Source organism: Pelecanus crispus, chromosome 9, assembly GCF_030463565.1.
Source record: "Pelecanus crispus isolate bPelCri1 chromosome 9, bPelCri1.pri, whole genome shotgun sequence".
NCBI lineage: Eukaryota > Metazoa > Chordata > Aves > Pelecaniformes > Pelecanidae > Pelecanus > Pelecanus crispus.
The window spans coordinates 19,645,468-19,933,825 of NC_134651.1; the positions used below are offsets into that span (position 1 = coordinate 19,645,468).

At 39.1% G+C, this 288,358-nt stretch overlaps 5 protein-coding genes across 15 annotated transcripts; 1 reads left to right on the forward strand and 4 right to left on the reverse strand.

Moving 5' to 3' along the window:
* Positions 1-11,619: 11,619 nt before the first annotated feature.
* MRPL44 (mitochondrial ribosomal protein L44) lies at positions 11,620-15,406 on the reverse strand. The gene is made up of 4 exons (XM_075716840.1): positions 15,240-15,406; positions 14,399-14,867; positions 13,117-13,295; positions 11,620-11,868 (listed from the first exon to the last, which is right to left on the reverse strand). The coding sequence occupies exons 1-4, from the start codon at positions 15,404-15,406 to the stop codon at positions 11,697-11,699; spliced, it is 987 nt and encodes a 328-aa protein (XP_075572955.1). The 3' UTR covers positions 11,620-11,696.
* Positions 15,407-17,276: 1,870 nt separating this feature from the next.
* Positions 17,277-42,075, reverse strand: MFF (mitochondrial fission factor). Of its 9 annotated transcripts, none has more exons than XM_075715965.1 (9): positions 42,043-42,075; positions 36,965-37,182; positions 35,881-36,053; positions 34,921-35,009; positions 30,918-30,992; positions 27,203-27,361; positions 21,316-21,378; positions 18,470-18,554; positions 17,277-18,105 (listed from the first exon to the last, which is right to left on the reverse strand). In XM_075715965.1, exons 2-9 carry the CDS (start codon positions 37,179-37,181, stop codon positions 17,974-17,976), a joined length of 993 nt encoding a protein of 330 aa, XP_075572080.1. In that variant the 5' UTR covers position 37,182; positions 42,043-42,075; the 3' UTR covers positions 17,277-17,973. The 9 variants fall into 9 exon arrangements, with proteins under 9 accessions (XP_075572080.1, XP_075572082.1, XP_075572086.1 ...); XM_075715968.1 differs by having other exon boundaries at positions 18,086-18,122; XM_075715967.1 differs by lacking the exon at positions 30,918-30,992.
* Positions 42,076-48,356: 6,281 nt separating this feature from the next.
* COL4A3 (collagen type IV alpha 3 chain) lies at positions 48,357-112,545 on the reverse strand. The gene is made up of 52 exons (XM_075716415.1): positions 112,459-112,545; positions 98,584-98,640; positions 95,612-95,701; positions 93,839-93,883; positions 93,266-93,310; positions 92,908-92,970; positions 92,129-92,182; positions 91,261-91,287; positions 90,564-90,641; positions 89,098-89,160; positions 88,000-88,035; positions 87,843-87,884; positions 86,315-86,392; positions 84,778-84,840; positions 84,471-84,527; positions 82,021-82,065; positions 80,540-80,593; positions 80,105-80,146; positions 78,701-78,788; positions 77,556-77,591; positions 77,045-77,209; positions 75,827-75,919; positions 75,110-75,205; positions 74,685-74,755; positions 73,269-73,457; positions 72,159-72,327; positions 71,184-71,276; positions 70,005-70,109; positions 68,991-69,088; positions 67,438-67,588; positions 67,193-67,306; positions 66,249-66,416; positions 65,091-65,180; positions 64,363-64,497; positions 64,016-64,114; positions 62,389-62,478; positions 61,861-62,000; positions 60,694-60,820; positions 60,340-60,420; positions 59,257-59,355; positions 58,218-58,268; positions 57,020-57,205; positions 56,322-56,452; positions 55,812-55,884; positions 54,390-54,461; positions 54,154-54,273; positions 53,020-53,118; positions 52,222-52,434; positions 51,372-51,549; positions 50,222-50,336; positions 48,719-48,891; positions 48,357-48,441 (listed from the first exon to the last, which is right to left on the reverse strand). Exons 1-52 carry the CDS (start codon positions 112,543-112,545, stop codon positions 48,357-48,359), a joined length of 5,019 nt encoding a protein of 1,672 aa, XP_075572530.1.
* Positions 112,546-118,212: 5,667 nt separating this feature from the next.
* On the forward strand, positions 118,213-193,277 carry COL4A4 (collagen type IV alpha 4 chain). The gene is made up of 47 exons (XM_075716141.1): positions 118,213-118,268; positions 121,544-121,583; positions 123,652-123,729; positions 137,991-138,125; positions 139,026-139,070; positions 140,777-140,893; positions 143,826-143,894; positions 144,119-144,154; positions 144,893-144,955; positions 145,437-145,472; positions 145,648-145,689; positions 146,677-146,757; positions 147,662-147,715; positions 148,983-149,042; positions 149,675-149,719; positions 150,811-150,864; positions 155,577-155,646; positions 157,110-157,214; positions 157,888-158,052; positions 158,614-158,706; positions 159,044-159,207; positions 162,058-162,130; positions 163,325-163,431; positions 163,886-164,069; positions 164,847-164,915; positions 165,986-166,090; positions 166,608-166,826; positions 167,646-167,807; positions 168,463-168,633; positions 171,858-172,001; positions 172,681-172,788; positions 173,048-173,226; positions 174,399-174,462; positions 176,038-176,112; positions 176,578-176,685; positions 177,013-177,120; positions 181,116-181,187; positions 181,987-182,115; positions 183,950-184,057; positions 184,931-185,086; positions 185,748-185,846; positions 186,145-186,153; positions 187,048-187,179; positions 189,255-189,371; positions 190,110-190,298; positions 192,116-192,402; positions 193,014-193,277. The coding sequence occupies exons 1-47, from the start codon at positions 118,213-118,215 to the stop codon at positions 193,275-193,277; spliced, it is 5,046 nt and encodes a 1,681-aa protein (XP_075572256.1).
* A 13,412-nt stretch (positions 193,278-206,689) lies between these two features.
* RHBDD1 (rhomboid domain containing 1) lies at positions 206,690-262,275 on the reverse strand. Of its 3 annotated transcripts, none has more exons than XM_075716142.1 (7): positions 262,242-262,275; positions 253,125-253,643; positions 249,645-249,777; positions 239,332-239,420; positions 237,575-237,625; positions 232,604-232,723; positions 206,690-207,076 (listed from the first exon to the last, which is right to left on the reverse strand). In XM_075716142.1, exons 2-7 carry the CDS (start codon positions 253,555-253,557, stop codon positions 206,958-206,960), a joined length of 945 nt encoding a protein of 314 aa, XP_075572257.1. In that variant the 5' UTR covers positions 253,558-253,643; positions 262,242-262,275; the 3' UTR covers positions 206,690-206,957. The 3 variants fall into 3 exon arrangements, 2 of the variants coding, with proteins under 2 accessions (XP_075572257.1, XP_075572258.1); XR_012831285.1 differs by lacking the exon at positions 232,604-232,723 and adding an exon at positions 237,228-237,380 and having other exon boundaries at positions 207,042-207,076; XM_075716143.1 differs by lacking the exon at positions 232,604-232,723.
* Between the last annotated feature and the right edge of the window lie 26,083 nt (positions 262,276-288,358).

Sequence of the window (288,358 nt, forward strand, 5' to 3'; positions counted from 1 at the left end):
CAAGGCAGCCCAGACCCTATAGGTAGAAGAGAGGGGTTGTGGAACCAATATGAATAAAGCGAGAAGGAAGCAAACAAATGACCTTAGGAGACTAAGAGCTGAAAGACAGACCTCAATGGCAGAAAGACAGTTTAAGTCTGTCTAACTTTTCATTCCAAATTAGAAGAGAGAGAGACAGAATGTAAATAGATATCTAAACCACCACCAATTTCTGTAGTATTTGGCTACATAAAGTACTAAACCAGGAAATGCTCTCCCAGCAATCTGAACGGGAACAACTTAATTTTCACATTAAAGTTTATACAACATAACTTATTTCTTGACATATGAATGAGATTTGTATTTGTATACACTGCATACACTGAAAAACAGTGTATTTGCAAGTTCAATTCTTCCTTTTCCACTTGATGATGAGTACTTCCTGCCTGTTTTCTGTAAACCTCCCATGGGAATGGAGAGAGGCCTTTGTTCCTCTCCACTAATGAATCTAAATTATTGATTAGTCTAATTTGTGGAAACTACTATCAGTTAGTGCTGTCTTAGAACTGCCTTAGATTTGGCAAAAAGAATACAGGTAATTTGACAAGCATCTTCAGTGAGGGAAACACAATATTAAAATAGACAGAAGTAATATTCTCAACCAGCATTCTTTTATTTGCCCACGCTTTACAAAACTCACATATTCTCCTTCAGACTTCCCTAAAATTTTAAGTCTTTTACTAAACATCACTCGAAGGCTGATTTGGGGAACACTAGAGTAGAACTTACCATTCTGAGCAGGCAGCCTTTAGTGCTCATGGTACTCCTGAAGCAGTGTTTACATCTGGAATCTACACACAGAAAACAGGTCCAAAACTTTCTAATTCTCTAAGTCAACCTGAATATATAAAGAATGAAAAAGGTCAAAAAGGAAGGAAAAAGTGGGCTGAGTCGAAGATGCCAAGACAAGCTATGAAATACCTATCATGCACTCCATTATCTGAAACACTGAGATGGTAAATCAGTGACTCCAATGTAGTAGTGTTTGAATCTCGCCTAATAAACAAAGAGTTTTGTACACTGCACTGAACAAATCAATGAATATAACAAGTATCAGAAAAACTAAAAATCATGGAAACATCCATTTGGATTTGAAGTGGGATGAAAAAGAACAGTATTTTAGAGTAAAGCAATAGAGATGGACATAACAAAATAGGGAAATTTGGGAAGTAGAGCTTTCAGATGTAAGACATTCAAATAGAAGAATAAAGAAAATAAGCTATGTAATATGAATATGGGAAAATTAAGTTCTTCAGTCACCTCATTTCTGAAAGAAAATATTTCAGAAGTGGTCTACAAAAGGAAACCTGATCCTTCAAATTTAGTGTAATGTTACTCATTACTGTAATTTTAAAATCTGAGATATTGCCACCAAGATTTTTTCCATGAATCCCTGAGAATTTCTCTTGTCCAAACAGCAGAGAGAAGGGCTTTATGACTGGTAGTATTAACAGGTTAAAAGTAAGAGCACTAACAGGATGCACAACAAACAAACAAAAAAATCCCCCAGAGAATGTAGCACAGGCTAGTGCAGTTGCAGTGAATAGATATGGATAATCCCTTTAGATAGATGCAAATATCCTCTTAAGGGAGGTTTTCTGCAGGAGAGGCCTAATCTCAATCCATACATGGAAAAAATACTTCTAAAGCTAGTAACATTTTAGCACTTTCTCTCCATGTCATTTAGTTTGGAAGTAAAAGGAAAAACCCTCAAATTGTTGTTTAGAATAATTAATTTAACAAGTGAATCCCCTGACATTAAGGCCTCTTGTACGTTCTGCTGTACTGCAAGAGCACCTGCAGTTTCTTGCCTTGAACTGTTTCCAACATTGCAGGCCATAGCTGTAGATACAAACAGCTTAAAAAAATTAAGATTTGTTTCAAGAATGCATTCTCTGTTTAACTGGCAATGACAGATATCTCTTTGAAACAATGTGTGTGAATTTCAGTTGAGAATGCAGATTTTGAAGTATTTGCCAATTAGAAAAACTCTTTCTTAACCAAGAGGAAAAGGAGAAATGCTCATCAGCATGTGACTTAACCAAAATGACTTGACATGAAAAAACTTTTTTCATGACATGACAAGAATATTTAATATTTACTGGTTACATGCTTAAATAAGTTAAATTAAAAAAAAACCAAAACAAAACAAAACACAACCCCCCCAAACGCAGAAACAAATTAGCAATTAAGGCATGGTGGGCATAGTAATATTCCACATGCTGTGTTTTGGCAACTGGAAAAGAGTAAGCGTTCAAAACATTATTGCAGCCTGACTAGAACAAAACCTTGTTCTAGTTTGTTTTTTCAGTTTCGTTTGTGGACAAGGGAGTTAATGGACAAGAACGAATATATACTCTGAAACAGCACAGTGAACGAAAAATTTGGGATAGTGTCCACTCAGAGCAATAGCCTAGTTATTAAAGAGCACTGTCCTACTGACATAAACACAGGAATTTGAGAAATACAGCCCCCGATGAGCAAGAGATTTTTAAACAAATGAAAAAAACTAAAACAAGTTCCTCCAGATTACCATGGATAAGGAAAATTGGCAGGGAAAAGGAACCTGACGGTTAATAAATCATCACAAATATGGAAACAAAAGTATCACAGAAGCTATGAGGTAAGCATAGTGTTTCTTACAACTTAGGATTTTTAATCAAGTCTCTTGTAATTGTTAGAATTTGTGACACTTAGTATAATTTCCTTAGAGCTCTCTAAGTTTACCCTGACTTTTCTAAATTATCAAGATCTGATTTATGAATACGTAAGGGTTTTTGCATCCTGTTCCTCTTTGTGTGGGGTTGTTTCAGACCTCAGTACTTTACTACTTAAGGTCCAGCTTTCCAATTTTTCAGGTTCAATGTATTCATAGCCAGCTTATAAATATTGCTCTGACGCCAGAACTACCCTTCAGCTTCTTTTTCCCTCCCTGCACATACCTTTGTGCACACAGATAACTGCCCAACCGAAACGTCGACACATGCAGGCAAGAGATACAGGAGGTGCGTGCCCGGCCGCGCTGATTAGCTAACAGCTGCCGTTCAGTGCTGTGCAGCTGGCTCCAGGTGCAGAATGCAACTCCGGCAATCCAGAGTTAGGGTTATGAGTGTAATAATTAAAAAACGAAACAATTTAAGTAAAGTCATGATTAACAGAGAAAGGTTTCATAGTAATTAATGAAAAGTTTCCATTGCTACTGACCTGGACATTTGCCAGGGTAAACTCTTGCTTTACACTCCTACTCTTTCTGTCATTGGTAGAGATCACTGTACAAATGCACCTGTCAAAGGGTTTACTTCTTTCTATTTCATCCTCTTTATAAACTGAGCACCTAGCAGTCAATGAATTTTCAGAGTATTGTTCACAATCTCAGCTTTGCTCCGAAGTACCATGTGTTTTCTTTCTTTGCTAGAGCCTCTTAGCACTGCCAGGCAATGGCCACAATTGCCCTTGGTCCTCTCCACAGCCAGTTTCATCCCCTTGTATAATGAAATCCAAATAACCATTTGTCAATGTGAACTCTTTGGAGTGACATCTTCATGTTAAAAGGATGTATTATTATGCTTCAAAAGTGGAAATTATGTTGAAGTATGAAAAGCATTCATTGTATGTTTCAAAAAGAATCTGGTAAGAGTCAGATAATTCAGCAGTGGATTCTGTCACTAGCAGCAAATCCATTCTGCAGTAGGGGGAATTTTTTTTGAGAGGAAAATTTTGAAGCTTCTTCCAAATTTTAGCTTTTATTATTATTGCCATCTAGTCCCTGACGATTTTGATTACTAGGAAATGATGAGCATAGTACTCCAGCCAAGAAAAACTGTTCAACTTTGTTATTTTTAAATTGCCTGGTTTTATTTCTTACAAGGTAGTGAGATTAACCAAATTCAATCTGATCCATGATCATCTCCTAAACACATGATCTTACAGCCAAGCTCCCAGTAGGCAGTTGAAATAACCAATTAAGAACTGACAAGTTGAACAAGAATCTTTCAAAGAAATAAACGATGAAATAAATTACTGTCCTGGTTTCAGCTGGGATAGAGTTAATTTTCTTCCTAGTAGCTGGCATAGTGCTGGGTTTTGGATTTAGTAGGAGAAGAATGCTGATAACACGCTGATGTTTTTAGTTGTTGCTGAGTACTGCTTATGCTAGTCAAGGACTTTTCAGCTTCCCATGCTCTGCCAGGTGCACAAGAAACTGGGAGGGGGCACAGCCAGAATAGTTGATCCAAACTGACCAAAGGGCTATTCCATACCATATGACGTCATGCTCAGTATAGAAACTGGGGGGGATTGGCCGGGGAGCAGCGATCGCTGCTCGGGAACTGTCTGGGTATCAGTCGGCGGGTGGTGAGCAATTGCATTGTGCATCCCTTGCTTTGTATATTATTATTATTATCATTATTATCTTGTTATTATTATAATTACTATTTTACTTTATTTCAATTATTAAACTGTTCTTATCTCAACCCAGGAGTTTTTCTCACTCTTACTCCTCCGATTCTGTCCCCCATCCCATCGGGGCAGGGGGAGTGAGCGAGCGGCTGCGTGGTGCTGAGTTGCTGGCTGGGGCTAAACCACGACAATTACCTACCTCTGAAACCTGGGAACAATCAACAGTTTTGCTACTGGTCTAGATTTCCATGAACTTCAGCAGCCTGCCTGCTGTTCATGTGGCACACAGAGTGAATCAAAGAGATTATCACAAACCTCACTTTGACATCACACCTGAAGTCACAGGACACCGACTGCCAGTGCAGATTCCCAGCAGCTGGCAGAAAAATATGCAATGCCATGGGTCTTGAAGTGAAACTATATAGGTATGTGCACCTAGGGTAGGTTCACCCTAAAGTGATAATAGCAGCAATAGAAGCAATAATGAATTGCCATGTGGGGATCTGCTAAATGCCAATATGAATATCATCTGTTTTTTTTTTTCCCTCCAAAGTGCTGTCTCATTGCCTGGTGGATACAGGTTGTTGAACATATCTGCTGCATTGAAATCGTGCTCAACTAGCATCACAAGATATTTGAGGTAGAAATGAAATATTTAACATATATTTCTACTGCAAAAGAAACATAAAAGCAAACCTGAACTGTACTCTGTTATTATAAACAGAAAATGATAGGTAAATCACTCCAGGCAAAACCATTAGCTCCCTAGTGATGAAAGCCCCATCAAATTATAAAAGTAATTCTCCTAAGCTCATTGCCACAGCCATTACTTGATGCAGGATGTCTGTGCAATGGAATAAGCAACCTTCAGATACACACTTTCAGATTAGGCACCCATTTTTTGTTCTAAGGGACTATAAAAAAGGTTATTTGGTAAACATTTTCAGTTCCTTTCACTTGAAATTAAAAAGAATAATTTCCATTAGCATTCAACTAGCACTCAACAAATGAAGCCATTTTCTCTCTGGACTCTTTTACTCCTTAAACATTCTCAACATTGGAATTATTATAAACATTGGAATGATTTTTACAAATCATTTTGTTACGTTATCATCCTATGGACAGATAATTTTGCCACTAACATAGAGGATAAAGGTGTGCCTCCTAGTTCTTTCTACTAAAATTAGCATTAAAGTAACCGAATTTCTTTATTGGACCAAGCCAGAACTTTCAGACAAGTTATTGCCCTCTGGTGGTGGGAATGCTTCCCCCTGGTTAATCCTCTGCTCTTACAAGACTAGTTCTGGAACCCTTCCTCGGTTTCATTCGTATTTTCTCAGTTAGGTAGGGCTGCCTCCATGAAGGAGAGAGATGAAGAACAGATTGCAGAACGGTATCTCTGAACTCCAGTTACTCTGAATTTTCTCTCATAGGTTTAGGTCTAATGTAGGACAGTGGTACTCTGCTAGCATGCTTCCTTCAGCCTTGAGGAACAAGTAATGATTTTTCATTCAACTAGGCTTAATTATTTGTTTGACCTGGCAATATCCCCTGCATTACCTCAGGGATATTAATCACAAATCTGGATATGTCCCCACAAAACTGTCAGCTCAATGTGGCAGTGGGTCTGTTATCACTTACTATGTACTATGTAAATGGTGGCACCATTCTGTAGAAATGATCAAGTAAGCAAGAGCAGAACATTTTAAAACTTGCAAACCTAGAAACTTCACAAACTCATCTCCCACACCAGTAAAAAGTATTTCTTTTCTCTATTCTATAAGGTGGAAAAAGTGCCAGTGGCACTCCCCCCTTCTCCCCCCCACTTAAGTGCTAGCCACAGCCTACAGAAAGAGACAAATATGCTGGCATTGAAACACCAAGTATTTGATTCAATACTTATCTAAATATGTGTGAATCATGAAACTATAGAATCTGTTGCCAGAAGCAAAGGACTGTAGGTAACTATTGTCTCTCTCTACTGAAACAACTTGCATTAAATAGTGTTAAACATTTTCTTTGAAGTTGGGTATCAAAATATTCTTTCAGAACTTTTTTCCAAGTATGCATGTTTTTAAGAGCTAGAAATGCTACATAAAAATTGGCCAAGTCATTTGAATGACTGTTGAGAATGCCATTTTTTAATAAACACGCCTACCACTTGACGTGATTAATTTTGGTTGCCTACATAAAGTACCAAAATTAAGTACTTTAAAGCAAAATCATGCCTTCAGGACAAAGACTATTAAACTACAAATGTCAGGTAATGATTAATCTAAAATATGTTACTCAAGTTATAAAAACAAATGTTGCTCTGATTTATATAAGCACCCCAGCCTAATTAGGGGAAAACATAGGACTGCAGAGCTATTGAGATTCCCCTCCCTTGAGATAAAGGGGAACTCAAGCGTGTTTGAAACTCAATGAAATTTTCATCTCATTGGAACTAAATGCAAAATTCTCCCAATGTCAATAAAATCAAGATTTCTTCTGATAAAGAACACTGGTATAAGGACAAGTGAGCACAACTGGCAATGAATACTTACAGAGGTAAGGCATAATTTTTAATTTCCATATCAGAACAGTGAGGTTCTGTAATTGTCCCCAGCTGGAGCAACAGGAGCAAAAGATCTAACGCTTCTAGAATGGAGCTCAAGCTGTTTAGGACAAGGATCATGACACAACTATGATGGTGATGGATTGTCTTGATGATCCAGGAGGTCCCCGATAGTTATACAATACCTGCACTGAGCTAATTCTGGTAACATATTTGAACATAAAACTGGAAGTTCAAGAGCATAGTCACAAGCATAGCTGCCACAGACTGGCAGAAACAGACACTTATTACGCAAAAATAGAAAGGGATGATAACGTTTACCTTCTCCCTAGAGCCACCCTTTAAGCCCAGCCCCAGTTTTTAGGTGCACCATGAAGAGCTGCATTGCAGTATGCCCCGTGATTTAAAGAATCGCTGACAGCCTGAAGGCTGGCATTGAAATGCTCTGATTCTGTCACGCGCATCAACTGTGTTTCCACTATGCAACTTTACACAAACACAGTGGCTATTTACTGACCAACTGGTGACCATTTTATCTTCCTAATTTATCAACAATTTCTTAGACAAGCTGAAATGGTAAACACACAAAACTAGTGCCATTAGATCAGTGGAATCAATCTGAAAAGATAAAAACAATCTGTCCTTAGATGTTTGCTTCTCTACACTAAGTGCATGTCTTTAATATTAAACTTCAAAGCTTAGATATAAGAGAGACCAAATAGTTCAGAGCCTCTTTAAAGTTTACCACAGCACTCAGTAAAGTTAAGGACAAGAAAAAGTAGGGCTCTTCTAACATTTCCGTACTGCATCATCCCTTTCTCCCTGCCCTGCAAAAAAGAATGACAACACCTCTTTTGATGTTTTGAATTCTTCATGGCTTTTTATAGCAACATGACACCAGAGCAGCATATTTAAATTTTTGATTTATCATAAAATCCCAAAAGTTTCATATAAGAAATTTCAATAAAAGGTTTAACTTTTCACCAGCAATTTCAAACTCTGAATTAACATGGAGATAACTTTAAAGTGATTGTATTTCAATCTCCTGCCTTTAAGTCACGGCAACATTTAACACAAGAATTATTCCTGCACTTTTGTTTTAAAGATAAAATTACAGAAAAATATCTGGTTATTGTAACTAGAAGAAGCTGCAGTTGACAAGGAGCTAGCACAGAGTGCTCAGTCACTTCACTGAACAGCTCGAGACGCAGGAGCAAAAGCACATGCTGAGAACAGAAGTAACTTAATAAAAGTGCATGAAAGCATATTAAGAAGTTTTTCTCCAATTACGTAGCTGGGACCAATACAGCAGAACTTCTCTGACCTTTCTTAAAAGACAGTCACTTTTAAAACACTTTGAAGAAACAGGCAAAGGATCTAGATGACAGAAACAGAGTAATCCAAGACTATTCACACACTGAGTTTCTGTAACATTTGGAGTAAAACCAAGTCTAGACCAAAATCAATAGCAAAACTGCATTGCTTTTAATGGGCTAACAACTAGTAGTCCATTTATTTCATAATTTGACTTATATCTATGTCTAAGCATATTAGCATACTTCTGCGAATTTATATAAAGAACAAGAAGGAAAAGAAAGCTAAAAGAAAAGAGTTAGCGTATGGCACTGTACTTTTGTCAAAATGTACCTGTTAGTACAGACATGACATCATATTTTAAGTTAGTGCAGAAATATCGTCATTTGTGTTCTGGTTTACCAATCATAATTTTCACGTAAAAAAATCTTGATTATGAGATAAGGTACGAATGAGTTGAAGGATAAATACAAATACAGTAACAGAAATATCTGCATCAGGTAAGGTTAACAGGTAGCATACAGAAAAGCACAATGAAAGTTGACTCTTGAGATGATGTTAACCTATTCTGAAATTGCATGAATGCTAAAGAACATATCCTTTTCTACTGTTAAGTAAGTTTACAAATATAATATTCATAACAATAATCAATGAGTTGTTCAATGGGTTGCAAGAATAAACTGCCCTGATTCCTTTCTGTCAGTCAATTATTGACACACACTTGATCTACTGTCTTCTCTGAAAGATAAATAAAATGTGATTTAAGAAAGGAACAACCACTGGGAGACATAAATGCACTTGTACGCAGCACCTGGGTCAGAACCAATGCAAGTAGCTTACAAAGTACTTTTCAGACAACGAAACTGTCATGGAATTTCATGAACAATGTTTCTACTAGAGAAAAAGCTGCTGTTTTCACCAGGCTTTGTAGATACTGATTTCTGTAAATCTAACCAAACTTTTAATGCCACTCAGATATTGTTTATGGCTACTGATTCAGGGGAAAAAAAAAAGTTATTAATCGGAAGCATGTAAATTATCCCATTACTACAATGGCATATCCTTAAATATATGCTTGAGTGCCAGAAATTAAAGCACAGATACCATATAAAATGCTTTTTATATGCTTTTCTGACCTTTGGAAGCTTGAAAATAGGACACGTTTTCTTATAAAAGCTCCTTTTTCACTCACACCTCTATAAAAACCCAGTCCTTTCTTTCCACGTCCCCAAAGTGTCGTTCCGTTTGAGCTCACGACATTCCATATATGTACTACACAATTGATTTATCTTGCACTACTCATTTTTTTCCAGCACACTATTCAGTAATCCACTTGTCCTAGGACTTATGCCCATATTGCAAACCATAAAGCCACAGTAAGCAGATCTGAAATATTTTAAGGTAAACTTCCAGAAAATTGCTTTTTTCTCTCTCTCAAAACACATGTGTATATAAAAAATAGCAGGTAGATAAAACTTGGGATGTAAAAAACCCCACCTTTACTATTGTCCTTTTAAAATAGGTAAAGGTAAGAGAAACACCTCATCTGGAAACTAAAAATAGCATGAATAATTTCTATCCTCTTTTCAGATTTTGCTGTTATTCCCCTGGAATATAGTGACCTTATTGGCTTTGCTTATATAAGCAATAATAGATTACCTACCTGGAATTTTTCAATTAACACAAACAATTTTATGCACCTTATGCTAGACAGATCTTTCTGCTCTCCTTTTTATACTCAAGCTTTCACATGTAATCCCCCAGGCCAGAGCAGAACAAAGGTTTCACTGCTACCTAGCCACATAAGCATTTTATACACACTTAAGATGCAGGTCACACCAAACACTGAAGACATACACAGATCGCAGACAACCAGGTTCATTTGCTTGAATACACTGATAAATCTGTTTCCATCGAGCGGACCAGAGTCGGAACTCACCCTCATGCCAGGGGCAGCAGGGAATGCTCCACCCACGCTGTACCACGGATCTGCTTCGCAGCCACGACTGCAGCCTGGGACCTTTCTCTGTGAAGCATCCTTCACAGAAATCCATGCTGTTACAGACAGTAAAATCAAACCTGTCTGAACGGCCACCTGAATATTTTTTTCTTCCCTATTAGTGAAGGCACATTTACCTGTTTGGGGGTGTTTCTTTGGTTTTTTTGGGGTTTTGGGGTTTTTTTTGTTTGTTTGTTTTTTTTTTTTTTTTTTTTTTACAACCAGTGCTCACAATGGGATAAGGCAGGAAACACTTCTTCAACCACTGTCCTACATTCAGCTTCTTCCTTTTTTCCTTTGAGGGCTCAGTCCCAGTTTGTAATAGACTCTCACTCAATTTCAAAGGAAATTATTCCAAAAGTCACAGTCCTCATGCATCTGCTGTCTTCTGGTACACATACTGAGCTTCTATGACATGTCATAGGAATATCATGCAGGTACCTGAGTTACTCCTAAATAACCTTCCACTTACTTGGAGTTACATTAGAACAGCTACAGATGGTACAAACAAAACAAATACTGGTTTCACTGAACCCAATACTTCAGTTGTGTGACCGCTTAAATTAAGCGGCCAAAAGACAGGAGAAAAATGAAGTACCTGGACTAAACAGGAAAAGTACCAAAAAGAGGAAAAAAAAGAGGAAAAAAAAGAACAGAAGGCTGTATCTTATCTAATAGCCTATAATTAAATCATATTCTCCAATTCCTTTGGGTTCAGGCCTTCATTATCCTTATTTTCACTTATTTCTAGTTTTGCAATAGAGAAATTTTTACAAATTTTAAAATTAAAAATACACCCTCTTTCAGAGCATGCTCCAACAATAGAAACCACCGTGTAATGCAAATAATATTTGTATGCAAGCAGTAAGACCTCAAAAGTGCCATTTGCACTTTTTTTTTTTTTTAAATTGGACCACGAACAGTGTCAGTATCATCAACATCACATTTGATGTTTTCACAAGGTCAAGGACAAATGAATCCAGATGCAACCCAAAGACTGATGTTGCATACGTAATTCAACTCATCTTGTTAACAATACCCTCTAAACAATCGCCAAGGAAGCATTCATGAAACCTTTTTCTATACAGCGGAATTTTTGTCACACATCATTAAACATCATTAAAAACAGTCTCCTGTGACGTATGGAAAAACTTCTCAGCCAAAAGGCAAAAATTCAGAATAAGGGTACTTTTGTTATGTTTAGGAAAATGAGCAAATATTAAATGTTGTGCAAAAGGAAAACTTTATTTATTTTAATACCATATTTGATTTGAAAGTTTCAAGCACTGAAGATCAGAAAAACAAACTGAATTTTGCTTTCCTAAATACATCTCTATTCAGCATGGAATTCATTAATTCTTGAGAGAAACCAGAAGTGTCTTTTATCATCTAGTTACTGCCGATAGCCTTTTCAGCTGCCAATCCTTGTTTGGGTTTTGAGTAATCCCAAGGTCTCCGGTTCTCTGTATACCCATATAGCTTCCGCAGTGCCACGCGGGCAGCTTCTTCCTCTGCAGCAAGCAGCGTTTCACCAGGACCTTCAGCTATAATCTTCTTATCGCTTGGGGGGTGAAAAAAAAAAAAAGATTAAAAATATTTTCATCATGAAATCCTGAGCGCTACTGTGTATCATGAATAAGGGCTGCTAGGTTGGGGTTTTTTTCTGCAACGTCTGTGAAAACTGAAGGTAATTTCTATATACACAAATGTAAACATTTCCATTGGTCTTTCCTGCAAAGTGAGTGTATATTCAACAATGGAAACTCAAATCAGAAATGTGTCCGTTTCCTGGAAGAACACTATTCTGTTCATTTAGATTCCGAACATATCACTGATTCTTTCCAGTGTTCACTTTGTTAGTCCTGTTAAAAATCTGCAAATTCGTTACTCTGGTTAGCTTAAACACAGAAGTGAAATGCTTCTATCTTTTCTCCTCCCTTGGTAAGAAAGCGTTTTAAAACTTCTTCAGAAGGATTCACAGAGAAGTTCTCTATGTTATGAAGTATGTTCTCAGCTCTGGTTAATCAACATCTATGGGCACTGAATAGGAACAGTTCGTGAAGGCACACCAGGGATTCCAGAAGAAAAATAATCAAAGTTCCTTTCTTTTATATAAGATAGTAAGTCTTAGAAGGCATATAAACCAAAGCACAATAAATCAGAACAAGGCAATCTTCCCATGTGTTTATCTGCAGCTCATTTAGCAAAGCAACAATGATGTGGGTTTTGGTTGAAGAAGGTCCTGTCCTGCTCCCGAGGAGCAATGTTACCCCTGGGCAAGAGACCAGGACAAGCACTGACCACACCCGAGACAAGCGCACCAGGAATGACTGGCACTTCTTAAGTTTTGTCTGGATACATACGCTCCTCTTGCCTAGTTCACAGTGCCCATGATTTAAAAACTAAAAAGCTTCTCTGGAATATAAGTCCCTCTTCAATCCCATCACCCTTGATGTCTCTGTTTCTTTACCCTTCCCTAAGCCCTGGAAACAGCTATGGTGCCTCCAAAGCCATTCAGTTATGCTATTTGCAAAGTTCCTATGTCAGGTCACCCACAACATACACCCAGACTCTTTCGTGCACCCGATTTAGACTTTGAAGCCCTTAGGCAGAGACCATCTTTTTATGCATCATTACAGCAAGCTACGGCCAACACTTAAATGGCTGATTTTATATGGAAGTCACTGTAAGGTTTCTTTTCTGTAGGAACTTTACCAAAGAGCACGAGTAGAAAAGTAAAAGACCATCTTCCCTCCTCCCCTCTCCCCCAGCTTAAATCCATGTCACTTTAAATTAATATTGTACTAACCAGTACAACCCGACAAAGTACAGTGGCAGAACCGTGCTGACTCCCAACTGCCTGGTAATTCTTGGTTCTGGAGCAGAGATATTCCTCTTGGTCAGTTCTTCCACTAGTAAGCCCATAGGATTTACAACTTCCCAGATCTCAAACAGGTCTTTTCCAATCAGTTGGGGAATCAAAAAATCCTAAACAAGAATATTTAGAAGTTACAATTAATGGGAAAGGTAATGAAGGCTCTAATTTCTGGTGTCTCCTAATAAAAATACAATATGAAGAGGCATTAATACAGTTGACAATAAATCGCTGATGAAACTGCCTCAGTGCTCCATCACAGCTAAGCACAGCTAACCAGCATGCTACACTCAGCAGCTCTGGTTCTGATACAGCCACTGACAGGACGTGCGCCTTTAGCAGAGTCAACTGCCCAGACCTAAAGAAGGAACAGCACCAGCCTGAGAGAGGAGTTATCACAACGCTTATGCACAGCTCCGAGCACCAGGTCAGCGACTCAGTGCTGCTTCCAAGCAAGAAGCTGTACATCGGAAGAGTTCTGCAAACAGGGTGAAGGGAACGTGCAAACCCACAGGACTTTCACCTCTTTGGATCACTCTCTTGCCTGTTAACTGCTACGTGCTCTTACAGAGACCTCTCAACGATCCTGTATCAGAAACAAGATTTTATCAAACATTTCTCCACTGCAAAACTAGAAGTAAGTGAAAAGGACAACTGAAAGGACAGTAGCTGCTAAAACTACTTTGTTACACTGCATTTTAATGGACCGTTTTTGTAAGAAATATCTTTAGGTGCTTGCACTCCTACATGCAAAGCCTATGAACTCAGCCCCTGCTTTATATAAAATGTTTTTTTTGAAAACTGAAGATATATGTGACCTTACATGGAATAATTTCATTATTTGATAGTATAGGGCACGGAGTATAACGCTTTCCCTTAGCAAGTGTCAGCAAATACTAAAATATCATCATTATAAAACAGTAGTATATGATTTTATGTTACTTGATCAGCCTGTGCTTCTTAAAGAAAACAAGACAAAAACCCCACAACCTTCAAACCCCCAAAAGCCCCACCCGACCCGCACCACCAACCAACAGATCTCATTGCTAAACTGTCTTGTCACAGGGATTGTCAAACTCTGCCAGTCTCCCCGGATCTCTGGCCATCAAGGTACGAGACAATATTTAATTTTTTTGTCTTTTTTGTTCCTGTAACTTTGGAGACCCTTAGATGTTATTGCTGTCAGTACAAGAATATATGACAAGCAATGACTTACCCTGACAAAGAGCCCCGTTTTCTCAGGCCCGCTGCTATCGAGCAAGGCTCCTATTACAGCAAAGAATGTCCTCTGTAGCACATTTGGTGGGACGGGAAAGTCTTTGCAAAGCGTCAGGTCCCGTATAGACAGGTTTTGAGCCACATAAGAAACAAGTTCCTGACTGGTAAGAAAATCAACAAGTGCTCCTATTCCCTTTGCAGGTAAATCTGGGTAGGCACCTTCAAAGCACTGTGTCAGGTAAGAACGTGAAAAAGACATCCCTTGTTCAGCAAGTTTACTGTTATCTTGTAGATGAAGAGCAACCGTTTCTTTGTCTAGCCCAAGTTCTCGGCGTCTTGCCTCTTCACTTTCAATATAACAAGAATTAACAAAGGCAGTCTTGAGCAGATCCAAAGAAAAATTTTCATGTAGCCGGTGGCTAAAAGCTTGTATCTCTGCATGGTAATCCCAGTTGGGCTTCTCTGATCTACAGACACGGAAAAGAAAACAAAATCAGAAACAGAACAACAAGTTACCCGTACTGCAGGTATCACGACTTTCAGATGATAGAAAGGAAGTGAAAAAATGACTTGTTTTTGAAGATCAAACCCAGGGTTTAAAAACCCTAGTGTCAAACACTGTCGGTTGGCACATCGCCGGCCACGGGACGGGCCCCCTGCCGTGTCCAAAACCGGGACTAGGCTGACCTGCGGAGATGAAAGCATTCTGCTCCAAAGCGTGACGAGAAGGTGCTTAAAGGTTTTGATGTCACCTATTTCTCAGCCTGTTGCACTCCCTCCCCCCGAGCCCCGCCGACACCGTCCTCCCGCCCCCTCCTAACGGCCGGGCCGGCTCTCACCGCCGCTGCGGAGGCGCCTCCAGCCGCTGCTGCTCCAGGTAGGCGCGGAGCCACCGCTTCTTGTTGCGGGGCGGCGCGGTGCTAACCGCGACCCGCCCGGCCCCGGCCCCGGCCCCGGCCCCGGCCAGCAGCCGCCGCGATGCCCGCAAGAGCAGCCGGGCGGCCATGGCGGCGGGCGCAGGTGGAGAAAGGCTCCGCTCCCCGTCCCCTCCGGAAACACGGGCGCTCGCCGCTAGTTCCGGGCGGAAGCGCTCCTGGCCGGGGCCAGTACCGCGCGGACCGGCGGCGGCGAAAACGGCCCTCGCGACTACAGCTGCCGGCGGGCCGTGCCCGCGCTGCATGCCGGGAGCGGCCGCGGCGCAGGCGCGAGGCCGGCCCCGCCAGAGCCCCGCCCCCCGGCGCGAGCGGCCGCCACCGCTCTGGGCTCGCGGGTGGGGCCCTCTGCGGGCTGCGGGCCAGGCCGCGGCCGCCAGCTCCCGGGTGGGGGGCCCCGGGAAGCCGGGAGCAAAGCCGCCACTGGGGCTGTGAGCCCGCAGCTCCTGCAGCTGCGGAACTGCCGCGGGGCGAGGCCCGGCCTGCGCCAGCCGCGCCTCGGCCCCAGCCGCTTCTGCCAGCCGCCCGCGCTGCCGCCGAGGGCGCTTGGGCTAGCGGCAAGGCCCCGCAGCGCGCACTTCGAGGTGCTTTTAGTCTGCGCCTCATCTGTTACTTGGGTTTCACGTCCACTTGCAAGACAAAGTGTGTTTCCTTTAAAAGAAGCTTTATTTTTTCCTATTGCCCATACAACTCTCAAATCTCTGGTAGCTCTAACGCTCGTTTGCATCACCAGAGTTCATACAGTACACTGTTACGTTAAAGGTCATGGTATAAAATTAATGACAATACAGAAAATGTGCAAAGCAGGCCCTTCCCTTTGTATCGTCTTTCACTAAAGGACAAAAGTACACATTTCCGACATTCACGATAGGAAACATGCACAGCGAGTGCCTTAAATAGCCGATGGAGTCACAGAACAAATGGTGAACAGAGCTTAAAAACAACATATGTGCCAGCCAAATCTGGAAAAGCGCGAGGAAGCAGGCACAGCAGCCTATGCAACAGTGCAAAAGCCACACGACAGCCGGTGCAACGCCCTATTTCACTTGATAGCACATGAAATGCATGAGGGCAGCGATCCTTAGGCGCTCACAGCATACACAGGAAAATCCTCAGGGCTTCTCCCGCTGATGCTCCCTGCAGAGCCTGTCCTTGGCAGGGCACCGCTCTGCCGGCACCAAACCAGGGCGCGCTGCGCCAGCGCCCTTCCCAGCTGGGGGCGGGGGGGGGTGTCTCTGCGCAAAGGTGGCCCTGGCACCATCCTGCGGCCTCGGCTGCTGCTGGGCGAGCCGAGGACAGTGCTGAAAGAAGGCCCACGTCCTTCTCCTCTGCAGCTGTCGGCCACCGTCATCCCTTCACCTGCCCGTGTACTTCTAGAGCCCAGAAACTTCTAGAGCACAGCGGCCCAGGTCTGGCTGCTCCAGGAAAGGTCCCCTTTGAAGCCCTGTTCAGATACCGTTGCACAGTCTCTCACCCGCTGACACTAGTAGCTGTTCCACGCACCCCCAGGGAAGGGGTTGTGGCTGCTACAGCACCGCACCGAGTGGAAGGGGCAGCTGCAGCCATGGAGGGGCAGGAGGCCGCTAATGCGCAGGGAGGCTGGGGTCTCCCCAGCAGCTCCGTGTGCAGCTCAGCGCTCCCTCAGACAGCAGCCACCAGAGCTGTAGCAGATCATGGGACTGCGCGGGGGATGTTTAAACTGACCACGGTACGCGGGGACACCAGGCCGGCTTCCCGTACCTGCGTACTCACCACGCGCACGCAGACCAGTCCCGCAACGTGCAGGGCAGGGTAGCCTGCAGCAGGCTGCCGGGTGCCCACCTGCTACTCTTGAGTTGTTCCATCCATCACTACTACTTACTTCAAAGACTGATAGTTGAGATGAACCTTAAATAAATTTTCTTAAAATAAAATTAAACAATGGTTTGGGATTTTTTTTTTTTTAAAGAGACTTTTATTAAATATACTACATCGGTATCTTGTACTCCATAATCTTTTGATCACTCACAGACTGACTTGCTTAAAAGTGTATTTTATAGAAAAACATCTGTGAAATTAAAGCTAAAAAAAATACATATTCACACCTCTGGACAACCTGCATGTTAGCAAAGAATACCATTTATTATTTGACCTGAACATGTGCTTAAACAAGAAACATACTCATGAAACAGGACACACTCCTTGAATACGGCACACCTCAAACTACTCAGACTAAAGGAAAACTAGTGCAATCATGTTTAATCGCATCTAACAATAGAACAATAAAAACTGCTTTTTATTAATTTTTATATTTTTTCCAAACCCATTCCATTTGTTCCCTTCCCACCACAACAAAACATCCAGTGGTTATTCCTGTAGATCACTGTCCTTACATTCCATGAAGCAAACTTCATATCGGCTGATCCGTATTTACATTGAAGCATGCAAAGGAGGATACTGCAAGTATTTGCAATGCAAATCTATTAAATACATTATAACTGAACAACAAGGTGTCCTTTTAACACTGCAATTCTATAGCCTTTATCTGTGGCGGAAGTTTCCAGTGTATGAATTATAAAACAGCATATAATTCCGAAACAGAAACAAAGAATTTTGCAAATTGTTTGTATTTTCAACTATTAGATCCTTCCCAGAGCTGTGTCTAGCGCCGAAACCAAAGCCAGCTATTGAGTAGCCAGAAAGCTACAGTAATTGAATACATGATCATTTCCCTTTTAGCGCGCTCTTTGTTTTCTTCTTCCAGAAGTTGTAGACGGCGATTAAGTTTGATTATCTAAAAATAAAGAAAGGCTTTTAATACTTCATTAGAATTTGCCAGACTTTTTAGAAGCTTCTGAATAGCCATGTAAAATCAGTAGCTCAGACAGATGGATTTTAAACACTCGATAATTTGACCTTCTATCTTCAATCGCTAGTGATCAGATCTTGCTGTCCCTAATAGGCAGGAACAGAAACGGAGTTGGACTCTGCAGATTCCCAGAACACCACAGGATTCGTGAGGGCAGTCCAGCAGGGGTACAGTGAAGATGTCTCATTGTATCTGTTACGGACACCTTTGCAGCCACACAGAAAAGCTGTTCCCCCATTTTACCACTACAGCTTTTTCTTAGTATTACCAACTACGATGCTTTACATACCTGTCTTCTTAAGGAAGCAGCATCTACAACTGTCATGTCATCTGGTGTTCCCTCAAGCGTAGTATCCAAGTTGGAAAGACCATACCTATCGAATAAGGGAGATAGCTTAGCTGTCTCACCCATGCAAAGATTAGCAAGTACCATATTTTATCAACATTCTAGTCGATGTATTTTTTTGGTGGTGACAGAGAAAATTATAAAACTTTTTTCCCAGCTTTTAGAGAGTTGTCTATTTCAATAGGATCCTGACTGAATAAAGCACAAACACATATGAAGTGGCTAAGTGCTTGATGGAATCTGGGTTTATTGCTCTCCACACTAAAATATTTTTGAAGATTCTGTGATTCTCCACACAGACAGACTTCTTGCTGTCACTTGGTCTCAAAAGACTATTTCCAGTTATTTAACACATTAATGAAACTTGAAAATTGCCTGAGCTAAAATGCCAGAGTTGCAAGAGACCTGGCAACAGATTGGAAATAACCAAATGAAGACTTGGAAAGAATTGGGTGTCTTATGCTTGGTACCTATGTAAATACCCCAAGTGGACACCTACTGAGATTTATGATCTCAGTCACATTAATCTCAGTATTTTAGGCAAAGAACCTTGCAAATAAGGAGTCTAGTGCAGAGTCACTGCTTGCTAAACTTTGCATGCGTTAGCAAGTTTGTTCCCAGAGCACCTCTCAGTTTTCTTAATGTAGTGATTCAAAGAAAGCATTATTCTAACTCCAGGGCAACTTAAATATGGCACATTAATTATCAGGTGGGAAGTGGCAGAAAGTCTACATAAAGTGTGTGTTTTGATCATCCAAATGCTACCTCTTAACCAGGTTCTTTTCCAACAACTAACAGATAAAAGTAGTTCCTCATACTGCACCTACCACTGAGTTTCTCACTTCCTCTTAAAACCTCAGTTTCCAATATTAGTTCCCCTTGACTTCCTTTCTCATTAGGACACATGAGCAACTGCTGCAAACAGCTTAGGAAATTGAACAAAATAATGTCAAGGCTATCAAATTCACAACACCTAAAAGAATGTTTAGCATTTAATGACAGTTAATGGTTGACTAATGTGAATACAAGTAGAATTCCTGAAGCTTGCAGAATGCACTTAAGTGCAGACACTACTGTTGCACTGCAGTAGCGCTGCACGTTCTTTCATCACTTTCAGCAAATGCCTATAGAATGCCCTCAGCTCAGGCAAGATTCCCCCCACACACCAACAGACAGATTGTCAAAACTTCCCCTGTATTCACTGTTCATTAATATATTGTTTCCAAATAAGAATTGCTATTTCCAGATGAGAGTTGCATTAGTCTGGACTTCGATATCCAACAATGAGGCCCTTGAGCAACACTGTGTAAAAGATAGGAAGTTAATTACATTTTGATCAGTGTTTTTTGGGGTTGAAAGGTATACAGGGAGAGGGAAACCTTCTCCAGGTGAGATCAGGATAAAAAACAGCTTTTAGTAAAGCAATAGTCAAATAACCAATTGTCTGTCAACAGAGTCATAGCTGGTTTAAAAACACAGTGTGGAACAAAAAAAAAAAAACAAAACCCCAAACTTTTGGTTTTGGCAACTCCTTTTGTTAGAAAAATATTTTCTCTTTAAGGCTATTATTATTTCTTTATTCTAAGGAGACTTCAAACATTCACTTAACTATAATTTATGCTATTTACTACTTGTAGTTCTTTCAGTTTGGGCAATATTAAGATGACCGAAACTGGTTGTTTTTTTTTTTTTTTTAATTTCGCTAGTGCTGTGAAGCTCACTTTGCTAACTCAGCAGAGTTATTTTAAAATAAACCTAAGTTAATTATAAAACAATTTGAACATTTCTACTGTTAAACAAAAGTCTGAAGCTCTGCATGCATAAAAAAATAAATCAAGTTTTCCTTACTACTACAGGTCCTCTGAAAGCCAAAGAGATTTCTGAGCAAGGTCTTTTTGTAGCCATTTTTTAATTTGCAGTCAATGGTAAAACAATTAGACAATCCCACCAGATCCACATCATAGTTGTCCCTCACCATCTCTTGGGAAAAGCAGAGAGGCTCATCATTTCAGTGAGATGGGCACACCTCCCTCCTAGGTCACATAAATTTAACATAAAGTCACAGTATATCACTGCTGCTCTACCAACTTCCAAACCATTCCAGGTATCGAATCAAGAGGGTTACCAGCAAGAAAACCCTTGAGATAATCTCTTGGACTGTTACTAAACTGAATTCCTGAGTTAGAAAGGAATCACCTGCTTGAATCCAGTGTCTACTTAAGCACAAATGTAATCTCCATTTCAATGAAAACACAGAAGTGTAGTGCCAAATGGGAACAACAAATGTGGAAGGGACTATTGCTTTTTTCTTCATCTTGACCATGAGATTACGTGTCAATCTTATATCCAGTTCCACTGAAACAATGTCAGTCCGCCAAGATAATGGCGGTGAAAAGGCATCCAGCTACAACTAACAATCACAGGCATGTTACTGAGAACACCTGGAAAAAATAAGGTGATGCAAGGCCAAATTTTCCAACAATAAAAACATGAAACTCACTACTAAATAGAAAATACTTGAAGTATACTGCTAATATAATTTAAGAGCCTCCCCTCACACATTATTCTGAGTCAGAATTCTGCAGCACATTGTATCTTATTAGACAAGTGAGGTCTCTGCAGGTGACTTGGATGGGTAAGGAATAAAGGCCTGAAATACCTCAAGAGTTGAGAGGGAGGATAGAAATGAGCATTGTGTTTTAAAATAAGGACACCAGAAATAGGGAAACAGAAGTCTGAATTTTAGAATCTAAATTAGTGGATCATGACTAACAAAAAATACTCATTACCTGGTGTTGTCATGATGAGGGTTAGAGGAAGTGGTAGCAGCTGACCCACCACGTAACACTGGCCTACAGCAGGTTTTTGTAGATAGAAAGGACAAGACAGAAACAGGAAACGACAAACAGAGATAAGAGGTAAAACACACAGAACCAAGGAACATCAAAATACTTCCACTTATATTGTATAATGTTTCAATACAATGTAGTATCTATTCAATTTGTTGTAAATTGCACTTTCATATTTCTCTTATTCAGATTTAATCAACACTGAATGCTTGTGCAGCTAAAACATGCAGGCAAATTTTTGATGATATAGCTTCACTTACGGAAGACAAACTGTTGGAATAGAGATTTGGGCAGAGGTTATCAGCCTTATAAAATAACCATGGGAAGCTTCAGGTTTAAGAAAAAAAATTCCCCCAAAAAACCAAAAGCCCACCCAACAACAGTGAAAAAAAAAAAAAAGTATCTACACATACTTATAAAAGCCTTTTTAATCACTTTTTAATCATCCTCTCCCTCTAGGGAAAGGGGAGATTTGTCTTTTCTTTATTCATCTATGCTAGATGTAATTCAGAAAACCTGGGCTAGTCGCCTAAGAACCATATATAGTCCGAAGAGAGACAGATCTCTCCAGGAAGAAGTGACTAAAAGCTTCAAGTGGATGGTATGAACATCATTGTAAGCGTTGCTCTTTCTTTTCCTTTTCTTTCTAGGCAGAGAGGAAGAAAATGTAGAGTTTAAGTTGCTGCAACTATATAACATACATTAACTTTGCAGTAAGAAGTTACTGAGTCACAGTTTACAGAAGACGTGGATACCAGCAGTACCTTCTGACAAAGCTGGTACTATGTGTTTTCAGTCCCCCTGGTAACGAGGCATTAGTGTTCCACATCTATGATGTGCAACAAACTGTTCAAGGGCCTGAAATCTTTTTTCAGTTCCTTCCATTTTCCCAATGCCAACAGGAGGTACTTGTACCATGCATTTAACCCGTGCATACCCCAGGCTATAAAATGAAAGACAATCCAGGTATGAAGATCTTTTTGGCAGGTACATGTAGGAGGCAGAGGCTTGGTGCTGAGGTGGCTGGGAAAACACTATGGCCTGGCCTGAAAATGAGCAAGAACCATGCAAAAATATCACAACCACTAGTTTCATTTAAAAGGATCAGGATCTAGGAGCCTTACCAAACTCTGCTACCCAGATACAATACTTACTGGGACTAGGTCCTACTCTAATCAGCACCGTAAGTGCATACCACAATGTTTTTCTGTCTAGCACATAAGATTAATCCAGCGTGATGTGTTTTACAAAAAATTACAAAAATTCCCAACGCATACAATAAAAGAATATTCTTATCTAAATGCATGAGGTCTTGCAGAAAGTTATCAAAAAATGTATTCCTATTTTTTTAATCAGAGACATAATTCAGCTAGTCTAGAGTCTTGTCTGACATACTAGAACTAAATACTTTGAGAAAGCTTAAGAAATTCAGCAAACAGCAGCTATGGAACAGGTCATAGAATTTCTCTGCGAGCATAAGTCACCTATAATTAACTGGCCGATGTGAACGCCAGCTTGTCAGTATCCAGCAGGCATTTCCCACACCATCTGACACAAGACAACAACATTTGCATTTTGTGTACTGAGAACAATAGCTTTCACGCTCTCTAAACTCTTGGCCTCTGTGGTATTTTGTGGCAAACAAAGTTTTACAGCTGTTGTAGAACTCATCAATACTAACTCACTCATGCTACCCTTCCCAAGGAAAGCCACAGGCTTTTTAGAGGTAGCTGAGGGCTACAGCAAGGAACAAAACTAGAGCACTCTGGGATCTGTGCAAATCAGGAACTTATCTAAACTGAAGAGAAGTCTTCAATCCCATTTCCCAACACAGCCAGGCTGTTAAGAAGCTGCACATGATTTCTTCCTTTTCTTTGCAGTTCACATTTTATTTCTTTACAGGTGGACCCAAAAGGATCATTCCCCTGCCTCTCCTTTTTACTTGCTTGGTTTTATATATCAACAAAAAAAAATTCATTACATAGATCACAGTGGCCTCATAACTGAGATCACCTGACCCCAAAATCAGCAGCAAGTTTTTTGGTAAATACAGAATGCACAAGCATAGTACAGTCAAGCTATTAAATGCATGGCCTGCTTTAAAAAACTGAGTAAGAGTATATTAAAACTTTGAATTTTCTGGCTACTTCTGTCAATTCCATCCTAAACATTAACACATGATCAGAAGAAGCCATAACTCTGAGGCCATGTATACTCAACACTTAATTTCACTGCAAATACAGTGGCAGCCTGAAACATGAAGGGAATGCAGAGTAATACAAATTTAATGACAGTGGGAAGAACAGGCAATAAGGCAACGACCAAATGAATCTGGTCCGTCTTCCTCTGCTTAGAGCAGAGCATGCAGTGGAAATGATGCAATCATAATCATGGTCTGGGAGGAAAAACAACAAGGTGCGGGCAATCTAGGTACCTGGGTCCAACTTCCATCATTCCTGTGCATGTGCACAGGGGACTGAGGCCAGCCCATTCTCTTTGTTCAGCAGTTAGCAGCTATTTTCACATCCCACTGTACTTTAAAACACCTCTACAAATCTCAGAAAGGCCATAAGACTAGGACTTTATGAATGTGCTCTGGACGTGAACTGGGTAAGAAGCTCAGCTTCTAAAGTACAGAAAGGATTGGTGCATTGAAGAATCAGTGACTGGATGAAACTGCTCTCCTCGCTTGTCTCGCTGCTATAAGCGGTTACTTCAATAAAGCAATACGCTACTGTTCTTCCCAGGCTCCTTCACATCTGCCGACCTATTTCATTTTCTTCTGAACTGTACTACTCCAAAGTCATGTGTAGCCCTCTTCAATGGTCTTAACTCACATCCCATTTTATTTCTACCATGAAAAATATCATTAACTTGCTGACTATAAAAAGTGATCTCGTAACACCTCAGGATATGATTATGTGGGTGAAGTTTGGCATTTAAGAAGGATAGTGGCTTTTTAGAAAGGGCTATACTGAATAAGGAAATAGTAGTAAATTTCCGTACTTTTTTCTCCTAAATAAGAAGGTACTGACCCAAGAGATGAAGCACAATTCAGATAAAAGTACAGATTTCAACACAACTCTATTCAGATATGAAATTGCCTTTTTTCCTGCATTTAAGACATCACTAAAGTCTCCTTGAATGTAGGGGAGGTTTTTTTGTTTTCTTGTTGCCTAGAGCATAAAAGATCAGTCTTTAAAAGACACTAGGTATAGGCCCTACAGTCATTCGACAGAAATTGGAACAGAAAAATGGTTAGAACTGGAAAACAAAACTGACCTATTGTCCTTGTCCAAGCTGAAGGAAATGCAAGAGTAAACAGACAGTGTAAACAGTGATCATTAAATTGTTGTCCATTTAAATAACCTATTATGCGAGCAGTGCTGGCTAAACTAGGCATAATTCGTTATCTGCAGCAGTACAATCAGCACCTACCGTTAGCAGTTTTAGTAGACTGGAAAATATTTGGGGAAAAAAAGCAAGCCATGAAACAAGTTAAAAGTATGTCCAGTGAGTAACACATAGTCAGATCTTGTTCATTTTAAAAGGTCTCTTCTAGTATTAAGCATAAAATGTTACAATAGATATGGTTTTGAGATAGAAAGCACGTTACACAGAGCAAAAAAACAGAGTGCGGGTTTGGAGCAATTTAAAATGAACAATATTTTGCAACCATGCAAGTGGATCATCCAAATTTCACATTCCTACGCCAGCTGTAGAGTAATGGTGGGTATCTAAACACCCAACCACAAAGAATACACTTTCACCTTATTGAAAATTTGTTTGGCACCTGTTTGTTTATAGGTGACTAGAAACAGGTTTCCCATTTCTTCTATGAAGGTTAGTAAGAACACCTCAAAAATTAACCCAAACCAGGAAGAGTAATGCAGCTCTTGAAGTATTCAGAACTCTAGAAATTTTCTGATAATTGAAGTAAGTTGAAAGTGTATGTATGCATATGTGTATGTCTTCCAGAATCCAAGAAAACATGGGCAAGAACATGCCTAATGGAAGCCAGGAATAAAACCTGTTAGCTTCACTACAGACTGTGGAAAGTGCTGGAACTTCACTCTGTATTTTAACAAGGACCCTTGGCACAGTATCCATAAGTGCTATTATTCACAGACAGAATTCCCCCTTATCTGGGAGCTTTAATTTTGTAAAACAAAAAAACCCCTGTAATTCCATCTAATTTTTAATATTGACAAGGAAAAAAAGGTATTGCTGTCCAACTGTTGACAGGCATCAAAATGTTAATAGCTACAGCCTGAAATTTCAGAGTCAGGGTTAAGCATCCAACTCGCAGAATTTCAAGGGGAGCTATGCAGCTAATTTCTGTTTTGTTTTGTTTGTTTGTTTGTTTTTAAGTCCCAGGTTAAGAACATAAAGGCCAGCAAGACTGGAGTTCTGTACAATTCAGGAATGTTAATATGGGCATTTATATACTGTCAGGTCAGCAAACACAGTGAGCTACAGGAGGTGCCAGTTTGAAAAGTGACTGCAAACACACAGACATTCACAATAAGATTGGCTTGACAGTCACATTTTATTACCAAAATAACTAGAAAGCAAATAATTTAATTTCACACTACAAAATATTAAGACTGCTGCTGGGATATTAGCAACCAGAGGCAGAGGGAAAATTTCAAAAAACTTCCTAGCACAGGCCGCACTGAAGGGCTGCAGGAGGAATGAGCAGTTCCTCCCAATATTCTTGCCAATTACCTCTTCTAATTTGACCTCTTGGCAAGCCCTAGAGGTCTTGGCTAGCCCTACACTAGAGACTAACTGTGTGCAATTTTTACCTGAACCTCTGTGCTAGCATACTATTGAAATGAAAATTACTTTCGGTAAATTAACCTTGCCATTACTAGTCTTTATAGATGTTTCTGTAGCGTTAAACGTGCCATTCTTGTAACGCTTAGCAATTAGAAGTACCAAATCAAAAGAGGCTAAGGGCACATCAAGTGGGCAAAACTCCACTGAAGAAAATGGAAATCATAGAATCATTGAGGTCGGAAAAGACCCTTAAGATCATCAAGTCCAACTATAAACCTAACACTGCCAGGTGCACCACTAAACCATGTCCCTAAGCACCACGTCTGCACATCTTTTAAATACCTCCAGGGATAGTGTCTGATTGCCATGAGGCTTGTATTGGCTCATTACCTCTCAAAGTATCAGCTTATCCATAAAAACAGAGACAGCATTCATCAGCAGAGCAACCAGCTTCTCAGTATACACTGCCGTTCTTGCTCTCAGCATCCAGCAAAGTGCTCACCATCAGTCATGTATCAAACAGAGATAACTATGCCCAATATAAACTGAAACAGACTGAAGTTTTGACATGTTATCAAAAGAAGTGTCTGCAATGCCTTGCGTAATATTCTACCCTGTTTCTGCACATTTGTTTTAATGCTTTATGACAACATCAAGCCAATCTTATTGATGTGCACCACTGCTCACCAACAGAAAAGCAGAAGACAAGGCTAATAAATTTGCAGGCTCAGGGTCAAGTAGTAATTGCAGAAAACACTGACCATCTGGGAACAACAAAATCCCTTGACACCACAGACTAACACTTCCTATTTTGATTTTTATTTGGAAGGAAGCCAAAACAATGCTATATTTGACTGAAACAGAAGCATTTTGAAATGTGAATTTTGGACAATTGAATTGCTTATGAACAGTGAAAGCAAAGGAAAGCAGAAGCAAATAATTTCATTTCATTATTTTGTAAACAGAAACCAAACTCCACTAAAAAGGAGAAAAGAAAAAAACAAAAAAGCAGCAAAAGCTGGCAGAATCAGTGACAACCAATCACCTGCGGTTTTCATCCAGCACATCCAAGACCTGCTGGTAAGCCCTACGAGTGGAAGACTGGATAAACGACAAAATGCCACGAGCAGAGTAAAGATTAGTTCCATCTTCAGGTAACATATTGGGAGGACAGACACGAGCCTGTTGCAGTGATGGTGTCACACTGTTCGTACAAGCATAATAAATGAAGAGAGAAATACTATAGTCAGATTTTAAATTTTAAAAAGCTTTTCAGATAGACCCCATTCCAAAATGCTTATTGTTTGCTTTTGGTTTACCCTTCTCCCACCACTATAAGGTAACACTCCCCAATTCTAGTAGCATAAGGATCATGAGCTACATTTCAGTTCTTCAGAAACAAACACAAGTAATAATCCAAGGACACAATTTTGATCTGTCATTCAAGTTAGTTTTAGAAAGTCCTTGTCCAGCTAAATCTGTACCTGTTGAAGTCAGTATTCGAGTCCTCACTGACATCAATGAGAGAAGTGTTTTTACAAGCATTGGCATTTAAAAAAAAAAATCCTACCCATAATCTCTTTCCAAACACAAGCCTTTTTCAATAAGGAGAATCTCACACAGAACCTCTTCAACAAGAATTTTTCTTCAAGCTGTGACTACAGACCAAGATCGTACTTTGATCTGCATGTGAACAAAGTTTAAAGGCAACTGGAAGAAATGCAAAAAAAGCACAGAATTCATATCCCAGTGACAAATTACATGATCTGAGTCTTTGACTATGATGCAAAAATATTTAAAATACACAGGATTGAAATTCAAACATAGTTTATACAAACTTCATCTCTATCAGACAGAAATTAGTTTTGATAATCTGCCTTTGATTTGCTCGTGTTTCTTTACATTCAACCTGACTTTATCCACATCATCCTTCACACATCAAGATATTTTTAATTTTTTTAACTCTTTCTTTTATACCAGGAAAGTTTAGTTAAAGGTGAGATGCTTTTTTAATAGGAATTAATTCTTGTTAATTGTAAATATTAACACAAATGCAAAGCAAAGTACGAGTCACTGTACCCTTTAAATCTTGGGATAGTTTTTATCCTAAGATTAGCATCCAAAATTCAATGCATTTCCTCTGACCTTGCCACTTGTGCTTTGCTCCAACGGTTTCTGGAGTTAGAATGCCAATCTTCCCGCTTTTGGCATTTGTAAAAAATTAAGCAAGGCATTAGTGGCTGAGTGCTTGGAAGCTGGTTTGATATTTGGATAATCTCTAGATGGGTCATAATTCTGTGGATACTCTTATTTTGGGTAGAGTTACTCTGTGACTGGCTGGCATCAAGATCACAAAACTGAGTAAGAAAGACAGTTCAATTGAAAAGACAGATTCAAAGCATGTTACGTGGATGACACTTCACCCACAGAAAAGTTCAGCCATCCTGTGCTTCAAGAGACATGCAAAGACAGCAGTGGCTAGTGCTTGACCGATACTAGTCATTATTTATTACCTGAACTGCAAATATCTTTTCACATTGCTGTAAAGTTCATTTGGACAAGAGAAAGTAAAAAGGAGAAGGAGATATCAATAAACATCTGCTTTGCTTCTCTACAGCTTTTATCATTCTCCAAGACTTGTTGGATTCATCTTTCTTTTATATTTATGACGACTTCTACTTTGCAATCAATGGTAGTGGTCACATCCACACATTTTACTCTTGAATTGCATTGGAAATGCCAATATTCAGTAGAAGAATATCAAGAAGCAGGGGCAAGTATGGAAATACTGCCACTAAAGTGAATTTATGAGAATTTCTATTCCTTTGTGGATTTGCTTGCTTGAGAGAAATGAGGGAAGAACCGAAGGCTTGAACTCATGGTATGTTTTATATTAAAAGTAATTTTTCCTGTTCATCACTCCAGAGATTTACAGAATAGGCTAAAAGACAGCTTAAAAAAAAAGGTAACAAACAGTATTTAGACATATTGCAAACTAGAAGATATTGTGGAATTCCTGTTGTCCAGAATGGTATTATTGTAAATACCACAGTAATGTTACTTGCATACAAAGTCTTCTGTAGATACTGAAAAAAATCCAAAGAAAGTATTTAACTGAAACTGCACAAAATTCTCTAGAAGAAAGTTACACGTGCTGATTAAATGGAAAGTGTATATAATAAATCAAGGTGGACTTCAGAACTAGGTAATGCTTAACCCCATGGTCTAGTCCCTGGACAACTTTATGCTTGTTGTTTTATAGGTAACTTGTAAGAAAAGGCAGTTTCAAGAGATTACTCCATTCATTTTAAAATATTATTTGTCTTACTTAAGAATATTTAGGTTTTTAAATTATTTAATTATTTAAGAGACTATTTAAATTTATTTGCTCCTGGATATGAGCTAAACTGTACAGCTACATGAAATTACTCAAATTTTCTCCATAAAGGCTATTGCTAATTTTAATATCCTTCTAAAGGGCATAGTTTGAGAGAGACCTCTCTCTTCCTTTCAGTCTGAAAGTCAGAATAATTCTGTGAAGGGCTCAAATGTCAGGATTAACGAATATGACGGGGAAAAAAGAGAAACAAATAAGAAGCCAGATTTTTCTTCTATCCTCCTTTTTCAGGTTTCAAAATTACTGTCCTGTAAACATGTGGTAGTCCTTTGGACTATGTCAGAGACCATGGAGAAGAAACATTACAAAGCAAATACCTGATATACAAATCAGCCAAGATGACATAAGAAAAAAACCCCTCTAATATAAGGAACATTCTCTAACATTTAGTATGACTACTTATCATTAGACATTGTGGCTATCCCACTTCTCCATTTGTAGTTAAATGGTCTTAGTCCTAGGTATAATTTTGTTTGATTTCTGAAAAGAATTCTTACATACAGCTCCAGCCACTTATTTTAGCACTCCCTGGTTACAAACACCAGTCAATTCCAGAGTTTGGAACCAAAACAAACAACATTGAATCACAGAAATTACTATGGAAGAACACAGTAACATTCTACTATATGCAGAGTTTTTATCTTAGCAGTAATATCCCCTAAACCTTCTGAAAACATTTGGGATGTACACAGGGGTTATTTCAGATATGTTCCTGACTTACAGTTCTGGAAGTATGAAATGAGAGGTAAACAGGTTTAACTAATCAAGGTTACTTTACATTCAACCACATAGACTGTATTCTCATTAAAGATGTGCACACCATTACCTTTCCCCACAACTTGCATGAAGAACAGAATTTCTCAAACTGTGAAACTGAACTCTCTAGAGAGATGTGTTTGTCTAAGGGAAAGGCTGGAGCAGGAAAAAAAGTTAAATGCTGTCCCTTTTTCCATGCAGTCTTGGTGGTTTGTTGACTTCTGATGCAGACGTGGAATCCTTGCATTCAAGGACTGAATGCAATTCTGTTGGCAATGGCCAACAGAAAGCTTTGTTTCTCCAGCTAGTCAAAAACAGCCAAAGCTATTTTGAAATTTAAATTTTCTTTACAAATCAGTTAGTTGAAGCTGTCCCTTTCCTTTTGCCGTCAGGTAGATTTTCCCTATGTTCTTTACACAGGGAAACGAGTTGGCAAAGTTTGAGAAACCCTGAAGCAAAATTAGAAACCACACATTCAGTGTAACAAAGGCTGTTTCAAATTTTATATTCTAAACTACAGATACTTAGTCAGAAAATTAGTATTGCAGAGAGCTACATAATTAAACACACTCTTGATTTTCATATACCAGGTAACATTTAGGCTTACGTGCAGTCCTTAGTCGAAAGAGGTGACTGGAACCGTGGCATTTTATTTCTTGGGACAGTATCTGATCTGTGCCACCTTGAATAACAATTGTAATCTCTTAAGTAAGCATCCTTTTAAATAGAGGGATTGCAATTTAGATTACTGCTATGCAGATAGATACTGTACAAGCCCGTGCCTACTTGGTAGTCTCAGATTTTTTTAAAACATTTGAGAATTACTGTCTTTAGTGAAGTCCAACTCCCAAAAAATTCTCGGAACTGTCTCTGCATGCAACTGGATGACAAGAGGAGAAAACAGAAAAGAAACAACTATTTGTACCATGTAGAGAACACTGTGATAGGGAGCCCAGCCAGTTCTTTTGCTTCAATCTGACAATCTATTCTAGAATGTTTAATTTTGTCACTTTGTAGGTCAAGCACTGGAATTTTGCACAGTACATCTGAACATTTTGTCCAAGGAGGACAACAGTGTCCCAGATTAAAACTTGAGTATTATAGTCCTATTTAGAAAATAAAGGTTTGAAAAGGCAGTGCTCCATGTGCCTTTTCAATGGGGTCCTCATCATGGCATCCAAGTAGACTATCATGTCTATCAGGAAGTTGAATCAAGGAAACAAGAGAAACAAGCATTTGGGGAGGAGGGGGGGCAGTAGTTTTTGGCTACGAATTAAATATTTCAAGTAAAACATGGACTCTCTTTCCTATTTGAAGGTGTGAACCAGGCTCACACAATCACAGGAATAAAGAGCTGATCTTTGTCAAGTTAGAGTATGATGGTATTTGTTGCTGCAGAAGCAAACTACTTAGACATGATATGAACTTAAAAGTGAAGACAGTTTTGATGAAGCAGCAATATTATCATTACAGTAATTAGAACAAAGATTATTTCTTCCAGCCAACAACACTGGCAATAAGAATTTCAGCAGCAGCTGGTTTCTTGTGGTTTTGTACCACTGGAAAGAATAGTATTTCTAGATGGTAAAGAAATTTCAACGTGATATAAATGAGGTAACAGGTGTGCAGTTACATTTTCTGTAGTGCAAAGAATACATTTGTAGTAGAATTTGTCTACTTAAATGGTCTAATTTATCAACAAGGAAGATAAACTTAGAAGTCATGCATCACATTTACCACAAACCTCTAATAGAAATAGTAGTCTATGAGCTAGGTGATACCCAGTACCATCTGAGGTAGCATAATTTACATCAAGCGGGTTTCTTTGCTTTTATTGCCTATTTTGAGCTATACAGTAATGCTTCCACATGGGTAGCTTCTCTAAGTAGCTACCACAGTGAAAACAGAATGCCACATTATCAATTTCGTTTGTACAATTGCTACTTCTAGTTTTATTTACATGCAACTTGCAATTTTTTTTTTTTTCAGTTTACAGTTACAATATATGGGTCTCAATTGTGAGGAAACAAGAGCCAAGAGATACCTTTTTCACCAAGTACAAAAGACTTGGCTTGCTTGAGACATAGAAGTTCTACCTTAAACATAGTGGTTTTGTAATCTGAATTCACATAACATTCTCCTCAGAGTTAGCCAGGCACACAGTCACATTCTCCACTTGGAGATTGACAAAACCTGTATGAGGGAGAAATGCCAGACTCAGCATCACTGAAAATGCCACAGCATGTTCAAAGTGATTTCTTTTTTTGGACCACACTGAGTCAGAAGCAGCAACGATGACAGAAAAAGAAGAAATTTCTAGGAACCTCAATGATTTCAAAGCAGATGATCTATCTACACATTAGGCACAGCATAACTTCTGTCATAAGAAAACAAGTACTTGAGAGCACAAGAGACAAATGAAGTTCTACTAAAATATGCTATCTGCATGTCAGCAAGTGTGGAATGCTGCAGTAAAGAAAGATAGCTTCTTCCACACAGGCAGCAGAGAGCGTACATATAACAGGCTCAGTATTAGCTAGCTGTTATTTTTCATACAAACAAAAGAGAAGAGATCCTGGATCCATCTAAAGTTTATATAGTTTTCCTAAAAGACAGTCATACTGGAAACTGCTTGGCATTGGAAGTTTGATTTATTTGACAGACATTATGCAGGCACTAGCATGGGCATCAAGAGCGGAAAACTGTCTCCAGACATGTCACAATTTCCTGGCTTTTGTAAGTGATAAACTGAGTCACACAAGCTACCAGTTATATGTTTGTTGATCATATCCTTTTTCAATTTACAGGTTTCTGAGTTCATATTGTATTGCTAAGCCTCTGAAGGACTGCTAGTACATCAATAAACCATGACAGCAAATAATATTCAGACTATTTTAAACCAGTAATTCTATATATAGCTACTGAGTGACAAAGCACACAGGTGAGTTCTACAGATTTATGATTTTTGGATTCAAGAAGTCCAAACATATGTGAGAAATCTGACAGCTACTGGATACATCCAGTCAGAGCTGATCTTGCCAGTTTCTCGGATGGCTGGCAGGGCAGACACAGCCCATGACTTTCGGAAGACTACACTAACCTGGGGAGCAAGGATAAAGTGATTTCAAGGAATTGCAAGAATTCATATGCCATCTGTTTTTCCTTCAAGTCCAATACATCGAAGACTGGCAAAGCAGAGCTGGTAACATCAAAGGGGTCAACTTTTTCACAAGCAGCTTCCATGACATGAAGACCATCTATTCCAGCATGCATCGTGTGCTAACTATCAGCTAGGCAACTGAAGGCCATTCCTGCAGTGAAGTTCTAGTATGGCCAGTCCAAGAGGACATAACTGGATGACCAATATCACAAGGAACTTGGGCACTTAGTAGGCTGCTAGAACATTTGGAGACTGAGCTGATCAGGAGCTTATGGATGTGAATCTGGTTTTGCCAGTTCAGTGATGTATATGAACCAAAAGCCTGATAAAGTAAGAAGAGGAAGATATGCAACAATATTTCCGTGAAGATCTGGAGGAAGAGAATTGTAACATGTCTGGAACATGCATCAGAGTACATTTCACCAGTTTTAGACAAAACTAACAGGTAGACAGATATGTAGTACATATAGTACCTCCTAGTACCCCTGATGTAAATAGAAAAAACCAGACATTTCTAGGACATAATTCACTCGATCTATTTTAGACTAAAAATAGGTAGACCCTAAGTAGGTCATGCACTTATTTCCCTCTAGTTACTGAAAATTAAGTTCACGGTGATTTAGCAATAGTGTTACACAGTCTACATTGGGACAGATGAATCCCATCTTTTAGGTCTTAAATCTAAGATCCTTTCAACAGGGAGAGTATTCCTTATGGTAGCTGTATTAGGAGTCTTTTATATGTGAGTTTTAAGTGTTACATTGCAAAACCAGTTATTGCCAGGTGGAAAGATGCTGTCACTCAGAATAAACCGTGACTAATCAAAGACTGTCATATCTAATAAAAATATACAGATGTGTTCATCTTCAGAAAGCACCATAAGAATTGCTACCTCAGATGGTATCCATAGATGAAGTTTCCCATTCTAAACACTACTTGCCATTTTGGTCTCAAAAGATTAAGATATATACTCACAGATTCCAATACATTAAATACATTGACACCAAAGAAAAATTACTTATTCTAATACTTATGAGAAATACACATATTCCTGTTTCTATGAATGAAAACCATTACATGATATCAACAATGAAAGAACCAGGAACATTTTCATGCACAAAGAACTCAATTTCCTGAAAATTCAGGGGAAAAAAAAAAAGTTATACCAGCTCAGAACCTGAAAAATCTCCTGAAGTAACAATTCATGATAACTGGTGAAACCAAATGTGAGCCCACATCCACTGCAAGAAAATACTTTGCAGATGTGTCACCTCACTAAACAAAAAGCATAGAAATTAAGAAAAATGCTGGCCTTATAATGTTTAGAATTATGTACTTGCCACAACATACAAAATACTAGCTGGAAAAAACAAATAACGAGGAGATAAGGAACAAAGGAAATATGTAACAAAGCTGTAGCTGTGTTCCTGCACCCTGTTGCTCTACTCACATGGAATCATTTCGGGCCAGCTGGCCATTCTGTCGAGTGGCATTTTCGCTCATGGAACGTTCTCTCTTCAGTCTTCCCACTGAGCGGACCTGCATAAGAAGGGAGAAAGAGGGAGATAAAAGACAGGTAATTCCAGGAGACACTTCATAACTTGCATTGGAGATTTGGAAGTTACATCTGCCCTCAGATACAAAGGCATGTTTTCATGGGTTTCACAGTGATTAGGATGGAAACAACTGATGACAGGATCTGATGCTGATACATGTAAAACCAAGGTGCAAACTTATTGCAGTCCTGTTGTTATCCATCCATATGATCTGATGCCAAAGGTATGAACAAACAGAATTCTGAATATGTAAGAAAGCAATATTATGTTTAATATTACTTCTTATCACCAGAGATAAATACACTTTCATGTATTTTATAAGTCTATAGAATATGCAGCTTCATAAATATTTTTCAGCTTTTAAGATGTCAATTACACATCATTCACCTGGATGCCAATGTTATACCATTCTTTGAATTTGGTTTTCAGAGTTTTGTTAAAACTCACTAGTTCTATGTGGTGTTATATCATCTGGCCATGAATTCCAAAGGTTAAGTACACATGTTAAAATAATCTTAGTTTGTTTTCTGGTAACCTGCAAATTAAGGAATCTTGCAGCTTTCTCTTCTATCAAAAGGATTTGTTCAAAGTATTTTGAGTAGTTCTAAGTATGACTTGACTTTTCTAAGCACTGTGTAAGCTTACTGAGCACGGCAACCCCTAGCCATCTGCCAGTTAAATATGGAACTTCAAAGTCATGATTAGAACTACTACAGTGCTAATAAAAATATTTTTATATTTTCCCAACTTATGTTAGCACCAAGTAGATCTGCACCACAGTAGAAATTATTGGTCATTTCACTTTCTTTAGTAGAATGCTTCTTGACTAAGGAAAAAGCAAAATAAGTACTAGCCTCTTCATTTTGAGGTGTCTGCTGTGGAGGTTTTTCTAGGTCCAAAAAATCTAGTGGTTGATCACTAAGAGAAATAACACGGGGAGGAGTTTTCAATGCCAGTGGTTTGAATGGAGTAGACTGAAGAAGGTCAAGGTCTGGTGGTCTGGAAAATGGAATGTCTTCACTATTACCTGCAAGAACATCAGTCGTCAATAGAAAGCAAGCTGTTCTGAGGCCTATTGCTAAAGTTCAAAAAGACATCACATCAGTTACTTCCCCTGACTATGCTGAATAATTAAGTATACCTTTCTTTAACAGGGCCTGTATGTTAAAACCTATGGTTAAAGCTCTCATAAAGACCACATTAACTGACACTTATTTGAGCAGTTTCTCTGAGAACAATGATCCTGAGTAATCCTGAGCAACATCAGCTGTTATTGCAAGTGAGGGCACTTCTAATCTCAAGGCAGTCCTATTAAAGGTGTATTTGTTTAGAAAGTCAGTGACTGGGGATGCAAAGACGTCACTCTTTCAAAGCATAAGATATATGCATGTCACACATTTTGCAAATTGTAATGCCTTCAGCAGTTCCAGGTCTGTCACTGTAAAGCCCATAACCATAAATACTAAAGTAGTATTAATAGAGTCCACCCAATAATAGAGAGATCCTTAACATAATTAGCATTCTGATTATAATCAAACACATTTTGCATGGCTAATATATAGTACATCCCCAAAACTTGTTATGGTTACTTTAGCTTATAGTTAATTAAGAAAAACCAGGTGTAAAATCTATAAACATTAATTTTTTCTCTCCAGAAATGGTTTAGTAAGATGAAAAGTCAGCAATTAAACTTTCTGTTCATAACTCATTCGTTAACTGTCTCAACTACAAGGTATACCAAAATTATTCGTGAAACATTTTCAGAGTTTAAGAAACTTCCCAAGTCAAAGTTGGTGAACAGTAACTGTTTGAAAACCAGAAAGCATTTTATAGGTGTTTCTTTTAAAAATATATCAATATATATTTTTGTCTATCCAGAAATTTGGGGAACTAATTTAATTTTTTGCCTACTTTTCCTTTATTGAGATGCAGACATACCTGCCACTACAATCCGCTCTGGAACCTGCATAGTTACACTGGCATTTGGAAAGCCTTCTTGGATGCCCTTCTCAAGGTCAGCATTCTGAGGAGCTACTTTGAGTTTTTCTGGGACCCTCATGCGCTGACTGATTCCTTCGGTGTATTCCATTTCATACTGAAGGCGATTAATTTCTGCCATCTCGGCAGCTGGAGATGGGAATGCAGCCCCACTCATTCTGTCAAAAGAAAACCAAAAGCTATAACAGCAATATAGGAAACCAGCAGAAAGTACATAAAGGAAACTCTTTGTTCTGATTACTATGCAAGTGGTAGGTTATCCTAACTGAACAGACTTACTTAGAGAAACAAATTATACAGTAAAATTTGTAGGAAGTGTAGTCATAAGGAGCTGAGGGCAATGACAGAAGAACAAAGTGATGCTGTAGGCAATGCCCAAAGCTGCACTGAGGGTCCTCAAATTGAGCTGTGACAAAAAAAATAGAAATTCTGCACATAATGTACTATTCCTGCACTCGCTGGCAGAAAAACCAACCAACCATCACACCAAAAAGAATTGGCAGGATTGGTAGGAAATCTATCCAGCATTGGTAAGAAGTCTGAAATATTGATCTGTATTTACACAGATCCAGTGTACCGCTATTTCAGAAAATGGATGAAGTCTTACAAAACTGCATGTTGACTTAGGGGAACAAGAGGAAGCGCTTGGCTTGGGCAGCAGCCTTCTGCTCGCTGTCAGTCACCCAGATCTCACTCCTTCTTACAAGGACAAAGTTCCTTATCAACAGCATGTCAAATCAGCTTGAAAACCTAGCGTATTCATAACCCATTCCCAATCACAAGCAATTCTGTAAACTTCTCACTCCTGAATTTTTCTGTAAATTAAAATCTTACTTTTGCAGAACACGTACAAGATGGGCAGAGAGATAACAAGGCTTTATTTACACTTAAAAGGGTTTGCCAATACTTTGTATATACATTTTCCTAGAAAAAGAGGGGAATTTCATATAAAGCAGTGGGGGAATTTCCTAGAAACTGGGCTGCAAGAAACTTACTAATACAGCAATTGCTGGGAGCCGTATTGAAGAGAAGGACCAAGATAACTGGGTTTTTTGAGGTTAGGTTTAAAGTTGAGAGAAAAAGAAATCCTAGCGCTACACTTGGAGGTGGGCTGGAAAGGGGCTGCTGATGGAAACTGTGGGCTGGAAAGAGAACTTGGATGGCTGAGAGAAGTTGTTCACCTGGGCAGTAGCCAGTGGACCTTGTTGATGGCTCAGACCAAGATTATGGTTACGGGCTCAGTTACGAGAGAGATGTCCTGGAGCAGCAGTTAGAGCGGGGCTGGAAAGGGGCTCCCAGAGGAAACTCTGAGCTGCAAGGAATACTCAGTTGTGAAGAAACTCTTCATCCAGGCAATGGCCGGCGGGCCTTGTCAACAGCTCAGACTGACATAATGGTTATTTTTAGGGTTAGGATTGAGAAATATTTATTTCTACACATATATGTACACACAGAGTATGTAAATATAGTTATCCTAGCAAGTTCACCTATAGGAAGCATAGCTTACTCTAGCAAGAAATCTTTTAGTGGTATTGCTTTAAGTAGTTCCCTAAATGAAGTAATCTATCCTGGCAAAAAGGCACATTTTGCCACTATAATTGCAACTACATTCTTTTACTGGTTTTGGCAGCAAGGCTACGTCTGTTGCTGCATGTGTGCTTTCATAAGCTGAACATGCAGAACTTTGCGAACAAAACACCTCAGCGCAGACCATCTACGTGGCAGGTGAGACAGACCACAAGCCACTCCTCCCACCATCACACAGAAGCAATACTTTCCATATTTATCAATAAAACCTCAAACTAATAGTAACCTTCAGACAACAGAAAGAAGCACACAGAAGGATCTGGACTGTGTAACACTATATTAAATGCATTTAGTATATTCAAGATGTGATCCGCTTGGCAATCCATCCTGGGATCCTCAGTGTTATTTTCAGGACTTCCTATCACCACAGAGCAAATGAAAGAATCTCATTTGTCTCAAAGTCTCACTGCAGCACAGCAGGAGAACTGGGGGTGAGGGGGAAGGCAAGAAGGTCATTGTTCTATGTAAACTTAAAAAAAAAAAAAGTAGTTATAAAGGAAATAGCTGAGGTGATGCAGATTTAATCCATCTATGTTAATACTTACTGTTTGTATATATCAAGTGAAAGAAACTGGAACAACCCGTTTAATTAGAAATAAACACTTTATAGGAAGTCAAGAGGTGCTTAAGCTGCTCTGTCACTTCAAAATTCTTAAGACTTCACTTTGGGGCTTTTTTGTCCCTGCCCTTCGGTCTTGCAAGCTAGATTTGTCCCTCTTGCAAGACATTGGCTAGATCAGCCAGTGACATGAACAAAGTACACAGCCTTCTGACATTTCCACATTCCAAAAGGTGCTTTTCATTTCAAAACATGGTCTGTGACCAGTAAAGCATTTCCAGATCAACAGGAGTAAAAATCTAAATGTCAATAAAGAGACGGAATTTTAAGAACAATTTAAAGTACCCAGAGTATCTACTAGCAGCAGCTTAAAGAATAGTCATTGCTCACAAAACTTGACAAAAGGTGTTTCACTGCTCATTCACTTTCTCATTTTGAAATACCTGTATCGCTCCAAGTTTCACAATCAAGTATCACTACGCTGCCGCAGTGTTTACACCACAGCTTCCCTAAGGTTGGCACTGCTTTTGTAGATAAGTCTGCATGACAACTGCTTTCCAGCTGTAAGGTAAAACACACACACAAAAGGACAGCACTAGAACAGTTGCTTTAGAAACATTTTATAAACTAAGTATCACTGTGTGGGTTTAGCAGTACTTGCCAAGGACCTACAGATACAGTACCTCAATGTCTTCCTACTCTTGCCTAATTCTCATCTACTTTGTGTCACTGAGAATTGCATTTTCTGTCAAAGTGATTTCAAGGGAACAGCAAAATAAGAAATGGTGAGATTTCAGCAATAGAAAACTTAAAATAGTTAAACAGGGCTTGTTAACACCCCCCCCCCCCAACTATTTAAAGAGAACAGAAATTAAAGTTATGTTTTCTGTAATGTTCTTGTTACACAAAGCATTTTACAGAAGACAATAAATCAGGGAGGAGGAGGATTTTAAAATTGATATTTACAGAACTAAGTAGCTCTAAAGAGGCATGATAATAGAAAAGAAGTCTGATAAGATGATAAAAATATAATCAGAAATACAGAATAAAGGACAGAGAGCAGCTGAAGCACAAATGAGCATCAGTGGCATTTAACAAAAGAGAGAAAGGAAGGAGAAAATCCAGAGGAGAAGGGAAGAGAGAGCAAGAGAAGTTATATAAGGTGAATTATATACATTCAGAAAGACACAGGGGTACCTCCTTCCCACTCTCCTAAACAGGAATGGCAACAGAAGAGATGGGGATGAAGCAGCACACAGGAATCTGAAGGATGACTTTTTGTCAGCATTCTGGCAAAAATCAGACATTGGCTGTATCTGTGCTGCAACCGGGAATGTTATGCACAGTGTGAATGTCTGAGTTAATCTGAGATATATGAAGATGAGTACTGGTAACAGTATAGCTGTGCCAGCACTGAGATCAGAGCAGGTTTTACAGTCTGCACTGAACTGTAACTTCTACATTACAGTTTGTTCCTGATGTGGCTACTTTACAGCTAGTCTGTTCAAGTGCACATAAGCTACAAAGTTCTCCTTTGGCAAGTGTCTAGACATCCTTTGACAAGTAAAAGGGGAAGAGGAGGACTTAAAGCAAAGTTAAGGACATGTATTATAGGACCTAAATGACCCTGTTACGGGACCCTAAAACTGTCAGAACATATATCACAGATGCATTCAGGATCAGAGGCTGTGAAATAACAAAGCACTAACAACAATTCGAGGGAAAGGAGAGCCCGGTATAGGCTAAATGCTGGAAGCTGTTCTGCATAGTACAGTTACACGGGTTGAGCTTTTAAAATGCACTACCTCCTCTCCTTAGCACAAGAATGACATGAACAAAAAGTATCTATTATAGATAAACAAGGCTATGGGATCACAAAACACTTAATGCTGTATTCTTTGAAGTTTGTTTTACTCCAGCTGGAGGTTTTAATGCAAAACACCTTTAAAAAAAGAAGGGGGAGGGGGGGGGGAAATACTGGAAACGGTAGGAGGAAAAAAGTTGTCACAGTCTGATAACCATTTCTCTGAAACACCCAAACATTCATCACCTCCTCCCTGTCCGCATGGAGGGCGAGCCGCTGGCACCGCCCCGGAGCTGGGGGTCTTGCACCTCCACGGCTCCTCATTTAAGCATTCAGAGCACCACGGGCGCCTGGCCGCAGAGCCGGGCAGCTCAGCCAGAAGGTGGCAGACGGGGAGCCGGGGCTCGGGGGAGCGCAGGGGCCCCGGGGGAGCGCAGGAGCCCCGGGGGAGCGCAGGAGCCCCGGGGGAGCGCAGGAGCCCCGGGGGAGCGCAGGAGCCCCGGGGGAGCGCAGGAGCCGCCGTGGCGCTTGGCCCGCCCCGAGTGAGCCGTCAGTCCCCCGAAGGGTCGAGCCTCCGAAACACGCGCCCAGGGCCGCCGGCAACCTCCAGCTGCGGAAAGCGGCTGCAAGGGGCGCCGGTCCCGCTACCAAAACGTTTCCAGTAACAGGTTGGGAACGCCGGGAGCACCGGGCGCGCGAGAGCGGGCGGCGGCAGGTGTCAGGCAGCGACACCCGGCACCGGAGGGAAGGGGCGGCCACCGGCGGGGCGGCGGGGAGAAGCGCCCGGGGAGCCGAAGGGGGGCCCCGAGGTCGGGGGCGGAGGGGGTTTGGCAGCGAAGGCAGCGGCGAGCCGGGGCAAGCGGGGAGGCATGGGGCGGAGAGCGGGGCTGGGGCAGGAGGGGGCCCTGCGCCACGGGGGCCGCGGCGGGGGGGAACAGGGCTGAGAGGAGACACGGTCGGGGGCGGGGGGGACGGCTCAGGCGGGCAGGCGCACCCCCCGCGGCCGGGCCAAGCCCCCTCCAGACAACCTGGAGACGCTGCCGCCAGGCCCCGGCAGCCCGTACTCACCCAGAGCGGCGCGAAGGCGGCCGGCGAGCCCCCGCCCTGCCCTGCCTGCCCGCCCCGGCCCCTGGCGCTGCCTCCCGCGGGCGGGGTGGTTAAGCGGCGCGGCGCGCCCTCCCCGGGTAAGGCGCAAAGCAGGGCCTGCTTGCCCCCATCGGGCTCCCGTAAGGGCTGCCGGGCCGGGGACCGCGGGTCATGTGACCGAAAGAGGGCGGAAGCGGCTCTCGCTGGTGCCTCACGTGCGAAGGAGCCGGAGGGCGTCCATTTTTAGTGAGGGAAGGCGGGCGCCGCGCAGGCGCGCTGGGAGGCGTCCTCGGGCCGCGGCGCAAGGTCACCCGCGGGCGCGGGGCTGCCCTGGGGGCCAGGGGGCGGCGGGGCCACGGGGGGCGGGGGGTCGGCGGCCCCGCTTGCAGCCACAGCGTGAGGAGCCGCAGTCAGCGGCACAGGGCTCTGCACGGAGAGACTGTTCAACTTATCCCTGGAGCTTCTCGGCGCCTCCTCCCTGTCCGCATGGAGGGCGAGCCGCTTGCACCGCCCTGGAGCTGGGGGTCTCGTACCTCCAGGGCTCCTCAGTGGAGCCTCACAGTAAGCGGTGGAGCCCCAGGGGAAGAACCTTGGGCAGCGCTCACCGCAGGTGCTGGTAGAGCCGGGACCCTCCGCCCCAGCGCACGTACTGCTCCCGCTGCCCCTTGGGCCTGCTCCCGCTGCCCCTTGGGCCTGCTCCCGCTGCCCCTTGAGCGTGCTCCCGCTGCCCCTTGAGCGTGCTCCCGCTGCCCCTTGGGCCTGCTCCCGCTGCCCCTTGGGCGTGCTCCCGCTGCCCCTTGAGCGTTCTCCCGCTGCCCCTTGGGCCTGCTCCCGCTGCCCCTGAGCCTGCTCCCGCTGCCCCTGAGCCTGCTCCTGCTGCTTCTTGAGCCTGCTCCTGCTGCCCCTGAGCCTGCTCCTGCTGCCCCTTGAGCCTGCTCCGGCTGCAGCCACTCTGTGCCGCCCGTCCACCTTGTCAGCGCTGTCGAGCAGCAGAGCTTCATGTGGAGCGCTCGCACTCTCGGCTTACGTCTTTGTGCTGCAGTGGATTAACATACTGTTGTAATACGGAACCACGAAGATCTAATTACGTGTTAAGTGGGCGGAAAATCTGGCTTGGGGTGTGATGAACCTGGCATACTATCCTCATGTGCAAGGGCAAAAGGCCAGTCACTTCAGGGCACGTTTTCTGAGAGAGGTAGTTGCCTAGCTACCACTCAAGCAACTGCACACTTCAAAAAAACCCAGCTGCTAGTTAGGCTTTATGTCTTACCAGCCGGTCAACTTCACAAAGGCTGACCTGTTAAATGGTGTCGTCTTCTGCGTCAATCACCACCGCATTAGCATTACATAAAATTTGTCAGCAAACGCGGCTGACAGAGCCATCCATTTCCTGTCCCACTGAAACCCAGCTCACACGTCAGTTCAGACCGGTGGAGCACCATCTCCTTATGTCGGTGAAACACTTCCAAGGGCCCTAGTAGGTGACCCTTCCTGGAACCAGCTCTCTCGCACAGCACAGGCTGCCTAAGAGCAGCCGTTTCCTTGTGGTGTGGGTTAACTATCACTTTTCCAATTCCATACAGAAAAATAAAATGAAAAATGCTATTGAATACAACAGACATGTTTTTTTAAAGAGAGGAAAGTATCCTCTGAGCTTTCCCTATATTTTGATTTATGGTCACAATAATGTTTTGGAGGTCAAAATGAATAGCAGTACCAGTAGTATTGAAGCATGTATTGATCCAACGCCCACAACTTGCTGATTCAGTTCTTTACAAATACCAACAGCACTGTTTTAGAGGTAAGTGGTCTGAAATATGATCTCTTACTAGATGAAAATAAAAGTTGTGTAACATTGAGAAATATACATTATTTGCCTTTAGATATAGGATCTTACATTTGGCCTCCTTGAAACACAAATTGTTGGCCTGAGCACATCTTACCAGGCAATCCCCATCATTCTGTAGCAGAGTCCTCCTGAGTTTTTTGACTTCTCCAGGCTCCAAGATTTACAAACTATCAGTAGGGATTTAGTCCTTTTTAAAAAAAAAAAAAAGTATAAAAAGTCTAAAACTGGGTCTTGAAGCACACTAGAAACATGGTCCTTCTCTGGTGATGCCCCATATATAATTTTATGTTGAGATCAATTACGTAACTATGTTTATTCTATTGAATATATACTTGTTCATAAATTGAGTGGTCACACAATAAAAGCGGCCACAGACTAGTCACCTGGGTTCTTCTAATCCACAGGAAATTCTCCAGAAGGGCCCTGGTAGTGGTTTCTAGTGTAGTGTCATGTCATGAATTACCACTAGTAGATCATGACCACGTCACCCTGTCCAGGCCCCATGTATTTTGTCAGATCTCAAAAAGAATTGCATCAGGCTGTACCCTAACTGTATCCTCATCCCTTTCAGGATGCTCCTTCCATTTTTTCATTGTGTAGAAGTCCTGGAACAAATAATTTTCTTTGACAGTTTTCAGATCTCTCTGCAGGTATCTTTGATATTCTTGTTCAGTGATTTAAAAGCCCATCCTTAAGAATGTTGCATACAACACTGTTCTATCAGTTTGATTTTCAGATATGTCTTCCTCATTTTCACACTGAAATCTTGATAATAATTTTAGGTGTGTCCTTTTCTTTCTGCTGCACACAATCTGCTTGTTTGTCTGTCTGTGTGCACTTAGAGAATACCTCTGGGTACTGTCTTCTGTCTGAGGAGACACTACAAGTCCTACTCTTTTCTAGTTTTTACAGGTTTTGGCTTCCTTCGTGGCCACTGCTTTCCCTTCTTGAACCTGGAGTTACAGTGGTTCCCTAGGCAAGTTGTGAGTGTTTGACAGCAAGCAAAGCAAGAGCGGCTTCCTTCCACGGAGGAAGGCAACCCCAGCTTAAGCAGGGCAGTGATCTCTCCAACAATGGCACGGTCCCACCATACTGGGCACAGCAACACATTGGTGCCAGTACAAGGTTCTGTTGACCATCCAGCAACCATCAGGCAAATGCAAGGTGACAAGTCAGATCCCAGGTCAAAGACAAGTGAAGAAGTTGGGAGAGGCAGGGAGAGGGCTGGGCACAAGCCTACCCACAGCAGAGCTCAGGCAAGGCCTGGGATGGAGCTTGGGTACAGCGCCTGGACCTGTGTGCTGAGGGTGCAGGCTGGGCAGGGCCCTCTGGGGCAGCTGGTGTGCTTGGGGCCCCATCAGCCAGCCTTCTTCATCATCCTAGGTTTTCCTCAATGTGATCACAACCCTTTCCTCTCATACTATTTCTGTCAACAGCAGCTTGCCACCCACCTGTGCATCATGCATATGAATCCAGCAGAAAATACGAATGAGAGCAGTAGAAGAGAAGAACATGGCTGAGTTGTTCCAGATTGAAACCACTGTCTGGCACCAGCCCATCACAGTATCCTGTGTAGAAATATGCCTGGGAAGAAAGATAGCATGCAGACATCCAGCTTGGGCATCTAGACTGAAGTGCTAGACTTCTAGTGTAGTTCAAGTAGGAGAGAGTGAGTGTCTTTCTGAGGGCAAAATCCACTTACTGTCTTTTAATCAGATGACACTTTTTTTTTTTTTGTAAAAAATATTATGCATTGGTAGTGGAAAAGATCATTAGCACTGGGAAGAACAACAAAAACAAGTGAAATGGGTCTTTTATTTAGTCAAAATATTTTTATTTGGCTGTATTTAGCAGAAGGTTTGTTCCCCCCCCCCCCCCTTATTTGTTCATTATTTCTGATTTCTCATGCTTCCATTCTTTCAGTACAATATATTAATACCTTCCACCTCTTCAGCACTTTCCAGTTAAGGCTCTCAAAGCATTTACAGACATGAGTCAACTAATCCTCACAACAATCGTTAGCAGTAGGGATATAAAATGATCTGCATCTGCAGAGATAAGTTAAGATCAACTTTTTTTTCAAGTTTTTCTTTGCTTTTCAATGTCCAGCTTGTATTACACTGGGCTTGATGAACATATGTATCCCTGCAGTTGTGTTTCATGCTTCTGAAAGCAAGACTGAGTTTGAGCACTCAAAATCTAAAGCTATTTAGGAAAATCTTTAGTAACTTGTTGAAGGCCACACAGTAAGTGAGCAGCAGAATCCAAAACTGGGAACAAGGCATAACTTCCAGTTGTGTGCTATACTACGAGACATAACTCTTTGTAACTTACCTTTGGACTTTAAAACCACAACCCATTTCCTTCTCCTTACACGTTATCCTCTGCTGACCATTTCCAGCAGACTTCAACCTCTGCACTTTACTAGCAATTTCTACATGAGGGTCTCCACAGTCATCAATGGTATACAGTATACAATGCCTTTGGGTGACTGTAATGAGCCTTGATGGAAAACAAAACCAAACCCAAACCCCAGCAACCTAACAAGCAACAGGTGTGGATTTTATCTTTGAGTACTTAAAGCAAACTTCAGAGTTTATGGAAAAATCTAGTATGTGATTGTTTTAAGGAAAACACCCCCCATCCCCAAACCTTGTTCAAATGGAAGACTATTAACTTGACATTAATACCTTCTTCTCAGTAGTGCATCTGCATAGAGATTCTTCATAAAAACCTTCAACTTCACAATTATACCTTAGAAACAGAAGTACTATGACTGTTCAAGCAAACACTAATTTTAAAATATCCATTCAGTTCATGTAAATGGTATCTTCACGCTAGCTCCATCAGAAGATACTGGCATGGAACACAGATGAAACTTTTTCTTAGTTAGGTTAACACTGAAAATTCAAACAGTCAGACAAACACAATGCAAGTAGTTTAACAGAAACAATATAAAATTTCACTGGCTTAAAAAAGATCTAAATGAGAAATCTTGGTTATTTCAATGAGTTGCTAGACCCTACATTTAAAATTATGCATTTACAGAACTATTCTGATGAATTAGGCTTCTTCTATAACACTAAATACTGGAATTCTGATAGATTGTGCAAGTATTAAAAAAATATTAACATTTTAAATGTTAACATTACAATTTTAAATAGCCTTGCAAGTGCAATGTTATAAATAAAAAATCCCCCCTCAGAGCTACAATTTTTTATAAGTTATACGAGTAAATGAAAGTGCTTTTCAAGTATTTATTTTCATTTACAGTTGGATTCTCTTGTGTAAGTCAGTGCTCAAATGGTACAATTTAAATATCAGTCTTTTTTTTAAATTTTGGATGCATGCATTTAACTGGATGGAATGAAGGTTTTCATTTGCAGAAATGTGTGATAAATATTTAAATACAGAATATAATTTGTGATAAATATTTAAATATGGAATATTATAAAATGTGAATATTATATTTTTGTTATCTATTAAAAATAAAATAGAAAGAGATCACATCCTGATGGTGTGTGATAACCTGATAATGCCATGGGAGCCCTTGAATCATACAGTAATTGTTAATTCCATCAAAATCCCAAATTATGGTATGTTAAATAGTTGTTCTTCAGTAGAGACAAAAGCACGTGATCATAATAGAGGCCCAATACTGTCAACGTTTGAAGAATTTAAAAGATCTCATGATCTGTGTCAAAAGCCATGGAATCTAATGAAAACTTTCCAAGACTTTCAGTTAGTCAGCCCTTAGCCATAGTCACTCTGGAGAACACAGCTCGTGCATGTCACCACTGAACTGTCTGCCCAGTGCACGGTGTAGCTCCCTCTCTGGCTAGTGAAGAACCATTATTATTGCAGTGATGCAAAAAAGATTGTATTCCTGTTTGCCAGCCAGAGGAAGGGTGAGGTAAATGGGGAGACAGTTGTTTATTAGACAAGAAAACCAAACCAAACCAACCCGAAATGGATCATTGTATGTTTAAAAGTGCACTGAAAATGTTTCCTATTGAACCCTACCTCTCGTAAGTGCCAGATTTTCATCTTAAATTATATCCACTTTGAACACTGAACATATGTAAGCTGATATTAGAGCATTTACTTTGTCTTGCGGTTTGAAAAGCACATGACACAAGGCAGCATTAACATCTTCCATTAAAGATTTGGCGATGCCATAGTTTTATCGTGAAGATGCAGCTTAGAAATGACATAGTTCAGCAGAAGCCCCTTCAGACTGCCATTACAAGCTTTCTCCAACAAAGTGCTTTGTCATTTGCCAAAGACAAAAGTCAAACTGTTGCCCTACCTCACCACGGTGCTGCACTGGCAATTTATAATTTTCTTTCCAGATGCAGCTGGACTTGAATAAATTATAGCTCTTCAGAGTTAGGCAATTCTTTGTAATAAAAGCAGAGTTTCATGTTCCATCAAGAGTGGCCACTGTTTAGACTGGTCTCTTCATGCAGACCTGACAACGGCTGATGATATTTTCTAGTTCTCCTGCTTTCAAAGTCTGTGGCAGAGGTTTCCTAAAAGAAAGAAAACAAACATTTACTTTTTTCTTTAAAAAACAGGGAGAGAAGATGAAACCTTGGATATGGAATTATTGACAACAACATTGAAATCCTTGGCTCACTTAAGGCATCTTTGTGCTACAGAATGACCCTACACTTAACAAAGGGGGATGGATGTCTAAACTGAGGGGAATTACTAGGGGAGCCCCACACGGTATGCAGGCAGTTATTGTCTCCTCGGGCACGTGCAGCATGGATGCGATGTGTATGGATGCAGGGAAGTACAGTTTACCTGAACATTCTTCTTGGATTTAATGATGCCAACCAGAAGCTGTAGGAATTTGTGTAGTAGTTGCACGTCCCCCTGCCATGGCACTCTATGAATGGGATGGCTCGAAATTCTTCCAAACAAGATCCAGGAGATGCCAATGCTTGGCCAGAAGCTTCTGAGCCGGCACTTGTGTACTGTAACCACCAATACATTTTTTATGAGAACTTGTCCATCAGCTTTTAGTAAACTGCAGGCAAAAAAAAAAAAAAATCTCCTTCTAAAACATACCATATGTTCTGTGGTATATCTTGGACAAACCAAAATGAACATAGATTAGTTTTATCAAACTTCTAATGAAGCACAGAAGCCTTATGAAAATTCAGGCACAGTTATGGCATTTCTTAAGTCCCTGCAAAGGCCTTTTTCTGCTCCATGAAAAGGCATGAAACTGTAACCGGTACAAAGACTACAGAGTAGCTGGATTCTGTCCAATTGAGGACTACAGCAACTGAATTATGAATAAGCCAAATCCCTTATTTTGTGTGTGTTCATATTTTTTGTTACATTGATTGCTTCTCCAAACACAAAAAGCGAAGATGGCATTTTCCTTCTCTGATATTGGTAAATGATTGTAGAAATAGCTCTAAAATAATTTATGACAGTAGAAAATTGGCTAGAAGATACCATTTAAATTTGCTGATGATGGGAACAAGCAAATGATTTTAAACATGCTGCAAAAATGCTCTCATTCTTTTCCAAGATGATTATTATTAGTAGTAGTACTACTTAGGGCTAAATCCCAGGAAAGACAACAAATTTCACACTAGACCTAAAAGGACTCTACGTCATACCAAAAAAGAGGGGGTTTTTAATTCTGTCTTTTACCCTCATTTGCTGGCATCTTATGCCATCCCACAGGTATGGATAACAAAGATGAAGAGCTACAGCCCCTAGTATAGATACACCCTTATTCCCATAATCAGTTCTCACTTTGCAGGCATATTATGAATTTTCTTCACTTATATCTTGTTAGGGGCATCAAAATTGCTGAGGCTGTCTTTTGTAGAGAGTGTACTGCATTTGTTTTGATTTTAGCTTTCAGCGGAGTTTAGCCCCAAGATCCGATTTATAAAAGAACTGCCTGGCATGCAAGCGGGTCAGTTATTTCTGTGTATTTGTGTTCAGGACCGGTTTAACCACTCCACTCCCCAAACCTGTTTCCTAGATCTTAGCATGACACATGAAAATGAGACCATGCAGTTATTTTTGTCAAACTAAATTCCTATGGTTCTCTTTTCATCTTTTCCCCTTTTCCTCCTGCCACCTATTTTTGAGGGTAGATCAGAATAGTTGTTCCTATGCTTTTGGCATTGAATAAGAATTAACAGAATTATTGTCTACTTCTTGGCAAACAAAAAAAAAGAATTTAACAATTATTAATTAACAAATGAGCTATGAGCAGATGAAAATGCCAATGAAATTGAGAGGACACAGAATTAATAATTCAAGTCTTTATATCCTTACCATAACAAAAGAAAAACCCTTCCAGAGAGATGTCCAGCCTTCTGGACACGCAGGAACTACAGTTGTTTGGCTGTGAACTGCTATTATCATAGCAGCTCCTTCACAGACAACACACCTGTAAGAAGAGATGCACATGCAATCAGTGCGGATGTGAGGGAAGACATGAAGGCAGACAAATGTTGTCTCTTCTAGGATAGAAGCTACCTAATGGCAGGGCTTACTATAAATGTTACAACTTACACAGGTTTTCTCTGTTTAATGAGATAAGTAAATTGAAGGTAACCCAAATGCCTTGCTTTGCAATTTGTTTGCAATCTCTACTAGTAACACCAGACAAAAGTTGGTATAAGATGGGAATTAGTCCCAGAACATCTGAGCTTCCTACTTCTGCCTTTACGGAAGTAACAAGCTAAATTTTACCTTCTTCATGTGCTCGCTACTTTATGTTGTTATGGTTTAGATTAAAGTTCTGTACCTTTATTTGCTAAGATTAGAAAAAGTAATCTTTATTTCCTTAATGAAGAAACTATGAAGCTGAGCTACTAGATTGCAACAACTGGGTAGGGCGGGCTGGAAGACAGAGTGCAAAGTTTGCCTTCCCATCTTTGATTTTGCTACTCATGGTCTTTCATGCTTTTATAACTTTTCCTCTTCATCTGTCTCAGCTGTTCTAAACCAACTAGAAAGGGCCACACTTGCACAAGGGTGTTTCATAGCAGAGAACCTTCAGCCCCAACTTACAATGTTCTTCACCAACTACAGTAAATGTATCACACAACTGAAAGCAGAACTTGATTTGTACTGGAGTCCAAATAATGAAGCTGTCTTTATTTCATTTTAGTCTGCCTCCGATATACACAACAATAGGTTTTTTAAAAAAAAATCACTGCAATCAGTAGGATTGTGTGCTGCCATCTCGTGTCAGCTATGCAGGTTAAACCCTGTGGTGGGACCCTAGCTTTAATCTAACTTTTCTCAGAGTATCACTGAATATCTGACATACTCAGGTGAGTAATCAAAAATCAGGTGGTTAAAAACACTGCTTGTGCTGGCTGAGGTGGGCAGGTCTTTGCCTAAGATTTGCCGGTCAAAACATTTATGATGTCTTTGTGGTTCCAGGCCAGAAGAGCTAAAATTCTTATACTCTTACCTGCTTATATGGGGCTCTAATGCCCTGCCAGAAATCGGTGCCATGTCTACTGGCATTACTGCTGCGGTTGACAGCCAGTATGAATAGTCATTGCGAGAAGCAAAACTACAAATATCATTGGTGTTACAGAATAAGAATGGCATGGTAGTAAATCTCTGCAAGCAGCTACCAGCTGTTCCTAAAAGGCAAAAGAGCAGAGGTTTGTGACAGATAGGAGCTTGTATTTAGCACAGTGAACAGAAGAGACACACGATGGCATCCAATCTATTGTAGTGAGAATTAAAACAGTCGGTAACTACAAAGGGGTAAGTGTCTGTACAGTGGAATTATCTGCAAGCAAAATGCTTATGGTATATATAAAAATACGTATATAAAAACTAAGGGCTAAGAACAAAATCTGTTAACATGACAGTATCTTCTTGAATGGTATTGGTCCTTGACACAGTGGCAGCGATTCAGCTGCTTAAACAAAAGCTTCTGGTGCCATTTTTAACACCCTAAAACATCACATTTGGTCTCCAAAACAGCAAGATTCTCTCTCGGATCCTGTGTTGTTATTGTCAGCCCTGTACAGATATTGTGAACATTTATACTAGACATCTATACCTAAGTAACTGAATTCCTCCTCAAAGCTGTCTAGGGATAACAAAAAGGGAATATAGGAGTGCAGGAAGGAAAGGTGTCTTTCAAGCCACGATTCCTGAATCAACTCAGGGCAACAGACCACTCTGGAGACTGATGGTTGAAACCAATGTTCATCTCAGACACTTACTGTGACTTTGTTTTCATGACAACTTAGCGTTACGGGACTCTAAAGAAAACGATTTGAAAATTTTTACCAATACAGTACCAAGATCTTGTCCATGTGCTCGTTCATTTCCTTGTACAAAAAGCAGTGAATAGCCAACATAGATCTGCGATGTCCCATGTGGGCATGAAGGAATCTTCGTTGATTGACTATGCCGGGTAAAGATAAAACCTCTTTTTGTTGGATCAGCAATAATAGTACCTGGTGATCCAGGTAACCCCCGTAGACCTGGAAAGCCAATCAGTCCAGGTTGTCCTGTGGAGGGGAAAGAATTATGACTGCAAATATTATTTTGTTTGAATTTTTACTTCATTTAAGTAAGTGGAACCACTTGAAAACTAACAAAAAGTTTATCAATAAGATACAACTTGAAAATTGGTAATATTTGTTGCTAGATGTATTAACTCCTTCAGACCTAGCTCAGGTAGCTTTATATTGCATAGGTTCATGGAATAGTGAGGTATTTTAAAGAGCCATGGCCATTTTTACCAAAAAAGTTGTAAAGTAAAAACATTTTATGGTGACTAAATAAAAATATTTAGTTCTACTTTGATGTCATAAAAAGGCACACTAATACCTAGGGATTTCAAGTGGATAAATAAATGTGATTAATAACAGAGGAGCACAGTCAAGGCATATATTTGTTAATTATTATTTCAGTTGTGGACATGCATCTGTTAAAAGCTAAGAATGTGCTTACATGGGCTTGTGGCCCTAAAGCTACTGTAAATGTGACAAAATCTCAATACATGGAAGAGGACGAATTTACAGAAATCAAGAATACAGTTTATCTGTAAATTCAGTAGTAGCAGTCAAACAGAGATGTCTGCTTTCCTGTACCTCTTTGTCCTGGAAATCCCCTGTCTCCTTTTGGACCAGGCAGTCCTGGTTGACCTGGATGACCAAAACTTCCTGGTAGACCTTTTACTCCTTTAGGTCCTAAATTGTAATCAGGAAAAAACCAGAATCATATAGCAGTAGTTATTCTAGATTTTAATAACTGTTAATCAATAAAGTTAAAATCCCCATGTAAATGTAGCTGTTTTAGAAGGAAAACTTCAGCATGAATTTACTAAGTTTTGAGACTGACTGTGGTGTTACTGTTCCTATTTCCTATCAGGAAGACTGCAAGGAAATATTGAATGCATTGCAGAAAAATATTATTCTCATAAGAAATGTTTACAGAAACCAAAGCAAATAGCTTTTTCTTTTAGCATGTGTCATACAATAGAAATACTTCAAAAATACAGTAACAGGCCATAATCATCTTGGTCATGGTTTGTAATCCTATAAATAATGCAGTTCCTCTGTAAAACAACTTCAAGGAAAGTGTAAAAGAACAATTCTTTAGTGCCTCCTTTGTTATACTGGAGGCAACTGTCATTGCTGAGTGGGGCATGCCTTCTGGCAAGCCTGCCCCCCCTGAGTAGCTCCCTTCCTGGCGTGGAAAGCTGTGGTATTGAAAAGTGGCCAAGTACCCACTGCACATCCACCTCATCCTACCTGCTCTTTGCTTTCTCATTCCTCACAGCCATGGCAGGCTTCACTTCTAGTGCCAATGGAGAAGTAGCCAGCCTCTCCTCTCCTTTCCAAAATAATTTTGTAGCACACCTAGAGTACTTCTATTATGTGTGGCCATTTCCCCCCCCAAAAATGACAAACATCCTGAGCATGGTTCTGTTTGTATGAAAATGGTGAACGCTTTGATCCAAGTTTACTTGTTATTCCATTATTTTGCTTAGGCTTATGCTGAGGGAGTAACTTGCTTATTTGCTGACTGTGAGGGTGGAGGGCAGATAGAATAGGACAGGTTATAAATACAAGGTTGTTAACAAGGTACAAAGAACTATTTTTAAATACAGAGAGGTATTTTTTAAGACACATCAATTTTCTATGCAGAAGCATGTTTTCAGACCAAACCAAAATGTTCCACTAAGCAGCACACACATGTACAAAGATAAAAATATAAACCACCTTGTAGTCCAGGAATCCCTTGAATTCCTTGATCACCTGGTGTTCCTGGGATTCCTGGCAGTCCAGGAGGACCCTTGCTTCCCGGGATGGAGAATATTCTCCCAGGGACTCCAGGTGGACCTAGGAGCAAAAATGTAATGAAGAAGAATCCTTTATATTAAAAGAAAGCAAACAAACACCAAAACAAAACAGATCAACCTAAGTCAGCTGGTATTAGAATGAGAAGGGTAAGTTACCACGCTGGCCCTTTGGTCCCCTTGGTCCTTCTGCACCCTGTGGTCCAGGGGGTCCTTGATTACCCTTTTCTCCTAAAAAAAGAAGACTGGAGATACATCTGTCTGGTTTAAAATGTCAAAACAACTGTCAAAGTTTCAGAGGCTTATTTAAGAGCCCTGCGTGATCCATGCAACCTTCCCAAAGAGTAACACGGCCTGTAGACTCATTTGAAATGCGAAAGTGGACTTCTACATATCTGCTGTTACTGTATAATTTATAGGCCAAGTGCAGCCAGTTTATAAGATGGTGTTTCCATGCCTATCTTCATATAATGGCTGGTCCCATAAACCTAGCTTAAAATCTCAACTTTAGACTATGTTCTTCTTATCTTACGCGTTTTTGTCACTGAGTTTGCAGGTCAAGTGCTGCCTTAAGTGATGCTGTGCAGTTCAACTCCCTTTGAACACTACTGTCAGTTATGCTGATGGCCATTAGGAGGGCTGTATAGTTTTTCAAGTGTTTGAAACGTAATAAGCAATTCTTTTCACTGTGCAAAATATGAAGTTACATACATACTACTCTCCACAGCTCCACTGGGGGGAAGAAAAAAAAAAAAAAAAAGGTATTTTTATCATCAAGTCAGGAGATTTCACTGACTATGCCATGAAATGAGAGCTTTTTGCTTAAGAAAGTATACTGTCGGTACAGTGACTTTTCAAATTAGAACAAATTTAAAATAATTAGCATGGAACACAAACCAGTAGGTTAAACAGGTAATCACAATTTTGCTTCACTGTAAATCATGTAATTGAAAAATGAGAATATTGGAATAATGCAGACCTATAGCAGATTTAAATCACTACAAAAATGACTAAATTAAAAGGATTTTTAGCCAGCTACTGATCCAGCTAACCCTCAGGAATATGAAGTTAATGAAGCCAATACATTTAACACTTTGTCTGCTAATAAACTGGTAAATTAGATTATAATTGGGACGATTCTTACAGCAAACAAGGACTCAGTGCTCTGTGTTCGAATTACGATTAAATGCTCTTGAGTTCTACAGCTAAGGGGTTGCCAATAAATTCACATCATCTACCAGTGGTGTGGCATTTCTAATTAGCAGACTCAGTCCCAAAGTCCTTACACATTATTAGTCACCAAGGACAAACTTGTTTTGAATTTGCCTGGAATGGAGGCAATTGAAGTTTCAGCCCTTCCTCACTTCAACAACAGTTTGGACATACCCATAGCATCTAACTCAAAGAAAATGCTCTCTTAGTGAATGCTTTCATTTTTAGCTGACCTACACCCTGCTCTTGCTGGAAAAAACCCATGTCTCTAGGACCACACCTGGTACTATTACACACATACTATTATAACACAACATGTAAATGATTTTATTTGGCACACAGATGTGTATGTAATAAATACATGAATACCTTTTACGCCTGGGAATCCAAGAAATCCAGGGTCCCCTCTGGCACCAGGATAACCTGATCGACCTTCTATTCCCTGCAAATCAGATAACACCAATAATAAACATGAAGCAGCATCTGCACGCTATGAAGTACGTTTTCTTTTTGTTTAGAATATTCAAAGTATTATGTTCACAGAATATGCTACAACTAGAATTATTATAAATTATAAATGGAGCAGACGCTCCATTTGTGAACGTGTTAGAAATAGTTATGTCATTGTTAATATTATTCTGTAATACAGAATGGCCAAGGCAATTACATGCCAGAAATTCACAATAATTTCTTTTTGGTCTGCCTAAGTCCATAAAAACTGCTTTTCATATCCATTTTAATACCTTTCCTCTATCACAAGGTTTTTTTGGAAGGTTGTGGCAGGTCTTTTTGTTTTTTTTTTTAATTGTTCTGGGTGTTATTTTCATAAGAGCAAAATTAACAATGGATTAAGAAACAAGCAATATTCCTTTCACTGACTTTTGGACCGGGAGGACCAGTGTCGCCGGCTGGGCCTGTTGGCCCTGGTATGCCATCTGCCCCTCTAACACCTTTGCTTCCTTTCATGCTGGAAGTGGGAAGACCAGGAGGACCTGGAAAACCAGGAGCACCTGTGCAGAAACATCAGAGTAAGTAAAGACTTGCCAACAGTATTTCACATACATTACATACAATGCAGTACAACATTCAGCAACTCTATAATGGTACTCATGTTTACCACCTCAGTGATGCCCAAGGAAATATACCCATTTTTAAAACATCAACTCATTTTTCCTAGCCTGCTAATTTAATCTGAGATCAGAGCTGAGTTCTTGCAGGACTCTATAGCACTACAGTTTTTTGAATATCCTCCAGTTGTTATGTCTGTAATCACACTCATGCTATCTCACTTCTTTAAAGTTGGATTTCAGCTGCTGTACAGACCACATGGGAAGAAAGCAAAATAATGCAATCGAGTGGACTGCAAAGCTTAGTTTTATTTTAATTTACATCATACTGCATAGACTATCACGGTGGTTGCAAAGGTAACATTGCATTAACTGGTAAAGGAACTAGCTGTTTAATTATGAAGCTCTCTTGGGGGAAGACCCCTTTCTACCTTGAGTTCTGGGCAGGCTGAATTCTGCTCTCAATTATCTGTATATCATTCAGATAAATAAGGAGTTATAACAACACACCTGGTCTTCCATCTGCACCAGCAATACCTCTATTCCCTTTTTGGCCAGTAATTGCCATGCCTGTTGCGCCTTGAAATCCAGGTAATCCCACTAAGCCAGGAGGTCCAATGGGTCCTTGATCACCCTGATGACCTTTCATACCTGGTGGGCCAGGAAAACCAGGCAGTCCCATGTCCCCTGTGATTCCTGCAAAGTATAAGTATTACGTAATGGGAGATCTGTCAAGATGGTAAGAAGATGTGACTACACAGAATATGTGCATTTATGATATTGCAAAGGTGGAATTCAGCCTTTTTTTTTTTTTTAGTATGGAGAAGTCCCCAAAGCCACCTTGCTACTGTAAAGCAAAATAGGTGTGAGAAGACAGGACTCCTGCAAGGTAGTGTAAACACTCTTTTTTTTTTTTTTTTTTTTTCTTTTTTTCTTTTTTTCTTTTTTTCTCCAAACCTGCACTTCAAAATTGTTCATATGAAGGAATAAACTTGAGGAGGGCAGAAAGACCAGAGCAGGGAATATTTCTTGATGCACAAGTAGAAGAAATGCTTCTCTGAGCATGAGAACTGGCAAATCCTTTTAAGCTAAATTTCAACTAAAAGCATCAATACGAATACAATAAAATAAAAGACTACTCCAAAAGGGTATTGTTCTAAGGTTGATCTTAGAGTGCATATGCATATGAAAAGAGAATTTTTTTTTTTTAAAAGTGAAGCAAATCAATAGATTTCTAACAGTACTAGAAATACAATGCAAAACCTAAGAAATGGGAAGAGTCCCCTTAGTCAACTGTTCATCGATAAAAGGGGGGGATGAACAAAATTAAAAGGCAATCACTGTAGCTTTCTTACAGTATGCTTAGTATTCAGCAGCATCATCTGCTTTCATTAGAACATACTCTGTTAATCAAATTATGTACCAAAATACAATTTTGAAAGCTCTAGGATGTGCATATCACCTTCACAAAACCACAGAAGTTAGCTTCTTCATTTCCCTTTTACAATAGTCTTAACTTGACAAGCAAGAACTCTTGACATTTCATATACAGCACCAAATCATTGATCAAAGCACAGAATCACTCTTGATTTCCTCTGACACTCTTAGTGCCGTTTCAAGCATCCAAAAGCAGGAGGCAACTTAAAGATGAAGATGATGATTCTGGTATTTAAAAATTAAGCTTTTGCTTTCTGAAAAGACAACTCACCTCTACGACCAGGAATACCTCGAAGGCCAGGGATTCCTCTCCCTGGTGCTCCTATAAAATATTAGGTCACGTTATACTCAAAGTCCTGAATAATTCTTGGAAAACATCGTAGCTGTCTAACATTTCATACCTTTGTTCACAATTCACTGAATCAAAACATAGATTTTAGTTATATGTAAAACATAATTTATTGGTTATTTCCATTTCTTCCATGCAGAAATATAATTTTAAGTTTTTCTTTATAGTAGGAACTCTTATTGGTCAATCATATTTGAGGTACATTCTACAATAATAAGCCTTGGGTTTTTTTCAGAAGAAGAAAAACAGAAGAAAAATCTGCATTTAACTTAGTTACTAAGAAAAATAAAGGAAGAAATGTAAATACCTAAAAAAGAAAATACATTAACAGTGATTACTTCAAACTTAGTATGAAAAAACCTAGAAAATACTATGAATGCCTTCTCAGTATCCTCTTTATACTAACATCCAAAGAAACACTTTCACTGTAAAACATGAAAACACTTTCTGTCAGAATTCAATGGAGGACTAAATCTATCTGTGGACCTTGATGACATCAGGAGTGACATTTAAATGAAAGATTTACAACCCAAGGGCCAGCCAGGTCATGGAAACCTTCACTATTCATGTAAGTAAACACTGCGATTCCTTTTATCTTATTTCCATGTAAGAGAGGAGACTCCTTTAAAAGGATTTTGGTTCTTTTCATCTCTTTGAGATTAAACACATAAGAACTGTTAACAGCAATACTTTGGCTCTTGCAGACATTAACATTTTAGGGGGAAAGTTATGACAAATCACATGTATAATAGAGCAGTGACATAGGCATTTGGGTTGTTAACAGCTTGTACAACAATTACATAGAAAAACCCGCGAATTATGTAAAAGTGAAAAACCTTCTACTTATAAACTTCTTTGGCTCCACAGAAGCTCCTTATTATTCCTTCCCAAATAATCCTTGTCAGTTTAACTAGGGAAAAAAACAATTGTAAAACAGAATGAAAATATTTCACTGTGTTACCTGGTTCTCCTTTTGCTCCTGGGGGACCAGGCATACCATCCTGACCTTGATTACCTCTTTCACCAACAAGTCCATTTTTTCCAGGGTCTCCAACAGCACCTGTGAATTAGAATGGACCACAATATAATTTTCACGTCTATTATTTTGCATTTCATATGGAGAAGATATGAGTCCCCTTTATTAAAATTTAGTAGTTCAGCTACTTCAAAGATAGATCTAACTGTGTTGGTATATAAACATTTGTAAAGAGCAGCACATAATTTTTATTGAGCTCACTGGACTTCAATGGATTTAACGCCCCCATTATTTTCACAGGCAATAACTTCCTGTCTTTCAAAGACATTTTAGGACCCTGCCTTTGATTTAACCCACACTGGTGGGAATCCATACAGGCAGCGTGGTTTCTCTCCCTACCTTTATTACAAATTCAAGATTTCTCTAAATGGGGAGCAGATTCTGATCTTTGCTAACTCTGCTAGTAAGTCAGTGCAAGTTCACTAAAGCCTACAAAACCACAACATCGTAATTTTGATGAGGATCTCTGAATATAAGAGCATTCAATGCTCTTTTTGAAGACAATGACTGGCACTCACTTTTATAAAGTCTGCATTGCATACCTCTCTGTCGCTGCACATTTACACACTCCCCCTTATGTATATTTTGAATGGTTAGATCTTTTCTGTTGCTTTAACAAACAACTGCAACTCTGTCCCCTCTTTCCACTCTACTTCATTTTCTTCTCCTCCTCATCTATTATTCTCTTTTAGGAGGCAGAACAAGCCTTTCTTACAATTGTGCGAATATCACATCTTGAGACCTCTGGATGAAAAAAAAAAAAAAAAAAAAAAAGGCAAAAAGCTTTACAATAGTGAAACAAAATTAAAACCTCTTGCCTCAGCTGAACTGGTAACTTTGAAAACAGGCTGTTAAAGACCTTAGCTGGAACCAGAGAAGGTACACAAAGCCAAGAACTAACATAACCAGAGACTGCAACTGCAACAGTTAAATTCTAAAAAGCTCAGAAGAACATCAACTGCCTCATTACAAAGAAAGTAATAATGGGAGAGATGCTATATACCATACCAGGAGGGCCTGTAATGCCCTGTTGTCCTGGGCGGCCCTGCCGTCCTTTAGCACCAATATCTCCAGGAGGTCCAAGCTTCCCTGTAAGAAGAAGGAGCGTGGGAGAGGAGAAAAGGCATTATCACTAGATACAGAGTTAGTCTGAGAACTTCGCTATCATTTCTGCTTCTGACAGCTGCGAAAGATCTCTAGCTGAGGTAAGCTAGCCTGGCTGCACTGACTACAAAGGACCTGTTCAGGTTTACAGCAGTTGAATATAAATGTGCCACCCCACAGGCAGCCTGTGTATTTTATTGAGAAACTATCCTCTAGAAGCATGTCAACATCTCGCCACCCCTTCAAAACAAAACATACCTGGTATTCCTGCACTTCCAGTTTCCCCTCTGATCCCTTGCGGTCCTGGTACTCCTTTAAGTCCTGGATGACCTCGGGATCCTTTTTCTCCTTTGCTGCCCAAAACTCCTGGGGGGCCTGGATCTCCCTGGGAAATATCAGTTGCACACAAACACGTAAAAGAATCACATTACATTAAATACATTACATTCCATGTTTGAATAATAGAAAAATCATATGTAATTTTAAAGGTTAAGTAAGTGTAATCATGGTTCCTTATGATTTTCAGACAAAAATCGAAGTAGACTAATATGAAGTCTTCTCATAATACCACTGATCCTTTAGACATAGCTAAGAAAAAACGATCTTTCTTTAATCTGTACAAATCAACTTCAGTCTTTAGATGTTTTCAGTGGCACACGGACTTCCCTTCAATTTTATTCTAACAGCTCCTCTTGATCCAAACATACATTCCTTACATAATATGCAGCTATATAAAATACTGAAAAGCATATTTTTCCTTGAATTCCTACTGACTTTCATGACAGTAATCTCATTGTGGCTAATACAGAAAATAAACAGATAATTTAGACAGATTACAGGAGTTATAGCACAGTTTACAGCCTCAACCACGTATTTCAGATAACCTCATATGCAAAAAGACTCCCAGTTGTTCAACAACCAGAATATGTGGAGTAAAACTGTATACAATTGACATTAACTCAGATACTGTTTTTTTTCTTAGCAATATACATTACTGAACATGATATATCTTGTGTAATGATAGTACTAGACTGTCAAAAACCAACAGTACACTTTTAGATTACAAAACTTTTGCATTTACTAACGTTATGTTTTTCTGTACTTTTTAATGTACAAGATTATTACTGCTGTCTTTTTAAGTGCAAGTCCTTGTTCTTAATGGAATAGCAACTTTTACAGAAACAAAGTTATTTTCAAGATGTTCGATCTTTACAAATAAGAAATTCTTGCACCAAGAGAAAAATGAAATATAATGAACTAAAAAAATTTCTCCTGAGTAATGACATAATAGAACTTTCATATTTCTTATCACTAACAAATCATCTACTTCTGCAAAGTGCAGTTCTGGCTTACATGTTGTTCTGTTTCTATAGTCAAAGGCTCTGCTTATTGCCTAATATGACAATGTTTCCATTGCCTTTGTACCTTTGGACCAGGTTCTCCTGGAGGCCCAGCAGATGGGTACCCAGGGTCTCCTTTGTTGCCTGGAAAGCCACCATAGCCTGGTGGACCAGGGTCACCTGGTGGTCCTGGAAAGCCTGGAGATCCTTTCTGTCCTTTTGGACCTGGAAAAGTACAGGTACTGATACCATTCTTAAAAGCATCATAATCACATACCGCACCTCATGTTTTGTGAACTACTGCTTGTATATTCAGATATTCATTCTTCATTAAAGTAATTTACACAGCCACTGATTTTATTTCTAAACACGTTAAAAAGAGGTACTTACATGTAACAATATATAAATTAAAGAAGTTATATTTCATTTAGAGAGAGGGAGAACCGCATTCTGCAAGTCAAGCAAATGCTGGGGTGGTGAGAAGTCTATAGGTACTGCAAAGAATAAATCCCAGTCTAAGTATTGTGTAGTGCGCTTACAGTAACTGCTCAGATCTGTGCAAATGCTTCTATACACCTCTATGAATTTGTAATATGGCTTGATAGAAAATGACCTGGAATTCCCAAGTCCCCTTTGTTTCCTGGTGCACCTGGGAATCCTTGTCCTCCAGGAATCCCTGGAAGACCCATAAATCCTTTGACACCTGCAAGATGAAGAAATAAGTGTCATCTTCACGTGTTTGCTTTAGACACTGGCTGGCTGGCAGAGCTGTCATGAATACAGAATCCTCTACCACCCACCCTGTTGTGGTATCTTATTATTTTAAAAATCAAAATGCAGCCAAAGTATAATTCTTCCTCGTGCCACAGACACAGATAAAATTATCACTATTGTTGTCAGAAAGTCAAGGAAATAACAAGCATCTTATGTATCAACATTGAAATTAAGGTTTGTTACCACAGCACTTAGGGGCAGCAACTGAAATATATTTTTGCAAATTTTGATCATGATCATGAATTTGTATTTATGCACTGGACTCTCTCCTTTCATTGTCCCCCTGAGTTCAGTCTGGTTTCTGGGAATGTGACAATCACATTATTACTTACTCATTATGCACTTCTCATAACTAAGTAAAAACTAAGTATACACTCAAGAGCTTTTTCTTCTATGGCTTAGGCACTTCCCCCCCCCGCCCCCCATCTTCAGCTTAATTTAGCCAAATTAGCATTCAGTTTACTGAATACAAGATCTAGTTGCATCTAGAATGTCCAGATCTCTAAATTCCAAGGTACTAGCAACACCTGAACATTTAGACAGGTGAGGTCTTATCTTCTGCCATAAAAGGTTAGGGAGTAGTGGAGTGTTCACAGTTTTTCCTGTGATGGCTACACTGCAATGACTATAAAGGATGTTAATGACAGAATATAGCAGTGATGCTTTAATGACATATAGCACAGATAATTGCCATCATGAGAAGAGCCGTTTTGATTACAAGTTTAAAATTATTTCTAATTGTCACCATTTTTATGTATCTAATTATAGTGTCATACGCTTTTCTAGAAAGAAGTTCTCTCAAAGAATCAAAAATACAGAATACAGAGAAGTAAAGATGTTTTATTAGCATTGATTTGAAAAAACAGATGCATTGTCTCACTCAAGAGTCAACACGTATCATTATGTATGAGGTTACAGTAATGGCAGAGCAAAACTTTGTGAAATGGCTTAGGTAGGTTTAAAATTTATGCAGGTTCTTTTTAAGTCTGCTTTTCACTGAAGACTGGTAACTTTCGAAATATAAGCCAAACATGTAGGCTTTAAAAAGGGAAATAGAATCAATCTGAAATAAAAAAACCTTTTGAAGTGTTCACATTTTTTAATTCTTACTTTTTTTTTATAATATTGGGAATTCAAACTTCACTTTTATAAATACCAATTTTTATTCATTGGCCTCATCAGCTTTTAGATTTTAAAGTTATTAATATTCAGGATTTAATATTATTTTCTATTTATCACCCCCAAAAATGGTCTATATTTGGAAGGAAACAAAAAATTATTTGGCGGTAGCTGCTACGATTTGCAAATAGCAGATTTTGAAATTGCTCAGTTTCAGAATTCTCAGAAAAGCTTCAGAGTTAATACAGAGAAAGTAGTGCTAGAGCCGAGTTTAGGTACTAGGATTAAGGTAATAGTATCTCTGCCTTCCACGTGATACAGTAATTTTCAATATACATATTCCATACCTGGTAGTCCAGGTATTCCTTCAGACCCGTCAAGACCTGGGGGACCTTCCACACCGGCATCTCCTTTTTCTCCTCTTAGACCCATTCTTCCTTGAACTCCTAAAACAAAGTTTCATTAAAAAATATTACAAAACAACATCTTGTTAAAATGGAAATAAATATTCCGTGTAATATCCAACTATCCCATAAATAAAAAGGCAGTTACAGTCTTCAGCAATAATTATTTCAAAGCCATGTGAATAATCTCAGTAGTAGAGTCGGTTTCTTCCATGTTTTAGAGTCCACTGGAACTGCAACATAGATGACAACCCTAACTAGTTTTGAATGACAGAACAATTAATGTGTACCTTTTAAGCCTTGTTCTCCTTTAGTCCCAATACGAACCAAGGTCTCGGATGGTCCAGGAAAACCTTTATCACCTGGTTCACCTTTTGCTCCAAGAAACCCTTTTCTTCCCTTTAGTCCTGGGAAGCCAAAAGAACCTGCAAGAAAATATAATGAAATTTTCTGAAGAAACCTGACTAGACAATAGCATAAAGGAAGCAATGACACTCTTGTCTTCAAGGGCAGCTACATATGTAAATATACATTCCAAATCAACAACCTAAACTAGCTTCTTAATTACTCCAGTCATCAATAAAACATCTATGAGCAAAGATTATGTCAAGAGATGCTAATTATAAGATTATACCTATAGTCAGTATAAGAAATATCTGTGGAATAGATATAATAATGGTATTTGGAACATGAATGGGATAGCAAAAAACACAGAGCAAATAAGGTCTCTGCTCTTTATTTAGCAAATCACCAGCCACTTTTACAAATACCAATGAAATAGAAAAGGTAGCAATTCAAAACTGCTAAAAAAAAAAAAAAAACAAACCAACCAACATTGTCATTCGGTCTGTAGACTGCACATATACAGAAGTCAAAGATTTACCAAGACTCAAAGAAATTCAGTATGACACACATACTCAGGAGTGATAATGTACATCAAGATGGATCGCAAGACTACTTCAGCATGGAAGTTCCTATATTCTAGGTAATAATAAAGGCAGATACTATGGCCACTTGCCTCTGACACCCGGGTTGCCTGGTCTTCCAATCATGCCAGGGGGCCCAGGAATTCCTAACAGGCCCATTATACCTGGCTCTCCCCTTGAGCCTGTGGAATGGAAGCAACAGGAACATATTTGTTAGTATTTGATCAGTGAAACAGAACATTACTTCAGAAAGCTACACAAGTGCCTGTCATTTAAGTGTTTAATTGCCTGTTTTATTTTTTTCTCCGCTTCTATAACACACTGTTGAAGCCAGTTTTCTAGTCTTCAACCACATGAACAGCACTTACACACACAGTAACTCCCAAACTACCTAGATCAGTAGCTGCAACAGCTTCTATCAATGAACAAAATAACTGACAGTGAGGATAATGCGTCTGAGGTATCCACACAAGGATGGGAGACCTGTCATGGGATGTTCTGGCTCAGGAGCTGAAGACCAGCTGGGACATGACAACTCCCCTCAAATGACATCAGAAACCTAGGTTCGCGCAATCAAGTGCTACATGTTTATCATTAGTTTTATACATTGTATATATAAAAAGGTATGTACCATCTCCTTCCCACAGAATAATGCAGGATTTGATAGTAATGAAAAATCTTTGTTAGAATAAGAAGCATTACATACCTGACTTCTTTTATTGTACAAATCAAATTTAAACATATTTCTGAAAAGAAACCTACAGGGATTACCTACCTTAAAGTTAGCTCTGGTTAACGTGACAGAGTTTGATCTGACTCAACTCTGTCAGACTCAAGATATGAACTTGCTTTTTAAGAAAAAGAAGCTAGCATTAACAAGCTATCTGTTTGAAAAGGGATGCTGACTAAGAACTACTAACCACTTTACACTGCCATTATGCTGGGGAGTTGCTTTGAATGTTAACTAGTTCACGTCCTACTGCAAGGACATTACTGTACAAAAACCAATGGAAGGCAGCCTTCTGTTCTCAGAAGACTTACAGAAAATTCAGTACTATGTCATGACAGCTTCAAGATAGGCTCATCACTCAGGGAATGGTAATTTATTTGTTTTCCATATAGATCTCAATGATCTATGAAAGCTGTTGATGGAAAAATATTTCAGCATCTTCAATTTGGAAAAGCAAGACTGACACCTTTTGGCAGAGACTGACAATTTCTGTCAAAACAAGTATTTGGGGAATCCTTACCTGGCACACCAGAGATTCCTGGCCTTCCAGACTGTCCCTTGGGACCAGGTAATCCTGTATTTCCCTGAAGACCTATTAGTCCAGGTTCCCCAGGCTTTCCATAGATTCCTGGGATACTCAAGCCAGGAGGACCGAGTTTTCCTTTTGAACCTTGCGAACCTCTTCCTCCTAAGAAAAATGCATGACAGTGTATTATGGTACATCTGTCTGGAAAATAAACCTTCATCTCTATCTTGCCACCATGAGCATGAAACTCTTCTTGAACTCTGCCTGTTTGGGGACTAAACATTAGATCTGTAAAACAACATACATGTTCAGATAATCTTAAAAGAGTTGTGCTGGTGGTTTTTTTTTTTTTTTTTTTAAGGGGGGGAAAAAAAAAGGCAAGAGTAGGCAATTCTGTTTTCTCAGAAAAAGAAGAAAAAAACAAACATGAAAACCCCACCAATTCTGCATTCATTCTCAAAAAAAATCCTTTTGCAATCATATATAGCAGAAGGACTGTGCTGGGTACCTGAGTGTCTTCCTCTTGGAATGGAAGTCATATGCAGTATATGCAGGTACTTTTGAGTCCCTAAACTGGTTTTCTGCCTACCTGAGCTCTTCCGGTTTTGTTTCTTTATCAATCGCATTGCACCAAGGAATCCAAGTTCAGCCTCATATAGGGGACATGACTAAAATACCCTTTTTCCTGCAGAAGTTGGGCCAGTTTGTGATTACTCTTTGTACTATACAATGGAATCTGAATCTTAATCCATCTTAATCAATGCATGTGTTTCCTCCCATCTGCAGAAAGTGTATCTTGTAAATGGGCTCACATTTTCTCAGGTACTATCCTATAACCAATATCCAAAACCAACTTCAGCTCCCTCAGGCCATTGGAAGGCAGAAACAAAACCCAGACCCACCCAGCCAAATAGCACATTGAATTCAGAAAGTCCTACCTGGTGGGCCTGCAGCTCCCTGGCCACCTGGCAAACCTGGCAGGCCAATAAGACATTCTGCAGGTTTCCCTGGAAAACCTGGATCTCCAGGAACTCCTGGTGACCCACGATCTCCTAAAAGAAAGGAGACTGGATTAACAATGATTTAAGTAGAAGTTTCAGGCTTTGAGTGAGCATTGTTTGACTTGGCTTCCCTTTCCTTAAAATGACTTGCTGTACTCCTAGAGCTTGTTTGACAACAGTACCTCTTAGGCCATCATCACCATCATGTCCAGCACGCCCTGGTAGGCCTGGAAGTCCTGGAAATCCAGTATCACCTTTTGAGCCAGGAATGCCAGGACCTCCTGGTGAACCCAGTCTACCTGGCTCTCCAGGAATAACCATGCCTGGGTCACCCTGCAACACAGAGAGAAATTTAAACAATCCACATGTACTATGTTTTGCAAATCTGCCAAAATATTTTCTCCACTGTGTGATCAATTAACTTCTTTTATTAGGGTAATTTTCTCCATTCTCTGGGCATCTTTCACATTATAATTTTTAATGGCTCCAATTCAGCAGACCACTGGATCTTACTTATTGACCAGCTGCACGTTCCATACCAGAGGAATAATTAATCTAGACAGCTTTTGAACTCTGTTTCCTAACTCTAAGAAATTGCTACTGAGCAATGCAAGACACTTCCTTCTATTTGGGCTTTACTACATTGTGGTGCTTGCTGTAGCTGTGAAAAGCTTTGGACCCGTATCTGAAAATTTGGTTGAAGTTTGTGCAAATACAACTTTTCCTTTATCTTATATGATAGTCACATTTTTATCAAATTATTTATTTAAATAATGAAGGTCAGCACCCAGATGTGTCTCGCAATACTCAAAGTCAGTTCTGGGGTTTTTGCAATCATTCTTCTGAACATTGTTTTCCATGAAGACTGTTTTATCACAAATGTCCCAAGTCTATTCCCTGAAAGGAAAGTTTGAATTGTTTTTTGTTTTTTGGCTGACTGAACTGCTGGTTGTTTTGAGTACGAGTGAATCAATATATTTGTAAAACAGGTCAGTAGAGCTGAGCTCATAGCAGTCACTGATGATATACTTGGACCACAAAGGCCACTCAACATCCAGCTGTTCTGCGGTATCAAACACAGACTAAATAATAATTAAAAAAAAAAAATCCACAATGCCAAACACCACTCATGTCAAAAAACCCACACAAAAGAATGATATATGAGCACACAAAAAAAGAAATGCTACCTTTTCAAAACATTTAGGTGTCGTTATTTGTTCAAATTTGAATCCTGATTACAGAGTAGTCAAGAATCCTACATTTACATATGCCATCAATAGATTAGCTTCTGTTAATCAGCAAGAGTGGCTGCAGTATTACCTCCAACCTACTTCCTTTACACTTCAATTCAACAGACCACTTGCTTAAATTAAAAGCCTACTTACTTGTCACTGACCTCCATCAAATACGTGCTTAATTGCAGTTTCTGAATAGTCATCTTTTCAGAAGCTGTGGCCTTAATTTTTTGCTCTAAACAACGCAATATCCTTCGTGTGCTCTGAAAATTGAAGTACCAAAACATCCCAGACACTTGGAGTTCTGAAATTCTGTGTCTGAATTTAAAATTTTGGCTTGAGCCCCTTTATATATAAACAATTTAATTTCATAGTTTGTGCATCACTGGTCAGGAAATACAGGAACTCCTATATTCTTTACACTTCTTAATTTATTTGGTCAGCATCACATTTAATGAATGGGACCTTTGGAAAAGTCTGTGCTGTATTTCTAACCAAACCTTTTCTCCCGGTTGTCCTAGGTTTCCAGCTCGGCCTGGATCTCCAATCTTTCCTTCACAACCTGGTGACCCTCTGCCTCCAGCAAGTCCTTTATCTCCTGCAAAAGGAATTAAATGGCAGTACAGATACTATGGTTATCACCTTATTTTACAAATGGTTATCTGTATGCATGCAGTTATGAGCCTCTGACACTGAAGTAGCTTACATGAGCTGAAGAGAGCATCTTTATTTCGGAGTTGATGTGACACACTGCATCTTGTTCCTTACATATTCACACAATGTTGACTGTAACACTGCTTGGCTACTTCCTTCAAATCAGTTATTTATCATGACTTTTTTTTTTTTTTTTAAAAGTGAAGCTATTCCGATGTCAGTTCCCTACTGTTTTCTTTAACAAGGAGCTTGGTAGTAGTTTTAGTATCAGAGCTTTCTTCCCCCGCTGCCCCCACCCTCCCTCCCCGTCCTGACAGGATTATGAGAATAGTTCTTAGTATTTCTAGTGTCCAAAGACGGGTATGGCTTTGCATCACGAATGGCCAAATTTGCAGTATTCAAAATGCTTTCTATTCCCAGCACATTAGAGTAGGTATTGCATCGTACATAACCAAAATTGATTAAAAATAAAGTGTTGACACTTATACAGCTCTGTCTCTGTAACACATATCCAGGTAAAGAGAATCCATCTGAAGTAAGTGTGGCACTCAGAGGAGCTGCACCTGTTTGGGCAGTATTCCAGGAAGCACCAATGTCTTTTAAAATATTTTCCTACTGCCAGCTTTGATACTTGATTCTCTGAAATACTTCAAAAAGATTCAAACTTGCAATTTGTAAGGCTGAAGCAGTAAATTCCAAGAGTGCTAAAACCACTTGCCTGCCTGACTAATGTTCATTGATTTTTTTTTAACTCATTGATTGTTTTTATTGTAGACTAAAAAATAGTAATTTTGGGGGGGGTTGGGTTTTTTGGGTTTTTGTTTTGTTTTTTAAGATGATGATCAAAAAGACTATTTTACCTTTTGGACCCGGGTTTCCCGGAAATCCAAGCCCTGGAAAGCCTGTGTCACCTGTTGGCCCTGGATGTCCTGAATCACCTGGCTGACCTCTTGCTCCAACCCTACCTGTACAAAAAAAATAAACAAACTGTGATATATCTTACCACATCAACATCAATACCACCATAGATTATATTAGAACTTGGACACTATTTCTCCGCCACAGCAGATTTTCACAGTTAAAGTGCTAACTGTGTTCACAGTATCAAATCAGGCATGAGCCTGTGACTTAAGTTTTTATGCAATCTGCCCAAATTCCAGACTTCTAGAAACAGCTACATGCAGCTACAAACCTTCTACTTCTTGAGAATATACAAACACTCTTTATAGGGGTGAGGCTTGGAATGGAAGCAACTGTAAGAACAGAAGCTACCACAAACCTGCCAAGAAATTTTCCTGTGCTATTCAGGGCAGCTTTAAGGACCATTGTTCTACAAAACCAAAGCAAAGATGCCTTATGGTTAGCCTGAATGTCACTTACTGTCCACTGTCCTTCAGTGCATTCAAAAATTCTGCAAAATTTAAAACACCAGCAACCAAAAAAATCCCACCTAGAACCCAAGCCCAAAACCCACCCAAAGAAGGAAACTCAGGTTATTAATATCTTAGAACAACGGTTAGTAACAGTCACATCAAAAAGGAACTAGGAAACTTGGTAATAGTTAATTTTTTGACTGTTCCCCTGCAAAGCACAAGAAGGGCCAAGGGCTTCAGCAAGATTAAGAATGCCTTAACCTAATTTTGTTCCTTCTGTTTTGAAGGTTGCAGCAGTCCCAGAATAACGCAGGACAGGCTTTTGTCAGAATTATACCAGAGGCACCCTTCCGGATATACAAGCTGTGGCATATGCACCAAATGTTTCTGGTTCTTGGAGGAACCAAGTCATAGCATAGGACTGCTTGGAATCTCTGCCACACTGCACACCATGGACATGGCCCTGTGTGCCCTTCCTATTCACATCCACTTCCCCTAGTTTTCTTGAAAGGGAATGTTACAGCTAATTCCATAGTTTCTGTACCACAGAAATCCTTTTTATAGTTATTTCAAAGTAACACAACAGTTTTATCTGGCCAGAGTGGGGAGAGAAATCCCAATCAGATTATCTCTGATTTTTACTGTATTTAGTGTAGATGTACTCACCAGGCACACCTGGGGGTCCAGGTGAACCATCTGGTCCTTGAGGTCCTGGTAATGCAGGTAGTGGAGTTCTCCTACCAGTCTCTCCTTTCAGACCTTCAGCAAGTACATAAGGAAAGATTACAAAAGCTTGTAGTTTGGCAATATATAATCTTAAGCATTTAAAAACATTAGTGATCAATCTACTCAGTTAAAAAAGCAGTCTTCTACAGTTTCTGTATTTCTGAAACTCCAACAGACTTTGAAAAGCCTTCAGATCCTGGCTTCATCAAGCACAAGAATTGTACTGACACCAAGCCCACTTGCAGCTTTCGTCTCAGCCCTCCTGGTCTACTGGAGACCCAGAAAAGGAAGCACAAAGCAGGAAAATTATGCAACTGAGAAATGCTTAATCTGCAACTCCGTTTCATAAAGATTTAATGGGTATTCTCTTTAGGAACCTTGACTGTATCTGCTGTCCAACTTTTGAGTTCTTCCAGATTATGCTTGCCTATAAATACATACACTGGTGTGTTTTCAGCACTCAGAAATGATTAAGTCCTTCATATTTGTCCCTGATGACTTAGCTCACACTAGTGATGATGACTGGATACATACTTAAAGACTTTGTTTCTTCATGACGAGGAGAGTCAAGCACTGGAGCGGGATGCCCAGAGATGATGTGCTGACTTGGTCCTTGGAGGTTTTCAAGGCCCAACCGGATAAAGCCTTGAGTAACTTCATCTGATCTCACAGCTGACCCTGCTCTGAGCAGGAGTTTGGACTAAAGACCTCATAGGGTCCCTTCCAGCCTCAATTATCTTACGATCCTAAGACTTTTGCTATTATCTCCAGTGGGACCAAAGTTGGAACAATGCTGTGGAAATCTCATCCCAAGAAAAACTTCCTATGTTCCACAAATTATGTCTTTGACTCCAATCTATCTCTGCAATTTCAATCAAGTGCTCTTTAACATAGGTAAAACAGGAAGTTACAAACCAGCTTCTCCAGGTAATCCAGGTGGACCAGGTATTCCTTTAGAGCCTTTGAAACCTCTTATTCCTTGTGGTCCATACCCTGGCAGTCCAGGAAGCCCCAACTCTCCAGGAAGACCAAGACTGCCGGGCAATCCAGGTAGTCCTCTATCTCCTTTGGAACCAGCCAATCCCTATTAACAATTACACATGTGTGTATACCAAGCATTACTTGCTTTCCACACCAGCTTTCATAACAAAATGCCTGATTCTCTGACTATAAAGTTGCATTACTTTAGCAACAGAGTAGCTCTGCTAATTTAAGAGGAATTTTTCCTCTGATTTACTTGTGATCAAAGGAATATAAATTTTAATATCAACGGTTACAAGGAGAGGGCTATTAAGAGTGAAATTGTACAAATAAATACAACAGCTTGATTTTTCAATTGCTATGGCATGACACTGCACACTTTTTTTTCTTTGTAAAACAGGTTTGATTAAAAAAAACAAACCAAAACCTCAGCTCTGATTCTCCTTGAATACTGTCAAGTCTGGTTTAGAGAGTTACATCTGAATCACTTCTACAGTTTCTCAGCCAACATGACAATAATTGTTACTTTTTGTTTCTGCTGAGCAAAGAGCTCTGCCCTAGCAATTCTAGTTTTATGATCAGTCCTCCCAGCTTTTGTGGTTGCTCTCAGCCCTGACTGAAGATTAACTCCTAAAGACTGAACAGAAATTATTTAATTATTATTTCCTTTAAAGCATTATAAGTAGTCAGGAAAACTGTCTTCTTTTTTTTTTAAAAAAAAAAATCTTATTCGTCATAGGAATCCAAGACAATGCTCCAATATAAACATGGAAACTAACACCACAATAGACTGCCAAGGTTTTTCAGCAATGTGTATCTACACTAGCCTCATCTCTCTGGTATTACATAAGAATATTTACTCTCATTCTTTCATACATATTGGTTATGCATATTGATTGCTATAGTTGAGCATAATACCCCTAAGTCAGGCAGAGGATACTCACTAAAAGTATTTGAATAGCTAAAACAGACTGTTGTACAACATATAAATACTGACTTAGGTTTTCATGAATTCTATATTAATTGCAAACAGTGCATACCCACCTCTTCACCTTTAGAACCCTTGGATCCTTTAGAGCCAGGTCTTCCTGGAAATCCACTTGAACCTTTTCTTCCTTTGTCTCCCCTGGCTCCTGGATCACCTCGCTCACCTTTTGGCCCTTCTGGATACACATATCCTGGCTCTCCTTTCGATCCTTTATGTCCTTGATCTCCTCTAAAACCTGGAGGTCCCTGGAACAAAGCAATCAAAAGAATTTCTGTGCTAGACATATGTCAACTGTTTTCAAGCTTTCTTTTTTTAAATTAAACACCTGGGAGTGGTTCTCTTTACTCACTTAATGGCACACTTCAATGAACGGGGTTTTTTTTTGTTTTTTTCTTTTTCTCCTGCCTTTACTCCTTTTGGCTTTGATCATAATTTCATTTATACTACTATAGGCAGGAATAATGCAGGATCATCTAATGCATCACATTGTTAGCTACCTGGTTGTGCTTTGGTGGCACAAGAAGGAAGACAAGAAAGTACCTTAAAATCTAATTAGAGATTTCTCCTCCACATGGAAGTATCTCCCCAGGGACACTAACAGCCACAGTTGGCTCTGTTCATAGTTAACTTCTCTCCCTTCTTTCCCCCTCATGGTACAAAGTGGGTACTCTATCCCAGCCAAAACCAGCACAAGCTGAAAGTATACTGGGCTCTAGTGATCTTGGGCTCATGAACTCTTGGAAGTCTTCTGGAAAAACCTGTTAGCAGACTTGTTCATTCTGCATCTGTATGGCAACCACCACAATGAATACTTGTGCATGACCTTTTTTTATTGGACAGCGCCGACTGTAATTTCCCACAAATAATTACTACTACAGGCACAAGATAGAACAATCAAGTGGTCTGTTTGTGGCAGCAGGTGTCAGCCTTCCCCCTCTATAATGTTTCCCAAGAGGGAATGTCCTTTGCACCCCTGAAGAGGGTATTATGAGAAGCAAGTTTCTCTGCAGAGCTGGGGCTTTAGCAAGTCCTGAGTATACTAGAAACAAGAGATGCAAGAAGTCTGATGACGATCACAGCACATAAAACTCTATATATGCTTTACAGCCACTGCCATGATGATAGAATTAGGTAGATGAACAGAAGTTAACTGTGAACTACCCATACCAGGCAGAAGAAGCAGTCTAGCCATCATGAAATACAGCACAGGTTAATCACACACACAATTTACCTGCCTCACTGCCTGGGCTGAACTTCTTGCTGCACTGAGCAAAACAGGCTCATGCAAAGCTAGGTCAGCTATGTCCACATTACAGTCTCTACCTAGGCCTCCCATGCAGACACATTCATTATTACAGAAAGAAAAATGTTGAGATCACCCAGTATGACACTGCATGTAACACCAGCCATGAGGTTTCTCTGAAATAATTCTTATGGGATATGAAAAATAATCTGAAAAACCCAAGTCTTACTTGAGATCCTGGAAACCCTGGTGCTCCTGGAGAACCTGGAGAACCTTTTGGACCTGTTGTTCCTTCTCTACCTGTAAAAGAAACATACATATTTTGTAAAGAAAAATGAAAACAAGGACATAGATTTTGACAAGCTCCGATAATCACACCCAGCATTGAATGTTTCTGCTTGGTACGTTGACTGCGTCATCATAGACTGACCTGCCTTCAGGCTGCACCTAAGCCTATTAGCATTCTGACTTCACCTCTTTTAGGGCTTGTGCTCATATGAGTGCATGGAGTTGCACCAGGCTCTCACACCCATCACAACCTCAGGGCTAGTTCAAGGACTGCATGCTGCAGACAGGCCCATAACTGATTCTCATGCTAAAAGCAAAATCATTGGCATTTCCTACTATCCTGTTAGAAACAACAAGATAATTTACCAGGCATGCCATCTTGGCCACGTGGCCCAGGAGAACCAGGAAGACCAGGTATTCCTGGAATATAGCTGCAATCAGTACACATGTGGGCTTCATCACCTAGAATGAAAATAATTCATTAGTTGTTCCACAGCAAGTCATTCCCAAGCTTAACTAATGTGTTACATAGTTTGTTATAGAGGATGGCTTAGACCTTTTGGCCAGAAAGTGGTAGGAACATGGCCTTAATTTTGTCGGAAGATCACTTCCAACACAGTACAAATTCTATCAAAAGAAGAAAGGGACATAGGCCTCAAACTAAAATGGCTCCTTAACAGCCTGTGTAACTTTAATGACTCCAAGTGGCAAAGCAATTCAGCATCTCCTGTGGTGATGTTTGCAGAAGGAACCTTCTCTCAGAGAACAACCGTTAGTGTTGGATACAACAACAGGAGAATATGAAAACCCTACCAATCTGTAATAATTGTTTGTTCCAGTGAAGATCTACACCCTGGTTGCAGTGCTGTACAACTGGTGTGCAGCACTGGCACATGCACTGCTCTTTCAGCTGCTGTTTACTGTAAGGGAAGGAAGACATCTTGCTACCTGTAATGAATTTTCTTAAATCTCTGAATTCATCAAATGGCTTAAGAGATAAATTAAATTCAAAATTCCATGAGGATCCATGAAGATTACTGGATTCTACCATCTACTTCTGAGTCATAGTTTTCTGAAACTGACCTTTCATGCCAGTATCTCCTGGAGGTCCCGGAGGTCCTGTACACCCTGGCTCTCCAGGAAGTCCAGGCAGGCCTGTTCTAAATGTTACTCTACCTGTTAATGAAATGAGCGTGGCACCATTACATCAGTAGACTATTCAGACAATTCGCTACTTGCTAAGAGAGAAAAAAGTTGCAGGGATGAGCTGGAAACAGTATTCTGACCCTTATGGGTCCCTTCCAACTTGAGATATTCTATGATTCTGTGATTCATTTAAAAGAGAGCGCTACCTGGACAAATCCAAAACACCTGTAACTGGAAGTACTTGAGGATAAATATGGTAATAACAAAGTAAATCTCAGCAGACTGCTGGATCCATCTGTCTAGCCTTTAAAAAGCATAGTCCCTTCTGGGGAAAGTATTTCCATTTTATTTGAATCAACAGCAACACTCTTTCTTTTACCAGGAATGGAAAGGAAACTTTTCTTTTAATCCTAAATTATTAATGCTGCTTATGTATCCTTGACAGAAATATTCTGGTGTATTTACCATTACTTTAGAAAAACAGAACATGCATTGAGCTCTTCCTAAGGTAATATATTTGGGGGATAGATATATTTTTCAAAGAGAGAGAAAAGAGAAGCACTACATTGGTATTGGTTCAGAAAAACTTGGTTTGGCCATACCACATATAAAAGAAACATGATGCTGTTGGTACTCCTAGTTAAAAAGATATTCCTAGTTAATACATTTTCTAGAAGTTTTACAAACTGCTACTGCTTTATTTTCATGCTGCCAGAACTTCAAACCTGCTCTAAGGCTCACTAAGACCTCTGGAGGCATACACATGATTTCTCTAGCTTTCAGATTAGCCCCTTCTGAATTTAGTTTTACAGATTTACTACAACTTTTGGAAGAACTGATTTTAAGAACAGATTTTCTCTCATTGGTCTTTCCTGGTTTTATGTAGCAGATTTGTATAGTCACAGTTATACAAAAGGGTGGGAAATCTATATACTGGGAAGTCATTCTATCTTCTCCACAGAAACTCATTAGCAATGGAGCACAGACCTTCACTTCATGAATATCCTAAACCAAAGTTTCCAAAGAGAAATTCTATTCAACCATATTACTCAAAATATACTCTATAAGTAATGTATTTACATAATCTCATACATTAGATATTGGGATGACTGTGGATTTTTCTTGTTCATTATCTATACAGTACTGAAACATCACCTGGCTCTCCTGGAGGACCTGGTAATCCAACAGAACCAGGTCTGCCAGTAATACCAGGTAGTCCTGGAGGGCCTACAATACACAAGCCCGTTTGTCCTTTCTCTCCTTTTGTCCCTTTTGGCCCAGGAAATCCTGGGGGACCTCTCAGACCAGGTCTTGACACACCTACCCGAAGAGGAAAAAATACAAAAAAGAAGTTAATGAAATCAATTTCAAAGCAAAGTAAGTACTCAACAGGATAAGTGAGAGACAAACATACCAAGTTCATCCCACAAATCTTTTTTTTATCTTGTAATATACTAAATAACCACAATGACAATGTAAAGACATTTAAAAATTATCTTTAACCTCTCTTTAAATACTTGGCCCACCAAAGCTTTTGGGTGACAATTTTTTACCATTTAGAGATATGTTTAAAGTCACCTGAAGTTAAGATTCCACAAAGCTGATTCAGTATAATGGGCAGGAAGAACAATGTATTTTATTGTTGGTACTGGACCATTACACGTACCTGGTCTACCAGCATCTCCCGGAGGACCCTGTGGCCCTGCAAAAGCAATGTATTTAGAACTTGAGTTAAACCACTGTATACTCTACAAAGTCACTACTCACTAATACTGTCGGCAAACTTTGGGCTTCTGCATTTTAAGCTTATTTTATCATTTAAGAATTTGGTTTTGTCTGAGTAGGCATCTACTACTTATGCAACTGTTGCATACAGACAATTCTCACTGAGATCTGGCAAGATATGGATGTTTACAACAGATAGGAATAGGATCCACTGCATTTGTCTTAGGTGGGGATGCACTCAATTACTTGAGAACTACTTACAGGCCTACAAACTGGCTTCTTTTTGCCACTATTATTTGCTCTAGTAAATATACCACTTCTTAAAAATGTATTAATACTTTTGCAAGGCTCAACTTTCCTGTTGCCATCCCTTGGAAATATGTAAGTAGATTTATAACAACAAAGACTATTCACTGAATGCAACACAATCACTTGGATACATAAATATTCGTAAAACTAGAACATCAAAACACAGAAGGCAAGAACTTGCTGGATGAGTATGAGATATAGCCTGCAAGATGCTGCCTCAGAGTTCAGCCCACAAGTCCTTGTTATATTGCGAGACAGCCGAAATAATAAATCAGTACATTTTATCTGGCCAAAATAAAATAAAAACTTGCAGATCTTTATTATTTTGGAATGATGGGCAATAAAAATGGCATAAGACAAACTATGAAAGCTACCAAAAAAAAAAAAAAAAAAAAAGAAAAAGAGAGAGTGAGAGAGAAAGATGCATGACCTTTAACAGGAGACTTACAGCCCTGCTGGTTTGTCTGTGGCATATACAAATAATGTGCTGATGCAGTAGTCCACTAAGGTCATGAGACAGGACATCAGTGAGCTTAGGTACTCAACTCAATTATCTGCACAAAGAAGTGTGCCAGCTTCATTATTTTTAAGAGGAGATACAGCCACAAATCAAAGTCTCAGGATACATTTCAGTTCTGCAATTTGATGGGAGTAATTTGGAAATACTCTTGTAAAGGCAGAAGCAGGTTGCTGGGTGCTCAAGAACCTAGCCTGCCATCAAGCCTTTTGAGTGGACAGCTCTTGCTAAAAGATTCTAGTTTTGATGTCCCAACTCACCAGGCATGCCACGTTGACCTTTTGGTCCTGGAGGTCCGGGGGGTCCTTCATCTCCTTTTTCACCAACCCTGTTATCGTAATACTCTGTCTTAAGAGAAAAGAAAGAATAGTAAGAATGAAGAGAGAAGCACAGTGCCTCATATTGAACATTTGGTTAGAACAATGTTATGATCTCATTCATAATTTTGATGTTGTGACACCATGAGACCTTTCTAATCACACGGTAATTACAAGCAGCCAGAAATGAAATCATAATTGTTATATGCAGATAATGCCAAGAGACCTGTACAAATAGATGGGGCTGGGATTTCAGCCCAATTCCTCAACTCCCAGAAAACTCCTCTGCCTGCAGATGCAATTATACAGGAAAGGTATAAGTTGGACACCCAATCACGAATATTACAGTAGCATGAAATAGAAAATACTCTTGAAAGAAACCTCTAGCAATCACTTAGTCTATTCCATCGGCTTATCTCTAGACAACTCTTTTAAATAATTATGCATGAAAACAGACAAAAATCAACTACTTAAATCACACGTGCACTAAAAAGTCATGCCTATAAAAATTAATACTTAATTTATTAAAGTTTAATATTATGATGCTTCAAAGTTTCTATAAATGACAAGCAAAATCAAAATGCAATTTGCTGTAACTCTTTTTTTTTATTTATAATCACAAATTTTTGCTCCTTTCTGGGTTATTTTGCATGGGCACCATTACTAGCAAATCAGTAGTATAATAAGTATTGTGCCTTGATATATAAATATCACACTGAAATTTAAATGGACTACTAATGCACCTATTTTAAAAGGAATAAAAGACTCCTTAAAATGAAAATTCAAAATTTTTACTTTTCTCCTACTGATTTTTTGAAAAGCAGTGGTTATTTAGTACTCTGTTAATATCACAAATGATTTAGCTTTTTACAAAGTTATTTCTTTCAAACAATTTGGCCAGAAGGTGTCCATCAGGTGCGCATGGAGCCTTTAAGAAAGCCACTAGCGAGACAGCATGTCTAGACAGAGAAATTGTACTCATAGCATCTTTTGCTTTCTTTAAAAAGTCTTCTTAGGGTTTTAAAATTAACACCACCTGTTCTGGAACTGATTAGAGATTGGTTTAAAAATTAACTCCTGTGAATTTTTGTAACTGTTCTGTACAGTCCAATCTCCTGCCAAAATTGCTGGAACTGAATGAGGTCTAACCTGGCCCTGATCAAGCATCCAGCACTACATGAAGGAAGATGGATCTCTGTGAGACTCCCAGCAACATCAGTACTTTGAGAAAGCCATGCCTCGATTAGAGCATCATGGGACATTCATTATAGCCTCATACAGTCAGATTGGCTTATTCCTATTCTAATGGTTTAGAAAAATGATATGATGAAGATAATTTATACTTACTCGACCACAAGCTCCAGCTGGACCAATGCTTCCTTTCATCCCCTTCATCACAGGACAGAAATGAGTTTGTTTATTAAAACCAATATATGACATGACATTTGGTACCTGCTGTTACTTCAGTACATTGCTCATAACATTAAAGAATAACTTCTGCTCCTGACCAGTCTCTCACCACTCATCTCTGTTCCTTACACAACTATTCAGCCACATACACCAAACATTACAGGAACACATCAGCAGGCATAGATGGACACCGGTTCAAACACATGATCTATTTCAGCTGACCCATCCCCTATTCCATGATATCATTACTTGTCATCTTTTCGGTAAAGTAAAACATACTGTATACACAGTGATAAATAAAATTATATAACCACCCCAAAACATACCTTTATCCTCATCCTCAAAAGTAACAACAAAACCATTAGACAATACCTTAGCTCCTTGCCTGCCAGTGAGTCCTGGTTTGCCCTGTTCACCCTTTTGTCCCTGCAGGTGACAGTACACAATTTTATGAGGATTAATCTTTTAGCACAGTCACCAGTAAGATCTAAAATGGACAGCTTTATTCTTTCATGGCGATGGCAAGGTGAATGCGACTTGCTCAGGGGAAGAAATCTCAGGGAAAAACTCAGTTTGGCGTACAGTTCCATATCTGTGGGAAATACTGCAGGTCTCTCATCCAAACCTGCCTTTATAATGGCACACCACCAATCCCAAGGTGGAGCTGCTCTGGATAGCACAAGTGCAGGAGACTGTGCCTGTTCTCCCTCTGTTAACTACTACGTCTGAAAGGGGAGAAACTGAACACAATGTGAGACTCTCACATTCAGCAACTCCCTCTCCCAGAACTTGGTCAGTCTGCATGATGGTGCTGATCTCAAGAGTTGTCAGCAAGACTAGGAGGGAAAATAGTGCAGACTGCTGCTAAGGCTTTCTGCAAGGGTATACAGGCAAGGAAAAGGAACTTCTCAGAGGCTTATGCAGTTGAATGCACTGCTAGTTAGTAAAGTTGAAATGGGAACAGAGCAATGACATGTTTTTGTCATGACAGAAAGTTTTCTTTCTGTTAGCAGAGGAAGTAGAGCTTTGCGGTCCATCATTCCACGTTGTCAGACTGCAATGTGTTTAGACTGTCTGCGAAGATTGTTTTGGCATGATGATGATGATGTTTTAGTAAGATATATATGAAATGGGCTATTCTGACAATAAGAATTTTGATAAGGTATTTGTAAGGTCACTGTGACCCTAATGATGTCATTAAAGTGGAAGTGAATTAAATATAAAAGAATTGATATTTAACCAAGTGAACACAGTATTCCAAATACCTTTGAATAACTTTAGCTTTTAAATTAGTACACGAACAAGATCATTTTGGTTATAAAATGGCATGTTTTAAGAATTTTATGATGACAAGATGACAGTTTTAATATCTATCAGTCATCTTGTTTCAGGCGAAGGCAGCTGTGACCTTGACAATAATTTTTCTTTGTAAAAGAATGGTTTTGATTCTAGTGATTAAAAATTATTAATTTTACTGCTTTATTTATGCTGAAGTGAAGGTATAACTCTTTTGCAAATATTTCAATGTGACTAACCAGAATTAGACTCAGTAGAATTAATTTTGCATAACCTGGACTGTGTCTCAAACTCATTAGATAGTCAGCAGCAAGCAACAGGTCTGTTTATTTTACACATCAGAGACAACATCTATGAACTGAGCCTCTCTTTCTTGCATAAATCTGAGGACATGGTATGTCCCAAGGCCAGCTGTGTGAAACGAAATGTTTCACAGTGTATGCAAATCAGCATTTTCAAACACATTCTGCAATGGGAAAAAGCTGAGACAGGAAGATATGACCATGATAAACAGATGACTATTACTTAGAAAACATTTAGAACGCTTCCTTCATTACCGGTAAGCCAGGTGGACCTGGGGCACCTTCTTTTCCGGGTTTACCCTACAAAGGGGAAACATAAAATAAAAGAATTAAGAAGATCAAAAGACAGGTCATTGCATTCAAAGAGCATAACAACTAAATGCTGTGCAAATAACTGTATTTTAGGTCTTTATACATTTTGAAAAGCAATTAAGGTTATTTTTAAAGTGTTCACTATTTCTAATCATAATTAATGTTCATAAAACTCTACAAAACAGGGAGTAAGATACTCCCTGGGCATTCCTCCTCCTGTGGTGGATTAGCTGAGGCAGACATTCCACCTGCACAAAGTGCCAGGGAAGTGCAGAAAGCCTGGTGCAAAATCTGGTCTTTGCAGAAGCAAGATGAATGATAAAACAATACAGCAGCTAGCAGCCCTTCTAGTGGTGAACATGGGAAGATACTGAAGGGAAACTTTTCTCTTACAGGAAATGGGGTTAAGAGATGACATGAAGAGAAATTATTTAATGAAAAACAATAGGGAGTGCACTTCAAAGGTACTGGAAGTAGGGCAGTAGACGGAAAAGTGAAAACAGGAGGCAGCATGCCAGAGGTATATGCTGTTTTCTGTGGTGCACAGCATAGTAGGCAGCTTTCTGCTGGGGTCCTGGCATCTAGTGTGGCAACAATACATGTTAAGCAATTCATAACAACGATAAAAAAGCAGAAGACAAGGCGGGGAGGAGAATGCGGAGAGAAACAGAGGGAAATGAAAGCATAATTCTGAATATGGATACCTTAATTGCCACCTTGAAGGCAGAAATGAGGAAAACCTGGTTCATTAAAATCCACAGCAGGAAGGTAGTGATAAGAGTGGGGTGGAAGATTATGAGCTCAGAACAACAGGGGAGAAAGTACATTTTAGAAATTTGTTTTTCACAGAATAAAATCAATGAAACCTCAAATAATTTTGAAAAAGATGACCAGACCATGAATTATGACGTAAGCGTCAAAAAACCCAGCAATACTCAAAAGATGGCAGAACTTAACCAAAGGCAATACTCTGGAAGAGAAGGGGAGCTGGAATGATGTCACCACAGGCCCAAAACTCACTTGCACAAAATACTCTTTTTTTCTAGAGTGTAAAATCCAGAGCCATTTGATATTTTGTGCTTACTGATGCAGTTTCAATAGCAAAAGGAAACATTTTGTTTTCATTTTAGAATAGCCAGTCAGTCAATGTCTTAACACTATTTGTATTTCCTTAGCATTCTTCAAGGTCAACAGGCAGAAAAGCAAGGGTGCTCTACTACCTCCTCCTCAAAGCAGGAAGGGAGAGGTGAATTAACAAGAGTTCTAAAAAATATTGCATGACAGGACAGAGCTTTTGCAAACAGAAGACATAATATGGAAGAAACACAGAACATGGAGGAAGAATAACACACACTGGATAACAAGAACTTTTAGTAATTTATACCAGTAACTCAGATATTAAAATTTTCATCATGTATAGGAATAATAAAAATAACAATCAAGTTGCTCTATAGCAGCATCATCATTATAGCACCATACAACTGAAGAAAGAGCAATCTACAGGTAGTACTGGTCTTGTCTTGCTACCTTTCCTTGTGGAAGAAAATTTATTGCAACCACAAGAAGTATGGGAAAAGTTTCAAAGTATATATGTTTTTTGACTGAATATTTAATTTGAAAATTATTTTTCTTAATATTGCTTCCAAAATCTATTTGGAATCAAAATGTTTTGATTTATTTGGATATTTTAGGGTTTTCCCCTATTTACATATTGGTAAACTGTTATGAATTCATACAGTTTTAGTTACTAAGAACCTGCATCTTTCATTGATTAGTTTTTATCTGAAAGTTTGAAAGCCATTTGAATGCAGAGTTGTACCTTTCTATTTAATTCTCTTCAAAATGTAGATATACTGAAGTAAATTATATTTTAATGTGTTTGCTTTTTAAAATAAACATATGATTTTTTTTCTCATGCAGCCATAAAATTATGTAACATACTATCCTGTTAACAGAGTAACTCTCTTATGACAACTTTCTTCACGTCTCCACATACCTGCTGGTTGAGCATACCAATTTAGAGTCTGCTGCCTTATGTAAACCCAATGTTTTTAATTCTCTTCTACATATACACTGGCACTATAAAGTCAGTATGTGTTCAGAAGAGCACTTCCCTGCCTCCACCCCCCTCCCCAAGTTTCAACAGCAGAACCTTTACAGCAAAACAAACAGAAGCGCATCCACCATCAACTGACCTTTACTTCATGTGCTCATGGTATGTGAGCCTACAAGAACAGTCATCTGACTCTCTAGTCTGCTTTACTGGATGAAAGAGCTTTTGAATCTAAGAAAATTTGCTCCGTGTGGCATTGAAACAAACACTGGAGAGCAACACTAGTGCAAAACTGCTTTTCAGGAAAGACTAACATATGTATTCCATTATTTGCACATACCTGTGCTCCTGGTTCTCCTCGGTCACCCTTTTCACTCTGAGAATCACCAACTGGCCCCTGTAACAAAACCACCCTCGAGATACACATATTTTAAGACTCACATTTTCTAAATTAAATATATCTTTTATAATTTTGCAATCTTTAAAAAAAAGTATAAAAGTAAAGCACAGTTAGAATGCTATTAATAGGTATGGTATTCTATTCATTAAGGTTGGAATAAGTAGTGTAAATACTGGACTCCGAAGAGTACCATTTAATAGGTGATGCTGCCTGAACATCTGGATTTAAGGGATTTCCGGTCACTTACTGTAAACCCCATTGGCCCTGGAAGTCCTCTTGATCCTTTCTCTCCTTTCTCTCCTTTCAAGTCCTATGACACAGAAAATCAAAAATTATTACGGTCTCTTGGATTTTTCTGTGTTTTCCATAACACTCAAGTTTCACAAATAGGAAATACTTATGTACCAGCAAGCTTCTTCAAGCAGAGATGGTTCTACTTAAATGGTTAAAAGAATCAGAAACTTCATATCGGCGCTACTGCCTAAGTCTATGATGTTTGAAAAAGAAACTGGCTCTGCACGTATTTCTGAACATAGCAAGTTCAAAAGGACCTATCTGTGATTGCATGCAAGGGGACTGGAGTAAATATCCCCAGAAACGGCAACAAATTGCAAGTGAAAAGCAAATAAACCTTAGTTGCTTCACTGGAGCTACAATTACCTCCAATATGTAAATGCAGTGGCTACCCACACAATCCTTGCCTCTGTGGGCTCAAGATTTGATTACCCTACTATGTAGTACTATTAGGTATTAGGCCACATCCTAACGTCATTGTAAAGCCAAAGTTTATGGACTGCCTAATTATTACCTGGTTAGACTCATGCCCCAAACTATTTATGTAAGGAGTTTTGAGGGGGTTTTAAACATTAATGCCCAATGTCTCTGAAAAATTGCTATTCCCCCATGATAAACTGCCACAGCTGTGACTGGGAAGTGCTCCAAGTGGTCCATATTTGATTTAAACAGGGAAGAGCAGCTGTGCCTGAAAGTGGAATCTTGCTTCTGCAATCTTTCTCTTCCCTCCTCAATACAGTCTTGATGCAAAACTCACTTTTTACTTTAGCACATAATGGAGAGGGAGTTTTAATAACTCCATGGATTAGATGCAAATTAAATAAGGAGAACAGAGTGAAGACCAGGTTGAAAACTTGTTCTGTTAATACGTGAAGACTTAGAACTGTGTATCAACTACTGCTGTTTAAGTTCTAAGGACAAAATGCAAGAATTTTAATTCACAAAGCCATATTTAAAATGAAAGCTGAATCAGAGTATCTCCTTTCTCCACTACTCATTGTTTTCCCAACACTTTCCATGATTACTCATGTTCCAGTAAAAACAATGAGAAAATTAACTATGAAATGTACACGAACATGTTGTAACCTTTTGCGAAACTCTGGTAGCTGAGAGTCCTGATATTTTCAGTGCAAGGCCCAGAGGTCAACACAGCTGTGGCTTTGATAGCCATTCAGAAAATCCATGTTGATTTGGTGAAGTTCAAAGTGATTTACTTTTCATGTACTCAGAGATCCACAGCAGGTGGGTTACTAATAAGCATTTAGCATTCCACTGGCATTGTGCAGATGTACATGTGAATACACAGGCCTCAGCTGAGCTGGCTGTACAGACACACTCTAAGAACAGCTTAGTACCTAACTAAACAAGTCTGAAAAATGTTAGGATGGGTAAAAGGAAATATTATCACAACAACGAAGATGAAAATGTCCCCTCAAAGTAAAACCTAGTAAGATGGCTTATCTGAATGTGATGTTTAACAATTTTACTACCGTCATGTTGTCTGGTCCACTTAACGTCACAATAACGGTTCCTGGTGGTCCAGGGGGTCCAGTTAATCCAGTGTCACCCTTGAAAGAAAAAAGAAAAATAGAGCAATTACAAGCAGTGTGTTTTTATTGTTTCAAACTACCATTGCTATACTTTCGACATCATGAAAATTTTTCTGTCATTACACTTAGCCGTTAATACAGTTAACATTTCTCTTTGCTTGCTATTTATCTTCCAATAAAAAAGGCATATGGAAGACTTAAGACTACCATGACAACCTTCTCCTAGCTGAGAAATACAAAAACGCATATGCCAATTTCTGTTAAAGTATCTAGAATTAGCTTAAATTTTTAATACTATTTGTTTAAAAGTTATACGACCATTTTAACTCTAAATCAAATAAAAAAGTCTCCTTGATTGTAATTTTTCTCCCAATTTAAGTCAATCAATAAAATACATGAACTGCCTTTGGTGACATCTTCAAAACTGCCATCTGTATCACAGGGAGATGACTGTAACATAGTGCTGACAGATAAAATTAGCTTTCAAGTGTTCTTTACCGAAAACATTAATATCACAGTACATTTTTTCATTAAGGATCTTTCAGAACAGGGAGAGTCCTAAATGTGATGTTTCCTGTGGAGCTCAATAAAACAACATCCACAATTTTCAGTGATTTTAAGCCAGTGGAATGCCTTTGTGTGCACTTGCAGCATAACAGGAAAGAATGCATCACTCTTTCATAAGAGAGCAAGATGCTCCATGGTCAACTGAGCTAATGCTAATGAATAATCAATTCTATTTACAGAAATTTTCCCAGGGACCTTCTAATACATTCCTGGTAGTAATTACAAAGTTAAAACCAATCCCACTGTCAGTGCTGTTTCAATTCACAGCTGAATCTGTGCAGGTCAGTTAACATAACTGTGAGATGCCCCAAGTTCTTGAAATGAAACTGTAAGGACATTCAGACTGACTACACTGGTGCGCCAACTGCAGGCTGAGGTCCTGAGAGACAATGTTGTGTATGCACAGTCATTTCTAGCTTAATGTCAATTATATGGGATACAAAGTAAGAACATGGACAAGTCATCCAATTTTTATTCAAAATCCGAGAGGTTTTCTAGCATCGTAAAGGCTGACACTGAAAAGATGTTGGCCATCAGAAGTTGTGAGTCTACAGATGCTGTATATTTACCAATGTTTACATGCCTAGATAAGCATTTAGGAACACTGCAAATCATATATAAATTAATTTCATGCTATGTGATAGTAAATACTAACTACTGGCTCCTCTTAGGTTTCTACCCTTCTATCAGGAAGTTTATATCATTGGCTTTTATGTGAAAACAGTTTGTTCTTAGATATTAATTGCCATGTTTCCATCTTCCAATAAAAGACTTCCACATACATACCAAAAATTTTTATTTCAGTGTACTTACTTCCCCAAACATTTCACCATAGTGTATCAGAAAAAGCAGAAAACAGAAACAAAACTCAAAAAATATTTTAAGTATTTTATACAATTACCTTTCTTCCTTTGGTTCCTATTACTTTCAGTCCCATAAGACCCTGTAAAAAAATCCCCAAATGTTATTTTTTTTTATTTTAAAAACACCTACAAAATGAGTTAATTGGTGTTACACATAATAAGAAGTTTTCATTTTTATTACCAATCTGAGACTACCTTAGGTCCAGGAGGTCCTGCTTTCCCTGGCACGCCCTACAAAAAAGGAAAAAAAAATTCTTAATTTTAAAAATTACTATCTTCAGCACCAATATAGGTGTTTTGAAGCACCCAATTTTCACATGAGTTATATCACTATTTTTATTCTTTCTTCCACCTTTACAACCGCAATTTGTTGTGAGCGGGTGACAGAATGTCTATACAGTCTAGTTGCAAACATATACATCTCTCTCTCTTACAGTTACACACATTAGTATTTAAAGTGAATTTATGGGTAATTATTTCAAAATTAAAATTTCTGCCTACATGGACAAGGATGCTTCTGAAAACATGGAAATTATTAAGTGTAAAAATAATCAAAAGATACTGAAAAAATAATCAGATGTGTTGTCGTGGTTTAGCCCCAGCCAGCAACTAAGCACCACGCAGCTGCTTGCTCACTCCCCCTGCCCCGATGGGATGAGGGAGAGAATTGGAGGAGTGACAGTGAGAAAAACTCCTGGGTTGAGATAAGAACAGTTTAATAATTGAAATACAGTAAAATAGTAATGATAATAACAACAATATAATAATAATAGTAATAATAATATACAAAGCAAGTGATGGACAATGCAATTGCTCACCACCACTGACTGATACCCAGACAGCTCCTGAGCAGCGATCGCTGCTCCCTGGCCAATCCCCCCAGTTTCTATACTGAGCATGACGTCACATGGTATGGAATAGCCCTTTGGGCAGTTTGGATCAACTATTCTGGCTGTGCCTCCTCCCAGTTTCTTGTGCACCTGGCAGAGCATGGGAAGCTGAAAAGTCCTTGACTAGCATAAGCAGTACTCAGCAACAACTAAAGCATCAGTGTGTTATCAGCATTATTCTCATACTAAATCCAAAACACAGCATTTGCCAGGTACTAGGAAGAAAATTAACTCTATCCCAGCTGAAACCAGGACATGTGTGCAGAATGATACATATTTCCCACACATGTCTCTAGACCTCAAACAAGTCTGGGAGAGTCAGGTACTTGTATTTGTGTAATTCTATAGGTTTCTAGGAAAATCAAAGGTTAAAGTAACAAGTGAGACATAAGTTCATACTCACTGAAGCTCCTGGAGGGCCCTGTGGTCCAAGTTCCCCAGGATATCCTTGAGCACCCTCGGCACCCTACATATTAAAAAAGAAACAGCGATAAATCTCACAAGATTATGAGCAAACCACAATGCTAAGTTCAATGAACTGAATAACAAACAGAGGAGTAGCACAGTCTCTGGATTTCCTTTTCATGCCTCAGGATAACACAGAAGTATAATTCCTCCTCACTGCTTCATTGGTTGTCATATGTTTTGAAACATGAGAAAACATATCTGTTCTAAAACTAAACTACTCAAGTGAAGATATATGTCCTGCTTATCTGTGGACGTTCTCATAATCCATATAGTCCTACTGCTAGCCCTAACAAGTCTTTAATCTTTCAAATATTCTATGCAATAAATTCTATACTTTAAAGCTTCATTTTTGAGGAAATGGAATATTAAAAATTTTACTGTAACGGTCAAAATTAGTGTCTGCTCTGCCTTCTCCTTTTAATCTCCATTTTTTAAATATGGATCATACTGTCCTTTGTTAATACTCCTCTAGAAGTTCAGCTGGTCTAATCTGTTCAATCTTACTTCATGGGGGATTTTTGCAGTTGGACTAGATTGTCATTGTAGGTCCCTTCCAACTGAACTATTCTATTCTATTCTATATGTAGGGGTAACCCCCTAAATCTATGACCAGTTTTTCTCCATTTCTAAAGTATTGTTGTTTGTCTGCAACCTGAATTCCCTATCTCACTTTATTACACATAATGGATGCTATTGGTTCTGACAGCAAAATTAATGACTATTGTCTTGGGGTACTCTGTTTTGTAAAGTCAGAAGAAAGAGTTTGAATATATTGTATTAATCAGATTACATAAAGTTAATTTTTTAAAGACACAGAATTATTTTCTGGTTTAGAAATTAGTGAGATAATTGTAAAATATACTGTATCTATATAAAATATATAACACATTAAAATTATATATAATATAAAAATAATTTTAACATATGCACACACACGATGTGTATATATATAGAATCACAGAATCATAGAATCGTTTAGGTTGGAAAAGACCTTTAAGATCATCCAGTCCAGCCATTAACCTAACACTACCAAGTCCACTACTAAACCAATTAAGGGTAGAGTAATAATTTCACGTTTCCTGGCTTGGTGACTGGATTATTTTTGTAATGAACGTAAAATCTAGGAATCATTAAGGTTGGAAAGGACCTCTATGATCGTCAGTCCAATCGCCAACGCAAGACCACCACGCCCAGAGTGCCACATCTACACGTTTTTTTGAACACCTCCAGGGATGGTGACTCCACCACCTCTCTGGGCGGCCTGTTCCAATGCTTGACTACTCTTTCTATGAAGAAATTTTTCCTAATATCCAATCTAAACCTCCCCTGACGCAACTTGAGGCCATTTCCTCTTGTCCTATCATAGGACATATATCACAGTCTGAATTAATTCTGAATTACCGGAAGTCCAGGCATTCCTGGCAATCCAGGATCACCTTTTGCACCATACCCTTGGCTATATCCATCTGCAGGGCACCCCTGGACAATTAGATAAAAAGGAAGATAAAAAGTTATGCTGTAGAACTCTGTAGTGGAACAAATCTTCTAATACAGTTTGTAGGGAAATAAGCAACACCAGAATCGCAACTGTTCACTATGGATAGTTCTACCTTTAAAAAAGATTTTAATAAACAGAATATACTTTTTTCAGGCATTCCAGTTCTTGGTTAGGAGCAGTCTTCATTTCAGACATACCTCCATTACTCACCCACAGTCCTGACCTTCAGTTTTTTTTTTTTTTTTTAAATTTTTTATCCCTTTAAAATACTCTCTAGTGCATCTGCAGATTTCCGTATGAATTCATAAGCTGTTTGGGGGAGGGGCTTAATTCTTTGTGTGCTTGAAAGGGTTAAAACCATTACCTGCAATAACAGTAGTTAAAGGGGTGAAAAAAAAAAAAATTATATACTGTTTTGTAACCTGGGGTGAATGCAACAAGTACAGATGAAGCAACAAAATTTGTGGTTGCTTCTTCTGGAAAGTAGACCTTCTGTTTCCCATAAATGGACATGTTAAGAACCCTTTTCCAGCAGCAAACATACACACACACTGTTGATCACCAATAAATATTTCATGTAATATGGTGTTAATAACTGACCTTCTCTCCTTTGATGCCAGCAATACCCTAGGGAGAAGAACAATCATATTATTAAAACAGAAAAGTAAGAGAGACAATGGTGAAAAGGACACATTCTAAATATTCTCTAAGCTCAGTGCTCCTGAAGTGATTTATTTTCATGGACATGGTGTATAACCAGGTACATGTTTACTGTGCCAGACTTCAATTTAAGAAAGGGCATATTGTTAAAAAATAGTCCAGTCTCACAATTACAACTCTACAAGTGAAGGCAGAACTGTTTTTAAGCCTGACCTTAATAAATAAATAAATAAAATCAGGAGAGCTGGTAGAGTAAAATCATGTCTAGAAGTTATTAGATTTGAAGCCACTGGAACTTGACAGACAGCATTCCTTTTCCATTTGTTGTTTAGAAGTTTCTTTTAAAAACACATTTCTAAAGAGAAAAAACAAATCCTAGGGTTAAAGAAATGCAGCCATAATGAGAAGTTCTGGGTTTAATTCCTGGTTCTTATTGACTTAATTAGGCCATGCCCTCAAAGATATTTAGGCATGAACCGAAACTGCAACCTATTAAAATATGTATTAGACACCTTTAGAGATGCGAGTGGTAAATTTTCATGAGTATCCCCTGAGACACTAAAGAGCTAACACCAGTCAATGAATTTGCATGCACTCATTAACTAAGAAGTTGAGACCCAACATGCAGCAGATAAAGCATTACTTTTAACTTTGGGTTCTTTACCATGCAGTTTTCATATTAATAAAATGGGGATACCTATATATTTCAACTGTTGTCAATACCAGCTAATGTGAGGCTTTACACTCCTCCAGTGAATGGCTTTATGTCATAGAAATGCACGCAATCATGAATTTCACAGACACCTACTGGAACACCTGGAGCACCTCTTCTACCTGGAGGACCTGGAAAACCTTGATCGCCCTGAAAGTAGTAGAAGTGACTGTTAATGCATATTATTGGTTATTATTTGATCTGATTTTAGCAAATGTGATTACCAAAGAAGTATTTTTTATGTTATCATACCAAACTTGTGAGTTGCATTACCGCCATATTTGCTAGAAGGCGCACAGCCTGACTGTATGGGTCTTGACTTCTATCCCAGACACCAGGATTTACTGGCTATGTCAGATCAGTTCACTGTTTCACTAGAAATGTATGATTTTCTGTAGTAGGCATTCTTCTGACTCCCTCTTTCAGAATGCTGGACGCATTTGCTCATAGAGCAAGCCTTTTCTTTTAATTGCTTTCAGGAGTTATGAATTGTCAACTGCAAGCTAGATACTAGTGAAATAAAATTAATTAACTATATATCTCTTCTATAACCCATTTCAACAGAAGGACAGGTTGGACAAAACTGATTAGGTCTTCTGGATTTAATGAAAAAAGTTTTATCTGTCAAAGTATCAAACCTTATTCTTAACTTTTTAGCAAAGGCCATTAACATGTATTATTTAATTATCTATCTTACACAAAAAGGCAGCATTTTTCCTTCCTCTGGCCTCATGATTCAAATTTTCCTAGTTGATAAAGTCACAAACCAAAACAAATCAAAGTTGTTGTACATCGGGGGAAAAATTCGGAATGCCTTTTGCCATTCCTAAGCATAGCCAAACACAGTCTCCATAACATTCATCTTGGTTTGTTACCTTTGTGCCGTTGCATCCTGGAACACCCGAGTGCCCAGGAGGACCAACAGTTCCCGGTTCACCCTAAAAAGAAGTGCAAAATTGACACAAGCTTTGTTTTCCCATATTCATATTACCCTACAGCAACACTGAAAGAGTTTATGTTGGAGCAGTGTTTCACAAGACTTGACAGATTACCATGTGTTCTTAAATCACTACAATGAGTAAGAATTGCTGATGCTAAGATTTTTATCTCCACGCTAATTGACAGAGACAATGCTGATGTTGAGACCAGAGTGAGCACACTGGGCTGAGGATAATTGTGTATTGAAGACTGTACTAAGGGAGAAATGGTTAAATCAGTTTCGTTTTTACTTACTGGAAGGCCTGGGGGACCTGAAAATCCAGGTATTCCTGGGACTCCCTAATGATATAAAACCAGAGGAATAATATTAGAAATATTAACCAAAAGCTCATGATGCAGTTTTTCTTTTGATCGCATTCAGAAGAATGAATACAAGTATGATTCTATCAAAAGATTATTATTTCCTTAACCCTTCTGACTGTGAACCACGTATAATGGTAGCTTAAGCACTGTTAACATAGACTGGTTTTGTCCACAGAAAAAAACCAAAAACAACTCTTCATGGAATTCCTAGTCTGACTTTTTCATAGCACACCCCAAAACTAAATACATACAGCATGAACTTTGTACATAAGGTGTAACAAAAAAGGCAAAAGTTCTAAAAAAGATAAGGCATGTGCATGCTCCATGCCATAAATTTTAAAAATACTTTACAATCATATATAATGTCTTGGGTTTATTTTTCACAAATTATTGAACCAAGCTGGCATTTAACATGACATTTAATATAAATACTAAATATTAATAAATATATTTTATTTTTATATTTATTATAAATACTAAGTATTAATAAATATAAATACTTACTCGTATACCTTTGGGTCCAACTAAGCCCGTAAGCCCTGGAGAACCCTAGATCACAAATGGAAAACAACATATTTCAATATAATTGAGAAAAAGCACACATATGTCAACAAGACACGCAATATTTTTATTATTTTACCAATACCAACACGTGCACACAAAACTATATAAATAAATAAATAATTTCCCTAATACAGACACTAAAGCAAACAAGCATTTAATACAACTTGCATAAACTGTGCTGTCTTGCCCTCCCTTTCAGTGTTTACAGGGGATATATCGTATCATAGGTCAAAAAACCAACAGTCAGGGTATGTTGAGAAAGCAGTTGCTACGGATCTGTTCAAACTGTGAGACCTGGAAGTGCTTCCCTATGAGGAAACAGCTGGAAGGCTCCCAGGTATGGGTGATGTCCATGTAATGATCAGGTATATGCATGTACCAGCCACTCTCACCCGCGCTGTGCACGGGAAGGAAAGCCAGGAGCAGGCGAAAGGGCGCTAAGCAGGATGGGAGAGCAAGGCTGAAAGAAGACAGCAAAGCATGCCACAGCACAGTCTAGACAGAACCTGCTAGAATTGTTTCAAGACACTTAGAGCTTTACTGATAATAAGAAACTTTTAGCGTTCCCAGAAATGGAATGGGGAATGTACAGGACTGCATAGCTCCTAAAATCCTGAGCGACATTTTGTTTAAGATAATATACAGGTGTTGAATAGGAAAAGCTAAGTGAATACACTACAATAGATGGCATTCAGGCTAACAGAGATGTTCTTGCTAGATAAAGTATCCTTACTTTTTGCCATTCTTGCAGAAGTTATTATCACTTATTAAAAGGGAAATGCTCTACTGAACACTTTTCAATAAATGGCTCACCAACATGTATGAGATCCACCATGAGTATCAGTTCCACAAAGTATTGTAAAAACAAGATAGGACAGAATAATGCAACAATACCCAAACAAATTAAAACTATAAAAAACATTTGTTTAAAGGTAGGGATAAGCGCTGGAGCCACATTTAGTGCAGGTCCTAGACATAATGTGATTGTGGCAGTACCTTCCTGATTTATACTGTGTCTGAGTTCACACCATATTTAGACACAATTTATTCACCAGAATCAATTTATCGATAACAGCAGGAATGCTGTTCCTCAAGACAAATATAAATAAAATGGTTTTTAAGGAGCAATTTGGTTTTTCTGCTCTTGCAGGAGTCATTCAAAATTCATATTCGGCCTCAGTTTAGGCATACAGTAAAGAAAGCAAGCCCAAGTCATCAAAGTCACTCTCTCTGTACTGTAGGCAACTAAGCATTTCCTAAACAGACCAAGGTTTATCTTAAAAACCATTTTTCCCTTCAAATTTTCTTAAATGTGAAATTTTTTATATTCATCTCGGTAGTAGCTTGTTTCCTCTCTTTCCAGCAATAGATGTCAGAGTATACTATTAAGACAACGTTGAGGTTATGCTGCTAAAACCTATTTAGACCCGTGTTCATTGCCTCTGGCAGTTCAGTCCAGGTGCTTTAGCACTGGCCAATGGACAACTGACAACAAAAGCTCATGTTCATATCAGCTACTTCAACTCAGTCAAAAACGACCACTGCAGCTGGTGACCACTCAACTTCCCTCACCAAACAGGAGACTCTGGAACAAGTTTTATTTTGTTTTGGGTTTGTTTTTTGAAACAGAATTCTCTACCCAGTCATAGCTCACTTTCACAGTCAAGCACAGTAGTTTCTCTGTCTCTCTCTGTGTCTCACATACACACCTACCTTTGGTCCCTGTGGCCCTGGAGGCCCTTCTGGACCAGGAAAGCCTCTATGACCAGGTGGACCTGGAACACCACGAAAGCCTTTTTCACCCTGTAAACATTAAGAGAATGAAGTTCTTAAAATATCCATGAACTCTCCTTTTGATAATGTATTTCTAAGGCATTCATTACTTTCAGTACCTCTTAACTTCTACCTATCTGTCTGCTACTGTGGCAGATACATTACCCTTGCCCATATTGACCTGTTTTTGTGGTCCCGCCTATGTGCTGTCTAGGCCACACGGTACCACTGAAGTAACATGCTCGTAAGTATGGCTGAAGACATCAGAAGACAACAGTACTCAACGTTTTGCAGAGTACAGAAGTTAATTGGCAGCATGAAAAGTTTAAGAAAGCAGCTGATACATATTCCTTATTAATACTTCTATGTTTAGTCCCTACAAGCAACACAAATCCAAATCCATCATAGCAGCCCTAATTTGTAGTTTGCAAACTTAATGGCTGCTGCTGTACAGCAAGGTCAGTTCCAAATCATCAATACCTCTCTTCATGCAAGCCGTGGAAAGAACCAGTGGGGGTCAAATGCAACAAAACCATTCACATAGAATGAAAGAAGTTTGCTTCAAGCGACAACTTTTTAAAATTGTTCTGAGTCTCAGAGATTAAGACACCCAACTACTTTTTAATGTGTTTTTTAAGGTCAAGTTCAAATAACCAAACCATGTAAAGGAAGCACAGAAGATTAAAGCTACACAAACAGAATACAGGAGGCTAAGTTACAGAGGAAGGGGTATTTTCAGTTTTTTAAAAAATATAATGAATATGCAAGTCTTATTTTGTAAAGTGCTTCAAGCCTAGAAACTCACAGAAAAGGTGTTTCAGCTCTTTAGATAGCAGCAATTTAGCATGCTAATTTTACATCAGTGAAGAGCAGCCTAGTCAAGACCTTTTACATCACAGCATAACATGGGAAAGAGAGGATGGTGTTATGTACTCGATTTTCCTATCGCTTTATCAGGGGAGAGTTATACAAAAAAGCATCTGAATTCTGCTGTGCAGAAGTTCCAGTATCTTATCACTTGATGTACAAGATAGAATGCAAAAGAAGTCTTGGGGAAGCCAAAATACCTTGGCTTGTCCCTCCACCAATTTTCGCCCCTCAAAATCCCACAAACTCACCAGATTTTCAATAGGTTCTGAATTAAAAGAGTAATATTAAAAACCAGAATATAATCCCAGAACATTGTAACACAAATCAAAATAAGAATTGCATTATGAAATGTCTGTGAGATCTGTATCATAAACTGGCATTGTTTTTTATAACAAATAATTTAATTCATGCACCACTGTCCCAAGAAAGGAAAAAAAGGATAATGCTATACCAAGATATGCCACTGGAGGGGGTGTGGCACTAACCCACAGAAAACTGAAAGATGTCCTTGATCCTCTACCGAGCTTGCTATCCCCCTCACTGCAGCAAGCGATGGGGTGCTCTCCAGATACGGAGCAGCACTGCGCTCTCCTGACAGCTTTGCTCCCCTCCATACAGTACAGGCAATTTTATCCACACGTTGTTCTTGATAGATCAACAAGATCAGAGGATTCTCAGGTTGGAGAGTTTCTTAACATTGAACAGTTATCAAAACATATTAATGTAACTGTCCTGACTTTCCAAAGCTGCCTGAAAAACTTCATCAGTGTAAACAATGATTAACTCTTACCTACTAATTTCTCAGTTGCTTTAACATGGAACTGATTAAGACAAGTTGTGGGTGTTCATTCTTATTAATATTTCTCTTTTAGTGGGCAGCTTATTTTTTTCTAATTTTTCAATTGGTCTCAATGTTACTGGTTAGGGCAAAATCAGGTTAGACCAACTAAGAACATGAAACATAAGCACTGAGATTTTACTAAAGACATGAGTATTCTCCTTTCCCACTTATGAAAATATGTTTTAATAATGAACATATTTACTTTGAGAGAACTTTTCTCCACCACTGAAATGAAGCTTCCTAAAGGCAAGACTAGCAGTGTTTACTGTGGTGCAATGGGACATTTTTTCTTGGTAGTGAAAGTACAGGAGGAAAGTTGTGAGTAATTCTTTACCAGCCAGATGTGTCGATCAGTGGGACTAATCACAACCCTAAGCCTATATAGACATCTGGAATCTACTGATGAGGTTTAGTATGGCAATTACTGTGTCCACAGTTAACGTGGATTACAGCCATGACTTCTCTAATAATGCCCCTTTCATTTGTGAATCAGTTGTTTTTCCATCTACAAGCAGGAGTTAGAAAGAATTTTTGGCATTTGTGTAATTCAGGTTTGTCTAAAAGCCACTCTGAGCCTCTGCCAAGCTACTATTAGCAACAGGCAGAGCTGCGGCTCTGTTACTTTTCATGGATTTGATGCTATTCCCTCACTGCTGGCAAGGTGTTTGTGATTAGGACCCAGAAACTCATCCCCTGTGTTGGTCTGCAGGAGATTTATCTGTTTGATGCCAGTGCATGTAGCTTTCCTTTGGGAACTAGAAATAGGCGGGGAGATGGGCAAGGTCCAGAGATGGAAAGAGGGAAGCACTAAACATGACACTCTTGATGGCATTATGAAATTTGTAACAGGAGAGCTGCTGCCAGGGTAATGGTATCTGTGGGCACTTGTTACGAGCTTGTGAAGAGGACCCAGTGCTTCGGACAGTTGTTCTTCTGTTGGTGTTCAAACATCATCCAATGCTGTAAACAAACTAATGCACTTAAAAAAAAAAAAATGAAAGTATTCTTAGTTAAATAGTGTCCCCAAAGTTATTTCAACAGATTTTTGTAAAGTAATGTATTCCTTTTACAATTCCCTGTAAAATCTGTCAACGGAATACCATCACACAATAAATTCACTCACTGTATCAACTCAACTAATGTATTAACAATTTCCAGGTATAAGCTAATCTTAAAAAAGGAAAAATGTATTTGTTCTTACCTTACTACCTTTCATGCTATCACAAAAGCAGGGACTTTTACCTTTGCATAAACAGCTCTGAAAAACAAAAAGACAAACTTTATAATAAATCTTTTTTTCTCATTGTGTTGTTTGGTGAGGGGCAAATGAGATCTCAGTGGTTTTAGTAAAGTAATTATTTCACAGATAATACAAGTTAAAAAAAATGTTCATGAAGAGTGGCGATTCTCAACAGCGGAAAAGAGCTCATTATTCCTCTGTACTGTCTTTTGAGAAAGGTAAGGGCACTAGTTTAATTTTATAATTGGGGTAAAGGCCAGAAAGCCGTGCTTAACACCACCAGGGTTATAATATCAGTATGAAGTGAAAAATTCAAGAGTTTGGGCTCACAGCACTAAACATTGATGATTCTTTAAAAAAGCTTACTATAGAAACAAACACATATACTGATATTGTTTTAGATTACAATGATATTCTTTTTATTTTAATCTATTAACCAACAATTTTCTGATTTTTTTGTAGCTGTGTTCACCTCCTGACCCTGGCTCATGGTACCTAATGCAATTACAAAGGACCCTCAACTTTGTCATTTCTTAATTCTGGAGGTTTCCTGAGCCAAGCTGTTTGACAACGAGTGCCCTCATCCAGGGATGCCCCTACTCCTGCAGCAAGTCCTGGACTGTAGCTGCTACCATCATGTCCGTGTCTTCAGGTGAGCCTGGAGTTCAAAGCCCTCCTTGGAGGTCTGAGTGTCGAGTCTGTGACCTTGAACTCTTGATGCCATGACCACTGTACTGCCAGAGTATGGCCTGGCTACCTGGGAGCAACTACAATTTGGGAAAATTCAATGATTAATCAAGTATGAAGAGATACTAAGTTTTTTATTAAGTGAAACAAACAAACAAACAAACAACCCAAGCAAGGATATTGAGTAAGTAACTGGATAGACAGCATGACTAAATTAGCTAGCTCACGTACTAGGTAGTCCTGGTAGCAGGGAGCTTAGCAGAGCTGTAAAGCACATCTGAGATCCTGGGTGAATATGAGAACACTTAACCCTTCTGTGCCCTGTTCCTGGTACAGCTATCATGCACTCAGTACCTGAGCTAGCCCAGTCTCACTGGGATAACTCTGCAAAGGACTTCTCTACACTCATGTAGACATACCCTATTTCAGTGGAGCGGAGGAGGAAAAAAAAAAAAATCCTTTGTTAACACAAATATACATACTAAAATATCATTGAGGTTATTGAAGCCATGTATTTCATACAGATGTGGAGTAAACTGCATTTATTGTCCTTACTTGTACACTTAAATTCTTTCCCTATGTTTTTGAAGCTCTTGCTGAATGACTTTTTCGATTGTACCACTGTAGAAAGAGGGTTATTTTTCAGTTTATCCTCCCACTTTAGTATATATGTTTATCACAATGACCACATACTATCCTATAGTTACAGACAGTAAGAAAGGGACAAATACCACATATTGGTTATTGGTATTTTTCTAAGTTGCATAAAATTCAGAAAAGAAGGAAAAACTATTTTTTCTTACAAGATTAAAGCCTTTACAATGGTATGATATGAAATTTCTATTTAGATCTTGAAGACAGAATTAATTAACCCCTACAGCTGGTCATAATACAACAGAAGCACTGTTCCAAATTTGTAACTTTTCCAGTAGTGTTCTCAAAAAACAGAAAACAAAAGACAGAGGAAAAAAATGTTCTCCATTACATTTTAAAATTATAACGTCAGATTGTCATTAAATTTAAATTTTCCTGTACCAATCTGTTCAGGTAAAACATTTTATGGAATTGAAAAGTATCTTTTCTTCCCACAAGCTAAGATCAATTTCTTCTGTCTTTATCATCTAAAACTGAGGTATGTGGTATCAGCCAGCTGCCTTCGTTTCTTACACAGTTCATGGTGTTTGTCTCTTCCCACTGACTACACAAGAAAACCTGACATCTAGTTTGGAACAACTCATCCAGTCTCTCTAGGTGCCTGTTTTAGGATGGAGGAAAGATACTGCAAGTACTTGCTGTTCCCTATGGACTAGACAATTACTGACAGTAGCTGCCTGTCTTTTAGGTGGCTGAAGTTAGGTGAGATGATGCCATCTATTAATTTAAAAATAGATGCAGCGGGTATTCCTCAAGTGAAGAGCTATTTAAACATTCATTTATGAAATAAAACAGAAATTAGAATCAGTTGGCCATGAAAAGCAAATCCTCCAAGAAATGATTGTGTCTGCCTGTGTTCTGTAGACAGATGAACAGGTGATTACTTGATGTTTCAAGCTAGATTGTTGAACAGTTGCAAACATTAAATACTTAATTCTTTGGCATATTGAAAGAAGACTCTTTCTTCCCCTGATCCGATGGCTAGAATGCAAGTGGTACTGCATCAAAAATTTGGAAAACAAAGGTGTCCTATAAAACAGAAACCATGTGACTGTGCTACCTTTATTATTATTTTAATCGATATGATTTTATCACCAGAGACACAAGAATAAACACTAGTGCAGAATTAACAATGAACAGTATCCTGATTTTTTCTTGGTGAGGTCTATCAGTTTGGCACTGGATAATCTAAATCCGCCAAGTTATACAACAGGTATCTTAAGCCTTTAAGCATAAATACCAGAGGATAAAGTGACACATATCTCAAAATAAATTTGGAATAGTCTATAAGACAACTGATTTTCTTGTTCCCTATTCAATAACACTACCTTCCATCCTAAAGTATTCTCTTCAAAATAGGTGACACATTATTGGTACATGTCTGCTAAGCAGTATAAAACTGATAACTGTTCAATGTTCAGCATCCCAAGGAAAGATTTAAATACAGCACACAGTAAAAGTAGTCTTAAATTGCAGGCACTGCATTTTACTGCTGTACGGGGCTGGTGAGTGACTCAAGTTACCACATTCTTAAGGCTTGCATATGAAAATTGTAAATTAACTACAAAAACTATGAGACCCATTTACTTGGCATTCTCAACTGCTGAAGCAAAGATATAGCTTACAGATCTAGTAGACACATGTCTGCGTCCCGGAAAGGTGCTGTTTACTGAGGAAAAAATGCTTACAGTATTCCAAATTCTCTGAATTTCTTCAATGGACCTGGGAGCATATCCTGGCTGATCATGGAGAGCTGAGAAATAGCCACAGCTGGCTTCTAATCTTCCTAGTACCAGTTATTTACCACTATAATTCTATAGACCTTCATGGAGTTGCACCTTATTTCTACCTGTGAAAAGAAGCTAGAGGCAGATTCTTTGCAGTATTTGTATGCAAAGCACAGTTGTCAGAACATGCAGATAAATCACCAAATGAAATGACTCTTCTATAATAGTTATAATCTGCAGAAGACTTGATATGTATGAACACAGAAGAAACTTTTTCTTTTAACTTATGATCACAGGTAATTCAATGTGAAGTTAAACTCATGAACATGTAGAAACTTATGATGCTACATAACTAAACAAGGTTATTAAACTACTTAAAGAAAACCAGCCTTTGCTCTTCAAGAAGTCAGAACGCTTAGAATGTGTTTAATTTGCCATTAGTAGGCTTTCAGATCAATTTAGGTCTTTTTGTGTACGCATATCACCTTAAACTAAACTGAAAAGACCAAAGATGATTTTACATTACACAGTCAGTTAGCTGGATAATACTAAATGTTTTGGCATATGATTTTTACATAAGATTAGTTCTGCCTTCCGCAAAGGAGCTTTGAACCAAAAAAATCATTGCTCACTTATACTACTGGATGTTTCCACATCCTTGAAAGATGCCTGCAGCTCCTTTATCAAAGGACCATAACGAACAATAGTATATTGCCAGGTTATAAGATAAGGAAATTGAATATTAGTTATTGATGGTTTATTCAGAATCCTTACAATAACATATACATAAGTAAATGCATTACCAAAACCACAGGTTTACTGCATGTTTTTCAGTTTTGTGATTTTTGTAGTAATCACCTATATTTATTTCAACTATTTAGATACGGTAGATGGCACTAGATTTTTGATCTAAAAATCTAGGCCAAAGGATAAAGTCAGATCATCAAATGAATAACAAATCAAATTAATTCACCAATGAACCAAAATTTTAAAAAAACCCAACACTTTCTTGGAGTAATTTATTAGGGAGCTCCTTTCAAAAGTGTTTTGAGTGATAGTAGAAGTATTCTATGTTCTTTAAATAATTACAGTTGTACACGCTGAAGCACATTTTCTGGAGCAGTTAACGTTTTGTTCAGTGGGTGCAACCTTACCTATCACACTGAATTGCCCTTCTTAGACTATGGGATTGGATTCTTTGGGGCTCTGACTGCTTCCTGCCCCCAATTCAGAGACTAAGTTCAGCATCTGTTTAAGAAGTGTTCCAGTCCTCTCCTTCACTGAATCCCTTAAAGAAATTACAAAGAAAGAAAGAAGAAATAATATACTACAGACTACACTGTCACCTACACAAAGCTTAATGGAGATTCAGCATGGCACTGCTACTCCTACCACTGCAGTCGCGGCAACTTAATTTGCAGTATCAGAGAGAATCTTACATAGCTCACAGCCCTTTGCCAATAGAGCTAGTTATATGAAGAGTGTCAGAGAATGTATTTAGGGATGTTATCAAACCTGAATATGTCAAAGGATGTCGCAAAGCATCAGTGTAAGGGAAAAAGCAAACAATGATAGGCGTTTCTATCAATAGCACAGGCTTTGAGTCCTGGCACTCACATTTGTGGGGCAATACAGTCATACCAGGAATGATCTAAAGGCAGGATGATGGGTAATAGACAAAATGACCCAGTGAGGGTGATGAGCCAATATTTCTCCATTGATCTCTTTTTGGAATGACATATATGATGACAGAACAGTCAGAGTATTTGTTTGCTTTTCCAGATCCAGAGAAGATTAGAGTAGGTCAGCTATGATTTCAAAAATACGTATTTGTATTAAAAATACTGCACTCGGGACAGAGAGGCAGCAAAGTGTGTTGCTGCAGGCAAAAGCCACTGTATTCTTTAAGTACATTTCAGATGAAGACTACATCAAGACCACACAGGATGGGTAATAAGGACATTCAGATGAAAGCTGAGATGAAATTAAATGTATTCTGTAGGAATATAATAATCTGGCTGCAGTGGGGCTTACGTTTACACTTTTGGCCTGATTGGTCTTTAATTTCATGGGTGAACTCCACTGATTCCAGAGGTAAATCCTGGTTAACATAAATGAAAGATGACTCTGCAACATGAGGAATTTTAAGATGAATCAAAAGCAGTGCAAATGATACCCATTAATTACTCTGGACAGTAAAAATAGCCCAGGTGTCTTCTCTTAAGTGGGTAATGAAGCTGTCACATTCCTTCATTGGTGGTTCTAACAGCTGATCGGGCTCATTTTTAAAAATGCAAGCCTGATTCTTCATTTAAACTTGACTTTTATCAGCATCTCACCTATCCTGCCACTAGGTCTTTATCTTCTAACTTCAAGGATCACTAAATTAGAACTCCATCAAAACACGGAACAAGACTTACTGGACAAGATCTATTTTTCTGTGATGCCGCTTTTTTTTTTTTTCTTTTCCATCTTTCTGCTCATTAATGGTATCCTGAGCAACTTACAAGTATGCAGGTCATCACAGTGGCCCTTTCTAAGTGGAAGCAAATTAGCTAATTTCCAGTTTTCTGTAATTTCTCTTAAATGCCAACACTTATTAAAAATTACGTATCAGTGAGCCAGCTCCTTCAAGAGTCTTGATTATGAATTTTCAAGGGCTGCTGACACACTGAGATTTCTAAATTCTTCCTGAGCTCAGTGCAGAGCAATCACTTTACACATTCCAGCTGTGTCTATACCACAACTGAGCACACACAGTAATATTGCTCGAATAGTTGATGTTAATATAGTGCTTAAAACTACAAAGGGCCCATTTCTTTAATGTTCTCTACTACATGTTTTCTATTACATCTAATAAAAGTGGGTGTAAGCATTATGATTACAGTAAGTGGAAAGTTTTGCTTTAACACTTATCTGCACTACAGACTTGTGTTGGGGTAGGTATGCTGCACAGAGATGTGAAATGCTGCACTTTCTGAAGGACACCATGGTGCTAGCTAAAGCTTCTAGCTTGGACACAGTTATGTTTTTGAAAATTTATCCTAACCTGCTCAAGCAGAAGATCTGAGAGCAGAGCTGCATAGAAAAAAAGTTCCCACTGTGGAAAAGGCTATATAAGGAAAATCTTTTTTCTAACTCTGATGCACCTGTGTTAGGATACTTAGCTAGACTAGCACAGTCAGTAATTCTATCTAGACATGGTTAGTAGATACGTGACCCTGGCAGCATATTCCTCACGTTGCACAACTGTAAATCACCATGTAGCGTACTAAGTACTGGAGAATGAAGTCCCCTCACTCCAAAACATTGCTATCAAAACAAAATACCAGTCTCACAATTACAATCTGTGTACTAAAAGTTTTTCATGCATTCTAAGCATCAAACATGAATTCATTAAAATTCTCAAAGACCACGAAGAACTTTGTGGTTTTTTAGTGATTGCTGGACCAGTACAACAAAACCAAATTATTAAGCCTTCAATAAGTATAGACAACATAGAGCAGAAATAGGAGATGATGAGATGAAGGAAAATATGTCAGTTCCCAAACCCTGAAACATTGTGTAGTCACTTGTGAACTGGAAGGCAGCCAGACATTCCTACCTTAAAAGACTCCTGGTAACAGCCATGTATGCTATCAGAATTCACTGCATTTTGCTACCAGTTGAATACCTAGCACCTGACAAAAATTATTTCATTTTGACTTTCCATTATAAGGAAATACACCTGTAACTTTAACTAATAAACAACTTGGTTAATAATGTCTAATGTAGGGAGACCGGATCTCAAAGGACACAGTGGAAGACAACTGTTATGCTACAGACAGTGCAGTTGTTGAATAAGCTCCATTAAACACTTGTAATGGGAACCTTGCTCAGGGAATAACTACTGAATCAATATCCCTCCTTGGTGACATAGGCCTTGTATTACTGATTATGTGCTGCTTTCAGTGTGAGGTGCAGAAGAGAAGTCCTAAGCATTTACGATCATAGGAAAAAACCTTCATAACACTTCACAGAAGCAGGATTTTTTGTCTAACTTAAGAGATACACAATTTGCGATCACACAATGTGAACACACAACGTGTCTATCTGAACTTGGTAAGAATTTCCTTACTTTCTATCCTTAATTTTAAATTGTCAGGAGTCCTTTTGGAAGGGATTTGTTCTTTTATGTAATATAAAGATATATTTATAACGGTATTTGCAAACCTATTATGGTAAATGACTGGTATGGAGAAATGGAAGAAGCTGCTGTAGATGAACATTTAAACAACTTTCTATTATGTCAAGGGAACATCTGTATGAAAACTTTTTCACTTCAGAGATTGAAACCATTTTGAAAACTTTCTCTTTGTTTTTAAAGCAAAAACCTGTTCAGCAAGAACTTTATATAATAATTTTCTAGTGTTAGCCAAATCTCTTCATTGTAACTGCTCATATTTATCACAATAAAAAACCCAGTAACATAAATCTGAAGTAAAACAGTATAAAACAGATGGAAACAAAATTTTCATAGAACTTTTGGTATCTCTTGCTTATCTTTAAATGGAATAAATTATGTCATTGGGGGGAAACCCATCAAATACCCTGCAATTTTTTTTTTTTTTTTTTGTGATATACTTACTCTATAGCATGTCTTTTGTGCTGTAAACAAGCCTGTCTGTATGGAAGTTCCAAGAAACTACTGTAACATAGCTGTTCATACTATTCTTATGAAAGCACACCATTCTGCCATCTTGCTTATAGCTCCACATGCAACTTCCTTGGTGCCAACCATATTCTGGTCCAAGCAGATACAGTACAATTAATTATATTGAGCTTCCCCCTTCTCTCCAACTCACTGACAGTAAAGAATTAGGGAGTGCGAGAACAGTAGGGCTTAGCAATCTTCACTGTGCCTGCACGTTATCATCATTGCATTAGGATAAAACAGGTAAAATGTTGTAATCTAGGGGGAGAAAAAAAAAAAAAACCACCACCTTGAGTTTTCACAAACTCAAATTGTTTGTGAGCTCTGCAGTGATAACCACTAAGGCCTGCATTGTAGAAGCTGTCTAAAATTATTCACTATCAATGTACATAGAGCTGGCATACTGTGTGCAGTTTTGGAAAACTAAGTTGAGGCTCTCAACTGAATCTTTTTTTTGTGTTTTTTTAATTGTTTTTGGTCTATAAAGAGAAGATACAGAATTACTCCTCCTTTAAACAGAGAGAATGATGGTTTGCTTTCTTCTGCTAAAACACAGAAAATTTTGATACTTATATTTATAATGACCAGTATCTCACTCTACAAATAATCTCACTGGGGTGGAAGTCACTGTGATGAGGACTTCAGAAACTGGACCAAACTGTTCAGGATATATTCAGAGAGGTAAAATCTCCAAAGGCAGACCCATAAACCCCATCCTTGTGGGTTTCTTCTCCTGACCTTGAAAAGGACACAGGGACAAAAGAAATGAATATTCTTCCTTTCCACAAGGAAAAAAAAAAGATGAGGCAATTCAGGCCACAGAATTTTGTTTTGTGTAGGAAACTCTTAAGGGTGTTTAATCAGCTTATTCATCTGTGCTCTTCCTTCCTAACAGAGGTTCATCTTAAAAGAGCAATCTAATAACAAAGAATACACACCATTAAACTAGTGAATTTTTGCTTACCTACCATAATACGGTTAGCATTGCATTACACAATTCATATTTCTTCCCAACTGTTGAGTGTGGGAATGGTATTCACTATAATTGTTGTCTCCTCAGGCCTGTATATTTGTATATTCATAAAATTCCTGGTGTGCATCTTCTGTTAAGTGGTGCAAATAGCAATGAAAGCAACAGTAGCTTGTTCAGAGAAAGCTTATTACACATGCTTTGGTTTCTCCCTTTTTGAAAGGCTCTGTGATTTCACAGATTTTTAAAAAAAAAAAAAAAAAAAAAAAAGACAGCGAGAAAGGAGAAAGGTTACTTTTTCTTGCAGCTTCGTCCAAAATGATCTGTGGAAAAATGCAACATAAAGCCCTAGTTAAAAAGCCTTCACTGAACCAGGCTAAATGGAAAACGTGTAAACCTGTGAGACTTGTACCCTACCACAAAACTGCTAAGTTAAATAAAAGACAAACAATGAAAATTGAACTAAAAATATACTAGGTGTGGCAAAATGGAACCTTTTCAGTGCGTGCACAAGAGACTGGGGGTGTAAACAGTTAAGAAGAAAAAAGCCTTTTTGTATTTCACCTTCCTCCTAGGCTCCTGTAATCCATGCCAACATACTGAGCCTTCTAGTATTACTTTGTTAGGCGGTAGGGTGAGAATGTGACAGTAAAACAGATGACCGGACATCCCATACTAGTTGCATTTAATAGCAAAGTATTTTGTTTCAAAGACATGTTATGATAAATCAGCTCTAGGTATTGCAGAAGAGACTGCTAGCACAGCTCTCAAAATAAAAAGCTGTTATATGTCTATGAAATGCAAAGCAATGAAGAAAGAAACAGTGTCTGCCTGCCTACTTTGATCACGTTAATGATATTATTTAGTCAGCAAAATAACTTGAACTACAGAGTTTTGCTAAAATGTGTATTTACCTTGTAGATTTATTAGAGAAAGGCTACACATCAAGTGTTAACAGTTCAGTTTTCACAGGTGTTTACTAAGATCACCTAAGGAGGTTCATCTTCTTTCAGTTGTATGATGCAGCAAACACATAAGCACACTTAACATTTCATGGCCATCAGAGCAATCCTCCATGTGGTATAAGACAGCAGAACTCCATAAATTTTGATGTGCAAACGTTAGGGCAACTCTGCTAATTTATGCCAACTCTCTTGGCCCAGTAGGAAAAGCATTGCTCTGCAGGGCTCTGACATTGGCCTGTTTCTCTATGGAGATGATGGCTGAATTACAACTAATTATAGAGGCAATCAGGATCAGAACAGTCTAGTATAAATCGGGCCTAATTATCAAAGTAACACCCCCATTGACTTCAGAGCTGGGATCATATTAACCAAATCAAAGAGAGCACTTCACAAAGGACTTGTTTTCCTAACACGCTCAGTGAACTCTCTTTTGTATATTCAGGTGCACATCTTCCCTTCTTAGCTGCCTTGTGCGACAAAGAACCTGGGTGCTTCCAAAGGCCAGCAGAGAAGGAAAATGCTCACTGTGACACTTTGTCCCTCCAACATTTTGATTCCAAAGCAATTCAGCCTGCATCCCACTCTTACCAGCCTTGGAGATGCTCATGGCTGGGCTAGAACACTGCATTTTTAACTTCCAGAGCCATGTATTAAGATCTATTTGAGACAGCAATATAGTTTGCATATAATGAGGAAAAAAAATTGCATGAAGAAGAAAAGACTAGTTTAGAAGTATTTGCATGCATATTCTAACATTTGTAAAAAATGAAAATTAATTGGGAAATATGAACACTTGCATCTAGTCACAGACAATAAGCATAAGTGGGAAAGGGGATACAAAAAAGATCTTCTCAAGCCTTACAGTCACTTAGTTTATCTCCCCTCCTTCACCAGCAGCACATGATGAAAACACACGAAATGACTGAAGCAAATACAGAATACAGAGCACTTAACTTTATCCTATGAGCTAATACAATATTGCAATTGTATTACAATGCAAATCAAAAAACGGTAGTAGCATGAGGTGCAGCTAACTTGCAATCAAGTAATCTTGCTCAAGTAGAAACCCTCTTTTATCCTGTTCTGAACACATGCTAACGTGATGCCATCATAAAAATGATCAATGCCACTAAGAAGCAGTATCAATTCAGTACTAATAAAGTTGACAAAGGTATTTTTTCTTATTAGTGTAATTTGAAACAGCAAATTTCAGGGAACATTTTTAGATTAGTGTTTAATTTCGAGACATACAAGAAGTACATGGATGGTATCAAAAGACAGGACACAGGGGAATTAATTGGATTGTACATGTGCATCAAGACAGTATCAACTCCAGGTGCTGTTAAACAAAATGAAACAATGAGAAAGCAAATCAATTTTTTTTCTGAGAGGAAAAAAATAGAAATGAGGAATGAGAACGATCTTGTTCCCTGAGGAAACTTATTAATAATTTTATTATTCTTCTAAAGTATTTAAATGAACAGTGAGAAAATCCAACAAATTATAACATTGGTATTTGGAGTGAAGGAATACATCAAGCAAGCTGAAAAGCCTCTGACATGGGAAGATGCTACTTCTGCTGAGTTTTCAGAAGATGTGATTAGAGCATGCCAGTGGCCAAGAATGCAGATAATACTACTCCCTAGCAGGTGCCAGAAAGTTCAGCCTCCTAAGGGCAGGGAAGTGTGGACTCTGTGAAGGGCTGTGAGGACCAAAATTTGCTGTATAAAGAGCAGCACACACAAATTAATAATTTTCTTTCTTGTCTTTGGGAATAAACTACTTATTGTGTTAGTAAGAGACATACACTTAAAACTTTTCTATGTTGAAACATTTTTTAATTTATGCATACAGCAAAAATACTGCTTGCTGGTCAAATATAATTTTTTTTTTTTCATATGAAAGTGTAGCACAATTTAAAAACACAAACAATACCTATTTCTTTGCAATGGACAGTCCAGCCAAGGTGCAATGATTTAGTCATCAATCATTTCATGTCAATTAACATTAGCCACTAATATTTAATTAGGAGTTTAGATAAAATTGTTTTTTTAAAAGTTTTTATTTCCTCCATCATCTAGAAAATTTTGTTACTTTCTCTTTTGAAAATATCAGCATTTTCATACAAGAATAGAAATTATGACATTTGAATCTTAAACTGATCTCAGTTTTTTCTTGCAAATCTAGCTTAAACTAACCTTAGACGTTTGAGATCCACTGAATTTTCAGAGCACCACCGAATCAACACATTGTGTTCAAACTTTGCTTAAACAGCAAGATTTCTGTAGAAGATGCTTCTTACCATCCCAAATTCTGTCTTTAAGACCTAAGTGTAAACGAGGACATAGTAATGACAACACTCTAGAAAACTGGTATCTCAGAGCTTCATGATCTACCTTAAACAGAAAAGCTGCTAATGAGCTAAGGTGCATGAGCCTGCAAATCTGGCAAATACTCTACGATCCTACTGAGGCTGCTAAAAAGTGGTGAAATGTTTTACTGGGCCATATGTGGGGTTTTACTTGTCGATACACCTCCTTTTCCCTTCCTTTGTAGATAAAATCATGAAACAGGATGACTAGATCAACACAGCCAGAACAGAGGCTTAGAAAAAGTGTGAGCGTGCATGTGGTGGGAGGCGGGAGGAGTTCCTGGTACACAGCCTGCGCTTGCTAACAGCCATCCAGAAGCATATATGACAACGTCCACATCTTAGCAGCAACAAGGGCAATGGATGGGGGGTATGAGCAGATGGAGAAGAATGGAATACGGAACAGCAAGCTGGGTAGAAGAGGCAGGTCTTGAGTTTATTCATCTTCCAGATCTGGCTTTAGAGTAAGGATCAGGTCTAGGCAGAGCCTGAAACAATTCTGAAGAAAACGTGTACTTTGCAAATAGATCTGGTACCTCTGTTCTACATAAGAACTAAGAGGTATTTTAATTCCGTTACAAATAAAACAATTAGATCTTTGTTAAATGACTAAACTTGACTGCAAGTTACTTAGAGTGCCATGAAAGAAAACATGTTTGGGGAGGTGCTTATGCTGTTTCCAGACACCCTCCCCAGAATGGGTGAGTGAAGGAGCTGCAACATTTTAGAAGAAACATTATTACTAATTAGTCTGCCTCAGCAGAATGTGGCTCTATTTTAGCAAGAGCAAAGTAGAAGATGAGATTTTTCCTTATAAAGGTGAACTGCAAAATGTTTTGATAGGCAATAAAGGATTTTCATGTACTGTGTTAGAGCTTTACTCACAAACGCAAGGAGAAATTAACACTTGACTATTACGGGAGAAACAGAACTTGAAGTTTACTGGAACTGGCAGTTTCCTGTGTTTGATGTCTATCAAGAATTTACTGAAACTGGCAGTTTTCTGTTTGGTAACTGCCAGAAATGTCGAGAGCTACACTGACCCAGTTACCCTCACAGCTGACTGCTCTTCTCCCAGTTGGGAACGTACGACCCGAATGTTATAGCCAGACAGGGGAGAAAGGAACGGCGAGGGCTACAACACGATCTAGGAGAATTTACCGACCAAACGGTGATGCGCACTCAGCGTTAAACCTGAAAGCCAGACTGTACAGCGAGTTTGTAACGGAGGCAGCACAGGCGGCCCAGAAGCGCAGCTCTCGGTGTTCACCCCGAGAGCAGCCAGCCCCACCACCGCCCCGCAGCCCCACCACCGCCCCGTCCCTGCGGCCGCAGCCACCGCCCCCTGCGGCGGGACAGGCCTCCGCGCCCGGCGGCACCGCGGCCCCCCAGCCCCCGAGGGGAGCCCCGCAGCTGCCGGCGGGGGAAGCCGCCCTGCCAGCCGCCGGCTGGGCCGCCGACACGCCGCGCCTCTGCTTCGCGCCCGGGACGAGCGGGGACGAGGTGCGCTGCGCGGGGGCCTCCCCGCCTTCACCTGTCCCCGCCTGGCAGCAGCGCAGGGGTAACGGGACCTCACCTCGCCGTGCCCGGCCGCGATACACCCGACGCGGGCGAGGCGTATCGCTTTAAACACAAGAAATTCACCTCTTCTTCCTCACAACTTGCCAAGGCGGACACGCCGTGCGCTGGCAGAGGGGGCCGAGCCCCGCTCTGCCTCATGTGGCCCCGCGCCGCCGTCCCGCCCCGGCCCCGCCGCCCCGCTCACTCACCTCGGCCGCCGCGGAGCGGCCCGGCCAGAGCAGGGCGAGCAGCAGCAGCAGCGGCGCCAGGCGGCCGGGGCAGCCCCCGCCGGCCATCCCCGCGCTCGGCGCTGCCTGCGCGGCGTCCCGCGGAGCTCGGCCCGGGGCGCTCGGACTCTGGCCCCCGCCCGCCGGCGGCTTTTGGCCTGGGGGCTGCCGCTTCGCACCCGCCTCGGCGCTCCCGGCGCCCTGGGGTGGGAACAGGGGCCGGCGCCGGCCGGGGCGGGGCCGGCCGGGCCCCCCCTTCTCCTCCCCTCTCCTCTCCCCGCCGCGTCGCCTGCCTCGGGCGCCGCTGGCAGCCGCCGTCCGTCCGTCCGCCCTCAGCGGGCATGGAGTGAGCGAGGAGCCGGGGGCTTTCCCGCCCGGGAGCTGAGGTGAGCGCCGCGGAGGGGCAGCCCCGGGCGGCGGTACCCGGCGCTCGTCGCGGGCCGTCCCGCCTGGCCTCGGCGCCTGCCGCGGCGGGGCAGCTCGCTGAGGGGCCGGCCCCGTCCCGGCACAGCTGGAGGTGCCCCGGGTTAGCGGGCTGTCCCCGTCCCGCCCGCCTCTCCCGCGCCGCCGTAAGGGCGCAGGTGGTGAGCGCCGCCCGAGCGGCCTCGGGGCTGCGCGGCGGGAGCGGGGCCGGGCACCCGGCCGGGCCAGCCGCGGACATCGCCCGAGCAAGGACGCGGCCTGGGGTCGCCTGTCGAGCCCCGGCGGGGAGAAGGGGTCGGTTAAACCGGGGCGGGAGCGAGGTGGGAGGCGGCAGCGCTGGCTGCGTGAGTGCGGCGGTGCCGCGGGAGGCCGGCGGCAGCCCGGGCCCTCAGCGCCATCCCGCCGCTGCCCCGGGCGCTGAGGGGAGTGTTTTCCTTTCAGCAGTCCTTTCCTCTCCCTCGCATGTTTTCTTAATGAAGAGCAAGCGGCTGATTACAGAAGGGGCAAAGTGCTGCCCACTGCATAAATGTAAACCGGTAAGAAATGTTTCTCCCCAGGCTTTCCACATAGCGTAGCATGATGTGAAGGTTTTCTGAATGGAAGTGTGATTTGTCAAGTGTTGGCAGTATGTAAAGTTTATCGCATTTATGCTATCGCCAAAAGTACTGCATGTCCAACATAACATCTCGCCAAATAAAGTGCTGTTCTGAGATGGTGCAAGCTTAGAAAGTATGTTGGCCAGGCCAGCCACAATGATCTTACCTTATCTGTAGGGTTCGTGAATGCTGTATAGGAAATTCTGCGTTAACAGGTTTTATTAAACATTAGAAGTAACACAAAACCAACTTAACTGTACAACAATACAATATATGTATATAAATCTATTTAGGATTACTTACAAGATACAAATCTAAAGCCTGTCATGAGCATAAAGCTAACCACAGACTTGTGTGAAATAGCTGCTTTTTACAGTCATGAGAGTAGAGGCTACTGTCAACCCCCTATGAAATCTACTGTGAAAGCTAGTTAGCAGAGGCTGCTGTTCCCAAAAGTTAGGTACTAGCAGCAAGAACACATCTCTGGAAGAGCAGAGCAATACGTTCAGTGTCAAAGATCTTGTACATCATCACAGACGTTATCCCCTTGGCTCTAAAATCTCAAGCACTGGTGAGAGCAAGTTGGCAGGTATAGAGAGAAAGGGAAAAATCCCCTGTTTTCAAGTCAGATTGACGGTGACCGTGTAGAGGAAATAGTATCTTAGGGATAAAACCACTAAACTGATGCATTTTATTTGTCAGATTCCTGAACCCGTTGGCTGTAACAGTACTACATTTTTTACGCAGGAATGCTGTAATAAGGGCAAAAACGGTGTCTACAGTTCTTTAACATTAGAAGAACTGGTGTTAGAAGGTAGCAGAGACTCATTTACACAAAAGTGAAAACAAAAGGTGCAAAGTTCTCTGAGACAACAAGGTCAGAGCAAGTGAGACTACCGTGGAAGAGAGTGGTCAGTCCTCAGAAATTATGCACGTTCAGATGCAAGATGAATAGTATAACTGTCACTGGGTAAAGAAAATAGTACTTAAAAGGAGAGCTCTCGAATACTAGGCCAAAGAAATATTGGTAGAAACAGAAGAAAGCAGGCAAACCACTGTCAGGAGAAATAAATTAATATATGCAGAATACCTACTGAATGAAATACTGCTATAATAAAAAGATACTGAGTCAGTTTTCAAATGGTGTAAAACCTGTGTGGAAATTGCAAAAAAAGAAGTCAGCAAGCTCAAAGCAGAGATGGGAAAGTGGTAACAAGGAAGATGCAACAGAAAGATAGCATTTAAAAACCAGTGCTCTTTTAGCCCAGTCTTATCCCAGTAGGACCTCTTTCACTGACCTTGACTAAGTAGTATGGCCAAACTGGATGCTAGTTGTGTGTGTTAAGTTAAGAAACAGCAAGTAATGTTGCATTATGAGATTGTCACATAAAAGCCTTTATGTGAGATTCTAGGCTGGATAAGTGACTTCAAAGTAGCATTGAGCTGGAGCAAAGGTAAGATCAGCCACTGATATTCTCTCTGCTGCTCGTTGCTACCATAATTGATGGCATCCATCTAAAGAAAGTCTATGTAACCTTGATGCAGACTGTGTTGCTGATACTGTTGTAGTCCATAATATCTTAAGAGGGCTACAAACTCAGAGAGATGGTCTTGTCTGGCAAAACAGCTGGCCAGGCAGGCTTAACATCAGTTGTCTCAAAATGTATACCTGCAGCTGCCTGTAGAGATACTCTATCAAAAAACCCACCAGTGCATGAACAACAGAGAGGTCAACCCAAATACTAGAAAGCAATTGAAACCTGCAAAAAATTAAAGTTTGGCTTTTTTCACGGTAATTGATATTTAATGATTTTTAGCTTTGGTTTTGTTTCCTCAGTTCTCTATGGTAAGGCAAGGATAACAGTATTTTCTCTTTTTACGGATAAGGAATATTTTTGTGGGAAACATTACAGTTGTGTGGATTTAGTATAAAGTGCAAAGATTCATAGGACACTGTAAAAGAAAAAGTAGGGTTAAGGAAAAAGATGAAAAGAGTATGGAATATATCCATCATGAATGAGGCGGAGGTCCTATGGGAAACAGCATATATGTTCTTGTACTTAAAATTACTATCCTAATCATATGCATAAAAGAACCACATTAACATTGAGCACAAAACCCTAATTTTTATTTCCTAACTTCTGAATCCTTGACTTTGCAGCTTTGATGGTCTTGTTACACATGATGGTCGTTAATTTGGATGTAATGAGAATATAGTTAGGGCTGCTGTAATTTTTTATATCTCAGTAACTGTCACTGTGTGTCTGCCTCAAACTATGGCTCATGTCCTGTGGTCTTTTTTTATCAGAGTCCCTAAGAATGAAATTGTCTTCTTTCTTGGTCCTTGTCTAGAAACTAAACGTCTAGGTTATGTTATAGTACCAGCTTTCCCCCTCTCGCTTTTGAGAATTTTATGAGCTGAGGTTTGGTGTTGCTTGTATAAAACCTATTCCTTTGGTGATATTGAGTGTGTTATCCTAGAGATATTTTATCTTCTTTTGAATTAGGTAAGTATTCTATTGAGGTAACTGTTGTGATTAATACAATGTGTAAAACATGAGATCAATTTGATATATCAATCTAAATAATACTTTGTAGTCCTTATATTATTGCACTGGCTGCTGAACACTTCAAACTATAGAAAACTTCTTCAGAAAACGAAATGATGGGTTTTCGATAGCCATGACGAAATAGCAAGCAGCGTGGTTTAATTCTTCCACTCATGCATTAAGTATGATTTCAGACTGTGTCAATTGTTGGATCAAAATGGATTTTAATTTGAAAATAAAAGGTTCTCTGCTAATATAAAGCAAACGTACCAAATTTCAACTTCTATTTCATTTTCAGAAGCTGTTTGGATAATTAAATAATGAGATGGATAGTGGGCAATAGGAACAAATTTCTGCAAAGTCTAACACTTCATGACTGGCTTGGATTTTCCATTTGAGGCAATCAGTCCCTGCAGTATTTTGCTGCCTTACAATCTTGCTTATGTTATTTATATTATTAATGTAAAAAATGAGCGAGGTAGGAATGTTATTGGAATATTATGTTATTAGCAGTGTTGTTATTTTTTCCTTTTTTTCTTGTTTTTTTCTTTTTCCTTTTTTTTCCCCAGATGGGGAACTGGGGCACAGAAAGAGACTAAGAATTTGACAGATGAATGAAGTACTGTACAGTACATGTAGGGTGTGATCTTGCAGCATGGATTGGCTGCCCTTAGGCTATTTATTCACTAGTCAGTGCATGGTAGCTTGCAAAGTCTCTTCTTCCTACTATGGGTTATGGATATACTGTGTGTACCCGTAGGAGTCAATATTATTTATAGATTACTTCTGGTTAGAAAGATGTTACACTGTCTTAAGTAATAGAAAGCAACACAGTGATGTTTCAGGAACTGTACACTCATTTGTTTTACAAAGAAAAGATAGCTGCTTGTTGAACAGCTATCAGAGAGCAGCCAGTCTGCTGCAGGTTCATGTTCTTGCTCCCTTCTCAGTAAGTGAATGTCTTTGCTTACTCAGGAGACCTCTCCAAAGGAAGCGAACCCCTGTCAGTTCGCTCTAGTCAGTGTTCAATCTCCTCAAAATTAACCTCCCCACATTTGGAAGATGACAGCACTGAAAAATAAAAGCCTGCAATAATTTCTGCTATCCTAGGAAAAGCCCAGTCTCTTAAGCCCTCAGTTTGAAATAACCACTGGGAATAATTTGCCAGATGTGCCTTACTCTGAAGGACTACAGCTTTTTTCTTATTTGGGGGATGTAAAAGTTTACACAGGAGCTGGCCGTTTCTCTGGATTTGTGACACTTGAGCTTACAAAAAGGTTGGTGCAGCACGTTTGCACATAAAACTGCATATGCTGTTGGACCTAAGTTAGAGGTCACAGATGCACTGTGCAGTTAATTTATGCATGCAAAATCTGACTGACTGGGACTGTACAGGCCTCTGGTCAGTCCTGCACTTAGGGCTTCCAGCTTCCTAAATGCTGGCAAAAGCTGTGGAAAAAATGGTCTAAAAATAAAGCTAAAAAAAATCTAGGTAGCGTTTCCAATGATTGTCATCTATCCACGCATATGGGTAGAACTTCTGAGCTGAAAATGCGTATGGCTTATTCTGCATTCAGAGTAGTCCTCCTTTGCTCGGATGTACGCACAAACACCGGTCCAGCCCAGTTTGCAGAAGACACTGTCTTGAAAGTAGAGCCAATATTTTCTTGATTTTTTTTTTTTTAAGTTCATTAGGTCTTTACTATAGACAGGTGTCATTTTTTTTTTAATGCCTTTAGCTAAAATGGTGGGTATGATAGCTTTTTAAGAAATAATGATGCAAGATGCTCAAGATAGTGAAGACTGTCTCTTTTCTAAGCTGAAATCTTGTACCCTTTTTATGTTGATCTGTAATTTCATATATAGTCCCCTTGAAATAATTGGATTGCTGACAAAATGAAACGTGGCCTGAATAAGAATAGCATTATATAGGGCCAACATAAAGCTGTGCAGTATGACATATGTAAATGGTTAGGACATATTTTGGTTATCTGGTAATTACTCATGTTTGTACATCGGATGTATATGTAAACAGGTTCAGAAAGGAAAACAACAACAGTATGGAGCAGTGTTTATAGAACATCCACAAACAGAAGGAAAGAGAAGACCTGCTGTTTAAAAAAAAAAAGAAAAAAAGTGCTGCATATACAGATCCTCAATCAGCGTGAATGGCATTGACAAAGGATTCGTTTGAACGGATTAAGTGGCTTATCACAGCTGCCTGGTGAGTTTTACAGATCACTAAATTTTTTACCTGCAGTCACTGAGATATATTCTTAGCTATCAATTTAACAGCAATAAGAAGTCACCAGTTAAATCATTTGTAGCCTGTCATAAATTTGATAAGCCTATATGGTAATTTATTGTATTTGATTTTGATTGCTGGCAGAAAAGTTGTAGAGACTGTGATGAAAATACCTGCTAGCATCTGTGGCAGGAGTTCTTTCTGGAGGAAAATGATCCTTAGGAGAAGATTAGAATCACTATGGCCAAGAATTTTCAGTGGCGTGTGGGATCAATGATTCCATCTCTAGAATATCTTCTAGGAAAAGTCAATGCAATTTTCCTTCTTGCTTGAGGTCTTTATAAAACTTTATAAAAGTCTTCATAAAACTTCATGCACCAGGCTCTTTAGGAATGTGAAATTACACTTTTCTAGCTGGGAACCTGGCCCAGCAAATGTACCTTGCTTGAACCTGACACCCTTGCTGCTAAGCAGTCTTCTGTTGTGCTGATATGCCTGAACTCTCTTCAGTGTCTTTTTCATGTTTATTTGGTTTGTGCAAACCCAGGCTGCTTGTTATTCAGGTGTTCCCCCATATAGCAGCCTTCTATCCCAGCCATCTCCCCAAGGTAGCTCTTGTTGCCTTTTTTCTGCATTATTTGTGAATGACTTACCTCTAACAGTCTTGTACTGATTGGACTACATAGGCAACTTGTGTCTGGCTTCAGGAGCAGGGATTTTGAAATGACAGGGAACAATCTGGCAAATACATGCCTGCCATATATGACTGGAAAAAGCAGAGACTGCAGTGCGGTGCATCAAGAACAGCATCATCAGATTTCCATTTCAGTTGTTCGAGGGCTTCAGGACAACTTGGCATTTTCTTAAATGAAAAATAACTCACACCTGGCCAACATTGATACGGGAGAAAATAATTACAGAGACTGCAAGTTCAGAAGGTTAGAAGCAAAAATGGCCTTAAATTAGTAACAAACACAGCACAAACCAGTGCTGTTTTATATTTTCATCAGTGACATAGACAGTGGGATCGAGTGCACGCTCAGCAGGTTTGCAGACGACACCAAGCTGAGTGGTGCAGCTGACACGCCAGGAGGACGAGATGTCATCCAGAGGGACCTGGACAAGCTGGAGAGGTGGGCCTGTGTGAACCTCATGAGGTTCAACAAGGCCAAGTGCAAGGTCCTGCACCTGGGACGGGGCAACCCCTGGTATCAATACAGGCTGGGGGATGAAGGCATTGAGAGCAGCCCTGCGGAGAAGGACTTGGGGGTAGTGGTGGATGAAAAGCTGGACATGAGCCAACAATGCACGCCTGTAGCCCAGAAAGCCAACCGTATCCTGGGCTGCATCAAAAGAAGCGTGGCCAGCAGGTCGAGGGAGGTGATTCTGCCCCTCTACTCTGCTCTGGTGAGACCTCACCTGGAGCACTGCGTCCAGCTCTGGGACCCTCAGCACAAGAAGGGCATGGACCTGCTGGAGCGGGTCCAGAAGAGGGCCACCAAAATGATCCGAGGGCTGGAGCACCTCTCCTACGAGGCCAGGCTGAGAGAGTTGGGGTTGTTCAGCCTGGAGAAGAGAAGGCTGCGAGGAGACCTTATTGCGGCCTTTCAGTACTTAAAGGGGGCCTACAGGAAAGATGGGGACAATCTTTTTAGCAAGGCCTGATGTGACAGGACAAGGAATAATGGATTTAAACTAAAGGAGGGTAGATTTAGACTGGATACAGGGAAGAAATTTTTTACAGTGAGGGTGGTGAAGCACTGGAACGGGTTGCCCAGAGAGGTAGTGGAGGCCCCATCCCTAGAAACATTGAAGGTCAGGTTGGACGGGGCTCTGAGCAGCCTGATCTGGTTAAAGCTGTCCCTGCTCACTGCAGGGGGGTTGGGCTAGATGATCGCTAAAGGTCCCTTCCAACCCAAAGCATTCTATGATTCTATTGTGTGCTACCTGGCTGAAGTGTTCCTCTGAAGTTAAATCATTTCTACATAAATTTATTTGATGCATTAAAGGATCAACTACTGGGATGCACAAAACTTCTCCGCTATTTACTGCTGTAGCTGATCATCTGGCAATCTTACGTTGTTTAATCAGTCCTTTGTTTCTCATTTAGCAAGAGACAGTATGAGCCTCTGTCGTCAGTTACTAGTTATTTTCATAAATATTTGGTTTCTGTAAAATTTGTGTATCTGAAAAAAAGTAGCAGGCAACATAGGTTTAAAAAGAAGTATATAGAGTAAATGTACCTAAATGGCTAAAATATGTTAAATTTGTCAGTGTTGAATTTATCAGTATATGTCAGTGCATATACAGGTTATATAATTTGCAGTCTGAATCTATGAATAATTAATAATCAGGGAGAGTAATTGTGAGTTCCATGTGAATTACAAAGGAAAAATAGAGGTTGATCTCAATAGGACTTTGGGAAAATTACTAAATGCCTAAACAATTGCAGGGTTGCAGTAATTTTGATACAGGCTTCACTATAGCCTGGACAATAATATACAGTAGTCTATATGTTATGGCTGTATCTAATTCATCATTTCATATAATGAGTGAGCACCTTAGTTCTTATTAATAATAATGTTAGTATTAATTAATAATAATGCTTATTTCCTGTATTGATGCAGAAATTTTGGGCTACCTTTTTGTTTTACTTAATCCTCTTTTTTTGCATGCGGAAATCATCAAAGACATGATTTCAACTATATAATCCATCAGTAGCAATGGTTGGCATGGAGCTGGGCTTCCCCAGCAGCTGCTCTGGAATCATGTGGCTATTTTGAGTGCTGCTTTGTTCCCTGCCTTCTCTTGCTCTCTCTCTGAGCAAAAGAAAACAGCACCAGCTAACTCATTTTGGGGCAGATGCACATCACCTCCATCTCTGCTCAGTCTTCACCCCATGGTGTCCATGGAGGTGCAGAAATCTGTCTGGAATGGTTTCTCTCTGGCCATTCCTAATTGTGGGGTTGGAAACAGGTTACAAGGGGGAAGTTACAGTGACTTTTACATAGTCTTATTCATGCCTATCTGTTCTCACTCACAAACCCAAAAAGACATATATATATATATATAGCATGTGCTGACCATTTCTTGATGGTGCATAGCCCTTATAAATATACTCTTTTACTAAATAATCACCCCAAACAGGACTTAATCATGTGTACACACTTCTCACTTTTTAGAGGCTACATTGTTGTGAAGGTTGGACGTTGGAAGTTTAGTTTTAATTTAGCTTTGTCTTTCTTTTAAATCAGGTGGCTGCTGATTGTTTTTTCAGCACAAGAAATTGACGGGGTAAGTGACACTGATATATTTTAGACAGGTGATAAATAGGATGGTAAAGTGCAAGCAGGTAACACTATATGCACCAAAATGACCCATAGTTCTATGGGAAAACTGTGATGTTTCTTTCAGTATTTCTGCAGTTCTCACTTTCCTTTCTGTTCCTGTTGCTTAGCTTAAGTATTTTGTAATTTTCTCCTTTGGATTCTTCTAGATTCTAACTTTGGCATCTTTAGACGCTTTTGGAAAGCTGCATGTAAAAAAAACCCTCTCATGCACTGAGTCTGTCTCCTTCCCCATGAAGTCCCTTCAGTGGCTCTACGTTACAGTATATATCATCCTCATTCTAGCTTTCAAGTCCTTCTCTGTATGTTAGCCTAGATCTTAAACTGGCCTCCTTGAAGCCATCATCTGTGGGAAGCCAAAATTTCCCATACAATATAGTCTCAATACCTACTTTATTTTCCTCTCTGTACTGTCCCCCATATTAACCTTATGTTTGCAATGCCCTCACTGAAACTTCTTTCAAGTCCATCCTCTTTGTTTCTTTCAAATATTTAAAAGCTCTTTTTTGTTGGTTTTTCCCCCCCAAAGTCATCCCTTTCTAGTTGAACTGTCAAAAATTGAAGTATTTTTTAAAAACAAATGTGTTCAATTAGAACAAAGGGTAACGGCTAATGTGTTATTAGAAACTTGCATTCCATTGACATTCCAGTAGAGGCAAGTTTTTAATAACTAGGTGAGAGACTCGTGCAGAGTAGATTAGTAATTTCATGGGAAATCCAGTGTGTGAAAGAGAACCAGTCTGTGAGAGAGACCATCATACCCTCTTGTTCTGAGGTTTGGGAGTACCAGATATTCTAAAAATATTGTAGATAGAAAGAATAGGATTCTTCCTCCTTATCTAGTGTTTGTCAGTGTTTTCTCCTTGAAAAATTGAAGTGTGAACCTATTGTGTTCTGTTGGTTATTAAAATCAGTAACAAAACAATGTTGACCCTGAGCAAAATGAAATCCACACTGAGCAAATATTTTCATGTTATCACTGTTTACTTGTTTACTTAAATTATTCTTAAACCTTTTAAGCCCTTGTTATTCTTTTCAAAACCACTTTGATCATTTACATAGTTTTGCTGAAAAAATAATGTCACCTAGTGGACGTTCCAACCATCTAAGTGAGTTTATAAATGCATATGGTGTGTACAATTGGTATATGTTTAATACTACACTTTGGGAAATAGAAAAGAATAACAAAATCATGTTCACCTACTACACAATAAATTACTGAATTTATATGTTGTTGTGTTTTAGTTTCTCCTTGAATATGCTTTTTCCCCTCATTGCAATTTGATGAAACAAAGTAGTTGCTTCTTTGCTATTAAGACGACAATGACAGAAAGTTTTACTACAAGAAATAAGTAAATTAATGGTAGGCAATGAATAATTACACCATACATATACTTCTTTTTTCATTTAATAGACGAATTAAATACAAGGCTTTATCGCAGAGTGGGCTTATTGCTGTTCAGCCTGTTGTGCCTTTTATCATTTAATCATAGTTAAACAATCTCCTAACCTAATGTGATGGGTTACAAATTTCACATTATTACAAATTAAATTCTGACTCTGTTAAAATATTTCTAGATGCAGCCTATTTCCTTAGTTGTATTTATCTGTAATATTTAGCATTACTTAACATAACTTGCAGGTAATGTCTTTCACCTTCTACAGCAACAGTAATAAGCTTTTTCTTATTGCTTCTACTTTGCCAGCATGTTTACGCTGATGAGAGGTCCAAAAAGGTTAGGAGGATTTTAAATGTAGTATTCATGTGTGTATTCTGTTAAGCAAGTGTTGGAAAAGGTTCATACGTGTCAAGCTGAACACCTCCACAGTATTCTGATGTTTGCTGCTATGCCAAGTTTCTTCATCAGTAGGAAATTTCCCTGTAGGTATGCAAGGGTAGCCGCATCTTTTGCCTTAGAAATCACCTAATTGGACAATATGTCGAATTGACAATATTTGATGAAGTGTTTGTTGTCTGTTGCATATTAATAAATCCATAAACTTTTAATTTTTAGGGAGGATATGCATATATTGACCCATGTGGGGGACAGGATTGTTCAGTTTGTCGGTGCTTTCCAGAAAAAGGATCAAGAGTAAGTGATGATTACAGCTAATGATAATTACTGTTGTAAATACTGTTCATTTTGTGCATAGTGCTGTTCTTTAAAATCAATATGGTTGACGTAAATCAGTAAATCAGTACTCAATAAATCAACATAAACAAGTCTGAATATAGCAAACTAGCATAATTCTCTCACTGGTATGAAGTACAGCTATCATTGAAGGAAGTTAAGATTGTAAACAGGTTTGCTTGTAAATTAGGTTTGTAATAATCATGGTGCCTTTTTTGTCTTAAGGATTCTTTGAGATCAATCTAGTAGTTAGACAAAGGTCATTCTTGATACATATTAAGTTTAGAAATCTGTGCTCGTTTTCTACTAAGAGGCTGGTTAAAAGAGAAAGTCTATGCCATTTACTAGTTTTGTGAGAACTTAGGTGTTTCTTATTTGGGTTAGGTTGTTCTGGAAAACCTTGCAGACTTTATTTTACTGGCTTAATGCACTAAGTATAAAAAAAACCCCAAACCTCTGAGTTGTCTTTGCCTTATAAATAATTGTAAAACATTGAATGAAGCCAACACATTTTCATATTATACACTAAAATTAGTAATTGTGCATGTTGCTGTTTGTTAATTAAAATATGGTCCATTGATGACTAGTTTGTTATCTTGGCTGTTCTTTCTCAAAATACATACCTATATGGTGATAGCAAACAATTTAAATGTTATATGAGGAAAGGACTTAGTTAGATACATGCCTTGATTAGTGAACAACTGAAAAATTGTCAGTTAGTGATGGAAATTGTTTTCTTTCAAAGTACTAATGTTAAGTTTAGGGTTAGAAAGCTTGAACGTGATGGATCAGCTTTTAGAAGAACTGCACGCCCCATTTCTTTGTGTACAACCCAAGTCACCACAAGAGCAAGACACATCTTTCCTTCCTGTGCTGTGCTTCTGCAGTTAACTGCATGTTTTGCTGTGTCATGATCACTGCCCTGGTGTCCTTGGATCCTATCCTAATCCTCCAGGATTATGTCTATATGAAAGTTCCCCATGTTGTAGGATTTTCATAATAGGGGCCTAGGATGTGTCTATCTCTGTAACACTGTGTTAACAAAAGGGCATCCCAGGAAAAGTATTTTGACTAGCAGCATTGCAGTGTCTGTCAGTGCTACTGAATAGACTGTTTTGGATACCAAAATCTTATCTGAAGTGCCGTTTAAAAACAACTGACTTTGAAACTAGAGGAAATTTCCCTGTTTCTGGTTCTCTCTCAGTAGCCTGGAAGTTATGAATTACGTGCCCATAATCGGTCAATAATAAACACTCACTGCAGTTGTTATGGCTCTTTCCTAAGCTGTCCGCCCCATCACAGGTAAACTGAACTATGATTCATGCATTTGCAGTTAGCTTTCTAAATAATTCCAAGGATCTGGACCAAAGTGCCAAATAGAAGTGTAATAAACATTTAAAAATAAATTCAATGTCATCATGCAAATGTAAGTCTGAGAATTGTATCATTTTCTGAAACAGCTCTGAAATACATATGCACACTGATGGATAAAGTCTCTCCAATATAATAAGAATTTACATTTCATGCAATCATTTCTATTAATATGCAAGAAATAGAAGTACTTATCAGGCCCTACATGAAATATGGCTTAACTAAACACCAGATAAGATTGTTACAAATATTTTCTATAGTAATGTATGGCGATGAATTATTTGCTATAGGATTACTTAATCTTTTTTTCATCCTACAATCCTGTTGATTTCTCAACTTTGTTGTGTTCTGCCTTGACACTCTGGCACACTAACTTTGCTTTCCCAGCTTTTGCGGAGACTACCCATTACAAAATAAGAGATTTGTTTATCTAATTGTTAGCTTCCTAGAATGCAAAACATCTGCTTTATCTACTTTTCTGTCTGAATCCTGCTCCCAGGCTGGTTCATCAGACTTTTGCGTCTTCCTCAATCCTGTCTTTAAAGTGCCAGAAATAAATGATCATTCAAAGCCTCTGGCATCGTACAGTATGCAAGCCTAGAATTTTAGAAGTGTACAGTTTATTAAATAATCCTTCTCTGTAAAGAAGTTGAGATAAGGGCAACAGTATAAACTTGGGTGCCTACCACCGTATTTTTTCCTTTTTCACAGGCTAGCTGTCAAAATTAAGGATGAGCTGGCCTCCTCAGCAAACATTTCCTGAAAGCACAAAAAGATTCTAGAAAATTCATGTACTTGCTGGCAAAAGGCAGTGCAACAATAATCTCATCCAGACCACCTGGGAAGCCAACCTTATCGCAGCCCTCAAAGTTAACAAGTCTTTATTCAGCTCTGTTAAACCAACTGCAGTATCAGGGGCTTTTGCAGAGGCTGAATGAGAAAGGCAGCATCTGAGTGAGTTATATCAGTATATGTATTGAGTTACATTGATATCTGTAGACCAGTCCACCTATTTTTTTTTTATTATTTTTTTTAGTTTTTAATCACTTTTACCACAGAGAGTCAGATGTAAGGTATTCCCTCCATGATCTTCCATTGAACATGGTAATCTAAGACTTACGGGGAGCAAGGGCAAATTGTCTCATCACTGTACTGCTAAGGTATCATCTGCTAGAAATACACAAGGTCAGACCAACTATGAATTGATTAAAAATATTCTTCAAACTCTTCCAAGAACCGCAACCAAATCCTTCATTAAGCTAGCTCTGAGTCTTTGTTGTTGGCTGAATACTTCCAGACAGAGTTCCAGTTTCAATGTAAAGTTTCTGTTAACTTTCATCTACCCTAAAAAGTTATTTGTAATACACCTGGTGGAATGCATAGGAATTATTACCCGTAGGAAAGATGCTCATTGTATCATAACATAGACATTGTGCTAGATAGAATCATAGAATGCTTTGGGTTGGAAGGGACCTTTAGAGATCATCTAGCCCAGCCCCCCTGCAGTGAGCAGGGACAGCTTTAACCAGATCAGGTTGCTCAGAGCCCCGTCCAACCTGACCTGGAATGTTTCCAGGGATGGGGCCTCCACTACGTCTCTGGGCAACCCATTCCAGTGCTTCACCACCCTCATTGTAAAAAATGTATTCCTTATGTCTAGTCTAAATCTATTCTTCTTTAGTTTAAATCCATTACTTCTTGTCCTGTCACAACAGGCCTTGCTAAAAAGATTGTCCCCATCTTTCCTGTAGGCCCCCTTTAAGTACTGAAAGGCCGCAATAAGGTCTCCTCGCAGCCTTCTCTTCTCCAGGCTGAACAACCCCAACTCTCTCAGCCTGGCCTTGTAGGAGAGGTGCTTCAGCCCTTGGATCATTTTTGTTGCCCTCTTCTGGACCCGCTCCAGCAGGTCCATGTCCTTCTTGTGCTGAGGGCCCCAGAGCTGGACGCAGTGCTCCAGACGAGGTGTCACCAGAGCAGAGCAGAGGGGCAGAATCCCCTCCCTCGACCTGCTGGCCATGCTTCTTTTGATGCAGCCCAGGATACGGTTGGCTTTCTGGGCTGCAGGCGTGCATTGTTGGCTCATGTCCAGCTTTTCATCCACCACTACCCCCAAGTCCTTCTCCGCAGGGCTGCTCTCAATGCCTTCATCCCCCAGCCTGTATTGATAATCGGGGGTTTCCCCGTCCCAGGTGTCATAGGTCCAACTTACAAGTGATTGTTTAACATCTGAATAAGAACCTAAGCAGTTTGTTTTGCACATTGCTAATGGTCAGTTCCCTACATCCTTTTCCACACACTAATGAAAAGGAGATTTTTAGAGAAATCAGAATATCTATCTGCTGATAAAACGGCAGTTGTATAGTTTCAAAGCTAAGGTGTGCCCATCTGATGAGGGTTTCATTTTGTGAGCAGACTGCAAGGAAAATATTGTTGCTAGTTTCATTTGAGGTATTTTTGTTTACATATAAAATACTATGACAGGTTTTTGATGACATTTTTCTTTTTACAGATTTTAGAATGTTACCTTCATTTTTAGACTCTCAGTGGAAGCATTGCCCACTGGAAATTTAGCTTGTAAAGTGAACAAACAGGTTATTTCTGTGGTTGGAGCAGACTTATAGTCAATCCGTAACAAAGATTTCTACTAAAATTAAGGTCGAACAAAAGTCTTAGAGCTGATATAAATCAACTTTGCTTATTTGTAATTATTAGTGACAAGTGAAGTGTGTTCACATTTTGTAAAACTAAAAACATTGTAAGCTGCATATGACATAACTGTAGCCCTTATCCTTAAAGTCTCTCCACTAAAATAGTAAAAAACTAGGGTAATAAGATAATAGACACCTAAAATTAAACTCCTAAATATGTTTAGGTTTATGAGTTAAGTAGAATGGCTGTCAGGAGTGTAGTGTACTCTGAAGTTTCCACAGGAAAGTAGGACCTCAAATCTTGCTCTACTGTCTTTGGCATAATGACCTTTCTTTCTATCCATTTTTTTGAGTGTAGTTTAAGTATGATTAGTTAAAGCCGGGGTTACCAGGACAGTGTAAGAAAACTGTGCAGCTGACCATGAATACAGTGGGAATTAAGACTTTGCCTTCTAGTTGCCCATTTGAAAATCTTTTAAATGTCATGGAAAGCCTTCTTCATTGTAAGTGGACAAGATAATTGAGGTTTTAGCTAAAGAAAAGATGACCATGGGAGTAAGGAAAGGAAACTGCCATAGCCATACTTGAATGTATTGAAATTGGGCAAGTTGGAAGAAAAGTAGAAGCAAATAGCTGAGCTTCTATTAAATATTTATATGAAACAAGTATCCTTATGCATTGGTTGCTATATTGGGTTTTAGAAGAGCTTGTGTACCTGTCGTTTTTTATTTCTCTCAACCATAGATAACTCTGTATTATAAACAGATTTGCACTACTATTCATTAGCAAGAAGCCATTGTCTGAAAAACGTTCTAGTTGCTATTGCTAGTAGTATATCCCATTCTGATACCATTACAGTTGTGCACATCACAATGAAAGTTCGACTTCTGTTTAGTTGGGATTACAGCCTTGTTGGAATTAGTTTTACGTTATACTGTTTATCTCTTGACCTCATGTCACAACTCAAAAGGGCTCTTTCTTCCATAGAAACCATTAAAATGTGCTGTTAAATCTTTTTGAGCATACTGTGTGTTACTATACATACTCATTTCAGAACTATAGAACAGGTAATTGAGGGGAAAAAGTCATTAGTGAAAGTGTATGTGCCAGTAAGCATTCTACATGATCTTTAGTGCCAGCCTGGAACAACTGAGACTTTCTCCGGCCTCTCCTTTCCCAGTCAAGATGTATGGTCTTCCAGTAGGCAGTAGCAGTCAATATTTTTAATTAAAGGCAAATGACAACTTCATTGTTTTAGATTTTCTCCCCACCTCTTCCTCTTTGGCTTCCCATAAAGTCCATGATTTTAATTTTCTCCTGATACATCCAACAGACAGTGAAACCTTTCCTCCATTTCCTCCTCTTTCTCTAATTTGGGAAGCTGTTTCCTTGATAACTCCTGCAGTGTTGTATTGGAGGCCTCCAAAAATGCTGGCTGCTCTAACAGAATTTAGATAGTTAAAAAAATGTTTGCAGTTGGCACTGACCGATTGTAAACCTGTCCTGTGCTGACCCCAGAGTTTGGTCCCATTCAATTCCTTTGGCTTTGTTTATAGAGTTAAGTAGATTTAGCAAGCATCTATTCATGACCCAACCTGATCTAGCTTCTATGAGATCATGTGAAATGCCTGGAGCAAATGGAATAATAAATATAACTCAGCAAGACCAATGTTCATTCTTTTGCAGATGAAGCGAGTGGCCTGTTTTTATGCTAGTGTAGGAGAGAACCTAGCAAACAGAAATCTAAGAGGAAGGTCTCACATTTTCTGGCATATGAGGTGTAAGGGGTAAGCATTCACAAGAGCTGCTAAGGCAGTTGGTTGTCACAGGTAAGTTAGAAAGTCAGCTGATGTTTACTTCAGGGCAGTGAGGTAAGAATGGTGAAATTTAATTCTACAATAGGTCTGTCTTCTGGTATCACTTCTCGTGTAACATCTCCCTAATAGATCTTGTGGGTTGTCACATCTCCCTAGTAGATCATGTAGATTAACTGAGTCCGATTAACAGCACAGTGTAAACATGTTTAAGATTTACTAACTGGAAAACCGTGCAAATTCTGTTTTGGGGAGTAAGAGGCATTTATATCACATTTTTTTGCATGTCAGTATGCAATGGCAGTCTGTCATTCACTTGGAATATCCAGCACTTGTATTTGAATTTTCAAGCTGTGCTCTCAGGAAATGAACATGTAAAATCCATCTATTTGATCGCGAATACATGTGCATAGCTGAATCCACTATCAGAGACGTATGCACACTAGCATCTGAGGAAACCCAGATCTCTCCCACTATTTGCCTCATACTTGTCGATAATTTTTCCCAGTATATTAGCTATGATACAGGTTTAAAATACAAGATTCCTGAGACCAGTTATACATTTCTGTAGTATTTCTATTGCATTTCACTTCCATTCGCTGAGAACGACAGAAAAAGAGACCTAGAGAAATGAGACCCCTGAATCTATATCTGAAGCAGACCACACATTTTTTTATAACTGGGCAGAGCAGTAGGCAGTTCTCTGGCTCTAGAAGTTAGGATTTGAACTGGCAGTGAATGGAGCCTGCTTACCAGTATGTGGAATAGGAACAGGATCGCTACATTCTCCTCACTTTAAGGTCCCTTTGAGGGTATTCTTCATATAGTGTACAGCTACAGCATCTGTAAATTAGCATTTTTCATATTAGACGTGTTTCCAAATTTTTCAAAGGTTTTGGTCTTGTTAAATTATCCCTCCTTTTGTTCTTGAGCATCTTTCTTTCCTTAATATTTTTGGTTCCCCTGTCCCATCATACTAAAAATAGTGTTTTCCTCAGTTGCTGCAGATTGGCAAGGTTTTCCACATCAGGAAGACAAAACTATACGAAATCATTCTTTTTCATAGATGTGAATCAACCAAAACCTGCCAATCAGTGACTTGTTCCAATAAAATGAATCAGAGCAAAAGTTAATTTTATTTTATTAGCTAATCTGATGTTAATTATTTGTGGTCTAAAATGCGCTATTTGCAGCGCTCTGCTTTCAACGATTGACAGTGTTTCTTGGAGTTTCAGTGCCAAATTATCTCTTGTTCAGTGTTTGTTTAACACAATAGTGACACCCACTGGCTTATTGGATACTTTTTCTTTTCATGGTTCCACAGAGTTAAAACACAAAAAAAGTACACTGAGAAAAATGTTCTCAGCACCTCACTGTGATTTGGTGTGTTTCACTAAAGTATCACTGTGAATACTAAGCTGCATTTAAGTAACTGTTTAACCCGCAGTCACAGAAAAATTTGCTCTATTAAGGACAAGAGAGTGGATTTAATGACAAGTTGTGTGCTTTCTCAGATTTGTCTCATCTTGGTAAAGTTCATAGTTAGAAGGTTTATTTTGGAAAATGGTTTTGGTCCCAGTCCTACACAGCTACAGTGGAGGAGTGGAAACTTCCCAGAATGGACACCCCTACGAGCCCTGGAAGCTGTGGCTTTGCTGTGTAATAGACCTGCTCTTCCAAAAGGGGAAAGGACATGGGTGGAGCTTAGAGCAGCAGCAGATGCTCCCACCTCACTAAGCAAATTACAAAAGAAAACATCTGTCTGCAAATGCCTTTGTGTGCACTCCTCTCTTGCCCCCAAACTGCTCTACTTTTCTCCCTCTCTCTGTCCTGCTCCTGGTAAAATGAGAAAGACTGGTTACAAGCCAGAGCCTAGGGCAGAATGAAAAAGGGCACTAAATTATTTGCCTACAGTCTGATTCTGTGGAGTTGCTGGGCATTTTCATTTTTGTTTATGTGAACAGAAGGTAAATGCATTTCACAATACCACTGATACATCCACATAGCCTGTAACATAGCGTACTGTCCTAATTGAAGGCAATAAGTGGACTTCTTTTGACTTTATCGATAATGAGAAGCAAGACAGAATTCACTGTAATAGCATGAACCAGTTCTTTTGATTTCTGATTAAGACTCCTGTAAAACAGTGTGCCTTCAGACAATTAAGTGCTCGGGGCACTCTCAAAATCAGGTGCTTTTTGGTATTTCGGGCAACCAAAAGAAGTAATTCCAAATAACCTTAGCCATTACCTTTTCCAAACATTATTAAACGCTTTGCTTCATGAGTGAAGTATTTGCAGTCTTAGTCTTAAGAAGCATACTTAATTAAAAAAATACAGTCTTGTTTTGTCAAAAGTCATTTTCTTACTGCAGGTCAAGCCCAGGATATGCTAAAATAACAGACCGTAGTCTTGGCATGGGTAGTTCCTGACCTAGACAATTAACAAGGCATTGAAATCCTAAAGGAATTTATTGGCATCAGATGGCAGAGCAGGCATAATATTCTGTTCATTTTAACTGAGCTAATTTGTCATTTCCACATGAGTATGACTACCTTCATCCTCTTTATTTGTACAGCTGTCCTGAGACTGTAATGCTGTGGTAGTCACATTGGATGGGCACGAATAATAGATGTGATAATAGATGTTATGACATGGTATCAGTTTGGTCTTAACAAAGCTCCCAGTCATTATCAGTCTTTGAGCTGAAAGAAAGAGAGACAATCCACCAGCTTCACATGGCATGCTAAAGTTGTATCAGCTGTCAAACCTATTGTGAATTCTGGAGTCAGTGACTCTGTTTTATGACTTCACTACCTCCTGCTGAAGACATAAACCATGGAGTCAATTAAATTCACAGGGTAGCAACTAACAAAGACATTTTACCAGCCTAAAGGACTACATGTCCTGGAAGTGTTTATTGGTTAATTATGATGGATGATTACCATAGAATTCATACAGTGTCTCAGTTTTTTTCTGAGTACTATCAAAATCATGTTTCTTCAACTGTCCAAAGGATAAAACATGATTTGAATGAACCTTGAATGCAGATCATATGCACTATGAATTAAAAATATTAAAGTTGCTGCAGAAACTTGTTGTCAACAAAATACATTGTTAGGACAAAGGCATTAGAGCATTAGTGAGAAACATCTTGTGCGTCTTTTTTTCCTGCTGATGAATGTGGCATTTTGCATAGTAACAGCTAGTTCAGTGTACTAAAAAAAGGTACCGCTTCCAGTAGAGTGAATGGTTCAAACGACTGTACTTTACTATATTATTAGTCTCACTCATTTCAATTTTCTTATACTCAAAATTATGCTTTAATTGAAATGGTTGTCCTGTCTTCTTTTAATCAAGTATTTAAAGGATATAATAGCTGCTTTAAGAGTACTTCAATTAATAAATTCAGTTTTACAACAGAGGATGTGCAAGGCACTGCCAATAGACAGGCTGCAATTGTTCATGCAAGCACATAGTAAAATTAAACACCCAGAATCCTGACTGTCCATTCATTGTTAACTAGGATGCAAAATCGGCAGATTTTAATACTAGTAGCCCTTAATTTGCATAATATTTTACACTGCTCAAATTATGGTATCAAGAAAACTGTAACTGGTGTTTAAGACAACATGCTGATTCTTGGAATTTTTGCCAGTGACTTCACTGGAAACAGGATCAAGGTTTAAGTGAGAGGAGCCAGTAAAGACAAATGGAACGTGAGTTGTATGAGGATACTTTTTCAGGTAGTCCTTATTTGTAAGTGTAGAACTTCTTTTCCTAGCCTCTGGACTAAATTCCTGCTTATAGCTTCAGGGCCAGTGGTGATCCAGTCCTGCTTCCAGCATAAGCCTATAGTATGTTCCTGTTCCAAGCATGTAGAAAGTTACCTTCTCATTACTCTCTTTGCTGATTTGATTGGATGATGCATACCATACATTTCTTCACTTCATGTCCAACTGTCAAATCACACTGGTTTTATTTACATATTTTAAAAGACAAATAGAGAATAAATAAAAAGAGGTTTAGGTCCCTGCTAGCAATTCACAAGTTAAGAATTTGTTCAGACAGCTTCGGTCTGTTGAAATTTTTACACTGAGAAGCAAGCAACTTAGTTGTGTTGCTTCAACATAAGCTGACTCCTGAAGCTAACATATCTGCTTATAATCACCTTTGATTTCTGTCATTTTGTTTTCCTTCAATCCATTCACAGAAATAAACGTATGGTGCATCATTTCTGTGAATGGAAGTTGTACTGAAATATCCTTTACTGCCCTCAAGTGGTCTTAGAGCCATGTGCTTTTCTTGGGAATGCATGGGGCTCCATTTTGCTGTCTTTTATTAATAATGTAGTGTAATTGATTGATGAATTCTGAAAAGAAAACAAAACACTCCAGTTGGGAAACAAAACAAGTTATAGCTAAACAAAGATAATGATGCAGAATGAAAAAGATGAGTAAGAGAAATAAAGAGATATAAATGTAAATAAGTAGATTTTGTATGGTGAAAGTGTAGACAGCTCACATGTGAAGTCTGATTAGAAAGCTTGCTTTATTCAGCACTTTGAATCTACAATTTAATAGTTGCTTAGCAGCACAGAACAAAAACTGCAACAAGTCCAAAACAACTCCACACCAGTGCTATAGACTGAAAAATCCAGTTGGCATGGGAAGTATTTTTACTTCAGGAGAATATGTATTACCTTGGAAAAGTTAGTAGAAATCCGTGGAGATGGTTTATACAGTACCGTAGGTACAGATACTCATTTTAGAGCTATTTATAGATAAATGGCATTCTCTAGCCTCCCAAACCATTTTAACACAAATCTACTAAAATTGGTACTTTCTGTAAATATGTTGGCTAGCAACTATAGCAGGAAACTTCACAACTTTTAAATAAGGCATTGAGATCTGAGAGTGATGAAGGAAGATATGTGAGCTACCAAACCTTAAGATAATTAGCATATAGTGTGACTTAAAAGAAGGAGGGAACTCTCTTGGTTTGTTCTAATTGTGTACGAAGTCCCTTGGTCTAAAATGAGCCATCACTTCTCTGGTGGCAAAAATATGATGCTCAGTGGAGTCTTACGCTTGCGGAAGGTGATACTTCCATTGGTAGAGCCAGGAAGACTTGCAATTTATCCCAGGCATCTCAGAGGGGTGGTGCTGGAGACCTGATGAAGGTGAAAAGAAACTATCACCTGGAGCAAGTTGTTAAATTTGAAGGTTGTGTTCCTATAGCATCGAATGCGTGGAACAGATCTGCAGGCTGTACAGCAAGCTGTTTTGAATCATGAGTATGTATACATTGTAAGCCTTGTTTTATCCATACAGTCATCATTTAAACTAGGTTTGAAGGGGGAAGGGGATATAAACAGGCCCGCTAGTAAGGAGCCCAGGGGCGGCATGGCAACATTGGGGGCAAAATCGACAGCCCAGCTTAAGTGCATGTACAGCAATGCACGTAGCATGGGCAACAAACAGGAGGAGCTGGAGGCCCTTGTGCAGCAGGATGGCTATGACATAGTCGCCATCACGGAAACGTGGTGGGACGACTCTCATGACTGGAGTGCTGCACTGGAGGGCTATAAGCTCTTCAGAAGGGATAGGCAGGGTAGGAGAGGCGGTGGGGTGGCTCTGTATGTTAGGGAGTGTTTCGACTGCATAGAGCTTGACAGTGGTGATGACAAGGTGGAATGCTTATGGGTAAGGATGAGGGGGAAGGCTGGAAAGGCGGATGTCCTGTTGGGAGTCTGCTATAGACCACCCAACCAGGAGGTAGAGGTAGATGAGGCATTCTATAAGCGGCTGGCAGAAGTGTCGCAATCGCTAGCCCTTGTTCTCATGGGGGACTTCAACTTGCCAGACATCTGCTGGAAATACCACACAGCAGAGAGGCAGCAGTCTTGGAAGTTCCTAGAGCATGTGGGGGATAACTTTCTAATGCAGCTGGTAAGCGAGCCTACCAGGGGAGGTGCCCCGCTTGACCTGCTGTTTACCAACAGAGAAGGGCTTGTGGGAAATGTCGAGGTCGGAGGCCGTCTCGGGCTTAGCGACCACGACATGATAAAGTTCTCAATTTTGGGTGATGCTAAGCGGAGGGGCACCAAAACTATTACCATGGACTTCCGGAGGGCAGACTTTGCCCTCTTCAGGACCCTGGTTGGGAAAGTCCCTTGGGAGGCGGTCCTGAAGGGCAAAGGGGTCCAGGAAGGCTGGGCCCTCTTCAAGAAGGAAGTCTTAAGGGCGCAGGAGCGGGCTGTCCCCGTGTGTCGTAAGACCAACCGGAGGGGAAATCGACCGGCCTGGCTGAATAGGGAGCTTTTGCGGGGACTCAGGGAAAAAAGGAGAGTCTACCGCCTTTGGCAGAAGGGGCGGGCAGCTCAGGAGGAGTACAGGGATCTTGTTAGGTCCTGCAGGGAGGAAATTAGAAAGGCAAAAGCCCAGCTAGAACTCAATCTGGCCAGTGCTGTAAAAGACAATAAAAAATGCTTTTATAAGTACATCAGCAATAAAAGGAGAGCCAAGGAGGATCTCCATTCTTTGCTGGATGTGGGGGGGAACATTGTCACCGAGGACAAGGAAAAGGCTGAAGTACTTAACGCCTTCTTTGCCTCTGTGTTCAACAGCCAGACCGGTCATCCCCAGGGTACTCAGGCCCTTGAGCAAGAGGATAGGGATAGGGACCAGAATGGAGCCCTCATAGTCCAGGAGGAAGCAGTTAATGACCTGCTATGCCACCTGGACGCTCACAAGTCTATGGGGCCGGATGGGATCCACCCAAGAGTACTGAGGGAGCTGGCAGAGGAGCTTGCCAAGCCACTTTCCATCATCTATCAACAGTCCTGGTTAACAGGGGCGGTCCCTGATGACTGGAGGCTTGCCAATGTGACGCCCATCTACAAGAAGGGCCGGAAGGAGGACCCGGGGAACTACAGGCCTGTCAGCCTGACCTCGGTGCCGGGGAAGATTATGGAGAGGTTCATCTTGAGCGAACTCCACAGGCAAGTACAGGTCAACCAGGGGATCAGGCCCAGCCAGCATGGGTTCACAAAAGGCAGGTCCTGCTTGACCAACCTGATCTCCTTCTATGACCTGGTGACCCGCCTGGTAGATGATGGAAAGGCTGTGGATGTCATCTACCTCGACTTTAGCAAAGCTTTTGACACCGTCTCGCATAATATCCTCCTCGGGAAGCTGGCAGCTCACGGCTTAGACAGGCATACTCTTCGCTGGGTAAAGAACTGGTTGGGTGGCCGAGCCCAGAGAGTAGTGATAAATGGTGTTAAGTCCAGTTGGCGGCCGGTCACGAGCGGTGTTCCCCAGGGCTCTGTTTTAGGGCCAGTCTTGTTCAATATCTTTATCAATGATCTGGATGAGGGGATCGAGTGCACCCTCAGTAAGTTTGCAGACGACACCAAATTGGGTGGGAGTGTCGATCTGCTCGAGGGTAGGATGGCCCTGCAGAGGGACCTGGACAGACTGGATCGATGGGCCGTGGCCAACTGTATGAGGTTCAACAAGGCCAAGTGCCGGGTCCTGCACTTCGGTCACAACAACCCCATGCAACGCTACAGGCTTGGGGAGGAGTGGCTGGAAAGCTGCCTGGCCGAAAAGGACCTGGGGGTGTTAGTAGATAGCCGGCTGAACATGAGCCAGCAGTGTGCCTGGGTGGCCAAGAAGGCCAACAGCATCCTGGCTTGTATCAGGAATGCTGTGGCCAGCAGGAGCAGGGAGGTGATTGTCCCCCTGTACTCGGCGCTGGTGAGGCCGCACCTGGAATACTGTGTCCAGTTTTGGGCCCCTCACTACAAGAAAGACATTGAGGTGCTGGAGCGTGTTCAGAGGCGGGCAACGAAGCTGGTGAAGGGTCTGGAGAACAAGTCTTATGAGGAGCGGCTGAGGGAACTGGGGTTGTTTAGCCTGGAGAAGAGGAGGCTGAGGGGAGACCTTATCGCTCTCTACAACTACCTGAAAGGAGGTTGTAGGGAGGTGGGTGTTGGTCTCTTCTCCCAAGTAGCTAGCGATAGGACAAGAGGAAATGGGCTTAAGCTGCGCCAGGGGAGGTTTAGACTGGAAATTAGGAAAAATTTCTTTACGGAAAGGGTGGTCAAGCATTGGAACAGGCTGCCCAGAGAGGTGGTGGAGTCACCATCCCTGGAGGCGTTTAAAAAACGGGTAGATGTGGCACTTCGGGATATGGTTTAGTCTGGTCTACCCTTGATTAGTCTAGAGTGGGCTTGGTAGTGTAGGTTAATGGTTGGACTGGATGATCTTAAAGGTCTTTTCCAACCTAGATGATTCTATGATTCTATGATTCTATGATCTCCGAAATGCTGCCTGCTGCAAGGTTTACAGCAGTAGTCATTCACTTCTTTGGACTCTTTTCAGGGTCAGCCTGGTGAGCTGGGAGCTCAAGGTCCGATTGGGTCCTTGGGATCTACAGGACCACCTGGTCTGCCAGGGGAAAAAGGACAGAGAGGTGAGAATGGGCACCCTGGGCCAGCTGGAGAAAAAGGTGATAAGGTATGAAACACCATAGACAGCTCTTTTAGGTGTATACAGTATGTAATGTTAAGTGTTGGCAAGTGAAATGGAACCTGAATGATAAAAAAGCATTCACCAAACTATACTCTTGCTCACACAGAATTCTCACTGAAATTAATTACAGCTTTCTTGAAAAAAATGCTTCAGGGGATTTTGCTGTGGATTGCAAAATTAGAGTTGTCAGACGACATAAAATAAAATGAAACAGACCTGGTCTCTGATTGTTATATACTATGTCATCCTCCTTAACCTCAAAGAGGCCTGTGGGAAGAATGTGGAGCTGGAGAGGAGTATGGTGCTTTTAAATGTGCTGTACACTAAATAGAATTTTATTACCACTTATTGAATATCTATTGCAGTTCATGGCCATATCGTTCATAGCTGTACAATCCCTGTGCTTGGATCTTGGTACTTAATATTAGTTTTAATTGTCTAATTCCACTGATCTCCGTGGATGACTGAAATCACTAATGTCAGTATCTAGCACACCTGAAATATAAGCGCTGTAAATAGAAATTGTGCTGCTGGTACTATCAAAACAGGAGCAGGGTTGTGATATTACGTACATAATTACTTTATAAGTTGTAGGCAACTTCCCTTTCTCTGTCATTTTATAATCTTTGGAGAATGAATGAGTATGAGAGTTAGACATTTGTCCTGTACTGTACCATCTGTTACATGGGTGGCTATTGGCACTAGTCTCCTGCTAAGCCCATATAACTTTTTTCAGTTATTTCTGACAATTACAGCTTTTGATTCGTATTTCAAACAAGACTGTTTCTTGTTTCTTGCTATACAGTATCACATATTCTTGTTTTTCATTCTTTTTAAGAGTTAATGACCTCAGCAACTTTGTTTTTTCATGTCACCTGTTTTTAGGGCCCAACTGGAGTCCCAGGATTTCCTGGTTTAGATGGTGTTCCTGTACGTATTGAATGAATATTGCTTTATAAAAATTACAGTTTCTATAAAGTCATAGCAAGTACTCTAACAGAATAATACACTCAGTAAATTGTTTGGCTTTATACCTGTTGATAGCATGTCACCTACAGAATTACGTGTTTTGCAAAAATGTAAAATAGCCAGGTTAACTTCAACTGTGTTTGCTATTGATAAGAAACTCCACAAAATCCCAGTACGGTGAGTACGTAATTTTCATGCAGGAGTGGGGCAGTGAAGGTAGAGGCTTCCCCATGTCCATGCAGCATGTGTCAATGCGAGGATTAAAACCAGTGAGTTTATTTTCTCAGGCTCTGTAGCAGGCTGTAGTCTGCTTGCTGCATTCTTAACATCTCTGAAAGTATCTCAGATGAGGTACTGTTTTCTGTTCAAACATTCTGATTTTTGCTTGTCGTCCTTTTTCAGGAAAAAAAAAGCAACCAGAGTCCAGTAGTTTTAATCTGAATAGGGACTGAAGAAGGAAAATGGGTCCTAAATATGTCTTTATAAGCATGTGATTATATATTTTTCTGAATGTCCTCTTCAGTGTGGAAATGGGTGTGGTAAAAGAAAGATTATATCTCTTAGATACAGTATTTTGAAAAATACTGCTTATGAGAACTGAATTCCTATGCTCTTATTAGTTTCATATGCATCAAACAAAGTTAAAATGTTGCATTTTGAAAGTGAAAACAGAACCAGAAGCTGAGTGGGTGTCTTAGCATCTGCTTGTCAGCTGTCCACACTTGACAATGGGACTGTTGCCAGAATGTCTGTATAATGTAGAGGTCATAAGGCCAAAGTTTAGCACAAAAAAGAAGTGCTCCCAAGAAATTTATATTCTTTTTATGAAAAATGTTAATTAAGAAACAGTGTCCACAAATTGGGACGAAGAACCTTGAAGACAGAAAGAAGGTAAAATTGGCAAAAACTTTTCAGGCAAATAGCCAGGATACTTTTCTGATGATTTTTCAGAACGCCCCCCAAAAAATTTGGGATCAAAATTACTATTTGTCCCTTATGAAAACGTTTAATTCTGTGAAAATAATTTTTCCTCCAATGGAAAGATCATTCCAAGGGAAATCTCACTCTTTCTATTGCCTAGTGTCTAACTTTCAGTAGAACTAACCCCTGTCTGGACATTGGTTAGTTCTTGCTAGGTTAGAAAATCACTCCCTCAATTCTTGAATGTATAGTCATAATCTCTGTGATTACTGTGTGCTTGAGTCAAGCTGTGTCCTGGTTTTCCTTGTTTTATCCTACCAATTAAAAAACATGAGGCTGCTTGAGATGACTTTTGTGTATTTCTTCAGCTTTTCTTTACAGCCACAAGAAAGATTATAGTTAGAGGGCTAGAGTCTGCTTTCTCTGAGAAGATAGCACATTACTTTGCATTATTTTTTGACTCCAGTGAGAGCTCAGTCTGGCCCTCTTAACCAGTGCTGTCCCTGTTGTATTTGCTATGTATCGAAGAAAAAGATATAAAATACTTATATAATTTGTTATGCATGAAAAAAAGTCAATTGATCACAATAGAAAATATTTCTAATGCAGAGTATGAAGCTGGGAGCACTGTGAGATGTCCTCTGTTTCAGATCTGAGATACTTGTTTCTGAACTGTTCTGTTAATTTAAAAAGTAATTCCTTATTTATCATGGTGTATCTCTAATAAATATTAAACCGTCTTTCAGGGATTACCAGGAAGTGAAGGACCCAGGGGCAAGCGTGGTTTAGATGGCTGCAATGGCTCAAGAGGAGATCCAGGATTCCCAGGAGAAAATGGTCATACTGGACCAAGAGGTCCTTATGTACGTGAAAGGCATTCCTGCCATCTATGAATACTGTATACGTACATTTCCCCTCCAAGTTAATGGCTCTTAAAATGAAAGGAGTTTTAGAATATGGCACTAGCTTTACACTGCACAATGAATTTCCAGGCATTCTTACTAAGGTTAATGGGAGTGAAGGACACTTGGTGCCTTAACAGATTAAGTTGAAGCTTGAATGTGAAATAAGTTCCTATATCCTTGAAGTATATATGTCTACCTTGAGAGTTAAATTCTGCTTTGTTTCCCCAGTACACAACCACACCAAAGCTAATACCATTTCATGGAAGTACAACTGAGGAGTAGCAGCTTGAAACCATTATACCATTTATTGATACTTGAAATTTCTTAAAAGCGCTAATAGTAGGAACATACCTGAGATGAATTAGCAATAAGTGGAAGCTTCAACAAGTCTAAGTCCTGTAACACTTGAAGATTTTTAGTGGGTGATCACACAAATGTATTAGTAGATCTCTTCCAAAATCATGCTCTTACAGTTTCGTGTGCCACTTTTACACATACCTATTCATGACTGCTCTGTGCACACCTAAACTTGCCTGGGTGTTCATCTGTACACATAGAGATCATTTCAGTTAAAATGTTTAAAATTAGCACTTTAATATTGTTTACTTTTGCTGTTAAAATGGAAAGTGTTTTAAAATTGTTTAAATAGTTGTGTTAGCAGTGCTCTTCTAATGAAGATAAAACACAGATCCCTGTCAGTAAGGGATATAAGTTACTGTAGCTCCAAAGAAATTTTGCTGAACAGATCTAGTTCCCATTCTTTTCATGGAAACAAGTTTTAGTTCTGAATGATTAATAGCTGATTAGTTGGTCTAAGAGCTTCCCTGAAATCTTGTAAATAAAACAATAAAAACAACCGCAATTTACATGAAAAGTCAAGTGTGTTTAGTAGGAGCTAAATAAGATGCTGATTCAGCCATAGGGAATAAAAATGTGCAGTGGGTGCCAGAGTGAAAAGATATTATTAAAAATATAGCAATTAGAAAAAAACCATACAATTTCAGTCTTGGACCTGTAATAAACACTATGAAATACACAACCTGATAAAAAACTTGATAATAACCTCAGTTGTTATACCTCTCAAAGTAACCCATTAACCCTCCAAATGGTAAAATGACTTCTGCTCAAACTCTTTAATTTTACCTATATTTTCTTACTTACTATGACTTTCAAAATAGAGTTTTTCCTTTTATAATTAGCCAAATGACATAAAGGAAAAAGGAGATATGGGACAAATTACAGCATAAACCCTCCCAATTCCAGGAGTATGCTCTTTTGCAGGCCTAGAAAAGTATTTGCAACCTACAAAGAATGGGAGACACAATAGGCATGTAGCCTTGGATATGCACACTAAAATTCCAGTGCAAATTAATTTAGCTACCCAGAAAAACAGGACATAGTAACCATATTTGCTTGTGTACAAGATTGCTGTTCCAGCCTCTATGCAGCTTGCCTATTTTAAAATCAATCTGTTGCACTAAGTACCAACTTGACTATGTATTACAGCTAACATTCTTATGTTATTTATAACATTGTCCTGTATAATTTTATTTAACACTATGTACATATTCATCAGCTTTACTTCTGTTACCTTGTAGAATCTGTACATTTACCTCACCAATAAATTGGAAGAGAAAGTAGTTTCTATTTGTAAGCCCTTACCTAAGTCATGTAGAAGGTAACAAACTGGATCTAACAAAGATGTTTTATTACACAAGAGATCACATGTAAAATAACCAAAGACAAATATAACTTTTGATGTGCTGAATGTGTTCCCCAGCAGCTGTTGTTTGAGCTGTAATCTTCATCCAGTCTACTGTAGCTCTATCCAGCTGCAGACAGCTGTAACTCTTCTTTTTATTGTACCATTCCAGGGATAAATATTTTCCCTGTTTCATTCTGACTTCAGGATTTGAGCAGCCAGTGTATAATATCAGGAAACCAGTACAGTTTTAAGGTGGTTAAATTCTATGAAAAACAGTATCCAATTTTATTGAAGTCAATAGTTAAGTGGTTCACTTAGTTAAATGATATCCAGTACATTTGGATTTCAAATGAGAAAACCTCAGAAATAATGTCTTAATATATCTGTTCTTCACATATGTACATATCTGTACATCTTAATGGTTGGACTGGATGATCTTAACGGTCTTTTCCAACCTAAACGATTCTATGATTCTATCATGCTCTTAACAGTCAATTGAGCATTGCAATTAAATTTTGCAAAAGCAATCATCTGTTCCTGCTAAGTCAGACTGAGGTTTTGAGGGTGCTAAGATTGGCAAAGTTTTATGAAGGACTCCACAGCAAGTACCATGGGAACTTAGTTTTTAAAAGAACAGAGCCTTTAGGCATCTGATTTATTTTTTTTAATAGGCTGTTAAACATATTTCCTAATAGATGGAAATGTTGAAGATCATGCATGTAACACAGTCCATACTTTCAGCTTTTTAACTGTATGCAGAATCACACTAGATTCTTCTAAATCACAGCATGAACTTCTGGAGAAGGCAGAGTGCTAATACTTAAAGCCACTGACTCACTGAAAGAAAAGGTAGGCATATTGATATACTTGATACTATAAAGGCAAGATTTGTGAAGATTGTAGAATATTGAAGTACCCAAGAGCTAAGGAGCATCTAACAGAACAGGAGTCCAGAAGCTGTGAGGAGCTGTTTTGCTCAACTGTACGGAAGGCAATTTTACTTTTAAGGTTCATGTTAGATAAAAGAACTGCAAAATGCTCATGCAGTGATGGTGGTTCTAGTGGATTACCTAGTGATGTATGGACACCAGAAGAGCACACCCTGAGAAATTATCATTCAATATCCATAGAAATGTAAGATATCAGTAAGTGGATCATGTTGTAACAGACTTTTTTTCTTTAAAGGGAAATCCAGGGCAAAAAGGAGAAAAAGGAAATTCAGTATATGTTTCACATTTTGGAAAAGGACCCCCAGTAAGTATGTGATTGTGAAAAAAATCGTATCTTGTAGGAAAACGTGTATGGCAAATGTAATTGTTGTCATAACTCCTCACTGTTTAATAAAGCTTGGCACCTAAAAAGATTAAAAACAAATATATACCTGAAACAGATAACTTGTGATCTTAATAGCTATAAAGTTAGAAAATACCCGCAGTAAACCTTGCAATGATTCATTTGCTAAATGATTGTCATTACAGGGAGACAGGGGTGATCCTGGACCCCCCGGCATGCCTGTAAGTACAGTCAGTGGGCTCTATACATGCTTTTTGTCTTGAAGATCTTTCAAATTTTCCTTCTTAGTACAGTAAAGAAATATTGGGGTTTCTCCCTGCCTGCCTTAAATAGCAAAATTCCAGAATAAAGTAAAAAACATTGAGTCCCTATAGTCTGCCCCCATGACCAGTTCATGCTGGCTGAAAAGGAGCAGAAACAGACCATACCCATCTGCATTAGCTATGTATTGAGCAGTTCTTGTCCTGGTACTCACACTTTGCAGAATTTTCTCCATTAAATTCAAGGTGCATAGAGATGTGACACCTTCCAACAGTATCTGGTGGATCTCCCAAGAACATGTAGCACACTACAATATTTTGGCCATAAAAACATGTGAGGAGAGAGAGTTTAATTTTGTTGCTGACTTACACCCTTCATGGCTTTGGGTTCCTCTTATGCCCTTCAAAAAAGTATTCACTGATGAACTGTATCAATTACTGACAAAGTATTCTTTCAGTCCATTAATAACATGTAACTGTGCATTGTCCAGTGCCTGTACAGTATTATCCAGAAACTGGTGCTGAGCTGGTCTAGTGACAGTGAGGTTTCAGACATGGTATAAGCTTCAGGCCATAGGGGAATGTAGTGGCCAGTAGACTGAGTCCAAGTGGTGCAGGCATTTTGGAGGGACTAGTTTTGTGGAGCAAAGGGTAAGCTCTTGGTGTTTTCACAAACAGACCTTTTGCCATCTTTTCCAGGGACCAAGAGGGTCAAGAGGTACAACGGGCCCATCTGGATACCCAGGCCAACCAGGCTTGCCTGTAAGATCACCACAGTTATACAGCCTTGCATTTTCAGGATATGCATAAATTCTGGTCTACCAATTTTAAAACTTGCCTTAAGGTGAATCAAAGCCTAGAAATAATTTTTGAGGCAAATGATAAAAAGAGAGATTTTTGCCTTACCTTACGAGTTTGGAAGTTTGGGAATTGGAGCATATGTTGTTCCTTCCCCTGCCTGCGTGAACATCTTCATCCTGGCAGTCTGTGGTCGTGGAGGAATGCTGCTAGTGCTCTCTCCTTATTCCCTTTCCCCAAGGCCACCTTGTGGGATACAGGAAGGCGGGAACCCAGAGTTCAGCCCTCCTGAAAGCAGTGACCAGGTGAAGTAAATTGCACTTTGGCATAAGTACATCCCAAGAGGAAGTTCTGCCTTTAGGTGCTACTGACAAGAGGAGGTAATTTTCAAAGCAAAGCTGTCTCTAAATCAGACATATTAACTTGTCTTCATTCTCTTTTAAAGGGTATTCCAGGTTACCCTGGTTTGCCAGGTGAACAGGTAGGCAATGACTTTTTCTGTAGTTGTTAGTGAAATAATAGAGTAATTTATACAAATATTTGAAATGTCCCTTATGGTTATTTGTTACCAAGTTTTTCAAAGGAGTTACTTGATTAAATTCTAATGTCAGCATTTTCTGATTATCTCAAACTGTGTACATTTTTTTGACAATTAGGGAAATCCAGGTATTGGAGTGGATGGACAAAAGGGGGAGCCGGTAAGAAAACAAATATTATTAAAGAAAACAAATATTATTAAATATATTATTGCTGTAGAATTGGAAGTATAATAGATCCTTGTTGGGTTCCCTGGAACTCATTCGTTTGTGGCTGTGTGCTCCCACTAATGTTAGAATGGAAGAAGTAATGTGTTATTGAATCAATCAGTTCTGTGCAGAAGTGATTGCTTCAGTGAGCTGCATACAGAAATCAAGTGTATTCTGGAGGTTTTGAAAAGCAACAATCAATACGTTAGTTAGCATTTACATAGCAATTACCTTCTATGCAGACACTGCCTAAATAATCACAACAGTACCCTCCAGTAACAGTGGCTGTACCAGATCAGTCACTGAATCTCATCTCTTGCTATGTCCAGCAACAGACGCCAGGGAAAGGGTGTAAGAAAAGGACAAGTACATAATACTAGTTCCTCTCCCACTGTCCACCTGTTAGCATACTCAGGAGTTATAGAACCAATGTGGAATACTTGATTTTTCTTCTATGGATTTGTCCAGTCACCACTTAGAATTCGTGCAGGTTTCTGACATGCACAACTTTCCATAGCAAATCAATAATTTCATCTTTACATTCGCAAAGCCTTGTGCTCACAGGCTTCGATCTGGAACACAAGAGAGTGTATGTACAGACAGGAGGTTTGACAACCCTGTAACTATGTCCACAGCAGTCTCTGAGCAGGAGCCATGAGTACAGAGTTCTTATTTATTTCCTTAGCCATAACATTATTTTTAATGACTGAGGAGAATAGGAGGGGATTAAGATTTGTCAGCCTTGCTTATCTGGGAAGACGGCAGAGAGGCTTACAGATCTCAGTACAAACCTTTATTTATCTACAGGTATTAGTACAAGTACATGTTCAATGAGTACAGAAATAAGTAGTGCTGTAGTACAACAGGAAAACATGCTGAGTCTCACTGAAATGCTGCATGGAACAGAATGTCTTTCTGCTGTTCCTTTGGCTTCCACAGGGCGATGTTGGACTTCCTGGGCCACCTGGATCACCACTGTTAGTTGGACCTCCTGGAGCTCAGCTGTTCAAAGGAGAAAAGGTGTTAATTTGTCTTCATATTTAACTGTGTTCAACTCGGCAAGTACAATCCTGTGATGTAATTTTTGCAAGAATGGTATAGGACAAATCTTTCTTTCTGTAACAAACCATTAGCTTCAGCAGCAATCCTGTTGTTCAGCACCCTTCCTACACCTACTGTAGCCACAGTTGTGTACCTTAAAACATTTGAATGTTTGTTTAAAAAGAACAGGAGTTACAAAAATTGCATTATGGAGCCCTCTATTGGAGTCTTTATGTCCTTGAGTCTGATTTGCTTGAATACACAAATTAAAAGGTGAATTTGGCATTGCCAGCCCTTGTACCCTCAACTCAGGGAACTGACAGATTTCACATGTTGGATCTTAGGCTTTGATTATGCAAATGGTTGCTATGTACAGGTGTACGAGGAAGAGAGAAAGGACTAAAAGAACTTATATTAACTCCCCATGTTACTGCCAAGTGTGACATATGCTGCTGTGCAACACGCGACATGAGCATGACCATGTAGCCAGCTGTGCATCCCATTCAGATTGGGGCTGTGCACAAAAGTGTAGATTTTTACATGCGAATGCTTGCATCAAACTAGATAGAGCAGCAAACAAAAAAGAACTAGTCATGCATGTCTGTAGGAACAAAGCCCTGATTAGCAGGTCCCTGCAAGTGAAAAGATACATGTATCTCACTCCACAGTCACTATGCTGGTTTGACAGTGTTAACATAAACAAAAATCAGTACATAATTGTTCTTCTTGTTTTTCTTCTGCCTAGTACACCTAGAGGAACAGGCCCAGTGCTTAAGAAAATACTACTTAACAGTTGTAATTCAGAACAGGACTTTAAAAGTTCAACAGCACATAGGGATGTCCTGCATATTAACATACACAAAAACTTTCCTTGTATATGTAGGGCCAGAAAGGACTACCTGGGGTAACAGGATACAGAGGGCCACGTGGACCCAAAGTAAGTAATGTGATTTTTTTTTTTCTTTTTTTTTTTTTATGGTGCTGGCAAAGTCCTTCTGTGGTTATTAAGTTAATCTTTCAAAGCACAAGGTGACGGAAGAAATAACAGCATTTCTGCTGTGAAATTTAATCACCACCTAAATCAGTGTGATATCGTAAATATTTCAAAACCCTTTTGCAAACTTATTCTGAGTCTGGTTTATATGTACCTATTGAATGTTGCCTGGTAGCGAAAGGTCAGTGTTGTTTCCCGTTGGGCTATTGACACATAATGGACTGGGACTGTGAAGAAAATAGAAGCATGGATTATTTTTTTCTCAAGAAGAGAAATAAAAAAGATCTGTATGTATTCTTAATTGGGCATGATGTATGTTTCCCTAAGTATGCTAGGGAAAGACTTTAATTTCACATTATATATCCTCAAGAGTAGAGAAGGCAGAGACACCTCTTTGGAGAAAGAGTTGCTCTTTGCTATCTATTCTACATTTTCTTTTCTTTCTGTCAGCATGATTAATTTAAACATTGGTGTGCCAGTTAGGAGTTCCTGGATGCTGAGCAGAAGCAGCCACAAAAAAGATTCTGGAGTCCTTATTGCTGATAGATTTGGAGAAGGAAAATCCACAGGCAGGAAACTACCAGGTCTCAGAAAAAACAGAAGATAATTGGGGACAAAAGAATGAGTGTAGTTTATGTTAAAAACTTACTTAGCTTTGTAGGCAGAAGAGAAGAAACGAGAAGCCTGAACATCACATTTCTGAGTTCTAAGTCTAGCACTTCTTCAGAAATTCATTTTCCATCATAAAAGGACCACTGTTACTTAGCACTGGAAAAGGAGACAAAACTGATCTTTTTATATTAGATTTACTTTGAAAAAGATGGGCTTTCTATGCTTGCTCCAATACCAGTTGTCCATGTAGATAATAGGATACTTGTTAGTTATAAGCAGGAACTGAGAAATTGACTGATGCAGCCCAAAAGATGCCCAGAGCTTTTAAAAAAAAAAAAAAAAAAAAAAAAAAGAAAATTATACTGCTGAAAGCACATTAAGGCTTGGAGAAGACACCATAGCAGGTTCCTTGAATAACTGAAGCTACATAGGCACTGCTGGTGGTGCTGTATGACGTAAGCCCCAGTGATTCAGCCTAACAAGTGAAACAAGATCCATTAACCTAATATATACATAACTTAATAAACAGGCACAAAAATTAACATTTATGGCAAACTTCTCTAAGCATCTTGTTTAAACAGTCTTTTGAATTCTCCAGGGTATACCTGGGAGAGGAGAAAAGGGTGAAAAAGGCATTCCTGGATTCCCTGGATTGCGGGTAAGGAAACTGCGGAATAAATTACTTCACGAATTCACTATAATTAGGTTAATAATATATTTGGCAGTTTAAGTTTGCATTTCCAAGGAAGATTTTAAGGATTTTTTTAAACTAATCTGTCATACTTTCTGTGTAGAACATTTAGGAGTCCTGCCCTGGGACACACCCCATCTTGGACTTAAACATAAGCTCATACAGACTTTCTGTCCTTGGAAAGAAAGTAAATCTGTAGAGTTATCCTCTAAATATCTAGAGCTGCGCAAAGCTTCTCTGGAGTAGCACAGTACTAACACAGCAATTTTAATGTATTCCATACGTGCTGACGGCAATTTTTTACAGCAGCTTGTGCTTGATTTGCATAACAGTGCTCACATGGAGCAACATGTCTACTTCTGTGCTTGGTGCCATATGATAAAAAAAATTAAGTGTTGACCTGTCTGGTTAACTTTGGTCTATAGTTCAAATTCATGCCCATGTCTCATATAAAGTATTTGCAAAAACTTTGCAAAGTTTTTGGGAAATATCCCAAGTAGTAGTTATCTAAGGAACATTAACTGCTCAGCAATTCTGAATAAGTGTAATTTTGAATAAGCTTTTACTGTTTTAGCTCACATTCTACTTGCTTTTATCAGGGTAATCCTGGTTCTTACGGACCTGCAGGTTTTCCTGGAATGAAGGTAAGACAACATAAAGTGTAAGCCGCTCCTTGACCAGTGGGATCAGTGAGATTTGGTTTTCTGTGGATTTGTGCAGGGTTGCAGTTTCCACATACTTGATAGCTCACGCTGCATTCCTTCCTTCCTCTCCTGCTACCTGTTGCCACACAAGTTGTATGAACTCTTTGTCCTCGAATTTCTGCCACTCCCTGAAATTTGGCTGAAATTGGCTAATGGGATCTGAAGTTGCAAGCAGGAGGAAAAGCCAGTGAGACATGCATATAGCATGATAGAAAACTTAGGCAGCATGTTAACTTTGTTTGCCATGCTGACATTGTTTGTGTAATTTTGTGTTATATGCGTGTTTTGTTCATCTTTCTGGCTCAAGAAATTCCATTTTTGCTGTTAAGCCTGCTAAATGTTACTTACGAACTTACAACATCTTCCTGGAGTAAAGAACAACAGATGTAGGTATATAGATCTACATCTTGCCCTTTTTCGTATCTCCTCTCCCCAGCTCATTTTCAAATCTAGTTAAGATAATGATCATGCTATTCATAAATCACATTAATGTACAGATATTTGCATCTAGAGTTATGTTCCAAGTGGCTATTTTATCTGCAAAATTACTTTTTACTTTGTTTTTTACCACTGCCTACCTAGAGAGTTTGAATATTGGATGGATGAGTATATCATCGTGGCTAAACCACGACATTAGTAGATCATAAAAGGAGAGGAGGATCTGATATGCAGCTGCTTTCCCTGCAATATTTTAAGAGGGTCATTCAGCAGGCAGCAAACCAATTTCAGCTGTATTAAGCATACAGTCTGTTAGAGTCTGCTGGTATGCACTCCAGCTAGTTCTGTGCCCCAGCTACACTGAATCCACTGACCACTGTCTAAATAACCTGGTGATACATGTTGTGGGTTTTTTTTGACAGAAGAGATTCTATGAAACATACCATCTCTTGTACCAATGAATTTTCTGAAAGAAACTGCAGATGCTATTATAACATAACAGTATTGTATGACTGCCTTACTGGTTTTTGCTCAGTTAATTATATTAATGTCTTAACAGATTAATCAAATTATATTTATGTGATCCTTTCCAGGGGGAAACAGGATTTGCTGGTTTTCCTGGACAACCTGGCTATCCAGGCATACAGGTAAAAAACCCAACGAACATGCCATGCATGCACGCACACACACTCCCCTATATAAATGCTAATGATTCCTCCCAAATATACCTGCTTATCAGTCAATTTCCTTTTATACAGTCATAATTACTTTTAAGATTTACTATTTTCACGATAGTCATAGTTACTCAACACCATGGTAGTAAATAACAATGTAAGTAAACGTTCCTGCTTGGTGTATATGAGAGTGGGAATTCCATTTTGTGTACCATAGGAACTGGTTAATTTTAATTGCCAATAGTTACCTTTAACTATGCCAGTATAGCTATCTAACCCATGAGTTGTAGTACTCTGCAAGTTATTCATGGTTGAACTGCATTCCCCAGAGAGGTATGCTAGGTAAAGGAACCTGCTGTTTAGGTAACAGTATGATCCTATAAACTTTGGTCTATGAACTAGTATGATAATTGGCACCAAATGAGGTGGCAAAATTTGATTGAGATGGGCTTGTTTGCATGACTTACCAAAATCTCTTTGCATGTGTTCAACCTTTTCACATAAGTAACTTTTCCAAGATGCTTACCAGAATGGAAATTGGACTCCCTCACACCAGCTTTGTTTAAACATTTCCTGCTTCTGCTCACTTAGATGACGCTAGCCATGTTTTATTTTACAATACCTGCTGCTTTCCGTTAGGGATTAGAAGTGTAGGTGTTACATCTGGGGAGCTAAGCAGTAAAAGAGGAGAATATTCATCTGAAAAGCATAGAAGAGATGCTTCATACAATTTCAGAAGACCCAGGTGCCAGTCTAGTGACATTTCAGGGTATAAATTTATGGAATTCTCTTCTGCAGGCTGCAGAACTGATGATCATATTGTAATTCTGACTACTGGATCATATTGTAATTCTGACTAACAACAAAAACTTGAATGAAGGGAACTATTATATTTTCTGTGGAATCTATAATGCTAAAGCTCATTCAGAATGAAAAAACAGTACTGGATGCTACTTGAGAAGGAGCAAAGCAGCAATGAATCTAGCCGGGGGAAGCTCTAGGGAGTCACTGGGATAGGGTCCAAATGGTGAGCAGTGCATGAGCAAGAAGAAAAGTGAGATGCTGCAACAAAGAAGGTGGGCGACAGGATCAGCAGTAGAGACAGCAAGGTTGAAAAAGCTCATCATCAAAGTTATTACCACAGTACAGATGACACAAACAATATTGGAGAAATTGTGGCACTCATGAACTTGGCTCTAAATATTCTGAAATACAGAAGTCAAGAAGTGTTTATTTCCCTCTGAAATAATCTTTTTGGAAAGCTGGATATAAAACAGTAACTTTTCTTAAAGCATGATTAGTTGCACCTGTGAAATCAGAGGAATTACACTTGAGATTTGAGCAAAAATCACCTCTGTTAGAAATTGAAGATTAAGATTGGAACACATGCTACATAATAATCTGTGATCACAAAAGGAAGTAAACTGTGGCTGGTCCAAACTTGCCATAAGTAGTATACTGCTAAAGATACAGTTGAAAGCAGACAAATAAAAAGCAAACAGGTTTTCAAGAAGCAGGTTCACAAATGAGAAATGACAAACACATGGAGTAAATAAGTAAAAGTACAATAAAAACATCTGTTTTAGTCACAGGCTTACTTGTTTCAAAGTTAGGACTGCCAGGAGAGTGCTAGATCAGCTTCTTCAGCCAAGATTTCATTTATGTAGTCATACTTGGGCGGGGAGGAATTGCCCATGGATGTTCATTTTTCTCCCATTTGCCCATTATCAGCTTCACAACAATGTGGGATCATTCAGATACTAATTAGACAGAAACATTGCATGTCTTATTTAAACAGAAAAATCATTGCAGTCCATTACTCCCCAAAAGTAAAATCAAACCTTAAGTATTTTGTTGTTAAAACGTACTCACCCTGATGTGCACATTGTTTTAGTTGGGGGCATCATTAACAAACTTGAGACAAGACATTATATAGACAGAACAGTGCATTCTTTGGTCTCCATTGATTAGCCCACAGCCTGAAAAGCCATTAATTAACACTATAAACAGTAAGCAAAAAATAATTAATTGTTGGTAGATTATGCTAGAGAAAAGTTTGAATGCCTGCAGTAATGATTTGGAAAGATGAAATTACAATTGCTAATGCATGGAGCAAAAGAAAACATATCAAGTATAGACACAACTTAAAAAAAATCAGGTTAACTCATACAGATACGTAAAATCAGGAATGATTGCACAGATGCTGTAGTTTTGCTTGGGAAACAATTGAATAAATCTGATTATTCCTGAAGAGTGCAGACCTATCTGGACTGCATCAACTATTCATCTGGCCTCACCAGGTGTTGCTTATGATCTGCTAAAAATCACATAAACTGGAGGAACAAGAATATGATTAAAAACCCTTCTGAGAATAGCCTGTCCTCACACAGATTTTCTGAAATAAACACGTTCAAAGAGATTCTAAGATGCATTCAGATTTAAGAGAAAGAAAGAGACTCAGAAAAAAACAGTTGCATTCAAAGTAGATTTCATCTTTAAAAAATGTTAACTGTTGCTTAAAGCAAAGAGTGGACTTCAAGGAATTGTTGCCATACTTTTGATCCCTAATTCTGGATATTGGCAACACCGTGTGGATCTTGAACGTTAGCCAGCAACATACCCTTGCTGCAAAGGCAGCTAATGAGATCCTGGGCTGCATTAGGAAAAGTATTGCCAGGAGGCTGAGGGAGGTGATCCTTGCCCTCTAGTCAGCACTGGTCTCCATCCTTGTAGATATTCTAAAGCTGTCTGGACATTGGTCCTGCTCAAGTAGGGGGGGTTGGACAAGATGACCTCCAGAGGTCCCCTCTAACCTCAACCATTCTGTGATAAATATGAAAAAACACAGAATGCCTTCTTCAGACAAAATACAAGGGAGGATATGAGTCCTGTTGAAATCACTCCAAGACCATTTGTCTCTGCTACTAATGGAATGAGTCTCATTAAAATCATGAATGGTCTTTACAGGCAATGCAAAATTTTCTTGGCCATTGATGTTATATAAAGCTATAGAAACTTACAGAACAGATACAGTGTTTAATGCTTAATAGGGATATCAGTAAAACTGATAAGTGATTATAAGCTTTCATTTTAAGACAACTCCAGGTCACAGAATACAGTAGAGATAAGCTTCTGTTGGATGTTTTTGGCTTTTTTTTTTTTTTAATAAACCATTGGCAAGTTGAGTCTCCTGAAATTTTTCTGGGAAGAGAAAACAGTATCAGTCAACAAAATAATCCAAATGTATATATGCCACTGTGTAGGAGTGCACCAACAGTGAAAACACAGCAAGTACAAAGCTGCCATCCAGAGAGGGTCGTAAGACCTAACAGCCTAAAGACAGAGATTTTTCAGAGAGCACCACTTGAATTTGTCACTTAAGGAGATACCAAGAACTGAAATTTTTGACCTTGGCTCACTGACTTTTCAGTTCTTTCTTGCGTTCTGGTTGTGTCATTTTAAAATCAGCATGAAAGTCACATAAGACTTGGGCCATATCCATCTATTGTACAAATCTTTGATACTTTTATCATCATTAAATTAATTTTAAATCTAAAAATACTGTATAAGTTTATCAGAGGAGGAAAAATGCTATGTTTATTTTTTCTTTCCTGCCACACAGAAGACTCCTCTATGTCATTAGGGAAGACAAGGTTACATTCCTGCTTAAAATAGCCAAAGATGACACAAGGATGTTATTTCATTCTGCAAGATACAGTCAAAGGAAAAAGGCCAGCCAAAAGGCCAGAGGTCAAGAGGACAGCAGTCAGTGACAGCTCCAGAACTGTTTAAATATCAGAGAGATATCAATTAAAAAAAAAAAAAAACCCACAACCAAAACCAGAAAGAGGCATGGATTCCTTATTTTTATTTGTGTAAGAATGGGTATCCAGTTTTGCAGTCCCAGTTCTCCCTGTCTGTGTCCTAAAAGGCCCTGAACTCCAGTCCCAGGAATGCAACCTCACTACTCAGTTCCCACATTCACATTCTTGTTTTCTCAGTTCCCATTTGCTGTGGAGAGCAGGGCTGATTCCTAATCTACAAAGCAAAAAGTTTGCCACATAAAAGACTTCCCTAAAGTCCACTTCACTTGCAATTCTAAATATCAAAATCCAAGGTAATTTAGAAATCCTCCAAGCAGAAGTGATTTTCCTTGCCATTAGTAGGCACTTTCATGTTTCCCTGATGCAGATATTTCAAACTTCTTATAAGAGCTTTGAGTATCTCTTACCATCGATAATATCTATCAGACTGTGAAACCTCTTTTCTTAATGCTTATCTGTCATCATGGAAGTAATTTCCAAATTCTGGTGTAGAATTTTAAGGCAAATAATTACAGCTTGGTTGTTAAATCAAAACGTCTCAATTAAATGGGTACTGATTTACTGTAATTGATTCATTTTTACAATAAATGAATGAAATCAAATACAGCAGTCACAAGTTCTGAAGAGTCAAATAGATATGTGCGATAGGTATATTATTGTTTAGTCACTGGTATCCTGAAAGTTAATGATTATTTTAAATCTTTTTGCCTGATTTTAAATGCTCTAAAGTATCAAAATCGAGTTTCCTAGGTTGTATGTGTCACATCCTTACATAACCCACCATTGTTGAAATTTTCAGTAACATGCCAGCACGCTGCACATTTGTATCTATTAGTAAAATTTATTGTTGGACTCTTACAGGGGGATCCAGGAGAAGAAGGGCCCCCAGGTCCTCCTGGAGCTGTTGGAACTCCGCTGCTTCCTATAAAAGGTTATAGCTAGTTTTAACTAGTCTTTCTGCTGTATAAAGTGTGTAGGACCTATTTAGCTAAGGTGTTTGAAAGTGATCACTAGGGATTCAGGGGACAGGATCCTAAACCAACATCTTCCTAGTGGCCACATTCTGTGTTTGTGTCTCGCTGATCTTACTGGAACTACGTTAAACATACAAGTTTCCGATTAAATGTTTGCTTGAAAGATCTTTATGCATACAGTCACAGCTAGATCTACAGGACTATCCCTAGTTATTGGACCTAAGCATATTTAAGAAAAAGCTATGAAAAATAAGCCCATGCTGGATAATGGATGACAAATAAAGAGAACCGGCCTTCCAATTGTAATTTAGAATTCCTATTTTCAGAATTGCCACAACACACAGACTTTACACTACAATTAAGCTTCCTGTTGCTTAGCATGGGTGAAATCCTGGAACTAGTACTCCCAACAGAATACCTGTCAATTTTACTACCTTCCTACCTAAACCTAAGGCTGCGTTTTTATGTCCCAGCTCCCTTTATCCCCATCTTTATCATCTAATTGGTGAAAAGATGTGTGGAAGTTCTTATTTCATAGCAGGAGGCAGGGGAGAACAGCCAAACCTGCTGCCTGGAAGGGATTTGCTTTGGCATCTCACACTTGGGGAGCCTGTATCGTAAGAACATTTTAACAGGGAACTTACCATAAATTGTATTTCTAGTGCAGCAAATGCTGATGGTGAACACAGAAGTAAGTTACAGCACAACCCCAGTTCAGCAGAACCTCCCCATTAGATAGGGGCCTCATCCAAATATCAATTAAATTTGTTAAGGCTTAACCCCATACTTAATATTTCAAGTAACATTTAATCATGTGCATGCTGTGTGAGTGGATACATTCTGCAGAGAAAAAGGCCTTTAGCAGAATTGTTTGAGAACAGAACTACCAATATTTTGTTTTTCCAATTTAATGAAGCCCTTTATATCTGATTCAGGTTTTCTTTATCACTATGTAATTGCAATTTTTAAATATATTCATTATAGCAATTTTGAAACTACACTTTTTAAAATTTGGATAATTTCAACTGGGATGATCCTGAAATGACCTCCCTGTGTTCACTTGCACTGCCAAATGTGCATACCATGAGATGCAGATTTATTTTAAATGCTACATGTATTTATTTAGGGCAAACACTTCTCTTGGTATTCTGAAATATGCAGCACAAAGATACTACAATGGAGTGACGAAGAGTTAAAACTGTGCCCACAAAATGGGCAGGAATCCGTAGAAAAGTAACCGAATCCTCCCACCTTAAAATTAAATTGTTACACATTTAAAATGTTTCATGAAGACAAAAGAAGTTACTGTATTTTACTTTTGTGTAGTTCCCAAATTATAATTTTGGTTGCAGTTTAATTTAGATTTAAGCTGTCAATTGCGTATGGTGTTCAATTCACATGTTTTTATAATTCTGTGTAGGTCCACAAGGAGATCCTGGATTTCCAGGTCCTGCTGGTGATGTGGGGTCAGTTGGACCAATTGGTCCTGCAGGCATGCTAGGAAGACCAGGAGATGATGGAACAAGTAAGAGAAGTAGGGGATAAAATGTGAACTATATACCAGTAGGAGAGAAAGCAGGTAAAAGAAAACTGTTCTGTGTTCTTGCTTGATGCAAGTCACCAACAGTAAGGATTTGAGCTCCCCAGGGAGTTCAATAAAAATATTAGCTCAGCACTTAGTGTCCAAAAAAGAACCAAAGTGATCCAAACAGAACATTAGGAATTACTAGAAAAGGAAGAGAAGACAAAGCAGAATTCTACCATGCACTGTAAATCCATGGTATGCCTGTATCTAGAGTGCTGTGCTCAAAAATTCTATTCTCCATCTCAGAAAGAGATAAAGGAAGGTGATGAGGATGGTAAGGAACTAGAATAACTGAGATGTCTGGAAAAGAGATAATGGGGACGAGGAAAAGAAGCATTTGAAGGTCTAAAGCAGGAGCCTCTTTTCCTGGGAATCCTGGAAAACCTAAAGATTAGAATCATAGAATCGTTTAGGTTGGAAAAGACCTTTAAGATCATCCAGTCCAACCATTAACCTACACTACCAAGTCCACACTAAATTAAGATTTAAGTCTTTGTTATGTAGAAGCTCTTCTTCAGGACAGTTCTGAATGGTCTGTAATTTCCTTCTTGATATCTTGTAGTAATCGTTACTATGAAGCTGTATGGGCCATATACCATTATTTTCTTTATAGGTCTGCCTGGCCTGCCAGGAATAAGTGGGGCACCAGGACCTCAAGGTTTTCAAGGTGACCCTGGTTTCCCTGGAACAGGTGAATCAATCCCAGGAAGACCTGGATTTCCTGGACCACCAGGCCTACCAGGACAGCCAGGAAGACAAGGTTTACCTGGACTACCCAGTAGGTTCAACAGCAATATATGTGGCAAGAATATCATTCTACGTATTAATAGATTCATTGCTTTTTTTGGTCCTACAAAAACCATACAGGTGAAAAGTGCATTTTGACACATACATCAAACCTTACATGTGATGCAGAAAACACATTTTTGCTATTAGTTGTTGATCAGTTAGATGTCAAGATTTTCATAATTTTCTGGGTGATTTGAACCCACAAAATAACATATGTTGAAAACATTTCTAAAAGTATATCACCTGAAGTTCAAAACACAGCAAACTGGGGAGGAAACCCAAATCAGCATCCTTTAGTAAAGAAACAAGAGTCATAAAGTTCTACAGTGGAAAAAGGGAGAAGCAGTGGCAATGAAAAAACAATGTGTCAACATCAACTCTAGCCAGACTGACTCTTGTAGTATGATCTATTATCAACTACTTGTAAAGCATTTCATAAGATCTCTAGCTTTTCACATGAGGGTTACAAGATAAGGGAGAGAACACGTGACATAAGCTGTGGAAACAGTCAACCTGATTTATACTAGCTGTCCAATTTGGTTTTTCAAAGGTGTAATCTGTACTGACAGAGGGATCCCTGGAGAACCTGGAGCAAAAGGTCAGATAGGCCTTCCAGGAAGAAAAGGTGAAAAAGGAGAAAAGGGTAAGTATGCCTGGATAGCAACAATTTGAATATGAGACCTTTGCCGGATATGTCAGACCTAAATTTGCAAGAAGTTTATGGTAACTTGGAGGCTAAGGCCCATCAAAGTGTTGAGTTAAATGGCCTGTTGGCATTGGGGCTTCTAAGTCAGTAGAATCATGTCAGTGCAGCAGACATTCAGCACTCTAAAAAGAGACTGATATTCTTCACTCCTTTGAAGGCCATAATGAGATAAAATGGTCTGTGCACTACTCACACAGAAAAGAAAAAGGGCAGTGTTATTTTTTGTGTATTAATTTTGTAACTGTTTCAATGTAATTTTGACATATTCACGTAGGAAATCAAGGCCTCTGCTCATGTACTGCTGGTCCTCCTGGTCCCTGTGGTATGCAAGGACCTCCAGGTACTCAAGGAAAGAAAGGACAAATGGGATACCCTGGAAGACATGGAGAAAAGGGTGACCCAGGCTTATCTGGTGCAATGGGATCACCAGGGCTCCCTGTGAGTAGTTTTCATGAGCTTCAGTAAATAAATAACATCGAGTTACCACTTATGCAGGAGGCATTTAAGCAGAGTGGTGGAGCACCTGTGCTGGAAAACTATCTGAAGGTTTTATCTACTTTTGCTTATTACAGTCTTGTTGGAGGATGCATTTTATTAGCTTCTATCTGATTTCCCTTGCAGCAGTGGGCAGAGTTTTACATTGAGGGACAGAATCCCATGCTGTATTTGTGGGGAGGTCAAGAGGCTTAGGAAAGCTGGTAAATGCTCATCTGGTTTTGTTTTGACTTGTTTTTACTTTTAGTTTTGAATACCCATTGTTTCTCTTGAAAACATTGTAGATGCACAGATTGCTCCACTGAAGGCGATTTTTCAGTTATTTCAAAGGAAAGCATTTCCAGCAAAACCTTATGGATTTTATATCAACATCCACCTGAGGGGGGGCAGGGTCTGAAGAAAAAGGAACCCCTGATTTTATTGAGGCATTTAAAATAATTTTCTTTATTCCTTTTTTAGAAATTAATTGAAAAACTTAATTTATTTGATACGCTTAATTTATTTTATGAGGCAGTCTGAACATAATGTAGTCTTTCACTCCCACAGAGTCTGAAAGGCATTGCTGTTTATTAGTGTTTATCCCTTTACTGTTCCATATTACTTTATAATCTTCCATTTTCAGTCACTCCTCAGCCAAAGTTTGTTCTTTGCAAGGATCAGCCACTACAGGCAATGCCTTGTCTCTCTATGACATAGCAATGAAGCTGAAATGGAATAAAAATTTTGCCCTTGATTTAATGGTTCCTAGAAGGAAAAATTACTATAACCATCAAAATAAAGATAATAATTTTCATTTCAAGCTCCTCAAGAGCAGAAACTGAATGAACTTTTTGATAGTAAAGAATCTGAGTACTAGAATCATTTGACATCAGCATACAATGTTCATTTTTTCCTAAGACCAGTTCATTCCAGTGTTAACAAATTTGACATATAGTTTTGCATGGAAAAGCCCCATAAAGATTTTTCATGGCAAGCGGGGGAGGAGGAAGGAAAATAATTAAGAAATATTTAAAAGGTACCTTTAGGTCAGATGTGTATTTCTACTTTACTATTGGATGTCAGCAGGATTAACAAACAAAATAAATTTGAGCTCAAGACCTGTGTGTTTCCTGGGTCAATAATTTACTGGGTGATGCTTGTTGCCTAACTCAGTGAAACTAGCTATTGCTTTTGGAAACGGACTTATTTTCTTTAATGTGCTTCATATAGTTTATCTTATTACCCACAGTGAGCAGTAATTCAACACCACTTAATCTAACTGCTTTAGGAATACATTATAAGATGATTTATTGGACTTGCTGGGATTTTGTTCCACTTGTTCTGATCTGTCATGTGGACTGTACATCCAGGATGCTGCATACCAAAATGATGCCAAATAGAGGGTTTTTTTAGTATACTTTCTTGTGTGTGAGAGCAATTTCTTTGAAAACAGAGGTTGATATGCTTGGCTTTATGACTGTTCCATTATGGGTTTTTTTAGATTTTGTTTTGAATAGCAGAACTCCTTTTCTGTCATTCTAGTTCCAGTGGTTTCATTACAAGCTTTGCATTTGTTTTTATTTTTCTTTTCTTAAAATCCTATTACCCGAGTGGATTATGTGAGATTTTTTCGATCTTATTTTTACTTTTGAAAGTATGCTTTAGCCTTTGTGGTTCTGAAGTAAAGCTTGAAGCCTTGTCCTGAACACTTTAGTGTTCTTAGGTTACTTAAGTGAGAAACAAGGACAAAGTAATTAGTTTGGAAAGAAATAATTCACTTTGATACAGAAGTTCTGTGTTCTAATGGATTTCCTACATCTATATAGTTTTTCCATTTTTCTGGTCTCTTTTCTTCCCAAATATCTCATTCAACTTTTCAAACATTAATAACTGGTCATTTTAACAGTCACTGCTAGTTTCAGATATGCCACATTTTTCAGAAGTCTCCTGCCTGTTTTACAATTGTCATGTTTTACAATCACTTTACAAATTGTATTTCCTCCACCTGTTACTTAGTGAAAGATTTTGAATAACAGAGGAAAAGGGCTAAATAATATCCCAGTTTTTCAACCTTAGTGGCCTTTTACTTCTGTGTAAATTTCATATGGTCATGGTAAAATGTATTTACCCACATGTACTGTTGCAAGAGCAGACCCTCACCAATGATGATATGCACAAACTGCACTCTGCTTGGAAAACTGAGAGCACGAATCAGCATAAAAATACAGAAAAGTACTTCTTTTCCCTTCTAAACCTGTCAAGTCATAGATTCTTCTGACAATACCAGGTACCTAATGAAACATAGATGAAGTTTTTTTGTTGGCAGCTTTGTGGGCTTTCACTCGGCAAAAAAGCATCACTTACCTACTGCCATGTTCTATTCTGGGAGGACAGCCTCTTCCAGCAGTCACCACACTCCAGAGATTCCCTTCCTGTGTAGCCTCAGCAGACTGTGGGTTGAAGTCTGCAATGGGAGGAGTTTGTGAATTGTTTGCATCTTAATATTTTTGCATTTACAGCCACAGCTGTATACAGCCATGGACCCAATCCTTCTAGCATCACAATTTCTTATAGTTGTGTATCTGTGCATTTGGCAGAGTCAGGATGAAAAGGCCAGGTGCCATTCACACACCTTTTTATAGACGTCAAAAGAGATAAGCGTTTCTTTTTGACAAGTTACTTTAATTGGTCTAGTTTGGGGAAACAATGCAAGAGCAAGAGATAGATACCTAATTTCCCCCTCAATTCCCACATTGGTTCCTTGCTGGAGATAGCTGACAACTTTTTTTTTTTTTTTTTTTGGTCCATGATAAGGGAATACCCGGTGCTGCTGGACAACATGGTGAGAAAGGAGAGAAGGGTGATCCAGGAAGAGTTAGAATAAAAGGTAAACACACACTTTATCATTAGCCTTCTTGTTTCCTATACAATGCCTAGGCAATAGTATGAGAAAACCATATTAATCTACTCTTTAATAAAGTCATTAGTTTAGTAAGTTACTGAAGCCTAGAGGTCATGTTGTTTAACAGCTTGTTGTTAATGCTAGCAAATTACTTTTCATGTCATGTGATTGATAATCAGGGTCTTGCAGAGGTCTGTATAGCAAAGACTAAGCAGAATACAAATATTGTGAAAGCATGAAGAAATACATTGTATGGAAGCCACCTCCTGAAGTGTCACATGCCAGTATCCCAGCTGTTATCTCAACTTAAACCACCAACATCCGTCTTGCGAAAAACTCAAAGTCTCAATGGCTATTCAGATTCCTGCTCTTATTTCTAAAAATTACTCTTGACCAGGCATTGAAGAGAAACAATAGGCCACCAGCTACACGACTGAAATTCTTATAATTAAATAGATCAAAACCTCTCCACAGTTACAGTTATGATTTGCAAAAGTAAAAGAAACAGAGAACAAGAAATTACAGCAATCTGATGGCAAAGCTTAGTTAGAAATGCTAAAGTAATTATTCAGAGAAAAGATTGTCCGTCTTATTGTTTGTGAAGAGTTACCTTAGCTTTGGGAGCGTGTGTTTGTTTACAGATGTTGGAGCAGGGAAAAACATTTGCCGTTTATTTGCAAAGGGCTTCTTGACACAGCAAAATGAATCTTTGTGTTAAAGTAGTTTTATTGTCCTTCATGCAAAAATTACATTTTCATAAGTATCAGTGTAGGAGACATCTAGGAGTAAAAAAAGAAAAAAATTAAAAACCTTTTGGGAATATTGATGCAAATATTCTGCATCATATGGCATTGCTATATCCCAATTTCACTGAAAGCAAGGATAAAACTCCAACTGATTTCAATAGCAAAATATTTTCACTCTATATAAATGAAAGCCACATTCTTGTGGTGCCTGTAAACATGTCTTTTACATAGAGACCAAGTTGTTCCTGGAGGTGTTCAACTACATACTGCCTTCCTAAGCCTAAAATACCTCATTAAGGAAATGTGAATTCAAGAACTGGAAATTATCATACAGATATGATGAATGGTTACTCAGCATTTACCTGAGCAAAAATTAAAAAAACCCCAGACTTACTGCAAATATTATACTTCATTTTTTTCAAACTGTTTTAAGGAATAAAAGGTGAAAGAGGTCCTACTGGGGTTCCAGGATTTCCAGGCCAAAGAGGCAATGATGGCAGAGATGGGGAACTAGGATTGCCTGGGGAAAAAGGAGCTGAGGTACTTTTGACTTTCTCAGAATTTTTTTCCATTTCATTTAACATATTGTTGTATGAAAGGGCTAACTATTTAATGAAAAGTACCATTTTATTCCAAATTCCTAGCAGATTAATCACTTTTACCATTTTATGTTAGCCTAGATCAAAAATCATAGTTTTTATCCATTGAAAAATTATTCCCTTGGAAGTATTACTGTTTATTTTGGTGTTCCTGGATATAATTTCTGCATATACTGTGTGCCGATATTATGGGATCAGGAAGAAAAAAAAAACCACAAAACTCTACCTTTTGTTCCCATTGCCTTTGAATATTTAAAACTACTAATATCATCCATGTAGTCGCTTAATTGTGGAAGAGTGGTTTCTCCAGATAATTCTCTAACTTGGCTTTTGATAATCAAATAGAGGAAAGAAACAGGTCTTGTTATTTCTTATCAACAATTTCCTTCTTTTAGGGCAATCCTGGAGTACCACTGCCAGGTGATAAAGGATTCCCTGGGGTCCCAGGAGTTCCTGGGGTAAAAGGACAGGTGGGATTGCCTGGTTTGGGGTTTCCTGGCCCTCCAGGAGTCAGAGGCAGCCCTGGAGACTTTGGTGATACTGGTAATGTTGGGCCACCTGGTCCAAAGGGCCAGAAAGGTAATTTTGAATGTTTACATTAAGAACCAAATAACAAAATACATGTTTGGTAGCATCCATTACAGTTTCATATGTATTATATACAGTGTTATTCATTTGTAGTAAAATTAATTTTGGCAAGCTCAGTGGTCATGTGAAATATGGCCACTGAAAGGTACAATACTGTCAGCATTTAGCAGCAGACACTAGTGAGAATATGAATTCCTAGGGGCCTTAAACCTGCAAAGTGCCACTTGCACACTATCAGAGGAATTATTTTCTGGAGTGACGAGTATTCCCAAGTGGAAGGATTTGCAAGGCAATGCTTTTTTTGCTGAAGGAACAGGAAAATACAACTCATACTTAAGGCTTGGTCTGTTTTTTGGTTATAAAAAAATCCATACCCAAATAAAAAACTCTACACTAATAGCAATATGTATGAACCAGCATGTACATAGAATTGAGATGAAAATATTATTTCTTTCTTGCAACAGAGACTATTGTAAAGATAAATTTCTGCAACAAGTAAAAAAAACCTCTGTCTTTACAGAATACAACTGTATTACAACAATTTGGATCACTACCAATATTCTATACAAAATAAGTGTCAAGAAAAATGTATTTTAAGATTTTCCATCAAACATCAAGTAATATGGAAATAACAATGTGCATAAAGAGTCCCTTCTCTTTACCTTTGCACATCTAGTTGGTTAGTTCCACAGAAATATTACAGTAAATGTTCAGACTCCATTTATTCTAAAATCAAATAGGCCAGTTTCTTTCTCCCTCTTGCTTCAGGTGAAACTATCTGCGTTACATTACCATACCCTGGAAATCCAGGTCCCCCAGGTTTTAAAGGTGTTCAAGGTATGTTTACAGATCGGAGAATTTTTGGGTTTAATTGAAATGGAGTTTTAAGTTGCTAATTAAAAAAAGAAGCTATCCTAAAAAGATACACTGTTCTAGTTTTTCAACAGATACATGTCTCAAGATGTAAAACTGCAAATACACAGGAATATACTCATCTCATAGAATCAAGGGCCAGACAGCAGCAGTTTGCATGATCAAATGGTGTACAGGCTGCCTCCGTAGAAATGACTAAATGAAGGTAGCTTGAAACTCTGTCCTGCCTCAATTAAAATGCATGAGAGATTCTGTAAAATATACAGATGGCTGGAGTCAGATAAGACCTAGAATATGTACATCTGGATACGGGGAAATAAAGGTGCACGAGGCAAAGATATGCTGCAAGTCTGTAATTTCTAAAACTATATTGCTCATGGCAAGTTGCAGTTGAGCCCTAAAATCTAAATACTTACTACCATTACTTCAACTTGTTCAACTTAATTTAAATTCAAGGAACTTATCCAGGAACTGGCAAAATGTTGCTTGTGATCACCTCCAAAACATGTGAAATACCCCAGAGAATCCTGATCAGAACAAATGAAGATACTGGATTTTCAATCTGCTTAATATGGTATTGCACAGCTGCCTGACATCGTTTTTGTGGGTGGTAGCTAAAATTTATACAGACATAAAAGAACAGGGATTAGTGTATTGAGCTCATCTGCACCATTCCAGAAGCAGCATATAGCACAGGAGAATATAAGAATTTGAGTTGACACCTGTCATTCACTAGGTTAATGTTGTTCACGTCCTGTAACATGTTGTAGGATATTTTTTTTTTTTCTAATTTACTCTGGTGATTTACAGTCTGCTGTTCATGGATTAGGGAACAAGTCCATTTAGAAAAACAGCAACCATGCATTTGGTTGTGACTTGGGTGGTGGCTCTTGCCCAGAAATGTTAGAAGCAGATGAAATCCACTTGTCTTCAAAGTACATGAATTTTCAGGGGATAAAGATGCAGTACTGTTTCCTTAGATCACACATTTTAGAGCTCTGTCACTTTTTTACATATTCTCTTTCTGTTTCCAGGACCAAAGGGTTTAAAAGGACTCCCTGGTCATCCTGGACCAAATGGCTTTGATGGGCAAAAAGGCCGTCGAGGCAGGCCAGGAGCAGGAATCCCTGGGCCAGAAGGTGAATTATGCTTTTCTTAATCAGGAGACCTGATGGTCAAGCTGTAATGCATACATGCAGGGTAAGGTAGCTACCATGGTAGAATAGAATAGGAAGCACATTTCTACAAAAGCTAATAGAAGAGGAATCTTTACCAGTTTCCCTTTCTTTCCTCCAGCATTGCAGGTGCTGTAGTAATCTAAAGTTCAGTGTCCAGAGAGGAAATATTCTCAGAAAACTGAGAACAATTAGTATCATTTTAGCAAAGGGATTGAACTGGACAAGAGTGACAGTATACAAGACAGATGCTGCCACAGAAAAAACCACTGTAACTTCCCACAAGAATAATTGCCTCCTTCAATCCTCATGTATCATTAGCTGTAACAGAAACCTGAAATTGAATGTATGATGTTATTTTTCTTTGCAAAGTGATAACTTAATTCTGGTTGAATTTGCATTATAATATTCCACAGTTTGTGGGGGGGACATGACAACTTCTGACTTATGCCCTATTTGAATTTAAAAATTGTATCAACAGGCTTTCGAGGCAAAGCTGGTGATCCTGGTGATGAAGGTGAAAGAGGATCTACTGTTGATGGTAAAAATGGCCCTCCAGGTCCACCTGGCATAGATGGTCAGAAAGGTGTTCCAGGTGATACCACATATGGTCCACCAGGAATCCCAGGCAACCGGGGACTGCCAGGACCCCCTGGTACAAAAGGAGCAAGGGGTGATCCAGGCATTCCTGGGCTTCAAGGTATGAGCCAGTTTTTATGAAGCATTTCTGTGTGTTCAAAGGAGAAAATCTGAGCAAAGTCAGTCCTGATTCAGATAAAACTTACTCTTTCCTGGATCCATTAAGGTGACTGTGAACGGTACACCCTATTTTTATGTTTATATTTATATTTTTACAGTTAAGGTTGATCAGCCACTGAGGAGATCTGCACAGCAGTAAGGGGAAGATGCCTTTACCCAGTCCATGGAGTAACAGTGCAGCTTCCTATTCTTACTGCTGTTACTCGCTGCCTAGTGGCCATCTGTGCTTAGGGCCTCCTGCTCTGCCACACAGATAGTCCCTGCCTCAGGCTGCTTACTCAAATCTGAAAAGACTGGCAAAAGGTGGGAGAACACTCAGGGAGAGAGGGGTGAATTTCTTTGCCCAGAGTTATACAATATAATCCTCAAAATCTTAGGCACTACACTCCTTATTTCTGCAGGGGAGTTCTGCTTCTGTGCAGGGAACACCTATAGAACTGACCCCAGTGCTGTGTAGGTAGTGCAGGCCCGTGAGCTCCTTCCATTCTGCTCCTACACATCAGAAAGTAGCTTTTTGTACCATAAAGTCATCCTCACCTATGAGAGTTGAATTTGTATTTCTTCCTTAAAGAAAGAAGCTCTCCACAACAGCCAATTCTAAATTGCAGAAAAGCATCAGTTTTCACAAACTACGCAAAAACTAGAGGATAAGTAAGATATTACAATAACTGAACATGTAAATTTCAAAGTTACAATTAGGAGTTCTGAGGGATGGTGAGTAATGGAAGTAAAACATCTTACAATGTTTTTTTGTTTCCAGGACAGCCTGGTACCCCAGGAATTCCGGGTGCCAAAGGTTTTAGAGGCCCAGAAGGTGATATAGGAGCACCAGGCTGTCCAGGTTTCCCTGGTCCACCATGTGATACAGGCTTACCAGGGCCACCAGGACTCAGAGGTGTCATGGGCCTGCCAGGACCTCAAGGTACACGACATCCATCAGGTTGCCTCACAGCTCTAAGCTTTGCGCATCTTTTCTAGCAAATTTAATCACATGATTTTTGTGGCTGGCATGGCAAATATTTCCATGGGGGCTGCTCATTAGTGGGGGTGTACATTATGTTTTGCACATTTCCTTAAACTCAAGGAATGTACAGTGTGCATCTCGGGTGTTTCCCAACTTTCCTTCCCTTCCCATACTGCTCCTTAACTGGCCAAATCACAGTGTGTTCACTGTCAAGTAATAAACGGAAGAGTTATCTCTTACTCTGTTGTCCTGAGTAACTTAGCTGAGCTCCTGTCATTACTGTGATACTTTTATCTTCCTTATTCTTAAATGGAAGTGTTACTTAGGGAGAGCTAGAAGACATATATCAAAAGTATTTATGAATTAGTAGGGATTTTTCACAGGGCGCTTCTACTGATATGTCTCTCACTAAAGAAATAGAAGAAAACAAACATTCCAGGTGAAAATCGAGGCAGAGCCAGGACTCCAGCATGGTAGTACAGTTTCCAAGTTATTTTGTCATGTTTGATGATATTCAAATTTATACCAAAATCTATCACTTTCTACTTTTTAGATACATTTGCTGAATGCTTTTCCAGCATTTACATACATAGATTAAAGCTCTTTTTCTCAGGCTTACCAGGCTTTAAAGGTCAGAGGGGAGACAGGGGCCTAGCTGGGCCACCTGGAATCAAAGGTCTCAAAGGCTCTCCTGGCTCGCGAGGTCCCCCAGGTCCTCCAGGCTTCCGAGGACTTCCGGGACTTCCAGGCAATAAAGGACCAGCTGGTTTCCCAGGACAAACAGGTATGTTAAACACCCTGCAAACGACCTCATCTATAACTTCTCTTGTAGAACTGCTGTTGAAGCTAGGAAGTACTTTGCACCCTCCTCCCTTTCCAGCTTCGAGAATAAGACCCCGCAGCAGGGTAGAGGCAATAACAATAGCATCCTTTGTTCTTTCTTTTATAATAAAGACAAAGGGATGGAAATAGTTTGATGCATCTTGGTGCATCCTGGTGCTTTAGTTGTTTTACAACGCTGACATATTTCCATGTATTATCATAGAAGCATAGAATGGTTTGGGTTAGAAGGGACCTTGAAGATCATCTAGTTCAGCCCCCCTGCCCTAGGCAGGGACACTTTCCACTAGACCAGGTTGCTCAAAGCCCCATCCAACCTGGCCTTGACTATTATTTCCTGACTATTTGTAATAAGTTGTTGTTATAATATGCTATAGTAAGAACAATGTACTTTTTATTACATCCACACTGTCTCCCTTTACTGATGCCATCTGTGATTGTATGCTGATGAGTATTCGATTCTTGGAGAAGGAAGGATGGGGCTCAGCAGAACTGTTATCTTGGATTTCCAGAGGGCAGTTTAGGGGACTGTTTTGGGGATTGGTTGACTAAGTCCCTTGGGAGGCAGTCCTGAAGGGCAAAGGAGTCCGGGAAGGCTGGACGTTCTTCAGGAACAAAATCTTAAAGGCACAAGAGCAGGCTGTCCCCATGTGCTGAAAGAGAAGCTGGCAGGGAAGAAGACTGGCCTGCCTGAACAAAGAGCTTTGGCTAGAACTCAGTTAAAAAAAGGAGAGTTTATGACCTTTGGAAGAAGGGGCAGACCACTCAGGAGGACTACAAAGACGTCGTGAGGTTATGCGCAGAGAAAATTAGAAGGGCCAAAGCCCAACTAGAACTTAATGTGGCTACTGCCATAAAAGGCAATAAAAAATGTTTCTATAAATACATTAGCAACAAAAGGAGGGCTAAGGAGAATTTCCATCTTTTACTGGATGTGGGGGGGAACATAGTGGCAAAGGATGAGGAAAAGGCTGAGGTACTTAATGTCTTCTTTGCCTCAGTCCTTAATAGTAAGACCAGCTGTTCTCTGGGTAACCATCCCCCTGAGCTGGAAGACAGGGACGGGGAGCAAAATGAAGCCCCCATAATCCAAGGGGAAATGGTTAGCGACCTGCTACTACACCACTTAAACACACACAAGTCTATGGGGCCAGATGGGATCCACCCAAGGGTACTGAGGGAGCTGACAGAAGTGCTCACCAAGCCACTTTCCATCATTTATCAACAGTCCTGGCTAACCAGGGAAGTCCCTGTTGACTGGAAGTTTGCAAATGTGATGCCGATCCACAAGAAGGGCCGGAAGGAGGGTCTGGGGAACTACAGGCCTATCAGTCTGACCTCTGTGCCAGGGAAGGTCATGGAGCAGATTGCCTTGAGTGCCATCACACGGCACGTACAGGACAACTAGGTATCAGGGCCAGTCAGCATGGGTTTATGAAAGGCAGGTTGTGCTTGACCAACCTGATCTCCTTCTATGACAAGGTGGCCCACTTAGTGGATGAGGGAAAGGCTGTGGATGTTGTCTACCTAGTCTTTAGTAAAGCCTTTGACACCGTTTCCCACAGCATTCTCCTGGAGAAACTGGCTGCTCATGGCTTTGACAGGCATACTCTTGCTGGGTAAAAAACTGGCTGGATGGCCATGCCCAGAGAGTTGTGGTGAATGGAGTTAAATCCAGTTGGCGACCGGTCACGAGTGGTGTTCCCCAGGGCTCTGTTTTGGGGCCAGTCTTGTTTAGCATCTTTATCAGTGATCTGGATGAGGGGATCGAGTAAGTTTGCAGACGACACCAAGTTGGGCAAGCATGTTGATCTGCTTGAGGGTAGGATGGCCCTGCAGAGGGACCTGGACAGGCTGGAGCGATGGGCCGAGGTGGACTGCGTGAGGTTTAACAAGGCCAAGTGCCAGGTCCTGCACTTCAGTCACAACATCCCCATGCAACACTACAGGCTTGGGGAAGAGTGGCTGGAAAGCTGCCTGGGTGAAAAGGACCTGGGGGTGTTGGTTGACAGCCGGCTGAACATGAGCCAGCAGTGTGCCCAGGTGGCCAAGAAGGCCAACAGCATCCTGGCTTGTATCAGGAATAGTGTGGCCAGCAGAAGCGGGGAGGTGATTGTCCCCCTGTACTCAGCATTGGTGAGGCTGCACCTGGAATACTGTGTCCAGTTTTGGGCCCCTCACTACAAGAAAGACATTGAGGTGCTGGAGCGTGTCCAGAGAAGGGCAACGAAGCTGGTGAAGGGTCTGGAGCACAGGCCTTATGAGGAGCGGCTGAGGGAACTGGGATTGTTTAGCTTGGAGAAGAGGAGGCTGAGGGGAGACCTTATTGCTCTCTATAATTACCTGAAAGGAGATTGCAGCAAGGTGGGTATCAGTCTCTTTTCCCAAATAATAAGCAATAGGACAAGAGGAAATGGACTCAAGTTGCTCCAGGAGAGGTTTAGATTGGATATTAGGAAAAATTTCTTCACAGAAAGAGTAGTCAAGCACTGGAACAGGCTACCCAGGGAAGTGGTTGAGTCCCCATCCCTGGAGGTATTTAAAAGACGTATAGATGTGGTGCTTAGGGACATGGTTTAGTGGTGGACTTGCAATGTTAGGTTAACAGTTGGACTTGATCTTAAAGGTCTTTTCTAACCTAAACGATTCTATGATTCTATTCTATGAGTAAGTGGAGAAATAGCTTTGCATTATGTCTAATACTTATAAAAATGTGACCTTGGTCCCAAATCAGCACTGGCTAATGGGCAAAAGTTCTGAGGAACTATAGCAAAATCCTGTTTTCCTCTGTCATCTGGACAGTAGGAGTCGTGATTTCCAGTAGCCACACGCAAAATCTGGTGGTGTCTTAGGCTATGCATTGTATTTAAGATGTGTTGGGGATAACTGCTTTACTACTAAGTGTAGCCTAAAAGTCCAGGGGGTGGCAGCAGGGAGGGGGAAGATGTTTGCTTCAAGGCAATCTGGATTTCAAGACAAGTCTGATCATGGTATGAAGCCATGCTCCACCTATTGGTTCTCTAGCTTTCTAGAGAAACCTCAGAAGTTTAGCCGATTTCCTAAGGAGTCCTTCTAAACTTCCTGCCTTTTGCTTTATACTCTTCCTTAGAATATGACAGCAACAGCATAGCAGACTGAATATGTAAATAAAGCATTTAATATTACCAGGAAGCAAAGGGATTCAAGGACCCCAAGGATTCCCAGGACTCCCAGGAACACAAGGCCCAATGGGAATCTCCGGTGTAAAAGGTGAAGAAGGAAAAATGGGTCCACCTGGGCCTAATGGAGAATGTGGGGATATGGGAATAAAAGGTTTGTAAAAATCCGCTTCACTCTGTAGTTATGTTACTGCTATGTTTAGTTTTGTTACTACTGTGTTTGGAATATATTTACCTTTTCTTCTTGTTGTAAGGGTATATTCACTTCTGTTTTCAGAGATACTTAATACTAAATCCAGTTATCTCACAAATGCATAATGAAAAATAACTAAAGAAAAATCAGTTCCACTCAGATCAATATGTGCATTTACCACTAAATCAGAGTAAGATAACTTATTCAAACAAACCTTGAATTTTGTCCTGTATACATCTGAAACTTTAGATTTTTCAAGTTTTCTATCATACTGTCTGTGTTCTTCAATCTATGTAAAGCATACAGGAAATAATCTCTCTAAATATTAATATAGGAAAGAGAATAACCATCTCCAAGGTGCAGTCACAGACAGTACACTGTGGAGTGGACAATACAATTGCCATTTTTCATATTCCAGACAGGCAGGGAGTAAGTCTGATTTAACATCACCTGGGTTACTACTGAATTAACTAAAAAGCAAGAGAAGGATAATAAATACTGTTAGCAGTGAGCTGGCTGAAACAACTGAGAACTGCATTAGTATTTGAAGGCTTTCTGTTAGGGAAGTTTTAACTAAAATTAATTTTCAGGACAGGTCACTCATGAGGATTTACTTACATTCCATATGTTTGGTTCAAAGGTGAAAGAGGGCCTCCAGGAGACAGTGGCTGCATTAACATCCGTCTTGAGAAAGGACAAAAGGGGGAACCAGGGTTTCCTGGTGAGACTGGATTTAGAGGTGAAAGAGGTAAGTTCATGAAATAAAGCCCTGCATACACTCACATTCATCTGATATAAATCACTGGTGTTTTTCACAGGTTTGGACTCACAGCTGCAGTAACATTCAGCAACCTTATTGTGTTTATAGATTCTTAAACTAGCAGGCTAGTTTCTTTGGACAATTACTAAGCAATACACAAAGTGTGAAAGCACAGCCATGTTCAAAATAAGTGTCAAATAACGGCTTGACTATATTGGTCATTATCTTGTTCTGCAATTAACTTCAGGTGAAAAAGGCAATACTGGTTTCAGAGGCACCCCAGGATTTCCAGGGAAGAATGGTGTCCCAGGACTGCCAGGTGACCATGGTGACACTGGACTGATGGGGTTTCCAGGACCACGGGGTTTCCCAGGACCAAAGGGCTTTAAAGGAATTACGGGGTTTCAAGGACAACGAGGTGACCAGGTAAACAAAGTGGTAGTGAAATGTCCTGCACTCTGCAGTTATCTCCTGCCTTCAAGAGATACGATAAAGTGTACTTCTGTTGTACTTACCCATTAGATGTTCCTCCTGAGAAGAGACTGTCGGTATAATAGGAAAGGTAAATTCCTTAATGCAACACTTCAATGCTTTGATTACATTTTAGCAGGGACTGTAGTCACAAGTCAACAAAGGGCCTCTCCCCTCTCCTAGCTGCATGTTGTGATTTTGTTATATTGCCACTTGGTGGAAGTCCAGGCTACGCTGCACTAATTAGGGGGGCAAAAAATGGATGCACAATCAAGTCTAACATTATACCTAAGAACAGCTTGACAATCACTTACTGCAGAGATCATAACATAGCAGCAGTACAAGTATGAAATTAATATATAGCTGCTTCTTCATGTCTTGTTATGTGGAGCAGCCAAACCCATTAGACAAGACAAACCAAGTCTTCTGTGCCCGTACCAACAACTTGCACCAAACAGAACCCAGGCAAGCAATATTGCTCAAGAACAAATATACAAAACCGCACATATATCAGATATGGATATAAGATAAAATCCTTCACTGGCTTGTATGCTAGGTAGACAGGCAGTGAGATTGCATGAAGCATAAAGCACAGTTGTTTTTTGGTAGAGGGACATATCTTTGCCTGGCTTGTCTTTTATTATATTTCCTTGAAGAGATCATCTGTGGTTTGCTGATTATAGGTCATTATTCAAAAGGAAAAATAGAGAAATCTTTACATTTTTACTGTTACATCACAACATATTTCTGGTTAATGTTTATAGTAAATTTTGGGTAACATACAGCAATATTTGGTACATTTCTATGGTACCTTTTAAATCAAATTACTCAAGCCATCTGTGAGGAATTTAAGCTGTTCAAGCCAAGAGTTAGCATAAACTACAAAAGCACACATTCAAAATGATGAGCAAGTCTAATCTGCAGTTTCTTGGAAGTGTTAGTGGTCAGTGTCAGACACGTAACAAAGACAGCATGCTTTTCTGTTGAGCTTAAGATACAGTTTTGCTATTCATACTGATTGCTCATCTGTTTACCACCATAAGAGAACCAAATGCTCTTATAGATCATTCCTGCTACACATATCATATGTCAAACATTTTTATTTTGTTTTTTAAAAAAAAAATCAGGGTGACATTGGCTTACCAGGAATCCCTGGAAATCCAGGACTGATTGGCCCAAAAGGATCTAAAGGTAATGAGTTTATATAGACATGATTTTGAAAAGAGCAATATTGTTAGGATGTATATGCTCAGATAGATGGCAAGTACTCACTAGAAAAAGGAAAACAGGACATAAGTGGAAATAATTAAAACATGAACATCATTAGAAACAAGTCTGACTTACCTGAAGGCAAAATCTGCATTTCAGTACATTCTTTAACAGTTTGTTCCTTTTAAAGTAGGTCTTACTAATTTAGAAGATAAATTTGTGTCAAATTTCATAGTTTAAAAATTCCATCAAACATATGTAAAAATCCACTCTTACGGATCTGTAAAATTTGTCAAATCAAATAAGAGAAAATGCAGTCATTTATGCTGTTATGGTATGGTATTATATGGATATGTAGAATTTTTAAAATATTCCAACATGTTTATAATTCCTTTTATATCACTTATTTTCCAGTGCTTTCTAGGCTATGATTTTTGAATTCTTGGAACTTCTGAAAGTGTAGCATAACAAATCAGGCAGAGTTCATACCCATGCATACAAAACTATTCAGTTGAAAAGATGAAGCTTTGCATATTGTTTTTTTGCATAGGTAGAGATTACTCTGAAAAATTTATCTATAATATTTAGATTTTAAAAAGTATTTCAAAGAAATACAAAATGGTATCATCCATCATATTCCAAATTTCCTTGGAGCAGGATTTCATTGCTAATAAATAACAAAATTAAATCATTGCCTGGAAAAAAGCATTAAGGGGACAGGAGAAATTCTTTTCTCAGTTACTTTTTCCATTTCTTCAAAAATCCAAGACCTTCTCAGCCAGGGAATATATTCCCACCAAAAAAAGTAAAGAACAATACTTAATATAAAGAGAACTTTTATGAAATGTATTGAAAACAAATTTACCGGAAAAGTTATCCTTAAAACTAAAGCAGGAAATAGCCAGTGAACATGGGGATTGCTATGGCAGGGGATTTCTAGCAACACTTGATATTTCCTCTTAACTCTTCACAGCAAAATCAGATAATGAAGCTGGAGGCAGCATGAATAGGTAGGAAAGGTCAGACATTTATACAGACAGTGTAAGGCAAAATTGCTTGGAATTGATTCTGTGATAAACAGGAATTTCAGCACAGACAGAAAGAAGAAGGTGTGCTGGCTTAAAGTCCCCAGCTAGTCCCTAAAAGATCTTTACTGAGTAGACAGACTCACAGTGTATTGATTTTGCACATCCTCACAAACCCGTGTGAGGAGTTTTCTTTGTTTAATAAAGGGTTATAGGGAATTTATGCAATAACTTCCATTTTCAGTATTGGGAAAGTTCCCATAATATTTGGGTTTGGCTTTTTCATTATGGGTAATTGACATGGATACTGCCTGGAGTCATACCAAACACAAACTGAGTTAGTACTTCAAGACAAGCTGAGCTGGCAGGTAATTTGCTTGTGCCAAAGCATTTTTCATTCTGTGTTTTCTCAGTCCCTTTTATAGCTGTTAATATCTATGAGTAAATTATCTGATCTTGCAAAATTGTCCAGCTTTGGTTTTGTGGATGAAAAGGATACTTGTATGAAGTGAAAGTCATTGTACCTCAACAGGCAAGAGAGGTGACCCAACTCCTCTGCTTGGTACACGTGGTCAAAAAGGGCCTCCCGGAGATCCAGGATTACCAGGTACCTCTGTCTGATTGAAGAAAAAACTGGACTTAAGAACTTTCTCTAAGTTTTGTTAGCGGAGAGGGAGCTCTGCTCCCTGTGCATATTGAGCTGTTTATATATAGTTATCTAGTTAGAAACCCAGGGATTGGAGAGGCATCACAGTGTGCAATATGGCTAGCATGAGCATAGGAGGTAGAATCTACTGTTGTCTAGTACAGCACCAATGAACATACCAGTACTTACCAGAATAAAAACTGGCTTGGTTATATCTTGCTAGCCGTTTCTGCTCTTTCAGGTATCTCCATAGAGATCAGTATAATTCATTGCTAATAAATAGACGCAAAGATCTGAAGTATTTGAATGAAATTCTTTTTCTAGTCAAGAAAACCCCTACTGAACTTTTGTATTTTTAAACTTACCATGATATGAAGAATGGGCAACTTTAAACAAATAAATGCTAGATTATTTTTTTTCTTTAAGGACTCTGTGGATTCCCAGGAGAGAATGGTTCACCAGGTATCCAAGGGCAACCTGGAAGACCAGGATCCAAGGGCGACCCTGGATACCCAGGAATACCTGGATTTCCAGGTAATGCCAAAGTTTAAAAAATAGCACGATGTAACAGCTCAAAAGAAATATGGAACAGGAGAATGCAACTGAGGAGGCACCTCGGTGGAGGAGGCTAGAGAAATCAGAGATCATATGAAGGCATGTATTGAAAGCTATTTCAGTACCTATAGACAGCAGCAATAGCTCAGTCTCAGAGAGCAAGACCTGTCAATTCTTCATACATTCCCATACACTTTCAGGTGCTTCTGATTAATGCAGTGCTGCATAGCATGAAAAAAAAAATTAACAGTTGAATAGATTTGCATATTCACAGATTTTTTTTTTCCCCCCACCCCCGACTCTCAGGAGCTACAGGCCCTCAGGGATTGCCAGGAGAACCTGGAGAAAATGGGAAGCATGGAATTTTGGGACCTCCAGGATTGCAAGGATTAGCTGGATCTCAAGGCAGAAAAGGTAAACAGTATACACTGCAGCTCTATTGGTAATATAACAGCACCAGACATAAATACCCGTTTAGTAGTGAAAATGGAAAAAGCCTAACTGAGAGCATGATTTTGATTCTGTATTCTCATAAACTACTAGAAGAATTAAGCCAGTTCCCATCACCTTTGAAAAGTAACATAAATGCTACCTCAGAAAATTGGGCTACAATCTAAAATGAGTAAGGAAGAAGGTAGAAACAGATTCTGGCTCAGCTGATGTAACTGATAGCGGAAGTTAAGGAAAGGAAAAGGAATTAGCAGTAATTCAGATGTTTCTCTTCAATTATGCTGTGTTCTACCTTTTCACCATGGAGTGCCACTGTTACTCTACAAAACCAGCAGACTGTTACAGACAGTTTTGTCTTACAAATTTGTTTTAACAATTGTGATTAGGTAACTTGGGTTGGTTTTTGTTGGTGGTTTCGTTGTTGTTTTGTTTTCTCCAAAAACTGATTTTTGGTGGATTTAACATAGAATGTTTCCTCCAAATCCTCATTTACACTTCTCACAACGATTGTTGTGTTTAGATTGAACAGCAATTCATCTATACAGTTGTTTTTGGTGGAGAACATTATTAGCTTTTACTATACTCAGAATGATATACTGAAATTATAAGTTACATTAATACTTCATAAAGAAAGGTAATCAACTATATACTTTGTATCCTCTCTTTGTCATAGTGTGCTTCGTAACCAGTTCCTGGACAGGAAGAATAGTATTTGTAACCCATATACAGAAATCACAGTAAAGTAACACTTGGGGCTGTAATAAATGGTTAGAGAGGACAATAGATTCACTTTTTCAAATTCAGCCTAAGGAAAAATTGAGAAGGTTTCTTGTAAACTACTGAAAATTTAAATGAAAAATGGAAACCATTTATGATTGCTTGCAGTAAATAAGTGGTGCTGATTTAAACTGTCATGGCAGATTCCTTGCTGGTGCATAATCTGCAGAGAAAGAGAACATTTCATTGTTGCAAACAATATTTGCTGTAACAAAGGCAGAGATCTGCAGTGACAGGGATATTGAAATTGAGAGGGGTCCAAAAAAAAAAAAAAAAAAAAGCATTCTTCTGCTGAAAACTTCTTAGTAGCAGATGGACTCTTTCCTTCTTGTCATAAGTGGTAAGACACTTCTTGTCTATACTTTGCAGAAGTTAGCCCAAGTCCTGCACAGGAAACATAACAAATTAACATGCATGCTGCAGAGGGAAAAGTTCAGTTCCAAATGGCAATTCATTAGAGACCAAGTTGCCTGCTAAGCCTTAGGATTCTATATATTGCCAGCATAGCTGAAAAGAAGGTTAACACCTTTAAAATTATACCCAGTAATGAAAACTGAATGGAATTTGTACTCTGATTCAAATGGAGAATGTAGATCTTAACGCTATTTTCAATAAATATTGTTGCTAGCATTAGAGGTGAAATGGTTAATTGGCTGTTCGTAGCTAAGTACACAGCCTTGTTAGTCTAATTGCTTCTCATTTACATTAAATGTCTTGTGCCTGAAGAACTTTCAGATTAAAATAAATTAGTTAAACAGTGTCTACCAAATCATAATCACATTTTTTTTATTAGAGGAGATAGTTTTACTCTATTACAGAGATAGTTAAGGGCTTTGTCTGGCAAGCCTTACTTGTGTGAGTAATCCTTGATGAAGCAAGTAATATTAAGAACATCAGCAGAATTACTTGTGTGAGTAGAAGCTGAATTGGGCTGTAAAATACAGAAACAGTGGTTCATACATAGGTCAGCCAATTCAGCTGTACCTAGAAATATGGGACTATAGCAATCCAAAAATCTAGAATTACAAGTGCTGATATTATAATGGATTGTTGGCAAATGTGTCAGAAATTCCCTGGAAAGCAAGTAAACCAAGCCATCAATCTTGACTGAATGAGCTACAGATCAAAAAAGTTTTAAATTATGACCTGGGTGCCAAAAATAGTTAGGAGTTCATAATAATTTTAAAATACCACTCTTAAATTCCCCCAATTGGCATGCAACTCTTACACAAATTTGAAAATGGGAACATGCCCAAAGCACAAGCAGGCTACAGAAAGCAGGACTGAAACTTAGAATGTCATGAAAAGTTAAAGAGCAGTTAATTAAGAGCATAGAAGATATTACAGGTTGGATTACTAGTATCCCATATTATAGAGGAGATTACAGAGAGTGTATATTATCAGTCTTGCAGGTTTTCAAACAGTCTTCTGGATTTAAAATTTTTCCAGACCGGTGTTTGCTACAGGCTGGATATTTTTTTTTCCTTTCTTTTCATTCCTTTGTTAAATTTTAACTAAAATAATTCAGCAGTTTCTGAGAACAAAGATATGGGAATATTATTTTTGGCATGTCTGTTAGAGAACTCTAGTGCCCTTCTTTTTCCTTTCTCAGACAACCCACCTTAGAACTAGGGACCTTTAAATTTGGCAGGTGAAGCAGCTGATGAAGGGTATTTGTGTTGCTGTTCCTACAGCAATTTGTCCCTGCCAAATTTGACCAGCTTATAAACTTTAAAAAAAATATATATCCATTCGTATGTGCTTAAGTAGAGAAATAAATTCTCCCATGATTCATGCTCTGGATATACAGCAGATTTGCGTACTGCAGGACATGCTGGGATCAAGCACAGGAACTGAAACAGAGAACCTACATCTTCTATGCCAGGAAGTAGCTAGACAGGGAAAAGGAGACAGACAGAAAGATAATTCAGACGTGTGGAAAAAAACCACTGCAACCAGACTGGGAATCCTACATGGCAGGGAGAGGAACTGGTGGGGAAGGAAATTAGGCAGAGATAAGCAGCAAAGGTGGAAAAGAGACAGGAATAGGCACTGACAGTATTGTTCAACTTCTTGATGATCAGTGTCCACTCTAATCTGTCCCTCTCTGGAACAAGAAGCATCCCAAGTCTATTCTTCGGTCTGAAGCCTCTTTGAAACCTGTTACCAAATGACCCATCAGTTTTGCCAAATCTGTTCCTATCACCAGGTGATAGGCTGCCATCTGCATGTAATAAGTGTACATCTTCCCATTTGATAATTCATCTATACAACTTAGGAGACTATAAAGTGCTAATGACGTGGAGATATTTTTACCCTCCACTGCAAACAACAAACACAATCTCAGATTAGTTCAATGATAAAAAAGTGCCATCTATGTTTTTACTTACTGTGTTTTAGCCATTTGCAAAAAAAGCACAGATTATAAAGCAGCAGTTATATCTGACTACCGTGAACGCTCAGCCTGTGATCTGGTCATCTAGTGAACATCACTAGTGACAAAGCTGCTCTATACTATTACATGTCAGCATAGGTCTCAATTACAGATTTGTTGTCTTCAAAGACTTTGTGCTGTTCAGTTTAAAGAATTTTTGTAATAGTGTGATGCAAAAAAGCATAGTTTTCTGTGTGAAATCTGCAGGACCAGGGAAAAGAATCCAGGTGAAAATTTAGCTCCTTTCTAGTGCAGCTAGATTAAATTGCACTTACACTCGGAACAGAAGCTGTAAAGAAGTTCCAGCTTTACGGTTACTTTAGGTAGCGTCTGCATCCCAGTCCCCTGGTCATGTAGTGATAACACAGCTAACTTTGGACTAGTTAATCACACGTAGCAGTACTGGTCTAGCCACAGACACGAGGTTCACTATAGAGTAAATTAGCCGATACTGAGCTTCCTGCTGCTAGGTGCAGTATAGAAATACCTACAGGATTAAAAGGTGTGTTTTCTGATTGCTTTGATGTGAAGCTATTATGATTGCTGTTTTCAGATTTTTCACATTTTCCTTTCCAAAAATACTGCACTCAGGTGCAATGTGATCTCATCTTCAGTTGCCAATAAGAATCAAATTCAGCAAATACCCTGTCTTGATCCAGAATGTGTTGTCAGAAAAAAAAGGCATGATTTTTAATTGTGACTTTAAAGGATTACTGTGGCACCCAGTCATGCCTGTAATACCTCTCAGGTCTTCCTGGACTGCCCGGACTGGATGGCTTGGATGGACTAAAAGGTCAAAAAGGTTCTGCAGGAGCTCCAGGTAAAGAAGGGAAATAGCTATGTGGAACAGAAAGTCTTCTTTTAAATGACTGAATGTGCAAGGAATGATGCATGTTATTTTGATATTTGCCTTGCGCAGAATATATCATTAAGGCTCAGACTAAACTTTCAAACAGAATCTAAAGTATGCGTAATGACACACCTGCAGTTATTTGTGGGGAAAACTTTAAAACTTCCATTACTCATATAGATTTTTTGGAACCTTTCAAGGCTGTTTATAAAATGAACGTGTTCAGTGCAGATGCTTCAAAGTAGGGCCAAGTCTCCAGGTTTTTTATATGTAAAAGATAAAACTAACAAATTAAAAGGAGACCTATGAAATCCCAGCCCCATTGAAGTCCATGGGAGTTGTGCCACAAACTTAAGAGGGACATGGATTTCACTCATGCTGATCTATTTGCAACTTTCAAAAGGTGCTTTTGAAGCAGTATTAAAAAACAGTGCTCACCATCTCTCTAGAGGTTACAAATTAAATTCATGCTGATAGAAAATTAAATTTAGGACCATGCAATCAGTTTACATTTCAAGTTTACAGACAATAACCACACCATATAAAATAAGCCCTGAAGAAGAGCCTTAAAGCAAAGAGATTACTTTCTTTGAAACAGATTAATTAGGGCCAGATTCAACAAAACTCTATCCAGCTTCCAAGAGAGAACCAGAAAAACAGCACTAGGCAACCCCTGCAAGGAGGAACATCTGCAGCTGGTATTTCTGTTCTGCACATCTGTATTTGTACTCACTGTAAGCTTTATGTACATAATTGTTTTCTTATAAAGGTCAAAGTGAAACAGGGCCCCCAGGATACTCAGGAGAACTTGGACCAAAAGGAGACAGAGGTGAACCTGGATGGCCTGGTATTTCTATTCCAGGCCCCCCTGGAGAAAGGGGATTCCCAGGATTCCCAGGTAAGAAAGGGTTTTCTCCTTAGCAGTGCCTTGCAGAGTTGAAATGAAGCTCATACAGGCTCTTCCCCTGGTTAGTATGAACATTAATACATACCCAGAAGATTCCCTCCCTAAAAACATTTCTGTTGCAATAACATGCTGATGTTTCCTGAGTAGATACAGAGACAATATTTCTTGTTTATTATGTTACAGGAGAGGAAAGAATGAGAATAGAAAATGATAGACTTGGACAGACCCAGGGAACTGCTAGGTGGAGTGGCCTCTTGGGAAGAAATTCCTGAAGAAAGAGAGTGCAGGAGATGTGGTAGTCACAGAAATATAGTAAATCTATCAACTATTCTGATGTAAATGCAAGGTAGAACTGTATCACAAGATTGCTATGATTATTTAAGAGCCTTGGTGATACAGGAATTGCATAGAAATAGGAAAAAAGCAAGTGTTTGAGGAAGGTCCACTAAGCAGGTTAAGAGAGTGGAGCATCTGTCATATGAGGAGAGGCTGAGGGAGTGGGAATTGCTTAGCCTCCAGAAGAGAAGGCTCAGGAGGGATTTTATCAATGTGTGTAAGCACCTGATGGCAAGGACACGGAGATGGATTCTTCATAGTGGTATCCAGTGACATGACAAGAGGCAATGGGCACAAACTGACATACAGGAAATTCTACTTAAATAGAAGGCAAAGTTTTGTTTTTCCTGTAAGGGTAATTGAATAGAGGAACAGGTTGCCCAGAGAAGTTACGAAGTGTCCGTCCTTGGAGATACTCAAAACCCAGCTGGGGTCTAGACAACCTGCTCTAGCTGACCCTGCTTTGAGGATAGGGTTGGACTAGAAAGTCTCCAGAGGCCCATTCAAGCCTCAGCAATTCTGTGATTAGAAGTGACATTAGCTTTATTCTATCAAACCTTGCCACGGTGTCACATAACACACAAGAAAAATAGCAGAGGTGAATTCTGGTGAGGTGAATTATTCCAAGACGAAGACACAGTCATTTTTCTCAGTTCAGTTACTAGATTGTGAACTGGGGGAGTCAACAGAATGGTGCTGTTGAGGAAAAAAAGAGGAAAAGTTTCATTCTAAGATGTATTAACAGTGCTTGACACAGGATGGGTGAGGCCTCCCATGGTATACTGTGTCCAGCTTTGATAAATCAGGGAGAACTCACTAGAGAGTAAATGGAAGGATGGGGTTGAAAACAAGACTGAAGAAACTAGATTTGGTTTTTTGTAGAAAAGAGAAGGCAGAATGCAACACACATGCTAACAAGCTGCGACTCTTCAAAAGTGTTATGCAGAGGATGGTAACCTGTAATTTTTCCTGCCTGTCACATATAAGGGCACTAATGTCCTATTTTGCAAAAATCCAGATTACAAATTCGGAAAAAAATACATTTAAGGCTAGTAAGTTCATCTTGTTCACTGAGGTTTTTAGGACACGGCTGAACTCACTTTTGCTAGGAACAATCTGTGAATACTTATCCTGTCCCAGGCAGAATGATTTCATAATCCCCACTCGTCTTACATTTTTACCATTTCTCCCATTGCTAGACTTCAGGAGAAGGCAGCTATTTGTGGCAATATGCCACAAAATGTGTGATGATGCATTCTTTAGTTTAAGTAGATTTTATGGAAAGAATTAAAAATTTTAAAAAGATAACAAATATTTTCACTTCTACAAGATGTCTTCATTAGCCTAAATTACTGGTATGTTTTGTATACAAGTGAGAGCATATATTACCTCCATGACATCACATGTCACCTTTCTTTCAGTTAGTAACTTATTTCTGTAATCTAATTTATTTATTTATTTATTTATTTTGCAAAATGTGATCCCTTAGGTAGAAGAGGACCTGTTGGACCCACTGGACCTATGGGAAGATCTCCTGATAGTGCTTCTCCTGGTCCTCCAGGTGATCAAGGACCACCTGGTTTAGATGGCATCAGAGGTATTAAACCCAAAACCACCAAATTTGATCATATAAAAAGCCCCTAGGCTACTAGGAGTCACTGGGTTGCTGTCTGTTGAACAACGTATAAAAGTGCACAGGGAGCAAAGAAACCAATCAATACCTCAGTGAATACACAGAGAAGTGAACGCTGAATAGATCACCAGAGCAAGAATAACATACAGATCTCTAGATTGAGTTCTCTGGCCTGTGTGGTAATTCTGTACAAGTCCTGCTGCTACAACATATCTCAATTTCCACGGAAGCAAATAGAAATAAGATTACTGGCCTCTCTTCTTAGCAAGAAGGATAAAACACATTGTCCAGAAGCCTGCCGTTGTTGGTAAACCCACAAAAAGCTTTCCAATCTAAATCGAACCCTGGGAAAGCTAAAGCTGGCAACTCTATTGTAAGCATTTATGTAGACATCACTTCTAATAGCAGCCAGGGTTGCCAAGGGATCCAGTCAATTCTTATATATTCTGGTCCTCAAATGGAGCTCTTTCAAGTTGTTCTGACCCCTTACATCAAGTATTATCTGAACCCTTCCTTACCCAGTACGAAGGCTTACTTCCTATTGGGAAACAGGGGATGGAGATTTCTAGCGTAAGCAACACTATAATAAATATAGAGAAACAGTGTCTCAACACATGTAACATGAACTTGCCACCTTTTTGCTTGCACAGAATCTACATAGTTTTGGGAGCTATTCCTATTGTTGTCTTCCTTACAATGCCTTGGACAAAGGCTAATGCTAATGTTTCCAGAAACGTGCAAGGGCTGTCCTACATCCCAGGGAAAAAACCCAAAAGCAAAAAAACCAATGGAACACGGCAATTTTTAGATGTTTATGCTTTGTGCATATTACCATAGGTCAGCCTGGGAATCCTGGTCCTCCTGGAGTGACTATCTTTGTGCGAGGAGATCCAGGTGATATCGGTATTCAAGGGGCACCAGGTAATCCTGGGCAGCGAGGGCAACAAGGAGCCAGAGGTCTTCCAGGGAACCAAGGAAGAAGGGGCCTGAAGGGTATGTATGATCTGAGATGTTTTTAACTAGCGTGTGCACTTATGCCCAGCCCGATGCAACTTGTGCCATTGGAGACTGAGCCAGACAGAAGGGGTAGGCTGGACATTTCTTAGCTCTGCCCTGTTTCCTGCAGATAAGATAGGGCTGGGGTAGGAGGTCAGAGTAGAGCCAAATTCACATGTACAGCTTCCAACTTGTTGGAAGACTCCTCTACCAACCTGAGAATGAGGCAGTAAAACTTTTGAGTCCGCCAGATAAAGCAAACCTTGATCTCTCAGCAGGGGTCTTGAGAAACTCTGGAAGATGCAGATGTGTTTGAACTAACAAAGTCTCACATCTGTGCCGTATCAATAGCTTTGAGGTTTCAACAGATTCTTTAGTTTGAAAAAGAAGGATCTAAATACTCTGCTTCTTCCCCACACTGTAGAGGAGTACTGTCTACACCAATCCCTTCCAATCTCTACAAAAAGAAAAGTCATAAATTTTAATTCAGTTCAAGACAAGGGAGGGAAGAGGAAAATGTGCATTTCTTTCTGGGAAACAACGGAGTTGAGCTGTCCCAAGCATTTTTTGTTACTCAAGTAGCCAGACTTCATCTTATTTATGTGCCCACCTTCCTGGAACGCAAGCACATGTAACTGCACAACTGTTTTTTTTCCAGGTCCTATGGGAATCCATGGCCCACAGGGTCCACCTGGTGCTATAGGACAACCAGGAGACCAAGGTTTTCAAGGAAAACGTGGTCCCAAAGGTCCCACAGGTACTTATGACCCTGTTGCTTGTTGTCAGTCAATTGTAACCATGATCTTTGTATTCACATATAACCTTACTAACATTTACTTGCATACAATTTAAACAATCTCAGAAAAAAAACCCAACTTAATTGATTTCTCATGAGTTGCGTAAAAATTTCTGAACTACATATTTGTTTCTAATGTCACCTCATGTAAGTGATTTCAGTTCTCATTCCATTCTTCACTCTAATTTACATGCCTGAAACTTGTTTCCGCCTGCACCACAATGACCGCAATCTGCTTTCCATTTTTCAAATCCTTCAGGTTTCATAGGTAAGTTCATGACTATTGATTATTGTTCTTTTCATGTGGGCTTCTTTCTGTATAGATCCATTCCACTCTTCTTAGAAGGAATTCTTGGCTTGGCTGCTAGGAATAGTGGATACTGCTACAACAACATAGTTCTAATAGATTTTTCACATAAATAGGTAGCACTTCCAAGCAGACCAATATCATGATAATGCTACATTGAGAAGTCTCATGCTATGATGTCAGTTAGGCTTGTAAAACACAGTAGTTTCAAATTATCATTTTGGTTTTTGGTTGTCACAGAAGATGCTTTCTAACCAAAACCTTAGCAAAAACTTGAATCCTAACACTGGATTACTACAAACACTGAAGTCTCAATCTGACTAAACTGATCCGATTCTGATTTTGTTCCAAAATGCAAATAGCCAATAGCTCCCAGTAACTTTCAATACATAAAATGGATCCATTCTTTATTTTTTATTATTATAATTATTTTAAATGGATGCTGTGGGTTAGCTTCCTTGGGCTGCTTATTGATGGTTTTGCAGCCACATAATAGGCAAAGTACTGTAAGTCTTTGCATGTGCTGAGGTGTTTGCACTGAAATTGGGTAGACTTTGGGCTTTAACTCAAATCAGTTTGGGACACATTAAGACAGAAACTGTACACCATATATTTGAAACATATCAGGTGGCATACACTTGCTAACACATACTTGTTAACACATAAACATGCTGTTTAATGCTGTGATAAAAGACTGAGTAAAATTAAAATCAGTGAGACTCAATAATCTAGGATTTTAAAATACTTAAGAGTATACATTTGAATAGCAAAACCAACTAACAGTGATGTTGATTTTTCACATGGGAGCTATTAACCAATCTTCCATCTAATTTACTTTCCTATTACACATTCCAGGTGACCCTGGTGAACCAGGAAAAACGGATGATTCATGCCCTGCAATCCCAGGGCCTCCTGGGGAAGCAGGACAAAGAGGAGATGATGGCTCTGTAGGATTACCAGGGCCAATAGGCCACCCTGGACCCCAAGGTAAGCTTGTGTTTTGAAAGCTTGGATGTCTATTCTAGCCATTTAGACAACAAATTGAAAAGGGTCAGAGTGTCTGTGTTACTTCTCTATGTTTTACCCTGTCTCTTCCCCTTAAACACTTACTAACAGTCTCCAGAAACATGTAGTGGGCTGGTTAATGCTGAGGATGATGGATCAGTATAGCTGAACCAGGCTGCTTGAGCCTGCCTGCGCTGCATCCCCTTTTCCTAGGCCAGGGAGGACAAAAGCATCAGGCACTTTTGAGAAGAGAGTTCTTCAAATGGTATTTTTCCTTTTTACCAACAAATGAAAAAGCAATGCCTCAAACTACTCCTGTGGTTTAGACAGGTTATATTTGGAAGATGTTAAGAATCTACATGCTTTAAAATTTAGCAATAACGAATCACAAAGCTCTGCTACCCATAGTCCTAAAAGGACACTGAAGTCAGAGAGGTGGCTACAATAGCACTTTTTATCTGTTAGAACATGAAAAAGCTACCACAAAAGAAAACTGACCAAAGAGATCTTAAAAAGAACTGATGAAAGACTGAAACATTCTTCTGATAGATAAAAAGAAAACAAGGGTGATGCTGGTACTGATGATTCCCATGACCATCTTCATAGAAACGTAGCGTAGCATGCCTGTGTTGTGGCTTCAGTTTAGATTGCATCTAAACTTGGGAAACCGAAGTTTGTGTGGTGGCTGCACTGGACATCCAATATCTCCAGAGAGAAAATCCATGATTTTCTCCCAGGAGATTCCCTGCAGTAGTCATTCCCCTCATGAAAGTGAACACAAGGTAATTTTCAATGAACTATCTAGTTTTACATATCTTAATTGATTTGCCAACTAAAAGGTGTTTCTGGGATTGAATTGCTGGTTTTCCATTATATATATCATTAAAAACAGTTTCTGTAAAACCAGATGATACAATGATACATACTTGCACTGGTTTTATGAAAGAAACACTTAGTAATGCTTTTCCTTTCATTAAGATAGCAGAATTCAAATTTTCTCCCAGCTTGGAAGGCAAACTGGAGGTTTTACTGGCAAAAGCAATGCGTATTACTAAAACTTCAATGTACTTGAGCTTTGGCAAAATAACTATTCAACCAACATTGAAAAGGTGTTAAACTGTTTCAACTGGTTTAGATTTTCTTAATGAATCTAGTAAAAAGTAACATGGGGAAATTTTTAATGTTGTGAGACAACCTTGAATTACTCAGTCTGCAGGTTAAATAGCAAAATTTGCAAGGAATGAAACACACACCATTAATGAGAAGCAGGTATGGTGCTAGACAAACATACTCATCTGAAAACTGTTTTTTACCAGAAGAGGAAAAACACTGCTGAGTGCAATAATACCTGACAAGTGTAACTTCGTTCAATTCAGATTATGTTTAAAGTAGCCAGGAACAGGACCATCACTGTCTGTCCCCTGTATACAAGACGTATCTTCTGCTGTCATGGCCACACCTCATTATCTGCTAATGTACAAAAATGCATGTAGAAAATGCATGAGAAATATAAAAAGGTGAGGCCATCAGGAGCCTAAAAAGGTCTTTACCCTTCCCCACTGGATGTAGTCCAATCCTGCAGTCCCTCCCTGTTTTGTAAGTACTCTAATACGTGCATTCCTTCACAGGAAGTTCGGTACATGTTTAAAGACTTTGCTGAATTGGGTCCTAAAAGATGAAGGCCTGCCATAGGATGAGTTACAACTCATTACACGGATATTGATGGCAATTCTGCAAGAGGCTTGTCATGATAATATTTGTTAGTGCTTTGATTTCAACTGTAAATCTCACAAGTTCTGTAGAGAGGACATAAAATCTTATCAGGAGTTGCTGTTACTAAAGTTGTGCCTCTGAGCTACTACTGCGTTCACAACGTGAATAAGTTGTAAAGAGAATTCCCAGCAGAGAGCAGTTCTGAACCTCTCTGTCCTGAAGCATCATTTCTTGGTGGTGTCAGTTCTGCTGGCTGGTCTGTTGCATGCTCTGTATGTTTGGACAATGTATAACCTTTAAATGCAGCCATATGAAGGGAAAGTGCATACTTTGTATTTGACTAGGAAGAAAAGGTGAAGAAGGGTCATGTGGCTTGCCGGGTCAAGATGGCTTACCTGGGGCACCTGGACCACCAGGCGACCAAGGGAATATGGGAGAGCAAGGATACGCTGGGCCACAAGGTAAGAATGGAACATGACTTTTGGGGGAGAGACATGCGAGATGATGTATAAAAGTTTTCTCTCTATTCCCCCAATTCACATATAGATACATCCACCTCTAGCCTGAGATACCATGACGCTTCTTTCCCCCTCTCGGTTCAAGCACTGATAGTGACATTTGTGAATGATTTCATAACACATAAAAAGACCCATCAGAAGAAAATTTATCTCAGCATCCATTATTAACCAGAAAGGCAATTAACCACACATGCTTAAACACCATATGTCAACAGATATGCATTTCTGAGTCAGGGCTAATGGTACAATTGTCTATGAGTAATTAAAATTGTATTTTAACTGTGACTGCTGTTTAATAAATTAATGGTTTAATACATATGTGAGGAAAGGGCATCAACTGTTACTGCAGGGATTCAAATTCAGTCCAGACAAGTCACCCTAGTGAGCAAGTCTGGGAAATCATTGCCCAGCTCAGTTAATTTCTTAATCCATACAGCACAGGACAGAGGCACAACAGAAAAGCCAACTGTCAAGTATTCAGTGGCAATCTAGTTCATTTCTCTCCCAGAAGAAGGAGAACATGAGTCTACTGGTATCTTTATTGCCCATGACAACCTGTGAAGTTGTATTATATTGTCAGGAACCCCTTACTGAACACTTAAATACAGTAAAAGATAAAAGTTAACACTAGCTATCTGTTCGTACAAGTAAATTTCCTTTACCTTTTCTCCTATGTATAAGGTCCTCCTGGCCAGACTGGTACCCCAGGACCACCAGGCCCCCATATTAGATCTGCAAGTGGGTTCTTGCTCGTCCTTCACAGTCAGTCAGACAGAGAACCACTCTGTCCACAGGGGATGCCAAAATTATGGACTGGCTATAGTCTGCTGTACCTGGAAGGACAAGAGAAAGCTCATAATCAAGATCTTGGTATGTATTGTAGTACATAATTGCTCTCCAGTTAAGATCTAGTATGGGGTGATCTTTGCAATGAAAGACAAGTCAAATGGAGCACACTATAGAATCATCAATTACTTATTTTCTACAGACTCAAAACTAATTTACATTGATTATAATGAACCTGGTTATGCTGCCCTATCATGTGACCCATTTAAAATGGCTTTCTGCTGCTATGCAGTTGCATGAAAAAAGTATTTCTACCTCTAAGTAATTTTGAATAGAAGTTGGAGAGATAAGTGGTTTATTTCACTCATCCTGGCTACTCATTTCAGGCTGTCTTTGAACTCACTGGAGAGATTTTCCTAGATCAGGAATCTCATTTGGCCACTCTGAAATAACCCCCTGGAGGATCTGCTCCTTTTTACTGTAGAGACAGCTTGGGGAAAAGAGCTGGTTAAGTTAGGTGGTTACCGTTGGATAGTATAAATAAGCTTTACAAATAAAGTTATGCATCATGTGTACAGCAGAATTGTGTGCTTTTAAGAGTCAGAAGCTAATATTGTTTGGGAAAGAGACAGCCAAATTTCTTGTTCTTGAAAGTCGTTTCTTCTATGTCTTCTACATTTCTGGCTAAAATTAGCTGTCTAAATAAGCTGCCTGACTTACAGCCTGAGAAACTGATTGGCGGCAATTTGCACAGAAGAAATTTCCTAAATTCTTGTTGACTTGTTATACAAGAGGCAGAGAAGTCTCCTAGGAGGAAAGATCAAGGACCTAATAGGCTGGACAGTAAAAAGAAGTGTTTAAAAGAGCAATAAAAAAAGATACTTTTAGTACAGCAGTGTTGTTTTGAAATGTTTTCACTATTGTGTGTTCGGCATTCCCCAGGAGAGCCAGTTGGTAACAGAATGCCTTATAACAACAGTGAAAATAAGATTCAAAGGAAATAAAGTCCTTGTTTCCTGTGATCAGTGTGTTCTCTTTGCAGGCATTTTCCTTACTCAGGCTACTCCAGATGCTTTATTAGTACTGGAATGGAATATTGTCAGTGATAAACAAAACTGGCTTCTGTATAGAAATGTCGTATGTCTTCAAAGAAGGCATTAGGGTTTTGGGGCATTACAGAAATAATACATCACACGCAAAACTCAAGGCAGAACATATATGAAGTGATGATTATTGTTAATTAAATAGGTCATCATAAAACTCTTCTAAATTCAGTTCTGGAATAAGAACTTCACCTCTGAAGTATGTACTAGTTACTTCTTAGTTCCCACTGATGTCTCCCTGATGAGAATTTTGCAGGATTGGCTCTGCAAAATCCCTCAATCCTTTTATTTCACTTTGAGAGTCTGTGAAACCTTTCTGGAAGGCAATAGAACAGCTGCTGAGATTTCAGCTTAACACACTGGCTTGTCATACTTTACAAAAATTTTCTATTTATCAGCATTGGCATTTGGTTTCTCACTGCTCCTAATGAGTTTGTAAATAGCTAATCTCCTTTTAAACCAGTCACAACCTCTTGCCTAATTTATTTTTCAGCGTTGGCACGGCTAAGAAATTTGTTACCATAACTGATTCCCATGGTGACAAACTACATCATGTTTAAATACTGGATTGTGACACAATTAAATATTATTGGTCAAAGGAAGATACTTACTGGTAAAAAAAAGTTTCTGTTTTCAATAAAACTAGCCTTTCTGGTAAAGAGCCTGGGAGGTTTAAGATCTGTGAATTACATAACTCCTGTTAAGCTATATAGTTTTTTGGCAACATTGGCCAGAATACTATTTTCAACTTACCTAGAAAGAAGTGGAGTAATTTTCATCATTTGTTGTTATTTTCAGGTCTGGCAGGATCTTGTCTTCCTGTGTTTAATACCATGCCCTTTGCTTACTGTAATATCAACCAAGTTTGTTACTATGCCAGTCGAAATGATAAGTCTTACTGGTTGTCAAGTGCTGCTCCTTTACCAATGATGCCACTCTCTGAAGAAGAAATACAGCCGTATATAAGCAGATGTGCTGTATGTGAGGCCCCAGCCCAAGCGGTAGCAGTTCACAGCCAAGATCAGTCAATTCCTCCCTGCCCGGTGAACTGGAGGAGTCTTTGGATAGGATATTCTTTTTTGATGGTAAGAGTCTGGGCACATGATCATAGACGTAAGTTTCTTTCATACAGCTTTTGTGTTCTAAAGGTTCAAAGATTTTTAGCTCTGAAAAGTAAACTATCCAACCTCTAGGAAACATTAGAAAGGAAAATTTACAAAAAGAAACAAGACAAGGGTAGTTCCAAATTGCAGAACCTGACTGTAGCTATATATACTAAAGTCATAGCCTTAAGCTACACATTTCTTAAAATTACAAAGATTTTGCTTGCCTGTCTTTAACAAACAATGGGATTTTCACATACAAAGACACACTTTTTAGAATGAGAGGTCCAGGTCTTTTTAATGCCATCCTCTAGTTACATTTGCAGCAGTTTCAGTAACAGCATCATTTAGAATCAACCCAGATTACTCTCTTCTTCAGGTTGGTGAGTACCAGAAAAATAAGTGAGCTGGCTCTAGACTTTTGAGATAACTCATTACAGAGTAAATCAAGATTTTCTCCAGCAACGGAAGCTTACTCCAACTTAAGATCACCAAAAACAGTACAGTTAAAAGCAAAGTCAGAAAAAAACAGAGGAACATAACTGACCTATTTTTCATGCACAGTTACCAAGTTCTTTCATTGTTCTTTCCAGCACACTGGATCTGGTGACCAGGGTGGTGGACAGTCCCTTATGTCACCTGGAAGTTGCCTAGAAGACTTCAGATCAGCACCATTCATCGAATGCCAGGGTCAGCGGGGAACATGTCAATTTTTTGCTAATGAATACAGTTTCTGGCTAACAACCGTGATGCCTGAATTGCAGTTTGCATCAGCCCCCCTGTCAGGAACTCTTAAAGAAGGACAAGAGCAGAGGAAAAAAATCAGTAGGTGCCAGGTATGCCTGAAGCATGGCTAACAAGCGAAACAAAGATGAACAGCTAGAGTGAGACTTGCATAAGGATGAACAACATGCTCAAGGTTAAACAGTATTTAATATTTGAATACATTTGAAACTGTGCAGCACTCTTCTTTTTGTTTGAATGGATATATAAGGCTGAAAGATGGAAGATTTGTTGAGCCTCATCCACCCATGTACACACATCTACAGGTAGTAAAATCTAGTATAAACGACTTAAATTAAAAAAAAATGAAACTCTGTCACATTGGAGTCCACTGCCATAATATACAGCTAACAAGGTGAGCTTGGAGGGTTGAATCAAGTCAGGAATACCAAAGAAACTGTACTGTTGTGAAGGACAATAGATTTCCTGTTAGAAATGGCATTTACAACAGGAAGAGTATGTGCATTTATATGGCATATTATAAATATATATCCTTATAGATACAGATGTGCAAACATGCAAATGTGTTAAAGCCCTATAGCTGAATTTCCTGAGCTAAAGAAATTTGCACGTGCTGTTTCTGAGGGAAGGGGAAAATGTAGTTGTTAAAAAAACCCCTCATAATAAAAACAATGAAGATCAAAGTCTTTTACCATTGCAATACTGAACCAAACTGTGAAAGAACTGTTAATTGGGCTTTCATAAGCAACAAGAAGTTGCAAATCCATTTAACAGCAGATTATGTAAGAAAATAAAATTAGCTGAGATAATGAATTCTTAAAAAGCTATATTTATATTTGCAATTAATTTCTAAGAGCAGTTAAATTAAATTATTAAGCTCCAATCCAAGTAGCTGAAGAAACAAAGCAGTTTCTAATATTAATTGAAAAGAAATAGTAGCATGGTGATAAAATGGGTGAACTTATCTGAGTGATGAATACAAGAAGTGCTAGGACAATAGTCTAAACTTGAAGCTAATAAATTTTGTTCATTTTTTGCTTCCTTTTTTGTAAATACACCACCAAAAAAAGAACCACCACCTTTAAGATCCTTATGGAATCACAGCTCTAGAGGTGCTTTTTATTTTTTAAAGCATTGATTGTTAAAATGTTTATAAGCTAAAGCACTAATCACCTTTTGAAAAAGTTAAAACACATTTATACCTCCTTCACTCAGCTATAAAACCAGAACTATTAAATGCATATTTGAATCGTGATGAAACTACTGAAAACACAGATTGCAAATGGAGAATTCATCATGTGCAGAAAGGCCACAAATGCTCCTTTTACCACTTAAATAAGCTATGTTTTACTAGAATGGAATAAAATGTTTTTTCCAGCAATTTTAATTTCGATTTGTGTTCACTAAGAGAAGTGCCCCCAGCAAAAGGATTTGCAACAAAACTGAGATCCACATCTGAGAGTCCTAATTCAAAGAAAACTCCCTCTGAAACCACCACAAACAGGCTGATCAGCCAGTTTAAAAGTTGGACACACAAACTCAAAGAGCAGGAAAGACAGACATTCCAGTCTCAGCCAGAGGAAGATAAAATCGTCAGCAGGTAAGTCCATTCAAGTGTAAATCCACCAGACTGCACAACTTCCATCTAACAAAAGCAGTCAAACCTCTCTGATCTGCTGTGCTTACTTGATGGTCAGCTAACTCTCCTGCTCTTCCACCTGGGAAAGGGTCAGGAGCCCTCTTGGGGCGTGTGGGCATGTCCTAGTCCCCGCCTGTCTCGGGAACATTTCCCTTTTGGTCCTAGTGGCCCACTGGGACAGGGCAGATCTCTCAGTTCACTCTTCAGCGATCCCAGCTGCACGCTTCAGATCTGGCACACCACACAGTCTTTTACAGAATCATAGAATCGTTTACGTTGGAAAAGACCTTGAAGATCATCCAGCCCAACCATTAACCAAATATTACCAAGTGCACCACTAAACCAATTAAGGGTAGAGTAGCAATTTCATGTTTCCTGCCTTGGTGGCTGGGTTATTTTTTAATGAAAGTAAAAACTAGGAATCATTAAGATTGGAAAGGATCTCTAAGATCATCAGTCCAAACATCAACCCAGCACCATCATGCCCACTAAACCATGTCCCAAAGTGCCATGACTACCCCTTTTTTGAACACTTCCAGGGATGGTGACTCCACCACCTCTCTGGGCAGCCTGTTCCAATGCTTGACTACCCTTTCCATGAAGAAATTTTTCCTAATTTCCAACCTAAACCTCCCCTGGCACAGCTTGAGCCCATTTCCTCTCGTCCTATCCCTAACTACTTGGGAGAAGAGACCCACACCCACCTCACTACAACCTCCTTTCAGGTAGTTGTAGAGAGCGATAAGGTGTCCTCTCAGCCTCCCTTTCTCCAGACTAAATAACCCCAGTTCCCTCAGCCGCTCCTCATAAGGCCTGTGCTCCAGACCCTTCACCAGCTTTGTTGCCCTTCTCTGAACACACTCCAGCACCTCAATGTCTTTCTTGTATTGAGGGGCCCAGAACTGGACACAGTATTCCAGGTGCGGCCTCACCAGCGCCGAGTACGGGGGGACAATCACCTCCCTGCTCCTGCTGGCCACACTATTCCTGATACAAGCCAGGATGCTGTTGGCCGCTTTGGCGACCTGGGCACACTGCTGGCTCATGTTCAGCCGGCTGTCCACCAACACTCCCAGGTCCTTTTCACCCAGGCAGCTTTCCAGCCACTCTTCCCCAAGCCTGTAGTGTTGCATGGGGATGTTGTGACCAAAGTGCAGGACCTGGCACTTGGCCTTGTTGAACCTCATACAGTTGTCCCTGGCCCATCGCTCCAGCCTGTCCAGGTCCCTCTGCAGGGCCATCCTACCCTCAAGCAGATCAACATGCTCGCCCAACTTGGTGTCGTCTGCAAACTTACTCGATCCCCTCATCCAGACTGCTGATAAAGATATTAAACAAGGCTGGCCCCAAAACAGAGCCCTGGGGAACACTGCTCGTGACCGGCCGCCAACTGGACTTAACTCCATTCACCACAACTCTCTGGGCTCGGCCACCCAACTGGTTTTTACCCAGTGAAGAGTACGCCCGTCCAAGCCATGAGCTGCCAGCTTCCCAAGGAGAATGCTATGGGAGACGGTGTCAAAGGCTTTGCTGAAGTCCAGGTAGATGACATCCACAGCCTGTCCTTCATCCACCAGGCGGGTCACCAGGTCATAGAAGGAGATCAGGTTGGTCAAGCAGGACCTGCCTTTCATGAACCCATGCTGGCTGGGCCCAGTCCCCCAGTTGACCTGCACTTGCCTGTTGAGTTCACTCAAGATGAACCGCTCCATAATCTTTCCCGGCACCGAGGTCAGGCTGACAGGCCTGTAGTTCCCTGGATCCTCCTGCTGGCCCTTCTTGTAGATGGGCGTCACATTGGCAAGCCTCCAGTCATCAAGGACCTCCCCTGTTAACCAGGAGTGCTGATAGATGATGGAGAGTGGCTTGGCAAGCTCCTCAGCCAGCTCCCTCAATACTCTCGGGTGGATCCCATCCGGCCCCATAGACTTGTGAGCGTCCAGGTGGCGTAGCAGGTCATTATCTGCTTCCTCCTGGACTATGAGGGCTCCATTCTGGTCCCCGTCCCTGTCTTCCAGTTCAGGGGGCTGAATACCTTGGGGATGACTGGTCTGGCTATTAAAGACTGAGGCAAAGAAGGCATTAATTACCTCAGCCTTTTCCTCATCCTTGGTGGCATCCAGCAAAGGATGGTGATTCTCCTTGGCTCTCTTTTTGTTGTTAATGTATTTGTAGAAACATTTTTTATTATCTCTTACAACAGTGGCCAGAACACACACAGAGAAAAATCTTAAAAAGATCTGAGAGAATCAACAAAAAAAAGACCCGATAATCTAAATAAGCCATTTCATGGCGTTTTACCATCTTGCTCTTTTGTTTGATTCATGTTTTTCTATCATTTTGATGCAGTTTTTGCACCTGTGCCAGTTACATTTTACTATATTCTACAAGAACATATTACATAGGAGACGTATTTTTAAGCTACCACTGATAGGTTAAATATTTAATAGGTGTGTAAATTCCTGTTTCATGCTTAGCTGACTCTGTAAGGCATTTGTCAGAAATATTGTACTAATTCAAAATGAAATTGCAGATAAATTGCTTAATATTACAAAGCAAATAAGACAGACCAAAGCATAAAGCAGCATATGCTTTAATTCTGCAATCATTTGTCCAGTGACTATAAGCAGAAAAATAACTGGTAAATTATTCATAGGGGACCTAATTATGAAATTAGGTGTGAAAAGGAATAGCTGAAACTGTTCATGAGTAAAAACACTCCTAAAGGCAATGGCCTTGTGCTGGTCCTTACGAGCCAAATTACCCTATTGCATTCAAGAGTTTTACATCTTGTGTAGGCCCAGTAAAGAAGTGAATTCTATCCTAAACAGCAGGCAGGATATTAATAGCAACACAGAAAATTATGCTGGTTACACTTGGAGGTCATTGGAATTAGAGCCATTTGGGGTGAACTGCCCAGGAATTAAATTCAGAACCCACGGTTTACAATGAAGAGACTTCCTTGCCCATCACCCTAGCAAACCATGGCATCTGTATGGCTAGGAAGCAGGAGGGATGCCTGGCTCTAACTCACGGCAAATCCCCAGGGCAGTTGTCGGATTCTTCTCCCTCCTTCACATCCCTCCGCATCAGGATTTCTGGAACGTAACTCGTGGAAGAAAAATACTGCACAGCCTGAGCCCTGATCTGCTGTTAAGATGTGGTCGGGTTTGCTTCATTTGCTGTTTTTCATAAGACAAGGAAAGAGATGCGCAGGCCTAATACCGAAAATGTCTTTTGAACTGAATTTCATCTTTTGCTGTATACAGAGCATGTCAAAAGGGAGAGACTAAAGCAAAACTGAAAATGGGTATCGCCCATTTTATCACAACGGTGCTGTGTTGTAAAAATGGTATTTTTAAAGTGTACTTGAAATTCATTTGTGTACAGTAGAATTTCTGGATTTGTAGTCCACAATTCACATGCTAGAAACAGGTATCGGAATGAGATAACAGAAAAGATGCTTAAACTCTAAACAGAGAAGGTGTTTAGCTGGGGCCTGCAAGCAGACCCAAACTCGCAACTTCCTACAAAAGACCTGTACCTGCCATGGGCCAGACCTGCTGCTCCAAGCGCCCTGCTTGTCACATGCCGTCGTATCAGCAACATCGCGTGCCTGGGAGCTGCTGAACTGCTGTGAGCTGGCCCCGGCTGCCAGCCCAGCACCTGCCCAGCGGCTTCCCCTGCCCCAAGCAGGACAGGAGAGAAAACAGGAGGAAAAAGAGCAAGAAAACTCGTGGGTCGAAATATAGACAGGGAAATCACTTGCCAAGTACTGTTGTGGGCTAAACAGACTCAACTCAGGGAATTTAACTTAATTTATTGCCAATTAGCAAAAATATTTAATTACCGATTCAGGTTTTGGGAAACAAGTTGACAAACCTTTAAACGCCTTTCCTCCCACTTTCCCAGGCTCAGCTTCACTCCAGACTCCTCCCCGCCCCCTCATCATTGCCACAGGTTACCTTCCGTCCCTTCAGTGCGGCAAGAGGTGGTGCAAAGCTTCGGGGGATGGGAGTGTGGTGGGTTCCGAGTACAAAGCAGTTTCTCTGTGCTGCGCCTTCCTTCTCGTGCTTTTCCTGTGCTCCAACATTGGTCCTCCATGGGCTGCAGTCCTTTTGAGGGAGTACCTGCTCTGGCATGGGTCCCCCAGGGGTTCCAGTCCCTTCAGCAGCGTGCCTGTTCTGCCATGGAGCACCTCCGCCTTCTCCTGACCTTGGATCTCAGATCAGAAAACTGCTTGAAGGCTCATTCCCAGAATCACGTTATTATGTACAATACATTTAAGCAAAACCGTTCCAGCAATTCTTCCAGGGTAAACTCTTAACTAAACAACTCTCTCCTACTTGGGCTGGTTCATAAGCACCAGAGAAACAAATAAAGTATCAAACAGTCAAACACAACAGAATTCTTATAGTCCATACATTTTTTGCCTGTGTTTAAGGCAAATTAAACAAACCTTTCATCCATCAACCCAAGTTGTTGCTTACTTGTTTGAAAAAGATCCCCCTGAAGTTTTAAAGCACACTGTTGAGGAAAAACTGAATTGGATTGCATCACGCCTTCTGCTCCCAGTACGCAGCTGAAGATTGCCAGTCTCCAATGACTGTGCAAGCTCTCTAGCACAGCAGGCAAGACCACAGTGTCAGCCCTCATCAATTCTTTAAGTATGACCATGATCCAAATTCAGGAAATAAACCATATCCATCTGGGGAACGAACTTTCTGTTGTTCCACATGGACCACTGTAAATAACACCGCTTTACACTGACCTCCCAGACTGAAGCCTGGCCTTTTCAGGTCTTAAAAGCAATCCTTAAATAACTTAATTGAATTCAATCATGTCATATCTAGAAGAAGGCTGCAAATATGAGGACTTCTGTTCTAGTGCTTTACATGTATTAGAACTGTCTGGGCAAGAGAAAAAACCCACTCAAGACCATGGGGAAGATTTATAATGGGGAACAGTTGTTTTGCAAGAAAAAGGATTGCTCCAAAGCCAGCTGTGAAGCGGAGCAGTCGGGCAAGGACAGAGCTGATCATAAAAAATTTCTGACAACTCTGGTAAAAACTTCCCAGCAGGTGAAGCAATTGCTTCATCAAAATGGGGATCTATTTCGTAACTGGATCTTATTTCAGAAATCAGCATTTTAAACCAACCAAACAACAAAAACAGCCATTGAAATTCTGCCCACCTTAACCAGGTGGAAAACCAGCCAGGTGGAGGAAAAATCACCATCAGCATTCAAACAGATACTGCTCGGTAGTCATACTTAACAGCTTTACCCTCTTCTAGTCACTTCATCCAGATGTTCCAGAAGGTACTGGAAGTTCAATTACAGGTGATCTTTTGTAAGTGTAAAGTAAAAAAACCTCCGCATTTATCATTCTAGAACGAATGTATTAAACAAACATGCTTCCTCTATAATGCAGGCAGCCTTCAGCATCTAACACCACCTCACAGCAAGACTTGCCTTGTGCTTGACCACACAGTGCTTGACTGCTTCTCAAAAGATGACAGGCTTGAGCTCCATGGTGTGTGAAACTCCACATATTTTAACGTTTTCCACAGATTCAGTGAAGCAGAAATGCAAAACACCGAGACAAAATTCTAACGGATTTCTGAACAAACATACGTAATCAGGTGTCACGCTAATGAACAACCACTGCGTATTACCCCTAAGTGGTTTATAGAAAGATTTGGAATGAAGCACTCAAGCCCCAAACCGACATTGTGTTCAGCTTGGTAAAACGAAGTTTCAGTACACAGAAAAGCAAGGGTTTTTTCAGAACTTATGGTCCTCCATGCATTGATTACAAATAGCACTCCTATTGTGGACAGATGCTCCTTCCTACACAATTTAGCATGATGAAGAGAGAGATGTTTTCATTAGAGTGGAGATTAAACTTTCTCAGAGGCAGAAAACAATTCTGATGGGAATTGAAGATATCTGTATTAGAAATGGCTACTCTGAGGCAGTTGCAACTGTAGTTTGTTAGATTTTGCATACTGTATTTGAAAAACGCTAAAGCAAATTAGTATTTCCAAATGTTTTAATTTTATTGTGCTTAAACATTTAAGATGCATGTAAAAAGTTAAATACATGCAATAAATGGTTATAATAAATGTTATAGAACTTTTGGTCATAAATAGGTAGGTTGTATCTCTGCATATATAATGTATGCTTCCTGATGATGGTGTGCAGAAACTGAATTTAAGCACCCTGCCTGGAAAAGTGTTTTATCACTGCAGTGCCCTCTAAATTAAATGCATCCCTGATCATTTACCCTCTGTCCTACTCATTTCACTTACATAATACAATTCAAAAGTACATTTTTATAAGCTAACTGCTCATTCTGGATTTCAGGTCTGTAGATACATGATTCATTCCTTTTTCACTGCTACACGTATTTTCAATACCACCAGAAGCCTCAGCTCTAAACAGCAGCAAAACGATTATCTGGATTCCTCCAGCAGCCACACTGCCATATACACATACCTGTAATATCCCTGGCCCCCGTACAGGAAAACGTATGTGTTTACATAAGCATATACTTAAGTGCTGTTTTGAACAGCAAAGCTTTCTAGAATCAAGACCTCTCCAACCTAAGCTCTGTTTTTTTCAAAACGCCGGACAAAATGAAAGTGGGAGGTTTGTCCCTTGCTCACCACATATTTTAAAGCTTTTATCAGAAGTTGCTAAATTATGTTTTGTAACAATGTAAATGAAAAATCTTGCCAAAATCAATTGAGTTACATTATTATCGTTATGGCTGACTTTAGCTCCTTTAAGAACAAGATGACCCACCCGTTAACTGGGCAAAAGACTACACAATAGCCTTCTCAGATGCAGAACTGTGCACATAGTCTACACAGTTTAAAATATAAATTTTAAGTGTACTTAGTTTAAAATGTAATTTAAAAATAAGTCAGCAAACAGGTCATTTCATACTCATTAATGTTGTACAGATTTAGGAGCCGTTCCATAACTTGTTACATGGATAAAGAAAAGATGGATTTGCAGAAGTGGCCCACCCACCGATAGCTCTTAAATGATCCCTGTAAGGAATAACTTGGTGAAGGACCTAACCGAATCCAACATTCTCCACTAAGGCAAGAACATTTACTGTTTACCTGCTCAAGAGCCCTTCAGAGATACTTGTTTAACTTGCTCCAAAAGGACTAAAGAAGGAAATTCTGGAATATCCCTAGCCTATTAGAAAAGTTCACTATCTACATGTTTAGAAATCCTTTGCTTACATTCATTTTGCTGCAAATTAGGCCAATTTCTTCTTGCCAACGGACAAAAGAAATGAACTTACCATTGTTCTTACACAGCAGGAGACTGCTATCATATGTATCCTCGATCTTCTCTTTTACTAACCCAATTGCTTTACCATTCTGAGCATATAAACAAAACCACCCAAACTATATTAAATTTGTATGGCAAACTGTCTCCAATTTTCACAGCTCCTGAAAGAGTAAATGGGTATCAGTATTTATTAGAAGATTTAGACCCTTTAGAAAGCATGATATTCCTTTCGAAACAGTTCTACAACTGAAAGCTGAGAATCGTTAATATTTCCTTGCCCTCTGAAATCTGGTAACAAATAAGAAATTACTAATTTTTTTTAATATAGATACATAGGAAACAATTAGTAGCTTATAATAAAACCATAAAATGATTCTGTCCTTCATGCCTGCACACTGCTTCAAGAAGCCACAGCACATGAACATGAGTATCTGTTAGCCAGCTGTTTTGTTGAAGCGTGATTCACACTTAGTCATTCAGCACTAAACAAGAATTGTTACAATTCACCAGTCACGGAAATCAGAAGTGAAAATGAACTGCAACACCCATTCCCATCACATCACAACAGAAACAGGCAGCTGTACCTAAACTGGTTTTCAAGCCGTTCATTCAAGTTTCACTCAGATTTGCTATGCAATCTTCAGACATTGTACACCTAGTAAGTTCCAGGGTCTAGATACAAGCAGGAGGTTTAAAGGTTCAACAGCTCTTTATTCTTATATTTAACAGTATATACACCTAGCATATATGAGTATCATAATTAAAGAGAGCACTGGATAACAAAAGAAAATTACTGTTGTCCTGTAGGCGTTTCCAATCATGTAATTATTACATAGGAGAAAAGGTAAGTCATTTTGCCTTCGTTTGGTCAGGATAACTACCTCGGACTAACAATGCTCACAGCTGCTTTGCTCTATCATCTGCAATTTAAGCTTCTTAATATACATATATACATATAAAAAGTAAAACTAAGACATCTGCCATGAAGACTGTTGACACAAAGACTTTACCTCTGTCAGATATGCTCTCTTTCCTCTTTTCTCATTTTTAGCATAAGAGCTATCAAAACTGGGACTTTCTTCAGCTCAATGAAAACAGTCTCCTAGCAAGATCTGTTTTAAAAAAGAATTTCCTTCTCTCCCCAGACACATGATCATTCCATGGACTTTTATATATATCACTAATTTAATGAACCGATATTTAGGCTCTTTTTTCCTTATCTGCATATATGTGGCATGAACAAATTATATCTAATGATAAGAGTTAAATTCTCCCTTTCACTTTCAAATAAAACCAAACAAAAAAACCCCAAAGGCAAAACATTTCTAAAGTGGCCAGTCCCTTCACTGTCTCCTACTACACCAGTGGAGTTCTTAGAGTGATTCTTAAGGGATATGTGAACATAAACAAGGCGGCATTAATCAAACTTTTTAAAAAAATGGGCCATGAATATTCTGGTTTTGACTTTCACCAAACAAGCACGCAAACCTTGTTTGAAAGGTAGCTATAGAAAACAAAGCTTCAAGCAGAACGACTTCTCTGAGAGGAGGCTGGTACAGCAGACTGGACATGCTCTCCCCTAAACACTTCCCCTAGCACCCAGATGTCTTTAAGGGGGGCAGGACAGCTTCTGGCCTCGTTTACAGCCTGCATTGACAACACTATTTCCACCTACGCTCACCTCGCACAATCTGTCCTGCTGAGGTGTGGAACACGCCTGAATACCGTTTCCTCAGTATTTTAGAGAGCATTTTTCCCCCCTTAGGAGAAGTGGCACTGCCAGGAAAAAAGCATACGTACACAGGAATATATAATTTGCCTGTGCTTAAAGGCAAGACAGAAGAGGGAAAAGAATTTTAGAAGTTAAACGCACTCTTCTTTCACCACATCTTAATTCTGGACTGCAAGAAACCCCTATTTATTAGCAGTAATATGTTAGGTCATTCAACCATTAAATTTCAAGAATGCGCCTGTTAACAAGTCTGCTGATTAGGATTAATTAAGGGGGTGGAATTTCTTACATGGTACCTGATCACAGAGTTTAGAGTAAGTACAAAAAATTCACAAGAAATCACAGCTCCTGCAACAAAGGACTCAAACCTCAGATGCTAGAATATTTTATACAAAACTGCTTTTTCTTAAAGAATCCTTACTTTATGTAGAGCCAGTCAGGCACTAAACACCGTCAGAAAATACGAAACGTGGAATGGTCATCCATGTAGATTGCCCTTAATTTTTGTCCCTAAAGAGATGAAGTGCAACAGAGCATATGTTAGGAATCTGTCTGCAACTTGTATCTACCACCATCAGTGCTCTGAAAACCTAAACTGATGGGTTTTTTTAATGGTAAAAATCCTACTAAGGGATCATTCTGTTAATAAACTTTCCAAAATACTTTAAGTACCAGAACTTTCCAATAATCCAATCCCAAAACTTCCACTGAACTCAAAATCAGTCCCAATATAAACAATCTGCCCCTCGGTATCACAAGTCTTCATTTCTAACAATATGGTGGCAGCTCTGTAATTTAAAATATACTCCTTATTAATTACTATAATGAAAAAAAGACAGTTTTAAATGTAAAAAAATATTTATTTCAGTTTTGTATACAAAAAAGTCAAACCAGCTGAACAATTATTAGTACTGACAGTTTTCGTGAATATTTAATGGCAAGTATTTCTAACCTCACTTTACAAAAACAAGTGCTTCTAAAACTGTAATCATGTTTTTGATTTTACGAAGTATTTTTTTGCAACTGACTAGTGGCTAATCCAGTGGTTTTAAATAATTAAACCAACAGAGCTTAACAGACACAGTAAGTTACACTGAAACTTTTGACCAGGGCATTAAAAGATTAGTCTGAGGAACCAATGGTACTTCCTCCTCATGTACATATAATTATTACCCACTGAGAAAAATATGCGAACTGTATGCAGTTTTTTGATACCTGTTTTTAGTGAGCATAGAAAAGTGCGCTAAGAGTATCTGCTATTTTATTCTATGGCTACTGTACATACAGAAAACAAGCAAGACCAAGAACACAACAAAAATTAGCATTCCTTATATACTAAGCGTCTTAGAATCTGCCAGAAAACACTTTGCACAATATTAACAGTGTTCTTACAGTACCTGAACAAGTATATCCAAAGTCATGTTGCAGTCGTGTCTTTTGGCTCTCAGAGCCTTGAGCCATATATCTGGCGTAACAATATTGTGCTGCTTCTCGGCATAAAAATCAACAGAATGGCACAGGAGAGAAAGAACAGCTCGTGCATTTTTCAGCAAACAAAAGCTTAGTTACAACCAGAAGGTGAACTCTTTATTTAAAGAACATAGTAAAAAAATTAGTTTCAGGATTTTTTTTCTGTATGAAAAATAGAGCACTATGTTTTTACATTCAAATTGTAACTCCATAGAGAAGTAGACTTCATAAGGCACAGAGTGGCGATCACATGTACCTGAAAAGAACCCATTAAATTGCTCATCCTAATGCTTGACTACATTAATGCTGAAGAGATTCCAACAGTTCTGTGCCAAAGGCCAATTATCAAATTGTTCTTGTGCAATCACACCTCTTCAGGACTGAGAACAGTTACAGAGAAGTGTCCCCAATTTCAGAAGAATTTCTGCTATTATGAGGAAAAAAAGCCTGGGCAATGAGTAATTTCTGAGTGATACTAGAACAAAAAACCTTCAGGTTCATTAGTTAACATTACTGACCAGGCCGATGTGCCACAAGCAGGACAGCCACTGTGTGACAAGCAGCGAGTGGAGGGTCTGTCCAAAGTGACAGCTGAGCTCTCTGGTCTCCTATCAACTACTCTAGAGTTGGGTAGAGAGATTCTTTCTAGAAAATGTAGAATTCAAGGTAGTCTACATTTAGGCAAGATCTCCACAAGTCTGCAAACTCTTACTGCTGCTACTGGACATCAGATGAGATACATATAAAAAAATAGTAGAATTTCTAAAGCTGCATGAACAGCATATACATGATACAATTTCCAAGCCTTCTTAAAAAGGGAAATAGATGCTTTGAAAAAGGATAAGTTACTAAATAAATATATTCTTTGTATGGCATATCCACCTCCTTTTCCATAAAACTCCTAACAAATTATTTCAACTCTACAGGGAAACATTTTATTTAAAACATAAATATTAAGAAAGGCTTTAGGAAATAATAAGTAGTTACAACTCATTTTTATCATATACAAGCTCTAGATAAAATGGCATGTTTTAAGGAAGACTGCGACACTAAAGGTTGTATGAAATAACTCCTTAGGGTAAGGATAGCTGCAACTATTTTTCACACAGTTTGCAAGACTGCTGAAAAGCTTAAGCCTAGACTCATATGATCTAGCTGTTGTCATCAAAGCAATCTTTTCAATTCCCATAACAGTTGGTCATCATAGATAAACATAGACAAGTTTGTAAGGAAAAACTGCATAGCTTTACAATTGTATTTAAAAAAGTAATGTTTTTTTCATCTGTGATGGATGAAGAAAACCTGTTGTCTGAGAATACCAGCAGTCAAAAAGCCAAGGAATTCTTGAAGCCACACACAAGAACTTAAGAAAAAAACAGACGTTTGGTAAAACCATCAGTCTTCTTCCGTATTTAAGGTGCATGAAGAGGGAGACTGCTAAAGATCACATTTTGATTCTTATCTCACACTATTACAAGTTCCAATTTTGAGCCTGAACTCACAAAATCCTCTGTAGTTTTGCAACTAGTAGTAAAAAATTGGAAAAATATTACAAACGAATCTGCATATTACAAATAAATCTGCAAATATTTTAGTAACTCTGAATAGCACTTTACAATTTACATCAACACCTGCCAATTTCATCGTCTCTCAAACCTACGAAGCCTTTGCCTTCTTATTTCCTCTTCTGAATGCTGCTCAGGTGGAAACCAAAAACCATATGGTCGCCGCTCATTATTATACGTTGCTCCACCAAAATCTACAAGACACAATGAAAAATAACTGTCATTTTGTTCTGTAGTATGAGAAAAATGCACATATATCCTATAATCCAAAGCATCACAACACCAAGGAAACAGGGAGTTGAATGTTTCCAATTCCGATAGTTTTGGGGCAATCACAACTTTCAGCAACTGCTCTTAAAGACACTGAAATAAAGAAATAAATAACCCCCCACACACACCCCACCAAACAAAAAACGAAACCAACAAACCACAACCAAAAGAACACCCAAGCATCTAACAAGTATTAACCTGGAAGTTCACATTTTTTTCATGATCCCTACTTTATACAGTAAACTCCAGACTGTTAAAGTACTTAAACGTCCTTAGTAGTTACTTCTGGCAAAATCAGGTTTTGGTTTTGCTTTTAGTATTGCAGTCCAGCACGTGCTGACCCATACCAGAGACACACACAAGTCCCATCCTTAGCTGGCAGCGAACAATTTCAGAAATAAACTACACATGGCGGCTCCGCTAGAGAGAACGGTAAGCAAATTAATCTGAGCAGAAATAGCACGCCAAGACCGAAGGTTCTCTGCCCTGACACCCCAAGAGAAGACAAGAACAGGCTATCCCAGCAACTCTTCAGAATTCACATTAAGTCACCGAGCAAAGAACCAATTAAAAGGTTGTGGTTACACACCACCTCAACTGAAGTGCTCTGGGAAACAAAAATGAGAGGCTGCCTGCTGAGCATAGGTACAGTGTTATGGATAAGCAAATTAACTTTAAAGATAACACAACAGCCTCTGTAACATTCAGTATTTGTTAAACTTCCACCTCAGGATCACATTTAAATTAGCAAAAGTGAATATGGAAACCCAAAAGTGAGTATCGTACTATTACGTCCATTTTCAAGATGGATTTCACATACGGCTGTATCCTGTACCAGAGGTTGGTTGTAGCAAACATGTAAGGCCTGTTTACACAACATGAAGTCAGGAAGTCCATCTTACGAAGAGGCTCTGTTCGTTTCTGATCCAATTAAAAAAGCAGTTTAGTTTGTAGAATACTCACCGATAAATGTATGATTTTTGTGAAAATATTAGAACATGTTCATAATTTTCCTTTTGTGTTTGCCAAGAAGTCAAACTCTTGGGAAATGCTTCCAGAGATAACCATAGCTGCTCAACTCTGATAGGCAGCAATGTTAGCATAATGTTTATAAAACGAGATGCACTGTTTAAAAGGAATTTTCAAATTCATATTCACATACAGTAACTGAATTTCATGTATATTTCAGTATTTTATCTTCAGCTTGTCCCTGTCTCAACTTGCTAGAGACAAATTTGAAAAATATTTAAGCTGTTACTCTGCCTCTGAAAACGCTACATCATTGTTTGACGGATATTGCTCAAAATATTATAGAAAGCTAATGTGTATTGGAAGTCCTAGAGCTTGGCACAGGTAACATTAACTACAATGCTTCTCTTGGTTTTTTGGGTTTTTTTTGTTTTGTTTTTTTAAATCCAAGAGCAATCTCCTTGACTAAAAAAATTTAGGTAATGTAATCTGCAGCATGGGCAGAATGGTTTTCATTAACAAAAAAATACTAAGCTGAACTGAATGTTCATTTACCACATTTATTTTCCCTCAATTTACTTTGTTTCTTACACAAGAAGGTTTGTTTGGAAAGAAAAAACACATAGTTGTTTTACTGTTGTTCTACTGACCACAAGCTAAGAAAATACACTGGTTTACAATATTCTGTAAGCCCACGAACATTCATTTAGAAATTTAAAAACCCAATAGTTTCACATTGGAAGGTGTAAAGCAAGGTGATCAGTAGACATCAGATCCTTTCATAATAGTGCAGAAATATGTCTAGACAAAAAAGTTAATAGGCTTGAGAAAGCTGAATAAATCTTTTAAAGTCAACATTTATGAATTGCAGACACAGGCTGGAATACAAATGAATATATCTATATGTATTTATCTTATTCATCATCTATAAGTAAGTAAAGAAATTGTTAAACAACACTGAATTCATTGTAATGTTCTCAATGATGTTTATGTTGTCACGGCAAGAAAACTTTTGAGAAAAATCACTGTGATTCTTAATTTTTTTTAATGGTATGCAGTATCTGGGGTGAATAAATGGAAAAGAAAAATCAGCAAGTTAAGGGCTTTTCACAGTGTTGTGTATATAGTAATATAATACCAATTAAAATGCCTAGTATTTTCTTTATATTTTGACTTTTGATGGGTATACTTTAAATATAAATATTAACAATAGCTGAAAGATACAAATTTTGATATATGAAGAATAACACAGTGAAGACCCTGACTGTACAAATGGCTGCACCATACAGGGTCAAAACTGCATTGTAATGCTGAAGTTTGCTATTTTTTTTTAAATCATCATAATTAAAAAACATTTGCATTTTTAAAAAATTATTTTCTGTAGTGACATTGTCCAATATCAGGGTTTCTCATCAAAACATTTATTTTTCTATACAGCATCCTTGGTTAGTTTTTATTTAAGAAATCAGATACCATTTACACAGTTCAGACAAGTACTGGCAGTCCCCATAAAACATGCTCAACACTTCAAAATACAAATGTGCTTTAATAAATCACTAGAAATAGAAAGAGATGTTATAAAAAAAGATGCAAAATGCCTCTTAGTATGTTGACCCAAAAATAAAAGACTGACAACGCATTTTGAAAAGCTTTATGTTCAAGAAAAGATATTATTTTACATCAAACAATATGGTGAGGAGTGAAGTTGTCTGAATGTGAAGGTTTAAATACATGTAATTATCTATCTGTGCATATATTTAAGTTATCCTGTTACCCAAAATAGTTCCCTGACACCTTTTTTAATTTTTTAATTTGTAATTTTTTAAATTACAATAAAAATATTAACAAAATAACACCTTCATCTAACCAAAATATTTATAAGCCACAGTGTTCAGCAATGGTAATTAGGCCACTGTTACTACTGAAACAACACCTGGACTTCTATGCAAGAAACGAACACAATCTTTTCAACACAACAGCAAAAAAATTCAAGACTAATGGATTTTAAGATTGTATTTTAAAGTATTTAAGAAACTGCAATAACACCAGATGATAGACAAAACCAAAGGATACAGTACAAAAAAAAAGTTAGAACAAGACACTAATCTTTACATAGCATATTTTAAGATTAATTTTATTGTGAACTAGAACTGCGTTGTGTGAATAGGGAAGACTGAGACCCTCCACATCTTTCCGGTCACTCTGTGTGGGATCTTTTTTTGTTACTAAAGTTTACAATTATAGGACTTTGGACCAAAACAAGAAAACAACTGTAATTGCAACTGGTTTAACTAAAGCTATATTAGGGTAATACAAATAAAGCTTTAATAGCCTTAAACATTTTCATCCACATGTTAAATAAATATGCTTATCATGCCCAAAAGACTTGTTGTAGTTAGGCATTACAGCACATTACTCTGAGCCTACAGTCCCCCATAGGCGTAATGTATAATGCATTCAGCACTGGTTCAAAGGTTACTCAACATGCCAAAATCAGAAGTTTGATTAATCATAGTCTGAAATGGAGGTCACAACACTGATTGTCCTTCCTTTCTGACATGTTTCTTTTGCCACTATGAATAAGCAGGCATCTCTCAGTTGAGAAAAAGAGCAGAGCCGTTGCGCACAGCTCATCAGCTTGGACTGCCAGTGCTGACACTGAGCGCTCTTGCCCACCCTTGCTTCCTGCTCTTCCTTCAGTGCCTGATCTACATCAAGACCTACATGAGGAACTGCTTGTATACTAACCATAGCAACAATTTTGGAAAGACGACTGTAAACCACTTTATGCTGACCCGTGAGACCATTTTTACTTGTTAAAAAACCCAACACAATTTGCAGATCGTTACTCAAATTTGCACCCTTTTTCTTGGATTTAAACAATACAGAAAAACAAGAACAATCGAGTAGAAGTCTTGTCAAGTCAAAAGATATAATTAACCAGGAGAATCTCTCAAGAGAGTTTATCATACTCTCTTGGTTCCAGTCATGTTCCAAGTTTTGGAAACAAATTACTGGCATGTTCAACACAGTCATTTTAAAAATGCAACTGCCCAATCTGATAAGGCAGAAAGAAAAAAATATATCTTCATATGAGACTATTAGCCATACCTTATTGGATATTGGAGACTTTGCACTGAAAATTCTGCACCTAATATTGGTTCTTCTGATTCCTAAGAAAAACTTCTGGTTTGTATCTTAAGTTCTATTACCTGCTTTAATTTTTATAATTAACAGATTGCAAACAACCAACTATCTCAATTCTGGAATTCCTACAGCAGATACTCATTGCCTATAAAGATCTTATTGAATGATATTTCTTGTTTAGAACAAGAAAATATATTCTAAATTCTACACAGACAGAGACAGTGCATAACAAACTCAACCAACAACAAATACAAGGAGTTAAGACTGTCTTACTGGATACAAGTCTTTCAAATGAAAGACTTAACTCTGCAATACACATATATCTTAGTTCTGTTCTCATGCAGTTCTGGGCATTGCTAACTTACAACAGCTGATAATTCCCAAAACTTCATTAGAGACTTTATGATAGCAGAAGGAAACTTCATAAATTTTTCAATGTGCCTTTTGGATTCATATTTGAGACATTTATGAAGTAAACCCTGAACTTCCATTTCATCACTGAATTGATGCTGAATAGTTCACCTCACTTGTAACAGGTCATTTGCAAGTAAAAGATTATTTAAAATTAAGTACCATCACAGTGAGTACATTTATAGGACAACCAGAAGAGCAACAGATTATTATTCCTGTTCATTCTTCCATTAAATAATTTATTTTGTTAAAAGGCAAAATTGATGAAAACTTTTATATTAAAAAAAAAAATTTGGCTTATGTTGCTATACCCATTGCATGATATATTTGAAAAAATAAAGCACAATCACAGCACAAAATTTAAGAATTTTTTTTTTATTCTGCCATATGCTATGGATGTTAAAGCACAGGCAGTTATCACTACTGGACAAACAGCCGGAGTTTCTACCGTGGACAGTCACAGCTCAATGTAGTATCAAATCACCAATGTGGTCAATCTGCCCTATCCACCAGAAACTAATTCTAGTCACAAAAAAAAAAAAAAAAAAAAGAAGTCAGAAACAGAAGAGATGTCAGCAAAGAGACATGAGTTGACCTATCTAGGCTTACGCATTACCTTTTCAAGCGAGTTTCACATTTGAAGCATCATTTTGAAAGACCTAATCATCTTGTAGTGAAAAGCAATGAAGCTAGAGAGTATTACATGCCAAATTGCTTTAAGGAATTTGGAGAGAGATGCTTGAGGAGCAATTTAATAGTCGAATAATACAACTTATAACCCATGCAGATCCATAGGTTTTAGTAAAGGATGCCCACGATGACAGCTGCAACGGGGCCACCATTTCTCTCCTCCTTCAAGGAATGAAACAAATGGAGACAGGGCACATATTATCTTGCAATATTAAATTCACACTTTTAATCGTGCACATAAGACTCCGCTAGCAAGCAAGAAGATGATTAAATAATGAGCTTTTCGACCCTTGCACCACATTTTGGCGGGGAGGCGGCAGGCGCTGGGTGGGTGCTCACCCAGCAGATGGCACCGGAGCCACGCAGGCCGCCACGGAAATTAGGACAAACTCCAGCCAACAAAGCATTACGCCTTGTAAGCAGAATTAGGGTTATTTTGAAACAGATGGGCTGTAGAGAAGCCGTTGCACTGAATATTATAGAGTTGTTTATTGTCTGGCTGGTCTGAAACCCAGGGATTATTTGCCGGCATCTAGTAGTTTCTCTGTCACATCAGGTTTCATCAAAAGGAAAGCAAGGGAAAGCCACTGGAACACATATATCCTTTTTTCTTTACTAAACCAGCCCTAAATTCAGAACTTAACTTGCTATTGTGCACAGTGCTTTGCAGCGGAATGTCTGTCCTGACAAAACCAACTGCATAACCAACACCTTAACCCTGAAGCCAAACAGCTAACACAGCTATCTTCTATACAAGAATCCTCTAAACTTTGCCTATCTTGTTATCAAGTAAAATTTGTCTAGTGTTCTTCTCATTTTATGCATCTGCAATACAATGCTGTCACCCCTGGACATGCACACCACACTCTTTGAGGCTCTTCACTGTAACAGTGACCAGCTCAAAGCCCCTTCCCCAGAACTTTTTCACACATTCTTACTACTTCAAATACTAAAATACAGTTACCAGATGCACGATCTAGAAAAGCAGACAAGAAGAGGTAAAAAAACCAATGCCATTAGTGACAACAATTCATCACTTAGAATATTTCAGTGGAAATAGCAAAAAACAAACAAAAAAAACCACCCAAACCCCCACAACACCAAGGATGACAACTGTTTCCCAAAGAAAGCACACACTCAACATCATTGGAATCAGAAGTCTAGCTGTATCAGTCTAACAGATTCAGAAGAGCAGTTCTGAATTATGTGACACGTGAACCTCCAGCCAAACTCATTGCAAACGCAAGCAGACCACTCCACAAAGTGGCATACAGATTTCACAGAAACACCAGAGAGCTTGATGTGGCTGGGGCACAGCAAGCCTCCATCGACAGCAAAGCAAAACTTATGCAGCCAGCTGGCAGTGCAAATGAGCCATCCATTTAGTCTTCACCTATACGCTGCCCTCGAATCATCAAGATCAGATGTAAGGACAATTTGAAACATGCCATCCTGTCAGTGTAATAATAATACCTGTAGAATGTGCGTGAAGTGTGCATTTTTTGCTCCTTTGCATGAAATTCGGCATAAGGAAGAAAAATCAACTGGTCATCTTACAGGGTGAACTAAACAGACAAAATCTCCACATGGGGTTCTGCACAAGCCACAGAAGTGCTACATCAAACACACTCAATTTTTCCTCCACTCTGAAAAAATGGCCTTAGTTTTAGGTTAGATAATAGGATTTGAAAGAGAGCTTCTCTAAGCTTGAGGCAGAATTTATCAAGCTACTAAACTGTGAAGGTCTGACTGGTAAAAATATACAATTAGGTCCTTGATAAATACTGATGCTGCTAGATAGAAGAAGGTGAGTGTAGCAAATAAATAGCAATGGTATTACAAAGCAGCATGTCTGTATTTCTTCTTCAAGCTAGCTTTAGTTGTGCTAAACAATCACCTAGATTATTTCAGTTGAATAGCTTAAAATTTTCAGTATTGCTACCTGCCCTGGCACTAGTGATTGTGGCACCCAGACAAAAAACCACCTGTACAAACATTTACATACCCAGCCAAAGAACAAACAGTTCTCATTTCCAAAAAAACTCTTACTTTTGCAGAAGCTTTGTTGTAGAAGATAATCAGAAACAAGCGATAATCTCTTTTCAACGCAGTGAGGAGCATACAGCTAACCAAAATGTAGATCTGGGTGAAAAGACTGGTCTATGCCAAGAGGAGAGTTCTTAACAGGTGCCTCAGATATAATCATTTTGTGTCCAAGCATACACAAAGAGAATTCTGGCTTTGATTTTCCCAGCCTTTGAAAGGTGTGAAAGACAGAAAGTCTACACTTAGCACAGCCAAGGTTCAGGTATTATGTCGCTGTTCGTAGCAAACTCATTGTGGGATTTCCTCCTCTGTTTCTTTAGACAATGTTTTCTGCAGCCAACAAATTTCTCACTCAAAAACTGTTAGCTTAGGTCCCCACAAACGCAGGACCGTTAGCATCATCTCATGTAGACATCACCATTTTATACACCTTAATTGCTTCACTGCATTTTCTGTATTATCATGTCATTTGATTACAGAACAGACTGCCAGCATCTGTACCTATGTCATTGTCAAAGGAGTAAGAGAAATGCTGTATTCGTTGGCCTAAGAGCTCACAGATCTGGCAAGCTCTTCCAATCCTTTTTCCAGGAACTGTTTCGAGTCTAAAGATAGCTTACGTAGTCATCAAAGCTGGGACGTTTGTTCAGCCCCTTCAAACCTTTCTTCTAAGAAATACAGGCAGTACAGAGCATCTGTCTCTCTACCCTTAGGTAACCTTCCTGTGGCTCCCAAAAAGAAGGTTACTTTTCTCCTCCTGAAATGAAGAGAATGGAAATATGGAAAAAAATGTATGGGAAGATGACCACATAGGGAACCCTCCAGTACAGACCTCCTCAAAGAGAAGTGCTGTTTATGTCCTTTGGAGGTCCCAGAATGACATCCTTCAAGAAGCAGATCAAGATTGTTAAAATAGGTGCAAAAGATTTATAGTTTATTTATCGATACTACTAAGCAACAGTGGTTTGAAAGTATTTGATCAAATGTCATAACAACTTAGAACACTTGCTTGGCTTTCATTTATACCAGTTTCATATAATGTATTTCTTCCATAAATAGTATAGCCCTACTAACTATGTTATTATACCAGGATATAATTAAAGTTCACAAACTGTTCTTGGGCATGCTACAGATTACATACAACATACTACATTGCCGTATCTGTGGTACACACCTGACTTACCTTGCTTTTTAATACAAAATACCAATGTTTAAAGTGTTCTATTTGAGAAAGTTGGAGTTCTCTCTGTTTATAAGAATCCAAACATGTAATTTTTATGCATAATTAACCAGATATTTTTGATGCATATGGAATTGGAAGAAGTAAACTGGAGGGCAGGAGAAGCTAGAGTTAAATGCCCAGTGTTGCTGTAGTTCTTTCATATCTTCCAGCCAATTAGTAGTCAAGTCTTAAGGGTAGTTTAACCAACCACCTTCTGATTTATTGAGTTGTACAGGGAATCCTAAGGAAAGGCAGTGCATATGCAAAAACACTTCTCCTCCTCTCATACTTTAGAAGTACTAGAAGGCTTCCAGAAAGAATTCAGGCAAACAAAATACAGCAGCCTTTTCACTGGTTTATGTTGCACTAGAAGCCACACAGGAACTCCAATTGAAAAAAAACTATAAAATGGCAAATCTGCTTTTATTCTCTCATCTCCTTCCCTCTGCAAAATGCAGACATGCTATACAGTCTGACAGATTTGGCTTTTAGCACTTATCACTGTCCAATTTTTTCCTACTCAGCTCCAAGCAGACCACATTTAATAGCCTACACTGTTGTTTCTAACACTGCCCTTTAAGTTTCTGTCAATGTATGAAAGAATTTTGTCATGCTATGAAGCAAACTATTCTTCCTGGTACTGGTGCCAACATTCCTCATCTACAGACTTGAGCATAACAAACTGCTGAAGAGGAGAAATGGAAGTCTAACTACTGTTTCTGTGCTGTGCTTTGGAATGGCTGACAAATGAAAAATCAAGTTAGCAGGAAATTAATTAGTTGTGGCTAATGAAGTTAGAAGGAAAGTAATATACAATGAATCCAGACAAAACTGGATTGTTAGAAGAGCAAGTGAGATCAATCTTGAACACAGAGTCTCTCTCTTGTTTTTAAAAGAAGAGATGATAAAATTGAGAAACATACAAAACCATTCCCTCCAAAAGGTCTGATAATTTGTTTTGGTTAGGAGAAGAGATGGCTAAGACTTAATATGGGTATCTTAATCCCTTCATACACAAAGATTTTAAAATTTATTTTAATCATACCTCACAGTCTCATCTTTGTTGTATCCATATCACCAAAATAACAAACTCTTTTTAAAGTAACAGAAGCTATTAAAAGCACATTGGTAACATTTTTAGAGTAGAGACCATCAGTCACTGCCTCAGAATAAGCCAAAAGCTTACTGCACACTCAGATCATGCATTTGCAACAAATAATCAACGCTACAATGCAGAAGTAATTAAGTCCACTGCTGGACTTAATACTCTTCAGAAAACAATTAAGGGGGTTAGTTTTATAGCTACCTCCAGCTACCATTTAGCTGGATACTGAAAATACTACAGGAGAGATGACATAAAATAATCTCACTGCATTTTCCAACCATCTAATAATTCTCCAGATGTTAATGCTCTTACACAAGGCTAAACTCATTATTAAACTTAAAATGGTTGATACATAGAAGTCAAATATATCTTTCATTCCCAAGTATCGAAAGAGATTTGCTAACCAACTCAAAAAAACCCTTGACCTATATAGACATGCTACTTAACCTATCTTTAGGCTAAGACAGACAGACATCTATTCCTCTTCAGAGTAGTACAAAGAAAGCTAAGAGTAACTTCAGTTACAAGAAGAATTTCAGGTAGGCTGTATATTTACCATAATCTACTAGAAGTCTTTTGTTCAGTTGCAAATAGCAAGTATCCTTTTCCTTATTTCTTTAATTTATGTTCATCTATTTCAAGCATCTGCAGTACATCCTTCACTGAAAAAACTAGAATTGGAGACCTCATGTTATTCCATACTCTTTTCTATGCAGTTTCTTCCCTTGGTTGGTTTGTTAGTGCATATTCACTAGTGTTCAGACATATTTTCCAAGTCCATCCTCCAAATGGTATTTAGACATTCATTACTTCATAAAATTACTTAAGTGACTTATTTTGCTATTCACATGACCTGTATTTTATTCTCCTGGACTGTTTTTACAGTAAGTTGCACAGATCACGTAAAGAACACTGTCAAAAATACAGTGAAGTAAAGCACTAAAAATGAGATCTAAGACAAGGAGTAGACCAAGAAAAAAGAAAACAGGATAAGGACTTATACCCAATAGAACTGAAAAGGCTGGAAGTTTCTCCTGGCAAAAAGAAGGAATAAATGCAAATGAAATTTCATCACCCCTACACAGTTGCTTACAATTATGAAGTTACTCACAAGTTATGCCCTTACCAGTGTAAAACATGTCTGTCTATTCTTGGCAAATATTTTTGTGATGCTACAGTACTTGGTTCAATGCTTTTGAATCGTAAAGCTCACAGGTAAGTTCTGGTCCTTTCTGGATCCTAAAAACAAGACCAGAAAAAAACCTGAACACAAAACTCCCCTGCTCAATAGTTAAAAAAAAAAAAACCAAACTTACATTTCATTGATTAACATGAAATACTTTATTAAAAAGTCCCTTGTTTGATATTGCTAATGTGTATGATGACTCAGTAAAAAAACAAGCATAAAGATAAGATAACAGAGTCATACTAGGAGACACTCTTTTCTTCTGAAACCCACCCCGTATTCCTATTTTTATAGCTTGACTAAACTGGTTTTAAAAACTACTTCAGCTAACTGGTTTTAAATAATTTAGCTGGTATCTTCCTCATTCCCTCAGAGACTGTTCTGCAGCTTAATGCAGTTAGCTACTAGGAAGATACCCTTGCATTGTTCTATGGTATTCTTCTTCCTTGGTCTTTAAACCCTCCAAAAATTCTTTTCCAACTTGTCAGGTGTTTCAAGTTCTTTAGCTAAATCTATATATAATTTGTAGTTTAAAGTGATTTGATTGTAAAGTGAAGCATACTTTATTGCTAGAACCATAGGCACCAGAGCTACAAAGAACCTCAGATGATTATGTAGTCCATCTTCATGCCCTATGGCACAGTCAGTTACCTTTGTCACATTCTTGAGAAACCTCTGTTTAACCTTAAAACCCTTGCAGGATGAAGGTTCCACAAAATTCTTTGCCAATTTATTCCACTACTTATCATTACTAACATCTAACTTAAATTTACACTGATGAAATAACATCTTTATTTCTTGCCTTATAAATTGTAATAAATTTACATTCCCTTACTCTTTGCAGCTACTTTTAATGTATTTGAAGATCTGTGTATTATCAGATATCTTCTATAGACCAACTGCCTCCTCTGCCTCCTATCTCATACTGTTGTTCTTTTCAGTTCTGTTTACTAGATCCCCACTTAATTCTTACTGCTTTCCCCCTCTGACTCGCCAGATGCTTCCCATCCTTTCTCAAAAGAAAACTTCATGCAGTGCTACACGTAAGGTCTTACTAGTACTGAACAGCACAGAAGCATGTGTTTGCAGATAACATGCCTATTCACTGATTCACAGTGAGGCAAATGTTACATAACATGACATTTTTCATCCATGTTATGTCATTGGTTATATTTACTAGCATGCAGAACTTCAAACAGAATCACTTCCATCTTTTCTGAGACAGCCTTCCAATTTGCCCGGATAACTCTTAATTCTCATCCTGTGTTCCAGTGTTTCTGCAGCCTTCCTGAGCTGGTACCAGGAGGTATGTATATTGCATTACATCATCCAAATTACAAACAAAGCAGAACTGCACACAGGGCAGACCATTGCATATAATCCGTACTTCAATGCATGCTTTTCAGTTAATTTTACACCCACCTAATAGTTTAATCAATGCCATATTTCCATTGCTTATTTTTAGAATACTGTGCAAGACAGTAGCAAAGGGCACACTGGTTTCATACACAGCCCAACTCATATGGTTGCTCCCTTATATACACAACTTATACCTCTTTACTCAGATGAGTTTGCTATGACTAGTTTGATATGACAAGTTGTATCCATACAGCCTTGTTACTTACCTGCCTGTAACCTTTCCAGGCTGGTTATAATGTGTTTTTCTGGAAATTTAAGCTGCCTGGCTTATATAAAACCTTGGCTCCTTCCATCATCCCAGATGAACACGATGTTTACCCCTTTCTGGTCTACTGCAACCTCATAGAATCATAGAATATCTCAAGTTGGAAGGGACCCATAAGGATCATCGAGTCCAACTCCCTCCTCCTTGTAGGGCTACCTAAAACTAAACCATATGACTAAGAGCATCGTCCAGACGCTCCTTGAACTCTTGACAGGCTTGGTGCTGTGACCACCTCCCTGGGGAGCCTGTTCCAGTGACCAACCACCCTCTCAGTGAAGAACCTTTTCCTCATGTCCAACCTGAACTTCCCTGACACAACTTCATTCCATTTCCTCGTGTCCTATCGCTGGTCACCAGAGAGAGGAGATCAACACCTCCCCCTCCACTGCCTCCCTGGAGGAAGATGTAGACTGCCCCTCAGCCTTCTCCTTCTCCAACCTGAACAAACCAAGTGACCTCAGCCACTTTTCTTAAGTCTTGACCTCGAGGCTTTTCACCATCTTGGTCACCCTCCTCTGGACACACTCTAATAGTTTGATGTCCTTCTTATATTGAGACACCCAAAACTGCACACAGTACTTGAGGTGGGGCCACACCAGTGTGGTGTAAAGTGGTACAATCGCCTCCCTCCACTGGGTAGCTATGCTGTGCTTGATGCACCCCAGGACACGGCTGGCCCTTTTGGCTGCCAGGGCACACTGTTGACTCATATTCAACTTGCCATCAATGCAAACCCCGAGATATCCTTCCATATGACTGCTCTCCAGCCCCTCATCCCCCAATTTGTACATATAACCAGGATTACCCCATCCCAGGTGCACTCGCTCTTGTTAAATTTCATACAGTTGGTGATTGTCCAGCTCTCTAGTCTATCCAGATCTCTTTGTAAGAGCTCGCCCATTCTGCCATTACCTGAGATGGCATGGTACTCTGAGCATCATTCTAACAAAATAAACAGAACTTACTATGAACAAGGACAGTAAAATTTGTGTAAGTCCATTTCCTCCCAATTTTTATCCCTCTGAAGTATATACTGCATTGTGAAGTTATGCCAATTTTCCACTCTGACCCCTCCTCCTCTTTCAATGTTATGTATTAATTTTTATTTTCCTTAGACTATTCCCCTTGGTTTTTCTTGATCAAATTTCTCAAGACAGCTAAACTGATATTATTTCCTTGAGGTTTGGTGTTAGAAGGGCCACTAAGAAATGACAATTTTTAAAACCAGAACTTAAATATACTTTCCTCTTTACAGTGCCTATTTGAAATTATTAATACTTGTTAAGATCTGTATTTATCATCTATTAAAAAGAACTTGAACTAAAATAACAAGATTTAAGCAGTATGTGCTTACTGCCACAGGTAAACCAGAGCGCTATGGAGACCACTTGCTCAGATCCTAAGATCAGAATCTGACAACAGCTTCTGCTTTAACATATCAAAAAATTCCTGTTGAGCTCATGCTGTGTAAGAGATTTTACATTTCAGTTTATTCAGTCATTAACTTGTTCATCTAAAGAAATAAATTTGAAAATTAAAAGGAAATCTTCATATTCATCTTCAAATAACTGACGAAGTAAAAAGTGCTACCTAATGAGTCTTAGTAGCTCCAAAATCCAGAATACCATCAGGATTGGAAATAATTTTGGAAAATTATTTAATTACAGACAGTAATTCCTTCATTAAATAAGACAAATGGGCTTTGTTTTTCCATTTAAAACTGTTGTTAAAGGTATCCAAAAACCTAACTGGATTTTTTTTTAACTCAATTCTAATTTTCATCCAAACATGGCTTCACATGAAGTTGATTTAAAAAGTACTAAATAAATGCATTATTCATCCTTTATAGTATCATCACTCATAGCAATGTGTTAAGCATTTAAGCTCTGTAATTACTTGAATTACTTGATGTGGCCGAGCCCAGAGAGTAGTGGTGAATGGAGTTAAGTCCAGTTGGCAGCCGGTCACGAGCGGTGTTCCCCAGGGCTCTGTTTTGGTGCCAGTCTTGTTTAATATCTTTATCAACGATCTGGATGAGGCGATTGAGTGCGCCCTCAGTAAGTTTGCAGATGACACCAAGTTGGGCGGGAGTGTTGATCTGCTGGAGGGTAGGATGGCCCTGCAGAGGGACCTGGACAGGCTGGATCGATGGGCCGAGGCCAACTGTATGAGGTTTAACAAGGCCATACAGAATACTACAGAATAGAAATGCTACTACTTACCCTCTGCAAAGTCACTGAAAGACTTAACAAGTGCAGACATTCACTAACACCTTGCAACGCTTTAACTGTGAGCCATATCTCAAGTACCTAACTGAGGCTAACATGTCTAATGAATCCTTTGGAGAAAGGACCATATCTGCCTGTACTTAAGCTTGCTAAATTTAACTAACTGCATTAGCAAAACTTGTTGAGCTAATGAAACTAAGACTTTTTGATCAGAGCTGGCTCACGTCCAACCAGCTTCCAGGGCAAGCTGAGCTTGCTCAAGTATGTCTACAAGATTGCACAGTCATATTAGACTGAATATGAAAGACAAAATTGTACTGTATATTGCTTTTGAGCATAACACTAAAACCTACTGCTACAGACTGACAACAGCAGGGAACCTATGTAATGCTCAAAATAATTATTGATTTATTTTTAAAGGCAAGCTAGAGACTCCAGATGAAAAACAAAAAGTATAGAAGAGAAGCAAACCAGAACACAGTTGGCCTTAGGACCACAAGGATGCAGCCACGATGTTGGCCAAAAAGACATAATATGGAGCTAAATAGTTTTCTTGAAACTACTAGAAATAACTAATATTTTCAGTCAGACATCAGAAAAAGGTTCAGAACATAATTTTTAAGATAGTCCCAGTGAACAAAATGTAAACTATACCCAGTCTGTAGAATTAATCCAGTGATAAAATAACAAGAGTTAAAATAGTAAATCATGTGTAAATCCAAGATTAGGAATATTCACTGACTTTAGTTTACTAAAAGATCCCCAGACTAAGTTTGTTAACATGCATAAGAATCTTAGTATATATAAAATCACATTTGGAAAAGAAAACATTTTGTTTTTCCTTTACTGCATTTCTGCTTGCCTAATAAAGATGCAACAAGAAACAACGAAGAAACTCTGAACAATATCCATTTCCCAATGTCAAGACTAAGAAACACAGATGGATGGATAGATGCAGACTGGAGCCACTTGACAGCAACTACCACTTTCTCCAAAGTGGGAGAGAGTGCTTTTATGTAGCCCACACACAGCTTCCTCTAATTATGCCCACAGCTGTTAAGCAGAACTGCCTGTTCCCCAGCAAGGTGACCCTGCCAAACCCACTGTGAAAGGAACAACATTTGTTCCTTTAAGAAAAAGTTCAAGTTACTGGGGGGGGGGAAGGGGGCAGGAAATGCAGAGACCACTGAAGTCAGTGAAAAGAATCCCATTTGTATCACTGAGTCTTGGATCAAAACACCAAGAACAGCCTCTACCTCCATATGCAAACCATGCTTTTAGAATAGATGTAGTGTGAATGTTAAGAAAAATATCTCTAGCTACAGTTAAAGATTTAACTATTTCTTTAAAAAAAGTGTTTTCTTCCTATTTTAATTTTCTTTGGCAGTTGAAACTTTTGCAAGAAGGAAACCATTCAAAAGAAAGCTGCATTGGCAGTACCTTCAAGAATGTTTGCATATTTAGGAAGTCACAGGGAAGAAAAAAAAAAACCCCACAAAACACCAAATCAGCATTCTGTATACATTTTAGCATGAAAATCTGAACAAATACTTTTGTGTCAGTACTACATACTTTTTTTTAATGCAAACAAAATTAATCATTATTGAAATTCTTATCTGAAAATCTTTTGTAGCAATAATCAGAACCTAAGAACAACTATGTCACTGTCAACTTGTGGCCTGAAGACCAAAGGAAGATAACCCTTCAGGCAGTGTTTCCAAAATACCCGATACAGTACCAAGCATTTGATGGAAGGAATGAAAGATGTGCTGCACAAGAGAGAGGCGTCACCTCCAGAATGTTAAATACTGAATATAGTAATCTCAGCACAGTGCTATAATCCAGGGCAAATTAGAGAGAAACAAACAGTACAAGGACAAAACGCACATCAAAATAGCCTTGAAAGGCATGATGTATTAGGGTGTCAAACTGAATCTGAAATTCTGAAATTCTCAGTGTACTAGTGTCACAATGCTTCAATATTTTCTATTTTCATAATTTTTCACATTAATGATAAGTGCAAACACATTATCACTCATGTAGAATAAAGCCCTACTTTTAAATTAATAGTATCTGGTTTTTTATCCCTATAACATATAACTCAGGAATGCTGCATCCAAGCAAGCCCAAAACCTTAGACAATATTGTATGGAACAATGGACAGAACTTTTTCAGGAAACGCAGATGAGAGGAATGGGGAACATAATCTCATTCATTTGCATAACCAACTTTTATATAAATGTACTTTGGATCAAAAAACAGTTTCTGTTAATGATATTTTAACAGAACACAGCTCTTCCCATTTACTAATAAACTGTTGAACTAGTTTTCTTATGTATGTAGAAGTATTTCAAAGGCAAGAGAAAAAGGATGCACACAACTCCTGAATAATGGGCAGGAAAGGAATTAGAAAAGGCAAGAAAACAAACTACTAAAGATCATACTAGCAGTTTGCACAACATTTTCTAGTGTTGATTCATCCATCAAAAGCATTCTCTTAGTACGTTTTCCTCCAGACATCTGAAGGAATGCTCTCCACACACTACTCCTGAAAGGCAATCATGCCTCTCCTAGACGAATGCTGAATTGTCTGTATGGATTCACATACAATAATAATAATAATCCCAAAGACAGGAGAATCAAAGAAAAACACGTAGCACTGAGCACAAGCAGAATAGACATTGGAAATAAATGAGAAACTAATTTCCCCAGTTATGCTAATTCTTCGGAAGTCTTTACACAATTTAAAATCTTGAACACATGATCAACATTGAACAAAACTGTATCAAGTACCCCCATATCCCTTCTCGAACCAAGCACAATTGGTCCTAAACTGTTTATTACCTGTACTTTAGTATCTGAACCAAGCTAGCATTGCTTTAAAAAATAAAGTTTAAAAAAAGAAACAAACAAAAAAACCCCACCAAAATCCTCAAGATTTAAGATGAGTGCATTTTTTTTTTAAGTCGAGACTAAAGGAGACAAGACTAAACCCAGTATTTCCAAAATACTTATGCACTATTTAAAGATACATAGCAGTATCTTTAAAGGTCAATTGTGTACAAAGCGTGAAATAAATACTACTACAGGTACTGTAGCATTTCAGAAGGAATTAACTAGACCACATTTTTGATTTAAGATCTCTAATCTAGACCAAAAGATACAGGTTGTTGACATACAAGTACATGAGACCTGGATTTGATGGAGTTGCCACTTCTACTTGTCCACCCCATCTAACCTCCCCTACTGCAATGCTACTGAAGCAGAAACAGTTGAACTATGAACAAAGATGCTTCTGAGCTCTCAATTTACAGTCCAGTAATTTTCATCCAGTCCAGGATTTTTTAGGCAAAGTTAAATGAACACCAGTTTATATAACACAGGGCAGTAACTGCTTCAGCAGTCTGAACCTAACCTGTTTGCCTGTGTAAATGGAGGTTTTCCAATAGAATCATAGAATCATTTAGGTTGGAAAAGACCTTTAAGATCATCCAGTCCAACCATTAACCCAACACTACCAAGTCCACCACTAAACCATACCCATAAGCACCACATCTACATGTCTTTTAAACACCTCCAGGGATGGGGACTCCACCACCTCTCTGGGCAGCCTCTTCCAATGCTTGACTACCCTTTCCATGAAGAAATTTTTCCTAATATCCAATCTAAACCTCCCCTGGCGCAGCTTGAGCCCATTTCCTCTTCTCCTATCGCTAACTACTTGGGAGAAGAGACCAACACCCACCTCACTACAACCTCCTTTCAGGTAGTTGTAGAGAGCGATAAGGTCTCCCCTCAGCCTCCTCTTCTGCAGGCTAAACAACCCCAGTTCCCTCAGCCGCTCCTCATAAGGCCTGTGCTCCAGACCCTTCACCAGCTTCATTGCCCTTCTCTGGACACGCTCCAGCACCTCAATGTCTTTTTTGTATTGAGGGGCCCAAAACTGGACACAGTATTCCAGGTGCGGCCTCACCAGCGCTGAGTACAGGGGGACAATCACCTCCCTGCTCCTGCTGGCCACACTATTCCTGATACAAGCCAGGATGCTGTTGGCCACCTTGGCCACACTGCTGGCTCATGTTCAGCCGGCTGTCTGCCAACACCCCGAGGTCCTTTTCACCCAGGCAGCTTTCCAGCCACTCCTCCCCAAGCCTGTAGCGTTCCATGGGGTTGTTGTGACTGAAGTGCAGGACCCAGCACTTGGCCTTGTTGAATCTCATACAGCTGGCCTCAGCCCATCGGTCCAGCCTGTCCAGATCCCTCTCTAGAGCCTTCCTACCCTCTATCAGATCAACACGCTTGCCCAACTTGGTGTCATCTGCAAACTTACTGAGGGTGCACTCGATCCCCTTGTCCAGATCACTGATAAAGACACTGTCCTGGTTTCGGCTGGGATAGAGTTAATTTTCTTCCTAGCAGCAGGCATAGTGCTGTGTTTTGGATTTAGTAGGAGAAGAATGTTGGTAACATGCTGATGTTTTTAGTTGTTGCTGAGTACTGCTTATGCTAGTCAAGGCCTTTTTCAGCTTCCCATGCTCTGCCAGGCGCACAAGAAACTGGGAGGGGGCACAGCCAGAATAGTTGATCCAAACTGCCCAAAGGGCTATTCCATACCATATGACGTCATGCTCAGTATATAAACTGGGGGGGGTGGCCAGGGAGCAGCGATCGCTGCTTGGGAACTGTCTGGGTATCGGTCGGCGGGTGGTGAGCAATTGCATTGTGCATCACTTGCTTTATGTATCATTATTATTATTATCATTATTATACTGTTACTATTAGCATTACTATTTTACTTTATTTCAATTATTAAACTGTTCTTATCTCAACCCAGGAGTGTTTCTCACTCTTACTCCTCCGATTCTCTCCCCCATCCCATCGGGGTAGGGGGAGTGAGCGAGCGGCTGCGTGGTGCTTAGTTGCTGGCTGGGGCTAAACCACGACAACACTAAACAGAACTGGTCCCAATACTGAGCCCTGGGGAACACCACTTGTGACTGGCTGCCAACTGGATTTAACTCCATTCATCATAACTCTCTGGGCACAGCCATCCAGGCAGTATTTTACCCAGCAGGAGTACGCCTGTCAAAGCCATGAGCAGCCAGTTTCTCCAGGAGAATGCCGTGGGAAACGGTGTCAAAGGCTTCACTAAAGACTAGGTAGACAACATCCACAGCCTTTCCCTCATCCACTAAGTGGGTCACCTTGTCATAGAAGGACATCAGGTTGGTCAAGCACAACCTGCCTTTCATAAACCCATGCTGACTGGCCCTGATCACCTAGCTGTCCTGTGAGTGCTGCATGATGGCACTCAAGGCAATCTGCTCCATGACCTTCCCAGGCTCCGAGGTCAAACTGCCAGGCCTATAGTTCCATGGATCCTCCCTCCAGCCCTTCCTGTAGATGGTTGTCACATTTGCAAACTTCCAGTCAACAGGGACCTCCCTGGTTAGCCAGGACTGCTGATAAATGATGGAGAGTGGCTTGGTGAGCACTTCTGCCAGAATAGAATGATTTCACTGCTTTACAAAACTATTCTTTACACCACAGTATTTCATAGGTGCTAATTGGTTTGGGTTCTATTTTAAAAGATAAGCCCGTAGTGAAAGGCTTAGTGGCACTTTGTCTTACCTATCTGGTGAACTTCTACCGCCATTATAAAGAGAATAAGGGCTATTTTGGTTCTAATCTTCACTAAACCTGTTTTATCCAACATCAACCACTATTTTTATGAAGAGACAGACGGAAGAATATTGCTATACATTGATTAAACATTTATAATAAAATTCTGGCTATGCTTCTTGTTGCAAGTGGTCTGTTACTTACACCAAAACTTTCTGTGTGGAAATGATAAAAATGTACTTATTTAATTTCTGGGAAATTTGCCTGAAGAAAATGCTGCTGATCAGGACCATAGAGCATGGCTGCAGTTTTAGAAAGCTATTTAGAACAAGAGCTCTACTCAAGGGGGAGAACTTTTTCCAAAAAGTGTTGTTGGGTACCTGAGACCATACATAGCCTGAATTAAAAAAACAAAAAAAAGTTGGACTGTAAGAATCAGATGCATGTCCTAGCATACAACTTTATGAAATGTACTTTAATCTCATATCATGCACTGCATATTTGAGCATATAATCTATTTTAAGATTTTTTCCTGCAGAAAACCATCATAGTCAAATGCAATGACTGGCACTCTTGCAATTGCAGAAGGGAAAGATAACATTGGAAAAAAAAATTGAATTATACAGCATTTATCTATAGTCCTATCACAACAGTTTCATTCTTATTGCAACGTTACATGGTTTTGGCAAATTTCATAGACTACTAATAAAAAGTCCAGTCTCAGTAGAAGAAAACAGAAATGGGAACCCTTAAAAATTCAGAGAACAGGTAAGCCAGATGCCCAGATACTTCCCACTACACCGCAAATGTACCTACGACTAGCCCATACTTGACCATCTAAAAACTTCGGGTGGATGGGGGTTTTTAGTTCTAATTCAAAACAAAACAAAAAGAAATGCATATATAGACAGTTTCATTATAAAATATAAGGAATATCTATATATGTATACTTATAGGTATTTCTCTTTAATCACAAACTATAAAGACTATCACCTACATGTTTAAAGAACTTAGTCTTAAGCAAAAGAGGAAAATTCCTTTGTGCAGAGACATGAGCTTGCAAGGGATTCTTAACATTATTGAGATTGAAAGACAGACTCTTAGAAATTCAACTCACAAAAAATCCCAACACCCACCACAACAAAAATCCAAATCCACATCCCACACTAATCAAGATATTTCTTCTAAGCAAAATAGCAAGTAAACACTAGATAAGAGATACGGTATACTGGGGTTACATTAAGGACGGCTGCTAATACTACTATTAAACAAAAATGGCAGCCATGTATTTTAACTTCATAGTAAGACCATATAGTTCAAATATCAAAGGCTATGATTTTTTAAATCCACAATTATTTTCCTGACTTAACTAAAGGAAAATTTGTAACCAATATAGAATTATGAGAATAAGAATGAAAATTAAAAAATAAAAAGAAAAAAAACACCAAACAAACTTTGGAGAAAAAAAAATAATGCTGTTTAAAACGATTCTTGTTTGAGACAACAACATATCTAAAACTGTGAATGGAAAGAATATAAATAACAGTTCCTTTTAGTAAATGGACCTAAATCATTATGACAGTTTGATAGTCTTAAAACTGATGCCTACATAAACCCCATAAAGAAGCCTAGCAATTTCTTTTTTTTGCATTAGATACTAATTATTATTATTATTTAAGAAGGTTTCAGGATATAGCATAAAAACAGAATTGCAGTTCAGGAATGCCTGAATGCAGAAATGCAGTACCTTTATGGTGGGTTTAGATAACCCATGTACGGAATTATAGAAGTGTAACTACTGAGCTTAATTTCGATGAATGTCTTAATACAATTTAGTTTTCAGTTGTGGACAACTGATACCAGGAAATTCTGTACTATGCTACTGATTCTTTTAATAGCTTAGTAGGATACTAACACAGTAAATTATAAGAATGGATCAACATTGCAAATCTGTAATGGTACATTTTGTGGCCTAAAAGCCCTAATAAATGCATTTGTCCAACTAAGGGAGGGGGAGACCAATCGAAATTACTGCAATACTTTTTTGTCCAAGCTGCAGAGCAACTGTGATGGTTTAAATGTCATAGTTGGGAAAAGAAAAGATTAATAAGGAACAAGAGCCCTAAACTCTGATTGTGGTACCTGTTTCTATATCCATTTAGCTATCTATTTCAAATTATTTTATGTAATTTTTAGTCATGTTGAATACCTGTTTCATCACCCACGTAATTGCAAGCAACTGTGAATGTCATTCTTTAGGGAACAATGTATTGCATTTAAAGGACAGTGCTCATTCAAGCTAATTATTTTTTCAAACTAACTGACAGGGAAGAATATCCTAATTGCTCGTTAGCATGGTAAATTTCATCTCATCCTTTGTGTCACTAAACCAGGTATGACCAATTACATGCTCTACATTATTTTCTTTGTGAAATAAGGCATCTGCCTATAGGCAAGCTTAACCTTTAAGCAGCTTGTTTAAGGAAATATTTTAAGAGTTCAGCTTTAAAGTCTTGCTTTTCCAAACTAAAGTGCTCCAGCAGGTAGGAGAAAGAGATGCAAAATTAAAGCACTCCTGTGAAACCACTGAAAACAACATCTATATATATATTTGACCACACCAAACTATACTGCAAACAATATACAATGATATATTTTCCTGCTTCACTTTGGACTGGATGATCTTAAAGGTCTTTTCCAACCTAAACGATTCTATGATCTGTGAGGCTTAAAAACTATAACCAGCACTGAAAACAGACACTACCGTAGTCTTAAGAAATGCTGCTGTCTCAAATTGAAGTTAAAAATGTGACTTGGTATGCCACAGTTATCTACCAGTGAGATATACTTAGTTAGAGACGCTATTTAAATTCTATCTCATGTTTCATCAAAGGGCATTCTCCAAATAAAAATATATTCCCTCTTACAGTTGAAAACTTATCATTGTCCAAAACCAACAAATATTTACTTACCTATGGCAATGTAGATTATTTAAGGCTACAAATGAAAGCTGCAGGTGTTCCACACTGATCCATGAAAGCCTTTAAAGTGTATATTGCCTAGTTATTTGTATTCTGTTTCCTTGATAGTTTAAAAAAAATGCCACAAATATAGCTCATTCTTGCAGACAGCATTTCAAAACACTTAAAAGCTTGGAAGGATTTCTTTCTCTAACTCAATGTCAAAAATGACGTAAAATGTCAGGTAAAAACAGCCATAAAATAAAAAGTATCCTTTACAATAAAGCTCATTTTAGACCCATTCCTTCCCAAAATCTAGTACTTGTATAGGACAACATTATGATATGACTCTGTTAATTTCTAAAAATTCCTAAGACAGCATGAACAGTAATTAATTGACTATCTTCTGCTAAAAAAACAGATGGACTAAATGCTATCTTACCGATTTATTTGAAAGCTAAGATTCTCACTATCTTCTAAGGTTTTCAGTACAGTTTGATTGAAATGGGACTGCTCAGATTGCAATCATTTCTAGAACAAATATATTACAGTAATGATCTTGCTGTAGAAAATGGGGGGGTGGGGTTTTTTTAAAGTTTCTAGCTTCATAATGTTGACGGAAAGTTAGACAGAACTACACTTAAAGAACAAAGGTGAACACAAAAATGAAGATAACTAGAAAAAAATAATTACTTAAAAACCCCCTAATTTCCCTACAAGTCTGCACGTCTGCCTCCCAGGTGACTCTCACAATAGATGCAAACTTAATAAAGCAAAAACTGTATATACTTTAAAAAATATGTTAATGAATTTTTCAAACTGGAAAAGCCTTTTCCTATCACAGTCTTGCCTCATCTGCTGCCTTTTTTAAACCATCTTCCAGATAACAGGACATTTTCTCCGTAATAAAAAATAGGATCACAGAAGGTGTGAAAGTAAAAGTGATGATGATTTGTCAAGATATTCATTTTCATATTTTTCTTGGTATTTGTCTGACAGCCATAACACAGTGGTGTAAATTAATTTTCTGAGCAGAGATTTATGAACAGTGCTCTGCATTTTAAGGGTTGCAGTTACAAGTAGAGGCTTCTGTATCTTTTTCCTAATGAATGTTTCCTTGCACCCAGGAAAACAGAATGCCCAGATTATGAAAAAGGAAAATGACACTGATAAGATATTCAGTCAGGTTATTATTTTTGTTAAGATTAAATGTTACAGCTTCACCAAATTTAAAAGAAATCTTTCAGATTTCTTAAGTTAAGGAGCACGTAAAGCCTGTGGCTGAATTCCCAAAAGAATCCACATTGACATGCAACAGATTAAAAAGGAAGCAACATTTGATAGGAAAAACTATCTCAATACCAGACTATGTTCATTATACTATGTTCATTTCTGCCCTTTATCACTTCAATATAAAAATTTCACATAACTGTGTGATGACAGTTTTACACGTGATGCTCTAATAATGTGCTGTCAGCCCTATTAAACAGATTTTCTCCTCAAAGTCTTGAAGTTTTCAGATGCTGAGAAATAGATTCTGCAAAGTATTCTTTCCCTCTTGATTTCACGTGCATTATAAAAAGATAAAATATGTCCTAATGAATGTATTTTATACCAGATTAACTAATAAATTTCAGTTAAAAACAAACACCATTTTTTTTTCTAAACATTTCTATCTATCTTTTTTCTTAGGTCTTTCAGCTAGCTAGAATATAAGCTTCCTTTAAGGTAGAACAGGACAGTGTGAAGAGTAAGAAATCAGTACATTGCTTGTCAATTAAATTTGTATAAAAAGCAAAAATGTACACACAGAGAAAGTTTAAATACTGGCAACATCAATTCTACTATTATACCACTTCATACTACTTTTTAGATTATTGTAAGATTTTTTTTGCACAGCAACTTAGTTTACTTAAGGGTTTTTTTTGTTATAAAAGCATTTCTTTTACTATAGTAGTAGCAAGGTAATCAAACAGTAAGCAATTATGAATAAATTAAATTACATTAAAAGAATGATACCACATCCTCACACTGCATTCTCTGAAAATTCTACCAGGAAACTTTCATTTGCGAAGATATGTCCAAAATACTGAAAACAAATAATGAGCAATACATCTTCCCCCCGCCTCCCTTCTCAGTATAAGTCATAACTTAAAATATAAAATGCAATAAAATTCCTACCTCTTTCATTAAGACTGTTTAGCACTGCCCTTTCAAGCTGTTCTTCTTCAGTAAGCCCACCTGTATAATCATAATAGCTCCTTGGTGTTCTGTATTGATAATCTGGATAGCCATAATACTCTGTAAAATGCATACAAAATAAAGAAAATAAACTGCTGCTACTCGGTAGGAGAGTGTGAAATCAGGTATTATCTTCATGCTATCTTTCTCCCATAAATTATTTTAATTTGGGAAAATTAACTCTATCCCACACGAAACCAGGACAGGAAAGAAAAAAATTATTAGGATTCAATTACATATACAATATACACCATGAATCAATTTCTGATTTACAAAGCCAGGCTATGGTAACAGAAGAGAGAAAAACAACAGAAAAAAGATGGATCAAACATCTCAGTTTTTTACAATTGTTATAAATAAGTGTCATAGAATTGCCGTTATTAAGAAGTTTCACACAGAAATTGAAAGACACTTTTCATCAGCTCCTTTTAACATTTAATTATCAATACTTGGGCTTCTTATTAATATCACAAGAACAGCAACAAGAAAACAGGTAGGTTTCAGGCTTTTTCCCACCTGTCTCTTGCTTCCCCCCTGTGTCCATAAACAATACATGCCAATGTCATAAATTCAAGTAATGTTTGGACCTAGAAAACACATGGGAAAAAATTCCTGCAAATTTTTGCAGTAATATATACAGCTAATATTGTGCTATTGCATAGCTACATCTGCCCTGGAAAGAAACCACTACACAACAGGTTTCATCTAACGTCACAATCACTGTATGTTGCCTGTACTACTGACAACCAAGAATTTCTGACTATTTGCAAAGTTAGTCAAAACCAAGCACAAAGAAACCATCATCCACCCAAACACATGGGATTTGAAAGAAAAAAATTACTTGGCTAGAGAATTGAGCGAGAGTCTCTTCTTAACAAAATCTGATCTTGCCTGAGCACAGAAAATCTAAACTGAGAAAAACTAAGGAGAAAAGTCCCGTTTTTCTATTCCATTTTTGCATCTTCAAAGACAAAGCTTTGGGTGATATTTTCTCTTCCAGACAGCTGGACAGGGGATTTTGAAGAGCCGAAGTACAGAAATGCAGCCAGTTTCTTCCAACTGATAGAAAATGTACACAAGTTTTTAAAAATGAAATACTTAGAAATATTTTTGTATGAAACAAATACAGCATGCCATTTTCCTTTATCTTCAGATTATTAGCATCAATGATAGTCTTGTGTTATCTCATTAATTATATGGATTCCATGTGTAACCTTCTTGTGGAGTTTCTGTGATTAGTAACGAGCACAGACTATGAAGTGAGGACATACAAATGATTTCTTCTAAAAAATGATTGTGTTAAAGAAAAAAATCCCAAGCTCTAGAACCTTAAGACAAATAAAAATAGGAATACCCTATCTTAAAGTTATACAAGAAAAGCAGAAAAAATTGAACAGAGTGACTGCATGCTATTCTTTACAGGAGTATATATATTCCCTTGTGTGTATTATGCAAATATACCTACACATATTTTATATACATGTGTATGCACACACAGATGTATGTATACATATATACATTATACACACACATAGAGGAAAAAATGTATTCTGTCTGTTCACAAATTTTTCCTTTTTGGAACATACAACTGACGGCAGGAGAATTTTCAGACATCTACGGTGAACACTTTGTATTATCCTCCAGTAACATGAAATTTCTGCCATTTCTCAAATGATCAGCAACTCCTCTGGTTAGAAAACATTATTTTTATTTTTTAATCTGTATGAGTTAGCGTGATATTTTTAACAAACTTTAAAAGCCTTTAACTCATACTGGCTACATTTAAGAGTCATAATTCTGCAGAAAAATGAAACTGACTGCAGGATACCATTTAGCTGTTATATATATACACACACTTTGGATGCAATCTTCATGCATTTCCCTCATTCCCGTCCACATTATGTTAATCTGAATGAACATTTTCTCAGCTATAAATTCATTTTCTGGAGTCTTCAAAACTGCATGCATGAAGACTATAAAAATTCTGGTACTAAAAGCATGAAATTATCTCATGAAAGAAAAAGGATGTCGTATTTTATGTTTGTTCTATTACCGTAAATTTTTGTATTTTTGATGTTTTACACTGTCATCAAATTGTACATGTTTGTACATGCTCAGAAAGCCGTAATCTTTTATTTTACAACAAGAAACAGTTTGGTAATATCGACATGTTCAAGGTGTTCCTAATAACCAAAATAAATGTCCTAATACTTTATTAATGAACTGCATTTAGAGAAAACCTAATTCAGTTACTAAATACTAGATGTGTTAAAATTACATTTAAAATACTTTTTTCTTCTAAAGCTGTTTCTTTGTACTGTTTCATAAAATCTGTTCTGACCATGACTTTGTCTATTTTTCTATTTAAATTGGTATTTAAAGGCAGATAGTAATAAATCAGCAATACCAGAAAATGAAAAAGTAATCAAGGTAAGGATGTACTGTGTATGCATCATTTGTCTATGACACTAGAGAGAGTTTTCTTAATCCACAGATGGCCAAATTTATTACATATATCATACACCAAGCAAAAGGTTAAATCTTCCATAAAGATTTCTGCAAATAGGATAAAAGACAATTACAAAGTATATACACAGGGAATGAACATAACAAATATAAATATTTTTTAAATTGCAGTTGTAAGTAACTTAGAGAAATTAATCTAGTACAAGAAAAAATGTAGTCACATCTAAAGCCAAGCTTGGAAGACAGGATAATTCAGGTTAACCCCCTCCTTTATCTCCCTTTTGTCCACAACAACTCAAAGCAATGGCATGGCTACTTCAAGGACTGCCCAAGACATGCAAAAAAACCCCAGACTTCTGTGTTGTCAGCATACTGAAGGGTTTTTTCCTCAGGTGCTATGCAGTCCCCCACCATGCTAGGTATATTACATGAAATCTCTTCCCTTTTCCCTGCTTAGGAAGAGCTGGAAAAGAAAAAGTAAAGGGCTATTCATAATCTCCTCCTGTTCCACAAGGGTGGTCTTTTACACCCACTCAAGCTCCAAGCAGCTGGTGTTTGTACAGTGGCTGCAATAGATTATGGAGTTTAAATGTCAAGTACAAATTCTTATCTTCATTAGCATTAAAGTACCTTTTCTGATACAGATCTTTAGAGTTTCCACCCCCCTGGTATACTGGAATACTGAAGGAAGATTTAGTCTCTATGAACGTGGAATACAGAGCAATGCAAGCAGCACACCCAGGCCCTGGTGGGCTGAACAGTACCTGTAGGTAAGTGAAGATCTTTAACTGGGCTGAGACTGCCAGTCACAGAAACAGGTAGCTCATGCTCACTACATAGTCTATGTTCACATGTTATTTCATTTCACAATATTACTTTTGTTTTCTTTCTTTACTGGCCTTTAGATCAAGTGGTTTTTGACTTCAGAACTGGAATAATAGAAATCCTGCATAAATATACTTTCAAGTTACAACAATCCTTGTTGCTGTTGGTAAGGAAAGTAGGTGAAGATCTTTTGGTTAGGCATTACAAAACAAATGCTTCAAAAATATTCAAGGGCCCTAATTTCACTTGTGGGAATTACTTAACGTAATAATAGAATTGGAGGTAGATCATGGAAAACAAAATCCATCATGGAGAATAAAAGCAGCACTAACCTTGGCTCACTGTGGCTCAGAGTAAGCCCATCTCACTTATAAAAGGCTATAAAAAATAAAAACCCCTGCATGACTAAACATCAGAGAACAGTAAGAATGATCAAACTTGTGAAATAGTTTTTATATAAGCAACCATATAGACCACAACTTTTCAACCAGAGAGAAAAGATGACTATGGTGAGTATAGGACTGAAGTCTATAAAACCATAAAAAGTATGAAGAAAGTACATGAAGAATGAAGGTTTGGTTTCCCTTCCCAGAGAAGAACTAATGTGCATCAAATGAAATTAGCAGCTAGCAGGTTCAAAACAAACAGAAATGACAGATTTTACACCAGGAGTACATTGTGAAATTCTTCTTCTGTGATGTTGTAGGCGTTAAAAGAGTTCATGCCGATTCAAAGAGCTTTTGACAAATTCATGGAAGAAGAATCCACTACGGGCTATTAACAACAAAATTCCCCCATAAAACTTTCTGCTGAGAACATCTTTAAGGAACAAGTCACTGCACAATGGCAGATATCTGAGGGAGTTATCACTGTCTATTTAACCTGTTCTTACAGCAGATGCCTAGGAAACAGCATAAATCACTGTAGGAGATAAGATGCACTAGGCTATACATCCCTTAGCTTTGATCCAACACACAGCCTCTTCTGTCCTTCCCAGACAAGGCCTCCACCTATTATTTCTCCACACTCCACATATGACTCAACGTCCTGCACAAGTGAATCAAACAGGCTACATTCAAAGTATGCTAGTATTGAAACTATCCATCTACCTACTGTGAAGATAGCCTAGATTTATTCTGGTGAGGACTGAGCTTTTTACATGTAAATTACTTGATTTACAAAAAGTGTTCAAAGGAAGAAGTTCCTTCGCAGAGTGAGGAAAAAAACGTCCTAGAATGGAATAGATAAATTTGCCAGATCAGGGCAGATTTACCAAGGTTCAAAGGGCTGCTTTCAGTAGACACAATTTCCCCTCTGCTGCACATTCTGCAAAAGGGATGGTATTTCCCCAGGGTAGCATTTTATGAAGTCATGACCTTAATCTGAGGTTTAAAGCCTCTTGTACAAAATACATCCACACAGTTCCCTAAAAAAGAAAGGTGAGATATGGCCAGAGAAGTAATATAAGTTTAGCAAGTATATGTATGCGCAGAACATTTTGTATATTATATATGTTTCCATTTAACTAGCTCCTCTGTAGGTTTTCCATCATTAGCAAAAATGATGTCCCTATTTTTAAAGCTGGAATAAGTTTTTAGGTAAGTGCGTGAGAGTACTTACCTGAATAGTAGTCCCTTGGCCTGGCAGGGTCAGTGAATGAAGAAATGCCACCTAAATATAAGAATAATGCACATACTATTAGAATAAAATAATCACATTGTCTTTCTTTATAAAATACAGAATCTAATTTAAAGTACTGTTTCTTTCAGAGTCTGTTTCATAAGATGCAAACATGAAACAATGGATACTTATGATTTTTTTGTCATCAGTGAGAGAATATAGTATTGGTAAGCTTGTATGTTGTTCCAGATTTAATAGTAGCGTGCTGTGTTTAAGCAACATACCTATGTAGCCTAGAAAAATGCAAACCAACCTAACAAATGTTCTCCAGAACATATAATGAATAATTTCTGCACTGAGATTGTACATTGGTAAAAATAGGTTAAAGCACAGAAAACTGAGGACTGGAATAACACTCCACTGTTTCTGTTCTGCTACACAGAAAAAAAAAAAAAAAGACGACCTGTGTACTGGAACACTCCTTCCTCCAGGTCTTAGTCACACAGCAACCTCCACAGCAGCATGATCTCCATAGCTTTTTTCACTAACAGTATCAGGGGTTTTATCACAGAATCCTAGTCAGTTTGGAAGGAACCTCAGAAGGTTGCTAGCTCAACTCCCACGCAGAGCAGGGTTAGCTGTGAGGTCAGACCAGGTTACTCAGTCAGGACTTTATCTTGTCAAGTCTTGAAAACATCCAAGGATGGAGACTTGCAGAACCTCCCTAGGCAGCGTGATCCGATGCTTGACTGTCCTAATAGTCATCAGATAGCCCCCCATGCCACAGAAACATGCAATATTAACATTTAACCAATGTGACACTTCATGTCTGCTCTCTCCGGTGGGATAGGAGATGTGACGCTTCATGTTTGCTCTCTCCGGTGGGATAGGAGATGTGACGCTTCAGTCTCTATTTTTCCAATTAAAACTGCTAAAGATATATGACTTACAGACGGTATCACCAAACTGCGATAAAACCTCATGTGAAAAGCATACACATCTGAATAAATAATTTCGCACTGTACAAATATCATATCCATGGTCAACTTGATGGCACAGTCGTTAATAAAGTAGTCAACATAATAAGTAATCAGACATAAAAAACAAATATTCTGACAACCAACCCCAGCACAGCTGTTGTGACAAGGGCTTAGACTTCCAATTAAAACACTGAAATTTATGGGAGTGTTCATATAAAAGTTTGCAGGTTTAAAACAATTGTTATAGTAAAGATGTCTAAAGATACAATCTTTTTCAAAAATAAGTATTACTACAATATGAAAAGCTGTAGTAATACATTATTGCAAAGCTTGAGAATTCTGGCAGCAATTTCTCAAATATCCCCCAAACTTTTTCAAACTGTAGGGACTTCCACTGGAATGGAAGCAAACAGTAGAAATGAACTTGGAAACATTGTGTTCTGGCATATTTTCATGGCTTCACCACACTTCATTTAAAGTGACATTTTCATTTACATCTTATGTGAAACATTTTACTCTAAATAATCATTTAAAAAGAAGGGTAAAAGGTATTCCTCTAATTAAAAATATCTGAAAGACACAATTACTGGTTCTTGTCATCCACATTTAAGAAAAAGAAGTTGATTTTTTCTTCTGCATTCACTTTAATAATCAGCATATCTTTAATTGCCTAAAAACTTAATGGAATGGCCTGAATTTCTATATGCAAGACTTACTGAATTTTAGTAATGAAAGTGTCTCTTAGGCAGATTTTACAAATTGAACAAAATTATATACCTGCACAGGCTTTCATGATCTTTTTCAGAGGTCCCATAGTGTACATCAATCCAACAAGAATCCCTGCCAGATGCCCAGCAAAAGAAGTCCTACAAAAAATGAAAATCTTGTGAGTGATGGAAAGGAAGACTTTTTGTAGGGATCCAGAAGAGGGAGTGCAGAATTTGTTGTAACTGAGAAAGTCCCTGAGTGAGACCAAGCATAGAGAAACTACTTGCCTGCAAGGACATAGTGCCAAGGTTTTTTTCTTCATAACTACCATAAAATTGCTAGGTATATATGATTACAGAAAAGTATCTAACAAATATCCTGAAGAAGCTGGAAACTAATTGGAGAGATCGTTTTAATTGCTTGTTTAAAGGACAGAATACCATTTCCCTAAAAGCATTTAAAGTAAACACTTACTGAAGTAGGAAGCAAGTTTTAATCTATAAAAAAGTAAATCCACAGAATTACACTGAAATGTCTAGGAAGGATCTACCAAAACCATTTAGTTTCAAGTGAAAGCATAAATACAGTACTTTCTCCTGCACTATCAATACAATCCTACAATTAGTTTGAGATAAGCATGAATGCAGATCTGTTGCAATCTTTATAACACAATACCTTCAAAATTAAAAGAACAAGTGAAATGCTGAGATCCAAATGCTCTTGTACACATACCAACGATTTCTTTAAAAAAAGATCATTGCCCATTTGTGTACAGAATGAGAAGACTCTAGAGTCTTTTGAGAAATCATCAACATGGAAACATATGTTTACAGTAAATAAGGAGATCTGCTCCAAGTATTGCCATGACCATGGGGTACTCTGAATTCATAAACCCATTTTCAGCATTCAAATTCAGAATTAAACTCTTTTGTGTTTAATCAGGCTTAGACATTAATTAAGAGTAAAATCTAACCAGATTTAAACATTATTTGTAAATTGTTCACCTCTATTATGAAGTTAGAGAAGCCAATACACTAAACATTAAGATTTTCTAGTATATACAATTACAAATAACTCTGTACACTGGATTTATACTGGTTGTCCAAAGATTCGAGTAATATGAGCTTCTGTGCCCATATAAAGCAGAAATGAAACCTCTGTTTAACATAAAACTAGATTTAAACATTATGCTTTTTACATTCCGGTCAGAAATCCAAAAAAGTTACACAGATGACAGAATAAGCCCTCATGACAATACAACTTCCAGGCATCACTGATAAAAGTATACAAGAAAATGCGTGTGTCACTAGAGGGAGATAAAAATCAAATCTAAATTCACTCTTCTGCCACCTACTTAACCACAAACTTGTATTCTGCTACGCAGAGCTGTGGTTCTGTCCTGTAAGTAATGAACAAATTTTTTAAGAGTAACACATAAATGCTGATGTGAAAAGTTATAGGTAAGTTAGGTTTTGTAATATACCTAATTTATACCTATTTTTTATAAATAATATACCTAATTATAGGTATAGTTAGCAAAATAAAGTATCTATAAAGAACTAATTTTCCAAACAGATTCTTCTGGAACAGATTTTCCACATTTGTGAAAAACACATGCCTGGCTTGGAAAATGTCTGTAGACAGAAAACATTAAATACTTCAAGACGCCTTACTCTAGAAATCACCAACATGAGATTGTTTCACCTACATTCCTGGCAATGTTTTAAACAAATTTTACGCTCATCTTGATTTATCTGAGCACAACACTGTTTCACAAAACCCAAAATCAAGGTATTTTCTTGCAATATAGTAAAGCTGTGTATTTACACAATATGAATAATCAAACCCCTTCAACTTTAAAAAGTCTTTCAGGGCATAATTTCCACTTCATGTCTATTGAACAGGTGAGTGTACTAGAAGCCTAAACACTATTGACTGTTTAATTATAAATTATATTCAAGGAGCAGAAACTTATAATGAAAATATTTAAACAGGGTTTTCTAAATGAAAAATAATATCAAATACTGTCACACATATGCTATCACTGACATGCAGAAAATGAGTACATTTGCTAAATCACATCAAATTTTCACCATATGCTGTCATAAAATTAGAGTGTGATCAACAGTAGCACCTTGCTACTTGTAATTACCAAGGAAAAGCAATTCTGTAGAGTACAAAAAGACAGCTTCCCTTATATTAACAAAATGCTTAATGTTACAGAGAAGTTAAGCAAACACCATTTCAGAACATGTTATACTGCAATTTACTCAAATGATAACTTAATACCTTTTTTGCTAATGCTTGGTATCATTTATAGTACAGAAAACATCTTTAAAAATATTTTCCAAATGTAACAACTAAAATATACAAATATGCAATTAAAAAAAAAAGGAAATTTGATTAAAAACTTTTAATGTTGTCAAAACAAATGAAACTGCAATATAACCATGCAAGAAAATTCTGAAGTAGTTAACTTGTGTATTTTCCCAGCTGTTTTGAGGATGAGGTAAGGTTCCAGACAACTGTAAGGGTATTTCTATACCCATTACTAAGCAGGGAAAAGAAAAGTGGGGGGAAAAGAGAAGTAGAGAAGGAGGAGGACTCTAGTCAGAGGACTACAAACTAATCACTATCTTCTGTTCCTGGATAAAACTATTTGTTCAATAATTATTAGGACACATTATTTGCGGATACAACCAAGGTAAGAACACCAGAAGCAGAAAACAGATTTGTCAAGAACAAATCATGTCAAATCAACCAGAATTCCTCCTTTGACAGGGCAACAAGCCTCATGGAAATGGAGAATTAGCAGATGTCACACATGCTGTAAGAATGCAGCCCCATCTCACAGCATTTGTCATAAAGAAGGCTTAAAGACCTTAAACTCTAGAACTACACTAAGCAGATCCCTAAGTGGTCGGTAAGCCTGACAATACTTACCAGTGATTCATTATCAAACTTTGGATACGAATCAAGGGGATTTCTGCAAGAGTCTATTCCAAATATTATTTACAAACGACAAGCTAAGAGAAGCTGTAAGGGTCACTGGAGATGGCATTATAATTTAAAGCAACGTTGACAAAATGAAGTAGTGGTTTGGAAAAAATAGGGTGCAATTCAATAAAGACAAATATGGAGTTCTGAACATACCACAGAACTCATCAACTATACAAACAGGCTAGAAGTGACTGGCTAGTAGGAGAGATTCAGGATAGAACCTGGGGCACACAGTGTATTATACAATAAAGCACAGATCAACATGTCACACCACTATAGAAGAGGCAAGTATTTTATTGGAAATATGTAAACAGGAGCATTATCTGTAAGTAAAATGAAGTAGCCTTCCACTCTACTCAGCAGTGGTCTCAGCTGGAGAACTGAGCCTACTTTTTGCATACTGCACAAAAAGAAAAGCAGTAAAAAAAGAGAGAGCCCACAAAACTATTGAGAAAAGACTGAAGGGATCACAATCACTTAAGTCTACTGAAGAATTCTCTCACAGATACAATAACCTTAAAGATTGTACAAATAGGAATGAATGCACTTGCCGCATTCTCTATCCACAGGATAAGGAGTAACAGACGTAAGTCACAACAAGAGATTTAAAAACATTTTAGTAGCACAGACTGCCTGGAGAATCTGGGGGGGTCTCCATCCAGATGACACAGAGGTCTCCCAGATACTGCTGGGTTCAGGGCCCATTCTTTCCCATGTTTGCCTCCACTTCGCAAGGGAAAATGAGAGGGCTACTAAGACCCTGCAAAGAGCAATCAGAGTTTATTATAGTGATGATCTTTAAAAGTGCATTAGACTAAATATTGCTAAGTATAAATTATATATACACATGCATATATGTGTGTATTTGAGGTTCAACAAGGCCAAGTGCTGGGTCCTGCACTTTGGTCACAACAACCCCATGCAATGCTACAGGCTTGGGGAAGAGTGGCTGGAAAGCTGCCTGGGTGAAAAGGACCTCGGGGTGTTGGTAGACAGCCGGCTGAACATGAGCCAGCAGTGTGCCCAGGTGGCCAAGGTGGCCAACAGCATCCTGGCTTGTATCAGGAATAGTGTGGCCAGCAGGAGCAGGGAGGTGATTGTGCCCCCGTACTCGGCGCTGGTGAGGCCACACCTGGAATACTGTGTCCAGTTTTGGGCCCCTCAATACAAGAAAGACATTGGGGTGCTGGAGCGTGTCCAGAGAAGGGCAACAAAGCTGGTGAAGGGTCTGGAGCACAGGCCTTATGAGGAGCGGCTGAGGGAGCTGGGGTTGTTTAGCTTGGAGAAGAGGAGGCTGAGGGGAGACCTTATTGCTCTCTACAACTACCTGAAAGGAGGGGGTAGTGAGGTGGGTGTTGGTCTCTTCTCCCAAGTAGTTAGCGATAGGAGAAGAGGAAATGGGCTCAAGCTGCGCCAGGGGAGGTTTAGGTTGGAAATTAGGAAAAATTTCTTCACGGGAAGGGTGGTCAAGCATTGGAACAGGCTGCCCAGAGAGGTGGTGGAGTCACCATCCCTGGAAGTGTTTAAAAAACAGGTAGACGTGGCACTTTAGGACATGGTTTAGTGGACATGGTGGTGTTGGGTTGATGGTTGGACTGATGATCTTAGAGGTCCTTTCCAATCTTAATGATTCCTAGTTTTTACTTTCATTAACAAATAATCCAGCCACCAAGCCAGGAAACATGAAATTATTACTCTACCCTTAATTGGTTTAGTGGTGGACTTGGTACTGTTAGGTTAATGGTTGGACTGGGTGATCTTAAGGGTCTTTTCCAACCTAAACGATTCTATGATTCTATGTTTTTATATAAATGTATCCATGTTTGTCCTTCTGAAGTTATCACTCAGAGTATTTGCTCTGAGATCAGATTCACTCAGATCCTCCGTAATTGTTCTTATTTTATAAAAGTAGACTGGAATTATTCAGTTTAATTAAATTAAATAACTGTTTTACACATGCAATTAATGTTCTTCTATCCACATGCTTTAGTCCAAAGTGGATGCTCCTATTTCCAATGAACTGAAATATACTTGAACAACTAATCCTGAAGAATACTTCAATGTCACTCTTCTTCACATTTTATTACATTTTACAGTGAGTTTTAATTTTCAGTACATTGCTTTTTTTAAAAATTTGTATAATGGATTTCTAGCCTGTGAAACTGTCCAAGTTTTATCTGCAGACATTAAAGTTAATGGTCAAACTACAATTGTTTTCACAACGCAGGATTATATGCAAAATTTAGAACTAAATGCCATGGATCTTGGCTGAAAAGAAATTAATAAGCAGTTTACAAAAAGCACAAAAGAAGTTGTGTGAAGAAGGCCTGTCCAAGCGCATATTACCAAGGCTCCTTTCACTTGTATTATAAATTCCACTCACCTTTCTTGTCTAATGCAGAAACCTGAGGTTACTCCTATTTTCTGCTTTTTATATACAGTAAATAATCCTGGATAAAATTAAAAACTCTTACAATATCAGCAATAAAGCAGCCTCCATTATCAACTGATTCCGAAATAGGCTTTTTACACTATTCATAAGAATAGCAATGTCTTGACTGGAATGTATATTTCACTAGGTAAAAATTGACTGTTATTTTTCAGTTAGACCAATGAAGAAACATTCTCCCGATTGCAACATGATAAAATACTGCCTTTTTTCCTGCTGGTTAATAAAGAAAAAATGACAGGTTGGTTTTTTTTTTTCACAGTACCATTTTCAGTTTCTATATATATGTATAAGCTGAACTTTGGGAATAGAAACAGTGTTCTTGACTTTTTAAATTGCATGTTTTTTCTCTAAATGTCAATGAGCTTTACCAATATTAACTAATGTTCTCCCTGGTACAAAGAAATTCAAATGATGTTTCAAACTTTTTGTTTGAAAATGTAGATATCCCCAGAGATCCTATTTATCTCAACCATTCACTTCATACTAATGATAATTATGCAGTATGTCTAAATACTGTTTCCTGAAGACATTTGCCATCAAGCTGATGTGCACATTACTTCAGAAGAAAAATCTTCTAAACAGAATTAATTATACTTTTTCATTTGGCTGTGTAATTTCCATGAAAACTGGTATCACTAGAGTAAAAACCATTTGGACTGCATTTGCTTTTCATGTATGAGAGATTCTGGCCCAATGTTTACAAGGCTCTCAGTATTAATTTTTACATTAATATTGTTCCAGTATCCTCACAATGAGTTCAAATCAATTCCTCACTGTTGGTGAATTTATCCTGAATTGTTTCAATTCTGTGGTGTCAGTCACCTGACTCAACAAATGAAAACAGCAAGAAAGTCTACCCCTATCACTTAACTTCCATAACTTCTTCCTAATAGCAAACCCCAAAGTCTGGCAGGCATTATTATTTACGCATGCAACCCTACCACAGGACAAAGCCACTTACTTAGCAACAAAAGTATGTCTTTAGCTTAAGCCAATGCTGCAGTCTTTTGTGAAAAGATCTTATTTCCATGCATCTCCTATTCCAAGGCTAGGTTTGGAAGCATGCATTGACTGAACAAGAAAACAAAGGAATAATATCAAAGTGATGTACTACTAGAAACTAGACCAACTTCATTTAAAAAAAAAAAAAAATAAATTTTTTTGAGACCATGGGAATCAAATCCAGGTACTTATACATAGTTTATTTCCAATTAACACAAGCAGTCACCTCCACATGACAATTTAAACCCTTTGCTACAAAATTTAATCTTGCTTAGAAAGTAGGCCACATAGTCAATTTACCAGTGCTAAACAACCTACCTGAATGCAAATTAAACCAAATTAAATGATTGCATAAGTAAAAGTCAACTTGTTTTGCACAGCCCTATAAAGGAAAATGCCACTGCTTCTTTAAATGGAAATGGGAAGCTTGTTAGCAAATTTGTAACACCTTGGGAAAATAGCATAGAAAAGTAAATGCTAAGTTTGACAAAAGAAATAAAGGCTATAAAACAGTTCTCATCACGTAATGCCATTCCTGTCAAACCTGGGGTTTTTTGGCTGATCGGTTGTTCTTAGCCCTTTTGTTCCTGAGGGACAGTTCTCATCAATAATAAACAGTTCAACAGTAAATCTGACTGATAAGCAGTGATGACTCAGTGATATCCCTAAGCATTAAACAAGGGAGAAATTAAAAAAGCAGATGAAATAGAAAAATAGATAAACACAAAAGATCTCAAGAGGTTAAGTTTTAGAGCTTTGCAAAATACTTGTATTCACATCACACGCTGTACCATGGTCAAGACTGAGAAGGGTACAGGGCAAAATAGTCAAAATTTAAAACCAGATTTGTCAAAACATGTTATTATAATTTCAAATATACATACATAAATTAATTTCTGTGGCTTTTGTTTCTGGTGTTTGTTTGGTTTGGTTGTTTGTTTTTTTTTTTTTAATTAAAAGCTCAGTATTCCTATTATGTTTAGCTGTTTTGACCATGATCTGCTTTGAAATTCTGATTTCTCATGGATCCTTGAACCCAGGTGAAATGAAGCAACTAATTGTGATTGTTGATTCATTATACATTACAACTGTATAACATGTTCAGTTGTCAGCTATGAATGCTTATGACAATGATGTGCATCTCTACTGCCAAATGCAGATCTGTTGCTGCGCTCTTGTTCTTGTGTGGGATAGTTCTCAGTTTGCAAAGTCTTTTTTTTTGGTTTTTTTTTTTAAGATGAAGAACTCTAATAAGCATCTTAAATTGCCAAAAAAAGAAAAAAAAAAATCAACAGAACTGGCTCAGACCAACACTTATCAACATAGTTTATTTAGAAAAAGTTATGAAGGGAAACTTGGAAACAAACTTAAGGCTAGAACTAATTTAGAAAATAGAAAAAACCTAAGAAGAATTATACACTTTATGGATTGCATTATCTACAGATCTGGAAAACTTTATCAGACACCTGAAAGTCAGTAACTGTATAACTTACCAAAACACAGGTCAAAAGGAGGCCTAGAGAAATGCCTGTCAGTTTTCAGAGATGCAGTGAGCTACAGAAATCTCCAAGATTCTCTGAACTCCAGAACAGCAAGTCTCACTATTTCTGACAAACTGCGAAAAGAGCAATTCTGGACAGTCACAATATCAAACCTCAACGTTTCTGAACACTGAAAAAAATAACATCCTCCACTCTTCTCTATTCCTGGCTTTCCACTCTCCCATTATTTTCACCCTTTGTTACTCTTAACTTTCTGAAAAAAAAAGTTTGGAAAAAACCTGTAATGGCCAGCTTCCAACCCCAAAGTGTCATCTCTGTCAATCTGATAAATATTTTAGTCAGTTCAGAAACAACCTGAAAGATAAGCTTTTCCTTTAATAGTGAGTATCGGTAAAGCACCTCCATGCAAAAGGGTTAGATGACTTAAGATACCACATGCCCAGTTCTGGAAAAGGCACAGAGATTAAGCATAGGACAACTTTTCACATGCCTGTTCTTCCATCAAAGAAATAATCCCTAGGATTGCTATAAAAAGCCTACATCTCAATATCCTTACTTTACAGAAGGCAAAGATTAGAAGCATATTATATGTCTTTTAAAATTTCCCCGTAACAAAAACATTAATGAGAAAGAAAAGAACTAACAGATGCCAGTAAAACCCTAAATCCTCTCTTAGCACACAAATCAAAGTTTTCAATAGCCTCAATATGACTTTTTAATCCTTCATTGGTTATGGATTCTCAGGTGGTCCTGATACATCATTCCACTAAGGCAGGTCCAAATTTATTGCATGTGTTTCTGACTGGACAGAATTCTGCCCCAATTCCTCACCTCTTATCTATTCAAAACTAAATTATGCAACTTGGTCTACAAATGGACACCATTTAATCAGACACTTCAAATATTACCACATGCCCTGAGCACACAGATGAGAGCAATGCTCCGAGAGCTACAATTGTTATAGTTCATTTCAAGGCAGTTTGCAGTTACTAATTAAACATGTTGTGTTCTGGGACATGAATTTCTGGAGATGACTACTTGTTTTCTACAGCCCCCATTACTATTTAAGTGCTGGGAAACTGTCCTAACTATCAAGACTGTATGTAACAACGTAGAGGTTCTTTAGACCAGGCAGCAACCTAAGCTTCCATAAAATTATGAAAAGGTTTTTGACATTATTTCTGGACCTTCTATACACTTTCTACCCCAAAGAAATTTCTGCAGCAATGCAACCGAAAAACAACAGCACCCAACCACTAAACGCATGTTTTTCCTCTACCAGATGCAGTATGATAGGCTCACGGTTTTACTTCAGACATAATGTTCTTTCATTATTCTTTAATAATAAAATAAACAGTAGTATTAAACATATCACCAAATAAAAACTATGTTCAACTAACATGACAGTTTATATTTTTCAGAAGAATGTTTTGAATTCACTGAAAACTTTGGGTTTATACTTGTAGTAATGCCATGCAAGTGGCCTCTCAGCTGCTCACACTTAAAATCGCATTTGGAACACAGCACTGCAGTTCTTCTCTCTTTTAACCTAGGACTCCTTGCTGCAGTCAATCAGGCAGTACATCATAAAGCAATACAACCAGTGTTTAACATAAGTAATATCTGAATTCTCAGATAAGGTCTAAGAAACGTTCTATCTGCTATATCATAGTATCTGACAAGGAGTAAGTCAGTATTGCTCCCCTCTTTTTTTTTTTTTTTAATCTTTCTGAAAAGGGGGAAACTGTACATAAACTGTGATTTGGTAGTTTGTAAATTTGGTGTCTGTACTTCGCATATATTCTCCAATATGATTGACAGTTATAAAATATTATACAAGAAAATTACCGATTTGCAACTAGAACTCCAGAAATCAACTGCCAAAGAGAAAGGCACTGTTCCTGCACAGGTAGGGGCAGATGAACTGTGACCACACAGGAAAATTGAGGGAGACTATCAGCAAGACTGCAGGACAGTGAAACTGCATAAAATCTGTGGAATACTGTATGACAGCTTTATCATAAATTACAGGAGTGACTACAACAAATGGCCAGAAGGCACTAGGACAGAAATAGCAAGCAAACAGTGGAATGCTGTTTTGCTCATGAAGCCCTCGGCACTACAGTATATTAGTTTGGTTACTTTGCTGAAAACGCATGTCCCTTTTCTTTGTCCATCAACTTTTGTTATCTTCCCTCAAAAACTTACCAATACGTTCTGGGCACAGGATTTCAGTTTTTTATTTGGAAATGTGTGCAAAATAGAGGGTGTTAAGGAAAAAAGCAGACCATAGCCTCAACACTTAATTGTAGCCCCAACACTCCACTGGATACCAGCTAACATTACACATACTTCATAACACATTTCAAACTACTTCAGATAGCCCAAATCTCTTCTCCTAACTTTGAAATATTAAATGCACTTACCCTGGGGAGATTAAATGAATAGCCACCAGCTCCACCCAACAAGCATATTTACTGGGTATCTGCAATCCAAGGACACTGCTGACTCTTCCTGGATTGTAATGGTTGTTAAGAACTTTCAAAGCAAACAAGACTCCTGCAAACAAGAAGAAACAAGAAAATTAACTCTATCCCAGCCAAAACCAGGACAATCACATAAAGAGAGAAGTACTTGTGCCCAAATAATAAAGAAATGCAAACAACTTAACTACTGAAACTGAAATACCATGCAGTTTCACAGCACTATGAAGCATACTGTTGCATGCCAGAACAACAGTTCTAAGCTGTTTTTTCAGTGATACTTTTCAGTGACTTAAAAAAAAAAAGGAAGGATAAAAATTTACATATTTGTATAACAGCCAATTCTAAGTTGCTTTTTAATATGCACTGTAGCTATTCAGGTCTTCAAAACAATACAAACATAATTTTAAAATGGGAGTTCTAGATGAAATAATAGACAAATTATTGGACTCAAAAAAATGTTCCTTGAGAAAGGCCATTACTGAAAACAAGACAAAAAGATGCATGTGAAGCTCAACAGTCATCTCAAATTCTGAATTAATGGAAAATCATCTTACATATACTCCAGAATCACTTGTTTCTGAAAAAAAAGTAGATAAATTACCTTTAATCACAATAAATAATCATTCAATTCTAATTGACTGTAACTGTTTTATCATGCAAGCAATAGCTGATATGACAGAATGAATTCACATAATTTACTGGAACTTCCGAAACGTTTTTGAAAAAGTTCCTCTCAGGAGAAAGTGCACACAGTTGTTTGGGGGGGGGGGGGGGGAATCTGAAAAATTGACAAGGAACAGAGAGCAGATTTGAACATCAATACAGATATACTAAATAAAAACATGAAAAAGGTTTCCCTCCCCTTCTAACACCATAGAAAACAAGAGATAGCAAAATTCCTTAATCTATCCAGTGATGTAAATATTGTTATTCTAGGATCAAATATAAACAGGAATGTGTGTATGAACATACACACATGCTCACACTACTTGCTGCTGATAAAACTAGACTTGTTCAGAAACTATAAATTTACTAAAGGTCAGAAATATTCAATAGCAGCAGCGTAGTTTAGGAGTCATCTCCATCCAATCCGCCCTTGGCTTACCAGAACCCTGTCTGTACAGCTTCACTGTTTATTACTTTTTTTTTTTTTTTAAGGTTTAAGTGTCCATTGGAACTGCCTGACCTGGTGTATTGTCAGCCAAGGAGACAAGGGACAGCTCTGTTTCATCCATTTAAAATAAAATAAAGAAGAAAAAAAAAATCCAAGCATCTTAAAACTCTTAAAACCTGGTACCGTGAATGGGTCATAAATATGCATACATTGGCTCTTAAAGAAACAGTTATTATCAGGAAAATACTCATATTTTCTTCAGCAGCTGTTCTATATACATGCCACTTGCCCCAGCTGAAGAGAAATTGCCTATACTGAACATCATGTTGAGAATGTTGAAGGTTTAGGAAGATCAACTATGGATACTAACTCTGCTAGAGCTACTTTAATCTGCTGCCCGAAAAATGGTCAAATGCATGTGCACACAGGCTCCAGTCCCACATTTCCAATCTTGGAATACTCAAAAGATGCTACAGAAGGTAAAGTTACATCAGAACAGACTGAAATACTCGATGCTAGATCTGAACTATCTATGTTGCAGAACATGTAAGTTAAAATCCAATTAGGTAATCCCTAGATTGACAAAAAGCTTGACTTTTTGTCCTCTGCACAAATGGCTTAGTAGATATAAGTTTAGTCCCACTCTTTTTAGTTCACTAAAAAATTCAAAATATATGCTCCAGCCAATATTGTAGTATGGCTGACACGAGTCTCTTGTAAGGAATGAAATGGGGACCCAATCTGGCCCATCACCAATGCTTGCCCTGCCTGCCAGCACCCCTGCCCTTCAGTAGCGTGGTCCCTTTTGCCGTAAAGCATGGGAAGCCATAAACGTGCATCACCTGGGTAATTGTATCACTAAATTTAATGTCCCTTCTATTGGTTCGAGGAAAGGAACATGTAAGTTGCTGTCTGGCTATGTGAGAAGCTGGAGACTAATGCAGTGAAAAAGCATTACAGTGAAATCTCAACACTACCCAATTATATGGTAGTATTATATTCCCAGTTATACAGTATAAAGAAGTTTCATCATAAATTCTTGAAATATTCACCCTTCTCATTCCTAGCAAGAACTGGGTTGGTACCAGGCTGTTTTAAGGAATGGACTAATAGGAAGACATAGGAAAAACCTCACAAGGGTGGTGCATTATATAAGTGAAGACCTGAAAGAGATACTTCTTCACAACTTCTAGGTCTCAACTTCTCATCCTATGGTTTAGGATGATACAAGAAAAGAGGTTTGAAAAGAAGCTCGATGGCAGCATCTCCCAGTTGTTCAGAGAATAATGCTACAGAGCACACTTCCCTCACGAATCACCCAGCAATAGTTGGAGTACCAGGTAAGAGCTAGCCCTAGAAAATCCAGCTGAGACTGGACTGAGTGCACACACTCCAGTCATTTTACCACTAATAATAAATATTCAGTAGGGTTCTGCAGTCACTGTTAGGGAACAGCAAGAGTGAGATGCTCCACAAAGGAAGGGTATCCAGAGGGAACAAGGAGGCAGGCAGGCAGCAACCTCCCCAGTTAGGGGCCCAGTCCCACAGTCCTTGAGCAAAGCGCACAGGGCAGGCTGGTGATGGTAAGGGCTGTGGCCAGGAGCCCAGACCACCAGGCACATCTTCATGACAAAGCAGGGTCAAAGAAAGTCAGGAAGTGAAATCAGAGGTCAGACATGGCCAGGCACAAATGCAACGTAGCTCAGACAGGGACAACACAGAGGGCTGGAGCTTAAAAGCAGCTGCTGAGCAATGGGAGAAAAGGCCCCCAGTGAGGCTTCTCTCAGCCATCTCACACACCTCTTTTCCACTAGTCTGAGGGGGGTCGCAGCTGCCCCGTATCAGAGCTGTCCTTGAGCACAGGCAGCCAAATCCCTCATGGGACAAGGCTGCACTCAGGGCCCCTACAGCCACCATAAAGGCCAATATTAGAACTGGGCATGTCTCATTACCAAAGGGTGGGTGAACAGAGAATATCCGAAGCTCCAAATGAGCAACTACCAGGATGTTCCAACTAGTATGGACTCAAATACCACAGGGAACCCTCAGAGGTATTGAAGCACCTTTCTCAGAGGTTGAAAAGGAGGGCTTGCCTTCTAATGCTAGGTCCCAATGACAGCGTAAGTACAGCACGTACCCAAAGTACATGCTTTATATTAAAAAATAGGGTAACTTTATTGACATAACAACCACATACATGCATATGGATGTAGACCTATCCATTTCCTGCATTCAACAAATATTGCTATATAGTACCTATAATTATTAATTTTACATATGTAAATTGGACAAACTATGTGCCTTACCTGAAAAACCTACAGCACAATTTATTTCATACGAAGGATCATCCAGAATTTTCACAAGCATGAATTCCAGCACCATATAAACTACTCCAATCAGCACTGAGAATACCGCAATTATGTATGCAAACCATATGCTCTTAATCTTTTTTTCCAGCATTATCCCCTTCCAAAGCATGGAAATCATGTTATAATATAAATGCCAGTCATCTGCATGGTGGAAAGGAGAAAGCAGTAAACGCTGCCAGTTCTTTCTGTATAAGCCTTCATTTACACTGATACACACTTCATGCAGTGGCCTCACAGGATTCAGAAAGAGAAAAATATTCAGTGCAAGTACCCCAAGGGTAACAGAAGGAATGTTCTGGAGTCCAACTTGAGAAATTTGATAAAGCAGCAAAAGCAGTCCAGCATTGACTCTTCCCTGCCTTCGTTGCATTATTACTTCTTCTTCAAAGAAATGTGAAGATTATTCCGATTTCTAGTCTTTTGTTCGAATTCAAAACCATGTAAGTTTTGGAAATTCTGAAAGAAAAGAAGGTAACTGCGTTATTATACATATACACAGGGGTGTTTTCAAGCTTGTCACTGCTTTTTGTTTTTTAACACAGCAAATTCCTCAAGCTAATCAGCTGAGACCTTTTTTTTAAATCAGAACAAAAATTCAAGGGGGGAGGGGGGGAATACCACAATTTTTAAACTGGTATAGGACACAAATAAAAGGGATTTCTACAGATAATCCAGACAAGCATTGTGAGTAAAAGGAGTCTGCAACCTCTCTTTCATGTCCCTGGACAGGCTTTACTTCATTTACAAAATTCCTCGGTGTTCTAGACACGTTCTCATTAATATCCTGATTCACTCACAATTACTAAAATTTCAGGAAGGAAACCAGTTAAAAATTCTTCTCTAGAGTTTCAGTTTTCAGGCTTCCCATCTTTGCTACATACATAATTTTTCTCATGACTGTTTTTCCAACTTTTACAAATATTCAATACAAGCTAAGAATGAAAATTAAAAGTTACAATTTCAACATACACACAGCTAAGTATTCATAAATGTAAGCTTTGAAAATTGTTATTGCTTTCCTAGTGACTGGAATTCAAAGTTTACTTTAAAAGCATGTGATGTAGGAAAAAAAAAAAAAGTAGGAGGAAAGCATATACAAGAACAGCACATAAAATTTCCAGACAGTTATCACAAAATATTAATCTCTGCCCTATTTATACCAGATAAAATGGACAATAAAAAAGGCTACAAAGGTTCTAGATCTAGCTAGAAATAGGGTTACTATGACAGAAACTGAGAAAGGGCATTGAGCTAACCTGTGCAAGCCTATAAAGAGAGGAGGGAGGAAGCTGCATTGGAGCACAGCACAAGGTGACACGGAGTGGAACCACCTGCAGAAGACAGGAAGACACACTGGATTTCAAGTAGTTTCTGAGGGCCACCGCAACTTGGCCAATACCGTTTCTAGTTCTCAAATCTCTCCAAGGTGGCACAATAGCATGGCCACTCTTCTCCAGCTCTAGGATGCCAGTTGTTCGCTGAACTGTTGAAGATACTTAGTATGTTATTTCACACTTAAGTATCAACTATGCAGAGCCAGCAAAATACACTTACTCTTCAAAACTTCACCATCAGGTTTCAAATGAAACCTCTTGAAATATCTAGATATACACAAAATTGTCATCTCAACACCCCATTCACCTGCTTTTCCATTACATTATAAAATAGAGTAAGTTGCTAATAACTAACTTTTATTTAGTTTAAATTCCTTTCCAATTCATCACATCAAATGCTGCCCCTGTAAACATTTTTGTTAGCTAAACAAACAACAATCTAATTCTTGTGGAGGACAGCAGAAAAAAATGATACCTTTATAAGGAGAAAAGGACAACAGCTCAAGATGCAAAGTTTAACATTCCACATTACATCCGTTAGGATTTACTAAATTGCACATTCTATAGACCATTGGTATGCTTGCAAACACTTTACTAAATAATTTTCTTTAGGTACTGAGTATCATTACTAATTTGATCGTGTTGCATCGCACAAAGTAAGTGAACACATGGAAAAGAAGGAAATCACCTCTGAATTATGTCATCCTACAACAGCAAAAGGAACTATGAAACCGGCACAGGGTTGAACATCAAAAAAGATCGTCTAGGGGCCAGCCTACCTCCTCTACTTATGTCTAAGTGAGAGGAGCATATACTTCCATGCTAGTTCACACACCTAATTAATTAATGCCACTTCTTATAGTTAAGTTTAAGTTATTCTAGTCACCGGATTTCTCTTTAAATCACATTTATGCTTATTATAGCACTTTAAGAGAAGGAAAAAAACCCTGGTAGGATCCTCAAAACAACTGTAGTAGAACAGAATGCAAGTAAGCATATTTGCTACATTAAAAGGAAATTCACTGCATTTTTTCCTATGGTCTAATCTCAGAGATGCTACATAATGTCTAAGTCTCGCCCAAAACAGAGTGGAGACAGCAGAAACATGCTTTATACCAGGCCTCTTGAACATATAACTCTAACTACACTGTTGCCTTTAAAAATGAGTTTCTAATCCTGACAATTCAAATAGAGACCACAGCTGTAATCCCTACAAAATTCAAATGAGCTAAGACCTCTTAAAGTTTAAATTCATTGTTGCAGATGACAATTAACATTGTCAGCCTTTGACTTTTTAATGTCAACATTACAAAAAAGGTACTTAGATAATTGAAAGTTTAATCAATGTCATTCTCTTTTTCCACACTTCATGCTCTGATCCCAAGTATACCAACATCCCCAAACTGTTCTTATATGCATCTGCCCAAACCTCTGACTTTTCCCTTACCACTGACACAGCTTAATTTTTTCCCACCGCAAAACAGTTGACATAAAACCTGTTAGAATCTAAAAGTTAACATCATTTAAACCCAAGTTATGTGGACACCCCAAAATCTTGCCATACCACGTTGTTCAAATTGCCAAATACTACAATCTTACTTTTTAAAGTGTCCCCCCCCCTTCTGATACTCTTTAATTCTCAACTGAAATACTTTTAACATACATGCACCTAGGAAAAGAAATCTTCATACAGCACTTATCTGTACAATAATCATGTAACACGACTGGGATTACAGTAGTGCTATGTATTATAATCATTCCCATTATTTGGAGCAATCAAAAATGCCAGCCAAGACACATTATATGTTTGATTATAAAGGAAAAAGATATAAGAAAGAAAACAGTAGTTATTTGAGAGCCTTCTGGAATGCAACTCACTTAAAATATATAGAACTTTTCAACTGTTTGAACATTCTTCCTCAGCCTCTACTCTGTTTATTAAAAGTCTAATGAGATTTGAAACAATGAAGCACTTCTTCCTTTTTCTTTTTTGAAAACATGCCACCCACTTCAAAATGTACAAATTTCCAGAACAGACTTGAAATGGACATTTGTCTTACATCCAGGCTGCCACGTGTCTGCATTTTTGTCACCTACTCAAGATAAATGTCTGAACTAAACATTCTTGGAATTTGTTTGTTTGTACTAACCAAGTGCAAAGCATTTAAACTTTTTACTGTGACAACCCCCCTTGCTCATTTGGCAACTACAAAATATGACTTCATATTACAGAAAAATCATGTAATAAAGTAAATATTTTAGTAAATACCCATTAAAACGAAATGTTATACTGTCTTTTCCTACAGCTGTAACTTGAAGTTAGAGGAAAAGAATCTCCCTGTATCCCTGCTCCCCACAAATGGACAGAACTGCCCTGAAATTTTGATTTATAATGCAAAAGTAAAATCCAGCCCATTGCCCTTCTCCATCAATCAATCAATCAATCACACTGTGACGTAAGCCTAGATTTTTATGAATAGACGGAGACTTGTAACATCTTGTTCCCGCCAAGGGTGAATACAGCCGTGATCTACAGATTTTGCTGTTATCTGCATGGCACATCCTGATCTTCAGATCTGTCATCAACCTTCCTTCTAGAACCACTTTGTTCTTCTCATTGCTTTGCAAAAATGATTTGTAATGGAAGTACCTTAGCATTGTGTAATGCTCCACTGCTAGAAAAAAATCCCAGGGTTACTCTTTCAGTTCAGGTCAGGAGTATGATTTTGAAGTTAATGCCTCCATTGCCCCCGCTGACTTCACTGTGGTTCACATCGTGGAGTGGCCTAAGTGTGCATGAACCAGTCTCTTTTCGGATGAAACTAAACCAGGAGATGTGTTCCAGGAAAGAACCCAGTGCACTCCAGAAAAAATTGGGCACTCAGCCTACATGTCCAGATTAGAGCTAGACCAATGTAAAAAACACTTGAAACATGTAAAGGGTGAATATCAGATCCTGAGCATAAACCAGTTCACACTACAGAGAGCCTCAATAGGTCCACACTACTTGTCTATGAAGATAGGGTCTCAGGCTACAAAGACTTATCCAAGCAAAGAATGAAACAGAAACAGTGTTTCAGGGCAAAAGAAGAATCCTACAAAGGAGGCAGAAGCAAACTGTAAACCCTATTACTACTGCCCTCAAACCTTGGAAACTGGGGGGGGGGAAGAGGATGAAAAAAACAAAAACAATGCAAGAAAAAAATCAAAACTGTGAAACATAATGAATCATCCTGTTTACATTTAACATATATGCAAGGAGAAGGTCAACCACAGCTGTCAGTTACAATAAGCTTTGAAATGTATCGTCAATTACGCAGTTCATAACAAAAGACAAGGTTCTGACATAATTACAAACGTAATTACTTTATAAAGAATGACTTCTGGATTAATCAAATGTGCCTTTAAAGGGCATAATATGCGTCCATTCACAAAGGAATACTGAGCTTTAAACTGAAAAAACATGTTTCAGAATTTGGTATGAGAAGTCATACATCTGTAATACAAATGTTTTAAAATAATTTAAGTCAGTAACTACCTTGCTGAAAGGAAACCATACAAAGTTAAATATCAACATAAAATGACTGCATAAAAGGCTATGTCACAAATTCTTTTATTTTTTTTTAATATGCCACGTTTTATTTTAAATGTTCTTCAGTTTTCTGTGAGAATAAGAAAGTTCCTCTGCCTCTTATGTCTGCTTCAGGAAGAAAATTGAAAATGTTTTATAGTTCTTTAATCCTCTCGAGTACTACTAAAAAGAAGCCCTTAACAAAATAAGCTTTTAAGCTAACAACTTCAACTTAAAACTGAAAATTGTGTTCCGAAGGGTGTGACAACTACTACTCACAATAAAATATATACATCTTAATACACGCCAAGAATACTTTTGGACACCTTACCCCAAAATAAACGAGGCAGCTTTCAGAGGAAAGAACAGAAGGGACTAGGTCAAATCTCATACTCTGCCTCACATCTTAAGTATGAACATCTGAGACACTAAGCATTTAGGCTTTTAATTGCCTCATTAGTTTGACTACTGTTATTTAATCTAAAAAGAAAAATACTTAAAGGCTGCAATGTGTCCATCCTTCAATTAAAACACAAAGTTACTCAAACTGTTTCATTATAATTATTACCTTGCCGTATCACTGGAAGCCTTGCCAATTTTGGACTCATGTTTCCATTCACAAAAGAGAAATCAATTTACTTTATATATTTATCATACATATAAATTTAATTAGAATCAATATACAAATCTAAACATCATAACGAGCATCCACTGGAGTTTTCTTTAAGGCTTATCATTGTAAAGACCGGTTATATTCTCTGTCATGATTTGAGACTACTAACATTATCTCTAAAATATGCTTAAGATAACTATATTTTATCTGCCTGCCTTCATTTCCTACATGGCATCCACTTCCAATTCAACGTCTTCAAATTACTCAGTCGGCTGCAATGACAGTGAAGTCATAGCAAGCAACACTTCTTTATGCCACGCAAGGACATAGCATGTAGAACCAAGAAGCTTCCTTAGGCCACTCCTGGGGAGATATAAACTTGACAGTTTTAATTCTAGCAGAGGTCAGTCTGATCGTCCAAACAGTCCTTCAGTTCTAAGGAGCTATTCCACCACCATGTACAGCTAGAATCAGCTGTCCATTTGCTCTGTCAGAACTTCCCTCAGCACCACCAAGGCTGACTAAGCATGGACTGGAACACTGGAATTTACATCATGCATTTTGGACACCAGCTTGACCCGCAAGCTGATACGATGCATTGCAGGCAATTTACACAGTGGGCATTATACAGCAGTGACGTAAGCAGCCAGAACCTGAACGAAACCAGCGATCCCAAGTTGCAAGAAGAAAAATAAATGATAGAAGTTAAAAAAAGGCCAAAAAACATTCCTGTAGTGGCAGTATGAGAAACATTATCTGATGTAACAAAGTCTTCAAAACCTCTTCAGTTTGTGAAAAATAAGAACAATTACTGAAGACTTCTTTACATTGTGATCCAGAAAATTATTGAAAATATATTATGGGACTAATCTACCACTAAACTCCTGCCTTCCTGGTCTTTCAATTTCTCCATTACCTTTGGTAAGCAGCCAATGCGGAAGCGGCTTGCTCACATGCCTCAAAACTGAGGCCTCATCTATGGTGAAGAGGATTTACTTGCAGCACATACACCAGTGATACTCTCTATTTCCTCCTCTGGAGACAAAGATCACACCAGTCTTTTCATAGTGCAATATAAATCAGCTCCTGAAATGGAACGACCTAATAAAAAGCCTTCTCATGGTTATAGCTTATTCCAGTCAAGAAGCTGATTATAAATACACTGTGTAAAAAGGAGTAGGTTTTGCTTATATAAGTTCTAGGTAATAGAAATTCTGCTGCAGTTGCCAAATCAGTAAGTCATTTTAGTGTAGAACAGAGAGAAAAAGCAGGAACCTTTATAGATTTTTATAATTTACACTTATTAAAGTCTACATTTTAGCAACTCTCCTTAGAAATTACTAAGTTTTCCTTCACTGAAAAAAATCTGTTCGGGATCTATAAAGGCGCCACAACAGCAATGTGTTACCACTGGTTTTTTTGCTTAGAAAACCTAAAAGCGACACAGAGATAGTCTTCTCTACCTCTAAATTTATATGCCGCATATAATCAGATAAAGCATTTTTGACCAAGCTAGAAAGAAATTAATATCCCAATAGATAATTTCTTTCTCTGAAGCATCAGCTCTTGCTGAACCTCTGTGGCTGATCAGTCAGAATTACTTTATCAAAATATTTTGAGGGGAGATAATGGACATATTAAGTCCCTTCCCAGTTTTGTGGAAGAGACATGGAAAGGTTTGATAAATATTCTTACTATCCCCATCTCATAATAGATGGTAATTAGTTCACTACCTCTCAAAATGCTAGAATGCATCTACACGTAATTCAAGTTAGAGAAGTAAAATAATCAGAAACATTTATAGCTATATCACTGTACTGGTAAAGGTGAGGGGATGTCAGAGTTTAAAAAAAATAAAAATACATCAGAACAATAGTGGGCTTCAGACTAGGCCACAGAGTTTCAGCTTTACAGATGTTTAACTACTTTAATTATGGTCGGGAGTTTGAGGGTTTTTTTACTTGATTGCAATACTTACATGTGTATAATCCTAAAACTGGGTAAATTATACCAGAAGAGTGTCTTCCTTTATTTATCTCAATAATTTTTTAATACAATTAAAATGAAACAACCAGTGCTTCCCTGACTCCACTTCAGAAGCGTGAAGCACAAGGGCTCTTACAAATTTAGCATTCCTTAGTTTGTGTTGCTTTGAGGGAAAATTTGTGTTTGTAGGAGAAAGGAAGGACAGGAAGCTTACTTTCTAATGAAATCCATGTTAAATAACACTGGTTAAATATACAAACAATTCAGAAATATAGTTTCTAGTATTAGTGTTAATTCTTGTCAAGACCTGAAATCTCTTTGAATTAACAAAATGCAGCTCCAGGAAGAACATCACCGCACCATCTCAGGAAATTAAACTAACTCAGGTATTATTAAATATATTTTATAAACACCTAAATTACTTAAACTTAGCACTTACACAAATGTAAGGAAGTTTACCACATATAGTTGAGGTACATTTGGCACTGCTTCTCCTTTGATACAGGTGCAAGTTTTTGGTACAGGGGTTTTTTTGGGTTTCGGTTTGGTGGTTTGGGGGTTTTTTTAGCATTTTATCATTTTAACAAGGAAAGAAAGGGATATAGTTTTGGTCCGATTTAAAAAAAAAAAAAAAAAGAAAAAACAACAGTTGATTACTTGCATAACCTGTAAAAAATACTGCTGAAGGGAAACAAAAGAGTAAATAAATGAATGTTAGGGGAGTTAACATGCCGCGCACATCAAGGCCTCGCTGCACGCCAAGCGAAGGCGCTGCAGCTCCGCCTGAGCACAGCCGAGCCTCGTTTTGGACCTCGGGAGCGCGCGCCGTGACGTCGCCACCCTTTGTCGCGCCACACTACAGCCGCTGCTTCCTTCTACCGAAAGCGTTTGCAAGGCCAAAGCCCTACAGAAACGGGGCGCGGGGGGAAACGCGACCAGCTGTTGGGAGTGCGAGGTATCACGTACTGTGGCGGTTTCTGAAACGCACTTCATTTCCACAAACTTCGCTCGGCCACTCCGCTTCCAGCGGCGGGGGACGAGCTGAGCCCGGCGGAGGGCAGCCTGCTAGCAGCCAGCCCCGCAGAGCCAACGGCTCCAGGGGAAGCCCGCCCCAGCGCACAGGCCCCGAAGCGGCACCCGCCCGGGCGCAGCGGGCGGCCTCCGGCGGAGAGCGCGGCGCCTCGCCTCACACCACACCGAGGCCCGGGCTGCGCCCCTCGCGCCCGCCTCGCCTCACGGCCGGCTCCCGCCCCCCGCCGGGGAGGCGCGGGCGCCGCGGCCCTCACACTGCCCCGTCAGCCCTGCAAGCCCCGCGGTGGGCCCAGGCGGGGCGGGCTGAGAGCGCCGGGGGGCCCAGCCCGCGGGAGGAGGCGGCTGGGGGCCGCGGGGCGCCGCGGAGCTGGCAGCTGGGAGCTCGCTGCCGGCGGCCGCCTCCCCATCCCCGCGCGGCGGCGGGCGAGGGCGCCAAGCGCTTCAGCAGCAGCAGCAGCGGCGGCGGGCGGGCGCGCGCGCCCCCTCCCCTCCTCGCCCCTCCCCGCCCCAGCGCTCACGTTCTCCGGCGCGCGCAGCAGCCGCAGCCCCGGCCCTCACGCGGCACCACGTGACGCGCCCGCCACTCAGCGGCGAGGGAGGCGGTGTCCAGCCCGGCCCTCGGCGCGGCCGCGCATGCGCCGAGGGGGGTGGGGGGGGGCGGGCGGCGCCGGGCGCGGTCTGTGGGAGAGGCGGGGGCGGGCAGAGGGGCGGGGCGAGGGGGCGCAGGCAGGGCGGCGCTGGCCGGGACGCTCAGCTTGAGGCGAGGAGCCGGGCCTGGGGAGCCCCGCGGCCCGGGGGTGGCAGGCCCAGGCCGGCCGACACAAGGCCCGTTGCCAGGCGTGCGGCCCCGCGTCCCGTCCCGGCCGTCGCGGCGCTCGGAAGGGTTCCGCCTAGGAGCTGAGGCAGTTAATGAGTGGGGGAGTGCCCTGTGAGCTTATCTGCACCGCAGGCTGCGGAAGGCTGCTGAGGCGAATACAGGTTAGGGAAGATAAGGGGGTGTTTAAGAGCGGGCGAGGAGCACACCGCATCCTAAGCAAAACCCCTCAGCGACTACGTTGTGGTGAAATACCGCCTCCAGCTGATAAAAGGTGCCCAACTTCCCAGTTGGAAGGCTTTGAGTTGTATTTATTCTAATAACGCCTGTGAAAATACTGGTTACTGGTGCTGTTTGCCATTAGAATGCATAATTACGCTCCCTTTGAAAATACCTTGTTGCACGTGCAAGAAAAAAAAAGTTTCAACAGTTCGACTGCTTTAATTTTTTTTCCAGTATTAAAGGCAACTAGATGAACACATTAGTTTTGCTTGTTTAGAGTACTAGTCACTGGTGTTAAGTATTGTTCCCCGAATTTGATACAGATATCTAGACTGGGAGCTTTGGTATTCAGTAGGGAATACGTTGAGCAAATTATAAATGCCTAACATAATAAGTTATCATAGAAGTGTTGGCAAGCTGACGGTGCAAATATGTGACTAGAAATCAATTGTACAAAATCCATAGCCAAAGCTACATGTAAATGGCCTGTTTTGCCATCATTTATGTGGCACCTACGTTTCGTAGAATGTTTTGGCAATCCATGCAAGTATGTCATAGAATTTATAAGAAAATTGTATTCTGCCCTTCCAAAAACAGCACACAGCTCAGCAGACTGGCAGTCATGAAAGGGGCTGAATTCCTAGAAATAGGGTGGAGATCAAGTTAAAGGAGCAGACTTTGCCAAAACAAGCAACTTCAGCATAGTCTTCTCTTCCAAGAATGAACAGAAGCCAAAAGAGGAGGGCAGATTCAGTGTGTGCCACCATTTAGACGCGTTATCTTAAGCTCCTTAGTTTTTGGCGCATTTAGATCTGTTACCTCAATTAATGCTAATCATAATAATTCACAGAAATCACAAGATGTGGGAGTTACAAATGCCTAGACTGATAGATTTTCTAACATACACCAGGTTTTCTATAATTGGCACCATTTTCTGTAATAGCATACTCCATTTTCATACAATCATAATTTCAGTCCATAATTCTTAACAACGCAGTATTTATTGCCTGAGTACAGGTCCAGGTCACATTACTGGATGTACAAGTCCTGAGGTTGTGGTTCTCTTCTGGGACCTAGAAGATCTGTATTTCATTCCTAGTTCACTTCCTGGGTCAACCTGAGCAAGCATTTATTAATACTCTGTCTTTTCAGGTCCTTATTGATATGGCAGAGATAATAGAAGTCACAAGAACAATGGGAGGCTAAGTAAATGAATGATGTATTCTGATGCTATAATTAATGGACCACATATTTAGATAGATCAGAAAAGCCCCACTGTTCTTGTACTTTTTACCCAAGTGTGGGATTTGATACCCATTAAGTTCTTAACATTTGTTTTTTTCTTCTTCTACACAAATTTTGCTAAACCCCCCAGATCTTCTGGATTATTTTATACTTCCATAACTTGCTGGTTAGGAAAAACAAAACCCCACCTGGTGCTCTCTTTCTTTAGTCTCACACCACCATTTACCTCATGGATTTCTTTTACTTCTTTGTCTGAATGTTCATTTTTCTTATCAATAAAACTGAATGAATAAAATGAGAAATACTGTTCACAACTGCAACTTTTTTATGGAAAAATTCAAAAGTTAATGAAATTTATTTCTTTAACCTTGCTCATACATGTCCCACGTGCGATTATGCAGCTTTCCTCAACACGAAAGATGTTCTTGAGTAAGAGTAGCAATTTAGTTCGGCTGAAGGGCTGGCACATAAAAGGTTAGTTGAATTCATGTAAGGCAATATCGCTTTTCATTTAAGCGACTATTAACAGTATAGGTTCTGTTTTCTAGTTATGGCTGGCCTGATTAGAAAGCAAATTCAATACTTGGAAGAAAATAAGGAAGAAATAAACAAAAACATCATTTTCATAACCCATGTAGCACAAAAGTGATGCATACAGTTAGCACCGCTTACACCTTCCTGCTAACCGTATAATCCATGTGAATATTTATAGTACAGCTATTATCAGTGTAAACATACAGCTTAGTCATATGTTGACCCATAATGAAAAAGTGACATTGAGATCTTTCCTTTGCTTAACAGCACAAGGTTTAAACAGGTTTTAGGAGCAGTAGAGCAGGTCTCAGAATCCTCATTTTTCTGAGATTTATACTGAGGCTTTTCAACATGAAACAATTGGGAAGGAACAGCCTGCTGTGGAATGCATGGATGCAAATTAAATCCATATCTGAAGGATATTTTTTTAATTAATGCTGGGAATCTGATAGCAGCATATTTGAAACACTGTTTATGTTAATCTTGAAGGAACTAGTTAGGACTAGCCTACAAATGTAAGAAGAATGTCAAAGCATAGTTATAGTAGAAGGAACTGTGACTTTCCTAGACTGTCAGTACGTGACAGTGTTTACAAATAGTAGAAAAAGAGAGAAGCAGTAACCCAGAATTTGATACATGGAATATTATGAGTCTGACAGAAAATTAACAAAATACAGATGATTACAGGATTGGTTTAAACATGTCATTAGTTTATATACAGCTATTGTACCATTGCTACCATTCTGGTTCTGAAAACAACATAATGCTTTGGAAACTGTGGAGACAAGCCCTTCTGAGAGATACATACAGAAATATAATCTGATAACAAATGTTTTGTATGAATTCAGGGCTTACACTTTCAGAGCCTTTGATCTGACATTAACTTTGTCTTTGCTATGTAGCCCACCCATACTAACTTTTCCTTAGCTGGTAGCATACTTTCTCCAGTTCAGCTGCCATCATCACCAACACTAGAACTATACAGTATGGTCAAATGAAGTGAAAAATGTAGATGCTTTCTCTCCTTATAGAGATAAAAAGGAATATATCCTGGAGGTTCTTGATCTGTTCATATCATCTGCTGGAAGGAATAGAAGAAACATCTGGTGGAAAATAGAAGAGTGTATTGGTCTGAACGTGGGCCGGAAGAAAAGGGCTAACATCAAAAAGGTTTCATAACACTTACAGCCAAGGGGGCCTTTGATTATCTAGTCACCTCCTGCTTATCCAGATACTTCCACACTGTGCTGAGAGACTTGAGTTAAACCAAAGCATTTACATCCTCAAAAGCCTAAGCTGTTGTATGTGACCAGAAGGGAACAGAGTAGACCAAAAGGCAGTGTTAAGGAAATGAATGTGTGAGATACGCCAAGAAGATGGTACCAGGCAATCTCCCTACGCAACTGAAGGCTTTCTAAAAAAGATGCCAAAATCAAAGAGAATATAATTTGAGATCATTGGTGAAAACAAACTATAATGCAAAAAGTTACTGGTTATGGAATAACAAGACAGTAACCTCCTGTCATCTAAAACTGATTTAAAAATACGTATATGCAAACATTTATCTTCATTTTGCTTGACCACAGGAATGCTAAATAATCGTTACTAAAGCAGTCTGAAGGTTGTTAACCATAATAATACTATAGGCAGAAAATGTTGAATACAGTTCTTTTTTCAGTGGCAACATAATTTACATCTCATCATTCACAGTTTATACAAATCATGAAGTTAAAGTATATTCTGCTGCTGGCAGGGAATTTTTGTTAATACTGTAGCTGTGAAAATTTTGCGTTTATTTCCCATTTCCATAAAGCATTCACATAATGTTTTCCTTTATGGAAACATGGGGTTTGATCCAAATTTTTTATGGAATTTTAACTGCTTTATAGCAAGGATGTATCAGTAATCTAGTGACATCTTTGTGTGCTCCATTGGCCTGCAGGATGCCAAGACAATGGAAGCAATGTGCTCCCCCAGGGAGATGAAACGTCGATCTGTAGAACTCCCAGGTTCCCAGCTCTCAAAGTCGGGCTAATCCAGAGGCAATACTGGAGGGCTTTATCTGGCACTCCTTGTAAAGAAGGATTTGTCAAAGATAGTAAAGGAATTTCTCCAGAAATTACATTAAGCCCCTTTTTGGAAGTCTTTTCTTGCTCTGTATTTTCTCATGGATATATGAATAGAATTTGGGGTTTTGTCCTTTTATGCTAACTTTGGTTCTACAACATATACGCTCACCAACCCCTCATGTCCCCTGCAGAGAGGTTGAGAGGCAGAGGCAGGGGTGGGGAAGCATTTGGAAGAGGGGCTGATACCAGCAGAAGACTGGTCCTAAAATTTTACTTCACAATTCAGTCTTTTTATTTCTGTTTTTGTACAATGAGAGAAGCTGTATTTCCCTTAGAAGTCTGAATCCCAGAAGTAGTGAGGAGGCATAGTATGTCATAATATTGAAATAAGAGTTGATTATTTGGTTTGGGGTTTTGTTGGTTTTAACTTAATGGGCTTGCTAAAGCTGTCTTTAACATTTTAAGTCTTACTTAGCAAAACTAAGCCTAATAAAGACAATTGTGTTCAGAAAACGGGTAGATGTGGCACTTTGGGACATGGTTTAGTCCAGTCTACCCTTGATTGGCTTAGAGTAGACTTGGTAGTGTAGGTTAATGGTTGGACTGGATGATCTTAAAGGTCTTTTCCAACCTAAACGATTCTATGATTCTATGATTCTATGATCTGTGGTGGCCCAGAGTGCGCTGATAGCCCTTAATTCCCTGACCAGCCTCACCTGGGTCGCCCTGCCCACTCCCCCTGCCCGTGGGCCCAGGACCTCCATTTTAGGTCAGCCCCAGGCCTTTGCTCCCTTCATGAGTGGGGCTGTAGCAGTGCTGGTCTCCAGCTCTACCACAGCCTTGCCCTGGCTGTGGGCCCTGCTGAGCTGGGCCTGGCCTGCAGGCTGATGGCTCGGGCCGGCCGGCCTGGCACCGTCTCCGGTCCTGGCTGCCCAGCTTTGCCTCCGCCCCACCTCGTCGCCATGGGCTGCCCGGCGATCTGGGCCCGTGGTTGAACCCTGCTGCCGCCCTGGGACCTTCCCTGCCCCTTGCTCAGGCACCTTGGAGCGGGGCCCCCTTCACGCAGGTTGTTCCAGAGGAGGAAGGGGGCAAATACAATATTCAAGGCGGTGAATCTGAAAGTAGCAATTTAAAAATGGTAAGCTTTATTAAGGCGTTATTTTAATTTTCTTCCTTACTGGTTCTGTTTATAAAACATTCCGTAGAAATCACAAAGCTGCTGTAGAAAGGAGAAAAGTAAGTGAAATGAAGAACAAACTGGCTTTGTAAAGCATTTAAGCATTTTTTTGCATAGAAAATAATGTCTGAATTATAATCAAGCCAAGTAAAGCTACTAAACATCACCAAAACTGGGAGCTTGTATTTTGTGGCTGGGTGTTACTTGGGTTCTGCTAAGGAGAAACTTCACTCTAACCTGGCAAATGAGAATTTTCTGGCAAATATATTTTATTAGATCACCTAGTATAGATGGGAAACGTAGACAAGCTTTCACGTGCACAAGGCTTTATTCAGATCTGAAATGTGGACTTGAAAGTTAAGTAAAAATTGAGGGCCATTTTTCTTCATTAACTTTAGAGCGTACTGGAAGCTGCATATAGTGGCTGAGTGGAAATAACTGGTGAGTCTGCTGGGGATGATGCTTTTTCTTGTGTATATATAGGAAATAAGCAGCAGTCTTTAGCTTGGTTTCAAATAGCAGGTTTCTCCCCTGTTTTTGTGGTTGTGCTGCTGTAGCCATAATGGTCTCCTTAGGACAAAGACAAAAGCGTGTAGGCAGGCATAGTACGTCTTGTTGGTGGCATCAACAAATATCGATGGAAGCCCTCCTTCAGACCTGGGATAGCAGTGGGAGATGCCTCCATGCTGTATTCTGCGCCTGCCTCCCGAGACATGCAGAGGCTGAGAGACGGTCTGCCACGGTGCAAACAGCTGCAACAGGTTGCTATCATAGAATGCTATCCTACTACTCTAGTTTATTTTCCACTCTGCTGGAGATGATTGCCTGTCAGTCGTCTGCTGATTGAGCTTTCTAATCTTCTTTAAACAAAATCACAAGGCTAGGGGCTTGGGATCAGATTGGGGCTGTCTCCAGGGGCTGGGTGGGGCTGGAGTAGGCAAGATTCACATCACCCTCTGCATGTGCTCAGAGGAAGCAGTGCAGCTCCCAGCTAGAACAAGTAACACAGCTCCGGGCTCCCGGGCTGGCCTGTCGCACAAGCCATCTCCACAGCAGGAATCTCACGCTTCAAAGGCCACCACCACAGGAACAAAGCAGAGGTTGTGGCAGAGGGCTTGCGATTGGGATGGAATGAGCCCCAACAAGGGCATAAAGATAGCGCTCGGCCATCTGCATGGGTGTTTATGCAAACTTTCTAGGACTTGTTCGGGTTTCTGGGGATCTTCCAGCTTTCTAGGTAGAAGGGCAAGTTTTTCAGCCATTAGTGAGATGAACCCTCCCACTTCCCAGAGTCAAAAGAATTCCCATGGGGATTGCCCGGGGGACCTCTTCCTCCCCTCCTAAAAACTTGTGAGAGTCTATTTGCAGCTTTTTCTTTCAGCAGCTGAATAATATATATTTCTGCTACCTGTCACATTTATTTCCATTATTCATGCTGTGTTTTAATTTTGATCTGTGTCCAATGAGCTTGAGAGAGACATTTTTTTAATTACTTTCCTTGTTCTCTTTACTAGCTTTCCATCTGTAAAATAATGGTCTCTGGCAGCTTTTTGGCTTTTGGCATTGCAGAGTACCTAGATCAGTTACAACAAGGTGACTCAGCGTTCTGCGCAGCCACTCGTGAAGATTTCAGCCAGGCCTTCACTTGATTAATGAGCATTGGCCTATTCTTGAGATAAATTCATGCTGGATTTTGCCCAAGGGCTACAAAATAGGCACTCCAGGGAATTTAGTGGAAGAAATCTGTACTTGAAATGACTTTTCTTTGAGATCTGTTTACTTAATGATTGCTTGCTTGAAGATAATACCACTGATAAGGAGGAAAAGCCAGTCAAAAATGTAAAGAGAAGTACATTAATTAGATTTTTTTTTTTCTTCCGTTTGTGTCTTAAAGCCAGTTTTCTCTTGGAGGAAGGATTATATGGCAGACCATATACTGGGCCAAGTCCCTGAGGTAGGTGGGAGCTCACAAAATGTTAGCTTGCACGTGCATGGTGCCTTTCAGCAGTGGCATGTGTGACATGGCAGACTTGGCTGCGAGCAGTAGTGCACCTCCTGCCTCTGCCAGAGCTGCTTTCCTCAGTGATGACTGGCATATCCATGTTGATACGGATCACCAACCACACATATGAGCATGGTTTTAGCTGATTTCCTGGAAAAATGAAACTGTGGCAGTTTTACCAACACGCTGGCCTCCCTCGGTAACTTCCGACCAGTTGACCAGTTTCAGTCTCATCTGCCAAGTGTGGGTTGCTCACGGGCCGCGGGTCCACCACCTCCTGCAGCTGCCACTCATGGTCAGGCTTTTCGGTGAGGGGAGCTGCTCTGTGCCGTGCGATGGGAATGGCCAAGGGTGCGCATGCAAATCCTGGAGCTGAGCTCACATACTGGAGACGTGGCAAAAGATAACAAATTTGTCTAACGGGCCTGTCCAGCACTGATTGTTTTCAGCCGTGCCCTTTTGGCAGCTGGGGGGCTGTGCATCGGTGGATTTGTGAGTAAGCTCACACAGCTTTACCTGCCCGTACTGTGTGGTGTTTCTTTTTTCCAGACAGCAGGTCAAACAGAGATGATAGGTAGGAGACTTCAGAGAGACTTGAAACTGTTGGGTTGGAAATGGGAAGCAGGGAGGGAGAGGGGTAAACAAGCAGTATGTAAGGAATGCGCAGGGGAGCTGTGACAGTGTTATGATTGAACCTGCTCTTCAGAACAGGAAATCAGGGTTAATTTTTCTGCTATTCGTAACTTCTACATTTATATAAGAAATTGAATACCTGTTTTGATGCAGCAGGGGGGGTGGTGGTGTTGCAATACTTGGGAAAAAAAATCTACCAAGTATATAATCTATGCAGTATTTGAGTACTTCTGTTGGTGTATCAGAGAAAAGTGTTTCTCTGAAGGAATCATATGTGATTCTGCAAATCCCAGGTTCATTTGCAGAAGGAGAAGAAATAAATGGATGTGTGCACAAAAAAGTCAATATACTGAAATGAAGAAAGCAACGGAAGACAAAACACAATCTGTGTGTTTTTAGAGTATCTGTCAATCAAAGTAATAATAAATAAGTAAACAGAACCTTTTTAATTCGTACAAGTTAATCCCTTTCAGGGCTGAATTAACTAAAGCATATCCCTATGAAATAACCTTCATTATATAAATCAGTGTGCTGATGGATTACTGAGTTTGCAGCCAAAAAACTGCACCACCATAGGTGTGAAGTTTCCTGATCATCTAATAAATTGATAACTTTGAAGCCTAGTTGTGACAATTTGAATGTCATCACTATTAAACAACTTGCCAAAATGCAAACAACCATCCTAAGTCATTAAAATGTAATTATAAAGGACAGCTGGGTCTACTACCAATCTGGGCTGTGGGGACTCATAATGGGGAAAAATATGAAACTTTCACACAAACAGAATGAGACTGCTGTTTGTGCCAACCACAGCCTGCACAGGAAGCAAGTAAAACATGCGTTTTGTGCGTACGCAGTTACTGATGCTTACAGGCGGCTTGCATTACTGAGGTGGACGTAGGAGTCAGTGACAGCGTGACATGCAGGAAATGTCTTTGCCTCCTCTCTGCCATATATGAAAAGTCCTTTTGCTTATTAACAGCGTAGGCTTTGCTACTGAGAGGCAGATAGACTGGGTGGCAGTTACAATCTAGCAAAAATTACTATGAAGTGGAACTAAATTTGCTCTATTGTAGAATGGCAGCACAGGTGTTGTGAGCCCTGTTTTGTAGAACCAGGTGGACTTTAAGTGATAATGAAGGTTTGCTTTTTGGCTGAGAGTAATGAAGAGAAAAGTGACTATCAGGCTTTGCAGGCACAGACCCGCTATGTTTGTGAAAGCTGTGTTTAGTCATATTGATAACTAAGTTATTGAACTTTCTTTTTTATGTTTTTATTTGCTTGATACTTATTTACTTGATACTTTGAAATGGCCATGATGCAGATGACACACCCAGTCCCTGCTTGGGACTTGCAGCTCCTGCTGTGGGTGGTATAGCTCTAAATTCACATTGGTTTCAGCTACATCACAGTAGGTTCTGTCTGTTCTTCTGTGATGCAGCATGTAGTTGATTAGATTTACTGCTGATACGTACAGTGGAAATGGTGGAACAAGCTAGAACTGTGCTACTGCTTCATTAAAATAGTAACCCCAAAAGGTCCCACAGTCTTTTGGTGTATTGTTTATATGTATTATGGAGCTACAACAGCTGCTAGCTTCCATAATTAAGCCCCATTTTCCCTAAATGTGGCAGGAAAGGTGAAATAAATGGGAATTGCTGATAATTGGTAAAATTCTAAAAGAAACATCTTTTATGTTATGTATCTTAATGCATATAATAAATCAAGTATTGGATAGCTACTTTTCTGAGGCTTTTACAAATCTAAATAGATAAAAAAAAATTATGAATGCTAGCATATTATTTGAAATAGTGTGATTCTTTTTTTCCTGTACATCAGCTTATAGAACATCATTCTCAAAAAAACCCCAACTGAGTATTTTGCAAACAATTCCAAGGTGCGTTCTAACTGATCAGTGTTCCTGAAATATTTAGGTATCAAATTCTCCATGTGTCTTTTTCCACTGTGAAGTAAATCCTTGTGGTGCCTTGGGGTATTCATTGTGCTGAAAAACTTGTTCATTTATTTTCACTAAGAAAAGTGTGCTATTGCATATGGGTGTTCACAAACCATTAATTTCCTTCCTTTTGTATATTTGGAAATGATATAATAACTTGGTGTAGTAGTGTAATTATCTACCTTTCACTTTTGTAAATTGTAATTTTTGTTTGTTTTGTTGCAAGAATCAGTTGGTATGGAGCTTAGAGAACTGTTTAAGATTACAAACTGTTTCTAATTAACAGATTGTTTTCTGATGCAAATGGAAAGCCAAGTTGAGAGAGATTTTTCTTTTTAGGCAGAAGAATACAGCCTCTCAACAGACTTTGTCCTTATTTTTTGGCAGATTTGGGCGGCCCTACTCAAAGGCATAAACAAGCCTCGGCCTATCGACAACAGAAATGGGACACTAACCTGCCAAATACAGGGAAATGAATAAATGGAAAAACAATAAAAGTCAGTAAAGTAGGAAACTTCATGCAGTGTGAATGATTTCTCATATAGCATAAGCAAAATTTTCTGGTGTTTGTTTCACGCAGCTACATTAAGGATGAATAAATTTCTGTCACCAGTGCTGTTATGAAAAGCATGCAAATTCCAGAGATCGCCCTAGCTAATGGATGGGATGGTTATTTTGAAGGGAAAAATAAGCTTTCCTATAATTTCCATTCATGTCCTCCCAATGTGAGATGACGATTTACTGCAGGTTTAGGAAATGAAAATAAAATGCTAGTTTTCCAGGTGCACTGAAGAGGTTTTGAAATTAACTTAGCAAAGGTGAAGCTACACAGTATTTCGCACGGCACAGTGAGAGTCAGCAAGATGACATTGTAAAATGTCCTTAGTAATAGTCAGTTAGAAAGTCTGCAGGGGATAAGGTCAAAGAAAGGTTAGCAGCTGACATGAAATCAGAAGCCAGATGTGCTGACCCTTAATCATAGGCTTTTGCAGGCTTTTTGGGGACTGCAATTCAGCATAACATTATTGAATTCACCTTTAGATTAAGCTGGTCTGCTTTGACATATACAAACCCATATGCAAGTTAATGGCTGTGTCATCCACTTAATTATGCAAGCTATGATAACAGATCAGTGAGGTACCTCTGCAAGCACTGGTTTTCAAGGTCCTTAACCACTTCCATTTTCAACAAACAGGAAGTGGCACTCCCCATTTAGGTCATGTTGGATCATTAGTTTTGCATATACATATTAAACCTGGGAATAGTAATATGCAGACATGTTTTTCTTTTTTTCTTGCAAGATTACTTAGAGCTATTTAACTCAACACTATGTTATGATGAAAGTCATCTGCTCACATACTGGTGCAAAATCTTTGGCTTTGCAGAGAAAGCATTCTTTGAGACAGTAGTCCCAGCAAAGGCATAGGTATTACTCAGTGGACTGAAATTGAGTATGGTCAGAAATTCTTGAAGGACTGAAATCTCTTAGGAAAAAAAAAAAATCACATTTTCATAAAGGTATATGCAAACCCTAACTGTTCCTTATATATGGTTCTGCAGTCTTTGCTTGCAAGATCGTTCTGCAGATAATTTTTTCATTAGAACTGAAGTGAAAGAGGGCTTCACATGGTGCAATTTCTACTAGTTTGACAAATATTTTTGGGCTGTTAATGTAAGCTTAAAATAATGATATATTGATGTAGTGTTATCTTTATTTAGAGGATATGCTTCTGACTTCCTCACTTCACAGTGCTTACTCAACAAACCGCATAGTAATTGGTAGTAGTAAGGTCAATGGCAACAGATCTGTCTCTCACAATGTGCACTAAAGACGACGTTTACTGAATATTGCACTGGTGTAGAATTAAACTCATTGCTGATTCCACTGAAATTGCTTCCCTTTCATGCAACTGTGGGAAAGGATTTAGGCAGGAGCTAGCCAGTGGGCTTATGCCCTTGGCAGTCTTCATTGTGCATAGTCCAACTCACGTACTGAGTAAGGCAGGTATGTGAAAGAGATGGCATGTTTCTTAGATTGAATAATATCTGACCCTCTTCCCAGTGAGGTGACTTCAGTGGGAATTGTGTGCTCCTACAATGGAAGACCTTGATGGTATCCACAATGACCTGGAAACACACATAAAATGTTATAATCACAGCTATTAGCATAGTATCCTTGTTCTCAGATACTGAAACCGCAGAACTCAATGGTCTGATCTCTCCTGTTCGCAAGACAAGGGGAGGCATATGTATGGGCCGGGCTTTTCCCATGTCTGATTTTAGAGTCCATTTCCTGTATTTCTTAGCTCCTATTTCACTCTTGTATTCTATCCTTTGTTCCTATTAACTGTTGCTGTGGGAAAGCACAGTTAAATTATTTTAACACTTAAACCTGAATTTGTGGTCTTTCTGATTTAATCTGGATGAGGAGTTTCAAGCCAACAGGTTTTGGTGGTTTTGTTTTCTGCTCACAGGAGTTTCATCCAGGAGGTTGGTCACTTCATTTTTGAGGAATGCAGCTATTGAGGAAGACTGTCATCACAGATTAAAAAAAAAAGTCTTGGCTATATAAGGCTGCTTCCACAGAGCCAACTGCAGTTCTCCAGTTCCCCTAACAAGCCTCTACTCTACTTTTTGGTGAAGGCTTTGCACTTCTAAACAGGTATGTTTCACTTGCAGCTCTTAAGATTTCAAAGTATTACCTATTTCATGTAGCCATACAGTCTGATGTGCAAAGTCATAGATATAAAATCCAGGACTTACAAACCATGGGGTAGGCATCCATGCTGTATTGCTACTGTCTTGGGGCAAGAAGCCCTGTGTGACTCTTCAACTGGATGGCAGAGGCACACATTGCAATCCAAGTCATCAGCTGTAATTCTCATAAAGAGGATACCTATAAAGTAGCTGATGGGTTTATTCTCATTAAGTGACTGATGCCAGTATCAGAGTCACCAGGTTCAGCTGAGAGGGAGGGCATGACTAAATCTTTTCATCCCTTGATTTTTAGAGTTCTCTCTGGCAATAAAAGAAAGGTAATGAAGGTAATTCCTACCAAAACTAGAACAAGACTGTCGGTGATTGGTGAAGCTGTACTCTGCTGTAGCACATATACACAGGACCTTGGTGCACATGTGTTTAGGACACTAATGCTCTTTAGCAAGCTGAACCTATGTTTTATACCAAGTTTGCTATAGCACTCTAATGTGACATAAGAAACTAGATAGTCTACAGTAGCTTAATTAAAGTTAAAAGAAGACATTTGAAGTTAGTCAAATATGAAAGTATTTTATAATGAGAATAAATTCCTCTGGGATATTAATTTTTTTATTGCTTTTCCCACCACATGGACAGCTTTGGACTGGAGGTTAAGAACAAAAGCTCGATGCCTCTGCTGAAATTCTCCATATAGAAATAATTACTGAGGGCAACACTTCAACTTATCTTTCAGTTCCAGACTTGACAGCCCTTTCAGACAATTAGGGGGAACTAGACTTCTCCACTAGCTTTTTTTCAGGTTGTTCTGCAGACTCGGGAAGACATTATTTATACTCTGTTCATGTATTTAAGTTGATCTTTGTCATTGTGTGGCCAGAAACATGTTTTAAACAACAGAAGCTGAGATTATTAATCACTATTCTATAGGAAGGAATTAATTCAGTAACAAACTGCATAGCTATAGAATCATGCAGTAACTGGAGCCTTGCTGATAGCACGGATAAGTTGAGGGTTTCATTGTATTGAGATGTCAGTCTTGCATCTGTCATCACTGCTAAATAATTTTTAAAGGCTTAAAAAGCCCGAGCGGTATCCTGTCCCTGCATGAAATTCAAAATTCATTCGTTCCTATCTCCTGGGTGCTGTTTTTAGGAATAGCAGAAGAAACAGACAAATCAGTCTAGCAACTATATTCATGTTTATAGTTTAATCCTATGAAAGCAGGGAGAAGTAAGGCAATTCTAGTTATCTGCAGAAATCAGAATATCCTTAGTAGCATGTTCAGGTTTTCTTTTTGGTAAAAATATTCAAATTGGAAAATTGTGTGACCCTTAAAGATTTCTCTCTGAGAAAGCAAGCAGAGGAACTGCAGATGGACACAGAAGGGATGTCTGGGGGCAGCCTCTGTGAATGCTGACAGTAACAACAAGAAAATGATAGGGTGCTGTCGTGGTTTAACCCCAGCCGGCAACTAGGCACCACGCAGCCGCTCGCTCACTCTCCCCCCGCTCCCCGGTGGGATGGGGGAGAGAATCAGAAGAGCAAAAGTAAGAAAACTCGTGGGTTGAGATAACAACAGTTTAATAATTGAAATAAAATAATAACAACAATTATTTTTAAATGGTGAAAAGGAAAACAACAACAAGAGGAACAAAACCCATTAAAAAAAACAAGTGACGCAACTGCTCACCACCTGCCGACCGATGCCCAGCCAGTCCCTGAGCAGTGATTGCTGCTCCCCAGCCAACCCCCTCCAGTTTCTATACTGAGCATGACATCATATGGTATGTATGGAATAGCCCTTTGGCCAGTTTGGATCAACTGTCCTGGCTGTGCCCCCTCCCAGTTTCTTGTGCACCTGGCAGAGCATGGGAAGCTGAAAAGTCCTTGACTAGCATCAGCACTACTTAGCAGCACTAAAACATCAGTGTGTTATCAGCATTCTTCTCCTACTAAATCCAAAACACAGTACTATGCCTGCTACTAGGGAGAAAATTAACTCTATCCCAGCTGAAACCAGGACAGGTGCAAAATATACTGAATAAAGTAAAATACTTTACTTTGCATTATTTATGCTAGTTTTGTACTTGTAACATGAAATAATAAATACAGAAGTGATCCAAACAGCTAGATAAATCCAAATGGTGCAAACCTGGGGAGATCTTGGGTGAGAAAATAAGTGAAACTGCTCTATATTTACTTGAAATCTGGTCCTTGAACTAAGGGCCCTCAAAGAAAAGGAGAACAAAGAGAGGATTCCTGCAGGGAGTAGCCTCATATGTAAAAACTATATAGAATAAGAAAACCTCAGCTTTGTGTTCTGCAACTCAGCCCTTGACTTTTAGTCGTTCAGCTCTGGCTTTCTTCAAATATAGGATGCAAAGTCAAGAGCATGGTCCTGCCAGTCTGTGCACTGGGCTGAGCAGTGCCTCTCCTAATCACATTTTAGTTACATGAAGGGAAGCCCTGAAAATCAAACAAATATAAGCAACCTATTTTACCACTTCCCCACCCGCAATGTTGTTATCATCCTGATTTTCCCAGATTTTGCAATTGGTCTCTGCTGGCTCCTTTCGGTCTCCCTAAATCCATCAATTGATAAATGTTTTCTTCCTGTCTATATCAGAGAAAAAGAATGCAGATGTTATCCACTTTGACACCCTCCTCTCCATAGCTGGTCTCATGTCTTGGGTGAAAAACAGCTACTTGCTGTACTTTCAGTGTAAGCACCAGCATGTAAATCTGTATAAGGAGACTATGGAAACAGGGTGCTCATAGACTCTCTGTTTTTCTGGACTGAATGGTAAAGACGGTGTGTTCACTGAATCTGTTGGCTCCTAATAATCCCCAGTAATGCTTTGTAAAAAATAATCTAATGCATGTAATAACATAATAGGAGGGGAGAATGTATTTATGTAAATTAACTAAAACATCCTCAAGAATTAATGTATTAAAGTGGTTAGAAAAGCTAGCAGAGGATAATAGGCGTGGAGACCTTCTCCTGTTTGTCAGCAGAGACTGTTAAACGGTTGAAGCTGCTGTAGCACCACGCATGCCAAATAGATGCAAAATAACTTTCAGCACTACAAAATCACCTGATAGCAATAACTCTAGAGTAGTATGTTGTATTCATATATTTAACTTGTTGTATTTATAAATGCTATTATTTAATACTTGTGTGTGTGGTTGTATGTGAATGCATAGCAAAAGAAATAAGAAATTTACTGATTTTACTTATTAGCATTAGTATTACAAATTACTTATTAGCATTTTCATGGGCAATCTTTGTTGCAACAAACTTTCTCTGTTCTCTTTGAAATTAATGAAAATTAGGCACCTGGATTTCTTTAAAGATCTGGCTTTTGGTGTCCAAAGATAACAAAAAATGTTATTTTGTTTTAAGAAAATGATTTGTCAGCTCAATTTTTTATTTAAATTTATAGGAGCAGTCTGTGAAAGAGGTGGAAATCCTGCTCTGTTTGTAATACCTATGTCATGCTGTGTACAGTATTAGGGCAGCAAGTAGTTTTTTCTAATTTTAGCATACACACTAAGGAGACCAGATGCCATTTAGTTTAGATAACTTGGCTTAGTTTTTGAGAAAAGCGATTGCTGTTGACAATAATAGCGGCTAATCAGAATTTTTTTATTTATAATTATAGCTGTAGGGTTTGTTAAGATGCAGGTCTTGGGGTGAGTACAGATCCTGGCTGAGAAACAGGTGAGAATGGAAGAGCCTGAGAACTCCCATACAGAAACAGCAGAGCCCCTTTATCCCAATCGTGTGCTGCAGAGGCTCTGCGGATTGGACGTGACATAGTAGAGGTCTTCTAAAAGAGCTATCAGAATTTAAAAAATTAAACTCTTAGGTGAATGATTTGTAATGTTTGCCTCACAGTTAATGGTCTCTCTGTCTCATTCTACTCAATAAGATTCTCCTTAATTCAACTAATACAGCTTTTCCAGATAAACATATGTGCATAAATTAGTATTTCCTTTTCTTTCTATATGTGCTACGCTTTCCTTTTTGCTGGAATATTTTCACTGTAAACAGAAACAGTTTACCTTGGCCCTGGAATTAACAGTAACTTGGATCTCCTCAGTTTACTAATGAAACAGGGTTTGAACTCATATAAAAAAATATTTTTTTATATAAAAAAATTAGCTCAATAATTGTTTTATGGCTAGATCAACACTGTACTTGGATGACAGGCTGTTTCCTATCTTGTTTCTGATATTCTGGAAGAAGGATATATTTCTTTATTACTAAGCTCCCAAAAATCTCAAAAGACGATTTTTGGAAGGAAGTTTCCTGTATCTGTTAAATAGCAATTCTTCAAAGTACTTGCTGAAAAAAAAAAAAGTATGTAACGGCACTGTTTGACAGACTTATTTAGGGATAAAAGTACATATTGGTTTGGTACACAGCTTTTAGCTGCATACGTTCAAGTTGCCTGCTTTGCTCATAAAAGACAAAAATTGGACCTTTTTTATAATAGTCTTAAGTCATCTCTAATTCAGACCACCTCAGATGGAGGATTGAAGATGAAAACCAAAACCCATTATTTTATCACAGTCTTTTTTGAACCTGGTAGATCTCAGACACACAATAAACCAACTCTGAGTATTTCAGTAATTTAATCTATGTACAACTCTACAATAATTGACAAAAAAAAAATCTTAGAAATTTTAGCCTACAGGGCAAAACTGCTGGCTTTCTGGGACCAGTGTCTGATTTTCTTGCTCAATTCTAAAACATTTGACATACTAAAATGTAAATAGAGAAATAATGTTTTAAGGCAGCAGATAAACTTAAGATTTCTTCACATTTGATTTTCTTGCTTATTTGCACTTAAAAAAAAAAAAAGTTGCTATTACAATTACTAAATCCTCCATCGAACAGAGCAGTTTCTGTTGATTGGAGTTTCACTGATGTGTGTGTTTCTGGAAACATAAACCATATTGTTTGGCATTCCTGAACTTGAAAACCCCGAACCTCATTACTTCACACCCGATTAGCTATTCTGTGCTCTTGAATCAGATCAGTATTTCTAATCTGAGAAATGAGTATTTCCAGTCACCTCTTTGGGGTAACCAAGACATTGAAATGCTTAGGGGCAGGTGCCCAGTCCTGAGTGACTGGTGCCATTTCAGGTGCTCAGCCTGTCCGAAGTGTTTGCACAGGACTAGAGGACATCACCCATGGCCCATGCAGGACCTTTGGTCCTTCTGGAGGAGTACCTGCAGTGGTTCCTGTCTGCACCTTCATCTGAGTCTGTAAAATATTTGCAGGAACCAGGATCAGCAGCCATTTTTGAGAATATTCTTGCTCATGGCCTATTAATTAAATTTGACCCTATTTAAGTAGTAATAGTAACTGTGTTCCAAGTAAGTAGCAGTTATTAACTGCCATTAGGCTGAAACCAGTTTCTTCAGTGATGTCCCCAAAAATGACTGTTCTAATTTGGCATGTATCATTTAAGTGGTAATTACTGTGGTAACATTTTAAATGCATGTGGTGCCTTTCATTTTATACAGCAAACCTGCACTAAGAAGAAGTAGGAGTTGAGAAAAATTAATGGATTTTGACTAGACTATTCAGAACAGGCTAGAAAAGGAAACATTCGAATAGTGGTAAAAAAGAAAAATGTAGTTTGGGTTATTTTTTTCATGCAGACAGAACTCAAAGAAATTGATCAAATTTTGTCAAAGACTTCCTAAATTTTCTTTTTGTCTGAGATCATTCGTGAAAATTGAGTCCTGAAAGTATGATGAAAATTGAATAATGTGAAAATACGATTTGAATTCTTCCAGTGCCTTCCTTTGCATGATAAAAATGTATGAACTTGCAAGCATACTTACGCATCAGTGGGCATATATGAAAGTAAATGTTTTTTAGTGCTTGATACCCACCCCCATCTACCCTGCAAATCCTCCCCAAATGCAGATGAAACCTTTTGGCAACTGGGGCAAACTAAAATATATAGCATAGTAATTAAGATGCCTAAGTGTACTTATGCCATATTTTTATATTTAAAGAGGGCTCTCTGAAAACCTGCATTTAATGACCTGCACTTGAATCAGCTACAGGCACATCTAGAAATCAAGGTTAAAACAGACTTTGGATGACAACTTCTGCCTGAGCATTTTACCATACAACTTCTTCATCCCTGATGTAAGGCCTCCTTATGGGCGTAATAGTTAAAAATGTTTAGCAGGAATCTGCAAATATGAAGAGATAACAATGGCATCCAGTTAAGGTAATTCCAAGATGAGTCCAGTTCAGACTATCCTAGAAAGGCCACTTGCTAGGGAAGGCATCACGATTACATTTTCTGGGGTATTGATTCCCATACGCAAAGGCTTTTTGCGTGAAAGGTGTAATGAAAAAGAGTGTATAAATACTGAAATTACTACATCAGTGCAGCTTGCATCACACAGAAGCACATGGATATTTTCTGGGTCTCATCCCAGAAACTGCTGAGATAGTATGGTTTAGGAGAGGTATGGGATTCTAAGCAAGTAATTTAATTTGTACTTTGAATCATTCCCTGTCCAATATCTCTTTTTAAAAAAGTCAGTGGATTCCTTACTGCAGTAACTTAAAAGGATATTTGGCAGGTTCCTAAATGTTCCTGTTTAAATAATGTAGCATTAATATCACTGTTTACAACTCTGTGTGTTTCTTACATGTAGAAAACTTTATGCATATGAATTTCTCTGGATGAAGGAAATTCTTGGTTTTTCCTTGGTATATTAAAATGCTACAATGCTGTAACTGTTGCAAGATGGAAGGGGATGTCCTCATCTGCACTGCTCCATCATTTGTTATGCTCTAACTCTGGAGACTACTCAGAGTCTGGACTTGATGCTACCTCTCTTACGCTGTGCCATGTTGTGTCCAGCGGATTGTTGAGATACATCCAGTTGAGCTTGTGCTTTGAAGTCTCAACATTTCTTTAGTCTGACAAAACCTTCTGAAAGTTGGACTCTGCTGACCATCTCTCATAACAACAACAAAAAAATCAATAAGCACTATATACAAAAGGGATAATAGGGATTTAACAGAATGTAAGTTCCAAAAGTTGTCCAGTGAAAAGTAATGGTGCAGCATCGCCAGTGTGATCTCAAAAGACATTACATGCAGTCTAATACTGTAATTAACTATTTGCAAATCATGAAGTTTTTGCGATGGACTTATTTTCATTCTTACTGGCTAGGAAGTGAAGGTTAGTAGGTTGTGCTTCCTGACCAAGAAGAAGCTGAAGCATTGGAATAATAAGAATTTTAAAATTGGAATACATTTAGATTACTAATCCCCATTGTGTGCCATGAATATGAATTTTCATTAAACTGAGTCCAAAATCTAGTTCTGCAGTCCCCTTCAATTGACGGTACAGTTTTGTTAATGCAAATTTCAAGTCAAATAATGGCTCACAAATAACAGTAGTTCTTACAGAACTTTGTCATACTATAGGAGGCTGTGCACAGCCTGGGCTATGGATTCAAACATGGGAAGTATGAAGAGTTATCAAAGAACTCTTACAGGATCAAGTGAAATTAATCTTAAAAGCATAAGCATGTGTGTGCTGCATCATACCAAGGTCCATCTAGGCTGCTATTCGATGACAGAGGCACGTATAAGAGTAAGACCCATAAATAGTGGCACTTACCCAGAACACACTCCCAGTGTCTGCAGATCTGTACCTCATGCGGTTCCGGAGCTGGCTGTGGTGTCTTCGTATTGCATGGACAGTCTTTCCCCAAGTATTTGTCCACTGATTTTTCAAGTCACAGTGTCCTGTGGCAATGATTTCACAGGTTCATTGACATTATCTGAAGAAGTAACTTTGTATTTGCTTTGAACCTTCTAGTTTTAGTCCACGTCCTTTACCTTTTGTATTGGAACAATCAATCCTTTTTCACCTTCTCCATGCCAGTAATGATATTTCTGGATATCTATCACATCGTTTCTCAGGCATTCTTTTTCCAGCCTGAAATATCTTAGTCTGCTAGTTCAGTTTGAGCTCTCTTTGATCATCTACTCATCTTTTTCCAATTCTTTGATATTGTTTTCAAGACCAGAAAGTAGAATTTTTCCACAGTAGGCCAGGACAAGGTGCACAGTGTATTATGCAACTAAAAAAGTTGTTCTCTATTTTGTTTTCTCTCCTTTATGTGATAATTCCTAATGTTCTATTTGCTTTTTGACTGCATAAGAGTATCGAGCTGATATTTTCATAGACCTACCTCTTACAATTCCAAGAGCTTCTTCTGAGCTTAACTCAGACCCTGTCACTGAATGTGTAAAGTCAAATTGCTTTTTCCTGCTTGCGTTTACGCTTACCATTTTATTGTGCAGCATCACATAGTGTCATGAGGCTTTTCTGCAACTGTTTGAACGTTTAGTAATTCTTTGAAAGAGCAGAGACCAAGAAAGTATGTTCCATTTGTGATCAGCAGGCCATGATTAAGCTTGATCCTTTCACACAGGTGAAAGCTCAAGGAACCCTGAATCACAGCTGGAGCCTGTGAAATGAGTCCGTGCCTTCCCAGGACGATAAAAATCAGGAAATTTTGTCCACTATCACTGGACATAAGTTGGGTCTTTAGATAAGCTCAACTGCTAAACTCTTTGAAAAACACAGTAATACTCCTTTTTCTCTAGAACCCATTGCTTACTCTTTTGCTCTGCTATCCCATTTTCTGTCCCCCATTCCTGATTAACACTACTGAGAAATCAGTCATGATCAAACACCAGCAGCACATCCTGCTTGGAAGTAATCAGCCCTGAGACCAGACTGCAGCGCAAGGACTAGCAGCAAAGAGAGACGGTCACAGGCAGCTTCCTTATGGCCAAAGGAAGGATCTCTGACTTCATGCTGCACACTTTCCATGCAGCTTCTGACACAGTGGACCCCAAAGTACAGTGAACCCACCTCAGTGGCATGGAGTAGGAGCAGATGGGTCAGCAAAGCCCGGCTCCATTCGCTCCTCTCCAGCAGAGCGAGCAGACAGGTAGCTGATTCTTGCCTCAGAAGGCTCTCACCCATGGGATCCTGTAGGGATCAACACCTTTTCTCCTTTTCTTCTGTAATTGCTACATACCACTGTGCACAATAACACGCACATTACCTTCTGCTTTATCTATCATCCGTGGTTAAACACTGTGACACCTAAAAGATTAAATAAAGCTGACTCTGAGCAAGATCAAGACTTGCTGCTATTACCAAGTAACCGTAGACAAAACCTTCTATTTGGCTTTGATTTTCATACCTCTGTGGACTTTGCCACAGTAGTAAAAACCAAAACAAACCCCCATGGACTTATGAAACTCCTTTCCTCAGTCAGAAACTGCTTGAGACCATTGCTTTAAGCCATGCACAGACAAAAATTATTATAAATTGGATAAAAGTTTCTGTAACTTCCCTTTTGAAATTCATGGTCCAGGCAATTTTGTCTGTGGCGAAGGAGACAGAATTAAAGCCAAAAAAAAAAAAAGTCTGTGAAGCATCAAAACCTTTTCTGAACGTATTACAAGATGGGAATCTAAAGATAATAGATGCAGAGCTAAAGGCTAATCAGTGTAGTCTGGGAATTATCCAAAAGTATTGCTTATCTTCCTGTTAGTTTGGTGATACTTCAGTGGGATATCCACATTCCCCAGTGGAAAGCATAGCAATGATGTTTTATGTTTTCTGTCTTCTTTAAACAGAGACATAAGAAGGTACATAGGGAGCTAGAAAAATACAAAAAAAAATGAGCTGTATGAATTAATAGTGTGTTTTTTAAGAGGAAAGCTTGTTAATTGATCACTAGAACAAAACTTAAATATTTCATGTAATTAATATATGTGCTCTGTCTAAATGCTGATATGAATAAAACTGTTTTTTATACATGAACTGGAGAACACACTATAGAAACAATCCTAATAAGTGAGGTATGGAAACGATGACTTAGACTTTTCTAGTTCTCTAGTTTTCTGTGATACAGTGGAATACAGCTGCTAACAATCAGATACGCTTACTGTTCGTAACATAATACATTTGAAGATTCTAATTAGTCATTCCGTATGTGTTCTTGATTTGCCTCAAAGAGAGGACAGTAGAAGTTGGGGATGTAAGTTCTGTTGTTTTGCATTTCCACTGTAATCATGATATTCCTACCATTCCTTTCATAGAGAAATTAAACACCTTGTTTACTTAAGTAATGATTTAACTAGTTTAGAGTCAACCACTCTATTTTTGAAGGAGGGGTTACGCAAGTTTCATCCTTACTGTTGAATGTAGAAAAGTAAATACCACAAATGAGCTTAAACAAATAAAATATGCAATCAAATCAACCTTGGAACAAAAGCCAGAACATAACTGTGTCGATGTGATGGGAGGGACAGAGAGCCGGACTCTTCTCCATGGTGCTCAGTGTCAGGACAAAAGGCAATGGGCACAAACTGAAATCCAGGGAATTCTGTTCAAATGTAAGAAAAATCTTTCTTGCTGTGAGGGTGGTCAAACACTGGAGCAGGTTGCCTGGAGAGGCTGTGGGATCTCCACTTGTGGAGACATTAAAAGCCCAGCTGGACAAGGACCCAAGCAACTTGCTGTGCTTTACCCTGCTTAAAATAGGGGTAAGGGAGTGGACTAGACAATCTCCAGAGGTCCCTCCCAACCTCATCTACTCTGTGATTCTGGTTTCTGTCACCAGCTTGCCCTGCTCACCTTGTCTGAGTGCAATAGGAGTGGGCTGCAGTTGGGGAGGTCACTGCCCCTTGGCACCCAGCTCCCCTTCCCTTGCAGAGCAGCTCATTCTTCCAGCTCTTCCTGCTCCCTGGATTCAATCTTGGAAGGAGATGGAAGAAAATAATGTTCAGAAAGTTTTGATTTCCTGACCTGTTGTTTTTTCATGAGATTCTGTCCACAACTAGAGTTTTTTTACAACTGTTTTAACTGAAAAGTTGGATGTGGAAGATGAGATCAAGTGTTTTAGGAGCAGCTGGGATTGGACATTAGAGTAAGCAACTTGTCGGTCAGTTGGGTCCGGAAGGTGAATTGATGAACCACATGAACAAGAGTTATGCTGCTTTTCCTACAGGCTTATGGTGATGTAACTTCACCTTTGGGGAAAGTTTCTTTCAGTTTTTATCCTTGTCAGTGAGACTTTCAGTGGACCCTAAAAGTCTGGAAGAAAATAGTAAGACTAACAACCTTTTAACAGAACAGTCAGGTACATAGAAAAGTGAACAAAGTGCATTGAGATGTGTCAGAGGAGAGAAAGGTTGGAAAAAAGGGCAATAAAAGCAGGTGACAGCAGAGGGAAAAAGACCAACAGCCTATGACAGTCACCTGAAAAGATAAATGAAAAGTGGGGGTTTTTTCTTACTGCATTAAGGGTGCATGTTTAGTCTTAACTCCTACTTTCACTCCATTTTTCATTCATATGTAAAAAAAAAAAAAAACCAAACCACCAAACCCACAAGGAGGTAGAAATAAAATTTACCCAAACCCTTTTTTTTACAGCTAGCTAAGAGTCTGTATGTGAACAGGTAAAGGTGGCTTCAAGAGAAACTAGTCTTCATTGTAATTTAGAGCAGCACTACATCTTCAATTACTTTTGGATGCTCACAGTGGCCTTCCTGAGATGCTGTTCCACCAATGCAGCGTTACCAAAACACAAGTTTTGATTATCTCATGGCCCTTACCTATCTGCTGTGCCAGGTTCAGTAGTGACACAATAGAAACTAATTGTTTCAAACACTTTATGCCTCGTGGGATTACGCTATGCTAAATTCATCTTCAACCACTTACTAAGGCAGATAAAAAATGGGAACTTTGATCCTTATCTGTTCTATTACACTCTCTTCTCTACATCAAATATTGTCTCCAAAGAATGGTTGGTTCCAATATATTCTGAGGTGTGCGATCTGAACATGGGGGTGAAGGGTATTGCAGAAACTTGGTTGTATGGAATTTAGGGTTTGGACACGGATATGAAAATAGCAACCTCCATTTTGTTCATTGAAGCTGAATTTCTTGTATACAGTGATGTAGTGGGATAGCATGGGTATTTATACAAGTAATGAAATGTCTTGGTTTCTGCCAGGATATTCTAGTATGTGAACCCCTTTGCAATTCATTGCACAGCCTGAATTCTCAATAGCTCACTGTCAAAGCAGGGGGAGTATTTAAATAGAAAAAGCAAAGGTACGTTTTTCTCTTTGGTGTGCTGGTGTGCACGCTTATGTACCTTACAGAGAAGTGCAGTACTTCTGAGCTTTGGAACTCAAAGAGCAAGAAAACAATTCCAAGGTGTGGTCTGGTATGATGCAAACTATCTCTAAAAAAATAGTTTTCAAAATATGCTGGAAGTGTTAGTTATTGCCTATTACTTCTGCTGGACGAAGGACACAAATCTGTATATAAAGTTTGAAAACACTTCTGGGACATGTACTGAATCCCCTTGGAAACCAGATAAGAACAACCAAATTTCATTGTATCTGCAAAATCAATTATTATTGAAGAGAATGTTCCCAAGGTGAATCGAGCACATTTAAATACACCATCTGCCCACATACTGTGGACAGGACATGTTATGAATGGAATGAAGCTGCATCAAGGTAAGCTCAGACTGGACATTAGGAAAAGTTTTTTCACTGAGAGGGTGGTTGGTCACTGGAACAGGCTCCCCAGGGGAGCATCTGGACAATGCTCTTAGTCATATAGTTTAATTTTAGGTAGTCCTGTGAGGAGCACGGAGTAGGACTCGATGATCCTTATGAGTCTCTTCCAACTCGAGATATTCTATGGTTCTAGGACTATCTCCTGCTTTTACCCTCAAATCCGTGTTCCCTTGTGCAAGACAATGCAAATCAGGTGGTTATTATCCTCCATCAAGAAATCATTTCACTTACATGTGCATATCAGTGTATCACTTGCCAAGGGAAAAAATGGGGCAGAGCAAATACAAGTTATTGTTTAATAGTAATAACCTTACCTACTATAAGCAAAATGTTTAATTAAAAAAAAAACCAGTGCTACATATATTCTGTGCACAAACATGCATTCCTATGGTTGTGGAGGGACAGGGAGAGGAGGTTTAGGAGCTCTCCTCTTGCCACAGTACCCGCTGCCTTTTTCACGTGTACAGAGCAAGCAACATGTGTGTATGGTGATGGTGCCCTCTGCCCACAAAACATACCTTGTCATTACTGGCAGCCACCATAGCTGATCGTAATATGCCTTGAGGCTGCAGTTCTGTCCCACAGCTC

What these genes read in the sequence shown, in the direction of transcription:
- COL4A4 (XM_075716141.1), top strand. Translation starts at nt 118,213, where the DNA reads ATGGCATTGACAAAGGATTCGTTTGAACGGATTAAGTGGCTTATCACA. An exon ending in TTCCAGAAAAAGGATCAAGA is followed by an intron (nt 123,730 to 137,990) that starts GTAAGTGATGAT and finishes GACTCTTTTCAG; the next exon opens with GGTCAGCCTGGTGAGCTGGG. An exon ending in AGGCATTCCTGGGCTTCAAG is followed by an intron (nt 166,827 to 167,645) that starts GTATGAGCCAGT and finishes TTTTGTTTCCAG; the next exon opens with GACAGCCTGGTACCCCAGGA.
- MFF (XM_075715965.1), bottom strand. Translation starts at nt 37,181, where the DNA reads ATGAGTGGGGCTGCATTCCCATCTCCAGCTGCCGAGATGGCAGAAATT. An exon ending in CTGGCCCGAAATGATTCCAT is followed by an intron (nt 30,993 to 34,920) that starts GTGAGTAGAGCA and finishes TTGTTATTCAAG; the next exon opens with GTGGCACAGATCAGATACTG. An exon ending in GTGCTGGATGAAAACCGCAG is followed by an intron (nt 21,379 to 27,202) that starts GTGATTGGTTGT and finishes AACCTGCTGTAG; the next exon opens with GCCAGTGTTACGTGGTGGGT.
- MRPL44 (XM_075716840.1), bottom strand. Translation starts at nt 15,406, where the DNA reads ATGGCCGCCCGGCTGCTCTTGCGGGCATCGCGGCGGCTGCTGGCCGGG. An exon ending in GAGGCGCCTCCGCAGCGGCG is followed by an intron (nt 14,868 to 15,239) that starts GTGAGAGCCGGC and finishes CCGTGTCTGTAG; the next exon opens with ATCAGAGAAGCCCAACTGGG. An exon ending in TACTTTGTCGGGTTGTACTG is followed by an intron (nt 11,869 to 13,116) that starts GTTAGTACAATA and finishes TCACCCCCCAAG; the next exon opens with CGATAAGAAGATTATAGCTG.
- COL4A3 (XM_075716415.1), bottom strand. Translation starts at nt 112,545, where the DNA reads ATGGCCGGCGGGGGCTGCCCCGGCCGCCTGGCGCCGCTGCTGCTGCTG. An exon ending in CAGGGCCAATGGGGTTTACA is followed by an intron (nt 84,528 to 84,777) that starts GTAAGTGACCGG and finishes GTTTTGTTACAG; the next exon opens with GGGCCAGTTGGTGATTCTCA. An exon ending in TGGTGATGATGGCCTAAGAG is followed by an intron (nt 67,307 to 67,437) that starts GTACTGTTGTCA and finishes CCTTTCTTTTAG; the next exon opens with GAGATCGTGGGTCACCAGGA.
- RHBDD1 (XM_075716142.1), bottom strand. Translation starts at nt 253,557, where the DNA reads ATGCAACGAAGGCAGGGAAGAGTCAATGCTGGACTGCTTTTGCTGCTT. An exon ending in TTGTGCTGTAGGTTTTTCAG is followed by an intron (nt 249,778 to 253,124) that starts GTAAGGCACATA and finishes TCTTGTTTGCAG; the next exon opens with GAGTCTTGTTTGCTTTGAAA. An exon ending in ATTCATTTAATCTCCCCAGG is followed by an intron (nt 239,421 to 249,644) that starts GTAAGTGCATTT and finishes CATTTTTTGTAG; the next exon opens with GACTTCTTTTGCTGGGCATC.